Source organism: Pseudoliparis swirei, chromosome 10 (assembly GCF_029220125.1).
Source record: "Pseudoliparis swirei isolate HS2019 ecotype Mariana Trench chromosome 10, NWPU_hadal_v1, whole genome shotgun sequence".
NCBI classification, from domain to species: Eukaryota; Metazoa; Chordata; class Actinopteri; order Perciformes; family Liparidae; genus Pseudoliparis; species Pseudoliparis swirei.
The window spans coordinates 4,287,698-4,568,492 of NC_079397.1; the positions used below are offsets into that span (position 1 = coordinate 4,287,698).

Consider the following 280,795-nt stretch of genomic DNA (forward strand, 5'->3'; position numbering starts at 1 on the left):
ACCCCCGGTCCATGAACCATTGGCTAAGTCTCCCTGCCAGGGTGCCACCACAGCCCGGGTCGTGAGACACTCGGCCCGGGGGAGGCGGGGGGGGGGGGGTCACCCGAGGCGTTACTCCTCCCGGACGCCTCTGCGTTTGATCTCATAATCACCTGGCTCAGCCCGGGCCTCAGAGGGGAGAGGCTGCAGGGCCGGGAGGGGGGGAGGAGGAGGATAATAACCTTGGCAGTTGTTCTCGTGGCCAAATGTAAGCCTTTGTGGTTTGAGTTTGGGAAGGGGAAAAAAAATAGCAAGCAGGCAAATTCCTGGAAAGGTATCCCATGTTATGAACCACGCAGTCGCATCCCCGGACGAGCAATAAGGGGACAGCTGACCTGGTGTCGTCATAGGAACCGGACCTCACCGGTCAGGGGTTCAAGGTGATATCTGAAGGCAATCAAACACGTGTCCATGGCTGCTGTTTCACAAGCTCACCACATCCCCTCACAGCCCTGATCCTGGAGGCGATGATGCAATATATTTATTTGTAATATCCTAAAAGCAGACGATCTGAGCCAAGAACACGTCTTCCCTTTTCAGGAAACCCCTGTTCGGTACAGACAGACGCACATGAATGCAGAGCGGTTCTGCAGCTTGGACGTCCTGCGGGCCTCAACAGCACCACGTGAACAGCCACCCACCACGGTACTGGTGCTGGTACTGGTGCTGGTGCTGACAGGGACACGCTCAATGCACGGTGACTCAGACAAAGCTAGGGAGGTGTGGTGGGATTTCTTTTAGTGAAGCCTTTTGGAAGCAGAGAGACACTCGGGAGTTGTTCAAGAAATCAACATTTTGACAGCTGTCAAGAGGGGGGGGGGGGCGGACGACGACAGAGGTGTGTGTGTGTGGGGGGGGGGGCAGACAGAGGTACACTAATGTGCCTTGTGTGTATTTGTCCTGCAGCTCTTCTATCTGCCTCTAAGTGCACAAACACCTCGTTTCGTGAGGTTTTATTCTCAGGTACACCATGTGGTGGTGGTGGAGTAGGGTGTGTGTGTGTGTGGGGGGGGCTACTGATTTACTACTGAATATATTGTCCACAGCTGTGAGTGAGGAGTGGTTCACGGGTTTATTTCCAGTGCATTGACCGATATGATGATGCAACATGATGTCTAATTTTGCAGCATTTTTGGAAAACCCTCCCCAGGAATCCCCTCCATCCCCTCCATCCTCCACCCTCCCGGAGGGGGGCTCCCTGCACACTTTAGCGGTCACGAGAAGGAGATGAGAGTCTTACCTCAGGAGGTTGGGCAGAGGGATGGAGCCGGAGCCGGACCCCAGCAGCCCCTTCTTCCCACTCAGCAATTTCTCCACCAGGGCGACGTTCCCGGTGCGGGAGGCTTCCAGCAGCTCCTGCTCCTTCCCCATCCCGGTCACAAGTTCACTACGACGGGGCGGTGAAAATATCCAACAGATATCCCATATATATCTATATATATATACCCCCCCCCCCCTCCAGGTGCCCCCTCCCCTTCCTTCACCGCCTCCGGTGGGAAAGCATCTGGAAGGATTCCTCTCGCTATTGATGCCGCAGAGAGGGCTCGACGCGCACCGCCTCCCCTCCCGGTGCCTCCCGGACCGACAGCCCGTTCAAGCCGCACGGCTCCGGTGATCCAACTCCTTTTTGGTGTCGGTCCGTGCGGACCAAACCAGCCCCGGAGAGTGAAGTAAAAAGAGTAATAACTCCTCCTGCTGTCCTGCCGGCTGATGAACCGGCGCGAGGTGGAAGCTGCACGCGCAGGAAAAAGCTCTCCGGTCCCGCGGCGTCTCCTCTGCTCTCTACCCCGAAACCCACCGCACTGGCCCGGGCGCCGCTCTGGATCGCGTGAGAGAGGAGTCAAGTTAGCCGCGTTAGCGACTGTACACTTCCGGTTATTCGCTTTCAAAATAAAACAGTTACCCTCGCCGATGTTATTACAAAACTTGAAACGTAAAAGGCCTGAATCTATGAACACTCCACTATGACAGTGTAAACATATATTTTTTGCAATTTTCTGTATTTGTTTATTTTTTCATTGCCTTCTTGTTTCTTTTATATTTTGTCGTTTTGTCTCTTTAATAATTACATGTTATCTTGTGCCATTCAAAAAAACACATAGGCGAGTTAGCTCGCTGACGTCAGCAATCTACGTTAGTTAACGTTAAACTTGTAATTTTACATTTTTCTCCTGGGTTTAAAGGTAAAAATGGAAATGTGACATCCAAAGCTATTTGAGCAACATATTTCTTTATATTTTAGGATACAGTTTCAAGCCTTTAGCCTCTAATATAAAGCCAGCTGTCTGGAGTCAGGAAACTATGTTTCATCATGCATCTATTAAATTAAAACAAACTGGATTTATTTTGATATATATACATTATATACACTAATTAAATAACGTTCTGTAGATAAATACATTCAACTATGATGCTTTTATGTGTATTTGGCATCAGTAAATATATTCACCATCACACCTAAGCTTCATCCCAGGTGTGTGTGTAAATCTATACTTTAATTTTGAAAAGCCAAGCAGCCGACTTCCGCTGATTTACACACACACACAGCGTAGTCTGGGCGTGGATGATGGTGAAGCCACAGCACCGACAGGAACCAAAGCCTTTTGTTAATCCCTCCAAGTCTCAAATCCACCAGCTGTGTTTATTGTGGCCGTTCCGTGTATTCTACCACGCACATGCGCAGTGGCCCTCCACGCCGACGGCGCGTTTCACTGCTGCAGAATGTGGAGACAAGTGAGATCCTTCAACAGCCAATCAGAGCAGCGTGTGTATGAACGGAAACATAAAAAGGCAGAAGATGTATTTTTGGGGGTATTTATTTAGGTGCTCCGATCTGTCCACTGACAGCCTGGGAAACAGACACACCCCCTCCTCCTCCCCCCCTCCTCTCCACTGCGCCCCCATTCGGCCGCCAGGTGCATGCTGGGACACGCCTGATGGCTTCCCTCTGCTGCTTAATTGAAATTCAAAGAGACGTGGTGCCTTCAGGTGCTCCACCTCGGGCTGATCTGCCCCATGTCTGAGCTCGAAGAGACGGCGGGACACAGCTGCTTTAGTTTTGATTAATTTGATAATATTTGTCGATTAATCGGTTTGTCTATAACATGTTTAAATGTCGAAAAGGCAAATAAGTGTGACATGCAAATGTAAATAAATCACATTGATGAAGCATTAATGCTCGAGAATAAATCAAACGACTGATTCATTAACTTTCTGTAGATCATTTAGACATTAATGAACTAATTGTTTCAGAGGAAATCGATGATGATGATGATGATGCATTGAGGAAATCAAACTGCATCAGGATTGGTTTCGTTATCAATCAACATGTTGATTTGGTTTAGCAATATTTGCCTCGGTAATATTTACATGTTATTTATTTAGGTTGATTTGATTAAGACAGAGACCTCAACAGGACTTCTTGAGGACCTCAACAAGACCTCAACATGACCTCTTGAGGACCTCAACAGGGCCTCTAGAGGAGCATGAAAGAGAACCAGAGAATAAAACAGTGAGCCAACACACAACCTGTACATGGTGCTGGGACACACACACACACACACACCTATGTATATACATGGAGGTGTGTGCGTTGCTTAAATAAACGGCCTGTGACATAACCATCATCACAGAAACATTACGCTACAGAATGTACGCTGGAGTTTATGTAAATAGCAGCAGAGCAGAACTTTTCCCACACACACACACACACACACACACACACACACACTCACTGCCCTTCTATGACTCCGTGCTCCAGCTGGAAGATGTCATGACCATGTATGAGCACAGAGTCCAGCGGCTCTCCCTCCGCGGCGCCCTACGGCTCATTTGAGGCTCGTGCACGTACGTTTTAAAAAGGGTTTGCTCCTCACAGAACAAACTTATTTTTTTTGTTTTAAAAGATTTAAACAAGACTCAAAGCTCAGATCGAAGGGAAAACTTAGAGGGGGAAGTTTTTCTATTTTATTATGCAAATTAAGTACAAATGTCCAAAATAAGATTTCAATGTTAATTATTTACGCTAGAAATAGAAGTTTTATTTATTCTTAAAAGTCAAACTTTTCTTCCTCGATAGTCAGATTTATATTTCAACTTAATTTTCAATATTTAAACTTTATTCCCAATATTTAGACCTGATTTTATTACATCATCCTGTCGGTCCTTTGTACTCAAAATTAAAACAAACTAAAATGCTTGTATTTTTTATTATTCCCGGCACAAATACTGACAGTTTAAATATATTCATAACATTTCATTTTTTTTTATTTTTTAAAGCTACAAATAAATAAAACTATCTTCCTCCTCTCACGATGTCAGGCCCCAAAATGACATTGCATTATTACATTATTAAAGCAAATTAAATTGCCTCGTGATGTCATTTGAGTCAATATCAGATGGAGTATTGAAAAAATTAAGACAATTATTCATTATTAAAATAAATTATTTTGTATAGCTTATGTGTTGCAGAAGTAGTAAACAACATAAATCAGATATATGCAAGAAATAAAAGAAACATTTTAAATTGGATACCCTTTTATTGTTATCAGTATTTCAGCAGCTTTGACAGACAAAATACAACTTATTGTGTTTTCTTTTCTTTCCTCCACAGGGTTGTAAGGGGGAAGAGTCTCCCAGAGGGGGAGGAGCCTCAGGAGGAGAAACACCAGATGAAACCCAACACGTTTTCCTCTCCACCAAAAACACAAAACTCTCCACAGTACAATCGTGATGAAATCTCGCTTCGGAAATTTCAAGTCTTGAAACCACATTTGTGGAAATAGTTTCACGTCTTTTAACGGGAAAAAAAAGAAAGATATTGAAATGAAGTGGACCGAGCCAAAGCACACGTTACGAGTTGCATAATCAGGCTGCGATGAATCTACCGACACCGGAGAGGAGGTCCCGTGTTCATCTTTTATAACGAGCCAAGTCCATCGTTAGTCATTTTTTTAGATTTACTCCGGGGTTTCCCCCTGACGATAAGCAGGGAACAGCAGCAGAAATGGCCGACACCCATCCATAAAGAAATGTTCATAGACTTAAATGTGAAAAGTTAGGCAGCTTCAATGCGCTTTAATTCTCCTTCTTTTTATTGTGTCTTTTTATTATTTTTTTAAAGAAGGGAGCACACACACGTTCTACATCTCTTCTCTCTCACAGTTGTAGTTTGTTGTATTTACAGTGCCTCCGTTTTTTAAAAGTGCTGCACATGTCGAGTAGATATTTACACATAGAAAAATAAGAGGGGTGTGTGGAGGAGGGGGGGGGGTACAGACATTATTGAGGGGCATTTTGCTGACAAAGCTGTGGGACTGACCGATATAAATGTATCCTCTAAACGGGGGAATGAAATGCTTGTTCTGGCTGAGACACACACGCACACGCACACACACGCACACACGCAGCACTGCATAACCATTCATAGTTCTGAAGAAAATAGTCATGTGTTCACATTCTTATACAATATACACTGTACACACTCCGAGGACGAGGGTGATTGGGTCTCGACCCGTCTGGATATGAAACGCACTAAATTACAAGTTCCATTGCTGCTTGGTGCAAAATAAATCTTTTTAGTTTAGTTTTTTTTCTTCTTTTTTTAAGACATTGCTCCGAAAGATACGACATTCAGTTTTCCTCCGTACGTTCAGGTGGAGCTCACCTCAGGCCGGCTGGGAGTCGGCGTGGGGAGGCTTTTCTGTAGGCAAGGCCACGGATGTAGATCCTCATCCTTTCTTTTTCTCTCACGCACATAAACAAACACACACACACACACACAGTCCTGTTAAATGTCCCTTTTCAACTCTCCAAGCCTCTAAAACAGACGACAAGCGCGTGAAAACAAGTTTTCTTGAGTCTCACGTCGGACTCTGCGTTTGCTTTATGAGGGAATTATTCTGAAGCGTGTAAAGGGAGTCGAGTTAGACTTCTTTTTTGTCTCCTCTTTGCTCGTTTACTTTCTGGTGGGGGGGGGGCTGGAGGACTAGGTGGTGTTGACTCTGAGGGTCTTCATGCGGTGCAGCAGCGAGTCCTTCTCCATCTGAGCCTCGGCCAGCGCCATCTTGGTTCGGGACAGCTCCACTTTTAAACATTCGTTTTCCTCCACCAGCATCTGTACCAATTATGTAAAAAAAATAATAAAGTTGTGTATCTGATCACTTTGAATATTCAGTTTTTAAATATAAGACTAGTCTCCTGCATACATTAATATATAGTCCTCTCACTGGAGACAGAAAACAAGCCAACCATTGTTAAGTAGTTTATATTTAAATAAATAAATAATTAAACGTGTGTCTAAATGCGATATCACTGACCTCTTCACCTCTTAAGATAGTCTGCAGGTGTTATAGGCATCATGCCTGTGCCTGTATACTTCTACTCACCTTTTCTCTGGTGGTTGGAGGAGGGCTGGTGGGCGGGGCTTGGGTATATGTGGGCGGGGCTCGAGTCTGTGTGGGCTTTAGTATGCCGCCGCCCCCAACGTCAGTGACCGCAGTCGGAGCGCCCTCGTCCCTGAGTTTGGTCTCAGCTGCTGTGTCCACTGTGAGGAGGAGGGGGGGGGGGGGGAGAAGAAGGAAGGAAGGAAAGAGAAGGAGAAGAAGAGGGGACGGAAGGAAGGAGAAGAAGAAGGGGGAGAAAGAGGAGAGGAAGAAAGGAGAAGAAGAGGGGAAGGGAGGAAGAAGAATAAGGGGGAGAAGGAGAAGAAGGAAGAAGGAGAAGAAGGAAGGAAGTAAGAAGGAGAAGAAGAGGGGAAGGAAGGAAGAAGATAAAGATGATGAAGAAGAGGGGAAGGAAGGAAGGAGAAGGAAGGAAGAAGAAGGAGAAGAGGGGAAGGAAGGAAGAAGAAGGAAAGAAGAGGGGAAGGAAGGAAGGAAGAAGAAGGCGGCGGAGTAGGAGGAGAGGTGGATGTTCAGCGTGAGGACTTTAACAGGACGAGTTATGTAACGTCAGAGAGTCAGCAGGTGGAGGAGGAGGACTCACCTCCGATGGAGAAGGAGCCGTCGTCCGCTCGGTGGATGACGAGGCTGTTCACGTGCAGCGTGAAGGGCGAGGGCTCCGAGTCGGAGGGGTTGTCACGGGGACCGTCGTCCTGCAGCACAGACGGTACACGTTTGAACGTGTGTGTGTGTGTGTGTGTGGAGCACGGTGGGTGGTGGCGTGATGAAGGGGAGAGAAATGATCCACTTCCAAGTTTCCTCATCAGCGGCGGTGAGTTATGAGCTCCATTAAAAAACGACTTCCTGCTGGAATCACGCAGGTGCGTGCAGTCGTTCTGGGGGTGAAACATAAGGCTCCCCGTGGCGGCCCCCTCACCTTGAGGTCGACGTGCGTGTCCCGGACGCTGATCTCCATGGGCAGCACCTGCGGCGCCGAGTCGTCCTCCAGGAAGTGGGCCAGGTTGCGCAGCGTGGACATCAGGAAGCTCGCCCGGTAGCCGTGGAGACGCAGCTGCAGGAAGCCGTTGCGCTCGGCCAATGGGGAGTGAGCGGCGGCGCAGGGGCCGCTCTCCAGGCGGGCTCGCACCTCCGGGCTGTGGAGGCCGCCGGCGGACGCCGAGCCGACGTCACCGCCGCCGGCTGTGGAGAGGAAGAGGAGGAAGAAGAAGGTTAGCGTCGAGCTTCAACTGAAACACACGGAAACCTGACGTTAAAATACACCCGACACCTCCGGCCCTGTAGATGCTTTGTTTACGCGCTTTTAGCTCATTTCAAAAATATATTTTCCTAGGTTCTAAATCTGATTTAAATTGCAGTATAAAAAGAAAAAAAATAGGGTTTGTGATAAATTTAGAAGCAAAGTCGGTCTGGTAAATATATAAAATATTTAATTTATGTATATATATATATATATATAAAATATATGTATATATAAATGATGTATATATATATAATATATGTATATATATAAAATATATATACATATAAAAAATATATGTATATATAATTTATGTATATATATATATACAGTATATGTATATCAAATATATATATATATACACACACACACACTTTATAAAATCTTTTCAACATTTCAATATTTTTGATGACTCACCTGCACATTTTTATATCTCATAACATTTGATTTTGAGCGATTTGCAAACTCGTCCATTTAAAAAAATATATATATTTCATTTTATTTAACTTTTATGTAACCAGGTGAGACATCAGGAGAAAATGTGTAGGAACAAAACCAGCAACGTTACTCAGGACACGCCGACAGTTTGGTTTTATATAACTTAATAGTTTAATGTCTTATGTAATTGAGAGAACTACATTTAAAAGGGGTGCATGTTAAGGTCAGGTTTAAACGAGGGTGGAGGAAGCAGGATATCGGAGAGGAAAAGAGACACAGGAAGGACTCAAGTAAAAGGAGGCGAGTTGAGCGTGTGTTCGATCCCACCGGCTCCTCCTCGCTGCAGACGCTTAATTATTTCAGAGGAACGAGGGATGAGAGGAGTCGGAGGAAACTCCCACCTGAGTGTTAAAGATTCAAAGAGAAGAGGTGTGTTCTGCCTTTTCATGAGAACAACTGTTGCACTAATATATCTATACTAAAAATATTTAAATGTTGAAAAAATAGATTGTGTTTTTATATATATATATATTATATATACATTTAAAAAATATATATATACAAACATTATATAAGGACTCAGCAACACAACAAGTGATGATGCAATAATTCCAGCTTAGAGGAAACAAGGCGACAAGGTGAGGACGGAGGGAAAGAAGACACACAAATTGATACAAGTCGATGTTTAGAGGCGTTAAACCCCATGGGGGGGGGGGTCTGTACATACAAATTGAGCCGGCAAGCGCACAATTACAGACACACGTGTATTATTTTTTTTTAAAGAGGCAAAACACTCAGCAAGCCATGAAAATGGCCACTTAAAGAGAGAAGACTTCTCATTATGACTGAGGGGTGCATCACCTCCCTTTTCACTCACTCACTCACTCACTCACTCACCACTCACACCACCACTCACCACACACCACCACTCACCTCCACACACACACACACACACACACACACACACACACACACACACACACACACACACACACACACACACACACACACACACACACACACACACACACACACTCCTGGCCAGCACTAGGTTTGGAGGGAGGGAGGGAGGGAGGGACTGTGATAAGACATGAGGAAGAGAAAAGATGGCCTAAAGAGGGAGGGAGATGAAGGGAAGAAAAGGTGAAGCGGGAGGGGGGGGGGGTAAATGACAGAGGATTAGGAGGAAGATGAGTAGGAGCTGAAGAGTGAGCGAGAAGAGAAAGAAAAGTGAAGGAGGGATTGCTGTTTTAAGATAGTAGGAGGAAGAGGAGGAGGAGAGGTAGTGATGGAGGCAAGCCAGCATTTCTCTCATTGCCTGAATCACTGGCCTGAAACTGCAGAGTCTGCTGCAGTGGAGAGATGAGGCCGGTGGGGAGGAGGGAGGAGAGAGGAGAGAGGAGAGAGGGAGGAGGCAGGAGGGAGGGAGGAGAGAGGAGAGAGGAAGGGAGGACGAATTAGACAGAGCAGTGAATGGGTAGATCAGGGGTTAACGCCAGTCTGCAAAAACGTTTGCAGTTAATTTGGAATCACACACACACACACACACACACAGGTGGAAACAGACGTGCGGAGGCCAGCATGCATGTTAAGCTACAGGTGGTGAACACACAGCCGTTACCTTGGCTGCTGTGAGCAGGTATTGGTACTGAACACAGCATACCTGTGGGGAGTCACGGCAAGGTGAATAAAGAGGGTGCCTGTGTGTAATTGTGTGTAGATGTGTGTGTGTTTGAAATAATAGTTAACACATTATATAGCAATAGAACTGGCTTCCCTCTGACCAGCGAGGCAAAGCTTTCTTAAGCAGCCATTAAACATCGTGCTAACCGCTAGACTCCTTCCTAGACTCCTTCCTAGACTCCTTCCTAGACTCCTTCCTAGACTCCTTCCAGGCTCATAACTGTGACAGCTGCCCAACATGAGGTGCTCCTGTCCTCCTCCCTCTTACCCAGGCTGCGGGTGCTGAGGTACTGCCTCAGGCTGACGTTGCCCATCTGGCTGGGGGTGAGCCGGCCCACCTCCAGCGCCACGGCCACGCTCTCGCCGAACGCCTCCATGGCCACGCACAGCGACTGGACCTTCAGCACCAGCACCGACACCTGGAGGAGGGGAACCGGGAAGCACCGTCAGCGGAACTTCTCCTTCACAAGAGATGAGGTATGGATCGACGTCAATCGAGCTCCGGGTCGCTTACGGTATCTTTGGTGGGGTCGTCGGTGCTCTGGGAGGTCGCGCTGACGGTGTCGGGGGACACGCCCCCCTCGCCCCCCTGCCCCTGGCCAATCGCGGCCTCCGTGGCGCTCTCGGTGGCACTCTGTTCGCTGACGGCGTCCTTGAAGCCCGAGATGGACATGTCGTCTGTACCGCACATCAAAATGAAAACACGCATCATGAAACACCAGAGTACGGGTCACATGTCTCACTCGCGTGTCATTTGCATGTGCTGTCGTCATTTCAAGTGTTACCTGTAAAAAGAAAGGTTATGTTTTTCTTTTTTTATGACTAAAGCTTCCCCTTTAACACTGCATTACTGACATATCAGCACAACAGTGCCACCTACTGGTCAACAGTTGCGTAACAGTAAATGTGCAGAAATCATATATATAATATATATATAAATTTATATTAAAAATATATATAAATAAAAAAATGTTTTAAAGATATAATATATATATACAAAAATATATATTAAAAAAATTACAAAGATATAATATATATATAAATAAAGGAGGTCAGAGGTCATTCTAAGCATCTGTATAACACTGTGTGCAGAATGCATGCGCGTTGCTCTACCTCTCTCCAGCAGGCCGTACGCGTCCCCGTCCTCCATCAGGTAGCTGTCTATGGAGATGTTGTCCAGCGACTGCAGGGACGGGCTCTTCTTCATGTTCTTGTAGGACACGGAGAAACTGGACTGGGAGCGGTCCCGCATCAAACGACCGCTACGACACACACACACACACAGGACATGGCGACGGTGAGTCACATCTTTCTGTAGAGTTTGAAATCAGCTCGAGCCGCCGATTCACGATGGACTAGAAAGGCGGAAAAGAGGAGTACAAAAACGTCCCGGTGCTTTTATTTCGTCATATCTGATGGGATTTGTTGGCCCGCCGACAGCGAGCGGCTTACTCGACGGTTCATGAATAAAATATGTGTGCGGTCCTTGGTGTGGTGGTGTTTAAGGTCACGCTAAGTGTGCTATCCCTTCGAGCGCCAAGAAGCGACGCACAGGAATCTCAGGGGGGTTAAAATCAAAGTGGCTCCCAAAAGACTGAGAACACAAGGCTGGAAAAGGAAAAAAGGGAAAGAGCATCGTTTTCACAGGAAGTCAACAGGTAGACACTGAACACGAGACTTGTTAAACACACACACATATATTGACACGACTCATGCACGCATGCAAACATGGACGCCCACCGGGGGATTCACGTCACGGACGCTTGCACCCGATTTTGATCTCACACACACACATACTCATTAACACACGGCTCGTCACAGATCCAGTGCCTTACATGTTGGACATGGAATAAAGGGAGGTGGATCGGCTGGAGTTTGAGGAGCTGAGGAGATCAGAAACCAAAGACAAACTTCCTTTCCTTGGTAGAGAGAACACACATACACCTCGCAAAGGTCAAAGCAAAGGTCAAGAGGCAGAAAAGAAAGTGGCAGAGTTTTAGGAATGACAAGAGTATGAAGACAGTACATGTGTGAGTGTGGAGCCACAGTCATACGGACAAACACACAGCTCTTGTGTTCAGGAAGAGGGCGAGTCGGTTAGAGAGAGACACTTCATTCATTACACTCCTCCACAGCGAAGAGCAGATCGGACTATTCGGATTCAGTTATGAGGTCTATAAACTGTAGCGTATGATTACTTGGAAGCCGTGTGATCTTTTAAAAAAGGGGCCGCAACTTACCAATCCATCCGCTGATGAAATAAAGTGACTGTTTAGTTTAGAAAATGTCAATCAATACAAAATGTAACAGCAATTTGTAAGAATTTCATTCTTTTTATTGACTATATATTTGTTTTTCATCACTATAAAGTGAATATCTTTGGGTTTTGGATTTTAAAACGTCTCTTTTATAACTTGTAAATAATAAAACTCAAATTTATTTGCATGTTGAACTTGATTATACTGGCAATCGTTTGAATACTTAGTAAGTTAGTGAAGATAAATCCACTTAAAATTGCTAAGTAGATTCATTTTATGTCAGGTAAATTATTAATATATTAATTTAGTTAAAAAATAAATGAGTCTTTAAAAAAAAAAAAGGGGACTGAAATCCCAAAAAAAGTTAGAAAAGCTCAGATAAAACCATTTTGTTAATGTTTTAAACATGCAAATCCGAACAACTTCTGTACATCACCGACTTTACTCGCCACCGTGTCATTTAATGGAGTTCAGTCCTGTTGTTTCTCTGAGATCATGATAAATCATATGAATCAACAGTTTGTGAGATGAGCTGAATACCTGGATGTGGACTGAGGCATCTTGCCGGCTGCGGACTTGTCTTTGTCGCTGCAGTCCGACAGCGGGTCACTCGTCTGGGCTCCGGCTCCCACGTCGTCGCCTCCGTCCGCTCCCATCTCGCCACCTTCCTCGGAGTTCTTAGCGAAAGTCCTCTCATCCACGGACGCTTTGCGATTCGAGTGCGAGGTGGAGATGGGGACGAGAGGGGCGGGACCGTGCTCTGATCCCTCGCTCCACAGCAGCTGGTCCACCGCGCACCCCCCTTTGGCCGCCCCTCCCTCGGACCCGGACCCGGCGCTCCCCTTCTCCGCGCCCTCTGCTGCGTCCAGGGTTCCTCGGCTCTCCGAGGGGGACAGCTCGGACCCCAGAGGAGACCCCGAGCCCTCGGGGTGGGGGACGGGGTTCAGGAGCACGGACACCTCTGCGCTTTTCAGCAGGAGGCCCAGGCAGACGGTGAAGGGCTGGTGGTCTGCAGAATGCTGAGAGGGGTCCATGCGGTCTTTCTTGGAGCTCATCTTCTCCAGGTCCTGCTGCAGAGTCTGCTGCAGGGCTTTGATGCTGCGCTGGAGGTGCATCAGAAACACATACTGCCGGTGGCTCACCTGCACACACAGGTGTTACCAAAAAGCATGTTGATGAATTACAGGTGCAATGAATTAATATTCCACATGAATATGCAACTGCTGCTGCAAATAGCCATAACGGTAACCACTGATTAATCTGTGTGAAACAAACAAGTGTTTAATTCCATATTTGAATAATAAAACTTTATCCATTCAGAGTACCCGGTGCACACGTTGTGCAGCTGTGACAGCCGAAAGGATGAAACACATACCTGAGCACTTAAATGCTTCTGCACGTGCACCAAGACGTGCACATTTGCATCTTTACTTGATGATGGCAAAGAGGAGGAGGAGGGCAGGTTGTCCAATGAGACGGGTTTGTGGAGTCCGTTACTGGGAGGCGGCGTTGCACCGGGGGCCTCGGTGCTGTAATAGTCCTTCAAGAGTCGTTTCTTCTGCAGACGAGAGACTCCCTCTCCAGATGTGCTCCTGGACAAACTCGAGCCGCACCGCAGCTTCTCCTGGTGCTGGACAATCTTGGCGGGCTGACCCGCCCACACGGTCAGAGGGAAGGAGTCCACGAAGGGCTGCGGCCGCCCTTTGCCCCCGCGGGTGCCTTCGTAGTCCACCCAGAACTGGGCGAAGTGCAGCGCCCAAAAGTCCGCGGCGGCGGGCATCTTGAGGGCGTCGGCGCCCAACGTCGGCACCACCAGGCCCCGGTAGATGTCGTGGAGCTTGGTGTCTTGTTCGTGGGCGTGGCGCTGGAAGACGGGGTGGAGGAGGGGCACCGAGGAGGAGGAGCGAGGGAACGAGGAGAAACAGGGAGAGAAGAAGGGCTGCTCCTCGAAGGCCTGCAGCAGGGCCTCCAGGTGGGAGCGGGTGCAGTTGGCCGGCTGCCGGGTGTTCGTGGCCACCATTTCGGAGGTCTGCACCGAGATGGAGCGCGGCAGATCGGGGGGGCAGGAGGCGTCCCGATCGATGGGAACCACCACCTGATGGAGCGGGAGGACACGCCCAATGAGAACCGGAGAACGCACTCTCGACACACGCGTCCACCTTCTCTGCCCGCCGCCCTCACCTTGAGCATGAGGCCGTCGACCTTGACGTCGACGTGCTCTTCGGGCGTCTGCGAGTCGCTGAGCTTGTAGATCTCCATGAACTGCTCCAGGCTCTGCCTGAGGTCCAGGGCGAACAGGTTGATCCACACCAGGCTGCGAGGGTCCAGGACCAGCTGCAGGGCGTTCAGCTGCAGGTACAGGTTGGGACACGGGACTACAAAAAAGAGGGGGGGGGGAGGAGAAGTTGGGGACGAGATATGACGTTACACACTCTGTAGTCGCAATTTCGGCCAAGTTGAAAAGGCTTCAAAGTGTTTAATGGATGAATAACGTCGGCAGTTAATTTGTGTGAAATCCAGAACAATAATTAATTGGGTAATCCTTCAATCGGAACACTGGGCGTAATTCATGATAATCAATGTCTCCTCGGCCACAGGCTGTCAGTGACTTCCCCACGGCCGAATAAATGGGCTCCCGCGCCTACTTATGAAGATGAACGTTTCTAAAAAAATTAGATGCGAGACACGCGAGTCTTACTCGGGTAGTCTTTTCCATCGGGGAAGTAGTACTCTGTGAACTCCACATGGATGGCTGGCATCTCCGGGGGAAGATACAAGGACTTCTTATTGCAGGAGATCATGGTCTTGGGGCTGGAGCGGCACTGGTCCGCTGTCGACACCTGAACATGTAGGAGAGAAAGAAGGAGAAACCGTCAACTGAAAAGTCAGCAGTGAAGATGGCGTCGCCTCGGTGATCCCAAACATGGAGGCGTGTGTGCGAGTGCGTCTGCAGTGACCTGATAGATGCTGAAGTCAGCTATCCTGAGCACAACAGAGCTGGACATGAGCTGGGTCTTGGGGCTTTCCGGGAGAGGAGGACTGAAGGAGGCGCTGGAGGAGGTGTTTATCTTACCTGGAGAGAGAGAGAGAGAGAGAGATTGAAGGACAACAAAAGGCGGGAGACAAACAGAGAAACCACTCAGTTCCCTCGTGCCTCGCAAAAGGCGCGCATCACCGCACCCCGCCGTGCGCACACACACCGAGGTACCTGGCTCAAGGCACCAGCAGCACTGGGCCGGAGACTGAGTGTGTGCGCTCCACTCAAGGAGTCCTCCCTCCGCCTCCCTAAGCCCTACTGCTTCTCTGGCCTGACTTCCTAGAGGCCAATACACATCGTCCCTAAGGGACGCTGGAGGACAGAAGATCCACAGGGATGATGTGCCAGGAGGATACGACAAGCGTGTGAAAGCGCCTCCCGGAGGCGCGCGCGCCGCGCTCACCGTGTTGCGGGGAACTGTGCGCAGGGGGCGGGCATTGGTGGTCTCGAACGGCGCTCTTCAACATCTCCACGTTGGAGTGGAACTCGTCGAGCAGGCTGCGCACCCAGCCCTCTCTGGTCTTGGTGGCCTCGCTGTAGTGCATCCAGTGTTCACAGCTGTCACCTGTAGAGGGCGACGAGGAGGACAAGCGGTACAGGAAGTTGTGCGTCCGTTGTTCGGTTGATGGGAATCTATTTGTACGCCACCATATGCATTTTTTTTAAATCGTGCACTTTCAATTTTTATACTTATTTATGTCCGCCGTTTAATTGACTTGCTTTTTACGAATTTGAGAACTTTTCAGTTCAGGTGCAGCACGAAAATAATAATTAAAAAAACTTATCATGAGAGTGTATGCCTGCTTATATTTAAGCATGCATATGCATATATAACACATTTCCATGACTTTTCCAAAACTTTTAGGATTCAATTTTTTTTTTTTGAAGGACTTTTTACAGACCTGGAAATAGCCATTTTAAAAATACATGACTTTTCCAGATTTCCCATGACCGTACGAACTCTTTAACAACATGGAAAAGAAGAAATAAGACTATTGGTGAGACTTGTCTGAATGTCCTGGAAGTATGCATAGGAGAAGTTATGAGAAGCCAAACTATCTGCGGTTCTAAAAACACTTTGTGAGCATTAAAACGTGCAAATTGAATGCGGTGCGTTCACGGTGAAGATCCAGGAAGCATCGCATAGGTTGCAGTAATCGTCCCGGTGGTGCTGGCTTCATACCTGCTCTGTGGAAAGGGTAGTAGTCCAGAGTGATGGAGCTGAACGAGAGCTGCATGGCTCCACCCATTATCCTCTTATTGCTCGCTGCACAGAGGAAAAGACAGAAAAATAATCACGCCGAAGCTTCTTAGTGACGCGCTTGTGCTTTAAAAAATGAGAACAAATACACCTGCCAGTGTTCTTATGTCATGTGATGCAGATCTGTGCGCACGCTACCTTTTTCCTTCACGTGGATGTCGTCGCAGATGTGCAGGTCGAGGTGCATGATCTGGAGGTGGTGGGAGGTCTCGCACACGTCGTAGGCGCTGAACAGCTTGGCCATGGACGCGCTCTGCTCCGCCGCCGAGGACGCCTGCTGCGTGCGCACCTGCTGGGCCGAGGGCGGCACTGACGACACCTGGCGAACGCGGATAAAACACAGATTACATGATAAAGTGGGACGTTTTAGGTGCTTTGTCGGCTTTTAGGTGTGTTTTCATGTCAAATGTAGGCATACGGGCACTTAATAATCATGCACTACTCAGTTCTCCCAGTAGATGGCGTATGAGACCAAAACATAAATATTGGCCAATGCGAGCTGGATAGGTGTGAATTTGTGTGGGCGATCAATGTATGCAAGTACATTTAGTGAGTGTTTGTGTTCCAGTGGCTTTTTGCCTCGGAAATGCTGAAAGACACAGACGTCAACAAAAAGACAAAAGGCGGTGTCAGCAGATAGACGCCACGTGGCATCGGAGGAGTCACACAGAGAGGGGCGGACATGATTTCCATAGAGACGAGGACAAACTATGAGACTGGGAGATTTGGGCATCGGCATGTGCACCTGTTCTTCTGCGGCCATGCTCTTCCTCTGCTGCGCAGACATCTCCATGGCCTCGCTGAGAGACTTGGCGTACTGCACCATGGCTTTGAGCTGGGAGTCGGTCAGCACCCACAGCAGGTCATCCAGGATCAGAATCAGCTTGGAGGCCACCACGTTGCAGTCCTTAATCTGTGTCAGGCAGAGCCATGGGCATAGACATGCATCACGCAGGTGGAGGTAGCCCGAGAGCTCCCATAAATTAAACATGACACTCGTAGGGAAATTCTCATATTGTGCGAGGCATTCGCAGGTTTATTAGGTAATTATTTTGTACAATAAGAACTAAAACACCACAGACAGCATATTTGGGAGAGAGAACTATTTTGTGCCGTAATCGGCAGTTTCCTTCAGGCTTTCTGTAAAAGCCCGAGGAAACAAATGGAGGTAATTGCTTTCACAGACCGCACATAAAAAGGCTTTACGCCGCATTGTTTCTCATCTCCACATCTCTAAAACAGACATTAGTGTAACTGTTGTTTTGTTTAAGGGCACACTAGTCATCTTGATGAATCACTGCGGTTGGCCCTGAAGCCTGTGAGACCACACACTGGGATTAACTGTTCGCAGGACCGTCCGGTCCATCCAATGAAAAAGATGAGTGAATCTGCATCTATTAGACTGAGATGTAAGTGTGTGTGAGAGTGTGTGTGTATGTGTATGTGTGTGTGTGACTGACCCGTCTCTTCAGAGTGACTCGGATCTTGGACTGGTTGGTGATGAGGCGAATGGGGGCGCTCAGCATCTCGTGCTCGGCGCTCTGGATGGCGTCGGCCTCGATGCGGATCATCTGCCAGCTGATCTCCTTGAACGTGAGAATCTGAACAGCAGAAGGCAGCGTCGTAAAACGTCAACAACGTACTAGAAGTCTTTTAAATACAAAAAAAGAATAAAAGCAACACGGACCTCTCCTCTCTGGGGGTCCTGGATGCGGGTGAATCGCAGGTCGCTGATGCTCCAGCTGGTGTTGACGCTGTACACCTGCAGCTGGGAGAGCTCAAAGGAGGCGTTGAAGGCCTTCGCGCTGATCCGGATGACGATGGAGTTGATGGACAGGGACATCCCCTCCACCACCTTCTCAGCAAAGCCATATTCACTGGGGAGAAAGTGAGGGAAACAAGGTGAGGAGTAGAATCAGGGTGCATGACGTCTCCATGAGTCTCTGGACTGACAGCTGATCACATTTGAACATACTTACAAGTTCAAATACTTTAAATATGATACTGTGAATGTTTGACCCGTGTGCCAAAATGTATGCAACATGCATTACGGCAGCCCATATGGTCGATAGGAGAAGATATTCCCAGTAAGGATTAAGGTTTAAGTCGGAGGTTAGCACATTTTCTATTGTGGTATCCTTTTTTAGGGCACAGTACTTTTCAAAACAGAATTTTAAGTACCACAGCAGCAAACTCAAATAAAAGTATCATAAACTATAAAACACCCTCTTTAAATGTGAACGTTTAGTGTACCGAGCGTCTGACTTGACTTGTGAAAGCAGTGATACGTAATAAAGAAAAGAAACTGCAATAATAAAAAGACAAAGTGTGCACTCTAAATGAGTTACTGTTGTGTGAATGAAAAACTCAAAAAGACAAAGTGTGAGCCATATTATCTAAATGAAGGCAAGGAAAGGAGATTTTTCCACAAATTAATATAATTAAATTACAACAACAACAAAAAGAAACAACCGCAGCAGCGCTCACCTTTGTCCTGATGCCGTCGCTATGGGAGACGGGCCGTTGGGGGGGCGGGGCTCGTCACAGGTACTCATCTCCATCACCACCTTATCCAGGGTCTGCAACCAAAGTCAGAGTTGGTATTAAACTATAAGTAGAATTAGATCCGAGTGGCCACGCAGGGTTAGTTGCGACTCTTGTGATCCAAACATTTTTAATAAATTCAGAGTGTTGGAAAGTCCGGAAGTCAAAATGTATTAATTAAAAAAATAGATGTTAGAATTTTCTAAATTTACAACATGTTCTTAATTTAATTAAATATTCTGCCTCATTCATATATGTCCATTTACAAATAAATAAAGCATTTTCACTGCAGTTAAAAAGTGGTCTCACCTCACATAATCCTGGCAAACTCAGCAATTTACTTAATTTTTCCCCTGTATATTTAGTATTGGTATTTAGTTTTTTTGTATTGTTATTGTGCTTTGTGTTTTATATTTATTTTCATTAATGCTCTGATGTGCACCGCTGCTGGGATTTTTGAAATGTCCCCACTGTGGGACAAATAAAGGAATATCATAGATCATACAGAGAGGAAGTTATATTCAACAAATAAAGTTGATGACATCACAATACAGTTAAAAACCAGAATAGAAGCTCTGGTGTTTGTTTTTATAAAAAACGATTTTCTGAGCTTTTGATTTAATATTCACAGTAACATCGTCACCTAGTCACTCCTGCTCCGTCTTAATGTCAGTCATCCAACGCGTTAGTCCGCTGAATACAACGTTAGAGTGTGGGTGGAGTTGATAAAATAGGTTATTATAATGCCTTCTTCTTTATTATTGTTATTATAATGCCCAATTATGAGGGTGAGGACGAGTTTCAGAAAAATGGGAGCTCATTTTCCTCGTTGTTTTTTCAGCAGCTTATGCTTTGGGAATTACAGCCACCTGGGGGACTGGGCCCAGCACGGCTGCCAACCTGACACCTGCGCCCTGCTCGGCGAGGCGGCCGCCATGGGGGAGACGCTGGAAGCCATGACACGGACACAAAGCAGGCTCCAGCAAAAAAAATAAAAAACTCAGCGGCCACGATGCAGAAAATGGTCGCCGTCGGTGACCTTTTGATTACGTGTCGTGGGTGAAACTTACCAAAGTGATGGGTTGAGTCTTCAGCTTGGTCCATGGTATCTGCGAATGAAGACAGAACAGCGGCTTAGCTTCTCAGGCTCACGGCACTCTGAACCGCTCAGCGAGCATTTGGCCTTTTAGTACTGAATTACCATTCGATTAATGAGACGTACTAAATCAAATTAAATGCTACGGAGTTAGAGAGTCAAACCAGCAGGCAGGTTAGCTCAGACATGAAGGAAGAAAAGAGAAATCAATGAGTCTAGACTGACAGGCCGTTTGTTCCATTCGGCTCCAGAGCTCCATTAATCCTCCACATGCCACCTCTCGATTCAAGTCTGTGTCAAATTATATAGCGAGAGAGATTAAACGCTCGTGTTCACTCGCAGAGCGACGCCCTCCGAGTGGTCGTGAATCGAGAATCAAGGATTTAGGGCTCAAATTGAATTGGGGACGTATTTTATTTGCCTCGGTTGCGTCATAGGAAATACAACGAACTGCCACTAGGGGGCGTTCGCTCAGAGCTGTCACTCTGGAGCTTTAGAAAAGAAACATTTACTGCAGTTTACACCAGAGGATGCGATTTTATTTCATTTCATTTGTCCGTGTCAGTTTATTAAAAAAAAAGAGGAGGTGAGAGTGTGCAACAGGAAGACGATAAGGGGACGAGTGAGGAAGTGAGATATACATCTGTTCTCGTTTTCTTTTTCCCCCTCTTCAACAGTAAAAGCTCCACAATGCAATTCAACAGCTCCGATGTTCACGGAGAAACCCGATGCGCCGCACGAGCTCGCCGACGGTGACGTGGGTGTTACGGACAGTGACGCAGCAAATATATATTTTAAAGCCAGCCGATGGAGAGAAAAGGTGACCAACAAAATGGAGATGCAGACAAGACGACGGGTGTGTGAAGAAAAAAGGGTTGAGACATTAAGAGCGGAAAAGAGAAGACACAAATTAGGTGGAGGGGAATACAAAAAGGTGGACTTTAGTCTGAATGAAGGAAATGGCTTCACGCTCCAGTCACTGTTTCCAGGGCGTGTCGGTCTACTCTCACTGCGCGTCGTGCGAAGACTCAATGGAAGCGTGCACAACAGGTGTTAACAGATTAATGGATGACAGACAACAGGTGTTAAGAGTTATCTTCACTGCATCTTGTTTCAGGTGGCGGCATCTGTGTACGTACAGAGGATGAATTATGTCAATCAGTTTTGTAGATTACTTTAAAGACGATTCGGTCAATATTGATTTTAACAATTACCTTCGAGAAATAAAAGATTTAAAACTAAAAATCTGACCTTTTTTGGGGGAAATATGCCGTAGATGAGAAGATTGATACGACTGGTTGAGTGTTAAATATGAGGCGCTTAGCTTAGCATAAGGACTGGGCACAGTGGGAAACCCTAAACACTTCTTTCTAATTTGTTTAATTACAAGGGCCGACGAGTAAAAACAACTATTTTCATTTTACAGAGGGTTACGTGCCGGACTATTTCTTGGCTCTGAGCAGTTGCCAGGCAACCAGCAAAGACGTTACTGCGTCAGGCCAAGAAAGAAAAAGAGATATAACATGTTAAATTGGACAGAGCGAAACTCGTCTTCTTTGCTAAACTAAACTATCAGGTTTCATTAGCTTCACAGTTGATGGGAGCGGTCACAATCTTCTCATCCAACTATCCGCCAGAGATCAATTAAGCGCATTTGATAATAATAATGGTTTTAGATCTATCCCTTTAACCCTCCTGTTACCTTTAGGGTCAATTTGACCCCATTCAATGTTTAACGTCGGTGTTCTTTGGGGTCAATTTGACCCCAGGCTGTTTTTCACTGTGTCAAACATATAAGAAATATCAACTTTATATATTTAAAGGGCTATTTAGGTCATCAACAAACAAACATAAAGTACCTCACACTTAAACTTGGGAAACAATATTAATTCTAATAATTTTCTGGAGGTTTTAATTGCTGGGGTCAAATTGACCCCGAGGGTAAAATATGTGAGTAAATGTGAAGGTAACAGGAGGGTTAAAAGGCTACAGAGTCGACACACAACGGGTTCCCTCACCCTGATGGCGGCCTTGTTGCATTCCACTCGGTTGATGGCGAGCCAGGTGGGCAGGTCCAGCAGACTCTGAAGGACCTCTTCATCCAGCTCCAGGTTGGTCAGCTGACCCTCCCCCTTCAGCGTGCTCAGGTTGATTTTGTCCGGCGACAAGTTCTTCGCAAACCTACGAGACAAACACAAGCTTTGAGCCCGGCGGTGTGCATGGAAACAAAGTTCTTGGCGAAGCGACGGGCCAAACAAAGCCCAGCTGTCAGGGTCGTGAACAGAGAGATTCCTGTCCAATGCAATGTCCAATGTTTGTCATTTGAATATCAGGCAATGTACATATTCAGCATTTTCTCAAGCAAGCAAGTTCATTTCAGAGAAAATTATATCCAAGAACAAAACCCACATCATTTTAATAACACTCAAAACTAAAATCCTATAATTTAAGGGTATACTTTGCTGGTGAGCTCATGATGCGACACAATTAACTCTGCGAGGATGGAAATAAATACTGCACACTCAAACCTTTAGAAAAGAGTGCTTTCCTCTCCGTTTCAGCTTTTTTTAACTGTACTCGTTTGCTTTGTTTTTATAGTTTCCTCTCAATGAGATAATAACAGGAGGAGGGACAGAAGGTTTTTATGAAGGAACAATATAGAGGCAGGGTTCTTACACATTTTGACCAATGGATTTCCATGACTTTAAACCAAATTTTCATGACCAAACTGAAACCTCGGTTTATACATGCGGAAGTGAGAACATTTAGTATTCCAAAATGAATTCCAAAGCATACAGTTTTCCTAAAATGAAACAAATGAATAAGACAATATTTTGATAAAAAGAATAAACATTTGTATACATATACGAATATCCCGACCGCTTCCCGAGCTATGGCCAGCGAACTTTCCAGCCAAGGTGCGTTCACTTGCAACGTGAAAAAATAATTGCGTCGTCTTACATTTTAAGCGTCTTTCTTTCAAAACATATTTATTATTTCAAAATCGGCGTAAATCAACATGTGAATCTAACAAATCTCCATGACTTTTCCAAAACTTTTGTGATTTAAGTTTTTTCCATGACTTTTCCAGGCCTGGAAATGACCATTTTAAAATTCCATGACTTTTCCAGGTTTTCCATGACCGTACGAGCCCCGTAGAGGATTTAAAATAGAGACGCAGATGAGATCGTGCAGTTGGAACAGCCTCAGTCTGACACGGTGTCATACGACAGTTCAGGATAAATGGCCTTTGTGAGATCCACGCTGGACAGAATACGTGTTCACAGAAAGGACGCCGTGAACTCGGCCTCGCTCTGCATCGGATGCAAATATACGGTCTGTGTGCGCTGAGGTGATTGTGTGTTTAGTCCATTTGCTCTCTTGCGTCAGTAAATATGCGAACACACAAACTCCGGTGTCCATGACCGAAGAGTTTTCTGCCCCCCACTCACAGTCTGATTATCGGTTAATAAGTTAGCGCAGTGGGCAGATACCGAATGGATTATGGACCCGTGAAATCTCAGCAGACCTGATGATATCTCTTGAAAACGGAGATAGTATTGATTTCACATTCTCTAGCCGCCAAGATCCACACAGCCTGGTTAGTAAGTAACTAATTTGTTTCCATAGGTAAATCATAACGTGTACATAGTGGCGGCTTTAGCTCAGTGGGGTAAGAGGGCCGTCCTGCAACCGCAGGGTTGCGGGTTCGATCCCCGCTCTCCCCATTAGTTGCAAGTCGAAGTGTCCTTGAGCAAGGCACTGAACCCCCAGTTGCTTCCCGGGCGCTTCACCGCAGCCCACTGCTCCTTAATAACTAAGGATGGGTTAAATGCAGAGAACTAATTTCCCCTTGGGGATTAATAAAAGTGTATATTCTATATTGACAGGCATTGACAAAAACAAAAAAAACGTACGAATGGAGGACCGTCCAAAGACCGAGGTCTGGAGGCTCCTCTGAGACGAGGAGTTGGACGGCCCCGCCCCGTACCCTTTAGCCCCGCCCCTCCCAACTACTACAGGCACACAAACAGTACACACACATGTGGATCAAAACATAAAATGTCGTACAAGCAACAACAAAACCCCAGAACAGGATAAAGAAGAGAAAAAGAAAACAAAGAAAAGAAACATAATAATAAAGGCAAATGTGAAGAACTGATAACTTAGAAAAATAATAGCACGAACATCAAGGTATGTTGTTACAACCCGGCTCTTAAGTTGTAGCAAAGATGGAAGATGGATATACAATTTAATTTAAATATCTTTCCTCTAGTGTTCAGGTTTGAAGTTGAAAACTGCCATTTGGTTTTGCAGTCATGCAACAATGCAGTGAAAATAACCAGATTCAAGAGACGGAGAACTAGAAATGCACCTGTCGGCTGCCAGCGGGTTTAAAGAAACGCACACTTACAGTACAAGTAGGCTACATCGGGTTATGAGCTTATCTCACACACACATTTACAGTTTGTGTAAATGGGTGCAGATCAAAGCTCAAGATTTTCACTGCCAACGCACATTACAGAGCGACGTGTTTGTCTTGGCCGGGAGACGACAGACCGACATTTAGTATTTTATTGCCCTTCTAACTTGGATATGCCGCGAGGAATGTGTGCAAACGGGCTCCAATCAGCGCTGGATTGGTATCGTTTGAAATACCTGATTTCAAGAACTGATTTTTTTTGTGGGTAAAGGAGTCTCATCTATTCAAAAGCTTATTTTGCAATTGCACGGTCAGCATCCGAGCCACCCGGAGACACCTGGACTTCTTAGTTTGTACCAAAAAGTGATGGAGGGGCAACACAGAGTCCAAAAACACAAAAACAGCTCCTTCACCTGAAGAAGTAAATATAACAATCAATGTGAGACCGATCACATGTCAACCGTCCCGAGCTTTTCGCTTCCCATATCAAATATAATAGCGAGACTCAGGATGCTTGCTGACAGAGTAGCAACCCGAAACCGGTGATCTCATTTCCATAAATCTATAACCAACACACCTTTACTTTGTGAGACGGCAACGCACCGTGACAGACTGAAAATAACCTGGAAATGTAGCTGGATTTAATGATCTGATCCGCTAAATAATGTGTTATTACCTTCGCATTGAAAATGCGGAAGGTTATGTTTTGATCGCTGTGTATTTGTATGCGTGTTATTCGCATAAGTCAAAAAGTGTTAAACTGAATCACATGACATTTGGTGGGATGATTGGTTATTATCCGGGGACCAGTTGCTTAGATTTTGGGATCGATCGGGTCAAAGGTCAAGGTCACGGTCATGAAAAGGTCAAAATCTTATTTGTATCCAATTGGCATGCAACTAATGCCAACATGTTCATAATTCAATGCCCAATCTTGTGATAGGCGAAGGTATGCGCTCTACCGAGTGCCCGTTCTAGTTTAGATGAGTGATTGGTTATCAATACAAAGCTAGAGGACCATTAAAAAGCGGCGATGTATGATGATGTCACTCTGTAACTCGATAGTTTCGGGCTTATGCGAGACAAACCGAGAATTTTTTCCCCATGAGCGACGCGTTGCGATCCTTTTACCCGTGTTTCACAGAGATTCAGTTTCTCAAATTCCTCTGAACACCTTCTCGTTCGTGTGACCCGTGAATTATTCAGCGGGGGCAGCAGAGGTAAACAGACTCGGTGGTACCGGGGAACGAGAACAACAAAACCTCTCGCTCGCGGACAAAAAAGACAAATAATATTCCGTGGACGTGCGCTCACACGGTCGGTCTCGGAGGCGGCCGTCGTCGTCTTGTAAGCAGTGAAATATTCATCCACGCTGCCGATCGAGTGTCGACCGGCTAGCGTCACTCATTACATCACATGTCATTTAGCAGACGCTTTTATCCAAAGCGACTTACAATAAGTGCATCAACCTAGAGTACAAACTAAGAACAAGAATACAGAAAGTAACATTTCCTCAACATAGTCGAACTACAAAAGTACCATAATAAGAGGCATTTAAGTGCCACTGAAGTGCTAATCTGTGTTTTAATCCAGATAGTCGGAGAAAGATGCGTTTTCAGTTTCACTCGCTCCTCATCTGGCAGCTCGGCCTCCCCCTGGCGCCGCGACCCCTCGCTTCCTCTCTCCCCTTCTTCTAAAAAGTCCCAACTGAACCAACACCGTCACAACGTGTTGATGCGTGTCTCGCTTCAAGGCTAAATGAGATCAATGACACAGGCGGACTCGTTAGTGAGAACCGCAGCAAGAGGCCGAGGGGATCGAGTTCACGCGCCGTCGTCATTTCCCCTTTCGTCCGCGGCTCTCTTGCCGTCGGCCGTTAGTCAGCAGGGCCGAGCTCACCGGGCCGAAGCCAGGCCCAGAAAGAAATCAGGACGAGCTGCCGGCTGGAGAGGGCTGCTCCGCCCCGTGAGACGGCACATGAACCAGTGAACGGTCAAAAGAATAAATGAAAAAGCCCAAATCCCTCCTGGTCTTAATTCATTCCTCATGGGCCGTCTCCTTTGTAAAGTGTGTGAATCAATTTGAAGACCACACACACACACACACACACACACACACACACACACACACACACACACACACACACACACACACACACACACACACACACACACACACACACACACACACACACACACACACACACACACACACACACACACACACACACACACACACACACACAAACACAAACAACCACACCCCCCACCCCCGGTGACATCAGCGCCAGCAGGAGACGAGCCGGAGGCAACGACTCAACACAGACGTCCAGCTTGTTGTAGCGACGCTAAAGAGACACGGACAACCGGACAGAACGGGACGAAATAGAGAGATCCTCTGGGATTTAGGAATGTTTTTCCATGAATAAAAAAGGAAGAGGGCTCTAATACCTCACCAGTCATTCCTGCCAGTGCTCATGAGACCGAGCGGCGGGCTTCGGCTCGGCGACGAGAATGAAGGATGTGACATTTAAAGCGGCCTCTAAATCCTTCACCCGCTCATTCAGTGTCAACCGCCGGGTGTCATGAGTATCGAGGGGCCGGACGTCGTTGGAGAGCAGTTGACAAAACCAACAGAAACACTCCAATGAGCAGACGAGATGCCCGTGGTGGTGAACGTGGCACTCGGACATCGAATGCCTTGAAAGTGTTCCTAAAATCACGCGCGTTTGTTTAACGTGACGGTGGCCGACCGACTTCACGCTCACGCTTTCTATGAAGCGAGTTCGTCAAACGTGACCCAATAGTGTTTATACTTCTTAATTTATTTGTATTGGCTTGTGGGAAAACAAATATGTCTTACCGTTGGAGGCCGGCAGCCCTGCAGTGTTGGCAGGCGGACTGCATAAAGTGTGGGTCTAAAAATAACTCTCCCCCCCCCCTCCATGCGCATTAACCTTTTATTTTGATTATCTGTTGCCGCCGTCTGCCATCATTACCCAGTATTCATTTTTAATAATTCCATCTTTGAGAATGATCTGTTGACGGTGGGTAAAGAACATTATCATCTGACTGTCTCGCTTATTTTATTTTTCAAAAGAGCAAATTCCAGGTTCCTTTATTGTCGTTTTATTGATGCATCTATAATTGTAAAAAGTGGTCACGGGTTGCTAAATGCCCACGCCGCTGGTTTGGTTTCAGTAACCCTGGGTAGGGAGGGGGACTTATCCTAACTTAAAGAAAGAAGTCTGCAGAGCATTCCCTGCAGTCCCTGAACACAACACGATCACTGAAGGTGCACGGAACATTTTAAACAACTCATTTCCTCTGGAATTCAAGTTGTCCTCGTTATGACGGTAACACCATCAAGTGAGTAAATAACACTGACGCTGCAAAATTAGAGTGGGGAAGTGAATAGGACATTTCCCCCTGACAAAATGCATATAATATGTGCACAAGATGATGATTAGTGTGTATTTGGTGGCTCTGATATTACACAACACTCAACAAAGAGATGTGCCAGAATATTTATAAAACTGCATTGTTTTATATACATGTATTGCAAGTTAAAACTTAATTTTCTTACATAATATATTGCTGGCAATGGAACGAGTAAACATCACACCAACATGTTGACGCCATCTCAACGTCTTTGCTTCTGGACGCCGCTGCTCTGATATTAGAGATCTTGGCAAAGTGTCCGTTGCCCGAAATGTGTTGACAGACAAAAACAGATCACGGCAGCGAGGACGATTAAAAACAGTGAGTCACCTCAGAAGTAATCATCAAAATGATTATATTAATTACTTTCTCGCCCACGTACCAGCACAAGTGCAAAAACACACAGCATCTACAGCTGTGCACAAACTCCTTCAAAACACCTACACACACGTCAACAATCCAACAACAACTACACCACGCAGGCAACCTGTCAAAGCAACACACGTCTATGTTGGCAGATAAGGCCCCAGAGTCCGGAATATTCTTGCATGAAGGAGAAAACTTGTCCGAGACGGCAGCAAAGGGGACGCCGGGGCCGGGAGGGACGCTGGTCAAATGCCACAAACAGAATTACACACACACACACACACACAGTGATGATCCACCCACAGCCGGACCCTCAGTCGTGACTCATGCCGTGATAGCCCTCCCACCACCAGTGAGCCGTAACATTGGAGATAATGAGTTCATCACTGCGGCGCACCGTCTCACTGCAGGACGGGACGAGGCTCATGGCGACAAACGGCAGAAATGAACTCGTCTCCCACGCCGCGACGGGCACCAAGCTTCAGAACGGACGCTTTTAGAAATGCGCTGCACACAACAGTGTTAGTTCCCAACGCCGGCCTCTCAATCCCCTGGTGCTCTAACTCCGCCCACTTGAGGTTATGTTTTGATCGCCGTGTATTTATTTATTTGTGTGCGTGTTACTCGCATAACTCAAAAAGTATTAAACCGAATCGCATGAAATTTGGCGGGATGATTGGTTATTATCCGGGGACCATTTGATTAGATTTTGGGATCGATCGGGTCAAAGATCATCATCTTCTTTTTACCATAGCACGGTCAATTTGTATCCAATTGGCATGCAACTAATGCCAACATGTTCATAATTCAATGCCCAATCTTGTGATATGCGAAGGTATGCGCTCTACGAGTGCCCGTTCTAGTTTAAAAATGTAATGGGTGAAATTCATGCGGGATCAGTTGGCCTACGATTTAAAATAACCAAACGCATCATTGTTCCGTCAATCAAAAGCGCTGAAAGCAGACCGACGAGATGAAAACGGAGTATTGGACCTGAACGCCTCGCTCGCGTTCGCCATGAACGAAGAAGAGGAGAGGCGGACAAGCCCATGAACTCTGTCCATTAGAAGCTAACAATGATCTTTTCCTCTATACACACGTTTGTCTCTTAACAGCTTTGCCGGATGCGCGCGAGTCAGACGTCCCTCCGCCGCTCAAAGATGTCCACATGTCTCTGGAAGTGAGGCTGTAGAGTACGCCGTCTGCGGTTTTGTGACAGTAATAAGTGGTCTGTGAATCAGGACGTACGATTACATCTGAGGACGAAGACATTTTGACGGAAATATAAACTCATGCGAGAAATGTTTGGCAGGAAAGGACAGGGAGAGGAATGGAAAGACGGAATAGCAAGTCAGAGGGAAGAAAGCTAGACGAAGCAATAGACCAGCCATCAAGAGCAAGTTTAAGTCTTATTCTTCGACACTTAAATTTAGCTCCTGTGTCAAATTATTTACCAGCTGAGCCTGTGACCCATCAACCTTCCTGGGAAAGCAAGACAAACCCTTTTGTAGGGAACACAGCAGAGACAATAAAGAGTCTGTTTGGCCATCCATCTGTATTTGCGTGAGTCTGTGTGAGCGCAACAGGATCCGTCTCGCCTGGCTGCGGGCCAGAGGCCTGTCGATAATCTGGACCCATCTGTAATGCAGACAAACACGCCGTGTCATCCAATCACCCCCGGGGGCTACCTGAGGCTGACACTCAGATAAGGAAACTGCAGAACAAATGTACGCCGACAACTCGTTCAACTTCATATTAAAAACGCCGGATAATAACCAATCATCCCACCAGATTTCATGCGATTCAAGAAGATCTTGACCTTTTCGTGACCTTGACCTTTGACCCGATCGATCCCAAAATCTAATCAAATGGTCCCCGGATAATAACCAATCATCCCACCAAATTTCATGCGATTCGGTCATGTGCAGGAACACTTATGCATCGCCGAGAGAAAGAGAGAGAGAGACAGAGAGACAATTGAGGATATGAAAGGTTTGAAGGAGAAAGCCTAAACACTATTAAAGTTTTGCCAAATCACAACAGAGTCGTCACAAAACACTTTTCTCACCGAGCGCTACGATCATTCTGCCTTTCCTCGTCGTGAACAAAAGCCGGTCCTCCTGCATACTGATATACATTTTTTAAAGTCTTCCGCGAGCTGAAAAATATAAAATGTGACAGTCACAGCTGTCACTTCTTTTACGGTCATGCGATCATGCGAGCGCTGCACATCTTGGCGTTTTTATTATTCTGTTGTAGGTCAGCGGCAGATTAGTGCAGCTCTGCCCCTGGAGCAGAACAAGGAAGTAGTGCATTGAAAGTCCCTTGAGGGACAGAGAAAAATAATAAATAATGCATGTAAAGACGTTCAAGCCGATGCCGCCCGTAAAAGCCAAATATAATAATATAAAAATGTGGGCTTCACACAGCAGTTGGTACCATCAAACAGACCCTGAACCAATATCAGGCTTCAATATCTCTGCTGACAACATGCTGTCAAGCGTGTTGGATTCAGGGGGCAGACTGACATTTAGAGGACTTTGTGCTTCCTGTGTTGCGTGTTGAGTGTCTATGTGACAGACAGGCAGAGTTCTGGAGAGAGAACAAACTAAACCAAGCCAAAGTGCCCTTGAGCAAGTCGGTGCAAACCCCGGACTTCACCTTCACCAACGGGTTACGGTCAAGTGAAGGTCTAGTTATCTCATCCATGTGGGTTTAATGTTGTGTGGTTAGCTCACTGAGGACTCTCTCTAGCGCTGACGATGTTTTACCAATCGGTTCAGCCTGCGACTGCAAGTGTTGAGGGATTAGCCCTTCACTCACTAGCTAACCCCCAGTGTCACAAGGGGGTTAGCTGGTGACCCTTGTGGTTAACTAGTGACCAGTGTCACTACCTAACCAAGCCCCCAGTGTCACTAGTTAACTCAGTGTCACCAGCTAACCCCCAGCGTCACTAGCTAACCTAACCCAAAGCGTCACTAGCTAACCTAACCCTCAGTGTCACTAGTTAGCTAACCGCAGTGTTACTAGGTAGCTAACCGCAGTGTTACTAGGTGACCCTCAGTGTTACTAGGTGAACCTTAGTGTTACTAGGTAACCCTCAGTGTCACTAGGTAGCTAACCGCAGTGTTACTAGGTGACCCTCAGTGTTACTAGGTAGCTAACCGCAGTGTTACTAGGTAACCCTCAGTGTTACTAGGTAGCTAACCGCAGTGTTACTAGGTAGCTAACCGCAGTGTTACTAGGTAACCCTCAGTGTTACTAGGTGAACCTTAGTGTTACTAGGTGAACATGTGTTACTAGGTAACCCTCAGTGTCACTAGGTAGCTAACCTTAGTGTTACTAGGTAACCCTCAGTGTCACTAGGTAGCTAACTTTAGTGTTACTAGGTAACCCTCAGTGTTACTAGGTAGCTAACCGCAGTGTTACTAGGTAGCTAACCGCAGTGTTACTAGGTGAACCTGTGTTACTAGGTAACCCGCAGTGTTACTAGGTAGCTAACCGCAGTGTTACTAGGTGAACCTGTGTTACTAGGTAACCCTCCGTGTCACTAGGTAGCTAACCGCAGTGTTACTAGGTAACCCTGTGTTACTAGGTAACCCTCAGTGTTACTAGGTAGCTAACCGCAGTGTTACTAGGTGACCCTCAGTGTTACTAGGTAACCCTCAGTGTCACTAGGTAGCTAACCGCAGTGTTACTAGGTGACCCTCAGTGTTACTAGGTGACCCTCAGTGTTACTAGGTAGCTAACCGCAGTGTTACTAGGTAACCCTCAGTGTCACTAGGTAGCTAACCGCAGTGTTACTAGGTAACCCTCAGTGTCACTAGGTAGCTAACCGCAGTGTTACTAGGTAACCCTCAGTGTTACTAGGTAACCCTCAGTGTTACTAGGTAACCCTCAGTGTCACTAGGTAGCTAACCGCAGTGTTACTAGGTGACCCTCAGTGTTACTAGGTAATCACAGTATTACTACGTCAACCCCCCCCCCCCCCCCGTGTTAGCACCGTGTTAGCTAGTTAGCTCGTGCCACTAGCCACGTCTCGGGTCAGTTAACATTACGTCAACTCGGAGCGCAGCGGACAGTCTGACAGGGACGCGCGCTAATTTATAAAAAGACAAAATGGGGGAAACATGTGAGAAAAACGACATTTGTTGGCGTTCGACTCGTTTTATAAACGTTAACATGATATTTAGGTGATAGCTAGCTAACGTCTGTCTGACAGTTTGAGTCCCCCCCCCCCCTCCCGTCGTCCTTTTTCGCTCCTCAACTTCCCCAAACGTCTGTTAACGCAGCTCGACTGACCTGGAGAGATGCTTCAGGATCTGCTTCTTGATGAGCCCGGCCATGGTCGCACAAATCCGATTATCCGGGTACGGGTTTCTGAGTTTAGCTGGCTAACCCGAGCGCTATCGAGGGTATAAACACACAAAACACGGATCAAATTCTCCTCCCCGTGTCGGTCTTCATCTTTAAACGGTGTTCCCGCTTCATTCTCCGGGAGATGAGAGAAGTGGAGGCGGAAGAAAACAGCATTCCAAGAGGTCCGAGCGACACGTTAGGCCATGTCGTGCTGATACACCGATAAAGCTCCAAAAAACGGTCCCTGGATCTCCGCAATATCACACAGCGAACACCTGGACAGCGAGTCGGACGGCGTCTGTTGTCACGGCGTGGAGGCGGGGTCGCGTCATGACGCGTTCAGGGTCCGCTGGAGAAACCCTGTTATCTTCTTCCCGAGGATGGGGGCTTCTTGCATTTATGAAGATGCTGGAGTAATTGTAATACCGTATATACGGGAGGGGGGAGTAATAGTTTAATTTACTGCAGATGCTGTCCTATTATTTCAGTTATGGTTTTTGTATAAATGAAATGTTAATTCCCGCTCACAATACAGCTGGAAATATAATCTGTTTCAGTTAAATTATGTTTAAACAGACACAACAAAATCAGTAATCATACGTCCTGATTCAAAATCAGTTTTAATGTATTTCCAAACGAATGCATATGTGTACTTTTGTGGGTTACATTGTTATCGGTCCTTTGTTGACATTAAATGGGGATTTAATCGCAACGTTTGCTCAGCAATACACTTTTACAAGCTACAATAAAAAAATTAAACAGTGAATAAATTATAATTGTTTTACATTGAATCATTGTTACACTTTGACATGAATCATTGTTACAGTTTGACATGAATCATTGTTACAGTTTGACATGAATCATTGTTACAGTTTGACATGAATCATTGTTACAGTTTGACATGAATCATTGTTACACTTTGACATGAATCATTGTTACAGTTTGATATGAATCATTGTTACAGTTTGACATGAATGATTGTTACAGTTTGACATGAATCATTGTTACAGTTTGACATGAATCATTGTTACAGTTTGACATGAATCATTGTTACAGTTTGACATGAATCATTGTTACAGTTTGACATGAATCATTGTTACAGTTTGACATGAATCATTGTTACAGTTTGACATGAATCATTGTTACACTTTGACATGAATCATTGTTACAGTTTGATATGAATCATTGTTACAGTTTGACATGAATCATTGTTACAGTTTGACATGAATCATTGTTACAGTTTGACATGAATCATTGTTACAGTTTGACATGAATCATTGTTACACTTTGACATGAATCATTGTTACAGTTTGATATGAATCATTGTTACAGTTTGACATGAATCATTGTTACAGTTTGATATGAATCATTGTTACAGTTTGACATGAATCATTGTTACAGTTTGACATGAATCATTGTTACAGTTTGACATGAATCATTGTTACAGTTTGACATGAATCATTGTTACAGTTTGACATGAATCATTGTTACAGTTTGACATGAATCATTGTTACACTTTGACATGAATCATTGTTACAGTTTGACATGAATCATTGTTACAGTTTGACATGAATCATTGTTACAGTTTGACATGAATCATTGTTACAGTTTGACATGAATCATTGTTACAGTTTGATATGAATCATTGTTACAGTTTGACATGAATACAGGGTCCTTACTCCATCGTGGGCATGGTTCCAGGGTGTAAAATGCTCTTTTAGGGACATCTGGTGTTCAAGTCGAGGAAGTTAATATCCTTCATATACATTCAAACAAGAATATACAAAGATAACTAATAAACGTATAAGAAATGTATTGTATATGTGTCCAACAATGCAAATGGTGGAAGTAATAATTATGAATGACCTAATAATACAATACATGTTATTGTAATATCACTGTTTGTTTTATTTGTTGCTCCAGGACAGATACAGAAGAACACCATGCCAACTGCAAATAGAAGTGAACATCAATAAACCTTGCACTGCTTTCACTTATATTAGATCCACTGTATATACTTAGATTCTATTTTTTACATTTTCATTTCCTTTATAATCCTGTCCTGGTATAATATTGTTATTGTATTGTATATATTGTAAACACGTTTGCTGCTGCTTCAAATACTTTTCTCCCAGGGGATAAATAAAGTACATATCTCATCTACTAAAACACATCTTTTCCGACTATATCTTGAATAAAAACAGATTAGCACTTCAGTGGCACTTGAATGGCTCTTAGTATTACTCATGGTATTACTTATGATATTACTTATGATATTACTCATGGTATTACTTAAGATATTACTCATGGTATTACTTATGATATTACTTATGATATTACTCATGGTATTACTTAAGATATTACTCATGGTATTACTTATATTACTTATGATATTACTTATGATATTACTCATGGTATTACTTATGATATTACTTATGATATTACTCATGGTATTACTTAAGATATTACGGTATTACTTATATTACTTATGATATTACTTATGATATTACTCATGGTAATACCTATGTTATTACTTATGGTATTGCTTATTGTATTACTTATGTTATTACTTATGGTATTATGGTATTACTTATGGTATATGGTATTACTTATGGTATATATCACTTATGGTATTACTTATGGTATTACTCATGGTATTAGTTATGATTTTAATTATGGTATTTTTTTAGTTTGGCTTTCTAGAAGAAATGCTACTTTCCTTATTCTTGTTGTTCTGAGTTTGTTCCCGTGGTTGAATTCACTTATTGTAAGTAGCTTTAGAGAAAAGCGTCAGATCAATGACATAATGTAATGTAATATCACTCTATTGAAAAGGTCCTATGAAAAGAACGTTGTGCAAACACAATCTAATGGACGTTTAAACACACACACATACACACACGCGCACACACACACACACACACACACACACACATCACATTATAATGATTAAAATACATGCGGTGAAGCTTTTGTTGTGTATCGGTGGTCCAATACAAGCTGTGACTCGGCTCTGGTGAGTCCGCCTGAGCTGGGATCTGAACCCATTGAGTCGTAACAGCAGCTGCAGCTGCCACGTATGAGAGGAGGAGTGAGCAGGAGAACAGCGGAGCCCCTCCCTGCGCCGCTGTGTCGGCCTAACCGGTCGGAGGACGTGTGCGACAGTCTTCGGTGCTTTGGATTCCATTACAGCATTTATGAGCGGAACACAAGTCACAATACACACTTATATATCAATACAATTGAATTATAGACATTTCAGACAACAATGCGCTGTTGTGAGGCTGCAGCGTGCTGTCCCGAGTTAGAGCATCCTTCATCCTTCAATTGACCGAAAGTTGCTTAACAAGTTAAATCAAGCGTTTTGTTCATGTGGAACATTATAAAACATCACTTAAGTTGCTTAAACTATATTTTAGTACATATTGTTGCACCGTGTTTCTACAGAAACGTCATTATTAAGAGAATAGAGGCGATTATAGTTCTGGTGTAGAAATAGAGCGTCACGAAAGTGCATTCATGTGTTCTGGTGTGTTCAGTCAGCTCAGTGGACCCACAGCCTGCAGTCTGACATGGGACAGCCCCCATCCGCATACCTCAACGCTAAAAAAGCACCGTGGAAAGACACGACGCGCTCACTGATACGCTGCTGGTCCGGCACTGGAGACGTTCCCCATCCACGACTTCACCACACCAGCAGCTCTCTCCTTTCTCTCTCTCTCTCTCTCTAACACACACACACACACACACGCACACACACACACTCCTGTTGCCGAGCTCCCATTGAAGATGAAAAACCGAAACAAGAACATCTCCAGCGAGAAGAGCCCATCCGCCGCCGCTCCTCCCGACGACGCGCCGAAGAAAAGCCCCAAGAGCGCGGCGGGCAACGCGTCGAGCGGCGGCGGCGGCGGCCCCGGGCCCCTGCAGGGGTCGAGCTCCGGGTCCGGGAGCTGCCTGGGCCTGGTGGCCACCGCGGTGTTTTACGTGGCGCTGTTAGGCGCCGCTGGATTCGCTGCTCTCCACGTCCAGCGGGTCGTGGAGGAGCTCAGGGAGACGGGCGCCGGGCACGCGGAGAGCGCGCGTCGCAGCGTGGAGCTGAGCGGCCAAATGGAGAGCGTCGTTCAACAGGTATGGAGGAGGCTCAATGCATGTCATTGTTTATGTCACAGGCATTACATACGTGTCCAGGTTGGACTGAATGTACTTTTGTTGGGGGGGAGGGGGAGGGGGGTTGGGTCGGTAAACTATAGTGATGGATTTGGGGAACTCCTCTTCCTCATAATAAACCTTCTTTCATTCAGAAAACAAAAAGTCAAAAATAAATGCAAGTTTCAGACCCCTGTGCAAATAAATGATTTGTTGTTTCATTGTTTTCTGTTTTATTTTTTGTCTGATCATCAGTCTGTTTGGAGGTCATAAAACAATGAACATAAAGTCCTATAAGTTATAATAAGTTCTGTACATCCGCTGCTTAACGACTCTTCTTATGCAAATGTAGGTGGGACTGTTTGTTGTGTAAGTTTACTCTGGCTGGGCCAATACGACCAAGTAACAACAAAGGTGTTTAAATATAAACACAAATAACAACACATAGTACGATTTCTTGCATCATCTTTATTAAAAGAAATGGAAATATTAAGTGGAACTTTTTGTTTAGACACTTTTTTCCCCAAAGGTCAAGAATGTATATTCCATGTTAATTTAAACTTTGGAAAATTCCCCAAACGTTTGAAAATATTACACTTATACTCAACATGGAACAAAATGTACATTTCATATGTTATTAAACATGTTTAGAAAGTGTAATAATTAAAAGTTTGAGGGCAAATTAAAAGTTGTGAAGTTCATTCTTGACCTTAGTAGTATTGTCAACTCAAGGTCCACTTATTGCATTTATAGTGAGCTTTCCATAAAATAAATGAACAGTAAATGATGCATATGAGTTGATTGATATCTTAAAAATAAAAATTAATAATAATTACAACTTCTAAACTATCCCAAATCTTTTTCTTCTTTCAAAAAAAATCTAATTTCTACTAAAGTTGGGAAAAAGCAGCCTGGACATTTTATTTTGAGGGCACTTCTAAGTTAAAAATAAATATATATATATATATATAAAAAAGGGGATTATAACTTCAGATCACTTTTCTTTCACCGATGAAGACCATGAGATGCTTTGAAAGTGTTTAATCTTATGAAAGTGTTTCATTTTTGAAATGCAAAATTGAGGCTTTTTGGTAAAAAAATGTTAAACTGCCATAACGAGACTTTTGCGAAACGTCTTTTTGCTCCTTCATGAGTAAAATAAACGCTAAAAAAACTCCAATCACATCTTACAAAGTGGTGTGTTGGACATGGAGTGACCGATGATGTCGTCCTTCAGGTGGAGTCTCTGAGCAGCGTGGTCGACGGGCTGGAGTCGTCACTGGGCATCACGCGGGTGGAGCTGGAGGCGGCGGTCGGCCGCATGAAGAGGGGCGAGGTGGAGACGAGGAAGGTGGAGGAGGCCCTCCAGAAGCTCCAGAACAACCTCCTGAGGGAGCTGTCGGAGGGCATGAACGAGGTGAAGGAGGCCCGAGAGAGGGACTTCTCCTCCCTGGAGAAGACCGTGGAGGAGCGGCTGGCCGAGGTGAGTCAGTCCATCGCGGCCAACGTGGCGGAGTTCACCGAAGCCCAGGGCGAAGCGCGGAGCCAGATGGCCGAGCTCGCCGCCCGCCTGGGCGACGCGGAAGACCCCGCGCTCATCAAGGAGGAGCTGTCGGCCATCGTCGGCGCCGTGGCGGAGATCACGGCGTCCCAACGGGCCTCCGACGCCTCGGCCGACTCCATCAGGGAACAGGTGGTCACCGTGAGGTCCGAGCTCCAGACTCGTAACCAGGAAGTGGCCTCGCTGTCTCAGGAAGTGGAATCGGTGAGGTCCGTGGTGCAGGAGTCCATCGGGCATCTCAGGCAGTCGCTGTCCGCCACCGAGGCCGACGTCCAGGCCCTGAAGGACGAGAGCGCGGCGCTGGGGAGCGGCGTGGAGCGGGCCGCCGACGCCGCCCGCAGCGCGGAGAAGCAGGCGCGGGAAGAGGCCGCGCAGGTCCAGAGGAGGTCGGAGGACCTGGAGGGCCGGGTCAAAACGTCGGAGGAGGCCGGAGACTCGCTGTCGGCGTCCGTGGCGGACATCGGCGCCAAAGTGGAGTCGCTGTTCGCCAAGAGCGACGCCCACGAGAGCGCTCTGGCCGCCCAGGGGCAGAACGTGGAGAAGGTCAAATCCGGCGTGGAGCAGGACGTGGAGGCGCTGAAAAGCGGCTTGGAGGAGCTCCAGTCCAACATGGCCACCCTGGCCAGCGCCCAGACCAAGCTGTCGTCGAAGGACTCCAGCATGGGTCAGCGGGCGGCGGCGCTGGAGGAGAGGCTCGCCGCCCTGGAGGTCAGCAGCGGCGGCAGCGTGAAGCCGGAGCAGCTGCAGGGTCTGAGGAGCGCGGTGGCCGGGTTGGAGGCCGAGGCGGCCAAGCTGGAGGGCCACGACCGGGCCATTTCGGCCCTTCAGAAAACCCTGCAGGAGACCACGGAGACGCTGGCCGGCTTATCCGAAGGCGGAGTCGGGACGGTGGAGTCGGCGGTCCTTGAGGATGCACCAACAAACATGAAAACATGACAATAACGATCCCTAAAAGTCTGTCGACTAAACCCACGCCCCCCCGCCCCGGTTTTCATGAAGAAGTGTTTGTCACACACCCGATGGTCACGGTGTTGCATCATCAAGTAGAGAAGTAGCCAATGAGGGGGCGTTAGGTCAAGAGGGGGGCAGAGCTGTAGCCTGCTGCTGATCTGTGAATTCAAACACACTCTTTCTGCACTGTAGTTCCTTTTCCTCTGATGTTTTGTTGTTGTTGTTGTTGTTTTTATACCAACCGGAATGCAATAATAAGCTTTTTTTGAGCACTCCTTTTTTTTACAAGAATAAAGAAAACCTCTTGTTGACATCCAGCTGTGAAGGAACCATTTCTTGCTGTGACATAACCGGTTACATCTATGATCCGGTGCCTCAGCTGCCTTCGCCGCGACGTCATGGCGGGAATGAGAGTGAACGCTTGGTGAGAGGCATGATTTACCCCGAGGGTGCTAAAAAAAACTCAAAGGAATTCCTTCTCAATTGCATAATTCTGAATTTATTAAGTAAACGCCTCACACACATGTATATTTATTAAGCGGCATCATATTTCGTGTCATATTACAGGTTTAAGGTTTACCTTCCAGGTGCAGAAATGTGCTTGTTGAACACCTCCAGGCTGCAGCTGTGATTGGCTGCAAGGCTTTTGGACTCCAGTGGACCGTTTTAGAAATGTTGAGCGCCCGAGGGGGACGCAAGGAACACTCTTTAAAAAGATTTGCATCGTCCCTTTAAAGAAACTAGACTCTTAAGTCTTGAAATACGTCATTTAAACTGAGGAGCTTTTGTCTAAAGGTGGAACATTCGATCCATAATGAGCAAAAAGCTGCTTTAAATGTAATAAATACATTTACATAAATACCTGGCTGCATTATGTTCCTCAGTTTTTCTTTGAGGCTGCCTACTATTCATCAAGGTTGATTATTATTATTACTGTTCTTATTATTATTGTTAATCAACCTTGATTATAATAATAATATTATTACTATTAATCAAGGTTGATTATTATTATGAATAATAATAATTATAAATAATAATCAAGGTTGATTATTATTATTCATAATAATCAACCTTGATTAATAACATTCATCAAGGTTGATTATTATTATTGCATTTATGATAATAATGCACGGTTGTGTGACGATATAGCATAGACACAATCTGTCCACAAACAAAACAATAATAGAGAGAGAGGGGGGGGGGGGGGCAAGACTGAGTCATTCATACTTCTCAATAACTTATGGAAACCAGATCATCAACGTTTAGTGTCATAAACAGATTTATTTCAGTAATCCCTCGACAGCGTTGACCTCTGACCTCGAGGCTCACAACACATCCGCCATATCGCTCACCTGTTGCGCCGTCACGTTTAAATCCGCCTCCACCGCGGTGAGGTTCGCCAGTGTCTGTCTGAGCTCGGCGACCTCGCGCTCTCTCCTCGTGAGCTCCTCCGCGAGCCTCCCTATGCGCAGCGTGAGGTCCGCCAGCTGCGGCTCGAAGGCCCCGAAGTCCCTCTTGATGGCGGCCACTTTGGGCTTCAGGTCGCTGGCGAACGTCACGGTTCTTATGAGGCGCGCTCTGCCGCTCTCCAGCTCCCGCAGGCGCTCAGAAGTCTGTTCGTCCGCCGCGGCGAGTTCGGGGACGCGCCTGCGCAGTTGCTCTATGGCCAGAGTGTTGCGTTCGCACGCGGCTCGGAGATCGGCCACTCGGTCGATGCTGCCGGTCAGCACATCCCCGATGCGTCTGACCATGCTGTCCTCCACCTGAGAGGCCTGGTCCTCGAGCTCCGCCACCTGAGTCAGCAGAGACTCCAGCTCGGACCGCAGGCCTTGCATCCTGCGCACATCGGTCCTCACTGTCGCCACCTAGTGGCGGGAAACAGAAGGACGGAGGGGCACAATTGGAACAAAGTATTTGTTTACTACTAAAATAAGGGCTTCACCGTAGCTTCATTAGAGATTTTATTTAATATATTTGTGCTGATTAAAGTTAAAAATGGGATCTCTTAGATAATAAAATAAATAAATAAAATATTTAATTTATTACCTTATTTACATTTTACATTTTGCAAGGACATATTTTTTAAATAATTGTTTTAGTGATTTTTTTAACAAAAGTGCCACAGTTTCTGGTTACAGCTTCTCGAATGTGAGGATTTACAGCTCTTTATGTGTGTATGTTTTGTGATAATGTTTGGATTTTGGCGATACTAAAACAATCCTACACACCTTGTTGGCGAAGTCTGTTGCGATGGCGGAGGTGCGCTCTTCGATCTGCCCGATGGCATCTCTCAGCGAGGTCTGGCTGGTCTGGAGCTGAGTTCGTTTGTCATTCAGGCCGGAGGCCCACTCCTCCAGCCGGCTCACGTCCTGCTCCAGAGCCTCCAGCTGAGGCCGCAGAGCCCCCCGCTGGCCCCCGAGAGCCTGCAGCATCAGCTGGACGCTCTCGCACTGAAACGGGGACAAACAGTTTGTGTTCAGGAGGTGAAAGTCATCCAAAGGTCACAAGGTTATTGACATTTATGAAAAACACAGGGAGGGAATCGAGGGTCTCAGCAGGCGAGAGGATTAAATACAAATACGACCTTCTCGGTAAAAAAAGGTGCTTTTATTGATTAAGTTCAAAGGGGTGAAATGAGTGCCGTGCTTTTAAAAATCAGATGGACATGTAATAAGTCATCAAAAACATGGAGATGTATTCCACATCTACAAAAATATTCCTGCACAAAATGAAAGGAAAAAAAATGAAAAAGCTTCCTTGTTTTTTTTCCAAACAACTGTCCTAAAAACCTAAAAAGATGAAGTTCACTGTATAACATGGAAAAATAGCAAATTAAATAGTTGTTTATTATTTCTCTGTCTATCCGAATATTTAATATCTCGCTGCAGCTCGACTGTTTTGCCTGGAAAGATAAATATTGTCATAGAAATTGGGCTTTTTTGCTAAAAATAAAAACTGAAATGTCACACCACATTGAACAAATATGAAAATAAATATTCTCGATTGTGCAACACAGAGCGTGAATACCAGAGCACATTTATGCAGCGCTGCTTTCCTGCCATTACACTCAGATCCACATTCATACTGAACTCCAGCGAACCACTCCTGCTTATGGGATCAAAACAATGACATCATTCAGTGAGGTCATCGAGGAGAAGTTTAGTCGTCTCATCCGTGTCATATTCCCCCCCCCACTCCTCCTCCTCTTTCCATCCTGCGTCCTCCAGAGTATCAGAGTCCGTCTGGCTGTCGTCTGAAGTCCCCCGCAGCACCATGGTGAGTTCACGGACCGCCTCTTTCACCACGGACAACTCGTTCTTCATCTTCAGGATGCTGTTCTGAGCCTGCAGGGTGTCCAGCTCCCGCCTGATCTCCAGGATTTCGCCGAGCGCCTTCAGCATGCTGTCCTCGGTGCCGAACACCTGCAGCGTCACCTCCTCCAGGCGCTTCTCCGCCCCGCTCAGGTCGCTCGCCAGCCTCAGGATGGAGCGCACCGCCTCCTCCACCTGGGGCAGGTGCTCTTCGCACTGCTGCGCCCGGGGAACGTGCTCCCGCAGCTGGGAGCTAAGCTCCGCCTCCCTCTTGGCGAGGCCGCCGATCTGCTCCTCCAGCTTGTGGATCTGCTTGGTGTTCCAATCCAGGTGGTCCCGCGACCTCTGGGTGTCGTCGCCCTCCGTGCGCTCCAGAGCGCGGGCGTTCCTCCTGGTGCTGACCTCCAGCTCCTCCAGCCTCTCCGCCAGCGAGCGGCCCCTCTGCTCGGCCTCGTTGACCCGCCCCGCGGCGCCGGCGTGGGCTTCCCGGGACTCGGCCTTCAGGACGGCGAGCTCGGAGGCGACGGCGGCCAGGCGGCCCTGCCACGTCTCCGTCACGTTCAGGAAGCGGGCGTTGACCGCCTGCAGGTCGCGAGAGGCGGAGTTCTCGTCGGCCTGCATGGCCATGACGGCGGCGTGGAGGGCGGCGACGTCCTGCTAAATTTTTTGGGGGGGCCCCAAAAACCAGGAAACATGGGGGGGGGGGGGGTCTTTTGGGAAAAAAGGGGAAAAGAAGGGTTCTAAAAGGGCCCGGGAAGGGGGGGGTTTCCCCCAAAAAACCGGGATAACCCTTTTTTGGCCCTTTGGGTTCCAAAAAAATTAAAACGGGGGGAAAAAAAATTTCCCCCGTGGGAAAAGCCGCCTGCATCGATTAGGGAGCTTTAAAAACGCCCCGGGCCGTACGAGCCTAAGGGGCCTCCCTCTTCGCCTCCTAAGCCTGGGAAAACCTCCTTCTCTTGGTCGAAATAAGGTCCCATACGAATTCCGTTTCTTGCCGGGTTGTTGAAAAGCGTTGTCCCCGCGTCTCACATAAAACCAGTTCTTCCGGGGAAGGTGCAGGGCAACTTGATTAAAAACTGGGAAAGCCACCTCAAATCCATAAAAAAAATTTGGTCCGCCGGCAGTGATGGAAGAATCCTTTTCCCCGTTAAAGCAGACCCTTCCCGCGGTGCGTGCTTCACTGTGCCACCAACTGCCAAACCCGCTGAAACGCGCCTAGCTTCATTGAAGGTTGCAGGCCTGGGACGACTTGTCTGTTTTTCAGTCACGTTCTCCCGGGAGGCCGGGGCTCGTATGTAAATCGGGACAAGCCAGTGGCCAGGGGCCTGAACAGGATTAGGGCTTAGTTGAGGTCAACTGGGGCCTGAAAAGTTAGCTTTTAGTTGAAAACACACATTTAATTCATGTTAATAGCCCAAACCCTTTTGGCCTCTTCTTCCTCCATTCGGATTCGGGCCTGGAACGCCTTCGTTGGGTTCCTTGCTGCTGCCATTTTCCACATGTTTTTAATTCCTCTGATCTTAGCTTCTGGGTTCTTTGGTAACTTGAACTGATTTTCCTCCTATTACCGCCTTTCGGTTCCTCATTTTGAGGGCATTGTGGTGCAAGGCCCTAAAATTAAGGAAGAGGGAGCACTCTTACAACTTCCCATGAAAAAAATTTTGGATAACCCGTTTTCCCAATATAAACCAATATATGCTACATTTACCATTCCCCTTTTTTGGGATTGGTTTTTTCAGTTTTTTGTGTCCCATTTTTTAAAATTCACTTCTAACTCTTTGGTTTAACATTAGCCTTGAATCCGACTTGTTTCGTGACAAGCCGATCCAATCGCCCGGTTACCATATCCTTTAATGCCAAACGAAAATTTTTCAAATATTTTAACACAACAAAAGAATATTAGGACTAAAACATATAATAATCAAAATGCCCGGTATAACCTCGGGACTTTCCCAGGTTTTTTTGAGCATCCATGAGACGCTTTATTTAAAACCCAAAAACCCCGATTCATGGAAGTTCTTGGGAGCATCCTTTATGACAGTCTGCGCTGGGCTCTACAGATTGGGCGTCCTCGCTGGTCTACCACAACCCCCCTTTTGTTGGGACAAAGGCGATAATGTTTTCGGCCTTGCAACCAGAAATCCGGGACATCGAAACCGTTAATGAAGGGGCTGAAAATACAGCGCCTTAAGGTCAATTTGTAACTTTAAAGCCTAAACCCCAAACCACCACGGCCCTTAATGGGTATAGCACCGGATCACAGTTTGGTCCTCCCCAACAGTTTGTGTTTCCCTCAACCAAGTCAACCTTTGACAATTTGACCAATCTTCCATTGATATTGGACTCCCTTCCCTTCTTTGTCAAAAGGGCTCAAAAAAAATAAAGTATTTATCGAGCAATCTTGACCTGTTTCCACGGAACCAAGGACTGAGGACAAACGGTTGGGGTTTAAGTTTAAAACCCTTGACTAGACCTATGCCGCCTCCAACCATTCAGGCCAAGGTTTCCATTTTGTTCCGGAAAAAGGACCCCGGCTCGTGCCCTTGTTTCAACGGTGGGGAAAGTCGGTGAGGACGTTCATGAGCCGCCAAGGACTTGATTGTGGAGCTGTTTTAATTTTTAAGAGGAGTGAACCGTTAAAACCCAAACAACCCTTGGGGCCCATTTTGATTCTCCCCGGTTCTGGGCCTTGGGGTTCTTCCCTTTTCCCTTGCACACAATATCTTGGAGCAGTCCTTTTGGTCTGTGCTTTTCTGAGCCGCCACAGGTCCCCTTCCGAGGGACGCGCTCTTTTCCGCTCCACTCGCAGGCGCCTAGAATTTCACCTAGGGCATTTCCTCATCCGCCCGTTTCCCCTTTAATTCTTAACCAAACACCCTTTACTTAAAGGCCCCCTTTCCACTTTCCGGTTTCCGCCCCTTCTGGGTTGCTCAAGCTCTTTTCGATAGACTTCAGTGCACTGCCCGAAACTTTAGAGTTGGAAAACTTGTTACCCGGGAAACCTTCTAAGGCGTCTAGTAAAAATTCACAAAAGGACCGAGTTTAGGCCAGGTTGGAGAAAATCCAACTTGAAATATAAAACCCGCAGGTTTTAAAGCCCTTTCCAGAATTTGGAAAACATTTTAGCTGAACACTGTGAGAAAAGGGGTTTATTAAAACCCAGGTTTTCTAATGGATTCACCTATTAAAATAATAATAATCAATTAGTAATAAAAATGTTTAATTTTGTATTTAGTATTTTGTTAATTATACTTTTTTAGTGAACTTAAATTAACAAAAAAATTTTCAGTTAAAGTTTTAATTGATCATATTTAAAAAATAAAAACTGTATTTATTTTTTTATTATTTAAATTTTCCAATATTAGGGACCAATAAAAACAAAAAACAGGACTTTATTTAGGTCCGTACAACACATTGTTCTTTTAGTTAACCAAGTCCAAGACCGCAGAACCTTTTTTAAACCCCAACATGGGACCTTTTAAGTCGAAACCCGGAAATTGCATCAAGGGCCGGCTGCCCGGGATCAGCGCCCCTCACAAAACCAAAAAATTGGGGAGGGGTATAAAGATGGGGAAAGGGGTGGCTTTTCCAAAGGCACACTTTCTCGTCAAACCCAACTTTTCCATTCCCTTTGTTTTTTCTGGGGCCTTAACTTTTCCCAAACCCCCAAAACTTTTTTCGGAAACAAAGACTTATCCACCCTTCTCTTTTATCATCCCCAATCTCTTTTTTCCCCTCCCCCTCCATTTTTTCTTCTAATCCCTCCTCAAAAATTTTTCTATCCTTAAAAATCAAGGGGTTCTATAATGACAAGTTAAAACCTTTTAACAAAAGAAAAAAAAACATTCAACTGTTACAAAATAAATGATTCCCAAATCAACAGAATTTAAAATTCAAATTGTATAACCAAAATTAACTTTTCTAGATAGATCACACCCTTCAACCTCAATATTATCAACTAACTGTTTCATCACCCCGTGATTACAGGGGTCCCATTTAGTCCATTAACCAAGGCTTCTCGTGACGGAGTACCATGGTGATTGTGTGTGTGGGTTGTTTGGTGAGAGTGTGCCAAACATGTGGGTGAGGGATTTGGACGTTTGGAATCTTTTTTTGGTACGGCACAACAACCTCCTTTAAATGAGTGATTTCGGAACAACCACAAAATTTAGTTCATTTCCGGAAAACCAAAAACCACGTTCATTTCCGGGAAAGGCTAGGAAAAATGTTTGGTTTTTAAAAAGCGATTCGCACATTTTAAACTTCCTGCGACAAATCACAAACTTTTTACAATTACAAATTTAACAAATCTTTGGTCAGTCAAAAATTACCATTAAGAATAAAAGCTGACCACTTTTCTCTCAGTGTCACATTTCTTCCAAGGCAACAGGATGGAAAATCGGGCCAAATATTTTTAAAAAGCCGGTCCTAGTAATCATAATGGAAAATTTGTTTAACCTAAAAAACCACATAATTTGTAATTTAACAAAACCCCATTAAAAAAATTTAATGACCTCCAAAAACTTCGGGTTTCACGAAACCCAGTGGGGGTTCCAAACGAAGTTCCTGACCACTAACCCTGCCAGTTGAACGCCCTGAAGTCCCAAAATGTTGAAAAAACACTTGGGTCAAAGATGAAAGAACAAACACAATGGGTGGGACATTTACGATTAATCTCATTGGGAAAAACGTGAATCAAAACGTCCTGGTAAACGGGTTTAGGTTTTAACGGAAATATACAAGGAACACCGAAGACTAACAAAGCCTGCACAAAAGCGAGATTTAAAATACCCCCATTTCTATTTTCTTTTCAACCCTTTATCAATTGTAATTCAGGGGAGGGTTGTGAAATGGAGAGAACGAAATAAACAGGGCCTATACAGACAATGAATACAGGATCTTTGAAATGAGAAGCAATCATGACGGAAAAAACTTTTAAACCCGGGTTATTTGGCAAGGAAATTTGATTTTACATGGATTTAAGAAAGTATTAGTGTAATTAAAATAAAAACATTTCCTGATTTAAATTTAGTTTAATGATTTCGATGAATTACCACTAAACTTCCATATTTCCCCCTGTTTTCAGGCCTAAGAAGACCAAAAGAATGGAAAAAATTGGGAATAAGATTCCATCGAAATAGAACTCTAATGCGCTGTTCACGTAAAAAGGGTATGGGCCAAATGAGCAGAAGACGTACTGCTCCTCAAACCGTGGTAGGTACAGGGTGGAAGCAGGACCCGATGATGTAGTTTTGTCAAGTGTACCGTTAAATCAAAATATTTTTTTTTAAATGCTAAAATTTGAAAAGCTTAAGAGATTAAATTACGGAATTGTTTTACGATCAGGCTTCAGCCTCAAGAATAAGAAAATTTACTTTGCGAGTAATTCACCTCTCAAAGAGACAGGTTCTTCGGCAGCTGTAGCGGGGATGCCGAGTCGATCGTAGTTGTCTCGTTCCTGAGGGGTAACCAGGGTTTCGGCTTCAGGGTACCAGTTTGGCACTTCCTACCGACTGGCCCATTCGCTCAAATAACTAACGTCTTCCGGACCGACTAGACGTTCTAGAAAAGCTGAGATTCCAAAAAGATTCTAAACATTTCCGTTGTTTATGTGTAAATATGCTTTTGCATTTTAGAAGTTTTGTTTTATGCTTACTTCATTATTGAGGTAATTCAAACTCAATTTGATTTGCTGGATATTTGTATATGTTTTACCGGTTACCATTACTAAAATTGATCGTCATCAAGTCAAGATATAGGAAAGAGTACACCCTTTTACCCAATCTACAGATATCGAAATCTCAAGCAAGGTTAAAAGTCACCTTCTAGTTTTCCACAATTGCCCTAAATTGCCTCTGTTTTATATTGATGTCCATTTTTCGGCTATTCTTTACAGAATCACTTTAATTATCTCCTTTGAAAAAAGTAACGTTCTCTCAAATGTTTCGTAAACACTGCTTTAAACACTTTTTTTAATTTAAATCTCCCATTTAATTTAATTTTACTGATGCATTTGTGAAATAAATGATACCACTTCTTTTATACTTTATCATCCATAATTCCATACATCCAAATTTTTTAATATTTTTAGAACATTAAATATTTCAAGGTCAACTTACTCCAATATCGAACAAAGTGATATCTCAACAAATCATACATACAAGGGCTTATATTGGCATTACTAACCAAAGAAAATATCGGCTACATAAATCAACTCGCCCCGTGCATAGGACAGGCGTACGTAAATGTTATCCTCACTCCTCCTTGCAGACGAGCGGGAAACCCAATGGTACTCTCATTTCCCCTTTACCTTCTTTACTGTTAACCGCCGAGGGGGAAGTAATGGACCTCTTTTATTCTTTGTTCAGAAAGCGAGTACGTTAAAATTGGCCTTTCCGGATAACACGATCTGATCGGCCCTTGTCCAAAGTGAGTCCCATGGCAAACGCACAGGTCAACTTGGAACTAGCCGTCGTCGCCTCGTGCCTTTCGGACGCGCTTCACCCGGTCCTCGTACAACGGTACTTCAAATAGCTCCCGGGAAGGCTACGTTCGCACTGGCCGGAGGGCTACGCACCGTTCAGTGAATTACCGCGAACTCAGGACGGGATTCAAAGGTCATCTTTCAGTCTTGAACGATTTTCTCCCGGACCTGGGCATTTTTAAATTCAGATCTAAATGAACGTACCGGCTCAGACTACATTGAACCTGGCAGCCAGTACGTGCCTGAGCGTCATTTCTTCCGCTGGAACTTGCCGTTTTCATTATAGTCACGTGTTACCCCGGTCAGAGCGGACACTCCTGCATCTTGCCCAAACCGTAAGTCTGCCGATCATTCTGCATTCCCCCTCTGTCCATTATAGTCACATGTTACTTGAGCCGATAACTAAATCTTTTTAGCCCGGGTCTCGGAAAAGTAAACCCTTTGGTGGAGAACTGAAAATTATTCAATTTGCGAAAATGTCAGAAATTGATATCAGGATAACTGTGATTCAATTAAATTAGTTTAGTTTTAAATTTATGCTTAGTTTGGCTCTGGAAGTAATTCTTTAATTGCTAGACCCAGATGTCCTACGCCCGTTGTTCGAGTGGCTGGTAGTGATTAAATGGAGTGTGTTTGGACATGCATAAATCGAGAAATGAGATACCCCAAGTTTGCTGCGAATAAATCCTTTCGCCCCTCCGAAATTCCAAAAGACACAATTTAACTCTTACCCTACAACAATAAAAAGACACACAGCATTCATTTAATTAGCAAAGAAACAACTGTCCAATGCCCACATTCCATGATTGACAAGCTCTGCTAACATGGCATTCTCCCTTAGAAGTAGTTTTGTGGAATCCAGTCTTGCACCAAAATAAATAATATTTTTGTTAACAAATAATTGCCAATTAAGATCCTTCAGGTGTTGGAATGGGACATACATCCCCCAAATAAAAGTGTGAATTTGAAGTATAAAGTTGCACAAGCCTCCCCACTTTTAGGATTATGTGTTTACGATTGGTGAAGTTAATTTCATAAATTATATGATCAAGCAAGTTAGCATGAAATTCACTTTTTTGAACTGCAGATCTGCCTCCATTGACTTTTAAATAGTCAATAGGAAACTCTACAAATAAAATAACTGTACAACCAAACTACTGATGTTTAGTATTACATTAATTATATTCAAAGTGCACTTTTTTCTTAACACATAGAGAAAGATTAAGCTTTTTGTTTAGTTTTTTACATCTCGTAAAAATTTTAACATCATAAATTGAAGGTTAAAGAAAATAAATATATCTCTACTCAAGACAAAGCCAAAGTGTATTTCTTCCAATAAATTCATTTATTATGTAGTTTTACAAACCTCACTGTGCAAGTACAGCCGTTGCTGCGTTTTGACGTCATCCCCGACAACGTGGACATGTCTCCTCTCTCGCCAGTAATATAGAGAACAACTCATCCTCCGCGTGTGCTGCAGTTAAACGCATCAAATAGCTTCTTTTTTTCTTCTCTCCAACGATTTCATCGAGAAAGTGTGAAAAATATTTTGGAGCTTGCGCAAGGGAAATAAGACTGCAGAAAAAAAAACAATCCTACAAAATACATGATGATCCAAACATATGTATTCAGGTAATTAAAACAGGTAGATCCGTTCATATCATATAGCTTCCTAAGGGAAAATTAACAATTATTCACACATTTGATGATTAATTCAATGATTATGGCCCTCTGTGTTGGGAAAAAAAAGGTCATATTTACAAATATATCATAACAGATTCAGGGGATATTTGACATAAAACATTCGATTACCGAACAAACTGACTCCGTCACAGCATTCCAACAAGAGTAGAACAAAAAGCACTTGTGGCATCATAAATTAACAATCAATTTCAAACTACATATCATCTGATATCGATGCTTAATTTGTTCTAATATTTCTCATCCAGGCTATTTACATGCATGTATGCAATGCCATACTTGGCCGTGGTTTTATTGCTATGAATTGTAATATATTCCACCCCCCAAAAAAAAAAAACATAAAAAATGTCTCCCATAACTTGACCGTGAGAGCATTTACAACATGGAGATTCAAGTGTGATAAACGTTTGTGAGAAACTTTCAGTGTCGTGATGAAAAAATAACCCAAATAAGTATTACAATCTACAATCAACAGAAGGTATTGACTTTTTCTCTCTCGTGAAGAGCTTCAGGGCACTTTGTTCTGGGGTTAATGAGTCAGTACAAGGAAAAAAAACAAGCTTAAGTCAGCAAAAACAATCAAAAGTGATAAAACACTATCAGTGAATGTACATTCAAATTGCAACGACTAGAGGAACCGACCCAGTGCGAACTACATGAAGACCACGTCGGCACGAGGCTCGAATTGATTTGATCGTTCCTTATAAAATAACCACAACAGTCGAACTGAACGGAGATCGCAGAACCCTGAAAAGGAATGAACGACGTAAGTAAACACGGATTTCTAAAACCAGGTCAAACCCGTCGCACTAATCTCAACACAAGGGCCCACTTTGTCAAAGGAATATGGATCAATCAACAGTTATGGACTGGATCAGGTAGAAATGGGCTCAAACCTAAAAAGAAAAAAAGTAGATAATGGTGTTTATAAAAGGGTCATCTCCCTTAAACAATCCACAGAGGCTCGCTTATCGAGGCCGCACGTAACATCGCAAGACGATTCGTCAGAGTGTCATCCCAGTGTTTCGTTTGAACAATATATAAATTCACACATACGTTTTTGTTTCATCGAATATATAGACTTGAAAGGCTATTATTTTTGTAACAGCGTAAATGGGATTCTAAGTAACAACGTATCTTACACTGACAGCAATTTTTTTCTCTCTCCCCTCTGTGATTCTTCTTCGCCTTGTTGTTAAATTTCCATCAGTCAGTCTGTGGCGAGTAACGTCTCAAGTGGTCCTTTTCTTAAATAAAATCGGCCACCTCTCTTCTCCAACACCGGGCCGGTGAGGAAAGGAGTTTAAAATAAGCCGGCGTGGTTCTCCTTCCCAGCCGCACGTCGACTTCCCTCTTCACATGTATTCATTCGTGTTTTACTGGATGCCCTCCACGTAGTTGGCGGGATAGAGGCCCGTTTTCCCATCCTTGAGCCGACCTCTGCACCAACCCTGATCATCTTCTTCTCCGACTTTGGTTAATTCTTCTCCTACAGGGAGGAGAGGAGGAGAAAGGGATGAATATTTGTTATTTTTGTAGTCTCTGAATTTTGTTGTCGTCTTTCACACCACGAACCTGCTTTGAAGGTCAGCTCATCCTGCTCCTGCCCGTCGTAGTCGTAGAGGGCCCTGACGGCCACGGAGAGGGCCGGAGCCGCCGGCTCGTCTTCGAATGGGTTCCCGTCGCCGTTGGTGGAGAAGGGGTTAGCGCCAGTGTCCTCGTCTGACCAATCGGGAGTCTTCTCCGTGCTGCTCGCACTGGACGGGCGGACAAAAAGAGACACTTAGAAAAAAATATATATTTTCGCTGAGTGGGCCTTTACGCAGCGACGGTGCGGTCCAGCATGCCGGGCGTAAAGCAGGGACCACCACGAGTTAGAAAAGCCAGAAAGATAAATACAACAATGGGGGGGGGGGGAAGTGAAAGTCAATCCAGTGACGGCTTTGGGATTCATCCTGAAAACATCCTCAACAAGTGCAAAGCATGCTGGCTTTCGCCATCAGGTGCTACGAAGAAAGCGTTTTGGTTCAGGCAGCATGACGAATGATTCAAAAGGTTCCTCCGGTGCCTCTTTGGGATCAACAGCTTCCAGTGAGAGGGCGCACACACACACACACACACACACGGAACATACAGACAGAGAAATACGGCAACAGGAGATCGAGAAAGGCAAATCATTGTTGTGAATGCATGATTTGAGTTTAACCTGAATGGCCAGCAGAGGGCGCCACCTAAACGCCAGCGTGAACTTGAAGAACAACGAACACACACCCGCACATATATTAAGTAATTACAGTCAGACCTGTCGCCAATGTCAACATTAGTTTAGCTGTTTTTGTTGTTGTTGATTAATGGCCCCAATTCCCACGTGTATTTTAACAGATTTTCATTTTTTTAAATGCGTTTTTATTTGTGTGTACACTTCTTTTGAAGTTAGGCAGCATGTGAATTGTTGGGCAATTGTGAGAAAACTGATGAAAAAGACCAATATGAGTGCGTCAACATTCAGATCTGACTGTAAGACGTTTCCCACGGCGGAGGCATGCGCCCGACACGAGACGTTGTGCAAGACGCGGCGCCGCGAGAAGTGAAGGCTTCGTGCGCCGGCGTTCCAGCGAGACCATGCAGAGCAACACAACACACTGCCACCTTGAGGGAGGAGAGAGGGACGTGAAGAAGAAGAAGAAGAAGGGATCAAAGTAACCGAAACAAAAGAAATGACGCGATCGGCGCTCCGTGACACAGAGATAGACACAAGAAGGGCGGAGGGGACGTTGTGGGGGGGCGGAGAGTTTCTCTTCTGTTCACCAACGTTTTTATCGCCTCTTTATTCACACTGATGTGGTTGACTGTGGTGTACTGCTCCACGGCCGTCTCCTCCTCCTCCTCCTCCTCCTCATTTTCCTCCTCCTCCTCCTCATCATCCTCCTGCACCTCTTCATCAAAAGGGTTTATGCCCACTGGCGCTGTGTTAGTGGGCACAGTCAGCCTGGCAGCATGGGACACAGTGAGAGAGCGCTTGTTGCATTGCACACAGACAGGAAGACACGCCGACGGGGCCCGTCGACATGCTTACATGTTAGCATACCTGATAGCATACCCGGCTAACGAGTTTACGTCTTACAGTCGTGGCCAAGGAGCCAAGGCATTGTGGCTTTGTTTCACTCGATGGATGACCCAGTAATTATTGTGTTTCTATGCCATAATGAACCTGAGTAACATTGACTGTGTGTTAGACTGAACAGATGAACACAATTCTACTTGACAGCAGTCTGGTGTTCATCAGAATTAACACAAATCTATAAAAACATCAAGAAGACACATGAAACACTCCGTTGTCAGCTAGTCATGATCTCTCTCTCTCTCTCCCTCTCCCTCCAGAGGAGGAGGAGTTATTACACCAAACACCGCTCGACTTGGAGCCTGGCACAATGTAACTTTGGATGGTTTCAGTCAACAAACAAACCCCGCCTCTTCACATACGCCTCAACGTCTTCAAAGAGCTGTATATCTTATCCGGTGGGTGTTAAAATCATCGAAGCTAAAAAAAGAAAAAGGGCAAATATGTGACACAAATGGCTTTTTAATGGTTAACAAAAAAAACTTAAACTCCCTTCAATCAAGATACGTCTGTCTTTGCTTCAACCTGCCCAGACCTCGTTCATGAACTAACCGCGCCGGTCACGCCCAAAGATGCAGGAGGGCGAATTAAAACAGTGTGCAGTAAATGCTGCGCGGGGGCGTCAACGGTCCCGAGGTCAGGGGTCAAATGCTTCCCGTGCTTTACATTCCCTTTGTCGACTCCTCAGCGCTTCCTACCGACGTCCGAACGAGGGGAGAGTTGCCAGAACACCGAAGAGCATGATCACGACGAACGCCACTTAACATTTAGAACGATCTCACACACACACACACATATATATATATATGCACACGCTTTCCCACCTTGTGGATGGACGCATGAGGAGCGTTTACCCCGTCGCATGTTTGTGGTCGTTTCGATGGACCGCTGTTGTGTCCTCGGTGCTGTTGCCACAACTCCAGACACATACCTCCCCCCGCGGGGATACTGAGTTCTTATCTCGTCTTTAAAAAGATTACATCGTGCACTTAACAACCGCCCATCGAACACAGAGAGCCTCTAAACCGACTCGAATCTCAAACACGCCTGTGAGATGTTCCCTCCCATGAAAACAAGTTATTTAGCATAAACTTTCCTTCCCTTTTGTCGCAAACCTCCTCAGCCCGAGAGCAGGAGGAGTGTTTGTCTTCTTTGAACCTCCCAGTAATAGAAATGCTCTAAAAGTTTCCGTGTGTGCGTAAGTGATGTATTTATTTCCACATTATGTGTTTGGCTCGCTTTCAACTATGTTCCAAGTCCTGTCTCGCGGGGATGAATTCTTTCCCAACAAACCGTGACCAAATGTTTATCGTTGCCACGGGAACGGCTGTACACCTTTGCCCGTCACTCCCGGACCCCCCCCCCCCCCCCCCGCGTCATTTTTTACAAGAAATTCCTCGAGAGGAAAAAGAAAACACCATGTGTGGTGCGGTGCGCCGGATTATCTCTGATGTGGGGAGTCTGGATGAGGGTGAGTGTGTGTGTGTGTGTTATGAACACTTGCTCCCTTTACTGTGGGTCTGTGAGAGACAGAAATAGCTGATCTGATATCTACCTGCTGCTGGTCTTGGCGGGCTGGACCTGCTGGTCTGACCCAGTTTGGCTGATGCCCGTCAGCGTGACGCCCTCCGAGGGCTTCTTCTTCTCTCGTCTGCTTAGGGTTCGGTTCAGGTCTATGGACCAGTCCTGGATGGAGACACACACACACACACTAGAGTCAAGTATTACTGTGCCAAACGGCGAGTGTTTATGCCGCACGGTGGAGGCCCGATGAGCCGAGACACACACCCAGGTACAGAATCCATCACCTGTTGGAAGAAACACGGCACCAAGGAGTCTCCCCTCCACCAGAGGCTCACCAGGGAGAGAGGCGCAACACAGTTGTAGGAAATGATGATGATGATTGACGATGTTTTTATTCAAATTCTGCCCACAAATGACTGGTTTCATTCCATGATTTTTATTCCCGGTTAAATCACGACTCGTCTGAGCGAGTTCGACCTCGTCCGACACCTCTGATTCATCGGGCCCCTCGAACCTTTAAAGATCAGAGGGCTTTCCTGTCTGGCTCGTGTTCCCTGAGACGATGCCGAGCCGCGGTGGCGTCGCGTGACGTACTGCAGGGTTCACATGACCGGGGAGCGCCACAGACGGGTCAGAGCTCAGAAAGGTGAGAAAGAAGAGAGAGTCTGAGCTGTGGTGATAGAGGCAAAGACTAATTCTAGTAACTTCCTCACACCCAGGAAGAGGTATGTAAACATCCTGATAGCAGGTGAGGACAAAGCTGTTGGACCTCAGTGTCTTAATACCCTTTGAAACTTGATACACACACAACCACCTCAAACACACACAGAGATAGAGTGAGTAAGGAGTGTTATTGGAAGAAGAAGAAGAAAAAAATAAGGATCTCCCTCCCATGTCTGTTGCGAAAAAAAAGAACAGCCCTCCCACCATGCAGAACTCACTAAAATGGACCTTCTTCTAAAGGAGCGAGGAGGATGGGGCCGCTCCAAATTCTGTCAGACATGAGGAAGAGGGAAGCAGGTGTGGGTCAGTGTCGACAGTCGGATCCTCACGCCGCGGGCGAGGAATCGCTTCTTTCACTCACGGGCCGGTGGCTTGCAGAGCATTTGGATATCCACCGAGTTGAAGCCGTCTAACAGGTTTATATCACACTGTGTGTGTGTGTGTGTGTGTGTGTGTATCAAGTCACAGAAAAGACGTATTCTTTTCTTTGAAAAAAAAGAAGTGTTCTAAAACCACGATAGAAAAGCCTCCTGGCAACGAGGGAAGTGGAAGACGGTTCTCACAAGAACTATAAATTGTCGCGTCGCGAGCGCATCAAGCGCTCCTTTCTTTCGCCTCCTGTTGGGAAGATGCCATAAAAGCAAATTCCTCCTTGCACACTCTGGCTGCGGGGGGAGAGATTGACTTCCACCCCCTGCTGCCAAAACGGCATTACGCCAATGACACCGGGCTTTACCTCCGGCTCGGGCTACGTGTGACATTGTAAAAAAGCTGTTGCGATGCCGCCCGTGGCGTATCGTCACCGCGAAGTACGAGTATCCATTTCCACCGCTCTCTTTACCGGTGGTTCCTCCAACCGGGCCTGGGAGGGCACCGGGGCCCTTCTCTTTGTATTAGCATAAATCAAGGGTGCCTCACCTCAAACTGGGGCCAGTTCATTGGCATGCCGGGGCCGTGATTGGACCGGAACCATTTCAAGTCGTCTTCAACGTCAGTAGCAGAGACCGTGTCTTCCAGCGTGTGGTAGATCGTCTGGAACCTACGGAGGCAACGTTTGCTTTTTAAATCAAGGTGAGAAGCAACAGCTGCATTTAGCGTATTTCAGACATTAAATGATTGCAGAAGAGCATCCACTGTGACCGTCCTGTGTCTGACCTGTGATTGGTGGAGAGATCCAGGTGCTGCTTGACCTCCAGCAGCAGCTCTCTGAAGAAGCAGATGCGTTTGTCTTCAAACTGCTGCCACTGCTCAAACACCTGCTCCATGTTCTCCATGTACTGAGGGGTCAACTTGTCCAGTTCCTCCAGGGACTTCTGGTAGCGTTCTTTAGTCTGGGAGGAATGAGGAACATTTTAAGTCATATTATGGTTTTACTCGAGTTATTACATAAACACCCAAAGCACACAGGACCGTCGTTTCAACTCCTCCTCAAGATCATCATGATAAATACCGGGTAACAAACGGAACAACGCCCTGCAGCCATCAAGGAGTAATGAGGGTTAGCTCTGCCAGTCTGAACAGACGATGAGGCCGGACTATAAAGTTATTGAGCAATCATTACCTTGAGGAAGCTTTCGAGAAACAACACAATCTTGACATCTGTTCCCAGAGGTAGCCGCCTACCTTCTGCGCCTCCTGCTGACACTTCTCCACCTTTTCCTGGAGCTTCTTTTGGGCTTCGGGGGTGTTGTTGCTCTCCAGTTTGCCGTTGTTCTCCCTGCTGGCTGCCAGCTTCTCTTCTTTACAGGCAGAGTGGTACGACTTCTTTATTATCTCCATCTGTGGAGGACAAAATTAAAGATACAGGGCCGGTCGTTTAAGGTAACTCAGAGGAAACTGACTGTGGAGTCGTAAAAACACAGGGATTTAAGCGCAAGTTACAACTATTATTTCTTTTTGAGGGGATTAAGTTGTTTAAAAAGTCAAAAAAAGTATTTGATTTTCACCAACAATAATATATTTTAACTAGAACGGGCACTCGGTAGAGCGCATACCTTCGCCGCAGACACTTTTTTGGTACCTTTTCATGGTCTTGACCTTGACCTTTGACCCGATCGATCCCAAAATCCAATCAAATGCTCCCCGGATAATAACCAATCATCCTACCAAATTTCATGCGATTTGGTTTAATACTTTTTGAGTTATGCGAGTAACACGCATACAAATAAATAAATAAATATATAAATAAATACACGGCGATCAAAACATTACCTTCTGCATTTTCAATGCGAAGGTAATAAGACAATTGTTGAGGAGTCATCTTTTCCCAAAATGACTTGATTTTCTCTTCGTGACTAAGGCCGATGAACACATCGAGACGCGTGTCTTTCATCGTTTTAGGAATCATAACGTACCCATATCCCGCTCAGAGAAACATATTTCTTATTTGCGGCTGCAGACAACATGGAAACACTGGTAAGTTTGATACGTGACGCGTTGAACAACTTATGAATGAGGGACATCTGAAGAGCGTCTCGGTGTAACTCGGGTCGGCGCGGTCACGTGACCAAACCACGAGGTCATAAGTAGAGGGGAGCAGCCGGTCTGATTTGATGTAGCAGGCGTTTCAAACCCAATAAAACCCACGAGGACGACGAGTCGAATCCCGTCTCCCGTTGAGAGCGTGCGTGTCTATTATTGACCAGGTCCCCCATGTCGGCTCCTCGTTCTCTCAACCAGTTAATTAGCCTAATTTCCTCTCTGCCCTCTACCCACTGGCCCCTCCCCCTATCTGTCTGTCTGGTCGATCAATAAAGCAGCCGGACTACAACACTGTATTGTTCTGCCGTTGCTCAATGTCAACGCCAGGATGTCGCCGCCCTCCGACATCACACACACAGGAAATGAGAGGGGGGGGGGGGGGGGAGGGTACAAGACGTCGCACGGACAAATACTTGGACGCGCACGTTTCTTCCACGCGTGCACAGAAGCGGAGAGGAACGCGCGCGTACCGCCGAGCAAACAGGCTTCGAAAATGAAAGAAGCAGCAGTGGAAATACATCGACCCCGTTTTGAACTACGCGGCGACGGCCTCCCCGTCGTCCTCCGTGTTTCCTTCCCTTCCACCGAGAGCTGCAGGACACAGTTGCCGGCTAACGTTTGCCAATAGCTTCCGATTGAATAGTGAGAGGCTGCGACTGGCTTCTGCCTCCGTTGTTGTTCAGTAAGCGGGTTCGTCGCGGAGGGAAAACAAGAGTTAGCGAGTCAGTAATGTGTAATCATGTGAACTGAGGGGAGTCGAGTGAGCCACGGGTGTAATCAGTGACTTGAAAAGGGACTTGTTTGTGGTAACTGCCTGGCTGTTTATAGTTTAAAACACATGACGTGTGCAACCATTACATAACACACACAACACACACACATCATGCAGTGTCGCCACACCTCTTTGAGTTTCTTCGCCCAGGGTTTCTGGGCCTTGCGGAAGCCGTCTTCGGCCTCTTTGGTCTCCTTGTAGCCGCCGATCATCTGCTTGTGGAAGGAGTCCCTCTGCCAGTTCTTCAGCTTCTCGTAGTCTTCGCCCATCAGCGTCGACTTCACCTCCATGTGGAGCTCGCTCACTTTCTCCGCCTCCGTGCACAGAGCGGCGCACGCCCGCTCCAACGTGCCGTACAGAGGCCCTGAGGGAGCAGATATTCAACACGCTTCATGGGAATTCTGGGGAAAATACATCCGTTTTCCCAATGCATTAATATCCTAATATATAATAACTTAGAGAGCAAAGAGCACACTCCCCGGGACTGTTTCATACCTTTTTCTAGTAGTTGCCGCCAGCGCTTTCCCCATTCTGAGAGCTGCTGCGCGTACGACTTTTCAATACGCGCTCGTTCATGCAGGCAGCTCATCAGATCGTTGCAGAGCCGATTGCCGTCGTCGACCCGTTTCACCGATCGCTTGTAATTGCCGACCTGAAACCCGGAAAAACAGACAAAAAGATGAGTTGAAAAAGAGCTAGAAGATGTTGGTTATGGCCACGGATCGCCCGACGTTTGCTCGAAGGCGTCATTTTCGAAAAAGCGAAATAAATCTCGACGGTAGAATCATGACCCCGAGATTTAGGGGCAGGTGGTGGGAAGGAATCCGTGCGTCTCACCTCCCAGAAGCTGTCGCTGGAGACGTCCGTCATGGATTCATCGTAGGAGCCCGACATCGCTGCTGCCCGAGGAAACACTCGGTGTGTAGGGCCTGGAAAAACACAAGGTGTCGATGAATGTTATTAAAACACCCTCTTGGATTGTTACAAATGCCAGATATGTCAGATAATTCAAACTATAAATAAAAGTTAATATCAAATCATGACTCGTGTGGAAGGAAAATGTATTTAGAGGTGTTATAAATGTCTTTAAATACTCACGTATGTTTTATCTAATGGGTTATATCTCACACTAGAGTAGAACACTCACAAAGTATAACAAGCATATTAGTTGAATATCTGTAAATAATTGATAATTCATATTTTTTTGTAATTTGATATACATTATTTATTAGTATAATTATCAACTATTAGCTGGTAACATTTTTATAATAAAAAGACAAATTAATATTCATTGGTTCAGGTTCCATTCAAACATGAGTGAATTCAAGAGAACACAACTCACACAAATATACAAAACATGATTTGATTTTTTTTTCCAGGGTCAGATTCTCAAAGATATCCTGCAATGAGCCGACATTAGAGACCGTCGAGTTATTAAATACAGACGGCAAAAGGGAAACCTATTTGTTTAATGGCTCCGCTGAACAGTCGCGCACTTGTTCCTCCTAACAGGTGAAACGCCGGCTGAAGGACGCCATCGAGCCGCCGCCGCCGCTCCGCCACGGAAACATTCCTCAGACATTGATAGGAGGCCCGAGAAAAATAAATAGTTCAAGAGGAGATGGAGGGAGGATGGAAGTGTGTGTGTGTGATCTGGTTTGATAATCTAAGCTGCAGGTGGCTTTTTCCTCCCCATCCACACAACAAACTGAACCATGTGGTCTGTGTGTGTGTGTGTGTGTGTGTGTGTGTGTGTGTGAGAAACGGTCAAGAAGCACACAGAGGGGAGCTTCCGCTTCCTTCAGAAGGGCATCACAGACGCTCCTTTGTTTCTCTCGTCAAACTCAACAGGCTCTCTTTTATTCATCCCCTCCATCCTCTTCCTCTCTTTCTCCATCAGCCGGAGCCCTTTCACCTCTCCTCTCCTCTCCTCTCCTCTCCTCTCCTCTCCTCTCCTCTCCTCTCCTCTCCCTCGTGACCATATATTCAGATTGAGAACGTGTCTATAATGCCACTCAAGACTCAAAATAGAAACTGTTTTGCAAACAAAAAGGCCAAATATCCCTCAGTTAGTTGGTTCTCTTAAGGTTCTGTCTTAGTCATACCAATGTTCACAATATTCTGATCCGTTATAAACAAAACAAGTAATCAATAATGAAAAAATTCAAAATCTTGGTCAAAATAATAAAAACGAAAAATCAATAATGCAACCTTTTCTCAGAATTAAATGATTAAATCAATCAATCGTCGTGGTACAGCCTTAGAAGTATCTATTCTTATTTTCTAGACTAGTCTGATCACACCCATTCAACCATCAATAATATCTAATCAATACCTGTTTTCTAATCTGGAGCTGTCCCCCGTGATCGGGTCACATGGGGTGCATTTTAGTGCCGAGTGTGAACACACAAGGCCTTCTTCAGTTGAGCGAGAGGATGATGGCTCATAGTGTGAGTGTGTGTGTGTGTGTGTGTGTGTGTGTGTGTGTTGGCCATTGGTCAGTGGCCCGTGCCCAACAGGGCATGACTTGGACAGAGGCTGGTATTGTGGTCACTGCTAGCTTGGGAACAATCCTCCCTTTAACTGTTTGTAGTTCGCAATCAGGTCAGGCAAACACACACACACACACACACACACACTTGGAGATGTCACTTTTTTCCGAAAACCACAAGTATAATTTGATTACATTTCCCGGTGAATGAGAGGCTTGTCAAGCGACGTCTCGTCTCTCGATTGTTGTCGTACTTCCTCGACGAGCAGAAAATAAAACATTTGAGCAATTTCACTAAATTATTTCAACAAAACAAAAGCGGGGTGAGCAGAGTCAACAATATGGGAGCCTATTCCTCAGCATGAAACAAAATCTCACACTATCCCACACTATCCCACTAGCCTTGTCATCGTGTCCCTTTTTGGCTTTTCCAGCTGTCCACATTCTTCACAGAGAGAGAGAGAGAGAGAGAGAGAGAGAGAGAGAGACTTGGATCCAGCCATAAATATCTTCTCTAAACATGGCAACAAGTCTTCTGATGTCCAGCCATGCTGCGCAAAACACTCCATGTGTTTCAAGCCCTGAGAAAGAGACTTTTTTATTTGTTTTATTTTTAAATAAAGGGGCTCCACTAGCTAAATGTACAAGTAAAACCTCAGGAAAATGACTTCCCACAGCCACTGAAACCACAACAATGAATTTGGGGTTCCTCCATCACAGAAGCTATTTCTCGGGTTTGATGCGATCGACACAAACGGGACCGGCGGTCCGGACGCCCTCGGCTCCGTCGGGCATCGGGAATGTGTGAAAACCACTGAACGCAGCTTGACCCACGACTGTAAACAACACTGTTGACTCAGGCCAGGTCTGAAGTCCACTTAATCTGTCACTCTGCAGGAAAACACTGGAAATCAAACACTGTGCGTCATGAGATGAAAGAAACACACACACACACACATGGGAATGAGGACATTTTGGACAGATTTCCATCTACAATGTGAAGTGACGAGCACATAAAACAACCGTCCTGCTATCAAAAGCGTGATTTCAGGGGTTCTTAGATGACGGGTTTAGTGATTTCTTAATCAAACACCCAACAGAGATATTCACCGGAGGAATGTGCTCGTCGACAACAGCCTGAAGATAAAAAAGAGAACGAACACATTCCTCAAAAGCTACCGTGCCCCGACCGGCTCACGACTCATTTTACTAATTCGTATCAACATTTGCATAAATATCAGTTGTTTGTTAATTCGAGAATGAGGATTGAGACCGATGAAGTGAGATAGATGAAGAAGACGCAACTAAATATCAGGGCTCATACGCGTGTTGACCAATGGACTTCCAGGACTTTTCCATGACTGAAGCAAATTTCGATGACCAAACATTTTGTGAAAGTCTCGGGTTTATTAATGGCAAAGTGAGAAAATGTTGTATTTAAACTAACAATGAGATTTCCAAAGCATAGAGTATATACCGTGTGAATTAACATACGCATATAACACATTTCCATGACTTTTCCAAAACATTTGGGATGATTTCAATGACTTTCCCAGGCATGGAAATTACCATTTTAAAATGTCTTGACTTTTCCAGGTTTTCCATGACAGTATGAACCCTGAAATATGCAAAATGTTGGAAAAATATTGGGGCATAATAGACCATCAGCAGACTATAACTGGACTAGAGTGCTCTGGGGGTCGTCACTCAGAAACCGTGTCATGGGACAGCAGAGATGAGGTCAGCCAGACGTACCTGCCCTCAAACCGTGTGTTTAGGTCACCGAGTGGAAAATATCATCAGGAGACGCCGACCTGAGTGCTATTTTGTCAAAAAGCTGCACACAGATTTAATATCAATTTGTTCTATTTTTCTTTTTTAAGCACATTTGACTCATAAAGAATAAAGACGTGGGAGGTTGTGTTATTTAGACGGCAGGTCACCCTTATCAACAGAATAGAGCAAGGACATCGGCAGAATAATGTCACGCAATCTCAACGTTTAGTCGAGCTTCCTAATCTGTACCGTCTGGAGAGGGGGAGTGTGTGTGCAGTTATCGTGAGGGTGTGTGTGCACGGCTATCCTGAGGGTAACTCAGTGTGTGTGTACGGCTATCCTGAGGGTAACTCAGTGTGTGTGTACGGCTATCCTGAGGGGCGCCACGTCGCGCTCGCGATCGCTTACGTAAACAAGACCAACGCAGAGCGAGAACACACGACTTCAATTGAAATACTTCCATCCCGAAAACTTTGGACCGCCTGGATGTCAGCGTCAAAGATTCTTAATGATTCTTTATGATGAATAAATAAATTATTACCTTCGCATTGAAAATGCGGAAGGTAATGTTTTGATCGCCGTGTATTTATTTATTTATTTGTTTGTATGCGGGTTACTCGCATAACTCAAAAAGTATTAAACCGAATCGCATGAAATTTGGTGGGATGATTGGTTATTATCCGGGGACCATTTGATTAGATTATGGGATCGATCGGGTCAAAGGTCAAGGTCATGAAAAGGTCAACATCTTCTTTTTACCATAGCGGTCAATTTCTATCCAATTGGCATGCAACTAATGCCAACATGTTCATAATTCAATGCCCAATCTTGTGATATGCAAAGGTATGCGCTCTACCGAGTGCCCGTTCTAGTTGTATTCAAATATTTAGAGTGAAACACGTCATAATTCCGTCTCTAACTTCCATTTATATTGCTGTAAAAACATCTCCTTTAAAACAACTGTAATTATTCAAATTTCTCGCCCAAAAAATAAACTTTACAGCTTCTTTCCTGCATGATGAACACTTTCTTTCTGCACTCGTATCCCCCACAACATTGTCTCTGTTGTTATTTTTTATATTGTACATTTATATTGCTATTCTGTGGATTTTAATGTCTTTTTTATATTCATCCTGCTATTTGTAAATAACATGCATGTACGACGAGAGCGTCAAATTCCATAAAGCTGATTCTGATTCTTTACTAGATTATATTTGAACACATGACACATATTTTCCTTCCCCCCAGTACTCATATTTACCAACTATTACTTAAAATTAAAGAAAAGGAGTAACAATCAACTCACAATCATCAGAACGAGAGCTAAACCTGGGGGCTGAAGGAAGAGTGCGATTACATAACAAGCATGCTTAACAAATACTTGGCCCGTGCCTCATGTCTTAATCACATGAAAATGTGCTCATCTGAGCAGGGCTGATATCTATATATATATATATATTCCACTTCCTTCCCTTGTTGCATAGAGTAACTGTGATATCTCACAGGCAGCTGAGCTGCTCTATCCCTTCAATATTGCACTTTCCCAGCAGGACGGCGAGTTAAATCCCAACTGGGCTGCGAGAGAAAATGAAAATACAACCATTCCTTTGCTTATTTCCCTCTTGTTGCACACAAGCCCGGGGAGGTGAAAAGTTTCCATGGCGACCGCAGGACATAACCTTGACTTTTTATTTCCCCCGTCAGTCGTTCACCTCTGCCCTCCTTCTCCGCACGAGCTCAACAGCTGGTCCGACACGAGGAGCGAGGCCTTCGTCCAAACGTGGAAACCTCGATAACTCGCTCCGGCTTTTATTGCGAGAGCGTCGGCCCGTCGACGCCGGGGGGGGGGGGGGTCGGCCGCACGGCCCCGTCGGAATTGACCGGTCCGAAGCGCCTCGCTCCACGGTCGGGGGAGAACAATGGCATTCGTTCCACACTTTCAAGCGTTTTCCACCGGCAGCAAAGAGAGGAGCATAACAGAGGGAAATTCAGTCTATTACACGGCAGGGAAGGGGAGATCCTGACGTCACCGAATTCTGCACATTTTCCTGTGGAAGCCCCCCCCCCCCCCACGGAAAGTCTCATGTGATGCTTTTAAAGCTGCAGACTTTTCAGGAAGGTGCCATGAACAACAGTCATCTGCTCGCCCTGTGACCTGTCGCGGCGTTTTCTTTTATCCCGATCGTGTGTGAACGTTACCGATCGTCTCCCAGAGACAGGAATCACAGGTCCGCCTGACGTCCGGCTGCATCCGAAGTGTCCCGGAGCCGCTTCACTGCATTCACAACGACCACACTCGGGACTGTTTTCATTATCAAGTCACCTGCTGATTATTTTCTCGGTTGATCTCGGTTTAGTCCGTCAAATGACAGAAAATAGGTCGCTATGGTTTGCTAGAGCCCACAGTGACATCTTCAAATGTCTCGTTTTGTCCGAGAACCACTGCCAGAATATATTCAGTTTACACGATTATACTATATATTGTACTCACAATTAAGGGTGTGAACCAGTGATTGTTTGGCATTTTTGCTTGAAGAATTATCAAAATATTTGCAAATGCGTTTCAGCTATAATGGCATATTCAGTCATTTAAACTTAGTCTAAAGACAACAACAACTTTGTTTCTGCTTTCTTGGATTGTAGCTTGTGGGAGAAGTTCAATTACATGATTCAACTCTGCTAGACACTGGCTCATGTCCTTGTAACTGCCTCGTGTGTGTGCGAGTGAGTGTGTGAGAGTGTGTGTGAGAGTGTGTGTGAGTGTGTGCTCTTGGAGAACATGCCAATAAAGAAATAGAGAGCAGCCTAAATTGAGATACCCACTCTAAGTTTAGCTCTGTTCTGAGATGGAGCAATCACATTTCACTTGCCCCCCCCCTGAACAAAAAGGGGAACCACAAAGCTTTCACTACTGCTTTACCCTGACAACACTACTCCCCCCAAAAGACACAAACCACATGCACATGTACATTTAGACCAGCTTGCTGTCAAAAGGCACGTCTAAAAACTGAGCTCCATGATGACCAACTTCCACTGATTCATGACAATGGCATGAGCGTTGGCTGTTTGTGATGAAGAAGAGAGCTTCCTGCGCCGGCTGATTAATAACCTCATGTGGACAATGATTTTTCACTGAAAATGATCAGAACACTACACACACGGACACCCTGACCCTAATGAGAAGCCCTAATGTATAGTTATGCACATGTCACTTTGGGACACTGACTGATGAGAAAACCATATATATATATATATATAAATAAATGAATCTACATATAACTTTGGGACACGAGATGCTAATGAGAAACCCTAATATATAGTTATGTCCATGTAACTTTGGGACTTATAACCGTAAAACCTAATATACACCTATATCAAATGATATATATAATATATATATATATATATATACACAGATATAGAAAAAATACATACAAATAAATAAATATATACACATAAATAAATATGTATACATAAAAAGAAAATAATAAATATATATGAGTTTATATATTTGAATAAATACATATATATAAGTATATAATATATATAAATAAGTTTATATATAAAAATAAATTATATATATATAAATGTATATATATATGTATATATAAAAAATACATTAAAAATATATATATATATATACACAGAAATAAATATGTATATATAAAAAGAAAATAATAAATATATATGAGTTTATATATATAAATAAATATATAATATATAAATAAGTTTATATATATAAATAAATAAGTTTATATATATATATATATAAATAAATATATACATATAAATAAATATATACAAAAATATAAATAATTTTATATATATATATATATGTTGGAGGCTCAGCATGCAGGACGGTGTGACACCGACCGAGAGGTTATCTTTACCTGCGAAACCCCGCCCCGCCCTGTATCACTGGGCATATGAGCCGCAGTGTCTCCCTGCGACAAAGTGGACAGCCAGGGCGACACGCCGAGTCCTCCCTCCACCTAACAGACACACTTCAACCACGACAAGCAGCTGGTGAAGGAGCTTCAACCTGACGGCGCTCCATTAACTCACCAGCGAAGTCTTTTGGACTTCCGATAGCCCGAAATACACGAGTTACGAGAACCGTGGTAAAGATAGTTAACTATGAGCTAGTTTAAAGTTGTAGTTTATATATTAATACGCACATAAAGCCACTCCAGTACTCATATTAGTATCGTTGATATTAAATGATCTCATTATAAACTTTGACCACCACAGCACCGATCTCCTCCCATCGGGAAGTATGAACTTTAACGTCAGTTCGCAAAAACGTTGGCGAATAAGCGACAACATAAAACTACATTTTATTAAAAGGTTAACCGTCACAACGTCATTATTTGAGTTCGAGCTTACCTGGTGTCGTTTAATTAAAGAGTTAATTCTCTTTGCGGCGTCAATTTCCAGATCTTTTCGCCCGTTTTCTTCTGCTGAGCAGCAGCAGCACCATCGACCGACTGACTGACACGACCGTCAGTTGGCCGCGTTAAGGGCCGCTGCATCCGGTCAGTATTTTCAAAATAAAACACGCAGGTGAAAGGGGGAAAAAGTAAACGTTTTACCTCTACTATATATATACATTAGGAAATATTGTGATTTACTGTACTATTTCTTTCTGTGCAGATTTACAAATAACACATATGCTGACTTAATGCATTGGTAAAAATTACCTGTCTAAGCATAGAAGTAGAACATTTAAAATTAGAGCCATATTAATATGCTACTTGCAAATTAATGAATCAGTAATAATGATCCAACAAAATAATATATGATGATATAACGACGACGTGGTTCTGTCTGCATGACTTTTAATTGTTGAAAATAATTATTTCCATTGTTCCATGGCTACATTATTTAAGGTTGTATGCTTCAACACATATCTGAGACCATTATATACTTCGAGATATATTTTTTGTAGCCTAAATATAACATAAAATCAAGTCTAGAGTCTAGACCTCGTAATTAGGTTACATTTTTCTAAGCAATAGAGGCGCCACAGTGTCACAGCGAGTGCCAAAACCCACATTTATTTTTTTCATTCACCTGACTTCCGCCTTTGCAATATCTAAGATTTACCAGCTTCATCATACAAATTAGGGAGAGGCGCGGCTGTCTAACGTCACATCCCTTGAAAACTTTTTTCTGGTTACTTTAATCTGAGGCACTGGTTCCTGCTATGAGGCCTGGGGCCCTCCGAGAGCCCTGTAGGGGCTTCTAGGGGCCGTCAGCAAAACAATCTGATGAGTTGGATGTGCATTTTATTTAATACAAGTTTCCTGCCAAGGGAAATTGTGCTATATTGATGCATATTATTAAATTGGCACCCACGTTTTCTGCTTACTACTCCTGCCTAATAATTAAAACATTTTAAATCTAAAAATCTATGGCAACAGAGTTCTTAAATTCACAAGTTATTTATGTCACAGCTAATATAAAAGTTAAATAATAATGTAACTGAGGAGCATGTTAAGCTGTAAACTAAAGTGATGCCACGAGATATCTTTACAAATTACGAATTTTAGAAATGGATTTAAAATGGTCCCCCTGCACTGCAAAATATAGTCTCTTTAGTCGTGCAGAAGCTGTGAACTATTTATGTAATCTTAATAGAGATAAAATGTTACATACATATACATATATGTATACAAGCTCACCGAAATCACAAACACACATTTAAGCACTCTAAAATGAAAAAAGTTTATTGTCAAGGCAGCACCAATATGGACATTTTATTAAAAGGCAGACACAAACTAGAAGGAAGCAATGCACTTCTCAAAAAGAGAGATATCTCAATACTGCAAAGTTATGTCCACAACAAAAGCTGCACAGTTTATAACCACAATAAAGAAGCGAAAACTAGCGGTGGGCTTTGTTTTAGGGTAACACCGTATCTCCAAAAGGCTCTCGGAGTTATAACGCTGCATGTATCTGGTGAAACCTTGTAACTGTTAAAAAAAATACTAGAAAATAAACTATACTGCAAAAAAAAAGTGAAATACCGACGGCCTCCCTCAGTCTGTTAACTCATCATCGCTGAATCAATATTCCCAACACACACGTTAGTATTTCGGATTTTTCAATGTGCAACAATTTTTTTTTTTATTCAAGCAAAAATAAAGTAATGATGTTCAGCACTGCATATGCATATAGATAATAAACCTATAAAAAACGTATTAAATTGTATTTTGCGTTCTTATACACGTTTAGTGTCGACTCTGGCTATCATTCTATTATATCTTTATATACCCTTTACATTAGACACATGTCTTGTTCCTCTATATTCTTTATACGAACCACTTCCTCTCACACGACTCAGTAATCATGCATCGCTCAGGTTGTTGTCGTCCTTCTCTTGTACACAACATACGACTTTCTTTTATATTTGTGTACTTGTCATTTTTCGGTCTCCAATGACGGGGATCTTCCTCTCCCGAGGCGTCATCCATGTTTTCCCTCTGCCGTGGAGGACGTTTTTCCTTCTCTTCATAGGGAACTGCTGTAGCTGCCGAGTTATTGACCCCCGCCGCGTCGCGTCGACATGTTCGGTTACTCATTCATACGGACGGCGAAACAAACTGCGGCCTTTAAACTCTCCGTTGTTGATCTTCCTCCCCTCCCGGCAGCAGAGGCGTCGCCCCCTGTGGACTCACTCGGTGAAATGTGGAGACGGGGGAAGCGGTCCTCCGCTCAAGAGCTGGGACAAATACATAAAAAGTCTGGGGCCTATTTTGTTGAGTTTTTATTCTCCCCCTGTTGGAACCCGTCGTCACCGCGTACAGTCAGCCGTGTCGCCTCACTTCCAGGTGGCGGCGGCGGGTCGAACGCCCGCGCTCCCCTTGGTGCCCTTTGACCCCAGGGACTGACCCGAGCGGCTCCGGAGGTCACGCTCGGCGTTCTCGCTCTGCGCCTGCTCCTCGTCGTACCTGGTGGAGAGGAGGAGGAGGAGGAGGAGGGACGATGCGGTGAGGAAATATATGCGTGTGAGGGGTCTCCTGACGCGCCTCCACAGGGGACTCTGGATTATGTAAACACGGAGCTTTACTCAAACAAAAGCCCGTCACTGAACCAACCAACGCAGTCTCACCCCTTCGATAGCTCAGTTGGTAGAGCGGAGGACTGTAGAGGGCACGTGAGATATCCTTAAGTCGCTGGTTCAAATCCGGCTCGAAGGACTTTTAAGAGTTCATCACTCTTCCCACTCAATATGGTGTGAATACTAAGTCACAAACGATTTGGTAATCCGTTAATGTTCTCACAACAGTGGAGACAGTGTGTGCTTTAGCAGCACCTTGTTTACACAGTGTTCCTCATTCAATCAGGAACATCTGTGCCCAAAATAACAAAGCAGTACAATTGTACCGGAGAGAGCATGTGATTAAATGTTATTTATTTAAAACTGGATTCAAATTCAAACCCGAGACCTAAAGTTTGCCCGCGTTAAGAACTAAATCTGCTCCTCCGCCTCGAGGCCAAATGCAACCTGGGAGTTAAACGCATTCCTGTTGAGACTCGACAAATAACAGCAGATTGTTAACTTCTGTGTGATTTTTAAAAAGCCACTTCCTTCGAGCCAGATTTGAACCAGCGACCTAAGGATCTCTGTTGTAACCACTACAGTCCTCTGCTCTACCAACTGAGCTATCAAAGGGAAGCTGAGTGTTGCTCAAGAGAAACTGAAGGGATTTATTTCTAATATAGTTGGTGAATGTTATGAGGTGGTAAATATAAATAAATAAACTCTATTAGACTTTTTGGCCTTTGTTTGTTGCGTCAAAGCAATTTAATAAGGTAACAATCCTCTCCATGATGGCAGGTGAGTGTGATCCATCGGGAGCGGAACCCATGTGAAACCTCACGGATTTGTGAGGTTTTTCTTTTTCCTTGTAATTCTTCTTTTTTTTCTCAAATTAAAAAAAACATTTTTTATCGAATATTACCCGTTCTCCAACTCCATGATCTTTAAAAAAGTAAAAACTTCTTACCACACTTTATGAAGATGCCTAAATCTGAGTCACTCACTGTGCTTCCACAGAGCATCCATCACAATCCTCATGAACTTGTTTCAGATTATAGGACAGAATTATTCCACAACACACGGTTAAAAAGCCACTTCCTTCGAGCCGGATTTGAACCAGCGACCTAAGGATCTCTGTCGTAACCACTACAGTCCTCCGCTCTACCAACTGAGCTATCGAAGGGAAGATCAGTGTTGCTCAAGAGAAGCCAAACTGGTTTCTTTCTAATATCGATAGTGAATGTTATGAGGTAGTAAATATAAATAAATAAACTCGATTAGACTTTTTGGCCTTCAGAGTGAACTCACAATCCTCAGTTGTCTCAAATACCTACCGACCTCTACAGTAAAACAATGTCACGTGAACTTTTCTTGCATGAAAGCAACAATCCTCTCCATGATTTCCTTGTAAATTTCCCACTTTCAGGGAACATCAAAAAAAATCTCACAAATATATATATTTTTCTCAGAATATTACCCTTTCCCCAACTCCACAATCTTTTTTACATTTTTTTTTACTTTCAATAGCCATTTGACAGTATAACTACACTTTATATATACGTTAGAGTAAAAACACTTCACTCACTCTCCTTCCACCGTGGAAGAGGCCAGTGCCTCACAAACCTCATCAGTGGAATATGAACTTGTTTCAAATGCTATAAAACATTATTATACCACGCCTTCCAGCCAGATTTGAACCTGCGACCTCAGGATATCTCGTGTTTACACTGAGTTTAGAGGGGAGGGAGATATTCTAGCGTCACTCACAGGACTTGATAGTTGCCCAGGGCCTCTCGGGGCGGACTGCGATTCCAGCGGCAGTCGGGGATGTCCCCGTTGGGCGTGATGATGTTGAGGGTGTCGTTGATGAGGTTGTACTTCAGGATGCGGTCGTTGGCCGTGCTGGAGGTCAGCGAGGGTGAGGCGTTGACCTGAGACAAGCAGACACACCTTTACAGCCGAGGAGAGAGCACGAGGGGAGAGATCCTGCAGGTCAGGTGAGCTCATAGACAAACATTCGAAGAGGAAGAATGAGTGAACACACACACACACACACACGATCCCTCGGGTAGAGAAAAGAGTGGAGCTTCTCTCTTTTTGTTTTGCCCGTTCGTGGCGGTCTGCTGCAGCAATGAACAGAGTCAAAGTATTCCTCTTTCTGTATGTGGCACATCATTTAGTCTCAGCCCCTCACGTAGGACCCGAGAATAGATGGCTTCCGTTACCACAAATAGTTCGGGTCTAACCTGGAAACCCGGCGCCGGTGCAGTGAAATATGATACATGACGAGCACGATATTAAAAATGTAAATAAAAGATAAATAACGCGTGTTTTCAGCTGCAATAACCGCACCGACTGGGTTAGAAGACTGTAGCAGCTTCATGGCCACTACCCGTGGGTTTCCCCCAAAAGCTCCAAGGATAGCCAGATAACACAGACGAGGTTCCGTTGTAAGACATATTTATTCTGTCAGACACACACCGAGCAGACCGCAACACTATGCGTCTGCTCACCTTCCACGCTCCACTCTCAACTGAGCCCTTTTATGAGGGTGGCCTCGGCTGCTGACTGATTGCCAATCACCAGCAGCCGAGGCCAAATGAGAGACAGCTGCCACAGTTCCCCATCACCCGATTTAGGCCGGGGCTCCATCCGGCCTAACCTACTCCCCCCCCCATGAGAGCTTGGGCGGAGGAGGGGGCTCTGGGGTCGACCGGAACGGGGGACGGGGAGCTGAAGCTCGCCGAGACAGGGCACGGGGAGCTGGGACCGGCCGGGATGGAGACGGGGCAGGGGTAGCTGGCGCCGCCGCCGGGGCCCGGGGTCGGCCTTCCACCGACGGCTCCTGGACCTCGGGGATCGGCAGCTCCGACGGCTCCTGGGGCTTGGAGATTGGCAGCTCCGACGGGTCCTGGCCCTCGGGTGTCGGCAGCTCCTGGACCTCGGGGTTCGACAGCTCCGACGGGTCCTGGACCTCGGGGTTCGACAGCTCCGACGGGTCCTGGACCTCGGGGTTCGACAGCTCCGACGGGTCCTGGACCTCGGAGTTCGACGGGTCGTGGGGCTCAGAGGTCGGCAGCTCCGACGGGTCCTGGGAGGCAGTGACTAGCCCCAGCTGCCCGAGGTCGAAGGTCTGCCTCGCAGCCAGGTCCTGGAGGACCTCCAGGAACTGGCGGTTCGCCTTGGCCCGATCCCGCCGCGACACGCACGAACAACTGCTCCCAGCTGGCGAATTGCTCCTCTGGCTTTCCTGGCTCCATCCCTTCCAGGGGCTTTTTCCTTGGGGCCCCCACTTTGGGCTCCAGTGTGACAAGTGCGTTGCTGTCACTAGTAGGTTCCCACCCCCCCCAAAGCACCAATAAGCAACAAGCAGTCAGAGGGATATTCGGTAATATTGTTTATTCCGACAGCAGACTGTGTCTCTGCTCTCCACGCTCCCCCTCTCTCCTGGACTGATTACCAATCTGTTTATCAATCAGTCCAGCTGATGACAATCAGACACCGTTCCCTGAACCACACCCCCGCTCCACCCACTCTGCAGCCGAGCCTTAACACCCCCCCGCTGCCACAAAGACACACCCTGGGCACACATTTGAATACCAACACCGAGAGGCACACGTCCAAACACAAGACGCGTAAAGATCCACCTGGAGGGCATTTAAAAGAGTCAACGCGTGAGCACGTTGAGCGTCTTCAGGCACGTATTTAAATCCACTTCAAGAGAGTTGTAGGCTCCTCCCATCACATGACTCACCTCAATAAGCCACGGCTTGAGCTTGTCATCGATGATGATGTCATAGCCGTAACACTCAAAACAGTGCTTGTCATTGTTCATCACGGGCTGGGGGAGAGAAGCACAGACAGGACGGCATTAGGGAGAGGATTGACCCACAGGGTTGGTCATGATGACATGTTGGGGATTTTTATTGTTTATTTCCTACCAGGAGAGAATGATTCAGCAGGAAAAAGGGGTGCAAGCGAGTAAAAATACACAAAAGTAACCTGTGAGTGGAGGCCAGAGAGGAGGGAGTGAGTCATTTAGTGAGAAAAGAAAGAAGGAAAATGTGCCTGAAGCCGAGTGCGTTTGAAACTAAAATAAATGCCCACGTGGAGGTGTTTTTTTGTATACACGTGTGTGTTTTTAAAAGTGAGAGTCTGCTCAAAGACTCCCAACAGGAACCGAGTAACAACACGATGAGTCTGCTACACGTGTGGCGCCCTGTGGGTTTTGAACCCTCGGCCACGTGTGGGTTCACACACTATTAAACGACTCTTGTTAGATTTACTTTGTTGTTCAAATAACCATCGTTCAGCCTCTCTCTTTGCACATCGGAGTGAATCCACTACCCTCCTAAGTTCCTCCCTTTCCTCCTACTTCCTTGTTTCAGGTGCTATCGGACATGTTACACAACATAGTTGTCGTCTTGGAGACGCACTTGAACCTGCAATCTCAGGACTCCCGCTACAGGCACTTAAGTGTATTGTTAGGCTCATAATTAGGATACGCTGTCTAACATGCTTGTAATTCTGCGATGTCAGTCGAGTAACTGTCGCTATATTTTTGGAAAGAGGTAATTCTGTGTGCTTACGGCCACGGCCTTCAGCGACTGCACCACGATCCAGTGGATCTGGTCAAACAGGCGGCTGGTCACCTCCATCCCTCGGGTGCTCTCCAGGTACAAGCGGAGGTTACTCACCGTCCACTTGCCTCCGTGGACGTGGTTGTAGTCATCCTGCGTTGGAATAGAACAAGTTCTATATCATTATTTTCCTGCTTTAACATTTTTATTTTTGTGTTTCCTTATTCTTCTTGGCCAGATGCATGGTTAATTTTTACTTTATTTTTATGTTTTATTATTATTATGCATTCTTACTTCGGAAGGTTGTATTTCTGTAAAAATATTAAGTATAAATAAAATAAAAAATAACACGGTCTATATAATTATTTATTTTCCCGCTTATACATTTTTTTTTGTGTTTCCCTGGCATCTGACCCTTATCGGCCAGATGCATGGTTAATCTTGACTTTATTTTTATTTATTTTGATGTTTTATTATTATTATTATGCATTCTTACTTTTGAAGGTTGTATTTCTGTTAAAAAACTAAATAAATAAAATAAAAAAGAACAAGGTCTATATAATTATTTTCCTGCTTTAAAAATGTTGTTTTTGTGTTTCCATATGTCCCTTCTTGGCCAGATGCATGGCTCATTTTTACTTTATTTTTATGTTTTATTACTATTATGCATTCTTACTTTTGAAGGTTATATTTCTGTAAAAATGCCTAAATAAAATATCAAGTATAAATTTAAAAAAAGAACAAGGTCTAACTAACATTTTTGGGAGAGTTTGTTGCAAGATCAGCTTTTTATTATTATTTTAATAGTTCAAACTTATATGCCGTTTTTCTAAATACACAAAGACGCTTACATTTTACTCGGCAGAAGACGGGAAAACAACTGAGTGATTTCTTCTGGGGCTTAAAAAAAAATCTGAATTCACTAAATTTTTTACAAATGGCGGGCAGGAGAGTAAAGACCATTTAGGGAAAGTCTAATGACCATTAAGTTGCATTATGGGAAATATAGGGTCAAGAGTTTTTTGGTATATTGAATGAAATAAATAAAAATAAAGGATATTGCTTCCCATCAGTGCAGAAGACCATCTTAAAAGATGACGTCATACTTGGCTCACTCACCCCGTGCCTCTGGATGGCCACATTGGTGAGGTGGACAAACATGTTGTCCAGCTCGCTGGTGCTGGGCGTGTACTTGACCGTGCAGAACCTGCAGAAGCCGAGTTTGTACCTGAGGATTTAAAAACCACAGGCGAAACATAGTGGAGAAAAAAGAAAAAAACATTCCGGTTTACTTTCACATTTTACAACGAGAAGCTTCACACAAATGCCAATTAATTTCTCTTTTCAGGCTAAATCAATAAAATAAGTCCAGACACTGAAGCGAGTTCAATGCATGGATGCATTTCAAAGTAAGTAAAAAGTTCCTCGGTGAATCGATGACGACTAATGTGCGGTGTGGTGAACCGGGCCTCACATGTAGCACTTCAGAGGCCGGTACGTGGTCACCAGGACGTAGAGCCGCAGGTCGAACTTCTTCCCCCCGATCAGCAGCGGGTTGTCGATGTACAGCGAGATGACGTAGGCCTCCTTGCCGCTGGCCGCCGCCACGAACCTGAGGGCGAGAATCACACGCACCGTCATCGTCATCATCGCCGTTTGGGCGTTTACCTGCACCGCCGTGTGGAGAGGGAGGAGCCTCACGTGGAGGTGCGGCTGTCCCTGGACCACTTCTTGATCTGGGACAGCTTGTTGATGAGGAAGATGCCTTTGCCCTGGGCCTTGCCGCAGGGCTTCATGATCCAGGTGCTGGATGGGTTCTTGCGGTACTCCTCCACGAAGAGGTTGTAGTCGGCGGGCAGCATGAAGGTCACGGGCACGAAGTCTGCACCGACACGGGGAACACAACCAACGTTCATGGATGGATGTTCATGGATGGATGTTCTCCATCCATCCCAAAACATACAGATGATACCAAGACCACTATTTCATTTTCAACTCAAATGGATGGATTGATGGATGGATGAATGAATGGATGGATGGATTGATTTGTGTGTATTTCCTGCCCATCGTCCCTGGGGGGGGGGGGGGGACCAACCTAAATAGTTGTATTTCCCGTTGTCGTCCTTCTCCGCCAGCGGGCTGCCTTCCTTCTCCAGGTCCTTGCGGTAGCGCTTGATGTTCTTGACCAGCAGGTCCTTGCGGGTCAGCTCGTAGTGGTTGGGGAAGTGGTTGACCATCTGGTCATCCGACAGGCGGTAGCCGGTGTCCACGCTGAACACGGTCCTGATGGTCTGGATGCTCATCCTGCACGCGGGAAACAAACACACCTCTGATCTGAGGACGAACATGTGCGCATGTGTACTCGTATTGTACCAGAGTATTTCCATTTGACTTCATACTTCTATTCATTTGACCGCTTTAGTCACCGGTTACGTTTTATAATCATATTTTGCCGACAAAACTCATGAAAAGACTATAAAATAAAATGCATATTAAAAGATGAAACCAGTGGTTTCCAATCTTTTTATGACGTTTGAGATGTGAGGAGGATGCTGTGATTTAGACGAGACCCAAAGAATTAAAGTTATCTAAAGAAGAAAGACTATCGAAACGTATGGAAAATAATATTTAGGTAGTTCTTCCTTCTTGGTTCCTTCATCGAGGATTTAACTTGTGATGATGGGCCCCCTAACCCTAAAGGACCTGATTTTGAAGCAGGATTTTAAATAAAAGAACCTTCACACGTGAAATTTCTGGTACTTTTTTTTCCATAAGCAAAGGACACCGTAGCCTATACTCTTTACTCCATGCACACTCTGCACGCATCATGCTGCAGAGTGTGCATGGAGTAAAGAGTCACGCGGGATGAGGAGGGGCATCTCACCAGTAGAAATTCCAGTCGTCGTTCTCCGTGACTTGAAGCCATTCCCTCTTCTCGAAGTTGTTGATGAGCACTGATTTCTCAATGTCCGTCACCCACTTCACCTTCCCGGCCATGATGCCAGCTCCCACTGGGGCGGGGCACACAACACAGAGAAAACAGGCCAGATGTGAAGGGGGATTCAAGATGAGCACGGTGCACGTGCACATGCATGCACATCTGCAGCCTTGCACCAGAGCCGGTTGCCCTACCTGCGGATGAATGTCAGGGAAACAGCCAGTCATCGGCACCGGCTAGCCGGGTGGGAGGGCTGGCTCTGTTAGCGGGCTGCTGCTGCAGAGGCGGCCGGGCGGACATCACCCGGTCCGGGGACGCGATCTCACCACAACCGGGACGCGCAACGGCGACATGTCGTCGGCATCGTTTGAGTTCGCGTCAATAAAAATAATAATAAGTGCTATGTATTGATCCCCGGCGCCGTAAAGCTGCACGCAGTGACGAGACGCCCACCGCGAGGAGAACTACTCTTCACAATAAAAGTCGGGCAGACGTTGGGACGTGGTGACGTGCACGACTTTCATTTGCACTTTTTTTCTACTTCTTGAAGCAAGAAGAGGTCCACGAAGCGTTCAGCGACGTCGGGTTGGGCTTGGTCCTTCCGGAAGAATTACCTGGCAACGGAGGACGCAGTGATGTCATCGCACGACGTCGGTGCGACCGCGTACCAGCAGGGGGCGGTGTTGAGTTGGCCAGTATTAAAGCACAATGCACACATTAATGAAGATTTATTTATACATATTTATTTATATATACAAATATATATACAGATATTTATGTATACATATGAATATATATATATATTCTTGTTTTATTTATATATATAAATATATATATATATATACATATATTCGTATATATATAAATACATATTTAGATATAAATATAGATATAAATGTCTATATGTAAATCTATATTTATTTATACATATATACATATATTTATACGAATATATATATATTCATCTTTTCTATATATATATATATATATATTCGTATGTATAGAAATATTTAGATATAAATATACAAATATGTATATCAAGATTTATATACATATATACGAATATATATATATATATATATATTTATATTTATAGATATATTTATGTTCTTGATCTTTAAATGTACCTTGCAAAGACAGAAAATAAACATTCAGAAATGTTAAGGTATTTGCTGAAGCGAAGCTGTGTCTTCTATTCGTTGGTGCTGCTGTCGCCCCTGCTGCTCCCTCCGGGTAGCAGCATGTAAAAGGCGTAGCCAGCCATGTTTGTGGCAGTTACCTGAGAGCAACCGGATTAAAAGGACGCTGCTGTAAGTACAGAAAAAAACTGACCAATATTCATTTTATTACTTGAACAAAACGTTTCATTTACAATGTTCTATGTATTACAGGGCGGCGTCCACTTTAATCTACACAGAAGGTACGTTTCCTTTTGTTTTTTAAAATTGTGCATACACCTGTTTTACAGTCCGACATAAGCAGAGATATGTTTAATATCCAACACAACACTGTTCCAACATACTACTATATACTTATTTTGTAAATGTTATGAGTCATTTTAGGATTAATTCATATCTTCAGGCTTAATGCGCAATCTATGATCTTCTTAACGACCTTTGTTTGCTTTAGGTGAGCGATGACTTCATCACTTTGTTATGACAATACATATGGCACAATAGGCGACACTCAAAAACTGTCCTCTGAATATATATTTAGAGCTTAAGTTTAAATCAAATTACTACACTTCCCACGTTTAGTGCTATATTATGATTGTGTTTTTGTAATCTAATCAGAAAAAAACCCCAAAACATTAATCCATGTAATTATACACTTCTTATTATTACACGTTATAGGAAGTAAACACATATATAAAGTGCATTAGTACATTATTTGGAGTCAGTGTTGTTGTGTTTTTTCTCGGTGAGGTTGTAAGGGCAGTTTGTTGGATTTGAGTTATGGAAATGGCTCATTTGCATGAAGGCACGAGTGCAGGTCCAACAGGAAGAGGCCTGAGGACAGGTGTGTGTGGGAGCACACCTGACAGTTGGGCAACATAACAAGTCATAAATCCAGTAATAAAGGTAGATTAGTCGCAGTTTCGTGTACACACTAGTTGTCGAACTTTAAACACACTGTTGTTGACATACAGTAGTAAATGGACTTAATCCAACAGGTGATGTCATCTCTTCAAACCTGGGAGAGCCTGTTTCTTGTGTTGTCCTCAGGTAACACAGCCACCACCTATCCTGGTCACATGACCACAGTGTTTACACAGGCCTGTTTGTGAACGTTGGGGAGTCGAGCAGCGATAACGCTTTCCAAAAAACCATGGCGCCGCTATCTCGCCTGCGTGAAGCTCGAGGAACTTTCTCTCTCTCACGTGTCCCCGAGTGAACTATTTGAATAATACCGGTTCATCTCCTCAGAGAACGACATGGTGGAACAAACGAGACGGCCGAGACGCATCGTCTCCCTCCTGGCTGGACCTGGTGAGGTGGGCACCGACGCCCTGCTGGACATGAACCTCAGGTACAACAACAACAACAACAACAACCTACATCTTCAGGCCACGGACCCTGTGGGATCCACTGGAGCAAAAATAAAGCATCCATAAAGCCTTTGGTTTAGGGATGTGTTTTATTCTATATTAAATAATTAATATAATATACACACAAATTACACTGCATGCTGCCATTTTTGTACATTTTTATATTTTATAATAATATTATATAATATAATATTTTATATATTTTTAAATATCATTGAATACTCCTTAAGAATACTTCTAACAGCAGTTGTGTGTGAGAGAGGCCACATTGAGAAATACTGAACAAGAAGTTGCGTGTGTGTGTGTGTGTAGAATAAATGACAGAGCTGCACAGGACTTCGGGCGACAGTTGGCCGTTATTGGAGATCAGCTGGACCGGGAGTGGACCCGCCGACCTCCAAACTGGCTCCCCAACGCTCTCGACATGCTGAGACCCGCTCGGGCTCTGACGAGGACCGTATATCGGTATGAGAATCAGAAAAGGAAAAAAAGAAACCTTTTTTAAAATAATTATGTGGCTGGGTGTTGAGACATTGTGACTTGTTGTTCATCCAGAGACATCCACAGTCAGCTGCGGGGCTTCCAGGGCCTGACTGCTGCGGTGAAGGCCTGGATAGCGAGCACCGGGCCCGGGATGGGCATCCTCAGAGCGGACGCCTGGGCAACCTGGGTAACACTCACAACTTACACGCATTATTAAATAAAAAAATATGCACATATCTGTCCCTCTGTCCTTGTCTGTCTGGCTAACTGTAACTAAACCTAAAAATGTAAATTTAGTTTTACAATATTGTACTATGCAAACTGTGAAAGAATATGAAGGCCATTGGTGGGGTGGGCCTGTGGGTGGGTGTTTCATTACTCATTATTATAATAATTTGTTATTCTGTTTTGCCTTTGTTATTTTTATTTCTTTCTTTTTCCTCTTTTCAATTGTAATCTGATTGAAACACACAAAAAAAGAAAATTCTTATTTGATCACTGTATACCATATTGTGCATTAACAATAAAGTACATTTAAAAAGAAAAAATATGTCATGTTTTTGTCTCAAAAGAATAATTTGTCTTTCTTTCATCTCACAGGCGTCCAGTTTGAAACCAGTACGCTGCCCTGGCTGGAACAGAGCACTGGTGACTGTGGCACTGGTGGCTGCAGTGACCATGCTTGGTGGACTCTGGGTGGAATGGAAAGCCTAAAAAAAATATAACAGACCATAAGCAGGTCTTTTATGCCATTACATTTTTACAAATTAATGGCAATTATTGCCGTTTGTTTCTGCCGTTTACTTTTCTTTTTATACCGTTTGAATGATGTATTGAATTTGACGCTATATGACCGTAAACAGGAGTACAACAAAAATAGAACTGTAAAATTTTGTCATAACATGTGGAAATAGTTTTGATGGGTTTTTACAGTGTTGCCCAAGGAAGCGGCCAGCGTATTGTAGCAGTGACGTGTTGGTTCAGTTGTATTAAATGTCAAGAAGCGTGTTTCCCCATGGCTGGACTGTTGCTGATCTGCAGTCTTTTGTATCCAGATGAGTTTCTTACTGGTTTAAGAGGCCGACGTTTTTATACAAAATATGCAGCCTGGCTTTATAAAAAAAATTAAAAAACATAAAAATAAAAATGAAGGGAGCTGGACTTTTTCAAATTTGAATCTTTTTCTTCAGGCCATGCCAATAAACTTTGAAATGATGACACTTTGCAGTCTCGTTAATTAAAACAAACAAACATTTAATTACATAATAATGACCGTACAAGACCGGAAGAAGCAACCACAGGAGCTCGCCGGTCTAACGGTCACGCACTAAACTGAAATGCACCCCGAGGTCCACGTTCAGTCGTCCTCGTCGGCGGTGACCTCCACGTGCGCGTACGCCATGAACGCCTTGCGGTTGCACTTTCGCAGCGTGGCGCCCAGCTGCTTCCCCGGGCCGACCTCGTAGGTCAGGGGGAACTTCCGGCCCTGCGTCCGCTCGTAGATCTCGTGCAGGGTCTGCTCCCACTTCACGGGCGACACCAGCTGCTTCACCAGCTGCCGGCGCACGTGGCTCTCGTTCATGTAGCGCTTGCCGTCCACGTTGGAGTACACGTTGATCTCGGGCCGGCGCACCTGGACGGGGAGAGAACCCGTTAGACGGCGGGCAGTGGAGAAGGCGAGCAGTGGCGGCCAGAAGAAAATGGCTATTTGTATAGGTTTATGAATATTTATTTTACGCGAGCTGTGGAGATATTGAAAGGGGGGGCAGTGGGCATGATTTAAAAAATATATATAATCTGAAATGGTAAGTTAAAATGATAAAATGGAAGGAAAAAAAGAAAAAAATTCTACGATTATTTGATTATCGAGGTCGTGGCTTTCTTTTAAATGCAAGCTCAAACTTATCTTAGTATAGTTTTTATTCTGTTTTCCTAGTTTTAAATGGTTAACACTTAGTTTTTATGTGAAGCACTTTGGAACATTAAAGATATAATAATTATTAAAAACACACAATTTGTATTAATTCATTAACAGATTAATTAAATTGATTCATTTGGGCAGCTGTATCTCATTTTAAATAATATGTTCCAACCTCCACTGAGTTATTCACAATAACGTGGCGGTTCGGTTCAAAGAGTCGTTTAAAAGGGTCAGGAGCAGTCTCCTGATTATAATCAAAACTTACATGGCACTGACTTTGGACTTTTGATGAAAAAGAACATATAACAACCTGACTGAATGAGAACCTAATGATTTAATGAATTCAATTTGGAACGAACTGATAGAGAACCATATATTATATTATATACATAAACTTACATTATATTGAAAGACCTAATATAAACTATAATAATAATAATTAATATATTTGACAAATTAATAACTAAATAATATATATAATAATATAATATATATAATATATATATATAATATATATATATATAATAAAATATAATAATAATATAATAAAATTAATATATATATTAAATAATATAAAAAAATAATAAAATATATTTATATAATAATAAATATATATATAAAGAAATAAATATATATATAAAGAATATAAATATATATATATAATATAAATTATAATATATAATTATTAAATTAAAATATAATATATATAATATAATAATTATATAATAAAATAATAAATAATATATATATATAAATAAATATATAATAAATATATATAATTAATATATAATAATATGAGTATATATAAGAATATTAACTAAATGAGTTATATAATAATATATTAAATATATATTACTAAGGATTACGAAGTTATCTACTAAGTAAACTGCACACGCACTGTAACTTCAATGACCGGTTTACGACAACGGAAGCTTAAGGAAGCCGATTCTACATACAGCGAAGCATTCACTACATGACAATCACGGTACGGAAGGTAGTTAACCTGAGCTCATTGACTCACAGCGTAATCATTTGGATTATACGCCACCATACACGATTCGACGTTAATGTACATGACTTTAAAGTTATATTCTACCACTATCATAGCCCTTAAACAACGTACAACCATTAGACTTCGAAGTTAATAGCGCATTAAAAATTCTATCCACAGACTCAACTCATTTTGAAGTTCGAATTACTCTGAGTTCGACAACGTGGTAAAAAATACTTTGGAGCAAGTTTCCAGTTACCCGTTTTGCTTCTCTCGGCTAGAACCCGCTAACCATCGAGTCAATCGTAACGTTCGTCGTCTTAATAAACCATAGAAAGCGATTACTACATCGTCAGTATGTCATTAAACCTGACGTAATACTTGGAAAATAACGCACATAAGTGATTAATTTTTAAATATATTACTTAGCATATTTGATACATATAATTATGCATATAATGCATAGCTGATTATGTCGCTGATTATTAAATAAATTAGAATTAATTAGACCATTTTGTATGCTACTTTAATAATGTATAGTAACGACATAATTGAATATGATGACTATCGAGACTATTCTTTATATTTACCATGAATAATATTCTAAGTTAGTATCAATAGTACATTTACTAAGCGATATGAGCCTAAACGTTCAAGTAGGCAATAAACTTAATTATAATTTTGCTTCAAATCTACCGTTCAATCACATTTATCTCATACCGACTTTCTTCTAATACACTCTCTATGCAACTTATTATGTGCTTCAATCAGCATACCACTTAAAATTAGGTGGCTTTAACTTAGCTGGATTCTTGAGCAATACTATGATTGAGCACTTTATTATACGTCCGCCTAAGTCATTGATGTATAATTAAAGTTATCCAGTTATTTCATATTTGCCAATTAATTCATATTAATTAAATTGCAATCACATTAACACTAATTAAAATAATAAATAATCTAACAATTTCTTGCAACAATTTAGTATCTTAAAATTACATAAAATGTTATAAAAAGTGCAATATAATCTTTAGAATTTAATAGTTAACTAATTATCAACTAATGAAAACTTACATTACACATTAATGAATATGTCAAGCAACCAATTATCACTACACACAATATAGCTCTCTAAAGAAAATTATTGCAAGATGTCACCAAAGGACATTTATTAACAAAGCACAAACTAGAAGGGATGACTGTTAAAAGATATCCAAAACTGAAGTTTAAAAGCTGCAATTATAAATTAAAGTACAAAACTAACGTGGTTTTTGGGACTCAAAAGCCGATAACGAGGCTGAGTCTAAAATCCTGAATTTTCACAAAAAACATGCGTTAACATATTTAAGCAAATAGCTATGATGTCAAAAAGTTATATTCCTATTCTATCAATTGAACTATTTCCATTACCGCTATAATTATAAATAATAATGAAACATCTTGCTAATTATATTACAAACTCAGTAACTGAAGTTGCATCTTCATTTGTCAAATCTAGTTATTTTAATTTGATTTCTTTTAATGACACATTTAGTTACTCATGATATCATTTCCTCGATTAGCATATCTTTATAATAGATCTCTGTCCATAATTTTATTTCGCTTTCCACTCGGACTATTATGACTCTCAGGATGCATTTTCTTCCTTTATTTCCTTCATAGACTGCCTATCTCGTGAATTGACAATCTCCCGCGATCTTACTAGCCCTTTCTCTAACGAGAATTCATGCTCGCCGGCTTGTAGTCTGCGTTATTGCCCTCGTGACGGCGCTGCTTACTCGGACTGGATTGAGACAAACGTGTCTCCCTCCAAACGACCAAGTTTGAAAGGACGCTGTTTGTAGGTTTCCTGCGGTTACACGGGTCGCGCTGTCGTACTACGGGCATAACTGTACCACCTTGTGCCTTATAGTTAACACTCCTGTGAGCGTGATCTCCTACTCGCCTCTCCGCAGAGGAGGAGAGGAACGCCCCGCTATGGTGTAAACGGTGACGAGGGTTCCGTCAGCCTCACAGACTGATGAACGGTTTATGAGCAACATGAGGTTGATTCAAGCTAAATTAAGGGCTTGAAGTTCTAGCGCTAAGCTCGATAGACTGTGACTCAACACTCCTAAAACGTAATCAGTCCCATTGGTCCGTAGTACAGACTGTGAGCGTCGAGGCACTTACATTCTTGATTACCTCTGTGCCGTTACACATGAGACGATGTTGAAGAGCAAGTTCCATCATACTGTAGAAACATTTTCTCAGACCGTTGGTATGATTAAATGTTGTCAGCCTCACTTTAAAAAAACCTGTTAACTTGTCTTTTAGGATTGTCTGTGATTAAATCATGCTCTGCCATATCAACGGGACTGTTTAATCATCCAGCCACCAATTGAACTGTTGTAAAAGGTTCATTTCAAATCGTCTAATTTCTCAGTAGGAACTAATCTTTTCCCTGCCTGGTTACATCTTAATCGTACAATACAATCATAATGACTGAGGTGATAACTGGCTCCATTTGAAACTCTCAACCGTTGTGAAGTTTTCCTTACACTCTCGTCTCAGCATACAACTGAGACCGTAACTCATGTCTAAGAAATCTGAGACTGAAATCTAAAGAGTACTCGTGTTGTCAAAAATCTTCATTTAAAGTGATAAGACTGAAATAAACTCTTAACTTTAGGATTTTGATTTGCTCAAGGAACCTGTAGTATCATCAGCCTCGTAGCATGAAGTGAATGTCTCTAGCAGGAAAACTTCTGATTCTTGTTGTGAATAAATCTACTTTTTCTCAATATTACCTAGATTTCCATCCACCTCTATATCTACAGGAACTTCTCCTGACAATCTCTTATTCCTTAAAATTCACTTCTTCCAAGACCACAAATATAGTAATTGCGAAATCAAAAACTTAAAGCCACCTTTGACCTGACTCCAACCTTACAGTTCTTCTACACTATGTTAGACACGAGCTTCAGACTTCTCAGAACTCCAGAAACAGATAGTAGAACAACCTAGCTCGACGTTTCCAGCGTATACAGGATCCCGTGGCATGAATCCCTCAGTCTCGGTTATCAGTGTCAGGAGAGCTTTAGGTAAGCAATGGTTCCACCTCGAATGCGACTTACAGGAAACGAGGAATCGTTTAATATTTCAATGAACTTGTGTGTCTCAAGACAATCCTCTACAAGTGTACTTCAATAGCCTGACCTTCAGAAAACAAGCACAGTAATTTCTCGGATATAGCAACATTTATATTACTGGAAACACTCACACAAAATAGTTCGGTAAAATAAACCTCCGCTGTCTCAATGCTCTGGACTCTGACCGCATAAGAGAATACTATAGCTTTTTCAGCTCTGCGTACTGCCGATTATAACGTAGATATCCTCTCCTGGCCAGTGATGATGAATGCGGACAGTTCGTGTAAATAAGTTTACGTCTCAATCATGCACGCTCCAGGCGTTATCGACTCAGACAACTGGACACTGGTTTCAAGCGAGGATAATACGGACAGAGCTGAGCATGAAGTCCAGACACACCACGACGATCGATAGCCTTGTGACTTATGCGCGCTCTTTAAGAGGGGTTAGATCTGCGTTCCGATCGCTGGGTACGGCGAGCTGATCCCCGACTGGCATCGGAGCAGGGACCAGGAGGACCGAGTACGAGGTTGACCCGGGGGCTCTGCTACCCGCCGTGGGATGACATCCACCACGTTTTCTCGAAAAGGTGTGCAGCTCTGCCTCGTTCCGCGCTGGCGGCCTGGCCGTCGAGCTTGATAGTACACTGAGGCTGGACCTGGTTCAAGCTACCTTGAGACCCGAGCTGACCGTCACGCTGGTCGCTACGGTTCCACGGGCTATCAACTGCCAGCTGTGTGCTGAGACTGATTCAACACGCCAGGCCAGGAAGTTCGCTGCCACCGCAACCGACTGGAGCTGCGGTTCCCTCCCGTCCCTCGCTCCCGCCAATAGCCGTCAGCGGCGTCACGTGGTACTAGCTCAGAAGCACGAGTACCGGATTTTATGCGCTCACTGGTCCGTCGCTCCTGTGCCTTCATGAGTGCCTACCTCGTAGATATGCCATACAGAGGACCGAATTGAACGACACTCCCCCACGACCTCTGATTACGAGCTCCCCGTCTGAAGCCACTCCACTCCCACTCGAGTGCAGCCAGGCCTACCCGGGCTGAAGACGGGTGACCTGACAGCCAGCGAGAGCAACTGTCCACGGATAGCTCACAGCTCAGCCACGAGCCGGGTCTCAGACGATTACTAGCCATGGCCAGTCGAGTCTAGCTGAGATAGCCGACGGGCCTTCCCGGTGTCGCTCACCAGTGCGGTCCATTGCACGGCTCGGGCGAACCCGACGGATAGAATGTTCGCCCAGGGTACATGATCACAGGCTTGAGTGCGATTGCCACGAGAATCCAGGGAAAGCAGAGTAATGCACGAGTGAATGGGTATGAGTCCCGACTGAGATGTGTTCGCTTCCGCCGCTCCTCACGGTCGAAAAACGTCAATAGGCTTCTTTCGCCGTTTACCCCTCCCTTGGGCCCTAACGGGCTCCGTAAACTTGGACTAATAACCAACCAAACCCAAAAAGCCGAGGCATGGAGAAGTATCCGGGGCTTCCTCACCCGTTCTTAAACGCATTCAAAGCCTTAAGGACCATCAATCACACACTTAGGATTTCTCAATTGTTTTACGGCTGCGTTTTAAACTGAGCAACGTAACAATCAAAAGTTTCTTTGCTAGCGGAACAAGCTCAGCCAAGCACACCGGGGGTACCAGGGGGGGTCCCCGTCACAATTGGGGGTTAGGGTCAACCGGAATGACTCAGCCGAAAAGTCGCGATCACAATAAGTAAAACAAGATAAATAACCGCTTGAAAATTTTTTATGTGTAAGCCCAGTGTAATTTCATAGGAAAGAATTTTGATAACGTTGGGTTTCCCAAAAGTAAGCTGTAAAGATTTAAGATTAAAAAATGACGAAGGGGCATTTTTTAAAAACCCTACACTTGTGGGTTCCGGGAACTATAGTTTAGAATTTTTTGAAGCATCTTTACATTCCTTTGTGGGTTTTTGTAACACTTTTAAATAATCCCAAATTCCAAACCATTTACGCTTAAACTGTTGCCCCCGGGTTTGAACCCTGCAGATGAGGGCCTTTAAGCTTATTTGTTTACTTTAGCTAATACCTTGAAGTCAATTCTTAATCTGAAACACGGGTAACCGGCTACTTTTGGGGTTTCGTGCTTCCGGTTTCACACGTTCCGTCCCAACGGTAAACGGGGCCCCCACCCTAGTTGAGTTTTTTGGGGTCGGTACAGCTTGGTTAATCGGCGTTACTCGGAAGTGTAATGGAGGATTCTGTGATGGAAAGTCAGTTTGGATCCTTAATCATAGGTCCACGGCGGCCGGAGTATTCTACTTACTCCAGGGCTGGATTTAGCATTTGCCTCGTGGGGTGGATCCGTGCCCTTTAGAAGATTTAAACTCCGGTTTCAAGGAAACTTTCCAGCAGGAATTTTTTTTTTTTTCCCTTTCCATCCATCAGGGTTTTTTTCTTTTTAAAATTAAAATAATAAATGGGTTCTTTATGTTTTTTCAAATAAAAAATGAACGGCACTATTTGCAAGAAGTTTGTTTCTTGTTTTTAATTGAGCCATTTATTTATTTGTCTACTTTAGTTACTTCGGTATATTTAAAGCCCCAAAATTTAGAAAATTAAACCACAAATCGCTGCTTTTGCCGTTGGGCAAAATCACTGATTTACTTTATCAGTTTTAACTTACTACACGGAGGAAAATTTTGCCGGGTTAAAAACTTAATCAAATTATTTCCGTCCAAAAATCTGGGACATTGAATTCAAAGGAAGGCAAAGTTTTATATTAAAGCTATAACCCCCTAAGGATTACCCAACGACCTAAATTGATGGCGGATGGAACTATTTTTCCCCATTCTGGGGAACAAATTTTTTCCGTGCGGGTCTTTGAGGCTTGACCTTCATGCTTAGGTTGCGGGTAAATTTTGAAATCTTGAGAAAAAAATGGTATTACTTTCAACGGACAGGCTAAGCCATTAGACACGTTAGGTCATATCACCGCATCTGAGGCACATTGTAGTAAATGTTCCTGTGTCGATGACCAGATAAAAGTTTCGGATTAATACAGGGAAAAGTACACCGGTACGTTTAAGGCCCTGGCCACAACTTGATAAACATTTAAAAAAGAGAAGAAGGGTTCAATTGCAGGGATGCGAGAATGAAATTTAATCGACCACTAGTTTTGACCGGCTTTAAAATAGATTGTAAAGGACTCCCGGGGGGCCTTCGACACGGGTTGACACTGTTGAGATGGGTGCCCTCCTGGCCCTTGGCAGGCCAACATAAAACCGACTCTGGGTTTTGGCCCTAGGAAGGGAACGAGCACACTTCTCACCACTTTTAGATCTGTAAATGTTTATGGGTTCCCTGGTCCGAGGGTCATATGGGAAATTTCTTTCCCTAGAATTGTTTGGGGGATGGAAGTGAATTCGTCAGGATCACCCCTTTGTGTATTCTCCATCCGGGGCCAAACATCAGTGATTCCCGGAGTCATAGCACGGCAATATTTGAGGGTTGATTGACCGGGTTGGCCCCCTTGGTGATTTGACAGATCCACGGCACGGTCACCGGGGCTGGCCTTTCGGGGCCCCTGCGGCGACGGGCTCTTACCTCCAGTCCGCCCGGGGGTGCATGATTCGACCTGGTTTGTAAAATCTATTTAATTGACATTATTGTACTTGGATGAGGCCCCGAAAATTTTAAATTTTAAAAGCCACTTGGGGGGAAAAATTTTTTAAATTTTATTTTAAAAAAATCCCCGGTTTTAAATTTTTTTTCCTTATTTCCCCCTTTTTTTTTTTTTTCCCCCCACCCGGAAAAATTTATTGGGTTTAAAAAAAATTTTTTTTTTATTTTTTTTAATTTTAAATTTTTTTTAAAAAAGAATTTTATTTTGAAAAATTTAAAAAAAAAATAAAAAATATTTTTTTTCCTTTTTTAAAAAATTTTTTTGGGTTTTAAAAAATTTTTTTTTTTTTAAAAAAAAACCCTTTTTTTTATTTAAATTTTTTTATTTTATTTTAAAAAAAATTTATTCTTTAAAAAAATTTTAAAAAAAATTTTTTTTTTTAAAAAGAAAAGGGGGTCCCAAAAAAAAAGGGGGTTTTTTTTTTTAAGGGTTTTTTTTCCCCCTTTTTTTTTTTCCACTTTTGGGCGCAACAACCAAAAAAACGTTTTAAAAAAAAAAGGGAAAAATATTTAAAAACCCCCCCCGGGAAAAATCGGGGCCCCAAAAAAAAAATTTTTTTTTTTTGGGGGGGGGGAAGCCCCCGGGGGGGGGGCCCCAAATTCAAAAAAAAAGGGATTTTTTTTTTTAAAAATTAAAAATTATTTTTTTGGGGGGGAAAACCCCCCGGGAGAAACCTTTAAAAAAACCCAATTTTGGGTATGGTTTTTTATTTTCCCCTTTTTAAAAGGGGGGGTTCCCCCCCCTTCCGGAAAAACCTAAAAGTTTACCAAAAAGGGGAAAAAAGGGGGGTTTTTTTTTGGAGAAAAAAAAAAATTGGTTTATTTAAATTTTTTAAAAAAATTCAAAAAGAAAATTTTTTAAAATTTAAAAAAAATAAAAATTTTTAAAAAAATTTTGATTTTTTAAAATTTAATAAAATTTTTAATAAATAAAATTTTTTAACTTTAAATTTTAAAAAAAAATTTTTTTTTAAAAAAAAGGTAAAAAGGGGAAAAATTTTTTATTGGGGAAACTAATTCCCCTTTTTTTTTAAGGGAAAAACCCTTTTAAATGCCTTTTTTAAAAAAAACCCCCTTGAAAGGGGGAAAACCCCCCCTGGGTTTTGGGGCTGTTTGGCCCCCCCTTTTGGGGCAAATTTTTAAAAAAAACCCCCCCCCGGAGGCCCTTATACCAAAAAAGAAAACCCTTTTTTATTACAAAAATTTTTTTCCCCAAAAAGGGGGGGCCATTTTACAAAAAAAAAATTTTTTTTTTAAAATTTTTCAGGAATTTTCCCCCCTTTTTTTTTCCCCAAAAAAAACCAAAATTTTTTTTTGAAAAAAAGGGGGTTAAAAAGGAAAATTTGATTTTTCCCCCCTTTTTTTTGGGGCCCAACCTAAATGTTTAACCCCCCTTTGGCCTGGGTTTTAAAAAAACCCCCTTAAAAAATTTTTGGGGGGGGAAAAATTTTTTTCCCAGGAAAATTTTTTTAATTGGGAACCCCCCCCGGGTTTACCCAAAAACCGGGGGAAATATATAAATGTACAAAATAATATTAATAATAAAGTGTAATAAAGCAAATACATTCACAGGACATGATGGGTATAAACCAACCAATTCAATTATTTATTTCTCCTAACCCCAAAATTGCATCAATATTATAATACAATTAATAATAATAATAATATTAAGAAGAAGAAGAAGAACTTTCCAAAGCTTTGTTTAACCAAACATATAAAACAATAATTATTGTTTAACATATTAAAAAGACCCAAAAAATATAAACAAATATATACAGTGTCACAAAAGAAACTTGGTAAAAGGTGCATAAATAAAAGTGTGTATTTGTGTATTTCTTCAACAAGCCGCAGTACCTTATCCAGGATGTATTTGTTGAGGTAGGGCATGTAGCCATGATTGGACACCGGCCCATCGTCATCATCCTGGAAGTGCTGCTCCAGAGCCACGGGGTCGTGAGGGATGTTCAGCACCGTGTACAGGTTATGAGAGAGCACCTGAGGAACATGAGCACAGAGCAGTGAGCTGTTCTTCAGTGCATAGTATTTCTTCACACACACGCACACACACACACACACACACACACACACACACACACACACACACACACACACACACACACACACACACACACACACATAACCACAGACAGCTGGTCTATAGCATGTCAGGACAGCTTTCTGCTATTTCCCTGGATTCTTCCCTCCTATGGAGGCTCGAGGCGTCGGGGAGCAGCACCGAGGGAGGAAATGGCTAAATCAGAGCTGTGCTTGTCCTTTTCTCTCAAACACTGATAGGGATGTGGGATTGTAGGATTCTATTACTTGTGTTGTTGGACTTTAAACTTTGAAGCTCCAGCTCGGCCGCCAGTATACGAGCAGGGTAGGCTACGGCATGGCCTGTGTTCATAAGAGTTAAGCTTTTTAAAAGTGTCATGTTGGACTAAAGTTCCTCCCGGTGCAATATATTCCCATATAGGACCACAGGTTCGTATTTAACAGACTCCCATAGAGACTGATGTCTTTTTGGTGTGTCTTCAGCCAGAACAAAAAAGTGATTAAAATGAAAAGTATCTGTGCCCCTCGCGCTCAGTTTCCTGATCTGAAAAAATGACCACAACCCCCACCCCCCCCATCCCCCCAACCCGGCTTACCTTTAACTGCGATTTGGACACTTTGCCGCACTTCTCGACGTCCAGAGACGTGAACGCGTACCAGATGGACTTGAGGAGCTCGGATTTTAAGTCCATGTTGGAGACCTCGCTGTGCGCCAAAAAACACGCACATTTCCAAGCGCAGCGCGGCGGCTGTTTTTTTTTTTTTTTTTTTTTTAACGCAGCCGGGCGAGAGCGAGCGCGTGCGTGCTGGTGAGAATTGCCAAATACAAATGTGGGGCAGAGTACAGGCTGCAGACTGCAGAGCGACATGTAGGACAGACTCAAAGAGGCGGAGTGGAGGTAGAGCCTATACTCCAGAGACGGGTTTCTACTTCTTCTTTTTTACACTTAAGACTTAGTTTACATTCCTCTTGAACATATTCGTGCCATGCATGCTTGAAAACGTGTATCTGAATTAAAAAATGGACATTTTTACAGGGCAAATAACGTAGGCTATATATCTAAGCTATATTCACAGGTCTGAGACATGATGTGGATTTCTTATTTCCTCAAAGTGAAGCAAATAGAGGAATCCGTGTTATCAGATCCAGGAGGCTGGCTTTAAAGACACACCCATTTGGGCTGAGAGCCTGAAGCTATGCTTATTTTAGCAATTTAAAACATTAGAATATGTTTGAATAATACAACATGTAATAGTTAAGGGTTTTAAAATCGATTACAACACTAAATGGAGGAAGTAAATGATATGTTTTGTATGATTTGTGTGTTTTTAAGGGTGTAATAATGTGAGTTAGATGTACAAACATTTGATGTTTACTTTTATCAATGTGAAGCTGAATGTTATATTTGCACAACTCTGCAGCCATGTTCTGAGAGAGGGCATGAATAGTGCACATTAAAGTATACCCGCCCCAAAATATTTTCTCAGAGGTTTGAAGAGCAACATGTTCCTTGTGGGTTTTTCCTGCCTTAAGGTGTGTTGCTCTCGGAGCTCCACTCGTGTGTGATGAAACTCTGCGGTGGGGATGTAGCAACCTTAGGCTACATAGTTTTAATAAGGACAGGGTAATCAGATGGAAAGCATCCGCAAGCCTCGTTAGAGCTCAATGTGGGCTAATCAATACCATAATTAGGTCATGAAAACGGCCGTCATTGTCGAGAGGCCACAGGCCCGTCCACGAGTGATGCGTGTCGGGTTCAAGGTAATCTTTGTGATTAATTGTAAACTTCGTATCGGCCCAAATTGAAAGGAGAAAAAGATCGTAATTTTACGCTCCATAAACTAGTCGAGGTCACGACGATGAGGTCACAACGGTGAGGTCACACTCGGCCGTGTCGGTCCTTCAAGGGCAGATGTGATCACGGTTGTCTGCAGGTGTGGTGGAAATGAGATGTCAGATCAGGAAGACGTAATTCAGAACTGCCCCGGGGCCCAGAGGGGCCTCAGTGAGGTCTCAGTGAGGGATGGACCACACCTCCAGCATGGCCGCCCTCCTCTAATAAAGACCTGGAGCCGCTTCTGAAGCTCATTAACATGATGACAGGAGGCACCAACCTGTCAGGATGAGAGACACTTCACTTATTTCCACCTTTAAGAGAAGAAATACTCATTAAAAAAAAAATGCTCGCTCGTGATTCACGAGATGTTAGACACGCGTGGAGTTACGAGAATGCGGTTGCCATTTATATATATTTGTAATATATTCAAGGGCAGCAGACCTCGACGTCCTCACGTTGAATCAATATCGCCATGTGCAACGAGGCAAAGATCTTTTATTTATTGTTTGACATATAGATTACAGTTTCAGTCATGCATGTTCGCACTGTCGGTGATTATTAGAATAGATTTACAGTTTATATATATATATATACATATATATCATCATAGACTATAAATTAACACTGCAAGAGCAATAAAAAGGCCTATCCTCGATAGGAAAGGTATGATGTTGAAGGAAGGCGAGTGGATTTGTATCATCTCAGTACATATAATATATATCTTACAACACGTGGAATAATAAATTCATTTGAGAAAAACACTTTTAAGGAACATCTAGACCTTTTGGGACATTTATTTAGTTGATTTCTCGACAGAGTTATAGTTAAAAAGATCAAAACACGTGTTTTGTGCATGAATAGATTATTTTTGAATTGGGAGCTTCTGACAACAAACAACAACAAAAGTTCACCTCCGTCTCTGAAAACACGAAAACACGACAGCCAAATATGAATACAGGCTATAATATATAATCCTAAACATCTATGTTTAAGGCTGAGAAAAACTGAAATATGTTAAAATGTGTGTATGATTACAACCGTTTTATTACCTTTAAGTATCAGAGTAAAGTATTTGGAAATATGTGTGTATGCAACGATAGCCTTCTGCAAATATTGTATTTATATTTGCATTTCAGCAGAAAAACTGAAAGAAAAACTCTTTTAATATAAACTTTACACGAGGAAACGACGCTCCGACTTTACTATACAGCTAACGGTTAGCTTAGCACAGGCTGCCTGTAAACAAGTGGAAACATCTCTCCTCATCTCATATAAAGCAAATACAGATTTTTCCCGAATTGCTTGTACGTCACGCTAACTGTGGACTCAAAGCATCGGCGTCATAAAAAGGGATATTCACAATATTCAGGGATTTAAATCCACTTTGCGCTCCACGATATTTCAGAATATACAAACTCTAGCAACACGGAGACATCTGGGAGAATTTTTTTTTCTTTTCTTAAAGCGGTCGTTATTTTAACCTCGACATTTTTAGATGGAAATGGCACAAAAAACAACAGACAGCGAACGCTTCTTGAAACTCTTTTTTGAAGCGCGACAAACCCAACACAACGATGTGGAGACGAACATCTGGCCGACTCATTCCTGCAGTTAACCCAAAATAATACCTATTTACATTCTATATAATGAAGAATATATACACTACTGTTCAAAAGTTTGGGGTCACTAAGAAATGTCTTTATTTTTCAAAGAAAAGCACTGTTTTTTCAATAAAGATAACATGAATCAAAAATACACTCTATACATTGTTAATGTGGTAAATGACTATTCAAGGTGGAAACGTCTGGTTTCTAATGAAATATCTCCAGAGGTGTATAGAGGCCCATTTCCATCAACTATTACGCCAGTGTTCTAATGGTACATTGTGTTTGATAATCGCCTTAGAAGACTAATGTCTGATTAGAAAACCCTTGTGCAATTATGTTAGCACAGCTGAAAACAGTTATGCTGGTGATATAAGCTATACAACTGGCCTTCCTTTGAACTTGAAGTTTGAAGAACAAAATTAATACTTCAAATAGTAATCATTATTTCTAACCTTGTCAATGTCTTGACTATATTTTCTATTCAATTTTCAATTCATTTGATAAATAAAAGTGAGTTTTCATGGAAGACACGAAATTGTCTGGATGACCCCAAACTTTTGAACGGTAGTGTATATATACATTAATCCATGGTGATACTTAAACATTTTCGAAACAAAGTCTCATTGTACTTTCATCTACCTATTTTTTGATATGCAGTGTGTAGCCCAACGTGGTCTCACCTGTACACGCCTCACCCAAGTGTAAAAGAGCTGTGAAGTGGAAGGAGTTGCCGGTTCCTTGATTATTATTTAACCACTAAATCCCCATTTCCTTTTTTATTAATATCCTCCAGGTCCTTGCATTTAGCAACACAAGAGTCTTTTTGATAATTTCACAATGCTATAAGTAAGTCAGGGCCATAAGTTTAAGTTATTTAAGTGTTAGTTTCTAAGAAATCCGGATTTTTTTTCTCACCGAACTGAAAGTAATTCGATATCAACGTCTGGATCAGATTTCTACGACATGTCAGCTTGAAGCTCTTTAATGTTCCTAAAATATCCTCAACAGGAGTCGTAGTGGATTCCTCTCTTTACATTTGAAACGTTTCGTATATTTCATAAAGCAGTTCCTGATGTTGCCGTTGGGAACGGTTTCATACCTTCCGAGATTCGGAGGACCTCCAAATACTGATCACCTGACATGTGCCGCCTGCATGAACCCCTGCAACTCCATTACTCTTTCCACGTCGTCTCCTAACTCCTAACCATCTAACCATTGGTCCATCCTTGGTGCAGGTGGCCTACATCGTTTTTTAATCGTCCGTTATCGTGCCACCGCGCGCCGGTGTTGTCTCGGTGCCAGCCGGTTGGCCAGCAGGCAGGCCAGGGCGATGCCTCCCACTTGGGTGAAGGCCAATCCCAACACGGTGGCGGCGATGTGGAAGACGTTGTCGTTGACCAAGCTGAAGACTTTGCGGAAGCAGCCGTGCGGATGGATCCCCGCCGCCGCCACGCCTTCGGCGTCGTCCGACAGAAGCGGCCGGTTGCCGCATCCCTTGCGCCTCGCGCAGCAGCTGTCCGGCAGGGCCACGGCGGTGCCGTTGTCGTTGGGCGGGAAGGCCGCGTGCTGGGCGGCCCAGTCGGACGCCAGCCAGTCGCGCCAACCCTCGGCTCCGCAGCACCGCAGCGCCCTCTGGAGGCCGTCCAGGGCGTCGGCGCGGCCCTCGTCCTCGGTGTAGCCGGCCACCGCTCGCTGCAGCCCGCTGCGGAACCCCCCGGCGATGTCTTCGCGATAGAAGAGGCCCGAGAGTCCCGCCGCCAAACCGGCGATGAGCGCGGCGAACTGGAAGAAACCGTAAGCCCGGAGCACGCCGGGCAGGTTGGCCGCCACCCCGAGGCAACCCAGGAAGCCCCAGGCGGTGACGGCCGCCCCCGTGGCCAGGAGGATGACGGGGGCGTTGGGGTAGCGGTTGGCCGACAGCAGCATGTAGTCCGCCAGGGAGATCTGCGCCCACACGCCCAGCGTGAGGACGGCCAGGCCGGCCGCCCAGAAGAGGCAGCTGAAGGCCAGGAGGCCGAGGCGCAGCAGGTGCATGACCCCGACCGCGCGGCAGCAGGGCGGGGCGGCGGCGGCGCCCGCAGGTGGAGGCGCGGGGGGCGCCAGGGAGGCCTCGGAGCACACCGACAGGGAGAGCCGCTGCAGCTGCTCCTCCTGCTCCTCCTGCTGCTGCTCCTGGTAGGGCGACAGCAGGTAGCCGGGGATGGCGGAGGGCCGGCGAGGGAGAGGAGGCGGCGAGAGCAGGTCGAGACCCCGCGGCGAGGAGTGGCGCCGCACGGCCAGCTGCTGCTGCTCCCAGTCCAGAGCGTGTCTGCTGGGACTCGGCCGCGCCGACAGAGAGTTGTAAGGCAGTGCGGAGCTCATGATCTCGCCTCCCTGCTTTTTATTTACTCCTCTCTTTCTCTCTCTCTCTCTCTTCGACACACTCCTCCTCTCTCTTTCTTCTTCTACTATCAGTGCCTCACTATCGTTCTCCTGCAACACACAATCCCCCCCCCCGCCCCCCAACACCCCCGGACTTCTTTATGACCCGTCATTAATTCGCCATCGACACCACGGGCGCGCAGCGGACGGTAAATCACGCCGGTGGGCGTCGCATCGCCGCCGTTATCTGCCTCCACAGATTCTTCGGCGCCACCGTATTTATGCAGGGGTTTTTTTGGGGGTGTTCTTTCCACCTGCGTGGTCACCGGCTCTTCGAAATCCGTCCCCCGGGAGTCACACCCAGATATCTGGCTGCTCGCCGCGAGGTGATTGCGGTGCAGCCGGCCGTGCTCACCCTCTCTCGGCGTGGAGGAGACGTCCCTTTGAGGTTTTCACCATTTCTTAGGATGAGTTTTTTTTAAATTTTTGTTTACTTCCGTTCGTGGAATACGTGACCCGGGGAAAAGTCGCACAACTTTTAGAATATTGTGTCAAATGAAAAAAATCTACTTTTAGCCCAAAAAAGTCTGTCAAGATGATATTTGGTGACATAAAAAGTAATGTAGTTATGTACCTATTTATATATCTACTTATTATGTTATTACGATATAAAAACATACATGATGTAGTTTTAAACTAGAGAGCTGCATTAACACAAATCAGAAGGTTCTTTGTTCTTCTGTGAAACACTTTAGGAAAAAGCAAAGTCTTAAAAGCAAATATTACTTTACAGGTAACTTACAAACCAAGAAAGTATTAATTACTAGTTAATTTTGGCCATATCTCTCTTAAAAAACTTGACTTTTAAAAATTAAAATACAACCTATGACGCAAGAAATGGACTTCAATTTCTAATATTGATGCTGTGACCGTAGGTCGTGTATTATGGTTTGTCTCATGCAGTGATGCTCTTTTTATCACTAACAATTAAACATATATTTTAAAAAACATACGCAATGCTTAAAATAGTTTCCCCGCCCACCCTCCATCTCTAGACTGCTCTTTTTGTTGCTCCCCTGTTATATGATGCAGCCGGTTTAATCCTTGCAATTCCTGCTCGGTATCTGCTCCCCTCCCCCCCCCCCCCCCCCTCATCAGGTCTGTGAGCTGTGTTTATGATGTTTATAATTAACATTCGCTCCATCGCCTTCAGCTCATCGGGTTTTATGGGCACAGAAATGAAGGAAATACATCACCTGACACACATGGAGGAGGAGGAGATTTCAAAGGCAACTCCATAAATGACAGCAGGAGGGGGGTGGCTGCAGACCTGGCCTTTAGGAAACACACACAACTAGAATGGGCACTCGGTAGAGCGCATACCTTCGCATATCACAAGATTGGGCATTGAATTATGAACATTTTGGCATTAGTTGCATGCCAATTGGACAAAAATGTATCGTGCTATGGTAAAAAAAGAGTTTGACCTTTCCATGACCTTGACCTTGACCTTTGACCCGATTGATCCCAAAATCTAATCAAATGGTCCCCGGATAATAACCAATCATCCCACCAAATTTCATGCGATTCAAGAACATTTTGAACTGTTCATGACCTTTGACCTTGACCTTTGACCCGATCGATCCCAAAATCTAGTCAATTGGTCCCCGGATAATAAACAATCATCCCACCAAATTTCATGCGATTCGGTTCAATACTTTTTCAGTTCTGCGAAAGATTTTGACCTGTTCATGACCTTTGACCTTTGACCCGATCGATCCCAAAATCTAATCAACTGGTCCCCGGATAATAAACAATCATCCCACCAAATTTCATGCGATTCGGTTCAATACTTTTTGAGTTCTGTGAAAGATTTTGACCTGTTCATGACCTTTGACCCGATCGATCCCAAAATCTAATCAACTGGTCCCCGGATAATAAACAATCATCCCACCAAATTTCATGCGATTCGGTTCAATACTTTTTGAGTTCTGCGAAAGATTTTGACCTGTTCATGACCTTTGACCTTTGACCCGATCGATCCCAAAATCTAATCAACTGGTCCCCGGATAATAAACAATCATCCCACCAAATTTCATGCGATTCGGTTCAATACTTTTTGAGTTTAGCGAATAACACGCATACAAATAAATAAATAAATAAATAAACTAGAATGGGCACTCGGTAGAGCGCATACCTTCGCATATCACAAGATTGGGCATTGAATTATGAACATTTTGGCATTAGTTGCATGCCAATTGGACAAAAATGTATCGTGCTATGGTAAAAAAAATAGTTTGACCTTTCCATGACCTTGACCTTTGACCCGATTGATCCCAAAATCTAATCAAATGGTCCCCGGATAATAACCAATCATCCCACCAAATTTCATGCGATTCAAGAACATTTTGACCTGTTCATGACCTTTGACCTTGACCTTTGACCCGATCGATCCCAAAATCTAGTCAACTGGTCCCCGGATAATAAACAATCATCCCACCAAATTTCATGCGATTCGGTTCAATACTTTTTGAGTTCTGCGAAAGATTTTGACCTGTTCACGACCTTTGACCTTTGACCCGATCGATCCCAAAATCTAATCAACTGGTCCCCGGATAATAAACAATCATCCCACCAAATTTCATGCGATTCGGTTCAATACTTTTTGAGATTTGCGAATAACACGCATACAAATAAATAAATAAATAAATACACGGTGATCAAAACATAACCTTCTGGCATTTTCAATGCGAAGGTAATAAATAAATAAATAAATAAATAAATACACGGCGATCAAAACATAACCTTCCGGCATTTTCAATGCGAAGGCAATGAAAGCCTGAAGGTAGAGTTCCTCAAAACCCTTAAAACAAAGTCATGATGATTGATTTGATTATTGTTACAAGCCTGAAATAATACAAACTAAAGCAACCAGCTCTGTGAAGCTGCTGTTACCTGGCATCAGCAGGTGCACCGGTAACGTTGGTTAATGACCACTGAGCACAGAGTGCAGCTGAAGGTCTTTATGGACTGAACAAGGTATAAAAGAGAAGTTTTACCTCGTGATGCTGCTGCAGGCCGAGCTGCTCAGATCAGTCCCGGCAGTCCATCCAACAGCTGGTGAGACTTTTCACTGACAAGCAACACTACCCACCACATGGTGGCGCTAGAATCATTGTTTTATATATATATATATATACATAAAATATATATATTTTTTAAATAGACAATATTATATATTCTAAATATTGTATTTTTTTATATATACACACACAAATATATATTTTTTTAAAGTTAAAAAAATCAATATATATATATATAAACTACCATATTTATAATATATCATATTATACATTTTTTGCAACTTTAAGAAATTATTTTCCTTTTTTAAATATTATCTTTTTATTTACCCAACACTGAATCTTTGCTCCCCACTTACGTACAATATTATTACATTCGATACCTTTGATTAAGCTAAATATCTGAACACAAGCGTCCATGAAATCCACTCCGGATGTAACCGGTGGTCGATCGGTCATCTAACGATTCGATTCCTCCGGCTGCATCGAGTCCACCGGCCTCGCCGCCGCCTCCTCCTCCTCCTCCTCCTCCTCCGCCTCCTCCCCGTGTTTCTCCATGTGCTTCTCAAGCTTGGCCTTGGACGTGAACGTCTTGGCGCAGCGCTCGCACTGAGGCCTCCGCGGCTTCGCCCCCGAGTGGCTCCGCCGGTGCCGCGCCAACTCCGACGAGCTCTTGAACTTGAGCTCGCAGACGGCGCACGGGTACGGCCGCTCGCCCGTGTGGATGCGCCGGTGCAGCTGGGCCTCGCCGAGCGTCAGGAACGACTTCTCGCAGTGTCCGCAGGGGAACGGCCTCTCGCCCGTGTGGATGAGGTTGTGCCGCGTCAGCGCGTACGGCTTGGTGAAGCCCTTGCCGCAGTAGGCGCACGGGTACGGCCGGACGCCGCTGTGCGACACGATGTGCTCCTGCTGCGTCTTCTTGCTCTTGAAGCGCTTGTCGCACTGGGGGCAGGCGTAGGGCCGCTCGTCCACGTGGGACCGGTGGTGCTTGGAGAGCTCTCCCTGCGACAGGAAGCCCTTGCCGCACTGGGAGCAGAGGAACGGCTTCTCCCCGGTGTGCATCCGCTCGTGCCGGGCGAGCACGGACACCAGCGTGAACCTCTTGGGGCAGTGGGAGCACTGGAACGGCCGCTCGCCCGTGTGCACGCGCAGGTGCTTCGTGAACATGAAGCGCAGCGAGAAGCGCTTGCCGCACTGGCCGCACTGGTGCGGCCGCTCCCCGGTGTGCGTGGCCAGGTGGCGCTTGACGTCGGACCGCCGCGTGTACGTCTTCTCGCAGTGCGGACACTTGAACTGGCTCTTCGCGCGGTGCGCCTGCCGGTGCTGGGCGCGCGCCAGCAGCGAGTCGAAGGCCTCGCCGCACTGCCGGCAGACGTGGCGCCGGGCGGACACGTGCGACTTCCGGTGCTCCAGCAGCTCGCCGGAAGTCGGGAAGCTCCGGCTGCAGATGGAGCAGATCTGCGGCAGCCGGCCGTCGCGCGCGTGCGCCTGCTTGTGGTGCGCCGTGAGCGTGCGCAGGTTGGCGAAGGAGCTGCCGCACGGCGCGCAGGGGAAGGAGACGGCGGCGCCGTGGTGTTTGCCCTCGTGCTTCGCCAGATCCCACGAGTGCTGGAAGGTGCGGGCGCACCGCGAGCAGCGGAACGGCCGCTCGCCGGTGTGCGTGAGCTGGTGGCGCCGCACGTCGGACGACCGCGTGAACGTCTTGCCGCACGTGTCGCACGTGAGCGCCTTCGGGCCGCCGCGCGACGGGAGCTCTTTGGCGTCGTCGGGCCGCTCCGCCCCGCCCTCCTCCTCCTCCTCCTCCTCCTCTTTGCCTCCCGTGGGGAAGAGTTTAATGGACGTGAAGATCTCGTCGAAGCTCGAAGGCGACGGCGTGAATCGGGCTCCCGAGAGAGTCCTGTACGCCTCGGTGGGAACGCTCTGCATGTGGAAGTGAGGAGGGCTGTTGTCCTCGGAGGTGTGGAAGGGACACTCGGCGCACGTGAAGATGATGGACGTCATCTCGTCCGCGTCACCTGCAAAAAAAGAATACAAAAATCTGTGAATTAATCTGGATTTTTATTTAGTTTTCTCCCCTTCACATTGAAATATTACCTGTGTTGATTCCTTTGATGGCTATAACAGACGGGAACACAGATACGTCAGCGTTGCTCCTGGTGAAATAAAAAAGAAATGTAATTGTTACATTTTACATCACTCAGGGAGTGTGACAACAATTACTATTACTAGGCTACTTCCCTAACGAGATGCAGAGTACTTCATTTTAAGAAACAGGAATATGAAGCAATGGGTATTTGATTAAAATACAATTAACTACAATGGGCACTCGGTAGAGCGCATACCTTCGCATATCACAAGATTGGGCATTGAATTATGAACATTTTGGCATTAGTTGCATGCCAATTGGATAGAAATTGGTAAAAAGAAGATTTTGACCTTTTCATGACCTTGACCTTTGACCTGATCGATCCCAAAATCTAATCAAATGGTCCCCGGATAATAACCATCAAAACATAACCTTCCGCATTTTCAATGCGAAGGTAATAAAACATCATTTGACTTTAGTTTGAAGAAAGAATGGTTCCACTATAATGTCTGTACATAAATAAGAAGCCAGTTAGCTTAGCACAAACACTGGAAGTGGGGGGGAAATGTAGCATGGCTTTGTGCAAAGACCACGATTCCACCTACGAGCGCCTCTTAAGTTCACCAATCAACACCTTCTCTCTTGTTTAATCTCTTTTCACACTGTTCTGTCTTCATGCTAAGCTAAATTAAGTTAAAATAAGCTAAGCTAGGTGGATGTGGCTTTATATTGAACGTGGTATTGATCTTGATTAATTTACCAAAATGTCAACTTAGTCTTTGAAAAGAAACAGTCTCATCTCGGGGACGACAAGAAGCGCAACTGAAGAACAACAGTAAAAAATAAAATAATCATAATTTCACCACCAGGAGGGGCGAGAACGATAACAAATGTTATCATAAAAATGTATTTCACCAGTTTAGTAAAACTGGTCCAACTGGTTTAACTTCTGTTTCCCTCCAAAGAGGAAGCAACGACAGCCTCACAGCAAGGATCTTTTTCTTTTGGGTACATTTTTAGACATTCTCCATCACTTTCCATGGCGGACCTCTGGGTTGTGCACGTCTCCTGCCGACCGGGCGAGGTCTTCCTTTGGAGACGAGTGGACCGGCGCACATTAGCTGAACCGGGAGACCGTGGCGTTTCGGCGCCCGGATCCTCGCCGGGAACGCCGGTCGTTTCTTCGCCGGCAGAGAGGGATTCGCGGTCGTCCGCTAAGTCCGCACCAGAGTTCAAATTGCTCTCAGTGCCTCCAGCTTGGAGATCCTCCATCGCCTCCTCGACGTGTTCTCTGATCTCGTCAGTTTGTCCTTCCCGCGGCGTTCCTTCATCCGGGGCGTTCCCCAACCCAAACTCCTCATTGAGGGAGGAGTCACTGCTCTTCGTCGGTGCCTCTTGACCTAAGCTCTCCTTCCTCAGGGCGAATGTTTTCGCCAGAGTCTCCAGAGCTTTGGCCACGTCCGCCGGTTCGCTCGTCTCCTCCGCCCTCGGGCCGGTCGGCTCCTCGGCGACGGCGGCCACGATCTCCTCCTCGTAGAAATCCGTTTGAACCTGCACTTCGGCCGATTCCATCATTTCTTCGTCGGCGACCTCCGACGCTCCGACTTCCACTTCGGCGTAGACGGCCACGACGCTGTACTGGTCCGCTTCGACGAAGGCGACGGGGTTCAGCACGTTGGCGTAGTTGTGGATCGACTCCAGGCCGACGGAGACGTTCGTCTGCTGCGACGGAGGAATGGATAACGCCGACATGATGCAGCTGCCGACGGTGGAGGAAGGGCCGTCTACAAGAGAAGGAAACAAGGAACCTCGGGTTGAAAAACTGCACCATTTAAGGCTATTAATAGTCTGGTTAAGCATAAAAAACATAATTTTTTTTTTTTACTTTTCTTAAATCTTTGTGGATTTAGGAGCTTCCGAAAAATATTTATATTGCATGAATATAAAAGTGTTTCTCAGAATTTATTCTGGCTTTTTATTCCACCAGTGAGCGACGCCGATGATTTATTGAGGATATAAAACATCTTATAATTAACAACTGGAAGCATTTTCCTTCAGGACTAGAGGGGAATGACCTGTCATATTCCAAATTTGTGTATCTTTAAATACCTTTATGTTTTTTTAATTCATCAGATCCTGTGGAGAAAATCTTCAACTGTAAAAAGCTTACAGTATCTTCATATTTTCAGCTAATTCAATCATTTAATTTTGTATTGTTCACATAGCCTTCACCTATACAGGACTGTCTCAGAAAATTAGAATATTGTGATAAAGTTCTTTATTTTCTGTAATGCAATTAAAAAATTATTAAATATTAAAAGAATAAAAGGCTTGCAATATTTCAGTTGATTTGTAATGAATCCAGAATGCATGACATTTTTGTTTTTTTAATTGCATTACAGAAAATAAAGAACTTTATCACAATATTCTAATTTTCTGAGACAGTCCTGTATATATATTTTCACATATTTTTTATCTTTTCAAATTTCGAAATGCTATTTTTTTTTAGGGAATACCAAATGAATGGGATCCAAAGGCGGAAATCTTTAAATCCACTTCAACTTTTCAACTTTAAAAGCTTACAATATCGGCATACATTAAGCTAATGAAACCATTCCACCTTTAAAATGTTGACAAAATAGTTAGCTATAACTTTATAATTTAGCTTTTTTTGATAGCTCTTACAATTATTTAACTGTGCCCGTTTTAGTTGTATGTGTTTTTCAGCTCGTCTTGCAGTTTTCAATGAGTGTGTGTCTTAAAACTATAACATATTTAACACACATATTCAATGAGAAGATACAGATGCAAAGATCGATATTGGGATTTTAAGTCTCAAACGTTGTATTGTACAACTGAAAAAATTTATATATTTTTCCTAAAATTGCTTAAATATAAGAATCTGAAACCAGAGCATGTTCGACTGCAACAATATTCCGTCGATGGACTTGATTATTTCAGCTCGACTCACGAGGCATTTTCAGTATTCCTGAGCTCTTGTAGCGCTCGTAGATGAAGCTCAGCTCTTCGGGCGAGGGCCGAACACATTCCTCCACCACAGAAGGAGCCGAGCCGAGCCAGGCTGCAGTCTGTAATCACAGTAAAAAAATATAGATATATTCATGCTTTGCAGAAGAAAAAGAAACCCGAGACGACTGCGTCGACAGACCGACCTGTTTTAAGTCCGGTACTGGAAGCAGCTTCTCCAGTTTTGAGAGCAGCTCCCACAATAACACGTGAAGAGCGGCGTCATATTGTGGCCCGTATTCCACGGGGAACACCTCCTGGAAGAGATTTACTAAATGTCAATTCACGGTCGGACTTATTACAAGTTTTTTTAAATGAAAAATGTATTTAAATCCGTCTGACCTGGAAGAAATACGCTCTCTCAACTGGATCTTTCAGCAGGCTCTTAACAAGTGCAATGAAAGTGGACTCTGTTGTTTTCACCTCTGCGTCCCTGTACTGCCACAGATAGGATTCATGTCACTTAAGGATTAGCATTTTTTTTTAAGTATAAGGGTATTCCTTTGCTGTACTTACATCTGTGTTCACACTGGTTATTGGGAGTCTCTCCAAATGCCTCTGGATGACTTGAGAGTCAACAGAACCTCGAGCCGAGCCTTTGCAAAGCTCCAGAATCAACTGAAATGACGAGTGCAAAAAAAATCAAGAGAAAACAAAAGAAAATGTACAGTATGATGCAACACATAAACTTCTGCTCACTCTCGCTCTCAGACCCAGAAGGAGCTGGGCTCTCTGTCTGTGGTTGATCAGTCCAGGCACCGCCGCGGTCACCATGAATACAAACTCCTGGAGCTTCTCATAATTCATAACGTCTTTCTGCTTCGCCAGCTGCCACATCGCCGCAGACAGAAGCTGCAGCGGGGGCACCAGGAGGCGGAGAGAGGAAAGAGGCAGCCGGCTTTGGTCTGAAACAGAAAGGTGTGATGTGAGAGAGGACATCAATGAGCTTTAAACTATAAAAACAACACAAATCTACTTTCACATTGAATATAGAGATAGAGATATATATATATATATATATATATGCAGTCGTTACACAGGTTTATAGGCTGATGGCTGGTTAGTGGGGGCAGCCATAATATAATATAGATGTAGCATTGATTTTGCACTTGTTTTTGATTAGGTAAGATATTACTTGCATACACAATGATAAAATAATATATTGCATATATATGTATATATATATATATACATATATATGCAATATATTATTTTTTGATTTTATATATATATATTTATATATATAAAGAGATGCAATACAACATTTGAGGCTAGATATTACTTGTTTATTTTATATATATAAAATAAAAAAGTAATATATTGTCTATATATATATAAATTAATTATAAAAAAGTAATATCTTGCCTCAAATGATGTATTATATATATATATATATATTATATAAAAAAGTAATATCTTGCCTCATCAAAAACAAAAGCAAAATCACAGCAAAATCTATATTATATTATGGCTGCCCCACTAACCTGCCATCAGCCAATGAACCCGTGTAACGACTGGATAAAACTACTTGGTGGGAGTTTAAAATCTGCCACTGGCAGAGTATCTGCAGCTGTGCTTTATGTGTCGGAACAAAAAACTCAAATTTATGATATTATTGATTATAATCTGGCTGTATCGACGTCATTTCTATCGCAGTAACAGCAGTCTAGTAGCTTCTGACTGGCATATTTCCTCTAAATAGACGGATCCCGCTAACTCTTTCACTGACATACACACAGCCTGCTTTAAATTACAGCGGGTTAAAAATATTTAAATACGCACCGTTTATTTTTTCCATTGACCCAATAACCTCCATTAGTGCAGTGGTTCCCCCGTGGCGCTGATAAATAAATGTAAAATAATGTTGAATAGTTTTTTTAGCTAACATGCGCTGTTAGTACGCAAGCCTCCGTTTCCTCAACGCTGCATTTCCGCTTTTCAAAATAAAAGCTTCAAAACTCTTCTGTGACGCTCGACACATGTTGTGGGACATACAGACAATTTTAGGTCTGACATCTGTTCGTACATTAACAACAACAAAAAGATGGATTCATTGTTTGTTTTTTATGGTCAAATATGCCATGTATAATCTATTCTAATCATTCCTAATGTCGTCAAGGACACAACACAAGTTAAAGCAGATACAAAATAATAAAATATAAAGAATATTTTATACAAATGCATTTTCTTGTTTGTAAAGTAAACATATATTTGTTTACCTTTACTATAGAGTCAACTTTTAATTTAACAAACAACGAAACCGCGTATTGATCTACAAACATTTGTATAAAATAAAAATGGTCAAAATGAAGCGACAAGACACGACCGGATGTTGTTGTTTCCCACGTGACCGGAAAACGTCACGACGCGAAACTGCCTGCAGTCACGGTCCCGAGTCACATGAAGCGTTTCACACAGCAGATATATATCTATATCTATATTCTCCATGTAGCCATTGCGGTCTTTTTTTGCGGTGAAAGTTGTCTTCGCCCTTAGGAGCCAAACCGCCTTCAACGTGCAGGAAGATTAAGAATCCAACATGGACGAGGACGGGCTGCCGATCGTCGGTTCTGGTGTCGATCTCCTCAAGGTTGGTGTGTTGAGGATTAGCCAACAAGAGAGTTGACGTTGTGTGTTAACAATTAAAGCTGGAATTTAAATATGTAGTTATTGTAAAATAGTGTGTAAGACGGCTCAGCTGTATTTAATATATTTAGCTTTTTTTGTTTATATATTTATTTCAATTCAATTTAAATCTCCCATAGTTTCACCAAATGACTTTATATATTCAACTTGACAGTGAGTGACGTAATGCCCTTTTTAGTTCCTACTTTTAAAAATAATCTTTTTCACAATGTGTCTCCTTCAGGTTCCTGCGATTCCACAGAGGCGAGTTGTCGCCTACCTCAACCAGTTCGTCGTGCACACGGTTCGGTTCCTGAACCGCTTCTCCACGGTGTGCGAAGAGGTTCGTACGTCTCCCGCGCTTTTCATCCTTTAACCCCTGATCGGAGCCATTCCTGAACCACCATTCTTCTTCTTTCCCCTCACAGAAACTCGCAAACGTATCGCTCCGCATCCAGCAGATCGAGACGACCCTCAGCATTTTGGAAGCCAAGGTGGTTTTTTTCTCGGGGCCTCACTTTTTTTAAACATCTGTCTGTGACATTCTTTAGAAATGCTGTGATCATACATTGTGTTTTTTGTAATTTTCTGAGCAGCTGTCCTCCATTCCCGGGCTGGAGGACGTCACGATCGATGGAGTCGGTCAGCGGCAACCCGCCCCGGCCAACGGACCTTCTCCCGCCGGTCACGTCCACACAGACGCTCCAACGGCACGGACCCTGCCTCCGCCGGAGGTGAACACACACACAAACAAATATCATCATGTACCTCCATATACTTCCTATCGTCACGGTGATTTGTACGTTTCACGTTGCAGCCGGCTCCGGCGGCTCCGGAGCCCGCCGCCACTCCGAAAGCAGACGCCTCCGCAGACAACGTCCTGACGGTGGCCAAGGACCCGCGCTACGCGCGCTACCTGAAGATGGTGCACGTGGTAAATCATCACTAACACCTGCTTAATGGATTTATTTATTTTTTAACCGAAGAAGAAGAGAAAAAAATATATATAAATATATCTTCTGTATCTCAATGCATGTTTCATCCGTTACAGGGAGTTCCAGTTATGGCTATAAAGAATAAAATGGTCCTGGAGGGTTTGGATCCTAACTTGCTTGAGTGAGTGTTTTCCTGTTACCGGTGATGATGATGATGATGATCTTTCATGTTCACAATTGTTCATGTGACTGACCAATAACATTGCCCCCCCCTGCTGACGACAGCACGCCGGACGCCCCCGTGCCCGACGGAGGAGCGAGGAGCGCAGAGGATCGGGAGGCCGCCGCCAGCAGCTCCGACAGCGAGTCGTCTTTCAGCGACTGACCTTCCCCCCCCCCCCCCCCCCTCACAAAGCTTCCCCGTAGAAGCCCCCCTCACGCTCCTCCGAGCTCCTGCAGGCCTGTCGAGGAGTCGGTTGCGGGGCGCTTGTGGAGGAGCACCAGCGAGGAAGGGGGGGCAAAACGTCAGTGCCTGAAACGGGAAACGTCCACCACAGTGATTGTAATTTCAAAAGCACTGAATTTCTTTGGTCGGTGACCTCAATTTTGATAATTTTTAGTATTTTTGACAAACGGGGAATCATTTCCTGTTGATTATGTCCACAGTAGACCTCAACGTGTGGCAGTAGAGAGTCGTTCTACACCGTTAAAGTTATCGGTCTTCTCCGATTGTCACATCGTAATGCCTTGAAGAGATGCATCAGTTGAATGTTATATAGATAAATTAATAAATGTATGTTGGATACTTTGAGTGTTTGACACGTACATTGTAATTCTGCCTGTTCAGTCAAAGGGAGGACAACTATCAAAAGATGCTTTCAGTTTCAGTATCACAATACCAGTTTCAATGGGAAGGAGAATCACATGTCCTTCATCATGTGGATTTCCTTCCTCAAATTCAGCCACCGCTGAAGTATTCGGATGGAATCATTGCAGCAATATTTTGACCTTTCACAGGATGCTAAATACCACTGAGATCTATGATTTCAATGAGTTGTCTGATCACGTGGTGGTGGCCCTGTTGGAGGAACACCAACTACAGTGCGTTCAGTTGTTGAATCTTTGTGCCGTTCATTTGAAACTACATTCCAGTGACTTTCGGAGAGTACTCTGACCTTTATTTTGGCACACATTTTTAAATGGATTTAATTTTGTGGTTTTTGGCCATTAATTTACACATAACGTTGCAGAAAAGACATTTTATTAGCCTTTTTTTGTTGAAAAAATATTTGTATTTTGTAAAAGCTGCTGCATGTGTTGTACAGGGGGAAAAACACCTTATATGACATGCAAGACAATAAATGATGAATAGTAGTGTTTTGTCTGGCTCTGCTTTAGTTTGTTTTTTTCATTTTCCATTGACTCCTAATCTTTAATTGTGTTTGTGGAGTGTAATTGTTTTGCCAGGAATACAACGTATTGCACACTAACCTCGGCTAGAATGAAGAGAAACTTTGCACTAAGAGTCCAATCGGCGAGTCGGAACAATGCACCTGCAGATTGTTTGTGTGAGTATCGTTTCATAGATCAGGACTTTGTGACTACATGCCTGAAAAATGTAGAATAGTGAAGTCTGGAACGCTTTCGCAAAAAAAAAGAAATGAGATTTCTATGAATGCATTTTACACTGTGACGACTGTAAAAACATAAATTGTGTGGAGAAGTTTGGAATAAACTCAGTTTGTTTAAAAATGTTTTTAAAAAGTATCTTTATTTTTCAGAAGCAAAAAACATAATTTGAATACAAATAAATCTGTAAAGTTGATAATGTCATGTGACCACAGACTGATAGTCCCATCTCTTAATCTCCATTCATCTACAAAGATCCTCCAAAAGTACTGGCCAGTGAAATATATCAGCACATACTCGAATGCGATAGTGACACTGCAACACAAACATTTCTCTGAGCGTACAAGGTGTCACAAGCCTTCTCAGCATGTGACAGGAATATGTTGACGATAATTTAAAAAACCTCAAGCAGCTTACCAGTATTATACATAGTATTGATTTCACTTCCCCATGCGTCAAGTACATTTTATTTATGAATTCCACATTTACAAGAGTGTCTCCGAGGACTTCTCACCGTCCTCGTGGAGTTACTTGCACCATTAAAATCTGTAATAGTCTATTGTAAAAAAAAAAATACATATCTATAATTCTGATACTCCAAATAATTGTATTTTTCAGACGATTACATTTTACACGTCAGATCCTGGAAACCTCCGGCCCTTCAGACCACTAAAAATCCTCAATTCTTCCCCATTTCAGAAGGTTTAAAAACGTGTGTGCTGCTCTTAGGCAGACAAATAAAGGTGTTGTTGATCTGCCTGAAAGCACACAGAAAACTTGTTTTTAATTCTAATGGGCTTCACCTCAAGTTTATTGTATTACAGCAATTTAATTGGGCAGCTGTACTGAGCAAACTAATAAATTGAGTAGTCTATAATCCCCATTGATGGAGCTGGAGACACGAGCAACTGTGGATCAGGGCATACAGAAAGTGGACTTTTTTTTCCTACCTAATTTGTTTTCACAACAGTCCAAAGACAACATTTGAAAATGAGTTTAAAAAATTAAACTTTTGGTTAACCCTCCTGTTCAGTTTATTTCTTAGGTACAGCTGTGATGTTCCCGGGTCAATGTGAGCCGCCGAAGGTGGAATCAGACACTGAAAAATCCTAAGAAATATAGTTTGTACCTCATCACCAACACCATGACTAACAATTCAATCAGTTTTTAGTGGAATGGAGTTATTCACCCCTCCATAGATCAGAGTTCAATCAGGATAACTGACTCATTTTAATGAAAAATACATGTTCAAACTATTTTTTTAGGTACATTGGAAAAATCTAAAAATAGATTGCATTAGTCTACCATAACATGTATTTTCTCTTAAATTCTATTTGCATTTTGAATTTTTTTTTTTCATGGGGTAATGTAGATAAAATACAGTACGACCAAAACTGTGGATCAGGGCATCCGGGAAGTGGACTTTTTGTTCCAACGACAACAACATTGGAAAATGAGTAAAAAAACAAAAAAACATTGGTTTAGGAAGTACTCATAGTATTTGAAGTAATATTTTAGGCAGGCTTCTAATTATTTACAGAACCACGTTGAACTTCTCTTTTCACGTGTCACAGGTCTGGCGGGACTCGGCGTGTCACGCTGACGCCGCAAGTTGAAAATGATCAAGAGCAAAGTGCAAAGTGTGAGGACACAGCACATTAATTAGTAAACGTATAAAAACGACATGAGCTCGTATAAAAACATATAAAGACTCAGGCTGTGTATCAGTTTCCCTCCTGCTGTGACCCGGTGCTTCACAAATGTATAAATAACAACGGGCCAACTGCAATCCTTCAATAAATTCAGCCGAGATATACAAAAAGACAAAATCTTACAAAAGCCTTGCAGTGTAAATAAAAAATGTACAAAGAGCATAAAAAGCTTTCCAAAAAAGAGTGACGTCGCCGGCAGTTTGCAGACTCGTCAAAGCCTCTTCTCGCATTCTGTTTTCACTCGTATGGTGAACAGCTGGGGGAAATAAAAAGAAAAAGAGAAGTGAGAACCACTCGCAGCAGGAGGTACATGTTGGAAGAAAAAAAAAAATTGTTAAGATGCTCACCTTAAAATCATCAATGTATGTGAGGAAGAAGCAGATGAAGCTGAAGGCGACAATCCACTCGCACACGGCGCTGGCTACATGGAAGGGATAGTCCTGAGGGACACACACACACACACACACACACACGATCGTTGTCAAAATGGCGCACGCGTCAAGATGGCCGACGACAGCCTACCTTGTCTCCTTCGTCTCTGTGCAGTGTGTTTTGCGGCACGATGAACGCACAGATGACGCCTGAACGAGCCGTTAAAGAGAAATGGCGTCGGACGACGGTACCGTGCGATTCATAAACTACCGCGAGACGCCGAGAGACTTGAAAGGATACAGGGGAAAAAGGCCAAAACGGCGAGGACGGCGACGCCCGAGCGCACTCGGCACACAGCCACGGAGGACCCGGCCGGGTGCGCCCGATATGACATCACGGACTGGAGGACGATGTACAAGACGCCGGAGGTGAAGAACAGCAGGGCGCCGATGTCGTGGACGACCGTCTCCGTGGTTTCCTGTAAAAAGAAGCGGGAGAACGAGTCCGGCGGCCATTTTAGGACTTTAAATCAAATTTCCGTGACCAAATATTTCATGAAATCTCGGTGTATAAATGAAACAAATGAATGAGAGACAATAGTTTGATTAAAATGAATAAATATTGATAGAAATGTTTATTCTTATAATCAAACTGCGTAAATGAACATGTGTATATAACACATGTCCATGACTTTTCCAAAAGTTTGGCGAGTCTATTTTTTTAAAGGACTCTTTTAAAAAAAAATAACCATTTTTAATTCCATGACTTTTCCAGGTTTTCCATGACTACGGAAGTTATGAAAATGTGCCCCTGCATATTGAGGAGGACATACCTGGAACGTGGCCACGATGCACATGCCCAGGCAGGAGAGCAACCCGAACACAAAGGTGGTTTTATTGAGGCGGGGGTTCACCACCGTCGTGTCCGCGCTCAGCTTCTCCACGAACTTGTAGCGGGCGTACATGGTGGCGGTTCCTGCGTGAAGATGACGACAATGTTAACCCTTGTGTTGCCTTCGGGTCATTTTGACCCGATTCAATATTTAACCCTCCTGTCGCCTTCGGGTCAATTTGACCCGATTCAATGTTTAATGTCGGTGTTCTTTCGGGAGTCAACAAACAAACATAAAGTACCTCACACTTAAACTTGGAAAACAATATTAATTCTAATAATTTTCTGGAGATTTTAATAGCTGGGGTCATATTGACCTCAAGGGTAAAATATGTTAGTAAATATAAAGGTAACAGGAGGGTTAAACATTGAATCGGGTCATATTGACCCGAAGGAGAGAGGAGGGTGAAACATTGAATCGGGTCAAATTTACCCGAAGGCAACACAAGGGTTAAATAAAAATGTTAGGAAAAAATTCTACCTGTATTCCCAGAAATTCCGCTTTGATTTTCTTTAGAAAAAAGGGGAAATGCAACTATAACATCTTTTGTATGTTTGTGGAAAGCCCAGAGTTGCCTCAGGAGTCAGATGAGACAATGCAGATGTGAATATCCACTGACCCAAGTCTGTCTTCCAATCAGGGGGTTGGCGGTTCAATCCCCGCCCTAGTCGATGTGCCCTTGAGCAAGACACTTAACCCTGCATTGCTCCCCGTAGCTATACTGTCTATCAATGTAACATGTCTTTGAGTACCTAAAAAAGCTCTATATAAATTAAATGCATTATTATTAATATACCTGCGCACGCAGAAATGAACGTCATCAGGCCGAAGATGCAGCTCTCCGGGGGCTTCGCACCTGTGTCACTGCAAAGGGGAAAAAACACACTTGACACGTTTACAGCTGAAGCTCAACAACTTCCCGTTATTTGGGGATGTTTAAAAAAAAAAATTGTTGGGTCACATTTAGCAACACTTTTTTGTTCGTCGTCTTCTTGAAATAAAAGTGAATCCTTCAAAGGGAGAAGTGAGAGGAAGCAGATTGCGTTGTGTGAGCTGACGTTTTGGGTACCGGGACAAAAGTCAACACAGAGGGGAAAACGAAACTAAACTCTTTCAAAGTCTTCGCTCGGATTACAAAGAAAATATCTCTGGCTAAAACAATCAAAAAGACCACCTCCCCCCGTTTTCTGAGGAGAAATACACGAATGCAAACGTACCTTATGTATGGAAAGATTATGTCCACGTCATGTCTGAAAACCGCAATAATGTAGGCAACAATGAACGTGCTGGAGGACCAGATGACCAGGAACACTGGCAGGAAGCACAGCCCTTGCTTGAACCAAGCCATGTCACTTCAACTCCCAGCAGAAGACCTCGAGCGCGGGGCTGAAGTGGCGAAACGGTCCCATATACAGTAAAGAAGAAGAAAAGCGATCCTCGTTTTAAAGGCTGGTCCAGGATCAGCCTCGAGTCCGCTCCCGCTGTGGAAGAAGAATGAGCTGCTGCACTGAGTACAGTTACAGTAGCCTCTTCCCCTAAAGCCAGAGGGGGGCGAGCTACGCGCATACAAGCACCTTTAATAATCACAACTGAAAGTATTACTTTTGCTTTATGTTTATATTTGATTATATTATATTGATAATATTATTACATTTGACATTATAATCATTTATTTTTTGGATGCATGTAAACAACACGGGAGCTGCTATTTTTTGGTGTTTTTCTAGCAGTCCATTATATATAAAATCATATATATATATTTTTTTTACAATGACAAAAAAGTAATAAACCAATGAAGTAAAAGTAGAATATTTACTATGAATTGAAACAGAAGTACTTTAAAGTAATTATTAAGTACTTTGCTATTCTTTCTTTTTTCCGAATTTAAAGATTTTTATACAATAAATACACTTTGCTGTTTTTAATGAGGTGAGATTTTGAATGCATGGCTTTTATTTTAAATTTAGTTTAGTTTCTTTCATGATCCTTAAACTTTATTTCTCCCACCACTCCTCTCTGGTGGTTCAAGTGCTCGCTGCCAAACTATGTGGCTGAGATCCTAAAAACCGGTTCATCTGGGGACACCAAGCTAATCTTGGCTGAGTAACAAAGTTGGCCAAGTTCTATTTCCAGGGTGCTACTCTCTGTGTTTGCTTTACAACTAAGTCACACAGGTTTGAAATAATCTGCGTATTATTTGAAAAGCTGTGCGAGGGTTGCACGACATTGCTTGTTTCCCTCTTTTTCCACTAATCTCTCCAATAGAGGTGATGAGAGCAAAGTTAAGGTTCATGAGAAATATGACAGGTGGACATCGACCACAATTGAGCTTCAAGGCCAACTTCCTCCTAAAATTATCTTTGCACGGCTGGTTGGTGCAGCTAGAGGGACAATAATAAACTGTAACGACTATATGTGTGTCAGTTATTTTGTGCTAATTTCATTCATTATTATAATAGTGTAAAGCTCTGCAGTATTGGATTAGATTGTTTGGAAAACAGTGGGACAGAACCAAATGTATGGAGGGTGAATCTGGAACTCATGGCTCAACATCTGAAGAGGATTTTAAAAGTAGGCTTCGGGACACAGAATCCAAGTGGAGCCTGTTTAGAGCTTTAATTCATGACAGTTAACTCAGCAGCAACCTCCAGAAATTGTTGGTTGAAACAACCTTTTTTTTGGCTTGGTGGGACACTTGACTGCTTCCTGGTCTCAGGAGGACACCAGAGATACGTTTTGTTTTAGTTTGTCAAAGAGAAGTTCAGGAAAAATATCAAATGACTCCACTCAACTAACACATGTGCTCGTGTCATTATCATTCCACCCTCCCCCACTTATCACATGACCAAAGTTCGACTTGGATCTCGTGATGCCGCCACTGTTTTTAATTGTTCAGTGTTGTTCTCTTAGTATATTTTGCGATGTATGGGTAGTCCTGCAGCTGTTCTTCTGCTTTTCTACTGACATAAACGTGCTTTTGTTACAGAGCACATTTGGTGCACTTTGGAGATCTGTATCTACGCATTTAGATGAGAGCTGCTTCAATGAAAATCAAACTTTTATTTCAGATTCACCGTCCAGATAGTACAAAAATATCAAGATCAATATGTTTGAGTTGTGGCGCCACCTTGAGTCTTAAGAACATTTCCTATAATTTTATGAAATTTTATAAACCAGACAAAGACTTGATTAATAAAAAAAATAATCAACTGATTATTCCACATTGAAATTAATTAGTTGCAGCCACATTTGAGATGTTGATTGTTGAAGCTACTTAGAAAGATATATAGAGGGATTAGCATTCAAGAGGATACATACTTCTTCTGAAATTTCCACGATGCCTTCTTTCCTCTGAAAACCTCAAAGTAAAAGATTTGAACGTTTAAATAACGATTAAAGCTGAGCACACACGACTAAATTCATGATAACGTGGCTACAGGCCTACAGCTGCAACTGTTGGGCCCTGAAGCGGCGCCGGGCCTTACTCCTCCCCACCACCAGGGGGCGACCGCGAGTTCGACGCGAAGAAGAAGAAGAAGAAAAAGCAGCGGGGCGGCAGCAGCGTCGCCACCACCGAAGAAGAGAGACATGTATGGGTTGTCATGTGTCATGCAGGCTGACTGGTGGTCAGCTGACAATTTCGAGTCTCTTATGTTTACTTTCTTTCCTCCCCCCTCTCGCGTGAAACCTGTTTTTTCTTCTTCCTGTTCGTCTGTTGACTTCATTTGAATGAATGCAGCGGCATGCTTCTTCTTCGAGGAGAACCATGGTAGTCGTCAACTCGGTGCTCAAGCTGCTCCAGAGGCAGACGTACACCTGTCTGTCCCACCGCTACGGGCTCTACCTCTGCTTCGGGGGCATCGTCCTCATGATAGTTTCCGCCTTTCAGTTCGGAGAGGTGAGCTTTTCTTCTCCTCCACTCGTGTGTGTGTGTGGTCGTGTTAGCAACCGCTAACGCTAGCACCAGATTCCACTCATAAAAACGATCTGTTTTTGTCTCACGGTCGAGCTCGCGACTAAATGAACGTTTAAGACCTTCAGCGCCGACGTTGCGTGACTCTTTAAAATGTTCGCACGACTTCGGCGTTATAGTGAATCACTGGATTTTACGTATTTTAAAGGAAAATCTCCAAATGTCTTAGACTTTAGTGTCCCGTATGGCTAAGTTAACAGTACCACCACGTTGTGAGTTAACCTCTTTTGTAGAGGAAGATTTGTAAATATCAAGCGTTTTTAAGTTTATATTTGATCGTATACGTTTTTATCTGTTGTACTTTGATATTTGTTCAACTGAAGAGTTCTCCCAAATCCTTATTAAGTCTTATTGCACAGGGTTTTCTTGTGCTAATAAAGAGGGAGGACAGAAACTTCCCAGTATTTTGAGTGTGGATTGTCTGTATATGATATTTTATCCTTTCCGTACAGGTCGTGGTGGAGTGGAGTCGGGACCAGTATCACGTGCTGTTCGACTCCTACAGAGACAATGTGGGTGGGAAATCCTTCCAAAGCAGGTGAGTTAAACAAAACTGAATTGTGCTTCCAATGAGGGGTTCCTTGAACGCATCACAACAAAACTAATCCATGAATTACACTTAAAGTAACAAATGCAAACGCATATCTCGGCTGGGACTCGTAATCACATATAGTAATGTTCTGCAAACAAGCCTCCTTCGAGCCACACAGGACAGTGTGTACTCTTCCCTTCTGATAAATCTGAACGATCTGTGACGACGGGGTAATCGTGCATGAACAAAAAAAAAACTAATCCAGACTCGCCGGGGACGCGGCTTTGCAATCTCGGGACGGTCTTGAGTGACTCTAGCGTTTATCTTTCTGCAGGCTCTGTCTGCCCATGCCTATTGATGTGGTGTACACATGGGTGAACGGCACAGACGTGGCTCTGCTGAAGGAACTGAAGACGGTCAAAGAGCAACTGGAGGAAGAACAACGAGCTCTGAGGTAGCTGTGACTCCTCTGTATGCAAATGTAGTGTTGCAGTGACATTGAATACATGTAGGTTATAACCCATACACATGAGATGTATATATAACCCTGAAGTACATTGTCATAGTGTGCAAACACACTCCGATTTCCACCTGAATACAGTCAGAATTGGTAGACAAGTTGTGTAGTTTTATCATTTTCACTCTGATTGGGTTGGTCAGACATTGACCCAGAGGAGAAAAGAGGGAATTTAGGATCAAAGGTTAGAATACCTCTTGAGGAGAAAGTAACTGCTCTTTATTGTATAACCCATGGCTGTTCAGTGTTGCTACTGTAGGTTGTGTATGAGGAAAGTTATGATAACAATATGAATTCACTGTTCTGTTGCACACAGGGAACTCCTGGGGAAAAACGCAACTGAGACGACTGAAGTGCCAAAAGAGAGGTGAGCTTAACGATGTGTTAATGTGGTGTGAATCTGCACGACATAACCGTAGTAATCTTATAATTTAAATACATTTTTTTTTTTTACACGTGTGTTTTTGGAGGTAATTCTCAGAATTAATGGCATTTCAAACCACTGAGAACTGATGGTTAAAGGCCCAGTGAGACAGCTGTGTTGAAAGAGGAAGTGGGTTCAACCACATGCAGATCCAACTGAAGTCAGTTATTTGATGGAGGCCAAAGAGACCCAGCATCGTTAATAACCGATCGCTTATGATTGATTTTGTTAAATGCGGCATTCTTTTCATGAATTATTGAATTTGTGATATTAATCTAAAATTCATGTAATTCTTGGCATCTCTTTTACCAAGCGAAGTGTACCCAGTGGCCCGAAAGACCTGTCTGACTCAGACGATCATCGTTTTATTTGTTCAAAGCCCAAAATGTTAGGTTGACAAAAGGGAGCCGCGTCTCTCTCGGCGCCTCCCTCGGCGTCTCTCTTTGCGTCTCTCTCGCCGTCTGGCGTCTCTCTTTGCGTCTCTCTCGGCGTCTCTCGGCGTCTCCCTCGGCGTCTCCCTCGGCGTCTCCCTCGGCGTCTCTCTCGGCGTCTCCCTCGGCGTCTCTCTCGGCGTCTCTCTCCTCTCTTTCAGTCGAGATTAAAAGCCCAACTGTGAGTTTTTCCACCGCAGACGACAAAGAGAGGCTCGATTCCACAAAGGAAGCTGTTTGCTGAACCTGTGAATTTGACTCATTTCACACACAGTTGGAGTAGGCGGTCCTCTGGGTGAGTGCACGAGATGAAGATGCATTCAGTTAGGTATGATTATCTTCTCCTCCTCCTCCTCCTCCTCCTCAGTGTTAAGCCCGAGTGTCTGCTGTCCCACTGCATCATCGCGCCCATGCTGGCCCTGGACCCGGCTCTGCCAGCCAACGTCACCCTCAAAGAGCTGCCGGCGCTCTCTTCCTCCTTCTCCGCCGCCAAAGAGCTGCTGCCGATGAACAAAGCCTTCCACCCGGCCACCACCGTCTCGGTGGTTGTCTTCCATTCGCAGGCCGAGGGTAATAAAAAATAATTAAAAAAAACACACAAATATAATTCACAGAGGCACATCTCCAGCCACATGATGAGAGCAATAATTGGCAGGAAAGGACGCTGGTTACGTGATTCACAGTCGGGTGTAATAACTGAACCGAGCAGGCGGATTATTGCTGAGATATGAACAGTTATTTAAGTTGCAGAAGACGATATTTGAAGTGTGATTAATGAGTCACTAGAACATGAGAGGCAAGGCATCTGTATTAGCAGCATGACAGATCGTGTGTGTTATATCTTTGCACTTGAAGTTTTAGTTTGTCTCACGGTTAATTCATTTATTTTTATTTTTACAGCTGATAAAAGCTACACAGATGTGTTGAAGGACCAGAAGTTCTCCGTGTCCAGATGTTATCTGGTGAGTTTATAACCGTTACATTAACTTTGACTTTATTAACTGATACTTTATGAACACATAGAATAACCTCCTGACCTCTTTCTACGTTTACGCGGTTCTCGGCTCATATTCACGATCACAGAATGACAGACCAATGCTATTTAAGATCAAACTGTGATTTTTAATAAACATACATCTTTGCCGTGTGTTCTGCAGACGACGGATAAAGAGGCTCCGGGTCTGATCCGCATGCAGTCTCTGGCCTACCTGAGCGGCTTCCCGGCATCCTTTAAGGAAACGGAGCAGCTGAGACTCAAACTGCCCTCCGTCATAACCAATAAGATCAAACAGGTAAGATATTTTGTGGTGTTAATTATCATTATTATGTCTGATCTAAGTCCTTCTTATTTTTTTCCTAAATGTTGTCTAAATTCTGCTTTTTTTTATTTTTTCAAGAGCTACTCGGTCCAAATACCAGGACAGAAAGATGTAAATATATATATAAATGTTATGGCAACTATCTGCTTATTTATTTATTATTGCTGATTCTGTAGATATGAAACTCAAAGACATGTTTGCAGATAATTACATAATAATAATCTCATTTAATGTCGGTTAACATCGGCAAGATTCATTCTTTTGTTTTATTACCGTATATTTTTATAATAATTTGTTCTTATATATTACGTCTTCTGCCAGATAAGATGAGATACAGGGACGACTGACTTAAAAAAAAAATAAAATTCTATTATCAATTGAAGATTTAATTATCAGTTGATGAAATTTCCACAAAATTCAACCTGGAATAAAAAATAAAAAATCCACTACAGTGTCTGATAACAGCTAATGGCAGAGTATTCACATTTAATTGAGATACATTAGACACCCTTGACCTTTTAGATGCATTTAGTTTCTTATTTAATTAGAGCATTATGTCAGTGTTGAGGTAAAAGGCAACTTTGAGATAACCGCGCTTTGCCACCAGATGTCACTCTCACAGTGTCCTATCACATGTTGCTTTCTACACACACGTACTGTACACGTGTGCACAAATTAAAGGTCTTTTTATACATCGCAGGAGCATCGTAATCGAAGAAAAGGGGCGAAACTCAAAATTAAAATCCTCCTCGGAGCAGAGGACCCGCCGAATATAGCCTTTTCTATTTTAAAAAGTCCCGTTGGGGTACGAGCCTTTGTTCAGCTCGGCGGCCGCTGTCTCTAATAACTTTCCCTAATCAGAAGCCCGCTTCAAAATTTGAGAGGGAGGAATGCCATGAACGAGCTCCGAAATAATCAAAGGAAACAAAGCGGTGCATCATGCAGCCGAGTGACCCCGAGTGACCGACAAAATCAATTTCAAAAGTCATTTTTAAGCTAAAATTCCCCAGATTCAGGAATTTTGGTGTTTTTCTCAGACGGGAATCTGAACATCTTTTGTGTTTTTGCATTTGAGTTCAGACCAAACAAGCGATTTAAATAGTTCAGCTCGGCAATGGGAAAAGAATGGTGGGCTATTTTCACTGTTAATACATAAAATAGACTAAAAGATTAACTGGAAAAAATTATCAGCATAGGGATAGAAAATTATAACATTAATTTGTTCCAGCCTGAGTGTATTTTAAAAACATTGTGAAAACAGTAATAGGAGCTGCAACAGCGTCTTTGCACAAATTATTTCGCTTAACGTGGTTTTATTACAATTATCTAATTATAAAGTCCTTTTTTTAAACCGGTAAAAGTTCCAATAAATATAACGCAGTCATGAAAAGAAAAAAGAAGAAATGCCCAAAGAAAGAAAATGGACAGCGGCAACAATAAAACGGAATAAAATGATTTAGAAAATTAATATTATAATACTTTAAAAGCTCACCGTTTATTCACGTCTTAATGAAACTAAAGATTTTTCTTTTGTTTCTTTAAAAAAAAAAAAAAAACTGCTGTCATCTCAATTCTAGATAGCAGTAAGAAATCCTACAGCTATTATTATTCTAATAACCATAATGTACGTTACACAATAATCACATATTTACGACTGCTTGTGAGTACAGACGATTGAAGACGCTTCATGGGACTCGCTGTACCTTATGTATTAAATATCACCAAACCCAGTTGTCCATCACTCCCTGCATTTGTCTCCCAGTTCGGGGCTGCGCTGTGAGCCCGGCGGGTCATGTGATCAGAGCTGGCGGCATTCGGGCGGTAACCTTAGCTGGCGGTGCAGGGGTTAATATTAGAACAACTGTTTAGAGTGGCGCGGCGCCAGCCGGCACGCCGAAAGGTCACAGGGATTTTACGGGCTATCAATACATAATATGAGCATTGATATAGTTGCTGGTAATATTTAACTTTTTTATAATGTGTTTTGTTTTGTTCCACTGCCTTATTTGTAATTTTGTGGTGTACACAATATATTTAATTATATTTATTTATTATATTTGTGCATGGTACCGCGTTCTGTCAGTCAGGATTTGTTCTATTATATTTATTTAAATGCTATGTGTCTTTATTGTAGGTCAATAATACTCCAACTGAAACAGTATATGGTTATATTGGTGTACTTGTATATTTACCCATACTATAATGATGCTGCACTGTTGTTATTTTACATGGAAAACATATAGTTTCTATGTTTTTGTCTTTAAAATCCCATTTAAATAATTTTTTAAAATTCAATTAAATGTAATTTAATTTAATTGAGAGACAGATAGATTAATATTCTATTTAAAAATTCTCTGATTACATAATTTCATCGTTATTGTTAAAAAAACAAACGGATCATAACCCCAAACTGGTTAAACATGTTGTGGAGTTCCGCATGCTCACAAAAAGCTTTTAAGTACCTGGGCGTGCGAATGTGTGTGAGTAAGTGTCTGTCTGTGTGTGTGTGATTCAAGTTCCACCACACAACACACAGTTTCCAGGGGTTTCCTGGTGTTGCCGGGCCGATTCTGTGAAAGAGGGATGATGTGCATAGCGTAGAGGGAGCGGTATTTATAGGCGGTGTTAGACCGAGCGCTATGGTGATGAAAGCTGCCCCACAACCCCGATCATCTGCCCCCAGTGTGTGTGTACGAGGCCGCCGAGGCGTTTGTATTGGCGTGCATTTGTTTGCGTTTGCGGTCGTCCGCGCGGCGTCTCGTCTCCGCTGCCAAGCGAGAGCCAAAAGGTTTTATTTATCGCTCACACGGTAGCAGCCACTGGCAAAGAGAAGCATGAAGTGTTTATGGAAGTTTTTCAGATTCTAAAAAGTTCCATATGTCAGTTGGAGGGCAAGGTCGTCCATGATTTGAGGGCAGATCAGCAAATATGGGAGGCGAAGTGAGCTATGAAATCCGTGTGCGTTTAGTATAATATATGTTTAAAAAAGGGCTGCTATTTTCATACTCTGTTAATCAACTGGTTATTTTAGCTTGCGTGTACACTATTATTTATTTATATATATATATTTATTTATCTATTTATATTTACTTATTTATATATTCATATATAATTATATGTATGTATTTATATTAGTGCTGTGAAAAATAACGCGTTAATTCAATTACAGGTTTAACTAGTTTTTTTTTTTAACGCATTTAACGCATGCGCAGAATGAGCTTCCAATGCGTCTGTTGTTGGTCGTCGGGACGAAAAAAAAGTCACTTGCAAAATGAGCTTCCAATCCACCACTTCAATCTGAACTCTGTCCGCTCTCATGCAGACGGTCTGTTCATCGGTAATGATCCTTCCGCAGGTTCACCTCCGGAAACCTTTTTACGACTTTTACTTCCTGTAGATCAGGGTCTCAACACGTCGATCGCGACCTGCCAGTCGATCGCGGCGTAGTGTCGGTAGATCGCATGACATTAAAGAGATTGGCCCGCCCCCTGACATGTTCTCTAGAGCACGTCTTTGTTCTTTTATTAAACTAAACGTCTGTTGTTGATCGTATCTCCACAGCAGCATGTCATTTCTGTCTCTTCGCGTTGCGTTAACACTTATCGATCTCCGACTGGCGCGCCACAGAGCTCCGTGCGCGCGCATCGGGACCGAGCAAAAAAAAAAGTCACTTGTCAATCTGTCCCCGTGTCCGGGCCGGTGAGGTTTCAGCTTTGCAGCGGTGTGCCCGCCGTCCCTTTCATCACGGCCCAGTTCATGAAGAAAACCCACACAGTCAGTTTGCCTCAGCAGCTGCTAAAGGAAGACTAGAGGCCTTTAGATTGTATCATGGTGGAGTTAATGGTTGACAAACAAGAGAAACATGTTCTGTTTAACCCTCCTGTTACCTTTACATTTACTAACATATTTTACCCTCGGGGTCAATTTGACCCCAGCAATTAAAACCTCAGAAAATTATTAGAATTAATATTGCTTCCCAAGTTTAAGTGTGAGGTACTTTATGTTTGTTTGTTGACTACCTAAATAGCCCTTTAAATAAATAAAAAAGTTGATATTTCTGATATGTTTGACAGTGAAAAACAGCCTGGGGTCAAATTGACCCCAAAGAACACCGACATTAAACATTGAATGGGGTCAAATTGACCCGAAAGGTAACAGGAGGGTTAAACATTCTGTTTAGGATGAAGATGTATTAATGTTCCATATGGAAGAAAACTGCTAAATAACTGCTGAGTTGCAGCACCATTGTATAGAAGAATGTATAAATGTATATATCCGTCTTTTGTCATAAATCTCTATGTTCTCACAAAATATACCGAGAATATCGGTAATATGTGATTAATCATGATTAATCCACAAAAACCTGTGATTAACCCGATTAAAAAATATAATTGTTTCACAGCCCTAATTTATATATATATATATAAATGTATATATATAATAGTTTACCCACGCTCGTAGGCGGCCATGTGTCAGTGTTTGGCCTTCACACCCTGTGAGTTAGAGCATTATCAGGACTATAAAGAGAGCTATAATAAAGACGGCAATTCGATCCGGGGCTGACTGCGGCCTCCCGGCTGCTCCCCCCCCCCCCCCCCCCCCCCGCTGGTTTTACGAGACACGGAGAATCCTCTTTACGTGACGACAACGGGAGCAGAGAATAACTAAATGTCTACTTCATGAGAGACGGTTGGGTTCAGTGATTGATGACTGAGTGAGACGGAGTGAGTCTCTTTTTTTATGGGAAGCTGGGAGTTTAAGAGAAGTGAGACGGATTGTTTGAAATGGGGAAGGCTGGGGAGTAACACACACACACACACACTAGATGACTCTTCTGATCAGACGGCAAGCCGGCTCCATGGAGAAGATGGTATCACAGAATGTTCTGAACTCTCACCTCTTTGCACGCACGCACACGCACACACACACACACACACGCATGTTGTTCTGACTGCGGCCGCCGGTAGATGCCTCCACCCGAGCGTCATAACTGTTTTGATTCGAGGGTCGACCCCGTCCTTCTTGTCATTTTCATTGCGAGACTCTCATAAATCTTCCCCGCTGCCCCGATGGAGGTCTCCGTCCCGAGTCAGGGGGGAGAGGAGAAGTCCTCCTCTCGGAGGTTCCCACTGTGGAGACGTTCACGTCACGTGATTCAACCCTGAGAACTTAAATGAAGCTAAAATGCTGAGCCGGCAATATTTACCAGGTATAGCATGCTAACATTTGCTAATTCTTAATAATAATAATAATAACAATGCATTATATTTGTATGGCACTTTAAAAAGGTACTCGAATGCACTTCAAATGGAAATAAACAAACGATTAAAAGCAATGACAATGTAAAGCAAGAGAGATGACATAACGGGATTAAACGAAACAAAAATATACACATAACTAGCATCACAGGTTAAGTCGGTCTGGAGCCCGTCGGGGCTGCGGAGGGTGTTTATGATTCTTAAAATAAAGGATAAGGGCCCTTTTATTGATACATATTTAAATGTCCCGTTTCCTGTGTCCCTCAGTTTGAGTTGTACTCCGAGGCCGGCATCGCCCTGCTGCACCTGAACGCCCCGCAGGACTTCACCGACCTGGCGCAGCAGGCCAAGAAGAATCTGACCCTGGACGGGAAAGAGTTGACCATCAGCCCCGCCTACCTGTTCTGGGACCTCACCGCCATCTCACAGGTGCGACCTCGAAACCCCTCCCCCCCTGTTCATTGCGAGCGACGGTGTTTTGCCCCCGCGTGCCGACTGCTCACGGTGCTCACGGTGTTCCCCTACAGTCCAAACAGGACGAAGACGTGTCGGCCAGCCGCTTTGAGGACAACGAGGAGCTGCGCTACTCGCTGCGCTCCGTGGAGAGACACGCCCCCTGGGTGCGGCACATCTTCATCATCACCAACGGGCAGATTCCCTCCTGGCTCAACCTGGATAACCCCAGAGTTACAGTCGTCCCCCATCAGGTAACATTTACACCTCTGCCTCATAAAAAAGAATAAATACAACATAAAACACAGGCATCACATGGGGGTGATGGAGGAAACCGCTCTGGGGAAAAAGCTCTTCCTCAGCCTCTTAGTCCGGGTTCTAATAGTTCCGAATCTTCTTCCTGATGAATATATTATATTAACGAGCTTTAACTAAGTTTTACGGCGTTTTCTCTAAATCTCATTGGTATGGGTAGGAAACATCTGGTCTGGCCTCACAACTCCACGACGTGTCGACATGTTTCGTCTTTCCAGGTTATCTTCCTGAACAGCAGCCACCTCCCCACGTTCAGCTCCCCTTCCATCGAGACGCACATGCACCGCATCCCGGGCCTCTCGCAGAAGTTCATCTACCTCAACGACGACGTGATGTTCGGCAAAGACGTGTGGCCGGACGACTTCTACAGCCACTCCAAGGGCCAGAAGGTGGGAGGGCGTTAAGTGCCGACGCTGAAAGTCGTTGCCGCAGTTTGCCGGTCGTTTATCTCCCCCTCCCGCTCGCCTTGCAGGTGTATCTCACCTGGCCGGTCCCCAACTGTGCCGAGGGTTGCCCGGGGTCTTGGATCAAAGATGGCTACTGTGACAAAGCCTGCAACAACTCTGCCTGCGACTGGGATGGAGGAGACTGCCTCGGTAAGGAGATTGCCTCTCCTCTCCCCGTCACCGTTTTGTTTATTTCTTCCTTTTTCCCCCCGACAGGCGCGATGGGAAACGGTCGCTTCGCGGCCGGGGTCGGCGGCGCCGGCGGCGGCGGGCCCGGCGGAGGTGGCGGACAGGTGTGGCAGTTCGCAGGCGGCTTAGGGGGTCTCGGGGAGATGTCGTACTGCAACCACGGCTGTGCCAACTCCTGGCTGGCGGACAAGTTCTGTGACCAGGCGTGCAACGTCCTGCCCTGTGGGTTCGATGTGGGAGACTGTGGCCAAGGTGAGTGACCGGAGCGGAGCCACGGCGGCTTTTAGAATCCTAACACGGGGTCATGGAAAAACGGGTATTTCCAGGCCTGAAAAAGTCCTGGGGGGAAAAAAATCCCCAAAGTAATTCATATGTTTATTTACGCTGAGTTTTAAATAATTTAATATGCTTTTTGAAAGAAAGACGCTCAAAATATAAGCCGGCATACGCTCTTTCATACTCGCACATTTTTTCGCGCTGCAAGTGAACGCACCGTAACTGAAAAGACAAATGTTTATTCTTTTCATCTAAACTATTGTCTCTTACTCATTTGAGTCATTTACGGTTTTATTCTGGATGCTTTGGAATTCTCATTCTCAGTTTTTCATGTTTACACTGCGATTTCATGTAAATTTGGTTTTCATTCATTGGTCCCCGTGTGTGTGACCCCTGTAAAATACAGGAAGGAGCTTTTCAACATGTTTCTGTTGCAGAGCACTTTGGCGAGCTGCGTCATGTGACCCTGTCGAGGAACCAGAGCCTGTACATCCTCCCTGTGGGTGAAACTCGGCCATACTTCAGCTTCGACCGACTGGCCCGCCGGATCTCGGACGCCTCTGTCGGCGACAACCCGGTGCTCCGCCACACGTCCGTCGCCAACAAGTGGAAGACCGTCCACCTGCTGCTCCACCCGGGCCACAACGCCACCCAGATCCACTACAACCTCACCTTCCAGAGGCACGACGACACCGAGTTCACGATGTGCTTCAGCGTGGCCGTCGACACCCGCGAGCTGCCCCGGGGCAACGCGTCCCAGGCCGCCGCCGCCGCCGGCAAAGACGGCGCCGACGACAAAGACCCGAAGCCGACCCCGACCGCGGAGCCGGCGGTCCCGTTCTCGGCCGTTCCCGAGGACAAACGCGGCCCCAAGATCCGGAGGAGGCCGCCGGGGGAAGCCGCGGTCGTCGCGGTGGTGCCGTCGGTGAACGCGTCTCTTCTGCCGGCCGCCGTGCGGAGCGAGCTGCGCAAGCTGGAGGAGAAGCTTCGGCTGCACGACATCACGGCGAAGGGTTACGACCGCGCGAAGGCGGAGCTGCTGGAGCCGTACAAGGCGCTGGCGCGGCCGGCCGGCGATCCGCAACCGGGAAAGGTCGAGGCGAAGCCCGAGAAAGACCTGGAGGGAGAGCGCCCACCCGCGGGAGATGTCATCCGGCTAAATGTGAACTGGAAAGAGGAAGCGTCCCGGAAAGACGTCGCCGCCGCCGCCGCGCCGCATTTCATTGCCGTCCGTGCCGATGACGAGCGCGAGGAGGTCGCGCCCGAACGCTCCGATCTGAAAGCGGTGATCGACCGGCCCTTGACTTCCAAACTGCTAGACAGCATTTCCAAAACCAAGGGGGCGGAGCCGGGAGGAGCGCCTTTCGGTCGCAGGCTTCAACACTTCCTCAACGCAGACCGCGGCTTCCTGCCGTGGGAGAGGAGGAAGTACTTCCAGAAGCTGCTCGAGGTGAGTTAGAGCGCCCCCCCGCTCCCCCCCCCCGGTCGACTTTCCACTTGTCCGCTCGTATCCCCTCCCCCGTGTCGATGACCTCTTCCCCTCGCGTCGACGCTCGCAGGAAGAGGAGCGGCTGCAGAGGGCGCTGTCGTACGAGGCGGACGGCGGCGCCGCCGGCCGGCGGCTGCGGGACACCTTCGCCGACTCGCTGCGCCACGTCAACAAGCTGCTCAACGGCCAGTTCGGCTTCACGTCCCGCAAAGTCCCCGCCCACATGCCTCACATGATCGACCGGCTCATCATGCAGGAGCTGCAGGACACGTGAGCGCCGCCGCCGCCGCGTGTTCCCGACGAGGCGGCGTCTCAAACCGCTTCTTTCTCCCTTCAGATTCCCAGAGGAGTTCGACAAGACGTCGGGCCATCGCGTCCGCCACCCCGAGGACATGCAGTTCGCCTTCTCCTACTTCTACTTCCTGATGAGCGCCCAGCAGCACCTCAACGTCACCGAGGTGTTCGACGAGATCGACACGGACCACTCGGGCGTCTTGTCCGACCGGGAGATTCGGACTCTGGCCACGAGGATCCACGAGCTGCCGCTCAGCCTCCAGGTGCGGCCGCGGCTCCGACGGGTCGTCGGCTAACACACACACACATATATATAATATATAATGTATGTGTCGTATTTCTCCGTTCGTAGGACTTGACCGGCCTGGAGCAGATGTTGATAAACTGCTCCAAGACTCTCCCGACGAACCTGACCCGGCTCCACCTGGTGAACCCGACGCAGGAGGCGTACTACGACCCCAGCATGGTGCGCCGCGCTCCGAGTGAGACTCGGAAACGAGAAGAAAACCTCGAAGTCAACGACTTCTGTTGTCTCCACAGCCTCCGGTGACCAAAGGCCTCGTCCTGCACTGCAAGCCCATCACGGAGCGCGTCCAGAAAGCCTTCAGGGACCAGAACAAGTACAAGTGAGACCTTCTAGAAGTGGCCTGACGAAGGCACCGTGAGGCTTTACTGTTGCCGCGGCTAACGGCGTGCTCTGCTGGACAGGTTTGAGATCATGGGGGAGGAGGAGATCGCGTTCAAGATGGTGCGGACGAACGTCTCCCACGTGGTCAGCCAGTTGGATGACATTCGGAAGAATCCCAGGTGGGGAGGAGAGGCCGTCTTTTCGTCGTGTTACGCAATCAAAGGCGACCTCTTGAACTGTACCGACGGTCTGGATTTTCATTGACCCCCCCCCCCCCTCCGCCCCCCCCAACAGGAAGTTCGTCTGTCTGAACGACAACATCGACCACAGCCACAAGGACGCGGCCACGGTGAAAGCCGTGCTGAGAGACTTCTACGAGTCCATGTTCCCGCTGCCGTCCCAGTTCGAACTGCCGAGAGAATATCGCAACCGGTTCCTGCACGTGGACGAGCTCCAGGAGTGGTGAGGACGGGAAGGTCACGGCTCCGGATGCTTTTTTTTGGTATCCTCCTCGCACGCGATGAGACTCTACGGTCGGAGCGCTGGGAATCCTCCGGGGGGGTCTGGAGGGGTTCTTACCGGGGAGCTTTGGCGAGGGGGTGTGGGGGGGGGATGCCTGACTCGCACGAAGGCTTTAAAATTAGACCCCGCCGCCTCAGATCAGTCGCTGGCTGTAAGAGATACTTGCAAGATCATTACACAGCTGACCCCCCCCCCCCCCACCTCCCCCTTCTGTCTTTGAGTAGCAGCCAGATGGCGTGGGGTGATGTCATCTTGTCACCCTGCTGCCCTCTGCATGCTGTGTGTTTCCTTCTCGTTGCATCACAGCATGGAGCCTCCCCTCCAGGGACACGGGCCAAATGTTGTTTCTGCACCTGTTTGTTCGCTTGTTACCTTCGCATTGAAAATGCGGAAGGTTATGTTTTTATCGCTGTGTATTTATTTATTTCTTTATTTGTATGCGTGCGTGTTATTAGCATAACACAAAAAGTATTAAACCGAATCGCATGAAATTTGGTGGGATGATTGGTTATTATCCGGGGACCATTTGATTAGATTTTGGGATCGATCGGGTCAAAGGTCAAGGTCATGAAAAGGTCAATCTTCTTTTTGCCATAGCGCGGTCAATTTCTATCCAATTGGCATGCAACTAATGCCAAAATGTTCATAATGCAATGCCCAATCTTGTGATATGCGAAGGTATGCGCTCTACCGAGTGCCCGTTCTAGTTTATTTATTTATTTGTGTTATTCGCATAACAAACAAGTTTTAAACCGAATCGCATGAAATTTGGTGGAATGATTAGTTATTATCTGGGGACCATTTGATTAGATTTTGGGATCAATCGGGTCCAAGGTCAAGGTCATGGATAGGTCAAAATCTTCTTTTTACCATAGCGCGGTCAATTTCTATCCAATTGGCATGCAACTAATGCCAACATGTTCATAATTCAATGCCCAATCTTGTGATATGCGAAGCTATGCGCTCTACCGAGTGCCCGTTCTAGTTGTTGTTGTTCTACTTAAAACGGACTGTGTTTTTTACATTGTTTTAGGCGAGTATATCGGGACAATCTGAAGTTCTGGACGCACTGTGTCCTCATAACGCTCGTCGTCTTCACCGTCATGTCCTTCTTTGCCGAGCAGGTCAGTGTCCCCCCCCCTCCCCCCCCCCCCACACACACACACAGTGTTATTTACGCATTCAGTTTCGAGACAGCCGGGCATTCTTCGCTCGCAAACCTTTTCCGTTTCCACGATTCCCACCGAGCGACGACGTTCCCCTCGGAGGTTCGGTGCGTCTCGCGTGTCCCGATCCGTCTGAGACGAGAGACGCCCAGCGGGCCTCGCCGGGGGTCAGACGACACGCTCGTCAGACGGCCCTCGTATGCTCTTCAGATTGCCACACGAGCGGGATTTATAGATTACGGCGAATGAAATCACGACGCCGTGCTTTCCTGTCACATGTTGGTACCTAAGAGAGACTCAAACAAAATGCCAGAAACGACTCCCTGGGCCCCGGCGTGACATTTAGAGGTCGCTTCCCTAATCCCGAAAACGTTTCCAGTTTCTCAAACACTAAAGAACGGTTAATAGTCGGGGTGACCGTGGGAGAAGTCCCCACACAAGCAACTCGCGGGACCAGGAATGCGTCCGGCGTCTCCGGCGCCACTCTTTAGACTTCTGATGTCTGTTTATCTTCAGAGCCGCGCCGGTCCTTCCAATCGCAGTCTTTAAAGACGCGTGAGTCAGCTTTGGGCCGTTGAGAATAGAGAGAGATCAAAGTGTCTTTCATCCACAGGGGATTGGACTCCGCTGCCTCACTTCTGAGATTACCGTTGCTTTCTTGAGTTACGTGAAGGTCAGAGGGCAATTTGGCGTCAAAGTTTTTAAATCACAACTATTTCAGGACGTCTATACCGCTTATAGCTACGGTTAGCTTAGCATAACGACTGGAAACGGGGGCTGGCTTTGTCTGCAGGAAACTAAATCCATCTCCACATCAATATCTTTTGAAGCTCATTATGTTTGGTGGTGCACATTAATCTGTGACCCCCCCCCCCTCCCTTTATTGGCTCTGATGAAATAGTCTTTATTCCAGGGTTACATTTGTCATAGACCTGCTTTTATTTACATAAATCAATGAATGTACAATAGAGAATGGATCCCTATTTATACATTGTTGTTGTTGTTTATTCTATGATTTACACCTCTCGCTCTATATGTGTTTAATTAAAATGAGCATCATCTAAAAATCTGCAAATGCAAATCTCAATTGTCAGAGAGACATCTGTAAAGGTTTCATTGATGCCTGTTTCTGACTCTGCCGTCTCCTTGCCTCCTCTCCTCCTCTCCTCCTCCTCTCTCCCTGCAGCTGATCCTGCTGAAGCGAAAGCTGTTCCCCAGACGCAGAGTGAACCAGGACAGCAACCCTGAGCGGGTGTGAGGGGGAGAAAAAGAAAAAAAACGAACCCCGAATACTTCCCTCTCCTCTCCTCACTCTCTCCTCCTCGGGAAGAGATGATTTCGCCCCCGAGGGCGGAGCCGGGAACCTGAAGTCCTCCGCGCTTGCGTTGCCTCGGCGCGCACAGCGGCCAGACCCGTGTGAGATGGTGACGGAGCATTTTTTTTCACAAGATAATAGACGGGGCTGGCCGAGGAAAGGAATGCCAGCCAGAAGAAGAAGAAGAAACCAGTGATGATTATTTTCCTCCACTAGGGGCATCGGAGGCTTTTGCACAAGTCCACAAGCGAACACTCCCTCCACTCCGACACCACCCTCCTCGGGTCCTGCTGTCGCCACGGTTTTGATCGATGTGCTGCTACTGTGTGAAACGTTTGACGGCAGCTGGTCAGTAATTATTGTGTGTGTGTGTGTGTGTGTGCAGAGAGCAAGTCTTACCACAGGACCTGCGACTATTTTGATAATCGATTAAACGTTCGAGTCACTTTTCAAAGACGAATTCCAAACGTTTGCTGTTCCCAGCTTCTTAAATCTGAGTATTTTCTCTTTTATATATAGTTGATTATCTTTGGGTTTTGGAAAAGCAAAGATGTCACCTTTGGGTGCTGGAGAGACAGAAAAACGTGGGGAGAGACATGCAGCAAACAGGCCCGATGGAATCGGGGCTCGGGTATCTGCCTTTTATAATTATGAGTCTTATTATTTTTGGTTTTGGAGACAAAAGGATGAATTGCAAAATTGGTCAGTGGATAAAAAAATAATGTGTTTGGCTTTTATCCCCTTGGATTAATTTAACGAAAATGAGGGGGAGGAAAGTAGATAAAGGACGACATCAAATAATAAGTATTAGTGTCGGTGGTTGTCGTTAAAAACATGGAAACTTGAAGTGCCTTCATTGTTCATTCCTGCTTGTTTGAACATTTGTTTAACTCCTGTTTATTTTTTTATAAATGTCTTCTTCTAAATGTCGGACGCCCCCTGATCTCTGGATTTACAATGAGAATGAACGGTTTATAGGATGATGCGCTCCTCAACGTGTGTGTGTGTGTGTGTGTGTGTGTGTGGGACTCGACAGGCCACCGCTACTGCCTGAAGTTCGGACGCCCTCAGCATCACCTGTAACTTATTCTGATTGTATTATTGTGATGACCGGCGGCCATCTTTTTCCTCCCGACTGTCAGTTTTACAAAGTTCTTTAATATAATGACAAAAGGAGAAAGAGGATGATTTTCAGCATTTTAACGCTCCCATAAGTCTTGGAAGTACTTTGAGGCGAGTCGCATATCTAGAAAAATCTGATTGCATCGGTTCAAAGGATCTTACGACTCAAATAAAAAGTGTCTTGGTCCAGTCACCTTGGTGTTTTTGTCATGTGTGAATGTAGCGTAGCACACCTTCACTACAAGGTCCTTTACTGGAGTATTTCAATTATGTCCCACTTCCTTCCATCAAAATATTGTATTTCTTTCACTATTCTGCCTATTCAGATTTAAATCTATTTATTTGGGACCCGTTGTTACACTTAAAGCATCTGACACATTAGCAGTTCCACCGCAGAAACATTTAAATTAACTTTTCACAGTTTTATGAAATTATTTAGTAACTGAACAGGTAGAAAAAGACGAGTCGACAGTCACGCTAACAAGCATGATGCATGATGCTAACCAGTAGGTGATATTTAACACAAATCCTCTCTTCCCGATGAGTGAGGAGAGGGAAGTATTCGGGGTTTGTTTTTTTAACTTAAAGCTATTGCTGGTATTCTTGATAAAGTAGCAAGATGCTATATTTCTTAGTATTATCTAACTTTAAAAAAAACACAGATCACAAGACGATTAAACAGATCACAAATAAACATGGCTATTGTTAGAACTCAGTATCTGAATATTCAGCCGTGACGTTAAAACACATTGAGATAAAAGTAAGCTAAGGTTTCTGGAATGATTTCCATCATATCAAGGCACCTAAAATAATAGAAAGCAAAGAAAAGTTGGTCAGACCCCAATAATGTCCTCATTCCAAATGAAAGAAGTTCACATAAGAATATTTCTCTATACTGGACCAGTTTCTGTAATTGTCGTCCCTATAAACACAAGATGGGGAAATAGTCACATTTGAAAAATACGGACCATTATATTGAATATTTGATAATGGCATTCACCAGTAAGAGTAAAGACACATCCCGTGAAAAATATTTTCTTTATTACAATCTTTTCCACTCATACATTATTTGTTAGAAAGGTGTTTTACTGTGTTATTGAACAGTGCAACAATGTGTTGAAATAAAAGTTGTACACTTCAATGCATAGTTCCAAAGTCCATCGCAAATTTAGCATCTTTTTAAAAAGACATGACGCCTCTCTGTTGTCCATAATCCTGCCGAATCTGAGAAAAATGTTCCAAATAAAATTCAAAGAGTATAATTGTCTTTTCCTCTTATGTATAGTTTACCGGCACGACAAATATCCCTTTTGAACCAAATGAACCTGAATTATGAGTAAACCATACAATTCAATGATATTTTTAAATCAAAAAGAAATCTTCCAAGAGCCAAATGAATTAGTCACCTATACACACTCATAAAAGTAAAGAACCTCTTATGAGTGAACTGTGCCAGTAGCGTCGTATTATTACTATTGCTGCATCTGGTTTTGATACTTCGGTGGAGAAAAAAAAAATGTACAAAGCAGTTTTAAATATTCACAAGTTAAACAGTAATTACAACACAAATATTTAAGGCGCTTTCAGTTGAATTCTGTACAATCACATATAATTAACTAACGAGTAGCCCTTCAGGGAGAAGAACAGAAAGCAGAACAAGTCGTGCGTTAATGCTTCATCAGTCGACGGCGCTCTAAAAACAAACACAAAAAACAGGAAGTGAGGTGTTTTTATTCTCCATTTTTCCAGTATCGTAGGATGAGATGAGTGACGGAGAATAAAAATAGTATTAGGTGTTTTTTTAAAGTGATAGAGCGTTACCGTCGTTGTTTTCAGCTCTAGCGCAGACCGTTGCCCCGACGCGTCGACAACCCACCCGTGCACATTGCACACTTCATTGGAAATTATTCGAGGTTTTAAAGGTCATAAAAAAAAAAAAATTTGCGTTTTTTAGCCCCGATTCTTGCCAGATTGAGTCGCATTAATTTAACGAATAAGAAAACAATAATTAAGAAAACTTTTCAACGGGTGATCCATTTAGTTTGGGCGTATATCAGGAGATTTACCTTATGCTCGTCATATATTTAAGCATTAAATATATGACGAGCCCACATAAATAAACACGCGTCAATTTAAAGCAGATAAAAAATGTTTTAATATCTGCCCAAACTATAAAGTACCCCTTAAAGAAAAAATATTTTGGTATTTAACTTGAATAAGCAGGAAGTAGATGTAAAAATCTAAACTTTGATTTTCTGACGACGTGCGATGATGTCTAAATTAAAACGTATTGCTCCAACAGCCAATGAAGAACTCAAGGGAAATTCTGGTTCCACGTCATTTCCATTTCCAATAGATCCATGCTTTTCAAAACTTATATATACACACAAACATGTATATTTTTGTGATTTTTTTTTTTGGTTTGTAGTGTTTAGTTGGTTATTTTTTTTGTTCCACCTCTCAGGAGAGGCAACTTTAATCAGAAGTGTTCACTTTGTCAAGGCTGCAGTGGCTCGGGGTCGAGGAGGGTCTCTCCTCCTCTTCCTCGTCGTCGTCCTCGTCGTCTGCTTTCAGGAGCGGGGAGAGATCTGCGCCTCCCCCCGCCTCCTCCCGCCGGGCAAGTCGTCAGTCGCAGCGGGACTGGCTCGGCGGCGTGATGCTGAAGACTTGGATGCGCAGGTGGGAGGCGATCTGGAGGCACACGCCGGTACAGTAGCGCGCCAGATCCAGAAGAGAGAAGACCTGAAGGACAGACGGAGGGGATCAAATCAATAAATGATGCATTTATGGAAACATTAAACGACTGAAAGAGCTGCAAGAGAAACTCTGCTGGTATAAAGAAATACTGACGACTAATCTGTCATTAAAAACATATTAAAGCTCTTATAAATAGGGCTACATTCTTTAACCCTTGTGTTGCCTTAGGGTCATTTTGACCCGAATCAATATGACACCCTCCCCCCGCCTTAGGATTAATTTGACCCCATTCAATGTTTAATGTCGGTGTTCTTTCGGTAGTCAACAAACAAACATAAAGTGCCTCACACTTAAACTTGGAAAACAATATTAATTCTAATAATTTTCTGGAGGTTTTAATTGCTGGCGTCAAATTGAACCCAAAGGGTAAAATATGTTAATAAATATAAAGGTAACAGGAGGGTGAAACATTGAATCGGGTCAAAATGACCCAAAGGCGGGGGGAGGGTGTAATATTGATTCGGGTCAAAATGACCCTAAGGCAACACATGGGTTAAAAACATATACTGTAGGAGCCATTTCTATACGTTATTTTAACGTTTGTATTTATTTATATTTTCTGAGAATTTGTGCCCTCTACAGGTCGAAAGGCCAATAAATAGGAGCGTGACCTGGGGGAGGTGCGGCCGACTGGGAGCACACAGCTTTTGACCTTGCTGTCTGATTATGTTGCTGGAGGAAAGGCCTCGCTGCTTTTTTGTGCTCTAAACCTTTATTTGTTGTTTTATTTTCTACCCACAAGTTGTAACATCCATTTTGGTAATAAACCCACCACTTGGAACTTTACTTGGACCGCTTTGGATTTCATTTATTTCACCACACAAGCGTCAAAGAACCCCCAGTCACCACCAACAAACGTGACTAACAAATGGACACTCAGGATAAATGGTCACTATATTAGTCAAAAGCTTGCTATTGGATCTGGATAACCCTGTGGATTACAAGGATTGGAACTCGAAAGCCACGCCAGGACCCGGCTGTAAAGGAAAAAAGGAAAGCCGACAAACAAAACCCGAAAATGCGGTAGGCCTCTATACTTTAAAAAGTCAAAGTTGTGCTTGGACAAAGAGCTCTAGGAGCCGAAGCTTGTATTAATTCGTTAGATAATATTTTTGTTCAAATTATGGATTGTCTTTGAATCAAGTTTGATCAGACTTTAAGTTGCTAGAAGAAAGTTTAAACGCTGCTTGTTAGTTGATGCGCGCCTTGCTGGATTAGCTTGACGGCAACGGAGCGTTGATATATTTTGGAAAGGATACTTTGATTTTTGCGAAGATTTTTCCCTTTTTGTTACACAATGGCTGATGAAACCAGTAAACCCGAAGGCACAAATGTGCAAACTGAGTTGGATGAAAATGAAACCGCAAAAGATTTGCGTAAATCCAGGAAGATAAAACTCGGAATGCTTACACGCAAGATGAACGTTATTAAAGAACTGATGACTGTCCCGTCAAATGTAAAACAAGTGATGGAAAGTGTAGCACGATATGATGACTTATTGGGTGAATTTAAATCTAGTCATAAGGAGTATCAGCATGTGTTGTCGGAAAAGGAACGCGAATCTGATGATGCATTGTGGTATGAGCCTAAAAGAAAGATTAATGAATCGTTCATGTGGGAAGCAAATTCATGGCTAACTGAACACGAAAGGCGTGATGATGGTGATGATGGAGAGGACAGTGTTTCTGCAACTTATGCAATTGGGAAAGCAGACGACGGGGGATCAAAGGTCTCTTCAACCTCCTCCACGTGGAGCCGCGCAGCAGCGGAGAAGGCTGCGCTACAAGTTAAGCTGGCGGCTCTTAAGGAAAAGCACGCCATCGAAAGTGAGGAAGCAGATTTGGCTCAAAGACAAGCAGATTTGGCTCAAATACAAGATAAACTGAGAAAACAAAAGGAAACGTTAGCTGTCCAAAGCGAATTAGATGCAGCTAATGCCAAACTCGATGTATTAAGTGATAGAAAAAGTGGTGTTTCACAGAGAGATGGAATGAATGAGTATTTTGAGAAAACACTCAAATTACAAGAGACAAAGGAATTTATTGGAAAGGAATATGATGAACCAAAAGTGGAAAAGGGGCATGGCAAAGGAATGCAAGATGTGAGTGTTAGACTTAAATCACATGCCCTCCCCCCTCAACAAATGCAACTTCAGGCCAGAAAAGAGCCGTATTTCCTTCCATCTGCGCGGTCCCCCCTGTGGCCAGATCCATCTCTGGCCAGATCCTCTGCCCAGCCAAGTCAGCCACAACCCCGGAGCCATCCTCAGGAGCCTTCACGCCTTAGTAGGTCCTCTCCTCAAGCACAGCCCTCTCAAACCACTCTGCACCCCCAGGGTCCATCACAGCCCCACTCAGGGCGACGGGCCCAAGGTGAGGCACCTCGGGCCTCTCCTGGAGAACAAGACACTGTTCATCTCTATGACATTCTGCAGAGGCAAAACGACATCACAGCATCTCTGATAAGGCAACAGGACAAATCATTTTTGCCACGAAAGGAGATGAAGGTATTTTCTAATGATCCAATTGACTACAGATCATTTATTAGTTCATTTGACCATATGATAGAGAGCAAAATTGAGCATGCAAAGGACAAATTGTACTATCTGGAGCAATATACATGTGGTCAAGCCAGAGAGCTGGTGAAGACATGTCTCTTCTTAGATGCAGATATAGGCTTTGCAAGGGCCAAAGAATTGCTCCAAGAGCACTTTGGAAATGAGTATCAAGTCTCCAATGCATACATTAAAAAGGCATTAACATGGCCCTCCATTCGATCTGAGGATTCCCAAACCCTGAAATCATATGCTCTGTACCTCAGAGGTTGCTGGAATGGTATGAATGAAATTGCCTACATGGATGAATTAAATCTGGCTTCTAATTTGAAATTATTAGTCAGCAAATTGCCCTACACATTGAGAGGAGGATGGAGAGTGGAAGTATGCAAATTTCAAGAAACTACAAACCGCAGAGCCACATTCGGAACCTTAGTTGAGTTTATCAAAAGACAAGTCAAAATCTTGACAGACCCTGTCTTTGGTGATATACAAGATCCCTCACCAAAAGCACACGGTCTAAGGCCCATACACTCAAGTTCCATGAAATCCAAATTCAGTGACAAGGGCTTCACAACCAATGCGGCAACCATTGATGTTATCCCCACTTATCCCAAGCAGAGGAATAGCGCGTCATCACCAGTCCAACATGGGCCATTCTGTCTGTTTTGCTCAGGAGAACATCTACTGGCAAGCTGCGCTTGGTTTGAAAAGAAACGTCACACTGACAAGATGACATTCTTGAAAGAAAGAGGTGTCTGTTTTGCATGTCTCTTAACAGGTCATATGAGCAAGGACTGCAACCAGCGCCGGTCATGCACCATGTGCAAGAGGGCGCATCCTACTGTACTGCACATAGGACAAGTGGAGCAGAACAAAGGAGCAGAACAGGAAACAAATAAGGAGGCAGCCAAGGAACCCAACAGGGTGGAGAACACAGGCCTCGTGTCCCTCGACACATGCAGCCAAACTGGGGCCGGTGAAGAGTGTCTGATGGCCATCGTACCCGTAACGGTCAAATCAAACAAGGGCAGCACAGTTATACAAGCTTATGCGTTTCTTGACCCCGGCAGCTCTGCCACCTTTTGTACTGATAGATTAATGCGCCAACTAAATGTACAAGGGAAAAGAACAAGCATCATGCTGCGCACAATGGGCCAGGAGAAAACTATGTCTACTAATGTCATCACTGGACTGGAAGTAAGTGGACTTCATGACAACGGGTTCATAACTCTGCCAGAGACATACACACAAACAAAGATTCCTGTAACAAAGAGTAACATACCCAACCAGAAGTCTCTATCAAAATGGCCTTATCTTAAAGATGTCAACATTTACACTATTGATGCAGGCATTGACTTGCTGATAGGCACAAATGCACCCAAAGCAATAGAGCCCTGGCAAGTCATAAACAGTGAAGGAGACGGCCCATATGCAATGAAAACACGTCTTGGATGGGTAGTGAACGGCCCAGGAGGGACAGGATCTAACAATGAAATTCAGTCTCATACAGTCAACCGCATTTCAGTACATAACCTGCAGGAGATGCTGATTGCTCAGTACAATACTGACTTCAGTGAGAATTTGTGCGAAGAGGTGAAGGAAATGTCCATTGAAGACAAACAGTTTCTGAAAATCGCAGATGAGTCTGCCAAAGTTGTAGATGGACACTACAGCCTCAAGTTACCATTTAGAAAGGAACATGCTACGTTGCCTAACAACCGTAGCCTTGCAGAGCAACGGCTCCAAAGCCTGAAAAGGAAATTCAATAGGAACCAGTCTTTCCAAACAGAATACACCTCATTCATGACTGACACGATCAGCAAAGGATATGCAGAAGTTGTGCCAGAGGGGCAGCTGACTAGAATGGATAGAAAGGTGTGGTACCTGCCCCACCATGGAGGGTACCACCCAAAGAAAGGAAAATTAAGAATTGTGTTTGATTGTGGAGCATCCTTCTGTGGAAAAGCATTGAGTGCAGAACTACAGGAGCCCTCCAGAGGACTACAAGAGCCCCCCAGAGGACTACAAGAGGCCCTCCAGAGGACTACAAGAGGCCCTCCAGAGGACTACAGGAGCCCTTCAGAGGACTACAAGAGGCCCCCAGAGGACTACAAGCATCGATGAGGAGGGACTCCAGACCGTATTGTGTGAAGTGGAAGCAATCTTGAACAGTCGGCCCCTCACAACAGTCACCACTGACCCTCAAGACTTGCATCCCCTCTCACCAAATGATCTCTTACTGTTCAAGGCAGAGCCAACTCTCCCACCAGGTACCTTTGATAAGACCTTTACACCAGACGACGCTGGAGGCAGATTCAATACTTGGCCAACCTCTTCTGGAGATGTTGGACTAGAATATTTACCACTACTTCAAGAGCGCCAAAAGTGGAACACCAAAAGAAGGAACTTCCAGTGTGGAGATGTTGCTTTAGTGGTGGATCCAACGGCACCAAGAGGCTCCTGGGTTGTAGGAAGAATAATTGAAGTTTTCCCTGACCAGAAAGGACTTGTGCGAACCGTGAGCATCAAGACCCCAAGCAGCATCCTAAAAAGACCCATCACAAAGCTCTGTTTGATACTCGAGGGTGATGAAGACGAAGCTTGACGACTCAAGATGACAATGGTCTCGTACACTCTATTTTGTCTTTAATACATTTTGATGTATAGAAAAGTAATGATTTCAAGGCTCCCATGTTTATTTAATTTCGTAATTGTTTTGCTTACCAAATACAATTAGGGGCCGGTAATGTAGGAGCCATTTCTATACGTTATTTTAATGCTTGTATTTATTTATATTTTCTGAGAATTTGTGCCCTCTACAGGTCGAAAGGCCAATAAATAGGAGCGTGACCTGGGGGAGGTGCGGCCGACTGGGAGCACACAGCTTTTGACCTTGCTGTCTGATTATGTTGCTGGAGGAAAGGCCTCGCTGCTTTTTTGTGCTCTAAACCTTTATTTGTTGTTTTATTTTCTACCCACAAGTTGTAACATCCATTTTGGTAATAAACCCACCACTTGGAACTTTACTTGGACCGCTTTGGATTTCATTTATTTCACCACACAAGCGTCAAAGAACCCCCAGTCACCGCCAACAAACGTGACTAACAAATGGACACTCAGGATAAATGGTCACTATATATACATATTTTTTTTTTTACAGAAGTTTTGGCCTCAGTCATTTCTGTTTATGAGTCACTTATTAATTCAAATTTGATCTCTTCTTGTATCTAATTTTAATATTCGTCACAACATGTGGAAAGCAGCAAAAGCACAAATTTTAATACTATTTAATTGTGCCGAATTTCTTTGCGAGGTGATGTAAGGTGCTATAACATTTATCATCTCATAATAAAGGACACGCCACAGATAACTGATAATTAACAACGTCTCTGTTAACAGAGTTCCAACTCACTCATAATAGGTGTAATTAGTGTTAACAGGGGACACCTGTGCTTCCCCTGGCATGCCAGGTGGTTTAACAGGATGAATAACTGGAAACACCTGTGTGGGCGTGACGAGCCTTTGAGGTCTGCAATAAAACCCTCCGTTTCGTCTTTAAGGTCACACTCAACATATTGTTCAATAAGTCACTAATTGGACCTGAGAAACTGATTTTTTTCTGCGCACCTTGAACGCCACCACGGCCGAAACGAAAATGGGACGGATAGTTGCGCAATTTTGTAGTTTTATTGTAGCCACAGGAACGCCAAAGGAAGGGTTGCATCATCTTATCGCTCGAGAAGCAACTGTTGATTGAACTTTGAGCGACAGCTGCACCGACTCGAGGCGCCGGTCGGACGGCTGAAGTGAAAGCGAACAGGCCCGAGGGGACGGGCCGGCGCCGACGTTTGCCTCGCGAGTTGTCACCTGCACTGCAAGTTTACCATGCAGCTGGAACTTCACACCCGGTTCAATTAAGTTGTCGGTTGGTTTTTCCTGTTGAACGACAGCCTTCAAGGTTCGTTTGGCTCGCTTCCCTTTAATGGTTTGATCCGTGGGTGCAGCCTCACGAAATCATAAAAATACACTTTATATCACATCACAGTATCTGAAACAGCACAAAAATATATAAAATATGAAGCCTCAATGCCTGATGGCCAAGGGTGAAGAATAATACATCTTTTGAGTTTCACTTTAAGAAAAAGAAAGAAAAAGGAGGAACCCGTAATCGTAGTGAGACTGACCGTGGCGATCCAGAGGACTATATGCTCATCGATGAAGCTGTTGAAGTACTGGTTGAGGAAGAGGAGGCCGGGGCCGACGAAGGCCGTGTCCGGGAGGTGCAACTCACTCCTGGTCATGTGTGCAATCTGCAAAGTGGGGAAAAAATATAAATACACAGATGAAGGATATAATTAAAAAGAGAAAACACAACTACCAACTTTAAAAAAAGAGCAACTGCACAGTGAGAGCTTAATCCATGGAACTATGTTAAATCTATATTTCGAGTCGACCGTATAAATATAACCCGATGACGGGGTCAAATGCGCTCCGGCTAAATAGTACCTCAGCAGCCCACTAGATGGCGATCTGGGGGCCCGGCTGTTTCCTAAACCAGGAAATAAAACTCCTGTAGCTTTAAGAAGACGAGCTGAACGTACCACCAGCTTGTTGGAGATCTTGGCGCAGACCAAGCCGAAGGCCAGCAGGTACAAACACGGGTGGAGCTCAAACAGCTCGCTGGACGACTTCTTGAAGATGATGAAGGCCAGGGTGAGGATGAGGCCGATGTGCAGACCAGGACTCAGCACGCTGGTGTCCTAAGACAAAGGGAAAAAAAGGGAACGCGATGAAGGGCGCGACACGAGAGAGCGACCCTCAAGGCGAAGCGTGAACGGGTTTGAGCGCTTACAGCCACGGTGGAGCCGTTTTTGCCGATGCCGCCGTTCAAAATGACGTGGAAGTAGTTGTAGCAGGAGTAGAAGCCCCCGCCAGTGATGCCGATGATCGGGAAGACGTACATCTTCACTCCGATGACGGGCAGCTACGGGAACAAGCGAAGGTCAAAGTTAACGCGGACGCACGCAGCGCTCTCCTCGCAGCGGGACGACAGGCGCTCGTAGAGAAAGCTGCATGCATGCCGAGCGGGATGGGAAGGGCAAAGCAAATTAAAAATAAAAATGCGAGCGACATCAGCTTTTTGAGCCGGGACAATGTCCCGAGAGGTGACCCCGTTGCCATGGCGTTAGCTGCACATATTTACCTTCTCACTTCTCTTATGTGACGTTAAGTCAAGCCTCCAAAGGCAGCAGAGTCAAAGTAAAACACAAATTCTATTCAAAAGGCTAGAAAAACATCTTTCGCGAGGACATCCCTTTGGACTTTAAGATTCTGTACCTTGGAAATATACCTCAAAGCTGGCCGAAAGGGGACAGACTTGATAAATGCAATGCTGGTGGCCAGTAAAAAGTCTATTACCAGAAAATGGTTATTACCAGAGTGTCCTACAATCACATCATGGAGAGACATTGTAACAGAGATCTACAGAATGGAGCAGATCACAGCCCATGTTAACCAAAGAACGGAAACATTTCTTAAGCACTGGCAAAAGTGGTGCAACTATGTCACAGATAAATGGCCTGACTGTATTTCTTTACTCTATAGAAAATGATTTCTCCCTGCTTTATTTATTTATAGTTTTGTTTCTATGGTATTGTTTTTGTTTCTTTGTTTGCATATGTGTTTATTTTTTTGTTTTTTACTTCTCTTAATATAAAGATTTGAAAAATTTCAATATGTGTATGTGAGATTCTGAACACTAATAAAATATTTAAAAAATAAAATAAAATAAAAGGCTAGAAAAAAAACTCAAATTTTTTTTTAAACGATGAACCGAGTAGTCTAATTCGGTGTGAAAGAGTGATGGAGGAGAAAACGTTTACTAAAAAAGGTGAAATGAGAGAGTTCCCGTGTGTGCGCAGTATTCGAGCATCCGCTGGTGGAGTCTAAGTTACCGTCGTTTGCCACAGGCCCACGCCTCCGAAAGCCGACATCAAATACATGACGGTGATAGCGATCTGCACCTCCGTGACGTCAATCCTGCGAAAGGAAGTTAGGCACACGGGTTATATTACAGGAGGGAGAAGAAGAAGAAGATGGAGACATTAGTAGAAGAAGAAGGAGAAGTATAAGACAGAAGAAGGAGACAGAAGAAGTAGGAGATGATGAGGAGTAAGAAGAAAAGAAGAACAAGGAGAAGAGGAAGGAGGAGGAGAAGAGCAAGGAGGAGGAGGAAGAGGAGAAGAAGAAAAAGAAGTAGGAGGAGAAGCGGAAGGAGGAGAAGATGAAGACGAAGAGACTCTGCTCAACATGCGACTTACAGGCCGAAGCGGAGGGTCCCGGACACGTAGGTCTGCCAGTGGGCGCAGAAGAAGATGAACATCCCGATGAACCCGCAGAAGAAGATCCAGTCCGGGTATCTTCCGATGCCACAGGAAATACACGTTCCCACGGCAACAAAGACTGAAAGAAGAAGAACGACGGACAAACTGATAATCAACATCTCCTAATGAAAATAATAACGGTTTGGGTTCGGCGGCCCGGCGGAGCACCTGTGGAGACGGCGTCGCAGCCGTGGTCGAAGAGCTCCCCCAGGGCCGAGCTGCTGTTGGTCCTCCGGGCCTGCTTCCCGTCAATGGCGTCCAGAGACTGGTAGATGAAGAGGCCCAGGGCGCTCATGATGAAGGCCCATGCTGGAGCCTGGGGGGGTGGAGAGAGACAGTTCAGTTGTTTTTGTGAAAATTATTATTTTTCTGTTGGTCAAAATAAGACATTTGAAGGCACCGCATTGAATTCTGGGAAGCCGGGATGGACTTTTTTTATCAGCCGATAAGCAAAAATGTCAATAATAGTTATGAAGCAATAAAGCAAAGAGAAGCAAACTACGAAGCATTTTAGTCCGTTTCAAAATGGCGAACTTTATGCAGACATTTTAGATGTTATGAATTTTAAAAATCTTATAAAAGAGTCTCCTTTTACACATAGCTCACACACAGAGCTTTATAGTGGAGATGGACTGAAAAACAAATAAATTTTTATGAAATAAAATATTACGTGATGTTACCATATTAACATATGTATCTGTGTTCGTACTGTAAACATGGAGCATGAGGGAGCCCAGCTGTGCCTCCGGGCCTTAAAGTTAGACTCTAACTGGGGTTGGAGGTTCCAGCCCATCTGGTCACGAGAGCCAGCCCACACAATGTGTGTGTTTGTGTGTGTGTGTGCGACAAAGAAAGTCTGTATTCCCGGGGAGATCCAGGATCTCATGGCGTCCTAAATATTCGGAGATCCTGCCGTTTTCTTCTGGGTCCACGTCCATTCATACAAGTCTTATATATTTTGGGTTTCCTTGCAGAGAGGCATGTGACGTCCATACCTTCACAAGTCTTCTACGCCTTATGCAACGCTAAACAACGAGGAGGTGGAAGTGAAACGCCTTTGCACATGTGGAAGTTGAGTGACGGCATGGCGTGTGGCCTGTGGACCTGGATGCAAGGTTGTCATAATTGGATTGGACAAAGGTGTACATCTGATAAAACAAACACACACACCTATGTATTCCTGATTAGGGTCCTGATCCACAGTGAACTGGGTCATAGGTGTGTTGCATGGCCTATTGGGGTGTACAATTTTAGGAACTCCATTATAGGTGGATCTGGAGCCAGTTCACATCAAAACAGAGTGTATGTTGTTGTTGTTGTTGAAGCAGTTACTCAACAGTTAGCCTCCTCGCTAATGGTGGACAACGTTTCCCCTTCAAACGTCTGTTTCACTATCAACACTGCCGCGTCACGTGACAGCAGGCAAAACACGTCAACAAAACCAACTGACAGACACGGATATTGCCAAAAATGATAAATAATTTAAATAAATAGTCCTCGTTTATAAGTGGCCATGCAAGCGTGACACCGCAGGATTTGAGGTTAGTTCCGGTATCACCGGGAGACGGTGTCTCACCCTGAAATACACAAAACCGGGCACAAAAACACATGAACTGCCAAAACACACCATGGGCGTCAGCGAGCGGGGTGACCGACCCGCCCATGAAGTGGAGAAACACTCTTAATATCCTGAGATATACTGAGGTAAATGCCGAATTCACAAGCGCTCTCCCGAGTCACGTGCAGCGCGCGCCGGTGGCCACGTAACGTTAATTTACGCAATATTCTTGAATGGAGGTCTCGCGGTTCCCTCCATTACCCAGGAGGTGAAGGGCAACGTAAATCGGGTTAGCCGTTGGGGGTAAGGACCAACAACTTTGAGCCAAGCTCGGATTCACTCACCTCCTCTGTCGCCGTGGGACAATAATACATGAGCACCACCGTGGAGAGGACGTTGACCAGCAGCCCCACGATGGTCAGGGTGTTCGGCGCGACCCATGTCGGGATCTGCCGCACGAGCCAGTTCCAGTAGATCTGGCACGGCGGCTCGAGCAGGGACCGACCAGAGGCGCTGTATTTGTGCTCCTCCAACCGCTTGAGTTGTGCGGGTGACAGCGACTCTGGCCACAAGAAATGTGGCATTGTTTTTTTTCTTTGTTTTTTCTGCCCGGTCACCCCTCGAATTGTTCACACAACCTCCCGATACTCCCCGGGGCAGCTAGCTATCATCTCTCAGCCTCGACTCCGACAAAAATTGCAGCTCATTTGGCATTTATAGCTCGGGGACCAGACGAGGCCATTTCCACTGGCGGAACCATGAGACGTCGATACTCCCGACTTGCGTTTTCTGACTCCAAGTTGCGTCTCGACACCGGAAGTGAGAATCCCGGAAGGGGAATAAATATGCCTGCGCACCGGGAGGTTTAAATGTGGGGGAGTTTATTTTTACCCAGTAAACGCAAATGTTTAAAATAAAAAAGTGAAACTACAACGCACGGAATGAGATGCTCTTGTTTTATCCAATTATTCCATCCTGTTAAAATTATATATATATTTTATAATGTTACTCCTGATGGCATGTATTGATGTATTGGTGTTGGCAGTGGTCCCTGGAGAAGTGGGTATACTCGCGCAAAGGAGAGTTGTTGATATAAAATATATGGAGAGAGAGAGAGAGAGAGAGAGAGAGAGAGAGAGAGAGAGAGAGAGAGAGAGAGAGTAATCTAGCTGTTATATTCTGTGCATTTAATTTCCCGACATGGAAGACTAATTCTGGTGGAGAAATACAGAATGTTTAACCTTGTAATCAATCTAAATATACTAGAATAATCCCATGAAACCCTTGTGTGTAAGTATTTAGTTTTATATTAATTTATTTATATTAACTCTACCCAAATACTTGGGAGGAATTCCAAGGATGTGACCGCAGTGATTAATTTTTTTCTTATTAATTTAGGCTATTGTTGATTAATAAATTTTACTTTATTTTATTACCTTTTTATGTCTTATTGTTCCTGCATACATTTGAAATTAAGTGGATTCTGGTATGGTGTAGTCCAGTTTTTGCATCATAAGAAATCATAATTTCCCCCCCAAGAATTAAATAAAAAATGAATCTCGCTGTTTAAGCTTAAATTGCTTTCTTTGGATAGATAATCGTGGTATTATACTCCAAATGACAAGAGTACTCAAAGCTAAAATCACATTTTAAAATGACTTTTTTATTGTAATCCATGGGTCATAATTACAAAGGTAAATCCACGCGCACATGACTGAGCATCAATCAAACGTCAAGTCCAATATGAATCCAAAAAAAGCATAGTGTCATGCAGAATACGGACTGTGTAAACCTCCACATGTTCTCACTGATTTGACATGAATGACCCACACAGAAAAAGTGAAATGAGCAATTATCATCACTTATCAAACATTACTCTGCTCTTCTTAAATTGCTCTCTTATTTTGAAGTACTGACATGGCATACAACCAGCAACACATTGTTTCTACACTCCCTTTGCCCTTCTTTCAGATCACGGAAATAAATTCAGCAGACGTTCCCGACAAGAATCAACATGTAAAATACTGCAAATGTACACTGATATATGTACTTATTTGTTTTTTATTATTATTTATTTTACACGCAAAAGCTAAAACTAACACTGGCATGCATCTGAGCTGATGCAGTCTTTCAAACACAAGAGGGTGACAAAGAAAAGATCTAGCTTTAAAAAAAAAAATAGTTCTACAGTAAATAGCTCCAAACGTGCACACAGCATGCCACAGACCAGTACACCCTCCCCCACACTCCCCCATCAGCCTGGCCATCGCTCTATCGACCCTCCATCCAACAGGTGAGAGAAGAAGGTCACTATCAGCTGCAGATGTCAGCAAAGCACACGTGTCTCATTGCAATGTTTCCATTTTCTTTACTTCTTCTTGATCGACAATCTTCTCGTTGATGTACTTGTCGATCAGGTGCAGGGGCACTCCGCGTTGCATGAGTTCGTAGAAGGTGAAGCCTCCTGAGGGACGAGAGGAAAAACTCTCTTATAATGTTCTTGGGAGGGGATAGGAAGTGGAAGTGGAGAGTGAATAAACAGAAAAAGAGGAAGAGGAATGGAGAAGAGGAAGAAGCTGATAGAATGAACAGAACGCAAAGACGAGAGGAGTTCGAACCTCTCGGTAAAGAGTGAGAGGAGGGAAGAAATCCGGCCGGAGTAGATTGTGTTTCGCAATGCACGCTCAGACCCAGAAGCACAGTTGATGCCACTGAGATACAAAGAAGGTCAAACGTCTTTGAAAGATTCTAGATTAATAAAGCGTACGCCATCTTCAGTCATCCACAGTTTGCTAACAGTGGTGGAAGAACTCAGATCCTTAATTTAGATTAAATATCTAAATCACATTGCAAATTTACTCTATGACAAGTAATGATGTATGATGCAAATGTACTTAAAGTAGCAAACATTGGAGCGGTAAACTCAAAATATGTTACATTATTGGATAATATATAGTACAAGCAACACTGCACTGCTGTGGCTAATTGAGGAGGAGCTCATTTGAACAAATTTAGAAGCTGTTGGGTATTTAACCCGACGACACGCCATCATATTTCAGAGGCTGAGTCCATGTTTCGTGTATAAAATCTTAATAGAAAACTACGAGCGGTCATACAAATGTTTTAGAGTTAAAACAAAATAAAAAATTAACTTAAATGTTAAATAAAAAATATGAATTGTCCACCAGCAACTATTTTAGAACGTCTCCAGAAGTGTAAACCTTCTTAATGCAGCAGCCGACTGGTCAAAAGGGAACTACAATTCCAGTATATAATGTTTATTGTCGATAAATATAACATTTAATTGAATAAATCATCATCATTCAGCAATTTGAGTCCGTATCGGCCTGCTATCGGATCAGCTTGTAGCTTCATGTCTAATTGAAACATGAGCTTGGTATCAATATTCTTATCTCTCTGCACATTTTTTTTATTAACATGCGTCCCTAAACGTCAAAGTATTCCTATAATTACAGTACTTATGTTGATGTTATGTTCCACCACTGTAAGCTACGGGATACAAGAGGACATGTTATACACAACTCATCGCTCAGGTGCAAACAGAACGTGGAAGATACCCGCTGTGAGTACGCTTTGTTTGGATCCTGATATGTAGAAGATACGTAGACGTCACGTCAACAACAATATAAAACTCATCCCCAGCTCTGGATTTCTCGGCGAAGGTTAGCAAGTTTTGCAAAAATTCATTACTCACCTTGTCTGTGGTATAAAATAAAAGAGAGGTAGTCTTTAAATTCATTCCATTTCACATCAACGACTATGGCAACCAGTTAAAGACATTCAAAATCCAGCCAGCAAAGCAGAACTGCTGAATAATTTGGCAAAAGTTGTCATGCAAAACTATTTTTTCTTTCTCATTAAAGCCAGATTTCTTTCTCTGGCACCTGCTTTCATGTGGGGGAAGGAAAAGCTGCCCCAATCCCACCGGCTGAGGAAAGCAAAGTTACTCCACAAGCAGGCTGAACGATGCATAACGAATGACATAAGCTTCATATGCCCAAACCATATGAAAGCTTACCTTATAATGAGCACATACATTCACACTTCTTGAGTTTGGACTGGGGGAGAGAGAAGAGAAGAGGGGTTAACAAAAATGTTAACATGGAGTTATATGTGTGCACCAGGGAATACTGTTGAGTTATTACTGAGCTCTTTTTATATGAGGAGTTAACCGTGTGGCATAAAGAGGGCAGTGGAATCTGTGGAGAACAGTTTAATTAAGGAAACACAAGAAAACACCACAGCTCTGTGTGTTATGCCCACTGAAGGTGTGACTGTGTTGTGATGAGATGACTGGATAGAGAACACAGGGGGGTAAACCTCTACATGTGGCGGTGATGGAAATGTGTCACCAGATATTATGTGCACCGCACACAAATTATTATTACTATTATAAGTCATTGTATGACTATTTAGTTGCAGTTGCACCGACTGTTCATAAGTTAAAACGGCAAATTAGTAAGTGGAGAAAATTAAATCGGGTTGCACCGCACAAATAGTTCCTGCATGGAGAATAATGTCAATTTGTCTGAAAGGTTACGTATTGTAGTTGTGGTTTTATTATTTTTAACTAGATTAGAGCAACAACAACCAACAAAAAAAAGCTAATTTACAGACTTTTCTTTCTTAATGTAAGTCAAGTATTCACATCACATGATGGAGCAAGAAGTTGTAATTTCAAGGTTTGGTGACAATGTAAACTACTTCAATTACCCCCCCCACACACACACACACATACACACACACACACACACACTGATTAATTCAGTTATGCAGCAATAGTTTGGAGTCAAGAGTAAAAGAGATAAAATGGTCAATGAGCTGATACTTGATTTAGCAAAAGCAAAATTACACTCGAAACTAAACATATCCTTCTAATTCTTGACGCACATATGTCTTCATACATGCATACGTATATAAATAAAGACTAATCTATTATTGGCAGGTAAGTTTAATGAATGTTTTGGCCTCCAAATGCTGTCATTTTTTGGACGGTGCTACAGATGTTACCCCAGCAACCAATTTATACATCACTAATTACTTTACTCCTATAGCTGAGACATTCCTCAAGTTCTAAATGGTGCAACCCAATTAAGAAATTCCCAGAAACTTATTAAAAGTCACTAAGAACATCAGAAATATTTCCACACAACCGTAGCCACGAATTTATGAATAGCAGGTGCATCGCAATCCAGATACTTACATGTCCAGCGGCTATGTGGTTGGTCGACTGCAAACAAGGTTCAAACACTACACACTTCTCCACTGGAGTTGGTTTCCCAAAGCCACATTTGTGAACTCATACTAAGACAGACACTATATTTTCCTCGATTTCTTTGATTCTTTTAGCAAAAGGCACAGGTATAGAGGCAGTAGAAATGAAAGAAATAAGAAATATGGCTTTGAGAAACCAGACTCAGATACAGATAGGTACCCAGAAAGGCCCGCTGAGCTCCCATCCTGCTCCATACTGACCTTTGACCTCCAGCTTGCAGTCCACTTGGGCCTCTCCCAGGTCGTTGACGGCCTTGCAGGTGTACGTACCGCCGTCGTAGGGGCTGGGCTTCCTGATCTCTAGAGTACATACTCCCTGGTTGCTAAACATGCGGTAGCGCGGGTCGTCGAGGATAGCCATCTTATTCTTCATCCAGATCACTTTGGCCTGCATTCAGAAAACAGGAAATAACTGTACCCAGCCACTCAATATTATACATATCATAATGTCTTTAAATGTAAAGAAACAGAGCTATAATACAACTCAGGGTCCATACACATGTTGACCAATGGGCTTCCAGGACTTTTAACCAAATTTACATGACCAAACATTTTGTAAAAATCTCGGTGTATACATGAAAAAGTGAGAAAATGTCATCTTTAAACCAACAATGAGAATACAAAGCATACAGTTTATGAGCTTAAATGACACAAATGAATGAGAAACAATAGTTTTGATTAAAAGAATAAACATTTACTGTATGTCTTTTAAGTTAAGGTGCGTTCACTTGCAGCACGGAAAAACGTATTCCGGCTTATGTGCGTCAAGAATATAAATTCTACAAAACTCAGCGTCAAATGAAAATATGAATGGAAAAAACAACTTTTCCAAAACTTTTGGATTTTTTTTTCTCCAGGAATTTTCCAGGCCTGGAAATAACCATTTACAAATTAAATTACATAACTTTTCCAGGTTTTCCATGACCATACGAACCCTGACAGCAACTACTCGCCACCCCCCTCAACTGTTTCCAATGCAACCAACCCAACACTTTATTACACATTTAACCCCGCCCCCTACCCTCGGGTTGGCCCGGACGCTGCAGTTGAGAGTGGCGTTGTAGCCGGCGATGGCGGACGTGTTGATCAGCGGCTGCGTGAACTTCGGCGCCTCCATGAAGTCGTGGTCGCTGTAATCGTGCGTTTTCAGCTGCATGCCTGTCGGGGAAAGGTTAAAGGAATGGGGTGTGCATGATACTGACGCTGAGCGGTATCATGTGGGAAATTCCCTGAGTGATGAAGGAAAAGAATATTTTTTGGGGTTTATTATCGTCCGAGGCGACAACAGTCACAGTCTGAAACCCCCCTGACATTTTAGGGTGAGGCTGTAAATAAATTCAGGCATCCCTGTACTTTAGAGGTGTAGTGGATTTTATGTACACTTGCACATGTAAATATGGAAGTCTTGTGTCTTAAATTAATACGTGTAGAAAGATAATTTCCGTATGTATCCTATGTAAATTATTATTATGAGGAATATTCTGAAGAATATATTATAAAGCGCAGAAAAGTATGATCGCTGTATTATATTCGTAACTGTAATGTTGATTGTATGATGTCTTATGGTCATCATAACGACAGGATGACTCGGGTATGAATGAGATGTTTTCATTTTGGGAGAAGTCTTAAGAGATCGTACAAATGGCTGTTTCCAAGAAGAAGCTCTTATTTTGAAGAGTCTAAAAAACCAGAAGTATTAAACAGCTGGTGTCTCTTAGGGGAAGATAGCAGCTGCGAATAGAATAGTCAGCAAATTGAAAAGACAAAATTTTTGGCATGTGAAAAACTTGATTTTTTTTTGTGCGTAACCGTTGACATTCTGCCGGTCTGACGGTCTCTGCTCACTTTCTTTGACGATGAGCGCGCTTTTCTTGGTTTGGGTGGCGGTGTCGCTCGGGCCGCACATGTTCTCGGCGAAGATCCTGAAGAAGTACTCGTTCCCCACCACCAGCTCCGTGATGGTGATGCAGCTGCGGTGGTAGTGCTCGATGCACGTGTACCACTCCTGAGAAAGCAGATTGAAGCGTGCAAAAGGAAAACATATTTCACCACGCATCATTTGCAATTTCAGTAACGTTTATTTTTGTAGAAAACGGATCTCCGACCATCGTCTTCCTGTCGGCCTTCTGGATGGTGTAGCCTGTTATCGGGGCGTTGCCGTTGTCTTTGGGAGGAGTCCACACCAGAGCCACGTTCCCTCCCCAAACATCTTCAATGGTCACACACTGAGGAGGCCCGGGCAGGTCTGACGAAGAAGAGATCGACAGCAGACAGTTTGGTCTTGATATTGTTAGTTTAAGTCGACCATGCAATGTCAAGGCAACTTAATACTCATTATATATGCATCAATTATGATGTAATACCAGGAGGGTTATATATATGTCTCTCTTTATTTCTCTCTCTCTCTCTCTATATATATATATATATACATATATATATATACACTACCGTTCAAAAGTTTGGGGTCATCCAGACAATTTCGTGTCTTCCATGAAAACTCACTTTTATTCATCAAATGAATTGGAAAATTGAATAGAAAATATATTCAAGACATTGACAAGGTTAGAAATAATGATTAATATTTGAAGTATTAATTTTGTTCTTCAAACTTCAAGCTCAAAGGAATGCCAGTTGTAGCTCCTCTTTTATGGAACCAGCTTCCAATTTCAGTCCGGGAGGCAGACACAGTCACCTCGTTTAAGAGTAGACTTAAGACCTTCCTCTTTGACAGAGCTTATAGTTAGGGCTGAATCAGGTTTGCCCTGGTCCAGCCCCTTGATATGCTGCTATAGGCTTATAGCTGCCGGGGGACGTTTTAGGATGCACTGAGTACCTATCTCCTCTTTTTTCTCTCCTTAAGGATGAATTTTCATCTCTCAATCACACGTTACTAACTCTGCTTTCTACCCGGAAGTCCTTTTGACTTTACGTCTCATGGGGTCATCGGACCCTATGAGACGGCATAGATCCTATCTGCCTGATGGATCGTCTGGGTCGTGAAATTCCTGCTCATGACTACGCCACTGTCCTGTTGAGACTCCGCCCTCCTCCTCCCCACCGCCATCTGCCTGATGGATCGTGGAGGTCTCCATCGTGGAATATGCCTACTATGAACTATTCATACACTCTGTCATATTCATTGAATGTATTTTAACTCTAAATCTGTCCTTCTGTACACATTACATCTATTGCATCTGTCCATCCTAGGAGAGGGATCCTCCTCTGTTGCTCTCCTCCAGGTTTCTTCCCTTTTTTTCCCCCTGAAGGGTTATTTGGGAGTTTTTCCTGGTCCGATGTGAGGTTTTGGGGCAGGGATGTCTATGTGTACAGATTGTAAAGCACTCCGAGACAAATTTGTAATTTGTGAAATTGGGCTATACAAATAAACTGAATTGAATTGAATTGAATTGAATTGAATTGAATCACCAGCATAACTGTTTTCAGCTGTGCTAACATAATTGCACAAGGGTTTTCTAATCAGATATTAGTCTTCGAAGGCGATTAGCAAACACAATGTACCATTAGAACACTGGAGTGATAGTTGATGGAAATGGGCCTCTATACACCTATGGAGATATTTCATTAGAAACCAGACGTTTCCACCTAGAATAGTCATTTACCACATTAACAACGTATAGAGTGTATTTTTGATTAATGTTATCTTTATTGAAAAAACAGTGCTTTTCTTTGAAAAATAAAGACATTTCTAAATGACCCCAAACTTTTGAACGGTAGTGTATATATATATATATATATATATATTTATATTTGTATATGGTTGCTTTATATGTATATGTATATATATATATATGTATAAAGATCAATAATTACTCAATTAATATATATATCTTTCTCTCTCTATATATATATATTTATATATATATTTCTCTCTCTCTCTCAATATATATATATATATATCTTTATCTCTCTCTCTATATATATATATATATATCTATATATATACGTATATATATATATACGTATACATATATATATATATATATATGTATAGAGATCAATAATTCCTAAATGAATGCAACCTGAACCTGAATATGGATGAACTAAATAAAGAATATTAATTGTTCATTCAGGTATTTTCTTAAATTGACCCGTTATGAGACAACGACGATGCAACAATAACATTTCCAGTCTTGGAAGTTTAAAGTTTAAAAGTGCATAAAGTCTCTCACAATGAGATTAAAAAACTATAACTAACATTAATGTCAACAGAAATCTAGAGATTAAAATACACTACATTTGATGCTGTTATAAATGTCCCTCACCTACGACCTGGATGTCAATGATGGCCGTGTCCACGTGGTTCTCCACCTGCACCGCCATCTCGTACTTTCCGGAGTGGCTGCGTTCGGCCTTGCGGATGAAGATGATGCTGTCGCAGTCTGTGTTGCGGATGCTGACGTGGGTCGGGTCGATGGCGTTGCCCTCTTTCACCCAGGTGACCTTTGGCCTTGGTTTGCCCTACACACACACACACACACACACACACACACACACACACACACACACACTGTTTATGATTCTGCTCAGAAACCCAGCTGAAGTTGGTCGATCGTGAGGTTGCCGTACCAGAAATGGCACGACGAGGTTGACCGCTTCTCCAACTCTACGGGTGTACGTCTGCTTCAAGTGTCGGGGGACGCGGATCTTTGGTGGTTCTGAGGAGGAAACGTTGATATTTATTTGTTTTTAATCAACTCTAAAGTTACAAAACTCTCCACAGAAGCTTCCACGGAGCTCACCGATGACCTCTTTGACCAGGACGTGGTGCTGGATGGTGCGTGGAGTGCTGGCTCCGGCAGCGTTGATGGCTTTGACTCGAACTAGCATCCGAACCCCCGGAGTCAACCCGGTGATGGTGTACTTGGTCTTATCTGTCAGCTCTTTGTTGGAAGCGACCCAAATGTCAGCTGTAGGGAAAAATCAGTCCAAAAAAATGTAAGAAGAATATTTCCCTGAATTCTTTGTGGGCTGTGACAAACATGTACAAACTATGTCAGGCCCCTAATAACTAATTAATTTATCACATTGTGAGAATTAAGTCTTTTTCAAACATTAAAAGTTTAAATGTCTAAATGTTTAAATGTCGAAATGTTTAAATGTTTAAATGTCTAAATGTTTAAATGTCTAAATGTTTAAATGTCTAAATGTTTAAATGTTTAAATGTTTAAATGTCTAAATGTTTAAATGTCTTAATGTTTAAATGTTTAAATGTATTAATGTTTAAATGTCTTAATGTTTTAATATTTAAATATCTAAATATTTAAATGTCTTAATGTTTAAATGTCTTAATGTTTAACTATCTTAATGTTTAAATGTCTTAATGTTTAAATATCTTAATGTTTAAATGTTTTAATATTTAAATATCTAAATATTTAAATATTTAAATATCTTAATGTTTAAATGTATTAATGTTTAAATGTCTAAATGTTTTAATATTTAAATATCTAAATGTTTTAATATTTAAATGTCTAAATGTTTAAATGTCTAAATGTTTAAATGTCTAAATGTTTGAATGTTTAAATGTCTTAATATTTAAATGTCTAAATGAATAAATGTCTGTGTTTAAATGTCTAAATGTTTAAATGTCTTAATATTTAAATGTCTTAATGTGTAAATATCTTAATGTTTAAATTTATCACACAACCATAATTTCTGACTTTTTTCAACTTAGAAAATGCTTTAAAATAATTTACATTAATTAATATAATGAAAATGTCTGCCATGGTGACAGGTGAGACTTGTACCTGCCACCTTGTATTTACCAGACGCATTACATTTATCAAACTCACTTCCTTCTACGCAGTACTCCACTAAGTACCCGTCCAGACCGGCGGCCCCGATGGTTTCGGGAGGACGCCACTTCACGGTCACCGTGATGTCGGTGACGTCGTCCACCACCAGCATGGTGGGCTCACTGGTCACAGCTGAGAGGAGAGGAGAGATCAGGGGAGTCATAGCAACGATACAACAATGGGTGTGAGCGAGATCGTAAAATAAAACTCGCTCTGGCTGCTACGCTCTGAATCATTCGTCTCTTTCCGTCTATTCCTGTATTGTGAATCTCATTTTAACTCCTCGTGAACCCTCTGACAGACCCCGATCTCCTACACCTCTAATCCACAGATGATTTGGCAGCCATTGTAAAGACATATTTAATATCCCCTAAAGCTCCTGCGTGTCCAGCGGAGGTCAGAATGCTCGGGGTTGGTGGGCTATCGAAAGGGAACAGCTGTGTTGCCGGGGTCCCAAAGGGCAGATCACCGCCAGCCCCCCCTCTTTGAGATTTCCTCCATTATCATAAAGCGGTTGTTAGATCATGTCGTAATAGTTCCCCTGGTGTTTAGACATTTGGGCTACTCACCGAGGGGAGTGAAGGGTATGGATGGTTCGCTGGGCTTGGACACACCGATGGCGTTGACCGCAAAGATGCGCACCTCGTACGACACGCCTTCGATCATCTTCTTGGGTTCGAAGGCTGTTTCTTTGGTGAGGTCGAAGTTGAGCCTCATCCATCTGGAGCTCTGTTTCTTCTTCCTCTCGATGAAGTATCCTGTGGAGGAAAGCTAGTCGTTTAACTCGCGACACCGGTGGTTCTCAAACTGTGGGCCCTCTAGTGGGGAGCCAAGGCATTACAGGTTTTTTATTGTGAACTTCACATATTACAAAATACACGGATAATACATAAATGGCAAAATGCCTGTACTTTCGTGTAAATATTTAAGTTACGGCGTTAACGGGTCACGCCGAGCATGAGCGACTGACGAGATTCTTGGCGGCTTGCCACATCCTACCTCCGTGAGATCGACTTTCCTGCTGTTGCCCTTCAAAATAAGAGCTCAACATTGAGCATGAATTGATTGAGAGTGGCTGTATCAAATCTGCAACCCTGTTTTAAAGTAGTGGAAAGCTCAGTAAAACTCTTTATTGCCATATATATATATTTGAACTTGTTTTGTCTTAGTTTTCCACAGGTTGCACTTTATTGTTATGATCTTGAAAAGATATTCAGTGCAAAACAGGTTAATTGCAGCCAAAATAAGCTTTTCCCCCCCAAATATTAGTTACTTTTTGCACAGATAGAACTGCATTTCTAATAAAGTGATTAAAAACTTGTATTAGTTTTTTGTCTGATGGAGAAATCTGGTTTAATTGAAAGTGATTGCAAAGCAATTATATTATTTGAAAAAGCACAGATAGAGGAGTCACACACCGTTGTTATTTCAAGAGAAATTCAGCATGGATCATTTTGTTCGGGGCGGTGGGCCATGAACATCTTTCTGACGGAAAAAGTGTGAGAACCACTGCCCTACGCACACATTTAACCTGCGGCAATAAGCAAGGCGTGATTATTTTACCTAGTATCGGTGAGCCCCCTTCATATTTTGGCGGTTCCCACGTCATGGAGCACCAATCCCCGCCCACCACGGGGACCAAAGGAGCCTCTGGAGGGTCAGGGATGTCTGCAGAAAACACAGTGTCACGTTTAAGGATTCTAGAAGCTCCTATGCAACGCTCTGGTTTTCTTTGTGCGATCACTTACCCACCACCTTGATTTTGATGCTGGCCGTGGCTTCACCCGCCTCGTTCTGCAGGACAATCTTGTAGTTGCCTGTGTCGTCCCGCTCCGTGACGTCGATCATCAGGCTCGTCTGGTCGGCGCTCGTTTCAGTGTGGACGCGATGGCCCGACTCGAGAATCACCTACGAGGCAAACGAGACAGAAAAAATATTATACATTTTAATGAATTTATATATTAATAAATTAATATAAATTTCAGCATATAATATAAAATAATTTTATAAAAAGGCTGGGAATATTCTAGATTTGTGTTATTATCTACAAATCCAATGAAAATACCAACAATTTTATTACGTTTCTTTAGATTCCATAGTTTCATTCAAACTCCATCTCACAACATACCTGTCTACACTGGCATTTGGTAAATTTAAATATTATATGTTCTGCTTTTTATCTTCTTTTTATTTATTTTATTGCACCATCTTTCACTGTGTATTGTACTTTACTCTTTTAACTGCTGAAATGTTTCAGCCCCTGTTATTGTTTTAATTGTTTTAATTGACTTCTGTGCTGCGCTTTGTGACACTTTGTGCAATAAAAATATACTTTACTTACTTACCTAACTTACTTATTTTATAATTCATTATAACTGCAATAACATATTCCTCTTATAGAGCTCCAAACTGGGTGATATGTTTATTAAATACTGTAAACAAAGCCCCTGTAGTTTATTTCCATACACACCATCCTGCTGCAGGAAATACTCAAAAGAGCACTTAATGTGCATTCATTAAAAATAGTCATCATTAATGCACTGTAGTCAAAGTAAACAAAAATAAATAATAATACAAAATTAAAATTATAAAATAAATGTTGTGTAATGTGCTACTGCTGCTGTCTTGGCCAGGACACTCTTGTAAAGGAGATTTTTAATCTCAATGAGGCATTGCCTGGTTAAATAAATTTAAAATTTAAATAAATAAATAAACCGAAGCCAGGAAGTACTTTGGTATATAAAAAAAATAAAACTAAAATAAGGCCAGCTGTTTGCTTTAAAATGAGTTTAAGACTAAATACATTGAAGCTCACCCTTTCACCCTTCATCCACACCACCCTGGGTGCTGGTTCTCCGCTGATGGGGATCTCCAAGCGAAGTTTATTTCCCGCCACGATTGTCACCGTGTTCTCTGGGAAGTTCAAGCTTTCCAAGTGCACCCTCGGCGGATCTAGAGACAATGAAAGAAATGATGTAATGCTGCTTTTCGAGATATAAAAGTGTGCCGTCCAATGAAGAACGGGTCGCGTACCAATGATGTTGAGCTTGGCCGAGAGGCTCCGTGAATATCCGTCCGGGACAAACGTGTAGTCTCCTGCATCGTGGAGGGTGCCGGCCGCAATTTCCAGACGATGAACCCTGGAAGGCCGACAGGACATCAGTCGGCGTTTTGCGTAGAAATCGTGTTTTTTATGATTATCGAAGACCTCAAAATGAATCACGCACCTCAGGGGCGTTTGTAGGATACAAAGAAAGGGGGGGCTAAGCCCCAAGGGGAGTGTTATGACTGCTTATGTGTCCCGGAATTTTTTTTGGGGCCACAGATATCCATTGATCCATTGTTAGAAACATAATTTCAGGGTCATCGTGATATTTTATGCTCATTTGGACACGATCACTGAGATAAAGATGAACTAGTTCAGTGTCAAATATACCATTTCATGGAAAAAATATGATAATAATATATATAAATGCAAAGAATAGAGAGATGTCGAGAGTTATTTCTTGTATTTCTGGAGACAGTTTCTAACAAACTAGCTAACAGCTAGCGACCGCTGACGCACCTGTTCCTGTGCACGATGTTGATGCGGTCGTTGGGCTGGATCAGCTGTCCGTTCCGGTACCAGCGGCCGGGGACGTTGCCGGGGGAGATCTCACACTGCAGCTTGATGGGCTGACCCAGCAGCACCTTCTGATCCTGCAGGTCCTGGAACACTTTCAGGGGCTTCACTAATTTCAAAGTACGCCGGCGGGGGTGGAGAACAGAATGGAGCACGTCGTCAATACGGATTATTTTTCGTGCAAAGACATCTGGAAGAAGAAGAAGAAAAAAGTCCGGGATGCTATACGTACGGTCGACCTGCACGTGAGCCTCAGACGTGCCGCCGGTAGCCATGATGGAGTACGACCCGGTGTCCTCCCTGGAGGCGTCATTGATCACCAGGAAGTGTTTTAATCCTTCGCACTTCACTCGGTATCTGGAGCGCACTCCCGTCGGCACCTCGACGCCGTTCTTCATCCTGAAGGAGGAAGAAGAGTTTTTGAAATGAGTCAATTAGCTCCACGTCGAGGGCCTCGTCGTTACTCGAGTGTTACATTACTTTATCTCACAGGCTCACTATTAATCACAATACTTTACAGTTCCGGGGAAGTACTATTTAACTACAGTGCAGGGGAAATAAGGAGAAATCTGCTATTGATTTGCAGAAGGATTTGAAATAACAACCCTAGTAAATATTGATTCAGGATTATTTTATCATTTGGGATGCACCGATCCGATACTGATATCGAGCCGATACCGACATCAATAGCTCGATTGGTTATCAGTGACTTATTCACTTTAAGTCTATTTTCACATCTTCTTAATAAACATGTCAGATGTTTGGAAGTTATTCAGTAAATCTTTATCTACGTATATATTTGTTTCATTTTGTTCGACAAAGTCAAGCATGGCGATCCACATGTGAGACATACAGCTCATTAATTACATTATTTTGTATTTAACAACCTACAAAATAAAGCTTTTATGAATAATCCTTTGTTTATCTCAATGTGGGAGCACCACATGCTTATGTTCTTTAATGACTACATGACCCACATTGCATCCAGTATACACAAGTTTGTTAAGGTTTAAAAAAACACACTTAATATTTCCTTGTTATCCTTTGTTCTGGCCGTAGAGCAGTCCACTTCTTGAGAAATAAAATCTTAAAATTCAGTCTCACCATTTGACTTGAGCGCCTTCCTCTGACACCTCGCACTCCAGCTCGATCCTCTCGTTCACCGTGGTCTTCACAGCCTCGATGTCTTTCACTATCTTCACCGGCAGCTCTGAGAGACAAGAGAGGAAAAGCAGATTAACACGCTGTATGCAACACATGATGATATTTACAGTTCTTTGCAAGGGGAACAGGTCGCGGTACCTTTGACAAACAGCTCTGTGCAGCATTTCTCGTCTCCTGCAGCTACAGAATACGCCGCGTCATCATTCAAGGAGCAGTTGTTGATAACCATAATCCTCTGTGTGCCCTTATGCTCAAAAATATACCTAAAAAGAAAGTGCATTAAGTCACATCGCTGCTCACCAACACCATGCATGAATCCCACAAATCATTCTTAAAATGAAATTTGTATAAATATGATCAAATGGCAAAATAAACAATCACAACCTCATTATTATACTCGGCATGCGTCAAGTGCACTCCACAAACCCATCAGGTTGGACAGAGGGGGCGGGGTCACACCAAAGACACGGGGAAAAGGGGGAGGATCGAACCAAAACGTCCTTACTTACTTCCTTTGACTTAAGGTCACAGCGGTGGAGCCGGAAAAGGGCCGGAGCACAGGAAGTGTACAGAGGGTGATAATGGCAGACAGGAAAGGAGCGTCATGGTATGACACACAGATAGAAGGACAGACACAGACAGAGAGACACCATGCATGACGGGGGGGGGGGGGGGGCGGGGAAAATAATGTCAAATGAGAGAGAGAGAGAGATTTTTTTTGAGTGAAGTCTTCAGAACAAGGAGAACCTGGAGAAAAATGCAACAGGAGACCAAAACCACAAAACAGTAATAACCTCCCAGATGGCTTTAACTTTGCTTGGCTCTGATTGGACGGTTCAGCCAATAAATGCGAGGTGAGGCATCGTGTTTATTTCCTATCTCTGAAATGCTATAAATCATAATCAATTTCCCTCAATGAGATATACACATGTAATCGTGAAAGACATATAAGATAAATAATGTTTAATGGAGGCACATAAACATTAAGATTTAGTGGATGATGCTTAAAACATGCATTACATTATTTTGGGCTAATTGGAGGAGTGAAACTATATATTTTAACTTGATTTTATTATTTTAGTTATTGTCATACAATATTAATGATAGCAGCTTTTAAAATGTAATTTATTTTTCCTTTTTTAAGGGTTGTATAACATTAGGTTTTGTCAAACCGCGATTCCCAAAGTCAAGAAGAAGTCTCACTCTGTCTAGTATTGCTACACCCAAACTCTTCCCCTTTAATTGATAAATACACGCGCAATAATATCCACTACAGTCTTTTCAGTCATAGTAGATTTACAACTATATCATAATAGGATCGTTGTTGTTAACGTTGCAGTAGTAATGGCTGAATAAAGCACATTCTCTTTATTTAAATTAATTTATGTGATTTAGCGTCGATTAAATTTGTTCAAAGCCAAACTTAGTTAAAGACCTTTAAAGGAGGAACCACCTGTTTCCTGTATGGAGGAGGACAAATACAATTAGTTCATGACAACAGTTGACATCATACACTGTATTTACACCCAAATGTATATATATATATATATATACATATAGAGAGAGATATGTATATATATTAGACATATATATATATATAGCACTGTGAATTCATAATGTGCTGCGTTCACACTGCAGGCAAAAGTGTCTTGGATCTCTTCTAGAATTATCTTTTCAATTCAGATTCAGACAAAGTTCAGATTTCTTTGCAGTCTGAACAGTCATATTGGAATTCGACAAACTTTAATTGTCAGTGTAGAGATCGAGGTTCACAAACCCACGACACATTGACTATGACAGCGGGTTGAAAGTGACGTCTTTATCGTCCTTTTTTTAATTGTCTTTAGTTCAGGCGGATCGATGGAGTCTAATATTGGCCACATTTAAGAAATAATAACAGCTGAAAAATCTGAAAATCTGAGAAATGAATTGAAATTGAGCATTTGGGCTTGCAGTGTGAACATGTGAAGGTTAACATCAATACTGTCTTACAACACATACATGATATTATGTGAAAACACATAATATCAGACAGAGGAGAGGCGACGCTCCAAATGAAACGCAGATAGAGAGACACGCGTTTTATTTGAGTCGCGATGACGGCGAAGAAGACGCAGGAGAGAGGCCGGAAAATAAAAACGAGTGTTGCGACATACTTGGGCGATGGCCTGATCTCCTGCCCGTTCTTGTACCACTTCAGCTCCACCGTGGGGTCGGCCAGATCCACCACCATGCGGATCCGCCCCCCTTTATCCGCCTGATAGGCCGACTCCAGTTTCTTTGCAAAAGCTTAAAAAAATAAATAAAAAAAGATTAAATAAATGTCATGTATACCGTTCAGAATTTTGGGGTCACCCAGACAATTTTGTGTTTTCCATGAAAACTCACTTTTATTCATCAAATGAATATAAATTATAGTCAAGACATTAACAAGGTTATAAATAATTACTTTTATTTGAAATATTAATGTTGTTCTTCAAACTTTAAAGGCCAGTTTTATAGCTTCTCTCACCAGCATAACTGTTTTCAGCTGCGCTCACATAAAAAGGGTTTACAAGGGTTTTCTACCCCTCCGTTAGTCTTCTAAGGCGATAACACAATGTACCACTAGAACACTGGAGATGGGCCTCTACACACCTCTGTAGAGACTTCATTAAAGACCAGAGAATAGTCATTTACACTAAACTATGTGGAGAGAGTATTTATGATTCATTTAATGTTATCTTCATTTAAATAAACAGTGCTTTACTTTGAAAAATAAGGACATTTCTAAGTGACCCCCAAACTTTTAAACGATAGTGTAAATATATAATAAAAGTCATTAAGATCAAAATTCCCTTTAACAAAGAACTGATTCACCTTCGCTCTTCTTCTCCTCTCTGGGGATCTTCTTCATCCTCTTCAGCAGACCCCTCAGGTCCGTGATGCCGTACATGAAGGCGATCTTCTCGTACTGATCCGGCCGGGCTTTCTTCAGGATCTCCCACACGTCCACCTCGGGGGTGTCGTCCTGCTGTTTGGGCTCCCTGGTGGAGCCGTGACACGAGGGAATGGCGTGAGGGCCCGAGTCGCAAGACCGGGGCGTTTGCAACGTGTCCCGAGGAACTACTCGAGAACAGTTGTTGGATCCTCATTTAACTCGGTTCCTCGGTTCCTGACGTTTCGAGGTTTATCTATCCTACTCTGTTCCTCGGGACATGTCACACAAAGGGATGGGCATGGCGAGCTGTCTGTCATGAAAACTCAAAACTGAGAGGCGCTCTCTAATTTGCTAAGAAGCATTGGAAGAGTAATAGTGTCTGCATAATATTATTCAGGATTTAATCTAAAGATCTGGAGTTTCCATCCTTTTTTTAAAACCCCTTAATACAAAGAAATATCTTACAGTTCAAAGATCAAAATCAAAGAATAAAAATAACAGTTTGTGGAACATAATTTTGTTTTTTCTTGACTTCTACGTAACCCACTATGACTTGTGACTTCTATATCTCTCTCTATATATCTATATAAATATATATTACTGTTCTACATTGTGAATCTGGTTTCTATATATCTATATATCTCTCTATAGATATATATATATATATATATATATATATATATTACTGTTCTACATTGTGAATCTGGCTTCTATCTCTCTCTCTCTATATATATATATAGCTGTTCTACATTGTGAATCTTTTATCAGGGTTGAGGGATTCAATTAGCAAACAAAAGCACACGCGGGTCAACAGCGGAGAGCTTTTGTTTGTCATCCAACTTGTTGAACCGCTGATCGCTTTTGTTTGTCATCACATGATATGCAGCGTGAGCGGATATCGGGGGAAACCAGCGACGTCTTTCACGTTGCTCTCGTGAACTGGCCCATCCCTTTGTTGTGTTGTTGGTTTGAGTGTTTTCACTTCAGAGGCCGTTAAGCTGTTAGATGCGTGAGATCCTCGTTAGTAACTAGCCTTTTCTTTCGTCGACATTTTTCCCAAAATGTCCGAAAGATCGGAGGTGAATATAGCGTCAGGTATTATTCCATTCTATGTTTGCACCTCACATCCGTTTATTTTCAGGCAAATGTGAAGAAAGCTGAAATAAACATGGTCGGTAAAGCTCTCTATATATATTTCTTTTAAGTCGAAATACAATTTTTTAAAATAAAAACGTAGAGATAACACTATTTTTACAACGTCATTCAATAATGTCAATAATGATCGGAAACAGCGCCCTCTGCCTCGTGAAGGTGGCATTGGACTTCCATCATTACTTATCGCTGACGGAGCGGTTGTGAATGCTGCCTTCAAAAATGAAGTGTTACCGTACTACAGGAGGCCAACACTCTTGCTCGTCCCAATTCCTAGAGCTACATGTCATGCTGGAGGACTCTACGAGGATTACGGTACTCACCCGCAGTAAGGTGGCATTTTAAAAACCTATGCGATTTTTCTCTCTCTACTAACCTTTGATTTCTGAATATGTTGGGGGAGAAGAAGAGACAAGCCCAAAGTAAATGTATAATTTCGCCCCGAGTGAACTGCGTCACTGCCGACAGGAGCATTCGTACTCACATGTAAACGTTGCACTTTATCGTCTGAGAAATGCATCGTGGTGTTTTATTTTGAGCCACCACTGTGGCTTTAGCAAACCAGAGGTTTTCAAACTCACAACAATCTGCACCCCCCTCTGACTAACTCAGTTGAGTCCCACAGCACAGATGTGACGCACAGACAAAGAGTGACGTGCACTTTTAAGGGATATCATTATCTCCTACGATTAAAACAACCATAATTCAGCTTAGAAATCATACAATGAAGCCTTATAACTCCAGAATTTGACAAAATATCTACATTTTCTTTTGTGTCAAAATCATCCAGGTATATTTTCATGTGCATTCATGAAAACATTGCAAACAGGAACTGATCGCCAATAGAGAATACTTTGTTGTGAACAAAAATAGGCTTAATACAACCAAACTTCTCCCTTTTAACTGAAATCGTGCATGATTGTCTCTCAAGTAGACGGAAGACAAAGAACAAATAATATGACTGACATAAATCAAATTTCTTTTTTCTTTTGACATTAAAACGTGGATGCTGCGCAGCGGGCACACACAGTGCCGGACTTTGAAAACCCCTGGTAAAGCATAAAGTGCCATCTGAAGAAATGTACGTGCCACTTATGCAGCAGGCGCAATAAAAACAAAACAATCTAAGTAAAAATATTGAAAAAGGACAAAGTCTGGTATCCGGACTCGATTCTCACCTATGTTTTAGGAGACCACTAAAGTCAAGCTCCCCTGCGTCCTCTTGTCCTTCACTGCGGTTGTTAACAAGGAGAGATTAATACAGATCAGAAACAGTTACAGGAGCTATAAAACAATGCTAAAAGAGCAACATAAAGCAAAGTCTCAATCGATGTGTTAGCTTTAAGCTAACGTATGATTAATGCTTACACTAAAAACACTTCTTTTCTGGATGAAAGCTTGAAGGTGTTTTGTGTAAAGCACTTTAAGAGCGGTCCCAAGCAATATTACCCCGGTAATGCAACATTGTGCAACTGGGATGCTTTGCATTGCTTTCCACACACATTGTTTGGAGGGAGATTTTAAAAAATGGCCTTCAAAATTACACATTGAGTTGGCGAGTTGAGTTGTAATTGCCTTTGAGAAAGGTTATTGACATTATTACAACCGCCTTGTCACACCTAAAATGTGGTACAATAATATTACTTCTTTTCTTCACATTTCAGGAGCATTTATTAGTATTAATCCTATTTGGGGGGGGGGGGGGGGGGATAAATACCTTGGTTTGTTCAGTTGAAGTGAAAAAAAGAAAGAAATACTGTACTTTTGCATATTGAATTTATAACGGCCGTTGTTGATAGTTCTTTCATTACCTTCTTTTGAAAGCTGATCGAATATCAATATTCTGTGAGCTCTGTTCAGCTTCTGTAAGACAGCGACAACACATAAGGCCAGACTGTATCCCGTGAACACGTTAGAAGGTAGTAGTGCTCCTGGACGCTTGAACACACCTTTAACCTCCAAGTTAAAGGAGCAGCTGTCAAACTTGTCCTTGTAGGTGACTTCACACCTGTAGTTTCCGGCATAGTTGTCTTTGGCCTTGATCATGTGCATCTCAAATGTGTGCATCTGCCAGGGAGCGATACACGAGAATTGGTTTACCGGCGCTACGCTGTGAGGTGGAGCTAACGTAAGAAAAATCCAACAACGGTACCTTGGTCAATCGGTCGAAGGTTTCTTTCAGCTGTAAGTGCTTTCCTGTCTTGCTGGCCAGATCCATCCATTTTCCTTTAAACCACTTGACTGTGGGTTTGCGGAGGAGATCTTTGGCCTCCACCTTGGCGACAAAGGTGATGTCTCCACCTTTAGAAGGCAAGAAAAAAATTGTCCAACAATCCAATCAATACACCATAAATGTCCCGCTGAATGTTTAATGAAACATAAAACTACGAGGGCCCTACACTGTCATAATACATTTATTTAGAAATGTTGATGCTGAGGCTAGTGCCCCTCTAGAAATATAGTTCAATATGTTATTCAATGTGTTTCATGGATTTTCTTTTGCAGAGATACAATCTCATGACTGTCCTATTTTATGACGATAATGGTCGAAGATAGAGCCGGTAGCGGGCTAACTTAGCTTAGCATAACAAGTGTAAACAAAGAGAAAATCACCAGCTCGGCCCTATCCTGAGGTAACATTGAAATGTTTTTAATTTGTGCAATAAATGAAGTGAAAATTCATCAATTTGTGTTTTTACACATGTGTTACAAGATATCCATTTCTATTTAGCTTGGTATTTAATCAACAGTGGCATCAGTCTTGGGAAGAAAGCAAATAAGTGAAGTTCTCAAAATGATTTACTATTTCTTTAAGGCTTAGAGAAATCAGTGTATCACCCTCGTGTCTGGATACCTAGAATTTGATCTCTCATACTCACCCACAGAGATCACAGCACTCTGGGGACTCTCTATCATCAGGGTGGACTGTGGTGGGCTCTCAATGGGCTTGTCCAGTTCTTCTAGTCCCTGGCCCTCTCCCAGAGACCACACTGGCCAGTCAGGAGAAACACACGCATGACTCAACGCTCGCCAACGTCGTTGTGGAAGGAAACATTTCAGCAATACAGTTCAAGGATTCATAGACCCGCCTTTCACTTTTGATCTGAACGTTATAGTCGTACCAGAGGAGAGTTACACTGACAGACATATTCTCCCACTTTCAGCCACCACTTGTCATTCAAAATGTAAGCTCTTTGCAACATGGAAAGCATGAAACAGACAATATGAATCGCAGAAAAGTCTCATGAGCATAACTGGCCACATTTAAGGGCCATTTTCAGCAAAATATGAAAGATGTTTAACATCTTCATCTTGCTGATGCTCCAGTCTTCTTTGTAATGGGAGTAATGGTCTTAATATGGATGAATCACACTGTTGCCATCTGGTTTTATTCCTGGGCCCGTCTTTACGTGCAAGTTCACCATTGACTAAAGCCCCATTGTGTCAAGAAAACAATTGTTTTCATGTTAAACAGACGATAGTTCAGACACATTAACCTGGTTTAGGCAAAACTTCTATCAAGCCTTCCTTTGACCAGTTGTGATGGAGAAAAAAAGGAAAATGGTTGAGTCACAATCTCAATTTCTTGATACCGATGTTGCTCTTGGAGTGTTTGAAAAAAGGGCAACATTTCTATATTTCTTTGGCCACCACTTTATTACCTGAGTCTTTTCTCCCCATGGCTGGCACGCTATCATCTAAACAAAGACAGAGAGAAATTTACAGCATATTGTAAGGAATAATACTGTAAAGTCCACTGAAGCACACACACATCGAAAGAACAACAACAGGCAATTAATCTTATTATATGACCAGAATTCCAAATGTGTTCACATAAATGTCAATGTGTTCAGAAAAAAACAAAGAAACATGTTCATGTGACACACCAGAAGTCAAATTATAAAAATATATTTATATTAATAGGTGTATGTTAAAATGTTAGCGAAGAAACTTTGAGTATTTTCACTTTCTTATATTGAAAAGCAAACGTTCAGACACCCAAGATGTCTAAAAATAAACATTTATCCATTATTCAGACAGTAGGTAATCTGATTTGGAATAGGTTACTGGTTTCAGAGGAACTAAAATAGTGTTATGTAACAGAGGGATCTTACTAGGCAACTCGATTAAGAGTTTCTTTGGTGAATTGGCATCCTCTGTGAAAAAAAGCAGAGTCGTCATTAATTAAATTAATGAGGATAAACTCGTCTATTGTGTCTACATCAGGGCGCATTTAACCAGCAGCTGAATGTTTCCCATTAAAAAGCTCTGAGAAGCAGCTGTGTGCTTTTTCACTTGGAAGTTAACTCAATCACATATCCCTCATCCCTGAAGACTTTTGTCTTGTCAAATTAAAATAAACCTGTGGGAGTATTCACAATAACTTCTTGATTTTATTGAGTAAAACAAAACAACTTTAGGGTCTTGGCCTTGTTTGTTTGTTTGTGGTTAATGGTGGTTAATTTCCCCACCACTCAGCAGCTTCATCAAGCTTTAATGTTTAACATCCAGAGTATTCTCTCAGAGTCCCAGCTGGTGACATAAACTATAAGTAAAAGTAAAATATAGGCATGATAATGTAGAATACTTTTTAGTAGATCAACTTATTTGCAGTGGTAAAGTCAAAGTTACCGTGGTAACACAGTATTGAGCCTAGCTTCGCGTGAAGTCTAACGTTAGCTGGCGAACGGGAAACGCGGAGGGAAAATTAGCGTAACTCCGTCAAAGGTGCCATTTCCCAACTCTAAACCGTCTTATTAAAAATGTATGTGTGTGTTTAGCAGTCAATGGATGACATAACAACTTCCCAAAATGTTGTATGCATGAAATATACATGTAAAATATTATTTTCACATCTATACCTTTATTCCAGACGAGTAAATAAAGGTTGATATGCTTGTAGGATTATTTTGCATCTAAAAATCACACATTTACTACATGTGTGTGTCCGTGCATGAATAAACATCGGATTATTTACAGATTTTATATGAAAATCTGAACACAAACAAGTATAGTTGAATATATTTGAGCCAATGTCTTTTTGTAATTTGTGGTTAAGACATTACCTGTAAAGCTATAAAGCACATCACACATAGTGGACCAACACACAAACTAATAACTTGAGACTTTAAAAAAAAAGTACTCATGAGGTGATAGGAGTTGATATGAGTCTGAGTTAAGGTGATTGCGACTGTCCTCAAAGGGTGGTATAGGTATAAGGAGGTAAAAAGGAGGTAGAGATTAGGAAGTAGTAAGGGCTGTTAGGGTACCAACCTGCTTGGGTTGTTGGGGATGGGGTAGTTGCTGCAGCATCATCATCATCTGCAATAAAGGTGTTATTGACAAAAAGACCCACCTATCAAAAAGCTCCACATCCATCACTGGCAGGCCAAAAAGACACAAGACTGGCAGGCCAACAAGCCCGTCGATCACATGTGAGACAAGACTCTGAACAGAGTGTGACATGCAGCTCTTGGACAGGAAGAATGAGACCAAAACATCAACTGATGGTTTCGACCTTAACTCCAAAACTGAAGCACAAGCTCTCTTTCACCGTGGAGGGCAAAAAAACGACAAAATGCTCCAAAGCAAGCCAACAAAAGCACGGAAATTCTGAGCTGTATTCCCCCTCTCAAAATCACTTAATTCCAACTTACCTGTAGGTACTACATAATCAAAACCAGGCGGTGGATTGGTATTGAATGCTATGTTTAGTGTGTTTGTTCTTCCTGTATATTCATGTTTCCGGATTATAGAAGAAAGAATTTCATAACTCACCTGCAGTTTGCCATTTTAGGTACTTAATCAAGTCCTTATGTATTAGTATACATTAGTTATTATTACTGTAGATATCTGAAAACTCAATACAGAGGTGCAAGTCGATGTATATTTAATATATTTGATGTCTGCATGAATTAAAAGCTATGTAGTAATTAAAGCACTGTTTTAAAAGCAAATTATGAATTGATCCAACCAAGTGAAGTCCAATGCTTTCTGGGGAGTAAAGATCACCCTCCAACTGAGAGTACATCCTGGTTTTAGATCACTTTGCCATGCTGCTGAACCATGTAGTGGGCAACTGAAATGACTCGTCGAACTTTCAGGACTCTTTTGCATTTCCAGTAGAAGAGCCAGAGGGTTACCCATGCATGCATTTGAGAGAGAAATGGGAATCAATCAACTTTAAAAGTAATACTTACCAGTTTGTGGGGGGGAGCAAGGGCCCTCGTCTTTTACAGTAGAGTTACCGGACCCTGCTTGCTCTTTTACCCCAACCCCACCAGGCTGTGGTTGGTTCGAGCCATTCTCTGTGGGGCTCGACTCCTGAGCCACCACAGCCTGTAACGGCTCAGGCTCTGTGGCCTCTGGCTTCTTCCCATCAGTCTCTACTGGCTCTTTCCCCTCTGCTACCGCTTCTGTACAGCAGACAAAGCGCCAAGCAAGCATTTGGCACAACCACCGGTAGCCTTGCAAAAATAATGCTTGCTCAAACAAGGTGGGTATAAATAGCTAATGACCAGATAGACACGCTCTTAATTGGTGACTTTTGGTTTGAATATTGAAGGTAGATTTTTACAACCGTTCTGGTGGCTCTGTGGTGGAGGTTTAGACACACAGCTGCTCCTTGAGTTAAATACTAACGCCAGGCCGCTCACGTGCGGATGTTCGGCTGGTATATTTTTTGCATATACACAATGTGACGGTGTTCTGAGCACGTTAGCATGTTAACGCCAATTAGCACCAACGTACATTTATTGGTCAGAAATCAAAATAAAAGATCAGAGGATCTCACAAAGTCAGCAGGACTCATTCTCTTTGCGTCATGAATGTCTGCACAACATTTCATTAAAATCCATCCAATAGTTCTTGAAATATTTCAGTCTGAACCCAAAATGGTGGACCGACTGACATCACCTCCCACAGAGCCATGCTGCTAATATGGCTAAAAGAACAACCCAAGCCAATCGTACAAATTCAACTAAATCAATTAATATTTTCCAAGATATATATATTGTTAGGATCTGGAGTTTGTGTTTAGTTTTGTGTCTTGTTTTGAATTCCTTGTGTCGTCTGTCTCCCTGTGATTGTGTGCTGGTCCTGATTTCCTCCTTCTCTGTGTCTGTGCTGGCTGGTCTCATTGTCATTGTGTCCTGTGTCTGTCTGTCCCTCCTTCTCTCCTCTATGTTGTGTAAACCCTGTTCGTGTCATTCCCATTGTGGCTTGTTACGTTTGGTGTCGTGTTTTGTCTCCCTGTTCTGTGTTGTGGTCTGTGAAATAAAAAATAAATATTGTGCAGCAATTGGGTGTTTGGGTCCTCTCTCAACAAAACAACCCCCGACTGATATATGAGTAAAGCACAAATATGGCCATCGTGTCTCCTGTTATAATCAGCTGCACCAGTGGAGCAACTATCTGGTCATGTCGCATATCTTACACTGTAAAGTGATCAAGAAAGGAGTGATTGACCGACTCATCCAGTATTGATGTGAGGATCTGATTGCTTGTGTTATATTTAGACAGCTGGCCTTTGACCAGCGTCACCAGAGATCAAATTTCTCCCCCAATCCCTCTCTCCCTCTCCTTTGTTGACGACTCGGTATGTCACACAGTTGCACCAACTCAAAGACAGCCACAGCACGAGTCGCAGTGTCAACACCAAGCGTCGAGGCAAATGCAGGCAGAGCAGCGCGGGCGCGTACGCGGTTACGTGCACAGCGAGTGCGGCGGTGGTCCTACGGCTAACCTAATTGACTTATGTGTGAACATACGGTGTGCTGAGCAATCATACCTACGCGAGAAAAAGTGCAGTTTCAGGCCTCTCAGAGTGAATTAATTGAAGAAGAAGAAAAAAAACGTGATCGCACACACCAAACGAAAAACACGTGATGTAAATGAAGGAGTGCAAAAGAACTCTGGGGGGATGGAGGTGGGGGAGTGGGGTCACGTCTGGTTTACTCACCTGGGGGTGGAGAAATCTCCAGGGTTATCTCAGGTAGGGGCAGGGCACCGTTACTGTCTGGGGCAACACTTTCTGAGCATGTGACACATATAGTGGTGGATGGAACAGCTGCTTTTTATGAGCACAAAAGCTTCAGCATCCGCAATGCCTCTCTCTCTCTCTCTCTCTCAGTCAAATGTACACACCAAAACAAACACACATATCAACACACGTATGTGTACCAACTCTACACCATCATATTTCATTTCTCAACATTATTATATTTTCTCACACAACACAGGAAAACAACAAATTGTGAGAATGTAGAAAATGTGCTGTTCATTTCAGGATTAGAAAAATGAAAATGTAATTCAAGTTTACAATTGAAATCACATTAAAATGCAGAATCATACTTTATATACACCTCCATCGACCACAACACCCATTGGTAGTGTCATCCATCATCAGGTAGCATTTATATACATGTTATAACTGTTTTCATAATCTATTCGAGATAAAGTCGGCATGTATGCACTGAAAAAAAAGCCTCTCGGGATCATGACATGCACATAAACCCGACATGTATTTGTTCATGTGTTGTTACACATGTTTTGACTGTGTTGATAATAATACATTACAGTACAGAGCACAGCGATGGGATTTCTTCAGTCACATGTTCGCCGAATGAATGACGTCACCGTTACTAATCCCAGTAATGCTCGGGTCGGCTTGTTCTCCCTATCAGGAGTTTGCTGGAGGGATATGATCAATTTGTTCTGATCTGATCACATGTTCGCTTGGTGACTCCAAAGATGTCCACACAGTGTTTTTTTAAGCCGGATTTGAATTCACAAAATCACCTTTTTTTTGTTAGCAAAGGTGATATAAAAGGTTATTTAACGCAATACTCAATAATTGTTTAACAAGTAATTGATTCAGTGACGCCGCTGGAACTCATGAGTCAGTGCCCACCCAGATCTTAAAACACGTATTATCTGACACATTCATTGGAGCCTCAAGATGCTGCGACTCCAAGGTCAAACCTCAGCGGCGGGCAGAAAGCCAGTTGCATGCCGGCACCTTGCTCACATGGGGCGGCCGGGGGCGGCAGCTGAATCAACAGAGAGGGATCAGCAGGCTGACGAGAGGAATGTCTGACAGCTTGGTCGTCGCCTCGGATCGCTCTGGAGTAACAGCAGCACGGCCATGCTGCCGACTATCGGCTGCACATTCAGGCTAATTTCAGAGCTCCGCTTATTACGCTGTACGTGTGTAGATGTGGCTCAGTGCCGGGACATCTTAGTGCAAACGAAGGTCGGTCTTTCATGTGTGTACACAGAGGTGTCCTCTTGGTTTCTTTCACCTGTGCAACTACCCTTCTTTTGCTCAATGCATGCCTGTTGTTGTGCATACTGCACTTTGTGCGGCTGAAATCTGCTCCACTGTGAGGCGACACGGGGAGATTAGATGTCTATCGCCGTCCACTCACCTGCTGGCTGGCCATTTGGCGTCTCATCTAAAAGACAAAGAGAGACAAACCAAACACATCACTGTCACACATGATAACGAGATGTCTCTCTGCGTGACCTAATCGCTCCTGAATGTCTTTCCGTTGGTGCACATTGACTTCTTTTATTGATACGCATTGGCCGCCAAGCCGAATCCTCCTCCTTCCGGATGACTGGCTCCACAAGCTTCGACACCACGTTGTGTTAACTGATTATGAAAGAGGCCCACATGACACGCCGCTTGTTTTCCCTCTGCCTCGTCTCGACTTATAGAACTAATGGTGGGGGGGTGGCGACAGAAAGCTGTTTGGATACGACGTTCAAAAGCTGCAACGGAACTCAATGCGAGTTCTCAACAAATGAGAGAATCCATATATGCTTGGCATGCAACTCTTTGTTTATAGTGGGTTAGTGGAGCACAGAGCCACCGGAGGTTCTTTAGTGTACCAGCCTGTTCTCATTCACATGGCGTCACATACCGACGCTTTGTCACGCCCCTCGGCGTCTGGTGTCGACACACAATGGCACCCTGAACCGGGGCTTTCAAGTAACTACAGCGTAAACCCATCGGCATCGTTATTGGACGGTCAAAAAATAAAACACTGAGAATGTGATGACGCACAAATGCAGGACTTTAAACTCGAAGATTAGTGTTTGAGACTGGTGTTCATGTCCCAAGGCAATGTGGAGTTAATTTGTAACTTGTGTTACATATAGGCAAAAATCCAACGCTGAACTATAAGTCAAAAACTAACCTATTGAGCTCAGTACACGGTTGTCAAAATGAGAGAAGGATCTCAGAGAATCAGGATCACTGAGGTGAGCCATGCGTTTGGTTATTTTGTATTTTCAGGCCAAAAAGATCTTAAGGCACGTCTCCAAAAAAGGAATGAAATTGAAATAATCAAACCCACTATCCTTGACGTTATGTGTTCCACTGTATCCCCAAAAAGCTGTGGACAATACCAACATAACAAATCATTAACACTTTTGGATAAAAACTTCATACTCATGTCTCAGTTTCGCACTCGCAGCTTTGCACCCAGTGAACACTGCAACCCCATATCCATGTCCACCGAATATATGCACCATTTTTAACAACCATTTCCCCCCCATATTATTATTATTCTTAACATCTAGTATCGTTATCATTCATAACGATTCCCTCTGAGCATTCCTTGTCAAAATTAGCTGCGCTCCCTCCCCGCCTCACTTCAAAACAATGCATCGCTTGGCCGGCGGACCACAATCCTGCAGGATTGCATCACGCACCCGAGAATGAGCCTCGCTCTCTTGTCTCGTCTCCGTTGGGATAATGAGAGTGGAGAAAGGTTTTTGTTTCACCTCTGAGGACTCCCAGCGCGGCTGACGGGGCTGCAGGTATTTGCAGCTGTTGCCCCTGCTGGCGTGCGGACAGAAGGGCTCATACGGACGGCCGGCAGCTTCGCTTCTCCAAATAATGACCTTTATTGCTTCAATGCACTCACTTTAATTATACTGTTTACCCTTGCTGTGGTTGTGGGGTTTACTGCAATGAGGTACAATGAGGTGGTGTTATGTAACACAAAGCACGGTAAAGATGGAGCCCAGGGAGAGTGACGGACCGCAGGGACAGTAAATATCTCGAGGTGCAGACAAGGGCTTGTTCACGACGGAATCCCTGAAGTGAGTGGCAGCCGACAGCGCCGTTAAGGCCTGTGGGCACGGGGGTCAGAAGTTTAATGGGCAGGCGTCTGACCTCTGAGCGATCCAACCTGAACCGAAAGAGGGGCTGGGCGACGTCCGTTTTGGTGCGTGGCACAGGAGGAGGAGGAGGGGTTTGGCGGCTGTGGATGGGGAGATGGCAGGGAACAAGGGATGGGGATTAAAAGTGCGCTCATTCTGAACTATTCCAGGGACAAGAATTCTAGTCCCAGGAGATCTGCGGGGTAACTCGGCCAGTCCGTCATCCCTGGTTTGGACTTTTTGAAGGGGTGTCTGAAACAACAGCGCAGGCCTCCTCCTCTTCAGCTGTTCAGACTCATTTAAAGAACAATACTTTTCTACTCTCATTTATCTGCTGCTCTTGGCTATGCAGCTATTTATGGGGTAGTGTTTGTGGCCGACTGGAATCCGCTGCCTCTATTTCCCCTCAGCTTTGTCTCCGAGGGGATCAGGGATGTTTATGGCTGTGGATGAACACTGCGGGGGACAACTGCCCACCCTACAATGGTGCGTCGAGATGAAGGCCAAGTTGAGCTTCACATTGTTTCAGGATCTTGGGTTTCATCTGGCTGTTGGGAACGTCTTATCATTCTTGCCCCAATAAGAAATCAGGATAAGATTTAGATGTGATCAAATAAGATTCTGGAGCCTGCAGCTGGTTGTTTTCTCCCCAAATGTGCCAATGCCTGTACAAATGAAGCCAATCTTGAAAGTGCAATGCCCACTGTCCAAAAGGCAGTGCAAGCCAATTGAATTCATACAGCACAACATCACAGATTTTCTTCAAAAGATTTCACAATCTGAATAGAACCATCCTCTATCCATAGACATTTGGTTCTGATAAAGAAAAACTTAAACATGGGGAAAAACAAAGGTAGAAACTTCAGCAAGAGCAACATAAGAAGGATCCCTTCTTCAGGAGTTAGTGTCTACGTGTAAATAATGCCTGAGGTGACGGAAACAACCTCCGGCAGATCATCGGACCCCCCAGGAGGATAACAAGTTTATTAAAAAACGTGTATCGTCTCTCATCAGGAAGGCTTCCAAAGATCCAAACTAAATGTCCCATTCCCTCTACATGGGCATGTCTGGGTCCATGGCGGACCCCCAAAAGAGCCGAGGCTAATGGGGAGGGTGGGAGTAATACCATATGGTAATGACGGACATGCAGGGATTTAAAAGGAATGTTGATGGACACGATGGTACAGAGGAGCGGTGGTGTGGCTTGCCGGAGATGGGATGGGTTCAGATGCTGTGTGTGGTAGAATAAGGAGTTGGATAACGGGGGAGGGGGGGGGGGGTCCGATCTGACAGGTTGGCTCACATCAATCACCAGAAAGACAAACACAATCGGGTTATTATTCATCCTCACACCCGCTCCAGTTGCATCATCCTTCACAGGGCTCTTGCTTGAGTCAGACTTGGCGCTGATTGACATTCCCACGCTGCTCTTCATCACCGCGTCTTCCTCCAGCGGGATCGCACAGAGCGGGCCCGGTAGGTGCACCACGAGCGACACAATGGTATCTGCTCATAAACCTAAAATATTCTCTTGTTCCCCGTGACGGTAGGAACGTGCATGCATCGGTAATACAACACCGCTGGCAAAGTCACTTTGAGAATTCCCTACGAACAGCCGTGAAGTGATGGAGTCCCCTAACTTCCCTTAACCCTTGTGTTGCTTTAGGGTCAATTTGACCCGAATTAATATTACACCCTCGTGTCGCTTTAGGATTAATTTTACCCCATTCAATGTTTAATGTCGGTGTTCTTTCGGTAGTCAACAAACAAACATAAAGTGCCTCACACTTAAACTTGGAAAACAATATTAATTCTAATAATTTTCTGGAGGTTTTAATTGCTGGCGTCAAATTGAACCCAAAGGGTAAAATATGTTAGGAAATGTAAAGGTAACAGGAGGGTGTAATATTGATTCGGGTCAAAATGACCCTAAGGTGACAGGAGGGTTAAACAATGACACTAGATAATACTTTTTTTTAAATGGTGTTGTTGCTGTCACATTAACTAAAACCTGCAGAAGGCTCATTTTAGATGGTCCGCCGTCGCATGCTGGAGGCAACGACTCCTACCTTTCTTTGTGGGCTCTTGCATCTTGAGCCGCGTCCCAAGAAAATATCACGAGGCAGGTGGGTCGGGAGGTGATCTTCGGAGTAGTGCGACGCGACGGGTGGACAGGTAAATTGGGTAGCCCTCTCGTCCGGGAGGGAGAGAGATGACGGGAAGACGGAAAAAAAAGAAAGGAAAGCTCCGGGAGCCCTCGGACCAGAGTGATGGGAGATGAGGAGTGCACTGGGATACGGTTCGGAAAATCTCAGTGGGGGGGAGGAGAGGAGGACCAGTGAGAGATCCAGGAGGGACAGGCTTTCAGGCCTTATATAGTGAGGTGGCATGCTCCTCCTCTCTATAGTGGTCGCTACACCCAACGGCTGCCTCGCCAGCTTTTGTGTAATGTAAAGCTCACGTGACATTCACATTATGTCATTTAATTTATATGAGATTATTGGATTTGAGTTAAATATATTAATTGTTAAATATTATGAGTTCCTTAAAGGACTGATTTTCAAGACTGGGTACTCTTTGTGAAATTACAAAATAAGACTTCAAAGGAATATTTAGAATTTTTTAGAGTTGGGTGTCTGCACTCGAATTAATAATTTAAAACTAGATATGTTATCATTACTTCCATATGTCAACCCCGGGATCAGGTATCCTGAATGCACTATGGAAGTGGGTGTACCACGAGGTATAAAAAGAGAGAGGTGTTGTCATTGTCACATGCAGCTCTGAGGCTGATGTAATGCTCTCTGTGGCTTTATTACAAAAGAAAAGTCGAGCATGCCATGCAGCCACTTGATGCAGATATGAGTTTAATCCAGGAGCAATGGCATCCAAGAATACAAGGCTTTCCGAACTGGCAAATATATACATGGGGAGATGCCATGGGGCGGTGGTAATGCGGCCTATTCTTAGACCGCCTTGACATTTGACATGTAGGCATCTGACATGAAATGATGGTTTCATTGTGAATTATGTCACCGAGGTGGCTGCTTTGGTCATAATCACTCTTTTTTAGCATGACAAGCGCGAGCGATAAATCGGGCGTGGTCTCCGATCAAAGGGCGCCAAGATTAAAACAAGAAGACAAATTTACGAGCCACGGAAAAACCGCACCGGGCTTTTTTTCCGTGGCTCGTAAATCCGTGGCTCGTAAATCATTCATTTCTAATGTAAAAAAAAATGCAAAATCTTTAAAAAAGGCAAAGAATGTCATAAAAGATTCATAGTATATAAAAAAATGTAAGTAATCGTATGTACTTTAAGTGTGTAAATCTCCACGTGTAGAAGCGGCGAGCGTCTTCAGAGAATCCATCACGTTAATAGTCTCAACATGGACGTGCACTTAAAAACATGCGCAATTAAACCTTTCTATCAACCCAACAGGACAGTCAAGCCCGGCTCTATTTTAGGGCCGATACTGTCTGCACACATGGGAATGCAGCTTTTATTGTCTCGCTTCAAAACGCCATCCATACCGCAAAGCCGACAGACGCACCATGTGATGTGGAAGCTTTCAATCGAGAACTGTCCTCAAATGACTGTTTCCATAATTCGGTTTTGGAGTATATGGCCTATCTTGGTAACAGACACCCGCAGCTCAGTTAGCCCATTTATAACCCCGCCGTGGGGCTCCAGCAGTTAAATACTGCGGTCAACTCAGCCGACACTCGGATCTCCTTGGTCAACTCAGCCGACACTTACATTTCTGTGCACCTATAGACTGATGTTCACGGTAAACGCATTCGATCGGGAGCGCGCAAGGGTTTTGATAAAGTTAGCGGCAGGATTCACGTGACACAACATCCGGTTTTACAAAGTTAGCGGAAAGAACTACGTGAAACAACATCCGGTTTTCAAAATAAGATGTCGACAAATCATACACTAGCATATACAAGTAAACAATTAACTGATTTTGAATCTTTCTAGATCATTTCTGAGATTTAGCTTGAATTATGCTAACATTAAAACGTTTTACTGTACCAAGGAAGAGTTTATAAAAATAAAACTCAGACTTTGTATGATAAAAAATTCCTGTTTAAAGAAATCGGTCATTTCTTACATGTTTGAAGTGCTTTATATATGTTTTTCCCCATAATGCCCGGCATTGACTGATGCAGCTCTGTTTAGGACAATCCAGACTTCCATTATCCTGGGAATCAGACATATTTACTGTCCCAATTTGGAGATATTTCAAATTAAATGTCCAAAATGTTTAGAGAAATCGGTCATTTCTTTTATGTTTAAAGAAATCGGTCATTTCTTTCATGTTTGAAGTGCTTTATTTATGTTTTTCCCCATAATGCCAGACATTGACTAATGCAGCTGTGTTCAGGACAATCCAGACATCCATTATCCTGGGAATCAGACATATTTACTGTCCCGATTTGGAGATATCTCAAATTAAAGGTCCAGAATGTTTAAAGAAATCGGTCATTTCTTACATGTTTGAAGTGCTTTATTTATGTTTTTCCCCATAATGCCCGGCATTGACTGATGGAGCTGTATTCAGGACAATCCAGACATCCATTATCCTGGGAATCAGACATATCTACTCCCCCAATTTGGAGATATTTCAAATTAAAAGTCCAGAATGTTTAGAGAAATCGGTCATTTCTTTTATGTTTAAAGAAATCTGTCATTTCTTTCATGTTTGAAGTGCTTTATTTATGTTTTTCCCCATAATGCCAGGCATTGACTAATGCAGCTGTATTCAGGACAATCCAGATATCCATTATCCTGGGAATCAGACATATTTACTGTCCCAATTTGGAGATATTTCAAATTAAAAGTCCAAAATGTTTAAATAAATCGGTCATTTCTTACATGTTTGAAGTGCTTTATATATGTTTTTCCCCATAATGCCCGGCATTGACTGATGCAGCTGTGTTTAGGACAATCCACCCTTCCATTATCCTGGGAATCGGACATATTTACTGTCCCAATTTGGAGATATCTCAAATTAAAAGTCCAAAATGTTTAGAGAAATCGGTCATTTCTTTTATGTTTAAAGAAATCGGTCATTTCTTTCATGTTTGAAGTGCTTTATTTATGTTTTTCCCCATAATGCCAGACATTGACTAATGCAGCTGTATTCAGGACAATCCAGATATCCATTATCCTGGGAATCAGACATATTTACTGTCCCAATTTGGAGATATTTCAAATTAAATGTCCCGCTGGTTCCACAGCCAGTGCGTCGGAATGAACACACAAACACTTCAGGAAGCAACAAATTCCAACTGGAACTGCTGTCTGTGTCCCTAATTTTTGCACGATTAGTCGAATAAAAAACGACGTCCTGAACACATCTGCCTCAGTCATTTCCTGGGGTTATGAGGAAAAACATATATAAAGCACTTCAAACATGTAAGAAATGACCGATTTCTTTAAACATTCTGGACTTTTAATTTGAGATATCTCCAAATTGGGACAGTAAATATGTCTGATTCCCAGGATAATGGATGTCTGGATTGTCCTGAACACAGCTGCATCAGTCAATGCCTGGCATTATGGGGAAAAACATAAATAAAGCACTTCAAACATGAAAGAAATGACCGATTTCTCTAAACATTTTGGACTTTTAATTTGAAATATCTCCAAACTGGGACAGTAAATATGTCTGATTCCCAGGATAATGGAAGTCTGGATTGTCCTAAACAGAGTTGCATCAGTCAATGCCGGGCATTATGGGGAAAAACATATATAAAGCACTTCAAACATGTAAGAAATGACCGATTTCTTTAAACATTCTGGACTTTTAATTTGAAATATCTCCAAATTGGGACAGTAAATATGTCTGATTCCCAGGATAATGGATGTCTGGATTGTCCTGAACACAGCTGCATTAGTCAATGTCTGGCATTATGGGGAAAAACATAAATAAAGCACTTCAAACATGAAAGAAATGACCGATTTCTTTAAACATAAAAGAAATGACCGATTTCTCTAAACATTTTGGACATTTAATTTGAGATATCTCCAAATTGGGACAGTAAATATGTCTGATTCCCAGGATAATGGAAGTCTGGATTGTCCTAAACACAGCTGCATCAGTCAATGCCGGGCATTATGGGGGAAAACATATATAAAGCACTTCAAACATGTAAGAAATGACCGATTTCTTTAAACATTTTGGACATTTAATTTGAAATATCTCCCAATTGCGACAGTAAATATGTCTGATTCCCAGGATAATGGAAGTCCGGATTGTCCTGAATACAGCTGCATCAGTCAATGCCGGGCATTATGGGGAATATATATATAAAGCACTTCAAACATGTAAGAAATGACCGATTTCTTTAAACATTTTGGACTTTTAATTTGAAATATCTCCCAATTGCGACAGTAAATATATCTGATTCCCAGGATAATGGAAGTCCGGATTGTCCTGAATACAGCTGCATCAGTCAATGCCGGGCATTATCGGGAAAAACATATATAAAGCACTTCAAACATGTAAGAAATGACCGATTTCTTTAAACAGGAATTTTTTATCATACAAAGTCTGAGTTTTATTTTTATAAACTCTTCCTTGGTACAGTAAAACGTTTTAATGTTAGCATAATTTAAGCTAAATCTCAGAAACGATCTAGAAAGATTCTAAATCAGTTAATTGTTTACTTGTATATGCTAGTGTATGATTTGTCGACATCTTATTTTGAAAACCGGATGTTGTTTCACGTAGTTCTTTCCGCTAACTTTGTAAAACCGGATGTTGTGTCACGTGAATCCTGCCGCTACCTTTATCAAAACCCTTGCGCGCTCCCGATCGAATGCGTTTACCGTGAACATCAGTCTATAGGTGCACAGAAATTTAAGTGTCGGCTGAGTTGACCAAGGAGATCCGAGTGTCGGCTGAGTTGACCGCAGTCAGTAAATGCGGGGCTCAGGGAAGTGTCATGTGGGTCGGCTACAAACAGCACAAAACCATTTGGTATCGCACGGGACGACCGAAAGGTCCGCATCACAGGGGCGATTTAGCCATGAGGTCACGCCACACATGAGGGGGGGGGGGAGGAAAAAGAAAAAGAAGAGGCCGAGAGGCTTTGAGATGGACGACACTGACACCCTCTGGCTCCCAACAGTCAGAAAAACCTGAAGGAAAACACACTTGTTGAAGGTGGAGCGGCTCATGAGGCTCATGATGTCTCAGGGGAGAGATGGTATCATAGTTTCAGTGGGAATGTTCATCGTCAATGGGAAACATGTGAAAATGTGTGTTATGTTATTGATTATGTTGGCCAGCATAAAAAAGGAAAAAAAGTGTCTGGTTGGAAAATGGCTGATGAATTTTTCACCCTAACTTTTCCTCTATTTGTAATATTTATTTATTTTTAATAATATTTGTTTATCGTGTCTGATTTCAAAATTCTGTGTTTTGATTCATCACAATCTTTTACTATATCTGCTGCAAGGCTCATTGTCCCTCAAATAAAATAAAATAATAACAAAACTATTAAATGAATCAAATAAAACACTTTAAGATATATAGTATGTTTTTATTATTATTATTTACACCTCAAACTCAATGTACCAACTTCAAGAAAAGTCAAATTTTCTCAGAGTAGGAAAAAAACAACAACAAATAAAATGGATCAAATAAAACACTTTATGATGTTAAGTATGTTTTTGTAATTATTATTTACACACCAAACTCAATGTACCAACTTCAAGAAAAGTCAAAGTTTCTCAGAGTAGAAAAAAATAAAAAATAAAATAAAATGTATCAAATAAAACACTTTAAGGTGTTAAGTATGTTTTTATTATTATTATTTACACCCCAAACTCAATGTACCAACTTCAAGAAAACCAACTTGTTGAATTTGTCACAGAAATTGTTGAAAGTCAAAATTTCTCAGAGTAGAAAAAACAAAACGAGTGAAGAGCACATTTTGAGTTATGGCAAGAGAAATCGAGTCCGCTTCACAAATCTCCCCGTTGACACTTCCGCAGTCGCATCAGCGTCTCTCGGCTGAACTGGTAGGTGAGCTTCTTCTTCACCTTTACGATCTCTCCGGTCCGGCCGTAGTTCCTGAGGGCGCGGGACATCTTCTGGTAGGTCATGGGCCTCTTGTTGCCCTTCCTCTGACCCCACAGCACCGCCACCTGCTCCTTGTTCGTGGAGGAGAAGCGGAAGACGCCGCCGGCCGCCGCCTCCGGCACCCACGACACGCAGTGGGCCATGTTGGGATCCTCCAGCACCTCGAACAGAAAGTGAAAGAGGCGCACCTTTCCGCCTAGCAACCGGTGGAGCAAACAGGACGTTGAACGATGCATTGAAAAAGAGGGAATTCTGGGAAATATCACATGCAGCTGGGCCTTCGCCAAAACAGTTAACGCTGCTTACAGGTAATCATTTCCATAAATGCCCCTATTCCCAGAAGATCTCGTCGCCGATGGGATGGCGTTTAGTGGAAAGAGTTAAGCCGTAAAGTCTGCGGTTATCTGATATGTAAAAACAGCTTATTACAAGCTTTTCTTTACGGTAAAAGGGGAAGTCTCTTATTTGCTTCTCCGTAGCAACCAGGGCCATAACAGCAGTGACCAAAACAAAAATGGAGAACTCACCACTCCCCGGGGTGTGTTTTGTTGGTTGTCTTGTTGATACGAAGCTAGCCGGTAACCACTGCTCACACAACGTTGTTGTTGTTGTTGTTTTCTGGCTGAGGGCCGGGGGGGCATCGTGTGCAGGTTTGATGGTCTTTGATGGAGGAAACACAACTTTAAAGGCTCGTTTGACCACACGTGCTATACAGGTATCTCGTGTGGGCAGAGTGTGTTTTTAAAAAAAAGAGCCTACAGCCGAGTCACCGCCCGTCCAGCGCTGCTCGCCCCACCCTTCGTCCACAGGTTCCCCTCCGTCCTCTCCAGGCTCAACCGCGGCCCAGTACATCTTGTCCACTGCGAAGAGCAACAATCCAAAAGATTTGACAACGCGTTATAGCCTTTTCAAATATTATAATTTCCTCTTACCATTTCCTCCGCTGTGTTGTCTGTAGTACTCCTCCAGGAACTCTAAGATCACCTCCAAGTCAGACTGAGTCTCCTGGAAAGAATTCTGATGAAGATGAATAATTACCAAATAGAAATCAGCCCTCGAACGCCGCGTGGTAGTTGCGAGTAAGATATTTACCATGACCGACGAGGCTCGAGTGTCGATGTGCAGCTCGGTCCTTTTCACTGAAGTGGCTTTGAGACGCTCGAGTGTGCCGGGACTCGTTTTATAGCCTCTCCGGAAGGTTTTCTACCCAACGCTCACAGGAACAATGGCCACCATCCCACAAAGCCCCCCGACACCAGCGCACCAGTCAACCCATCAACAAAGCCCCCCAGCACTGACCACATCCTCCCCGCTGGAGCAGATAAGGCCCCGGGGCCCTGCAGGCACACAATGCTTTCTTTTCTCAGGAAGAACACACTTGCTGCCGTATTTGTCCTCACAGGAAGTTTCTTAATTTCACATTTTCGGAGTGTGCTCGTTGCAATACGCCGCCAGATGTTTCATCGCAGTGATAATGTGTGTGTTTTCACTTCTTATGACAAAAGACGAGAGCTTCTGTTGTTGTAACGTCATTAGAGATAAATAAAAAAGACACAAGTTAGAGTACGGAGATCAATTTATTTATTTATAAGTTCAGTACACATATGAATGATATTAATAACACATCTTTATTAATAAACAATAAATAAAACAAGTCTACAAAACATTTGTTTTATCAAGAAAATAATCAATATGTACATGTCATCACACGTAATGCTTATTACAGCAAGAAAATAGAAATAGCAAATTGTTATTAATGTTATAAATTAATTTTATTATCTTTTCACTGTCATCATAGAGTCAAAAGAGTGTCTTCATAAGAAACATAAGGTTCATGTTTAGGATTTTACACCTGAAACATTTGTTTTATTGTTCTTTGAAAGATTACATTTAATTTTTCAGACTCTACATCCTATTAAGTGGCTTATTTATCTGTTAATTAGTGGTTTATTAAATGTACGTGTGACTGTCCACAATGTATGTCACTGTGTGTCAGCTGCAGGTCAAATGTAACTGTATTCTATTTATTAAAGATATCTAAATGTTCTTTGTTTTAAGTTTTAATCTAGTTGTTTTTACAAGAAACCATTTTCTCATTCATATTTTGGAGTTAAAAAGCATTTATAAATGCATTTACAGCAACAACTTTGTCTGGCAGTGTATGAAACTACAGATGATGTTACTTTATGACCCAAATATTTACAAACTATGACATGTAATGACATTAATTGAACGGAAATGGCCCCGCTCTCTGAAAGCCTCCAGTCCAGACTCTGTATTAATTAATTAATTAATGAGCTAATTAGTGCTTCATTAAATATGTCAACCTGTTACGTCTATACACTATCTGTTCAAACAAATACTGGCATTAGACACTGAAGACACATGTAACTATGGTATGTCTCCAAAAATATACATTTTTTGTTCGAATTGTGTGGCATTTATTTAAATCTTGGGATAAAAAAATAGTAATAAAAGAGTATTTACAAAAGAACATTCTAAATAAAAGGGTATTCTAACCACCTTTAGCTAAAAAGCGTGATACTAAACACAATCCCAGGGACTGAAAGTGGCCCCCAGAAGAGAGTCAAACAAGTGAAGTCTCTGTAAACCTTTTCAGACTTTTAAAGGTTTATCTTGTAGTTTTCACCCTGTCCTCCGGCTCAGAGCTTGGCCGCGCCGTGCTGCGTGAAGTTGGAGGCCAGGTCGTAGTCTTCCTGCAGCTGGTAGTGTCCGTACCAGCTGTGCCAGTCCGCCGAGCCGCAGTAGCTCAGCTCGGCCGGGCCCTGCTGCCGGGCGGGGCCCTCCTCCTCATGCTCGGGGCCCCGGCAGTGCGGCGGCGGCGGCCCGCACACCTGCGCCGAGCCCAGCCTGTGCAGGATGTCCGGGTTGAACTGGTACGTGAGTTTGCGGCGCACCTTGATGATCTCGCCCGTGCGGCTGTAGTTCCTCAGAGCCCTCGCCATCTTCTGATAGGTCATGGTCTTGCGGTTGCCCTTGCGTTGGCCCCAGCACTCGGCCAGCTTCTCCTTGTTCTTGGAGATGAAGTGGAAGGTGCCGCTGTCGTTGTCCGTCCACTGGATGGAGTCGCCCATGTTGGGGTCGCTCAGGGCCTCGTGGAGGTACTCGTAAAGTCTCAGCTTCTTGCGACCTGAGGAGATGGATTTGGTTTTAGTCACACAGGGAGAATTGATCATTGTGACTCCTCATTGGTGGAACGAGCTCCCCACTGACATCAGGATGGAGAAAGTCTCCACATCTTCACCTAGACACTAAAAACACATCTTTACCGACTATACCTTGAATAAAAAAAGATTATCACTTTAGTGGCACTTGAATGGCTCTTATTTATAGTATTACTTATGTTATTACTTATGGTATTACTCATGTTATTACTTATGGTATTTTTGTAGTTTGGCTTTCTTGAAGAAGTGTAACTTCCTTGATTGAATGACATGTAATGTGATGATAATTTGGTTAATTTTCCTCCTGAAAAGTCATCCGCTGCTCACCTTTGCTGTTCCTCGGTGGCGGCAAGACGGAGTAGAAATGAGGCGATTCGTTGAGCAGAGAGTGACCCGACGAGACATCGGGGATGACGTGAGGCCAGGACTGCTGCAGAAAGAACAAACAAACATTTTAATGACATTTACTAAAGAATTTAAAAAAACTTTCTGTAACTTTTCATGCGCATTTCTTTTGGCGCCACTCACGTCGTTCCAGTCGCAAGCCGGAGCCGGGAGGTCAGACGGGTGCGTGACGAGGCAGCAGGAGATCTGACAATGCAACGACGACGGCTGCTGGGTACACAGAGTCTCGTAATAGGTGTACTCTGAAATGAAAAAATAAATACATTTGAAAAAAGATTGTAAAAGAAATTACAGCATAACATCCTGCTTTGAAAGATGAATAAGTATGAAATAAATATAGTCATGGTCAAGTATTTTTTGGTATTTTCCTGTACCTGAATCGTAGTATGAACTTGAATGCTGTTGAATCACATCGATTGCATCCTGGAAGTTTTGGTTGATGTCGTTGTCCAAAGACATCTAAAATTGATCAAACACCTTCATTTCACCACCACAAAAATCTGTACTTTTCTCTTTTAAGTTAGTACGAAAGGATAAAACTCCATGAGATTAATTCTTCCAAATAACTGGAATGAAAGTGTGCACAGCATCCTTAAAACTCACCATCTTGAAGGTCTGAGAGTTGCCCTCAGTCGATGCCATTTCAGTCCCAACAGGTGATCACTGTGCAGGTGTACAGTATGCGGACGGGTATATATATGTTGCAGACCTCCAATACCTGCTCACCGTTCACCAACAGGTAGAGAGGCCGGTCAATTTAAATGTGTTCACGTCACGATATGCTGCAGCCTTACACTTCTTCTTTTGTTGTTGTTGGATTAAAGCAGAGTGCAGACAGACATCTGACAGTCTCTCAATGTGGAGATCACAATCTACGATCAACAAAAACATATTTTTATTGCACCAATGGGCCAGGAATACCAGCAGGTATTAGCCTGACCTGAGGTATTTGCATACCGGGCGAGATGCGTATCTAACATACGCATCTATAATAGCTGTATAGTAATACTGTCATTTTCTAAATTGGAGCCTTTAGAGATGCAGGTACTGCTTCTGTGTGGTCTTTTGTTTTCTGGTAATAAACTGAAGTGAATGAAGCATTATTTGCATGAAGAGTGAGCCTGTGGTGGGGCTCTGGTGAGCAACACAAGCTGCATGTGGAACCATTAAATTACAATAAATCAAACGGCATTTATCACTGGTCAATGCAATATACAAAATTGTACAAATTTGCTTAATATTCCAATTTAACTTAAAGGCTGAATTCCAAATTGATCCCATAATATAAATTCTGCCATAACGTTGCACAAAAACACGTCCAGCGGTTTAAATTAACGAGCATCTGCGTCCCTCACAAAGCGACACGAGTACTCTCACATCATTAAAAAAAACAAGACAACAAACTTTGTTCCTCTTCTTTCTTTTATATTTCTTTATTACACTTTTTGTGCCACTCATTTCAGGGACATCATTTACCAAGTCTTCGTTTTACTCACCGCTGGTCTTGATTTTTGAGTTTTTAATATCCTCCTTAACAGCTGCTGTGAAAATAAGAATATAAATGCATCTTCTGCCACTTTTTAAAGTTTTTAAAGTTTATTCAAATCATTTAAAAAACACAATATCATCAAATCCTAGAAACAATCTCAATATAAAGCCGTGTGGAGCATTAAAATATCCGATTGACCGGAACACAATAAACACAGCTTCAGATAAATATGATTGTAAAGGTTAATGGTTAATAATGTGGTGATTGCTCTCTGTGTTATTGTTTTATTTTTTTCCTCAGCACAAACCCTGCTATACAAATAAACACAGGGATTTTTGAGAAGTGCATTTATCTCAGGTGTGCAGTTTTAAATATCAACTGACGTGCTCCTGAAGTTCCCCTTTCAGCCGAAGCCTCAAACATCAGAGAAACAAAGAGTTGGACGAGCTCCGGTTCTGGAAAGGCCAGAGGTGACATGGACATGTCTGATTTGTGTCATCACTTGTTATTACTCCCTAAAAAACTAAAGAAGAACAACTTAGCATCAGTAAATGACCATATTGTGTTTGTATGTGTGTGTTTGGAAGCATGCAAATACACATCTGTGCACGTGAGAGTGGGACACATGTGTGTGTGCGTGTGTTTCCTGCCTGTGTAGCACGCTGATAAAAAAAAACAAAGAACCACAAACCTCGTCCTCTCACCCGCTCGCTCTTTCCCTCCATTCAGCGTGAAGCTTCTGTCAAAATCGACTCCATAAATTAGAGACCACAGACTTGTCGGGGCTGCAGCCGGAGCCTGACAGATGTGTGTGTGTGTGTGTGTGCCGGTGTTTGGGACGCCGAGTCGGCTCCTTCGTGCTCCATTGGGTCTCAAAGAAGTTGCTTTTCAACTGTTTTATGTCTCGTGCTCTTAGATAATTTACTACTTGTGTGTCACGGGTCATGAGCGATGCTTTTTTTGAGTTGTCGACTATTGCTTTCTGTATTGTATGTTGTAATATTATATAAAGTTATTATTCCCATTTCTTAGAATTCTCTCTTTGTTGCTCATCCATAGAGGATGGAGAGCAGTCTTGAATCTCGCTGCCATCATCTGGCTTAATGACTCAAAAAACTGTGTTTATGACTAAATGTGTGCACACCTAATGCAATCCCCACTATTCTGCCTGTCATGTTCTATTTCAGTGCATTCTATTCTATTGTGTTTTATTTCTACTCCATTAGATTGTGTCCTTCCATTCTATTGTTACCTTCGCATTGAAAATGCGGAAGGTAATGTTTTGATCGCCGTGTATTTATTTATTTATTTGTATGCGTGTTATTCGCATAACAAAAAAAGTTTTAAACCGAATCGCATAAAATTTGGTGGGATGATTGGTTATTATCCGGGGACCATTTGATTAGATTTTGGGATTGATCGGGTCAAAGGTCAAGGTCAAGGTCATGAAAAGGTCAGAATCTTCTTGAATCGCATGACATTTGGTGGTATGATTGGTTATTATCCGGGGACCATTTGATTAGATTTTGGGATCAATCGGGTCAAAGGTCAAAGTCAAGGTCATGGAAAGGTCAACATCTTCTTTTCACCATAGCACGGTCAATTTTTATCCAATTGGCATGAAACTAATGCCAAAATGTTCATAATTCAATGCCCAATCTTGTGATATGCGAAGGTATGCGCTCTACCGAGTGCCCATTCTAGTTTTATTCTGTTATCTCGCATTCTATTCTATTTCCATTCTGTTCAGTTTTTTCCCCTTAGCTGGTTCTATTTAAATATGTTGTATTCTATTGTTTCTATTGAGATATATTCTATTCTGTTCTGTTCTGTAAAATTCTGTTAAATTATGTTAAATTCTTTGGACATATATTCCAGTTTGTTCGGTTTTTCTATCTGTTCTATTCTATTTGTTCCTTTTCTGTTTATTACATTCTCTCCTGTTGGGTTCTATTGTTCTTTTAGTTTTCTGTTCTGTTGTGTTCTATTTGATTCTATTCTATTTTACTCTAGCATGTTTTGTTCTACTCTATTTCAACAGAAATGCTTCAAATCACCACTTATTCACGTCTTTGAAAGTTTTGAGCTCTTAACATAGAAATGCCTCATTATGAGACTTTTTGTTATTGAAAATGATGAATACAATTTCTCTGATACAATCAAATCTGAAATAAATAGAATATTACTTTCTATATTCGACCCACCTCTCACGTGTCAACATGGTGTCGCCAACCGAACGACACTGTACACTGTAGCAGGGTGCATGTGTTGCTCTTATCTATTTATTATAATGTTGAGGGTGTCGGTACTTCCATGTTTATCATGTGGTGGGATGGAAGAGAGAGAGAATGAGAGAGAGAGAGAGAGAGAGAGATTCATGTGTGTCCATGAAGGTGATGCTTTCTGCAGCTTTATCTTTCCAAACAAAGAAGCACTTTCCTTCCTCTTCTCAGCTCAATGGCTGCGTGCATGTCGGCGGCGATGTGGGAACGGCCGGCCGACCGCAGCACAGTCGAGCCCATTGTTCTTCTTTATTTACTGGCACTCGCTGAAAATCAAGAAGTGTCAAGGCCGCTAGTAAACAATTAAGTCCATCGGGCTGAACGCTGGCATGACCGCAGAGTTGTGATCAGATCACGATGTTCAGAACAAAAAAGATGCTCAGTGTGTTCAGCCTGCTTCATTGTTTTTGTTTTAAAGAGACATTAACATTGTTTTATCCCAGTGAAGCACCGGTACATTAATATAGTGTGTGTCTTTCTTGGTATTTCAGCCAGTGCATTTTCTTTATCTATATTTTTTTATGTTTTAAAGAATATATAAAAGATAACTAATTTTTAAAACTAAATGATTTTGCAGAATTTAAGTTGCTTAATTGATTAATTCTTAGTTAAATGGTCCTGCTGCCCCTTCTGGTTGATATTGTTTTGTTTTTTAATGGTGTAGAGCAGGGGTGTCCAAAGTCCGGCCCGCGGGCAGATTTCATACGGCCCGCGACATCGGTCATATAATGTGTTATTTCTGGCCCGCCAGATCTGTCAGAATAAATAAATCATAAAAACTTGAAAGACGTAATTCCTCCTTTCTAATGTATCTGGCTCTGCATCCGTGGCGTGAACCCTTCTCGAAACCTATTTGCCATGGCGACGGCAAAAAAAAGGAGAAAAGTTGACAGTGAGGGCCGACGCTTTCAGGAGCGGTGGGAATTACTAGTGTTTGCCTTACCATGAGAACAGATTACAACATAAGTAATGTCAGGTTGTTTTATTCAACTAAACGGTCGTATATTATTGATCGTATCGACACAGCGGCATGTCATTTCTGTCTCTACGTGGTGGCGTTCACACTTCTCCTGGCTCTCGTATCGCGGCGGAGCTCCGCCCCCATGCGCACAGACAGGTGCGCACATACAGGTGAGCACGCTCCAACCAGCCGGCAGAGAGCGTCCAATATGTCGCGGCAACAGCAAACCGACACCTCTACGTTCCCACGGTGGTGAAGACAAGTCGTCTCAGAGTCGCTCTCTGCTCCGGGTTCAAGAGCAGAGACGAGGTGGGGCGCGAGGGGAAATGCAGATTCTTTTATTTAAAGACCTTGTTTGAGAACTTCACATATTACAAACTACACGGACATAAAACTAAGTCATTAATAAATAAAGAGCGAAATGCCTGTCGCCGACTTTCGTGTAAATATGTAGGTTACGACGTTAACCGGTTACGCTGCGCATGCGCGACAGACGAGATTCTTGGAGACTTGCCAGGTGTTACCTCAGCGTTCCAGCTGTTGCCCTTCAGAACAAGAGCTCAACATTGAGCTTTATGGAGAGTGGCCGTATCAAGCCTGCAACCCCGTTTTAAAAAGAGGTGAAGTGGAAAGCCCATTTTATCACACATAGAAAAAAACGTAATGACTCAGACATATCTGCACTTGTTTTGTTTTTCAAAGGTTGCGCGTTATTGTTATTTTGAAAAGATATGCAGTGTCACTAACACTCAGTAAACTCTTTATGCCCAAATATTTGATCTTATTTTGTTTAATTTTTCACAGGTTGCACTTTCTTGATATTATCTTGAAAAGGTATTCAGTGCAAAACAGGTTAATTGCAACGTTATGTAACTCATAGAAATGTAAGGTATTCTATATATACAGCTTTTTCATTGTTATCTGACTGAATGAAAGGCAGACTTGTTTATATTATATGTGGTTACATTGTCATTTAAAAAATAAAAGTAATTGTGACAGTAAAAATACATTGTTTTATAATAGTGTATTTTCATGTAACTTTTGTCGTTTAAAAAATGTCTAAAGGAACTATTGGCCCCCGGGCATCTTTACTTTATCACAATTGGCCCTAGTTGCAAAAAGTTTGGACACCCCTGGTGTAGAGTGACCAGCAGATGGCAGGACGGAGCATTAAAATAAACACATAGCAAAATATATACATTTCATGGTATCTAACATAGTTTAACACGATGGAGCTGCAAGAGGAATCGGTGTCTAATTCTTATTTTTTGTTTTCCGGTGAAGCAATAAGAGACACAATCACACAAAGAAACATGTTCAAGTTTCAGGATTCTTTAAAATACTAGACCTTCACGTGATTTTTACATTCCCGGGTTTGCAATCTCAAAGATTTTTGGAATATAGAAAAAAACAAAAGGCCATGAGCTGAGGTAGCGCAAAACAACAAGTGAGAGAGAGAGAGAGAGAGTAAAAATCCAGAATTCAGAGAGTTAAGTGGAATATTTTCATTCGGAATAGATTTGAAAACCTGTGTTGAGAGCGAGAATGGGGGTGGAAGGAGATTACTTTCGGCAGTAGGCCACGGCGGCGTAGGCCACCACTCCCACGACGGCGACTACAGCGGCGCCTCCACACAGCAGCTCGGTGCAGCTCAGAGGTTCGGGGCTCTTGGGGGTCTTGGGGGTCTTGGGAGGCTTTTCTGTTGCCGCTCCAGAGGACTCGACTGAATGTTCCTCCGCGTCCGAGAGGGCGACCTGTGAGAACTCCAGTCGCCTCTCTGACGGAGGGTCCGCTGCCACCTGTGCAAGGTTGGAAGGAGGTTGGAGCCCCTGGGCGGAGTAAAGCTCCTCAGCTTCAGAGCTGGTGGTGGAAGGCACCGGGGTGGACGTGGTGGAGGGGGGGTCCAGCTTGACGACCGGCAGGAGGGGCAGCGCCATCGGGGGAACCACCTGCCTGAACTCCGCGGGCCTCGTCTGCACGCGAGGCTCCTCCGTCGTCGCCGGGAGCTCCTCGGTTTCTCGGTCCTGCTCCTCCTCGCTGAACTCCGTCAGCTCCCGCTCCCCGCCTAAAACGCTCAACGCGCTGGTCTGCAGCTCCTCGTCGTCGTCTTCCTCCTCTTCCTCCGTTCCCCTCGCCGCCTTCTCGGCCTCCTCGAGCATCTCGGCCTGGACCAGGAGCACCTCGTCGTTGCCGTCCAGGCTGTTGGGGTCCTCGGGGTCCACGTCGCCCATCGTGGACCAGGACTCGGCCAGCAGGCTCTCGCTCTGCCAGGGTCCGGGGCTCAGAGACAGGGCAGCAGGGCTAAGGGAACCAGCCTCCCCGTCTCCTCCATCCCCCCTGCTGGGCTCGACTGGGGTCTTTCCCTCCAGAATGAAGACCGGCGGCTGCAGAGACGAGACACATCACTTCAGGATTATGAAGCACTCGTGGTTCCATTTCGTCCAACTAAACGTGTAAAAAGAGAAATGTTGAAGTCCTAGTCCTGCATTCTGATAATAGAGATATCTGCACTGTGTCTTAGATCTTTGGGTTTCTCAAAAAAGGAAAAGTTCCACACTCATTTCCAAGAGATTGATACCAAAAAGTTTGCCAGAATCTGCAAATTATTTTTTAAAGCTCCGGCTTCAACCTATAACCGTGTTCCAGACTTCAGAGGACTCGTCCTGTAGCGCCTCGTCGAGAGAAAACACAACGTGATATGACGTTACGCGGCGGGCGGGCGTCGACGAGGTCTAATTCTGGGATGGCGTGAGGGGCGAATTCTGCAATCAAAGCAGAAACGTGGGACACAAGTCCTGAACATGGGCCCCTCGAGACGGATTCAATGTACCCTCGTCTTCCTCACTCTGGAAAGGGACTTTTCGATTTGATAGAGATGAATTGTCTTTGAACTGGTGGCACGGCGGTGTGTTTTTCGACATAATTGAACGGCACTTCCACTTCATGTTCCTGCTCTTCTCCTTGAAATAGCTTCCACCCCGGGTGACAGATGGAGGTGTAAACAGGGCCTAAACATAGTGAGATATGCAGGTCCGGGCTATAGATAGATGCGCCAGTGAGCAACTTGTTTCCAGCCTCGCTGATGTCAGTGAGAAGAACTGTGGATGAGTTGCAGATTGTTATTTATTAAAGCCACTATACGTGTAGGAATATTCATCATATCTTTTGTTTGTTGATATGAAAATATAGTTTGGATGCTTCCACCAATAATTGTACGCACAGTGGCTTTGAATTCACCTTCCGTGTAACTTTGATTTATTTAAAAACTTGAATAAAAAAATAAAAATAATCTGGTGACATCGACTTTCTGGCGAGTACGAGTTGATTTCGACTTTAAATTAATGATTTAACAGGTTCGGAAATGTATTTATTTACTTTCTTGCTGGGCTATGAATACAAACATGTATAACTATGTTAAATGAGTGCCTGCTAAATGAAAAAAAAGATACTGATGGATTTCTGTTCTTCTTTCTCTTTTAAATCTCGCATATTCATTTCTTATTTTAAAATCTGCTGATATTGAGTATATTTACCATTTATGTTTAATATTGAATGTGCTGTAATTCATTTTCTAAAAAATAAATACAAATTATTTGTAAATATATATAAATATTATAATATATATAATAATAATACAAATATTATAGAATTTGTATTCTTCTTTTTTTAACAAATGACAAATTTCTTTAAAAAGAAAAACGGTGAAGCGCCCCTGGTTTGATTCTGGCCAGAAACCTTTTTTAGGATTGTTACACATCTCTTTGTTTGTGCACGTGAGATTTTCCAAACACGATGTAGTTTGTAAAAAGAAGGAAAGCAAACCCGCTTCCCAACAGTTACGCAACTGTTTAGTTACTTTTTGTGCAATATCACCTCTGACACCTGGAGAAAAACAATAAAAAGGCTTTTAAGGCCTTGAATAAACATTCCCAGAACACAGTGATGCTCTGAAGAACTACATCTTCTGATAATTACTGCTCGCAAATTTAAATCCTTTGTTGCATCGCTCCACCTCCAGACTGACACAGACGCCTTGCACACGTCACTGATTTAAAGACCAATAGCTGCCATGCTGTCTGACCCGAGCTGCGTGCCCTCTAGACCTGATGTGCGGACTTCAACCCCTGAAACATTCAAGTTTACCCCACGAACATTTTAAACCTTTCACCTGTGTCCCTGCCGGAATCAAGCTTATATACTTAGTGCCCCCCCCCCTCCTCCCCTTACTTACTGGCCTACTTGAGTAATTGGATTCCTATTGATCCTATCCCAGCGATAACAGCCTCACGGTGAAGTAAATGATCGGGGAGATTTAGGGCAGTGTGTCGTGTGCGATTGTGAGATGAGGACGGAGGAATAGCACAAACAAGTAAACACAAAAGGTCGGCTTTCAATGTCAAAATGGGAGAACTGGTTGAGAGAAGGCAAACCAGCCCCTCTGTGTGTCTTGCAAGGTGAGATTGTGCCCTTCACAACACCCAAGTGAACCACAGTGACCTCTCTAACACGGACATTCTCACAGGTCACACACTATTAACAAAGCAGAGGGAGATGGGGGGGATAAAATAAATCAGATTTTGACTTAATGCACATTCTTCTTTCTCTCTTTTCTGATTGTTCAAACGTTCCGCAATGTGAATATAAAAAGCATCCCGTCGTACCTGCGTCCTCTCGGTGCGGTGCTGAGCGAGCTGCTAGACGAGAAGCTGGAGATCAGAGCGAGGCATGCATTCAGACACAAAGAAGCCACCAAGCAGCAGACAGGCAGACATGCATGCTGGAGCCGGCACAGGAGGACTAACAAGATGGACAAGCAAAACCCTCTCTCTCTTCCACTCTCTCTCTCTCTCTCTCCAACCCCACTTCCCAGATGCATGACATAACCGTTGGCTGGAGAGCGGTCAGTCTAGGGACTTTGCTGTCCGTGCAGAATGAGACAGATGAGTAATAATGTAAACAAGAAGAGGTGAAAAAGGATTAGTCGAGCTCTTTGTAATCAGACTTTACCCTGTGTGTCCACAGTCTCTGAGAGGTCAACGGAGGTCAGCTGCTGAGCGTCTCATTCGGGGTAAACAAAATCTGTGGAGTTTTATGTTCGCTGTGCAAACAACAGATGATCAGCCGGTCCACAGTGTGCCTGCTGGGAGCCGGTGACACTGAGTGGAAAAAATGCATGTCAGATAGTAGGAAGAGCTATTTCTATACTTGAACTTTCCAAGGTCTACTTCCCTCTACTGGTTAGATGTGTTACAAGTAGGGGAATTATGCCAGGAGAAGCTTTTATGTGGTGCACCTGCACAGCACCAACATGTATATATAGTGTACATGGACGAGGAAATCCACATCAGCCCCAAAACTGTGAAATTCCCCTCCTGCATTACATTTACCAATTTATTTTCTCTTCTCTCTTATGTTCTCTCCTCTTGGATGTTGTGCTTTCTCCCTGTGATGTAAACAAGTTTTGTTCAGCATCATTTTGAAAGGTGCAAAAAAAGGTTGGATGAGAGGAGCTGAGGAGGGACGCTGTGTGTGATGCAGGAGTTACTCGATGACTCTTGGAGGGCATTAATATGCTTTTTTTCATACAAATTGCATGCCTGGTTTATGTCAGATTATGTTGGTTTATTTGAAGACAGCGAGATGGAAAATAAGGCCTTTAAAAAAATACATTTGGTAAGAAATTTCACTATTAACACAAGCATTGAATACAGCAAGCATGATTCAATGTATTGATTACAAAATATGTTGAAGTATGCATTGCAGAAATATTGTTATACTTATTGGAATACATTTATACCAATTAAATTAAAGCATGAAAAGTAAAATTAAGAGTATAAAAAGTTTGGACCAAATCTTATGGCTGTGTAACTTGATAAAATAGCTCGTCATAGTTACTCCTATACAACTCAACATAATTATTTTAATACATTAGAAATCACAAAAAATACTGTATGTAGAAAATAATGGAAGGAACATTTCTTTGAAGAAGTAGAACATGTTTACAATATTAAATTTAATTAAATTAAATACTAGGGCAAGTACATATTACATTTAAGAATTTAAATAATAAATGAAATACAAAATTTACAAATAAAAATAAGATGATGTATATTGTACACATGTAGTATTTCAAATACATATATTAATATGGAGTTAATATATATTAATATAGAGTTAATATATATGAATATATAATATGCAGTATACTATAAATGAGCCATAAAAGGATAAATATTACACAAAAGCTCTAGAAAAAGCGAGTGTCTGTTCTAGCGCCTGACTGGCTGCGCAACCGGAAGTAAACATCATGTGACGTTGCAGATCAGCTGATCCTCCGTAGACATCTTTCCGAGTCACGACTGCAGCGATTAATTCATACCTCTTCGTCTATCAATTTCGGGTAATTAAACCTACATTCAAAGCTTTTAGGGCACGATTTAAACCTCGATCTTGTTATTTAAAGTGTCTTTTAGTTCGCGGTTGTTTTATTCGTTGTGTTTTGTCGTTATTTTTTCCTCGCAGGCCCCAACAGCTGCGACCATGGCGCTCAGCGATGCCGACGTTCAGAAGCAGGTAATGAGGCGATTTAGCCTTCAGGAATGTCCCCAGTCACCTGTCAGTCATCGTGTCTGTGGAAAGGAGTCTTCACGTTGCCGATCGTCCCGTTAACACCCTGAGAAACGTGTCCAATAACGGGAATGTGACTGTGTGTGTGTGTGTATTGGATAATGACATTGAGGGAGCTGCAGTAGGTTAGAACCGACTCAAACAAGCTAAACCACGTTATTTATATATCTATATATTTTTTTACTGGTGATTTTTTTGTTTGTAAAAATACCAGTTAAAGTGAAATAAGCAGCCGTTTTTACGACCCTATCGGATGTTGGCAGTCATGGCGTCGAGGTTCATATTTTCCAAACGCATCACATGATGAACACATGCCACATGAGGAACTGGGAGTGAGTGACACTACTGGGAAACACTGCAAATGACAAAAAGATGCAGTGTCGTGTGCAAATGTGTAGAAGTTTAGGGTCTAGTGGTGGAATGTGATTAATTTTAGAGTAAATTAAAGTGCATCTATTTAATGCATCTGTATCTCAGAGGGACAATATGGTCCTACTCTGTCTGACAGCTATTTACATTTTTATGCCTGTCATGTAAAGTGAAAACCATGTAGCGCCACAATTGAGGACATTTACTGGGATTTTTTTTAGTTGAAGTGAAGATGAAGTGTTCCTGTATATAGGATGAGAAAAAAATGAAGATACATTATATTAAAAAGCCTCTTGGGTCTGCTGGGATATATTTTTGCACATGACAAGTTGATGTCCTTCTCACACGCCGATGAAGACGACGCTACAAACGTGATAATCTTCGAGAATACGATGCACCGCCTCAGATTAAACTACCCAACAATAAGGAGTTAAAATCAGAACAAGTATATACATCTATGCAGTGAAATGCAATGTAAACATTAATGCTGCAGTTATATGAATCCAGGAACATTATAGTACGACTAAAACTGACATTTTCAATGCATACTGAACGTTTCCAATGTAGTACTTTTACTTGTAGTGGAGTACTTTCAAAGTAGTTTTGCTTATTTAAAGGATCTGAATACTTCTTCCACCAGTGACAGACACTTTACTCACCTCAGTGATGAATAAAGTCAGTCAGCAGAGTCGGTTCACAGCAGGTTGAGGACTCGTCTCTGGGCTTCATTATGAGGGAGGTGACATGTTGAAGTACTTCTAGTTCTCATTAAAGAAGGAGCGATGCTTCATGTGCATTTAAAATCACGAGAAATGTCAGGAGTGGGTTGTATATGTTTGTGAGGAAGTCTTCATGTTTGTTCTTCCTGTCTTCAGATCAAGCACATGATGGCCTTCATTGAACAGGAGGCCAATGAGAAGGCAGAAGAAATTGACGCAAAGGTAAATATACTATAGAAAGAATAATTAGTCTTTCTTTAGAAGTTTTGGACAATTCAAGAAATAAAGTCTAAACTCATTATTTTAGTTTCAAGCGCTCGCCATCGTTTCCTATTTGAGACTCGCCACTAGGGGGCGCTAAAAGCACAACCTGAACCCTTTGAAATCTGAAAATTGTAATTGAATTTACACTTCTTACAAAAATATGTAATGTTGATACTACGTTATATTCTTATTTTGTTTATTTTTAATTTAACTTGAAGGTTTTGTAATTTTTATTATATTTTGCATTTTATTTTATGATTTTTATTTTTAAATTTAGGTTTGAAAAGTGCTCTATGAATAATAGATAATTATTATATTTATAAATATAATTTGTTTGTGATTTTCTAGCAGTCACATAAAATGGATTAATAGAAATTAATCGCCAACTACTACTTATACAACTATAATAGACTCATCCTTTTTATTTAAAATAAATTACATGTTATATTTAGGTTTATTATTTTTTTGTGATAGAATTGTGGACATCTTTACTGTTTTATTAACAACCGATTCATTAAGTAATCCTTAGTTATATATATATTTATGCCTTTCAAATTCAGTAATTTAATCACACCATTACAAAGAGACCAATCGGTGTAATAATTTTTTTAATGACGCCACACAAATTTAACTGTAATACACCAAATGTAACCTTTTTAAAGTGTCCGATTGTTACCGTGACACCCAGCAGCAGAGTTATTGTACAGATTAACTGATTTCTGATCACAAAAAAAAGAAAAAGCTGCAGGATTTCTGCTGAGTGAAGTGTGTCTCCTCCTGCAGGCCGAGGAGGAGTTCAACATCGAGAAAGGCCGGCTGGTCCAAACCCAGAGGCTGAAGATCATGGAGTACTACGAGAAGAAGGAGAAGCAGATCGAACAGCAGAAGAAAATGTGAGTCATGGCGAGAAATCACAGGACACAGCGAGTCCTCCATTTTTTTTTTAGAATAAGGGAATATATGAGTGTGTGTGTGCGTGACGCAGAGTTTCCGTGACTTTATTTAGTCTCTTCGTGCCACAATGACTCTTTTGTAAGCTGCTGCAAACCTCGACAAACGTGATCCCACTTAGAAATCTAACGGGCCTCAATGTGTGTGTATTTGTGTGTGTGTATGTCTCCTCCACAGTCGAATGTCAAATCTGATGAACCAGGCCCGACTGAAGGTGCTGAAGGCCCGGGATGACATGATCTCGGTAAGCGGCTGAAACCTCCTCTCGTCGTGGGAAGATAGAAACTGTCGGATTTAATGCACAGAAGAAGAAAGAGGGGGGGGGGGTCTATAGCCTATAATAGAAGCCCTGTGTGTATTTGTGCCCTCAGGAAATGCTGAGCGAGGCCCGCCAGCGGCTCGGGAACATCGCAAAGGATCCAGCCAGGTATTCGGCGCTGCTGGACGGCTTGATCCTACAGGTTGGTTCACGCCGTCGGCTCCTTTTACAGCCTCCTTCACGAAGGTTATATAACGTTCAGGTTTTGTGGAAACTGGTGTTTCTGTCATATTGTCCAACTCTTTACAATACTGCATCCACCAACATCACATTATATCCTTCCTGATGGAGGATTGTTGCATCAAACTGCTTTTGGTGTACCTAATAAACTGGCATATGAGCATATCTGCTCAGTAGGAGGTGTTGATAAATTAAAAAAACTGAGTATGTCGTTTGATGATCTTTCCCAGGGATTATACCAGCTCCTGGAGAGCAAAGTGACTATTCGCTGCCGTAAACAGGACTTTCAGATGATACAGGTGAGTCAATTAGCCACCGTATGTTCACATTTACGTTAATTATTCTTTATGTGCACATACAAGACATTTGCCTCAGATTTTTAAGAACTTATGGGAAGATAGAAATGAACTGAAAGCTAAAAACGACAAGCTGAACCAAGATCGAGTCCTTTTAAAATCTGTTGAAATCTGACTGTTTTTCCGACTCAGGCCTCCATCCAGAGGAATGTTCCTATCTATAAAATGGCCGTGAAGATCAACATGGAGGCCCGCATCGACCAGGACAACGTCCTCTCCCCCGACATGTAAGCAGCGCCACGTTTGATCGTCACGTAAAAAAAAATCTCGTGTATTTTCTCAAGTTGATTCGTCTTGTTTTGATGTTTCCTCCTTCAGCTCTGGAGGAGTTGAGATCTTTAACGGCAACGGGAAGATCAAGGTGGCCAACACCCTGGAGAGCCGACTGGATCTCATGGCTCAGCAGGTAAGAAAATATCATATACAGGACTGTCTCAGAAAATTAGAATATTGTGATGAAGTTCTTTATTTTCTGTAATGCAATTAAAAAAACAAAAATGTCATGCATTCTGGATTCATTACAAATCAACTGAAATATTGCAAGCCTTTTATTCTTTTAATATTGCTGATTATGGCTTACAGCTTAAGAAAACTCTAAAATCCTATCTCATAAAATTTTAATATTTCCTCAGACCAAGTAAAAAAAAAGATTTATAACAGCTGAGTGTTTGTCAAGGCTCAGGAAACCCTTGCAGGTGTTTCGAGTTAATTAGACAATTCAAGTGATTTGTTTAATACCCTACTAGTATACTTTTTCATGATATTCTAATATTTAGAGATAGGATATTTGAGTTTTCTTAAGATGTAAGCCATAATCAGCAATATTAAAAGAATAAAAGGCTTGCAATATTTCAGTTGATTTGTAATGAATCCAGAATGCATGACATTTTTGTTTTTTTAATTGCATTGCAGAAAATAAAGAACTTCATCACAATATTCTAATTTTCTGAGACAGTCCTGTATATATATATATATAATTTAGCCTTTTTTTAAATCCCCTTCATTTATGTTCATGTTTAGGAATTTCTCTTTTTACGAGGAGTGTGGTCATTAATACATGAAATAAACTAAACTTGAGGGGAAATAAGATTACCAAAAACTTTGCGATCAAATTACACATTTTATTCGTTATTTTTTAAATTGTGTCTATTTTGAGTCTTGCTTTTGTCTTTCATTGTGAGGCACATTGTTAAACAAAGGTCAAATATATGCATAAATTGCTTTATTGGTCTAAAATGTAATTACCTTTTTAAATGAGGGGAGCAGTTGTTAACACACTCGCCTCTCAAAATGAGATTAGCGTAGCTCTCACGCTAGCCGCACTTTAAATATTCGACACGAGTACCTAAAACCTGATGGAGCGGCAGATTTATTTGTGTGTTTATATGTGTTAGTTTCATTATTTTATTGTTTGGTCTGATTAATATATTATAAAATGTTGTATTTGCATTCGAAAAACACATTCAGTGCGCAGAGCTTGCATCATGTAATATATAAGAGAACGACATGCAAGTAAAAAACATTCATAAAAGAAGGACAATAACTGTTAATAATAGAAAAAATGTAAACAAACAATTTAAAAAGGTTAATTTTTATCTTATTTTTTTTCTTTGTCTGTTGATGATGTTAATCTTTTCCAGGATATTCATGAAAACAACAACATGTTTCGTCTCAATAAGACTTTCATAGCTAAAAAGAATTAAATTACATTATATAAAAAAATTAAAGAACTGCAATTTACTGTCAAATATTTGTAGGCTTTACTTTCCTCATATTTTTTTTATATATAATTATAATATTTATTTGCTTATTGACCACGTGTGTGTCTGTGTTTTCAGATGATGCCTGCAATCCGAATGTCTCTCTTCGGCGCCAACCCGAACCGCAAGTTCTTGGACTAAAGACCCCCCCTCCCCCCCGTACATATTGGAGGAAAAACAAACCTCCTTTGTATTTTTTTATTTTGCCACATGAAGTCATTCCTCCTCCGTCTGTGAAACGAATTATCCGATGCGAAAAAGAGACGCGTCGTCATCGTCGTGTGATGTGTTGCTGTATATTTCTGTGCATTAAGGGACGTTACAGATGTGCATTGTGGGTACTGCAGTTTACTCCGCTGCCCCCCCCCCCCCCTTTTCAGGGTCTCGGTTTACACTGATTATTCGGGGCTGACGGGATGTTGTGATTGGCTGGATGCATCCACGGCGCGCCACGCTTTCATTAGACCTCCGCCCTCGGGTTTGGGGGCGCTGTGTTGCTATTGGCCGCCTGCGCCAACCAATTAACAGAGAAGATGAGAGGTATCCGTGAATCGTAACCGAAGCCCGTACATGACCTTTACAGAGTTTAATTTATTGCTGTGCGTTATTCTGTCATGAATTAAAAACGAGTGGGTGACATCATTCCAGAGTATGTATATGAGTTTTTCAGATTAAATTATACGTATGTTATTGTATTTTTTGGTTTTTTCGTTCTTTGTGTCTTAAACTGATGAGATGTGATATTGTGGGAAAATGTAAAACGCATTAAAGTATAAATCATTAGTAGCTCCTCTGCGCTCTCTTTCTTGGCTCAAACAATGCCCTCACACTTATTTTTGCAATCACGCTTCATTCATTAGTTTATCACATGGCATTAGTTAGACAAAAAGGCCCCAATTGTCTAGTTGCTCAGAGTATTTCACAGACATCCTCCTCAACTGGTCATCTTTCGGGAGGCTCCTGAAGGAGAGACGCTAGACGCCAGGAGCTCCGTCTTACTTGTTAGTATTTAATGTTTTTAAAGTAGTTGGAGTGGCCTTCAAAAATGTTTTTTTTTTAATTTACTTCATCTTAATGATCTGAAGGTCGGTGCTCATTTTATTTTTGTACTCTGAAGGAGCGACTGAATGGGCTCCAGTCAGCACCTTTTAAAGCGAGCTGAGCAGCACGCCGTCATGTTGAGTCAAATTCATTTAGGGGCTTAAATGTCATCATGGCTCATCTCTCAGAGCGATTCTTTCTTCACAGCTTCTTCAAAACCTGCTCTCGTTGGGGGGATCGTGATCACGTTCTGACTATCCTCCACGTGATGGACACGGTCACCTGCGTGGTCCTCTTGTGGTTCGTATGGGCGGCCGATGGGATGCCGGACCCGGCTCGGAGGGACCTGCTGACGCGGCAGGAGACGTCCAGGCAGACGGGCGGCCGGGTGACGCTGACGGCGGCCGAGCAGAAGCTGGACGGCCGGCTGCGTCGCTGGAAGGAGAGAGAGATGTCCGCCGGGCCGTTCCCTCCGGCCGTCCACTTCTTCAGAGCGAGGCCTCTCATCCGGGAGAGTCCGGTCTTCAAGCTGCTGCAGGAGATGCCGAAAGGTGATTTCACAACTTCACCAGTGTGGATGAATGTTTGGTTTTCCTTCGTTTAGCTGCAGGGTTGGGCCACAGAGGCATTTATTAAGGTGCAGTAACATGTGTAGATCTATAATCTGCAACTCTGGCTTTCTGTGATGATTTCCTGCAGCATCCTGTAAGATATGTGTTGTGGCTGGAAGCTTTGGTCTCTCTGCATCTCCAGAATTTCAATATTATCTTAATAAATGTATAATATCACTAATTTAGAACCAACATGAGCTTCTGTGAGTTGTGGTTCACTATAAAATTTCATAAAAAGAGATGAAAAATGTCCACATTTACAAAACAATTCCTCAAAAACAAAAATGGCTAAAAAAATAATATTTATAAAACCACAAAGATATGGAAACAACATTATTACCTAAATTGGCTACAAAGAGATACAAAATAACACTAAAGAGATGGAAAATGACTACAAAGAGACACCAATTTCATTTTCATTTCCTTTATTTAAATTCTTAAATGTAATCTACTGCTATTTTATTGTATTATACATATATATATATTGTAAAGATGTTTGCTGCTGCTTAAAATAAATTTGCTATCTTTTAGATAATCTATTTATCTAAAAGTTCTGCAAAACTACTATGAAGGATACAACAATTAAAATAAAAGAGATTACAAAGCACTGGAACTTTAACTTTAAAGACACATAAAGTCTCCAAAGACCCACAAAATGACCAAAAAGTAACCGAGCTCTTCACCGAGTTTGAGGTTCTCCTCCCGGTTGCCTTGACAACAGGTGCGGCCCTCCACATCCACGCCTCCTCCCTGGTGGGCGTCGACTGGCTGGTGAAGAACGTCACGTACCGGCCTCACTGCTACGTCTGCTTCACCTGGGACGACTCGGTCCGCTTCTTCTTCTCCGCCCGTCGGCCGTTCCCGCGCTGGGACTGCGTCCACTGGCAGCTGCTCCGGGACCTGAGGGCCCGGATAGGAGACGCCACGGGCTTCGACGACAGGTTGAGAAAAGACGTCACCTTTTTATATATTTTTTTACTCGTGTTCGAGTCTCGATGAAGTGGGAGAACTTCACCCTTTTCTCTTTCTTCAGTTTAATGCAGCGCCTCACGCTGTTCACCGAGGATCCAGAGGGCGAATACCCGAGCCAAGAGGTCGTGTGGGAGAAGTTTGAGAAGGCCTTCATCGCCGCCGCCGGCCTCATCACGCACGCGCCCGTGATGAGGGACTACTTGTACAAGGGCCTGGAGGAGCTGCTGCACGACAACATCCTGTACCTGGAGCTCAGGAGCGGCCTCTCGCAGGTCGGTGCGTCGTCGGTCGGTTTCCTCCAGGCTCACGGGGGTCCGGCTGACATTTCTCGCTTTTTTAATTTGTGCGTTCCAGACGTACGAGCTCGACGGAGTCGTCCACGATAAGGTCTGGACTCTGAACGCGTTCCCGGGAGGTCAAGAGGTCGTTCGTAGCGGACCATCCGGACTTTCTCGGGGCGCGTGTCATCGTCTCCATGCACAGGTACTGACGAGGAGACGTCTCAGATTTTATTGTACAAGTTGAGTAGTTTATTTTATTTTGAAGAAGAATTCATCAAATTGTAACTTTTATGGATATATTTATGGTTTGTAACATTTTATTATTGTAAAGCACTTTGTGAATTGTTTTGAATGAGAGGTGCTGTAATAAATAAACATAATATTATCATTTAGTGCTTGGGAACAATGTTGGTTTTGCATTTTCCGTTCAGTAGGTTTTAAAATAGTTCAGCATTAAAAGTACTCATGAATAAAAATGCCCCTATGACTGATGTACTACTGTGTATTTATATAGTAGAAATATGTTGAATAAAACTCAAACACTGGTACTTAAGTTGATGGCATGTAATTGGAAATAGCATGTAATTAAGTCATACATAAATAAAGTGCAGAACCCACAGCATGATTGATGTCATGTCACATTCAGTTAAAGATTTGAGTGATTTGCTTTATGAATTAACAAAGTGGGGACCATGTGCCATCATTTTAATTCAACAATCTGGACAAAAATAACTCACTAATGAAATATATCATCTATTAATAATAATAATTTGTAGCGTCTAGAAAAGGGCTGTATAAATTCAAAGTATTATTAATAACTTCGATTCCTGTTTAGAGTTATGGGGTTACTAACGGGCCTCGCCAACATCTGAGAACAGTTGCGTAACGTCTCCCATTAAATGGCGGGTTGTTATTACATACTCCACTTAAGAAGATAGTCATCTCTAAATGTTCATGTGAAATTAGTTTGAGTCGTATAGGGACAGGTTTCTGTGTGTGTTGTCTCTGGGCTCTGAGTGTATCTGAGGTCAAGGCGGCTGTGAAAGAGGCCATTCAACTCCAGAGGGACTTCCCAGATGTCGTTGCAGGATTTGACTTAGTGAGAATTAATCTACCCTATTGGAGGAAAACAATGTTTGTTTTTGAGACGGTTTAATTTCCCCCTTTTTTTTAATGCGATCTAATATTGTGGTTTGCAGGTCGGCAGGGAGGACGGCGGACGCCCTCTTTGGTACTTCCGGGAGGCGCTTTCTCTGCCGGCTGACCTCGGGGTCACGCTGCCGTATTTCTTTCACGCAGGCGAAACAGGTGTGCAGCAGCAGCAGCAGCAGCATCGTTGTTTTCTAAAAAGGTTTCATGAACTCCACGATCACACTCTTTTAGTTTTTTTGCATGCAGATGACGAAGGCACCGACGTGGATCAAAACATTCTCGACGCTCTTCTGTTCAACACCACGCGCATCGGCCACGGCTTCGCTCTGGCTCGCCAGAGAGCTGTCGAGGAAAAGGAACGTGGCCGTGGAGCTGTGCCCAATCTCAAACCAGGTCAGACAACCTGTCAAAAAGAAATATTTATATATATATATATTTTAATATAAATGTATTTTATATATATATATATATAATATATAAATACAATTTATGCCATTAAAAGCTCAACTGAGGATCCTTTCGCTTAGTGGACAAAAACAACAACCTTTACCTGTTTATCTTGGCAGAAAATAACAAAAAAATCCCCAAAATATTCATCTGTTGCATTCGGTCATATTAATTGTGGGGAAGTCCAGAAGGAGTTTGCGTTACATCCCTCGTGTGTAAAGTCTGAACCTTTCTGGGTTCAGCACCGGCGTGCCCGTCTTCATTTACAAATTACCTGAATGCGTTTGACCTCCAGGTGCTGAGGCTGGTGTCGGACCTTCGGAACCACCCTGCCGCGGTGCTGATGTCGGAGGGCCACCCGATGGTGATCAGCTCCGACGACCCGTCTCTGTTCGGCACCACGGGCCTCCTACGACTTCTATCAGGCCTTCGTCGGCATCGGAGGGTTGAGGGCCAACCTGGGCACTCTGAAAGAGCTGGCGCTCAACTCCATCAGGTGGACATCGGGTCTCCAGATGTATTGTCTACTTTTATGGGTTTTATAGGGAATATTGTATTTTTTTTCTTATCGTCAACAAATCCCATAAAACAAAGAATTATTCCTACTAAAATGTAACTGTTACTTAATTATGAGCATGTTTACTTTATCTAAAATTACCCGAACCCCACAACAATTGTATTAATCCGCGTAAAATAGTCACCACCAAACAAACTATTTCCTCAAGACTTTTAGAGAAGGAACAAATAATGGAAATGTCACTCTTGCCTGTCTTCAAAACTTGAGAGCCTTGCTGCCATATTTAAACAATTCAAATTAAATGCTTCACTAGAACTTCTGTCGTCTTTGTTAACGAGACCTCGATACTTCTCTTGGTTCGACGTAGGCAAGGAGACGCTGCAGCATCTCGAAGCTCCAATAGGAGCTTAACCCCTTTTTCTGGGGAGCAATGCGACCCGCATGCGTTCAGTCCTGTGCACCGACATGCTTGTATTCATAAACCAAAGAAAAGGGCACTTTGCAGGTCGTATTTTTTGGCATAAACGAGAACTAAATGAAAATATTTCACAGCTTTTCTTGCTCCCTTTGACTCGTGGAGCCATGTCGTCCCCGATCGATCTCCGAGAGGTCGGTTTTCATTTGTGACCGCGCCGCCTCGGTCCCGCCCGCCGGGCTGCTCTCAGTGGTCTTTGATGAGATGTTGGATCTTCCAGCTCTGACCAGTGCACTGCTGAACAACCAGCATGTAGCAGCCGTCCTCACCCGTCACCAATTCCAGGCATCTCTTGGTTTCTCTGTTCTGGATGGGTCCATCCTGGGGTGTAACAACAACATGTATTTCTCTCCAAACAGACCAACCTGTGACCAAGTGGACACCACCATTCAAAAGTTTGGCGTCACTTAAATGTCCTTATTTTTCACTGTTTTTTAATGAAGATAACATTCATAAACAATTATAAATCCACTCTACATAGTTAATGTGATAAATGACTATTCTCTGGTGTTTAATGAAGTCTCTACAGAGGCGTGTAGAGGCCCATCTCCACTGTTCTAATGGTACATTGTGTTATCACCTTAGAAGACTGGAGGAGTATAAAACCCTTTTTATCTTAGCGCAGCTGAAAACAGTTATGCTGGTGAGAGAAGCTATAACAATGGCCTTCCTTTGAGCGACAAGTTTGAAGAACATTAATATTTCAAATAAAAATGTATTACTAACCTTGTCAATGTCTTGACTATATTTTCTATTAATTTTGTAATTCTTTTGATAAACAAAAGTTTTCATGGAAAACACAAACTTGTCTGGGTGACTTCAAACATTTGAACTTTAGTTTATAGATTCAAAGTCCTTAAAATGAGAAGAAAAACATCTCAAATCCCAGAGAGAAAGATGTCATCATGAACGGTAGTGTGTATGCACTTCTATTTTAAACTGAAGTAGTAACCTGTTTAAAATCCCACAGCATGTGGAATTTCTTCTGCTCGGCCGTTTTGCACTCGTAGAGCCCCGGGTAGGCGGCGGTGCCCGGGCCCACCAGACAGCGGTTGCTGTTGTACTTGTGAGACTTGATTCCACCGACGTAGAGTCGTCCGTCGGTGCGATAATAACAGTACTACAACCAAAACGACGATTAACCGCAAAAAATAAAAAACAACGACAGTCTGTGTGCATGCAGCGACTCTCTGGATGCACCTGAGGAGAGTAGTAGTGGCACCCATATGCAATGGGAGTGCTCCCGGGCATTGGTCAATGCAGACATCCGGCTTTAGACTATTGGTCAGCTGCAGATGGAAAAGAAAGTGACACTTTAAAGCAAACATTGGAAGAAGAAGTAGCATAAAGTCATCTAGCAGTGTAACTTCAGAGCCCCCGGCCCTGAATGCACCGTTAATGTAAGAAAAGGTTGGGAACCATACATCACAATGCTTTTGATTTGCTATAAATATCCTAATGTCTTGGATTCGCCAATTAAACGGTAAAAAAAAGGAGAAAAACTAAACTTGGCCTACGAAGGATGACCTGCACATTCAGACTTCAAATGCAGAGACGTCCGATATCGTTTCTCCTCACCACTCCATAGCCCAGCAGGCCGTGCAGAGGGTCCAGTGAGGGGTAAACGTTATCCAGGTACCACTTAAAGGGTTTGCAATGCAGACTCTCCCTCAGCTTTTTCCTCTCAGACACATCCCCAATGTCTATCCCATGTTTCTGTGAAAAAAAGGCCACAAAAAAACAAAAACATGACAGTTTGTTGGAGGAAAAGAAACGGCAACGTTTGTTCTACACGCATCACCTCGCCTCACCTCCAGGGGGACGTTCCACGCGATGTTGATGTTGTATTTATATTCATCCAGCCAGACCTCCGCCACCCTGAGCGCGTTACGCCTCACCATCTCACTCAAGTCTGGGAGGTAAGGCTTCTTGTCCCGCTCGACGTGGGCGATTTTAGAGCAAGGTATTATCTCGATGCTTCCTCCACACAGCCACACCTGCCCAAAAAACACACAAAGAAATGAAATACCATTTTAAATGCTGCAATTGGAGTCTGGAAAAACTCATTTGTATCTTTAAGAACAGTATTATTTCTGTAAAATCTATCTTTAAGAACGGTATAATTTATGGAAAAACTATTTTTTATCTTAATGAAACGGTATTATTTTGGGAAAAACTCAATTGGAGTCTGGAAAAAAATATTTGTTATCTTTAAGAATGGTATTATTAATAGAAAAAATACTTTTTATCTTAATGAAGCGGTATTATTTCTGGAATAACTCATTTGGAGTCTGGAAAATTAAATTAGTATCTTAATGAAACGGTATTATTTCTGTAAAAACTCAATTGGAGTCTGGAAAAACAATTTTTTATCTTTAAGCACGGTATAATTTCCCATTCTTAAAAAGATAAAAATTTGTTTTTGCAGCGTTTAAAGTGACTTTGAAAAACACCTTGCAGATCTCACCCGGATGCCGAGCTCCACATTCTCGCCGCCGTATATTTTCATGCCCCCGTCGAGGCTTCCGATCTCTCCAAAGAACTTCCGATCGGCTACGAGAATCCCCATGATGGAGGGGCTTCTGAGGACAGAAGGAGGAGCAGGAAGGACCCCGAGGTGACAACGGCAACCCTACTTCACGCATCTCCAAAGACTTCGAGATATGTGATATCTACTTCTGGAGGTCATGAGTCCAAGCAGATAAACAGTAAACATATGTTGTTCACTGAACATGCTATACAAACATCTGGGAGATTTCACCTTCAGAATAAGAGCTGCTTTCAGGAACAAAAAAAAGGTGTAATGGTGTTCTCAAAAAGGCCGAAGCAATTGGTTACATTATATTTACATTATGCAAATGTGAATAAAGGCTTCTGGGAAGTGAAAAAACTAAAAAAAAGGTAAATACATGTGTCAGCTGAAGGTCACACAAGGTGCAGGTTTCTCATTCGCATATCTCTTCTCAAAATTAGTGTCCCAGATTTCTTTTTAGAATAACCCCAAGGGTTCCAAATATATAGATTTTTGTTCAGATGCGAGTGGGGATGCGAAATAATTCATTTACAAGTGTGAAAGTGTGCAGTCTGTGCGATTTGGGAGAACTATTCTTTTTTTAAACTTACTTTCCAGGCTGTGTATCGTCCTTTAAAGCGTACCTCTCGGGCCGGAAAGACTCGTACATGCAACACAGGGCCCAGTCGAAGGCGTCTGCTGCGGCTATGTAGGGAATCAACGTCAGGTTGTCGAAATTGACTGTCGAACACCGGCGTCAATATCACGGTGCAGTCCTCTTTAATGCGAGCCAACAGCGGCTCCGCCCTGGACACACGGCCAGGTTCAGACGTCGTGTTGAAAGGGCACAGCAAATAAAAACCAACCCCCCGAAGACTCTTAAAAAAAAAAAAGCTAACCATTGCACATGGACGTCTATGTGAGCATCAAAGATGGCCACGACGTCCCCCACAGCAGCCCTCCACCCCGACAGTCTGGCCTGGGTGAGGCCGAGCTACTCCGCGTGCCGGACCTTCTTCACCAGGCCCGGACGCTCCTCGTGGATGAAGTCAATGTATTCGTCCAGTTTCTCCCTTAAATCTTCTGCAGAAAGTAAAGACATAGATTATGTCTAATTGGCCATATATATATATATATATTTCTTTTTTAAATATATTAAATATATATATATTTTACAGATTACAGATTCTGTCTAATTGGCCATATGTATATGTTCTTTTTTCAAATTTATTGAATATATATATATTAAATATATACGTTTTTGTATATAAAATAGATATAATATATATATAACATTTATATATATACTTTTTTTTTAATGTTTAGCTACATCTCACATTCTTATCTCAGTGAACTGAAACACAAGCCGTTATTGTTCCTGCCTCCATTTGTACGTCATGCAGCAGCTGCCTGACGGCATGTACACCTCCTTACCTGTCGTTAAGTAATAAAGTACCTATGTGGACTTATCATGAATTAAGTCTGCATGTCATGTGACCACGCTGACCTGAAGCCGGATGTTCAAATACGGCTCCATCCTTGTTCACGCCCTCAAACTCAGGATGACTTCTTCTGTATATAACTTGCCAGAATAAGTGATTTCATAAATAAAGTTCAGTTTTACTGTCACATATACATCAATTGAAAGTTTGACTGTTGGTGATAAGTCAATAAAAATACTCAGATGCAAGTATCTGAAGCTTTAAAATCTTAATACCCCCCTTTGAGGGCATGATGTGGCAGGTGGACGTACCGTTGCTGCTGTGGTCGTCCACCAGTATGATCTCCTTCATCAGCCGGGCGGGGGTTTTGTCGATGAGGCTGCGGATCGCTCTTTTGATGATAGAGAGAGCTTCGTCGAGGTAAATTAACACGATGTTGATGGAAGGCAGATCCTCCGGGTACTTTTTGTCAGCACACCTGTGGAGGGGAGAAAAGGTGGGAGTTTTTGTGTTTGAATAAAACAAATTACATTTCAGTAGGAAAACGTAAATATTGATTTGAATGCATCTTCAAATGTTAATTGTACGACTAAATTTGAAAGCTTATCTTAATTAGGGCTGCAATTAAAATATTACAATATTTGTTTATTATTAATGAATCAGTCAAACAATTAATTTAATCATCATTTGGTTTATAAAGTGTCATAGAATGAAGGATTTTTAAAAAAGTTAAAAATGTGTCTAATTACTGGTTTGTTCCAAGAAGGAAAACAAAAAAACAGCAATTATTCACATTTAAAAAGTAAAAAGGGCAGTTACGCCATTTTCACGTAAAAATCCGTAAACAATTAACTAATAATCAAATCATTGCCAATTATCATTTCACCAACCGCTGATAATTTAAGATATACAGACTAAAACAACAAGTCTTCAGCCTAAAAATGTTAAGTGTACTTTTGTTTGTTTTTAAATATATTTTTATGACAATAAAATAAATAAATTAATGTCACAAATATACATTTTATTTTGTATTATCATTATTTTTATAGTAAATTTGTAAGAGTAAATGAACTTTTTTGGGCCATTGAGAATATATAAATTTCTATAAAAAATATAAATATATATATATAATTATTATTATTATTTTTAAGTATCAGAAGTCATCCCAGTGGACAGGTGTGGTCACCTGAGCGGCCGGGTGTCGGGGATCTCTCTGTTGAGGGGCAGCCGGTCGCTGAGGAAGGCGTTGTAGCCGTAGCTCTGGAACAACGTCTCGGCCTCCTTCTGCTCCGCCTCCGACAGCCCGTCACCCCACTTGGTGAACAGAGCAGAGTTCGGGTACATCTTCCTCACCACCTTCTTCGCCTCTGCGGATGACTGTTAGATAAAAAGAGAACATATGTTTTATTCGTCTTCAGTTTACCTTGCATGGTGATGACAGATGTACAACAGGGGCCCCTCCCTGACACATTAACAAAAGGATGAGTCTTATCTTATAAGTCAATATCTTTACACTGGTGTGGTTTAACATGTGCAGCCCAATTAATTATTTGCACAACTTTAATGAACATATGTTCTTTTTATTAATCCATTCAACAGTCAGGCTGATATTGACCCAATAATTTATTTACTTATTATTAATAAGAGAAATCCCATTTGCAGCCATTTTGATATTTTATGATTAAAAAATTTTTTACACTGATTTAATCCAGACATCTATATTTTCAGACTCAATGCACAAATCCAATTAAAATATATTTTAAACTCAAGAGTAAACAATTTTTTAAAATTATTATTATTAAACCTTGATATAATTAGATGAAACCCATTGAGATTAAAAATCTTTTTTTTCGAGGGTGACCTGGACAAGACAGGCAGCAACATGAAACACAGTTACACAAAACCAAAAGACGAGTTAACAGAAACAAAAAAAGTTAAGAGACAGTGACATAACAAGTGTAAACAAATAAAAAGAAGACGCGGCGGGACAGAATCACGCAGCCGGTTGATGTCGGCTTCCATCTTGTCCATCCTGGTGAGCATCGCCCTGCCCCTGATGGAGTCGTTGTGGTGGGCCCTCTGGAGTCTCTCCGAGTGGGCGTGAACCTCCCGCTTGATGGAGCCCAGGTACAACAGGGCGGCGGCCACGGCCACGGGAGATCCTTTGACCCGGCCAGATCTCATCCTGGAGCTCCTCTGCATGGCGAGGGTTTGGTTTCTTCACCTGGCATTTAACAAAAAGAAGAAGGTAAATGTACTCGTCTATGATGACATAATTCAGTCACTGGTGGGAGGAGCCACGGTTCCACCAGCACATCAGCAGTAACTAACATTCACACAAACCAAAAACAGCTACGGGGAGCATTTTTGGGGTCAAGTGTCTTGCCCAAGGACACATGGGCGAGCGGAGCCGGGGATCGAACCACCGATCCTCTGATGAAAGGATTGCTCAACAATAAGTCGGCCACAAAAAATATATATATATACAGGACTGTCTCAGAAAATTAGAATATTGTGATAAAGTTCTTTATTTTCTGTAATGCAATTTAAAAAACAAAAATGTCATGCATTCTGGATTCATTACAAATCAACTGAAATATTGCAAGCCTTTTATTCTTTTAATATTTAATAATTTTTTAATTGCATTACAGAAAATAAAGAACTTTATCACAATATTCTAATTTTCTGAGACAGTCCTGTATATATAAAAAAGAAGCTCTCTCTTTTTCCCATGCACCTTCTACACACACAATCTTACTCAGATAAAGTCACGCACCTGGACCCAGCCGTGTTGTCTGATCTCCTGAAGTTCACTGCAGATGTGTTGAAGGCCTTCAGTCCGGTTCTCTCTTCTTTGCATTGCACCAGGTGCCGATAATCAGCTGCTGTTAACTGGGGAGGACCGAAGACCAGCAGCAGGCTGCAGGACTGGTGGACTAATCAGGTGCATGTCCACCAGCTGGCTCCTCCCCCCCCCCTCCTGACAGCAGATCATCACACTGATAAGCAGACTGGTTTTTAGGTTTGATAATGCAGAGGAGGTTTTTTGCTTTAAAGAAAAAACACTTATTCAGGATTTCCCCAAACTCATCCCAGACTGCACCGACCTTTACATTTTTTAAATCACAAATCAAAACCGGCCTGTTCAGAACTGCTTTTAATGTGTTATTGTGTACTCTATGTTCTTATTGTATAGGTTTTAGAATGTTTTTTTTCTGCAATTTCCCCACTGAGACTAATAACGGAATATCTACTCTAATCAAATGTTTTAATTATGTGATGTAAAGTGTCTTGAAAAAGACTATAAATTAAATTCATTATTATTATTATTCTGAATCCAATCCACATCTTGTTGTAGTCTATGATACTTCCATGTGGAAAAACAACAGCAAATAAATTGAGAAAAAAGGCTGAATATTTAGTCAATAAGTTAGTAAGTTGTATTTCTGTTTCATGCAGAACATTCGGCCCATCTGACACAACACACTGCTATGCATCAAACATGTCAGTTAAAAGACTCTATGTACTTCTAGATACATTCAAATACTATTTACGCATATTGATGTTAAAATAAATTGTACACAGTATAGCAGGAGATCGAATAAACACTAAAGTGAAGCTTTAAGCAGTAAAACTAATACTACAGTGCCTGTATTTATCAAACGGACTCGTGGAGATTAAAGTGAGAATCTTAACTTTACACCTCCTGCTCTTATTTTGAAAAAAGTCCCCAAAAAACTGCAATCACAGCTCCTGTAAATATATGTTAATATCTTTTGTTTGGACCATACAAATCAGTCATCTATGAACAATACAAAATAATTTGAGATAAACAACACAAAGCCAACAGCTTTTCTTTTTTTTCTCATCTACGATCACGGTCATCTTAAAATGGAGACAGTCTTCAAAATTAAACTTGTTTTAAATTTTATTTCATATATATGCACACAGTATACAGAAGGGGAGACGATGAGACTTTTTAAAAAAGACTTCCATCGGAAAACAAAGAAATCTACGGACACAATGACTGTTATTATGACCGACATCGAGAAGTCGCCAGCTCCATGTGAACTATGCCTGGTGAAATAATAGCGCACGGTGCAAGTGGCGTATGTTCCCAATGCATCATGGGAAATGACATCCTCAGCATTGCTTTACATGGGGAAACAGAACTGAATATTTACAAACATCTTTTCTTTTTAAATAAAGCTAAAAAGGATGACACGGGCTGACACGTGCGCACACACACAAAAGGGTCAGGGACTCGATACACCGGGGTGAAGCGGTTTGACTCGAACGAGACGGGACAGCCCGAGGCGCAGACCCTGACCTGGAGACTTCACCGCTGGACCGGATGAAGTGTGACTACTCCCAACTTGAGCTAAGGGAGAAGAAAAAAATAAGAAGAAGAAAAGTAACATTAGCTTTCAATGAACTGAAATGTACTGATAGCATCTCTAAAAACGGTTAAATATCACTGCTGCTGTTCACCTGGTGGGTTCCACTTGGGTACTCTGCCCCCCATGGGGCTCAGAGGTAATGCAGGCGTTGATGTGGAAACTGAGGGCGATGAAGCAGGGATTTTGGGTGCAAGTTTGGGTGTCGGAGGACTTCTCACCGGTGTGGAAGCTGCTGTGAGACAAAAGACACATAGCATCAGTCATGAATGATAGTATGTGGAAGAGTCTTTATTTCCCTGCTCTAAACATCCATTTGGAGCACATCTGTCGGCTGTGTGCTTTCCACTGAATCACTTTACGTAAAGGATTACACCCGGAGAGACCGGTGGACGGGGAGTGAGACGGGGAGAGATGGCAAAGAGGAGTGCAGGAGATAGGAGGAAGACCGAGGGGTTAAAAAGAGAGCTCAGTTAGAATGGAGTGACCTCAAAGCTTGAGATGGAGTCACTGACTGTGTTTACTGCACTCAGAGAGAGAGACGGTGTCACAACACAGAGGGACAACATATATATAAATATATATACACACACACAGTTCAATAACATGATCTGCAAGCATCAACAACGGGCTGGCCAATTAGGCCGGGACACAATCCTGGGACAGGCGGAACATGTCTGAAGGGAATTGACGATTAGAGTATCTCGATTTTGCTTTTTAAAAATAAAACGGAATTTGTGTTCTCAAAGAAGATTAACAGAGTCCACAAAAAAACTTTCTTTGATGAACCTACCTGCTGCCTGCGATTTAGACTGTGACGGTTTCGGCGGTTGCTTTTCTTCTTTAGAGGTCGGAGGCGCTTTGGTCTTCTCGTTCTTGGAAACTTTCTCCTTTTTTGTTTCGCTGACTTTCTTCACTGTGAATTCCTCATCTTCACTCTCAGCCGGTTCACTGAAATCGTCATCGCTTTCCGATCCTGGAAAAGTGTTGTTGTTATTTCACTGAGTAATAAAAACAGAAACCAGATATTTTAAGGAGGGATGTGGCTACCTGGTGTCAGTTTGGGCACGTAGTCTTCATCTTCATCTTCATCCACAGGCCTCTTCTTCTGCTCCTCAGTGGCAGCTTTTCTTTGTCTGGAAATGGACGTTGACTCTTTTTCTGATGTGATTTCATCCAGGCCTTAAGAAAACAAACAAATTAACAGCGTATACCATTTTTGTTCTTCTTCTACAAGATTGAAGACAAAATAAAAGAGAATTTACCCAAAGCTGTCAAATCCACACTGCAATTGGACAGCGGTGCAGAAGTTGGATCCGTGTTTTCATCAATCGGAACACAAATCTGGACATCTGGAGAAATGCCACATTGATTGACGTTGACAACTCTTTAAAAATAGAAGGAAATTTTTTTATTTTTTCAAATCCAAATCACACCTTTACGGGTTGAAGACTCGTCCTTTGTCCCGCCTCCATTATTGAGAGAGGATAGTGTAATGGCTGCTTCTCGATCTCTTTCGTACACTTTCACATCTAATGGTCTTCTGTGAAAAACAAGTTTCAAGCCATGAGTAATGTCAGGCCGTGATAAATATTGTGTATTTTGTCCTTTATTGGCAGCAAATTGTTCTGCTCCATGACCAATCTCGATTGAAATGTTATGTGTGAAAGCTGGCAGACAATCATCCGACTGATTACTTTCTGTACTTTCACATAGTCTATATACTATGTTATATTATCTTGTCCACTACTGTACCTGCTCTTCTGGCTCTCTGTGGGTTGCGAGTTGGACTCCCGAGTGCTCGATGCGCTCGGTGATTTATTGTGCTCCCCTCTCACATCTTCTCGAGGCCTTTTGCTGGGCGGAGCAGCAAAATCATCATCTGTCACAACAAGAAGACAGAACACGGAGATACAGTATGTTAAAGAAGACTGATTCTGTTTACACTGTTTGTGTACACCCTGAACGCCATGTTATAGTATACAGGACTGTCTCAGAAAATTAGAATATTGTGATGAAGTTCTTTATTTTCTGTAATGCAATTAAAAAAACAAAAATGTCATGCATTCTGGATTCATTACAAATCAACTGAAATATTGCAAGCCTTTTATTCTTTTAATATTGCTGATTATGGCTTACAGCTTAAGAAAACTCAAATATCCTATCTCTAAATATTAGAATATCATGAAAAAGTATACTAGTAGGATATTAAACAAATCACTTGAATTGTCTAATTAACTCGAAACACCTGCAAGGGTTTCCTGAGCCTTGACAAACACTCAGCTGTTATAAATCTTTTTTTTACTTGGTCTGAGGAAATATTCAAATTTTATGAGATAGGATTTTAGAGTTTTCTTAAGCTGTAAGCCATAATCAGCAATATTAAAAGAATAAAAGGCTTGCAATATTTCAGTTGATTTGTAATGAATCCAGAATGCATGACATTTTTGTTTTTTTAATTGCATTACAGAAAATAAAGAACTTTATCACAATATTCTAATTTTCTGACAGTCCTGTATATAAAACATCAAAGTATATTATTTAATCAAAGTCATCTTTATTGTAAATTTCCAATGTTGAACATACAGAAAATCGAAAGTATGTTTGTCTCTTTTTGTCCGACATGAAGTGAATAATAGTAATAAAAAGTGATAAGGTAATAAAGTGCAAACAGTCAACAACAACAACAAAGAACATTTAGACAACATATATTTTATAAATTAAGAACTATAAAAAAGACTTTGCGTGGTTTTTAGCAGCATGTGACATCCGTGTAAAAGTCAAAAATGCGTGTATATATACACATTTAAAAAAAATCATATATAATGTATATAAAACTGATATATAAGAATCCTTTAGAGGGGCAATTTCTCACCATCGTCAAAGTCTTTAGCTTCAGAGTAATTCACAACCTTTGTCTTCCTGCGTGTCAACATTAAACAACGTGTTAGCATACAAGACATTAACATCAGGTAAAAAAATAACACGAACAGGTTTAAAAGTAGTATACAAACCTTGGTGGTCGGTCCATTGCTACGATCACGAGCTTTTAACAAGTTAGCATGTACCACATCGACGTAAGGTCGGCTGTTATGTAAATTAACCAACGTTAAACACTCAAAACTAACCACAAGCTAATGTATGTTACCTGAAGAAGCTAACCGAGCTTTAAAATGCAATCTTGTGTCCGCTCTTCGCCGAGTTATGTGACAACTACATTACAGATAACTGTCCTGTCAAACTTTGATATATCTCTATTAATTATGTTTTAGTTTTCTTCTGTTGTTTTTTTTGCTTCACAACTGTCAGCTGGAGCGTTTAACCGTCCCGCCTGAACCGAGCGGGAATGAGCGGAAGTGACGTTTGGTGGACGAGTTTCACGTATATGCAAGTGCGTATGCCGACAGCAGATTCGTTTAATCGCAAAAAAATGTGTCATCTATTTGTGGCTCTTAAAAAAAGAATATAAGACTAAAGAAGAAAATGTTACCTGGTAGATGGCGACAAAAAGTATAATTAATATTTAAAAAATTAAAGGCCACTATAATTTTCTTGCAAAAAAAGACAATGTGTCGAATCCGCTTCTTTTAAATACCTTGGAGTTATCACTCGCTAGGGGAGTGGACGGGACTAACCTAAACCTTAAAAACGATGCTCAATTTGGTCAGTAATTTGTGTTTTTGGACACTAGATACGAAAGTATGAATATATGTAGATAAATTGGGTGTAAACTGTTATTGTATATTAATAATGTCATGAATGTTGTTGTGCTGTGTGCCTGTAAACAGCTAAGCGCTAGCTTAAAATGTATGAAATCGACGAGGAACTGTCCGTGGAATCCCATAAAGATAACAACAGGTAACGTTCACACTATTATTAGTGAGAGTGAAGGATGACACTAATAGCATTGGGAATTATTGTGCACTGATACATTAAACAGTTTAATTTAAATACAATACAAGATCTAGTATCTTATAAAGTATTCTATTTTTACTCTCTACAATTTTAGTGTTTATTTGAGTTGTTTTATTTCCTTGTGCCTGCACTTTGTAATGGCTGTTTTTCACAAGTGCAATCCAATTAATGTATTATTATTTACTCTACGAGGATATTGAAATATGCCCAAAACAATTGTTGATTTTTAGCCAAAGAATAATTAAAAACCCGATTATATATTGTTGAATTTGAGTGGAACTGACCAATGTAGGCAGTTTGTCTTCATTACACAGAATGTCCAGCAGAGGGCGCAATTTATTTTCTAGAATTTTGAGACGGCGCATGCCAAAGGGAGTCTAAAGTTTCTCGTCCCACAGCCGCAGTACCAGGCTGCCAAAGTTAAGTTTGCATGAGTGAACACGTAGGTGTGTCTGGACTGAAAAAACAAACATCCCTTATTTAAAAATATGTTTGGAGATTTTTTTTAAAAAGGAAATAACTCATATTCATTATTCAAATTACAGATAAACTGGTATGTTAAGGATGCACTTGCAGATACTGTCTACCACCCGTTTAAATATACTTAAATTCAGCATTATAAACATAGAAATACATCATTCTGGTTTTTTTTATTTTGCAGATTTTTTTTGGTTTAAATCTTTTTTATTGATTTTGCAAACACATACAGGAATGGAGATTAATACCACCCCCAAGACGTTGGGGTATACAGAACATTATCTTCAGTTGTCGTCTGACTATTTTGCAGATTTTGAACAAACCTCAAACTGTATTCTAATATTAACGTGAACATTGTTTTTATCTTAAATATGGACACAGAATGGCTCCGAAGCCAATTTGTTCATTGCATTACATCTCACATTTACCTCTCGTCTTATCATGCATATTCAAAAAATATCAGACTTGTAACATTATGAAACTCAATGAAGTGTTGACCCTGTGTGGATATTTCTGTTTCTCCATCTGCAGGCCATGGCTGTGGTATTTATGCCTGAACTCAGCAGTCCAGCAGATGGCAGCAGGAGGCTGATGCTTCGGATCACAGAGGTACAGACTCTGACCTGCTGATTGACGTGAACATGACATGTCTACAGCCACCCAGTCGCCCACTCTCAGGGCGGAAGCAACCCGCGGCTCCCTGTGAAGTGCAGCGGAAGAGTAATCGCTCCGCTTTTACTTCGCCGTCTGACAGAGCAGCGGCCGCCCCAAAGGGTTGTCATTTTCCGGCGTGTGAGTGGGTGGCTGTCGGCTGCGGTTTGTCACACAGTGGACCTGGACTGAGACGCTCGGTGATGGACCGTGTCTTTCGGGACCCAGACGAGGGAGGAAGACGTGCAGCCGTGGGGGCCAAAGGGCCCTGTGGTCACACATTCCTAAACTCCTCCAGCACTGCCCAAAATATCAGATCCAGTCATGCAAACACTGCGGTCACAACATCACGCTTCCATTCACACATATAGATGTTTATGTTGTGCTCCAGACAATATTATTGGCTCGAACCACCTGAGAAATCATAAACTAAAAGGTACACACGAGATGACAATCTCATTTATCTGGCACGACTTTTTTAACTTGTATGGGGAATTATTTAGATTTATGTCGCTGGTGATCAAATTGCACCGCCTCCTCTCTTTTGGTATATGTTCCCAAACAAAGGCACATGGAGAACTAAAAGTATAACATGCAATATATGTCCCACTAAACTAAAAGTAGGAACGCCCTCCTAGTTTAGGACTCTGGTAAAAGATGGGTACTGAAAATTGTCCTGAGTTAAAAATATTTATGTAAGCGATGTCAAAATTGTACATTTAGTTCTCGTACATTTGTACAGATTATTCACTTTGAATGTCTGAAATGACCAGATTAGGAAAATAATGAGGTACTTTTATTTCTGTTTGGACATCCTTTTAATAAATATGTCCAAACATATAACAAAATATGCTTTTTAAGCATAATTCAAAATATGCTTTTTAAGCATAATTCTACTGGGGAGCTTTTTAAATGTTTTTTTAACTTAATTTTAATTGAATTATCTCTTTATTTCTTCTAGATTATATTCCAGAAGTTGGCTTTCCCAATGTTATTTTGATCTGGGTTGCTAATTAGCAATAAAGCACACATCCTCAACCTCACCTTGTTTATATATCGCCAACGTTGATGGACCTGAACATAATAGTTAAATGCTTCAGTTAATGTGTTCGGCCACTTCAGTTGATTTTATACATTTTACTTTAATGTGGAAACAACTTTGTAATAACTGGGTTTTGAAAGGTTTGATAAAAAAACAAGGGTTATTATTACTATTAGTACTATAATGTTTGGGATATACAATACACAACTGCTTTCAAAATATAATATATCATAAATACAATAATAATCAATAAAAAAATGTTGAGTTTACAATTGGAAAGAGTGTAAAGTACATATATGTCATACAGTATATAAAGAACATTTATATATGACTGACCTGCCACATATTTAATTAGCATTGTGGCATCAAAATATGACATTATATGCACCTGTTGTGTTTCCGACCCCATAACTGTGATTTGTATCCGTGGCAGTATTACCGGACTATTTTGGAGTTGGACATCCAGCTGGATTCTCTGGCCTATTTGGCAGTCGTGAGGTCATCAGTGGTCTTAATTTGAGCTTGTTAGTTGGAAGTGGTCAGGAGGCAGCTTTCCCCCTCAACCACTGATGTGAATGCCATCATTATGTGCAGCCTCTCAGAGTGGTAGTTTGTGTGGGGCTCTCTCTCCGTCCACGCCGCTGTCCTTGTATGGTTGTTCCGTCAGGTGGAGACGACTGCCGTGTTGTTATTTACATTCCATGCACGGCAAAAAATAGACTGCTCCTTTAGTAGTGGCACATTTGAGTTAAGACGCAACAGCTTGGCATGTATTGCATGAATTATTTCGCGAGGTAAATCTTTAAAAAAAAAAAAAACTCTAAAAAAAGAGGTGATTTTGTACCTTGTGATTACGCTGCGCTATTTTTAGGGGATGACAAAGTGCTCCGTCAATAAGGAAAATGCATTTGTGTTCTGTACCAGTTTATTTACAAGCCTAAAAAAAAAACTAAATGTGACTAGATTTGAGTTCCTGAGTTCTTTCGGATATCCGGGCCGGCGTCGCAGCGTCAGTGTGATGTTGTTGTTCCGCGTCTCATGTCTTCAGGCGTCGGGCCCGGGTGGCTCGACCGCGGCACGGCCACGGCAGCCACGGCTTGAGCCGGCGAACCAGAGAGTGGGCAGGCAGATCTGCCTATCAGTGGCTTCCGGAGTTTGTTTTTCACGACCCATGTCTTCTTAAGTGCATGCTTTCGCTGACTTTCCTTCTTTTTTTTGGGGGGGGTACACACAGCCACGAGGCTAATTGCAACGGGGAGATGAGACGAGAGGCCGGAGAGGAACAATCGCAAGGAAGTTTTTTTTGTGTGGACTTGAGACTGACTGCACAGACTGAGGTTGACAAGTGTAAAAGAAAACCACAGTAACACGAACTGTGATTCAAGTTAGGAATCCTGACTTCAGCTGAAGTGATTGTTCAACATTCTGCAGTCACAGGGAGTCTGTCAAATTTCAAGGTATTTAGAGTATGAAGGAGCAGAAGTTCACAACCTTTTTGGCTTGTGACCTCCTAAAAACTAAGCAGTCCACGTGTGACCCCCCGCCACAGGTTACGGCCTCGTGACAATATAACATATCGTATCCATGAAATGTAGGTTTAATAATATTGAATGGTGTTTTTTTTGTGGCTTATGTGAGGCATTTTCATATTATTTATGCCTATTCGTGAAAAAAAGTTGTATCCTTCTTGAATTTGTTTAATTTAAATGATTTTTGGATGTCTTGGGGGTGAATTATTTCATCTCTAAGAAGCAATTTATTGTTCAGATTTATTTTCTTTCTTCATCTTATTTGTATTCTTTAAAGGGGAACAACACAATAATGTTACACATCCAGGTCTAGACTGCAATTATGTGACAGAAGTTGCACGAGGCCTGTTGTAGCTCCCACTCACACACACCCCAAGCCCTGACAAGTGGCTGAGTTGCATTGTGGGAAATCAAGACGCTCGGAATAATGCACGGAGAAAAAAAAGACAATATTTTGTTTCTTCTTCTGCAACATCAATGTTAAAGCTTTTTTTTAACCCTTGTGTTGCCTTCGGGTCAATTTGACCCGATTCAATGTTTCACCCTCCTGTCGCCTTCGGGTCATTATGACCCGATTCAATGTTTCACCCTCCTGTTACCTTTATATTTACTAACATATTTTACCCTTGAGGTCAATATGACCCCAGCTATTAAAATCTCCAGAAAATTATTAGAATTAATATTGTTTTCCAAGTTTAAGTGTGAGGTACTTTATGTTTGTTTGTTGACTCCCGAAAGAACACCGACATTAAACATTGAATCGGGTCAAAATGACCCGAAGGCAACACAAGGGTTAAATAAATAAATAAAAACATATTTTTGTGTGAAAATTGTGACTTTTTAGATTTATCTCTAAACTGCTGATCTTGAGTAATACAGAAGTGCATTTACTGCGCAAGAGTAGTGCAATGCCAATAAGAGAATGCCCATGTGCTGACTCATCAAGTTAAAACGTTCCTGCTTGTGTTTCTCGGAGGAAATCGTGACTCCTGCAGCGCGACCCCATGTGTTGACAAGACGGCCGCGGTATAACCGGCATCAAAGGGCCGCCAATAATTCAACGCGGCCACTTTTACACCGTGACACTATTTTAAAAATAGCCTCTTGTAACGCAGCATTGTTTCCGGCGCTCCGGGGCGCGGCGGCACTTGAAGGGCTCACCGGGAGCAGTCTCATTAGGACGACCTTTTCACGGGGAGGTCACCGGCAGAAGGTCACGAGCACATGAGACCCGGGGCGCTCGCCGGCGGCCTCGTTTCGTTGAGAGATCCGCTGTATCGGATTCTCTTGTGCATCTCGTTGTGCGAGTACCCCCGCACCAAACACACGGCCGTCTTTTTCACAAGCAAGCGAGTCTCACGCGTACTTCTGACCGGCGGCAAAGCTCTCGGTGCTCTTGCTTTAGCAACTCTGCTCACACTGCTCATGCACTCTTTGTCCGTGTGGTCACAACTTGTCAGGAAGTGCTCCAAACATACCGGAAGAAGCTCATGGAGTCTACACGTCTGGCTCAGTCCATTAGCAATTAAACGAGACTTTGAGGTTATTTTTATTTAGATATTCCACCTGCAATGGAGGGGGGATGACACTCTTCTCTTTTCTAGTTTAGTGCATCAGCTAATGTGTGTTTTTTGTAAACACGTGTAACTCCCTTTACTCCCTTTTACTTCTCCTAAGTTGTATTCAGAGTGAAGGGACATGGGATCCCAGTCCGACCACATGCCAGTGCTGCAATGCAGTGAGTTATCTTCAGTCAGAGGCACGAGGGTGTCCTGACATCCGTTTGACACCAGAGGGCGATGTCCACGTGTGAGAGTGATGGGTTCAGGTGCAGCAGGAGCATTTGTTGGTTGACTTTTTTTATTTTTTTGGGTCATTCTGACCATCATTTAAAATCTCCAACACACATTTAAATGTATGTTTATTTATAGTACACGAGACACCATGTAACGATGGCACGACACGTATATGGTGCCTGATGTACTATAAATAAACATGTAAAACAAACAATAGCGACTTTTTTTAAATTTACCAAATACTAATTTTTTTTCTGGCAAAGTTGACTGGATTAGAATTGTGTTTTAATTAGTGCTGAATATAAATCATTCCTCTTATAGTAACATTTAAATCGGCGTTAATGAGTCTAAATTACAATTTCGGCGCTCCCTATTTTTAATTTCCCGCCGTGCGCCGGGTTCAGATTCCGGTTCCTCGTTGCTTCAGCGGACCCTGAAACCGAAGCGGCTAAATGGAATTCTTTTATTATTCACACCTGTTCTTTTCTTACTACCACAGGTCAAACATGTCCGAGGTAAAAATGGCCCGTACCTGCTCATCTTTGAAGAACTGCCTACTTGCCTTTTGACCCAGTCAGAGAGTTATCACCCCCGCTGTTTCGCCTCCAGTGACCTGCTTCTGGGAGACTTAATGCATTAGTGATGATAGCGGAAGAACATTTTTGGACCGTCGGTTCAAAGACATGATGAAGATGAAAATCGTAATCGTTGCGACTTCTCTTGGTGTTTTGTTTCACGGAAGCTCAAACGAGTGAGGTAGAAGGATTCTTTCCGGATCGTTCTTGAACGCGCTTGCGTATTCGTTGCTCTCCAGGACGCGCAGAACCTTTTGATTGACTCCTCGCGGGTTTAGATTTCATCCTGCGTGGGCCCGCGACGGAAATAAATGATCTGATCTTTGTTGTGCTGGCCGAGTGACAGCAGCTCGGTCCGGGATGACTCACTCTCCTCGGCGGCGGCGGCGTGCCATTCCCGACGCTCTCCGACCCGTCCTGCCAAATTGCCTTGATCCTCCGCTCATTGCCGCCTCTCACCCCCAGGTCTCATTGTGGACCGCGAGGTGGTCGCATCCCCCCCCCCCCCCCCCCCCTTCGGCGGCACTCTTCACAACCAGGCAGGGGTGAGAACGTGCAAATGTGTCGAGAGAATTCCTCGCATTCTCCTGCTCGGCGCTGGTGGCCCCGGCTCGGTGTTGGGTTCCTGGGAGAGAGGGAAGAGGAGCCAAGGGGGGGGGGGGGGGGGGTGGGGGGACTCGGCCTGCCGACTCAGCAGCTGACACCTCCTCTGATCTCGATCTCTTCCTACAGCCATAAACCAAACTGTCCCGACTTTTCGGCATCGGTTGCCACGTAAACAGAGCTTTCCCTGTGGCCTCGAGCGGGGCTGCCGGGCTTTGCCTCCGAGGAGCACGTGACCGACTGCTCCTCGGCGTTCCCAGATCTCACGTACAGGGAGAAACAAAAAGGCATCGACTTGGAAAACCGCTTCATTGCCTTCAGGGTGACTGTTCCTTTAATACACGAGTCTAATACTTCATTTTTTGTTGCTCTACAAGTCGACAGCGATTCATTTGACGTAATGGCTCCGTTGGCAGGTGTCGTTACACTAATGGCGTTCACGGAGTCCACGGGGATTAAATCTGTTTTGTAAAACGTTTTCGGGGGCGACGGATTTTTTGTGAATCGACAACCCTGCTGAGCTCGCACACTCCGGGGGCAACATTACCGTGTGAGGTTCAGGGAACCGTTTGATCCTGTTAAACAGACGTGTTCACGTCTTTCGGCCTCTCCGGGGACGCAACGTGATGACTGAGCTCGGACGCGGGGTCGATGGCCTCCTGTCGGCCGGGAGGTTCGAGCTTCTTTCACCCCGTAGAGTCTTCATGTTTATTTGCCGAGCAAAGAGTTTGAAATGGAGCACACACATTTTGATTTGCGAGCTCTTAGCGCTTATTTTTATTGTACGTTTTTGGTCCAGCAAAATAGCGCTGCGGCTACAGATCAAGATAGTATTGATTTCCTCAATTCATCAATCAATAGCTTGGTCTAAAAGGAAATATTAAGATGTCCAGAATGGCCCAGAACGATGTAGATTTAAATTCATTCAATTTCATTTAATGTCATTTCTGACAACGGAAAAAAAAAATGCTAACACCAGATTTTTCGCATTTTTTCTCAACTGATGATTAAAAGTTGAGGCAGGTTAATTTCCTGTCACTAAAGATGAATTCTCGAATCGTTGATTTGTTGCTTCCCTACCCGCCATCCGGTCTTCACCCCGCTGGGGGTCGCTGCGTGTGTTTGTTGTGTGGTTCGATATTTCTAAAGATTTGTTTCGCCATAAACATATTTTTGATTTCCACAATTCATCAACAAATAGCTTGGTCTAAAACAGGGAAAGTCCTAAATCAAGGTCTCTGCGTTTTTGCAGGTGGATGATCGATGCAGATTACATTGTCGTCCCTTCTGCGTGCGTTTGTGTTTGCAGCATCTCAATCACTAAAGTGCGGTTCGATATTTCCTCCCGACCAACAGATTGCTCTTTTTCTTTGACGACACGCATCCTCCCTGATCGACGTGAGCGTAAAAACTGCTGCGTCATCGGTCGGCATTGGTCAAACCTGCGTAAAAGTCACCTCTGACGTTGCTTTCTTTTCCCCTTAGTCACTCGACGCCCAATTAAGCTGCACGCAGGCACGTCTTCCTCTCCGTGCCCTTGAAAATATATTTTTACCGGGCTCTTCTGACGGGCTGCCTCTTTGTCTCCAGCTCGCAGCTTCACACAATGACGACGAGGAAGGATAGAGGACACGGAGCTCACGTGTTTCGGCCTCTGGATTCACGAAGCGGCACAAAGGGACAAGAGCTGCAGTTTTGGGGCCCGTTGAATTATACATCAGCTTTTTCAGCAAAAAAATCTGAGCTCCTTTCAGAGGGGCGGTGCCGTTCCTACTTCACAAGCCCCCGCTCCCTTGGATCCAGTGGAATCCAATTGTTTATAATTGATTTATGTAAAGCTGTGTCGCAGTTTTTGGTGAATAATGTGAATTATCCTGCTGTAATCTGTACGTGAAGGCCTCTGTGCAGCCTCGGTTGCGACGTCGTCTGTACATTGCATACACAGTCGGACTGAGTATTATTGCACATCTATGTCATTCCAGGGAAATCCCCCCCCCCACCCCCCCATTCCCGGGTCTCCCCAGCTGTTGTCTCAATCCCGTCTTTTAAACCCCACGTTAATAAAACAGTAATTGGAAGAGCTTTGCATCCTCCCGGATCCAGTTACTTACACGTTGGTAATATGCACAAAAGCTGTTTGTGAGGCTATTTTCTGATTGATGTGTGTGTGTGTGTGTGTGTGTGTGTGTGTGTGCACTAAAAAAAATCCTATACTTGCAGCATATAGACAGCTGAGTCGACCGCAGTCACTTTCCTCTGGCTGGAGCCTCTAGTTTCTGCTCTCCCACTTTGGCTCTAATATGTTCAGGCGAGTCCACGTGGGCAGAATCAACGTTCTGTGTTCTGTGGGCAGGGTTCCTTCTAACTTCCCCACTGTTGCATTATGGGAAATGTAGGATCCAGTCTTTGACCTCTTCTGCTTAAATTTGATTTGTTTTATTCCGTGTCGAACTTTACGGGAGTGCGGTGCTTGATTGCTCGAGTACCCCTTAAAGTTACTTTTTTTAATATGATGGTTTCTGCCTCTAAAACGTGAGCATTTTGGGCTTTTCTTTAATCTTCAAATATAGATGATTGAATATATTTGTGTTTTGGATGCTGGTCGAAATTGTTTATTATATAGACCAAAAAAGTCATCAAGAAAATAATTAGCGAATGAAAAAACAAATTATACAGCCGTATCTTTGTATTTATTCATATAATATGATTATTCAGGTTTTTATTTATTTTCTATACTTGATATTTTATTTAGGTATTTTTACAGAAATACAACCTTCAAAAGTAAGATTGCGTAATCATAATAAAACCTAAAAATAAATAAAAAATTAAGTAAAAATTCAAAGACGATTGAATATATTTGGGTTTTGGTTTGCTGGTCGAAATTGTTTATTATATAGACCAAAATAGTCAAGACAATAATTAGCGAATGAAAACATCAATTATACAGCCGTATCTTTGTATTTATTCATATAATATGATTATTCCGTTTTTAAATTTTTTTTTATACTTGATATTTTATTTAGGTATTTTTACAGAAATACAACCTTCAAAAGTAAGAATGCGTAATAATAATAATAAAAATAAAGTAAAAATTAACCATGCATCTGGCCAAGAAGGGACATAAGGAAACACAAAAATTAAAACGTTAAAGCAGGTTATTCAGGTTTTATTTAACCCTTGTGTTGCCTTAGGGTCATTTTGACCCGAATCAATATTACACCCTCCCCCCGCCTTACGATTAATTTGACCCCATTCAATGTTTAATGTCGGTGTTCTTTCGGTAGTCAACAAACAAACATAAAGTGCCTCACACTTAAACTTGGAAAACAATATTAATTCTAATAATGTTCTGGAGGTTTTAATTGCTGGCGTCAAATTGAACCCAAAGGGTAAAATATGTTAGTAAATATAAAGGTAACAGGAGGGTGAAACATTGAATCGGGTCAAAATGACCCATAGGCGGGGGGAGGGTGTAATATTGATTCGGGTCAAAATGACCCTAAGGCAACACAAGGGTTAAAGAAAGAGCACCCTCAGCCAGTCTACCAGTATTAGCTGAATTAATCTCCAGAGCTCAGCACGTCTCATTAACGCAGCCCACGCCCATTGATCGGAGTCACCCTGTCAGTAACTCTGTGGTTTTGTCTATTCAGGTTCCCTCACTGCACAGTCATGTGCTTACTCAGCAAATCATTAACTCGCTGGTCCAGTGGGACTAAGAAGTCTTATTAGTCTCTTTTAACTTCACACGTATGCATTCTTTATATATTAACTACATGCAGTAGTGTTGACAATATACAGTACATTAAAACACCCGTCATTTAAAATGTACTTGTCAACGTGTGTGTATATATACATTTATGTGAGCATTTTGCTATCGTAGGGCGTATTAATGTTTTGTTTGTTCGTTGTTTTTCCATTATTGGTTGTCTGGCCCCTGATGTTTATCGGAAACAAGGCCTCAGTGGTTGCTAAGGTGGGCTTTAAGGCTCCCTCGGGGGCCCCAGAGCCTCGTGATCTGTGACGCGTCGGGAATTCCCCCGAGCCTTCACCTCCCACCAGCACCCTGCAGGACGGTAGAGCAGACTGGACACGGTGCACTTTGATTTAATTTGATTTAGCCATATTTTAGACTGATTTTGAGCATCGACTGCGGGTCTTTTAGACATTTTCTTCGCCCACTTAATGACCACTGGACTCAAAACAACGCCACGCATTTAATTCACGCAGGTTATAATATTCTGTTACTTGCCGTGTGTGTTACTTTACAATAATAACGCGCAATCTGATTAGGCAAAATATCTGGTTGTTCAACTTCCTGATCAAACTGAGCTGAGGAAGACTGGACTGCCATTTGCTCTGCTGTGACTGGCTGTAATGGTTTTTACGCCTTCCTTCTAAATAAGGCAGCAGGCTGCCAGGACATATGACCACCCTCCCGATTTGGGCTCTGGATACAGTATCCATCCATCCCATGATTGCTCAACCCCAAGGAAAGTCACACACACACACATACACACACACACACACACACATACACACACACACACACACACACACACATACACACACCCTCCCCTCCTGCAGGTCTCCCATGTGAGGAAGAGCTACGTCAGGTCAGCCACAATTAGCCACAGGAAAACAAGAGAGTAGGTTAAATTACCTTCAAAGTAAAAGCAGTCTGGGAAAATATTAAGAGGTTTGATGCTGATTCATAGATAATAATCTATCTTATTTTTTCATATGAAAATCTTTACTGACCTCATCCCCATCTTGAATACAATATAGGTCCTAATCTATAAATAAGGCTGCAATTAGTAATATGTAATTATTATTTGTATAATTGTCTACAAATAGTTCTTTTTTTTATATCCACATTTTAAAGTTTTCAAATGTCTTCTTTTTTTTTGCTCCCAAAAGTCAAAATTTTAAAGAGATTAATTTTTCCATTTTTAAAATAAATTTGAAAAAGGAGCAAATCCTCATTTGAGAAGCTAGAACCTGCGATGTTCTGTCATTTGTGCTCGATTACATGATCAATTAAATATATTGGCTATGCATGTTTCTTATAATTTACTTGTCAGCTATTTTCTCTTTAATATCTTCTGGGTAACGACACATTAAACCATGATGTAAAGTGTGGAGGCCGTAGCAAGTTATTCACATCATTTCCATTCTCATTAAACCATTTAATAACTGCTCATGCTCTTATTTTGAAGCATGTATCGTTTAATTAATTAGGTTCGGTACTTTTGGGAGCCGAAGTGATGCTTGTGCAAGAGTTGGAACACAGCCACACAGATACGTGTTTTATTTTGAAAAGCACCGCAGGAAGCACTTCTTTTTATCCCCTGCGGCTTGTTTGTCGCTGGTGTGAAGGTGCAGCACCCCCAATCATTCCTATCAGAAGTGCTGCTGCTGGTGCTCCTGTAACTCTCTCTTCTCCTCCTCCTCCTCCTCCTCCTCCTCCTCCCATCTCCTACTTTTTGATGGGGGAGTCACGGCGGTGAAGTCACAGTGATGTCATTATGGGATGTGAGAGTCGTTGGCTAGGTGAGCTGGCTTTGCGGTGAGTGGTAGTCCCTTCCACGACCAGCGCGTTGCCTGCCCGGAGGCGCGGAGCGGCGAAAGATGGTCATCGCCAACGGCACCAATTCAAGCTCCGACGCGCTCCGTCCCTCCGCTGCTGCCGCTCAGATCCCGGGCTATGGGGCCCTGATCTGCCTCGATCCCAACACAAGCCTTTACCACCGCCATGCCAAGGCGCAGAGCACAAGAAGAGTTGCGTTCATAGGGCAGGTAACTTTGACCACGTGCCCCAAGGGTGAACTGGATGGCCGTTGCGCAAAGGTGCCTCTCCAGCATGTCCAGCGGGGCCAGGGCGCACTGGACGCTGCCGGCGGTTCTGGTGCTGTGGACCTGTCTCTGGGGGATCGTGTCATCTTATCCGGTTCCGAGCAGGACTAATGCGACTTTAATGGAGAAGAAGTGGGAGACGCTGTTCTCGCGCTCCTATCTGGGTATAACTGGGGGGAAATCGGAGCTGAACTGGGAGAGTGACTATTTGCAGGGCATCAAACGAGTGCGGCGGCTGTACTGCAACGTGGGCATTGGGTTTCACCTGCAGGTGCTCCAGGACGGCAGGATAAGCGGCGCACACAGTGAGAACCAATACAGTGAGTTGCATCCGGCAAAGCACTGTGTGTGTGGGGGGGGGGGGGGGGTTGCGGTGGGTGCGTAATCCTATGCGCAAAAAAATAATAATAATCTAGATACAAAAAGTTCAAGTGGGTCACCTGTCTTGATTGCATGATATTTAATAAGAAGAATGGTTTGAAAGTTGTCCCGAGCCTGACGGCAGTGCGATTGCGATATCCCCCCCTCCCTCCTCCCACCGCCCCCCCCCCTCCCCCAAGCCAAAAGCACGACATGAATGCTCGGACCCAGTTTAGACGCCAACTTATTTTTACCCCCGCGTCCCGCTGCATGCAGCACACGCGGGAGCGCACTCAGCAGCACGCGGCTCACACACACACACACACACACACACACACACACACACACACACACCATATGCACATCTTGAATAAGCGGCACGTGAGCGACTGCTCACCCAAAAAAAAAAGGGGGGGGGGGGGGCTAATTGAGCCGAGAGGGAGGGAGAGAGAGAGAGGGAGAGAGAGAGAGAGAGAGATGCATCATTCAGTCGCAATGCACCTGCGAGGTTACACCCATCGCTGCTGCTGCTGCTGATGCTGCATAGGCCAGTTTCCTCAAGCGCGTGTGCCCCCCCCCCCCCCCCACACACGCAGCGTGACACTGTCTTTGCTTCCCCCCCACCCCCCTCACCTTGTGTCTCCGTTTAGGTCTGATAGAGATCTCCACCGTGGAACGAGGAGTGATCAGCATGTTCGGGGTGAGGAGTGCGCTGTTTGTCGCAATGAACAGCAGGGGACGGTTATACGGAACGGTACGTGTGTGCGCCACTCTCTACACACACACACACACACACTCACACACGTACACACGTACTCACTCATACACACACTCACTCACACACGCACTCTCAGTGTAAGATGAGTTCATGTCGATGAGGTCGTGGGTTTATGGACACTGTTGTGTTATTAATATGCTCTGATCTGTCAGTGGGATGGGGGGGGGGTTGTTGGATAATACTATACAGTGTGACAATATTCTGTTCCAAGTAAAGGTGCATTCACTGTTTTACTTGAGTAAAAGTACAAATGTATTCGCATCAAAATAGAGCCACATGTCCTTATTGTGCACATTTGTATGTTTTATTTGCTATTTATTCTGTGAAGTGACTCTGGATTTTGCCCCCGTCTTATATTTAAATCCAGTAATACATCGTCATTTATTTGTTGATTACTTTTTTAATTATTAATCCCGATGTGCAACATACCTCAAATTGTAAGAATAATGTAGTAAGTTGCATCATTAGATGTATATAGTAGCAAACATTGAAAAACTTCATGTAAAGTAGCTACAATTGTCCCTAAACAGTATTTGAGTACATGTACTTATAGTAACTCTTTACTATTGAGTACAAATAACAATACCACAATATAAAAGTACTCAATTACAAGTAGAGGTCCAGCACTTCACGTTGTACTTTAAATATCAAAAGTACCGCAGTTGAGTTTATAATAATAGATGTTATTTGCATGTTTATGCAAAATTGTAATTGTGTAGTTTAATTTTGAATGCATCATATTCTATAAACTAATCCGATTAGTTTTAATACATCTCATGAAGTAAACGTTTACATATTTCTCTCTTTGAGAAAGTATAAAGCATATAAACTGTAGATAATCAAGTAAAGTGCATTTTAAATTGTGCTTAAGTACTCTACTCGAGTACTGGCATCTGTACTTTTTAAATATATATATTATATATATATATAATATATGTATAAAGTTCATTTCTCCTCAAGTTCATCAAAGGATTCTAAACTTTCCCATCAGTGAACATAAATCTGCCAAAAGTCAAACAATAATTCATCATTTCATGATTAAAATGTGTTTGCATGTGATATTCACATCTATATTGTACATGTGTATATTTCACTGGGTCTTTTCATACATGTTAAAAAATCACTGATATTGTAAAACGCCGTAATAAACAGTTTATTGAATTAGAGTCTTCTAGTTTTATAAATACAGCACTTCTAGTATTTATTTGTGTGTTTCTTATCTGTTATTAGTGTAGATCAATGTGTTGCTCTTAGAGCGGGAAGTCAAATAAATCATGAAATTCAGGAACATTTATCATTTTAATTTGACAAAGAAAGATACAATAACTTTGACGTAGCTCTGGTCCTCAAACCTCCAGAGCTTTTTGCGATAGTAAATTTATTATTTCTATTCCAGTTGTTCAAGTGTGTTTAAGTTGTGTTTGCTTGTGTTTAATCAATATTTAACATTTAATAAGTCAAGTTTCTTTTTTTAAAGTGGGTTTGTAGAAATGTCTATTATTATTTTAAAGTTGGTATTGAAACTGGTATTAAATTTTAAAAAATCTAACTGTACCCTACAGCCATTAGATAGTAATAAAGGATATAAAACTGTACTTATATTCTATAATGTGCCCCTTTCCTAATACTGTGTGTATATATATATATATTTAGCTGCGTTTCTCCTTTTTTTTCGGCTGGTGCTCGTGATTTATTTTGGATTTATTACCTGAGATGTGAGAGTAAAAAGCAGGAAGCCTATGAGACGACGTGCACACGTTGTGATGTTCATCCTATGTCTCTCTCTCTCTCCTTGCCGCTTCTAGAGAGTCTTCGTGGACGAGTGCAAGTTCAAGGAGACGCTGCTGCCCAATAACTACAACGCCTACGAGTCTTTCGTTTACAAGGGCTTCTACGTCGCCCTCAGCAAGCACGGCCGCGCCAAGCGGGGCGACCGGGCGACCACCGCCTCCACCGTCACGCACTTCCTCCCGCGGCTATGAGAAAAACCGTCAATAACTCAGTGATTTGCACATGTGGATGTTCTTCCAGGTAATATAGAAACGCCTCGTCGCGATAAACCGATGGACTGCGAAGGAAAACACAAATATTTATTCTGTTTATATATATATATATATGTGTATATGTATATACATATATATGTATATTTGGATAGCTATCTTTCTCTATGTACTGTGCTGCTTGTTGTTCTTATGGACGGGGGAGAGTGGAAGTCTCACTTTACCTTTTCGGTGCTTGCTGTAACTGAACGACTGGTCACTTCCTTTTGTTTTTCTTTCTTGGAGATGGAGGATGGAGCTATATCCTGTGCTTTTTAAAAGTGTGAAATGAATACTTTTTATTACCTCAAAGAACCACTCTGCTAGATTATGGGAATGCATGGACTTCTGCTGCTCAAATATCTGCTTCAGTTTATGATTTCTTTTCAAACCATTTTTTTTGGGGGGGGGGGGGGTGGCGCTTGACGGCTCCCTTGCTGGATTATCGACGTCCCGCGGCGGGGGGAGGGGGGGGGACTTAAATGCACAACCTTTGCTGCACGAAAATGAAAAATGAAAGGTGCCTTGGTCGTTGCCACGTGTGGCCCCCTTAAAACTTGCATGTCAGAGACACCTGCTGGAGTCAGAAATAGGGCTGAGACTCCGGAGAGGGCCTCAGAAGGGGGGGGGGGGGGCGGAGGCGGACGGACTGGACTGGACTATTTCTGGTTTATTTTCTTTTCCGTAATTAGATCGATTAAGTAATACGCAATCTGCGGTTGAGACCGGAGAGCGGTCGGCCATGGGAGGTGGAGCGAGGCCACGGGCTGACGAACAGGGTGGTGCTGCTCCGCCTGAGCCCGGAGGACTTCTTGTTTGTTTTTTAGGATCGACGGTAGGAGCGAAACCTCCACGCCGTCTCAACGGAGACAGGTCGCTGTATTTATTGGGGTTGTTTTGGGGTTTTTTTAACCGCAGAGCTTCTCCGGTGTCCGTGAAACCGATGCAAACCGTGTAAATAGTTGCAAAAAATGTAAAAGGGAGAGAGAGTTTTTTTTTTTAAACGCTGCTTTGGTCGCAGTCGAACGAGACAAACGGAGTTCAGGCTGCACAGTTAGCCGTCGACGACGGCGCCTGAATGTCCTTGGGGAGGACGTCGTTCCCACGCGCGTCCCCCTTTTCTCGAATGGACCCGAGTGTGTTTGGGTGGAGCAGGTGCGTGACACCACCCGCCCCCGGGCGCTCCGCAGTGGCAGCGAGGTGTCGTGGAGCTGGAGGCGGAGACCTTTTCAAAAGCCGTTACGGATGAGCCAATTTGATCAATTCGAGGGGGGGGTCGAACGTATCCGGAAGGCGGCCCCGTATTCAAGATGGCTGCCGTGCGTGGCGGCCAACCCCAACCTCTCGAGACGTCGTCAAAGTCGCCTCCGCCCGCAGCTGTCGACCGGAAAAAACCTGAATCTCGCTGCCTTCCCGTGTGGAGAGAGGTAGCCGGACTATTTAAATCCGGGGAAGACGAATGCGAGGACCCCCCCCCCCCCCCCCATCTTTGTTGTCCCTTGCGGGAATGTGGATCTGCCAGGATGACAGGCAGCCTTCCACATACCTGAGTGCCCCCCCCACCCACCATTGAGCTCTGTCACCCCGCCGCCACCCACCTCTGCTCGTCCCAGGCAGGGACCTTGGGATTCCATCTGTAACCCAGGAGCTTCCTCCTCTCCTTTCAGCCTTTTTTAGTTCAAGGTCAGAGTCACGGACCAGCAGCCTTGGGGGCCGGCCGGCTATATGGGTCGTACTGTTTCCATGAAATAGGAATTTGAGCTTTTTTTGGACGCAGGAAACACTTCATTTTACGCTGGAACTGAACGCGAGGGCTCGAGAGTCGCTCTCCGACTCGAGGAAGCCCCCAGATTATATTTTGCGGAACAACCCTGCGTCCCCCTCGGTGGATTTAGAGAGCCCCTCCTCTTTTAAAAATGCAGCTCCCTCCCCCTCTCTGAGGGGACATCCGCAGAGTCAATGCAACGGCAGGGCCTCGCCTCTCCTGCCGCGGGACCCCCGAACGCCTCTCGCCCGCCAGCGTCGCCCGCTGCTCCGCAACGGGTCCGATCCTCACAGTATTTTTCTAACAGATGAAAATCTCTTATTCAAAATATATTTATCGGGAGCTTTAAAAAAAAAAAAAAAAAAAAGGAAGTGTTGCTGCTGTGGAGATGAGGCTGCATGAAACACACTGATGTACATTTGTTCTTGTTTTTGGGGGTGGGGGAGGGGCGGAGGTAGTCCTCGTTTCAGCCGAGGGGAGCCGAGGAAAGCGAACTTTGCGCATGCACAGCAGCGAGCGCTTCTCTCGCCGACCCTCACAATCAAAGATGTCTGACGTCTGTAGCAGGCAGCACCTTACTTGATTGTTAAAAACTTTTCGCACATTTTCTTTTCTTTTTTTCTGTCAGGAAATTCGAGCTAAAAGAGTGAAGCTCTGTGTCTGAAACAAAAAAGCTCACCCTTCAGCTTTGACCAAAAGATTTTATCCACATTTATCGTTGTGTTTTTTTCTTCTTTTTCTGTCCACAGATTATCATAGATCACATTTTGATTAATTCAAGGGGAGGAATATCTTTTCTTTCTTTTTTATGTACTAGCATGCCTGAGCCCCAAAGCTTAATTCGGGGTGTGTGCTCCATGCGTTTGTTTTTTTAAACTCCTGCTTTCAAAGGGAGTGAGTCCTCGCTCTATTCCTCTCATCTCTGTTCTCATATACCTCACCCTCTGCCTTAGTTTTGGTTTGCTGATGACTGTAAACTAACTGCAGTCATTTGTTTCTGAAAACAGACAATGCTAAGTAAGGATATTAAAGTTTTTCCTTTTATTTTTGTACGTATGTGCTGTGCACAGCAGTCCACTGTATTCCTGAGATAACAATAAAAGTTTTTTTTTAACTGGTTGCTGGTTAAGTGTCGTGTTTACCAGTAAGAGCGGTAAAGTAAAGGTGCTGCATTCAAAAAGGTTTCTTAATAAGTATTAGCATAGAAATATACAAACAGTACAGTAATGTATAATATCATTTAATTATAATTATTGATACATTAATGTGAACATTACTTTAATGCTTAAGGCATATTGTTTTTTTGCTGTAGATACTTTCAGATATTTGGGGAATTTCACCAAGGGATACAAAAAAAGTCTTATTAGTATCCATAATACATCTTAATTAATTTGTTGATTATATTTTATATTATTAATCTGATATTAACGAGGTTTTAAATAAATTTAATGACGTAAAAGATGCAATTTGTGTCTCTAAAATGTCTAAAGAGTAGAATAAAAGTTTAAAAAAATTAAACAATCTACTTAAGTGTAGTCCTTGAAATCATGTAAAATCTGTTTGGTTTATTTATTTCTTTATTGCATTTTAAACTTGAAGATTATCTTAATTGTCTACGTTTGGACGTGGGTTCTGGGTTTCAGACAAAACCGTTTAATTTTAAAGAGAATCTGTTTAAATATGTTTGTGTACGACAAAAGGAATAGTTCTTAGTTCGAAATATAGTTTAAAGTTCCCCATGCTGAAACTCCAGCATCCAAAAATAGTTCAGGCAGTTAAACGCAACTTCCCAGTGAAAGTATCCTAAACGGGGAAGTGGCGCCCCCTGGCGGCCACACGGGGAACACGTTCAATTGGGCAGGTGCGTAAAAGCAGCAAACGGAAGTAACTTCAAACTTTGACTTAACGTCATTGAACAAAACTGTAAAAAATGTCACATGACTCTTGATTAATGGTTGATTCATTAATGTATTAATGTATTATGTCGCTAGCACGAATTTAATTAATACACGACAAACAAAGTATATTATATTCCTGATTTAAATGACGATTCTGCATATATGTATATATTTTTCTTCATATTCCCACTGCACCATGTTTCCAGTCCAAACCAAACACTTTGGACCATTAGTAAATAGTCTTAGAATAATGTTTAAGGTGGATGAGTCAAGAACGTGTCACCAAAAATATGAAGTCCAGCCTGACCGAGAGCATCGGGATAAACCGAGGTGGAAGTGGCCCTTCCGCTGCAGCAAGCCGCACATCTGCTTTGGGGGCGAGTTTCTTTTTTTGTTCTTCTCTTCCACGCAAAGGATGTGAGCAGGAGTGGCATTCAAGGGGCTTTAAATAGGAACTGTCTCCAAACTTTGGGACAACAGAGCATCTGAAAAACTCCCAGCAAGCTCTCGCAGTAGAAAGCACCGGTTTGCTCCAGGATGGACGTCAACGGGAGACTGAGGATGAGGGACACGGTGCTGGCGCTCTTCCTCGCCGTCCTCCAGGGGTTTCCTCTCGGGGAAACGGCCCCGAACCCGTCGCCGCTGGTTGGATCCAACTGGGGGAACCCGAGGAGATATGTCCACCTGCAGACCTCCACAGACCTCAGCAACTTCTACTTGGAGATCAGACTAGACGGCACTGTGCGCAGAACCACAGTCCGGAGTTCATATAGTAAGACGTGTTTTCATTATGTTTATTTTTAATTTTTGCAATATGAAGTTGTATCTTTAACACTCCAATGCTCATTTCCTTTTCCTCCTGACAGGTGTGATTTTACTGAGAGCTGAAACCAGGGAGCGCGTTGCCATCCTGGGCGTCAAAAGTCGCCGTTACTTGTGTTTGGATTCGGAGGGCAACCCATTCAGCTCGGTGAGCCAATACCTACTCTCAAATCGATCTCTGTGACTATTAATTCATTCGATCCATTATACTACACTTTTACTTTTGAGTGTATCTATCTTAGAACCGCTGTGAGGTTTTACGCATTGTTTTGAACGTTTAAGGAGACATCTTTTACGCACAAATATGGAATGCCTTGACGTCAATTTCATTGTTTTTTAACACATTGTTTGACTAATTTCTAATTTGAACTAAATCGATTTATTAAACGTGTCATATTTGGCACAACTGAGGGTGTTAACTCTGTTTTCAACACCGTGTGTTATCCTTTTACGCACGCAGTTGAATCACGTTTACGCGTGAATTTACTGATTGGATTCATGTTAATGCATGTATTGATACTAAAGGAACAAACTGTAAATATATCCTTCACTGTAGCTGAATTGTCTCCCTCTCTCCTTCTGTGTTTCAGCCCATCTGCCTCAGGGATGACTGTCTGTTCAACCACAGACTTCTGGAGAACAACCGGGACGTGTACTTCTCCAGCCGGACCGGCATCCTGTTCAACCTGGAGGGCTCCCGGCAGGTGTTCTCAGCGGGCCATAACCTCCCGCAAACCTCCCTCTTCCTGCCCAAGCAGAACACGGTGCCGCTGGAGCGCCTCCTGCTGCACCGGGAGAAGAGGAACCAGGTGGTGGATCCCTCCGACCCGCACAACGCCTACCTTGGGCGGACCGAGGAGGGCTCGGACTCTCGGGCAGTTCCGGAGGACGACGCTGATCCGGAAATGGAGGTGGAGGTGGAAGTGGAAGTGGAGGTGGAGGTGGAAATGGAGGTGGAGGCCGGAGACGACGTGCGCACCGTGTGCCGGGAGACGCCGCTGGCTCCGTCTAGCAACGACCCGTGGAACGTGCACTCGTCCAACCCGGCCAGCCCCCGGAGCACCGGGACCATGGGCTGACTCTAGAGCGCACTGATTAGGATAGAGTTACTCCTCTCTTAGTTATTAACCTTGTAGTTTGGGATCATACGAGAAAAAAACTGATGAGGATAAATTACGTCTTTTCAGCCCAAAAAAGAAAAACGAGACTTCTTTGAGATCACTGCACATTTAAGATAAATGGACGTGGCTTCATCTCATCAATAATGAGTGTTGTGTACGTCCATAAGCAGGTTTGGAGCACATTGGGATTTTAATACCTTAGCCTCTTGTTCCGTTTGGTGCCACGCCGAGTGATCCAGATCCACCTCCCATCCCCAGATGAGAAATTATTCACAGGCCACCGTTTGGTTTCCCTGAAGAACCACGTGATTTATTTGTAGTGAGGGTTGAGTTTTGTTTTCCTCTTCTCATGAAGGTTTTAGCAGCTGGTCTGAGAAACCCACGTCTCAAATGTTCTCTCAAGACAGAAGCCTCCTGTGGGGCCGGGGGCCCCTGGATGTGGACCTATAGGAAGGCACGATTTGACACCAAAATATACACATGGATTAACTTCAGAGTTGCTTTTAGTAAAGTTACGGTTCGGTTTTGCCGATATTTTTTAAAGCAGATAGAAGATTTTACATTAGCTTATTGTTTTGAACCTAAAACAGCAATTCCTCAAAACTACAGATCACTACTATCACATTACTTGTGTGAATGCACCTGTAATTAATGACAAGTACAGGTAAACAACCTTTTACAGCGATCTTGATATCCAATCAGAACTCTTGCCGTGTGATGTAGTTTTATCTACAGGTGCTGGGCACCACCAGCAAACACTAACACCAGTCCCATAGAGTATTTATTTATTTAATTCCATTCCTTCATTGTTATTTATGGTATTTATGAGGACGCTTTACAGTTAAAATGTATAGGCTACAAAAACAACGGTTTGTCTTTGAATGTATGAATTGGAGTTGTCGGAGTGTTTGGGACCAAATAAACTATAAAGGAAAACGTGTGTGTGTGTTATTTATGCAAATATATACAGCTGTGTTGTTGTTTTCTTTTCTTTGGGAGGAAGTCTTGAATGAGTCAGCGGGTTTAACATTCACCCAGTTACTCAGCAGTTCCACTCATTCGCTGAATATCCGGCTCTTTCACACCTCATCCCCGTAATGAGCAAACAGGTGGAGTCACGTCGCTCTAAAAATACACACATTGCCCCCCCCCCCCCTTCTTAACGAGCTGTTCAATTTTCCGCCGATTAACCTTTGACCCGTCAACAAGAGTGTTTCGTAGTTTTGCTGCAAGATGAGATTCCAGGAAGTAGTCTGACCCCACAGCCCTGCACCATAAATAAGAAAATTAGTTTTTTTTCTCCCACCAACATCATCCGGTTTCCAGCCTTTGTGCTAAGCTACTATAGCCCAAAAGTGTTGACCTTTTCCTTCAAGGTCAGCTCATAACGCCATCCAGAAAGGAGAACAGCCGGTGTTGGCGCCGCGGTGCCGGCTGGCCGCCGGTCCACGCTCGCCACACTCCAGCGTGGCGGAGCCCTCGGGGAAACTCACTTTGTTTCCAGTCATTCAGGAGGAGAGAACACTGATCTCTAGGAGTAGTTAAATACATGTGATGGGAACCACTCAGCTCCTTCAATTAGAATGTATTTGTTTATTATGATGTATTACTCCGATAAATAAACAAGTAAGCTGTGGGATACAGTACAATATGGTTTCTGAATTCTAGATAATTGAATGGAGTACATGTCTGCCTTTAAAGTTGTGGAAATGTTGTTTTTACAAAAAACTATATTTAATCTGTATAGCTATCAATATGTGGCTATGAGCACAAGATGCACATCTCTGGAGTTTGTAGTGATGAAGAATACACGCAACACAAATAATGTATAAGTACCAGTGTTAGAAAGTATCAAAGTACATTTCCGAGGTATTTTATACTTCTACTCCTCTACATTTGTTTGACTTGCTAATACATTATTACTTATTTGTAAAGGCACCCAGTAGGATGTATTGGTACTGATGTTAATACTTTAATTTACATTTCTCATCATTGTAGTTTTACTACTTTATTGAAGTAAAAGGTGTGAATACTTCCTGCTCCACTGATAAATATCTTCCCCCGTTACATTCAGTGTGCCGTTCAATAAGAAGTCTAACGTTAGGAAATACTACTTTGCAGTATTAACATAAACAGAGAGAGAGAGGCATCCGGTGGAGATTAAAACAAGCAAAACAAACACATTCAACAACAAAGAGTTGGGCGCTTTCACAACATTTGTGTAATGAGCAACCTGTAATATTTTCCACCACCTATATTTGTGTGTAAAACTCAAAGAGAAAAAGAAAAGAAAAAAAGATTCAGTGTCATCATTTTGTATTGCACAAATAAAACGAGCAGCATTGGACGTAGTGACGCGTTCAAGAACACATTAAATAGTTCGGACTTTGGTATGCCATGATAAAAGAGGTAATAAAACAAGTCCTCGCTGGCCGACAGTCGGGAGGAGGATGAAGCGTTTGAGGACACAGTACTGCACACATTGGGACTCCACAGTCAACACTATTGATTATGGAGGAAACATTATTTAGTGGGTGCACTGCGGTAACTTTAAGGTCTTATTCCCCCTTCAGTCCATTGTGATTACATTCTTTAGAGACCGTGCATGTGGTCACAAACAGTACATACAACCTTTTTTTTCTCCTTCCCTTCGCGCTACTCGCCCGCCGTGAGGTTCTCCAGGTGGTCCTTCCGGTTGGTGAAGACGCAGCGGCAGGCCGAGAGCACCGGGCCGCACTCGGACCGGCTCAGGGTGAAGATGAAGCGAGCGACGCCCGTGTTCGGAGAGGGCGCGAACAGCTGGGACGTCTTCACGCCCGCGGGCAGGGAGCTCTTCAAGTCCTCCACCAGGTGCTTGACGGCCACGCGGATGTACGCGCCGTGGCTCACGACCAGCGCGTGGGACGCCGCTCCGAGGAGGCCGTCGGCGGCCGAGGCGACGGCGGCTTCGGTCCCGTTTATCTCGACTTCTACGGCGTCCGACGCCACCGCCGAGGCATCGGGCTCCGGACAGCCGGGTTCATCCAACATTTGCTTGAAAAGGACTTTGAGGAATTTTTTGAATCGCAGCTTCACCTAGAAACAAAGAGAGAATTAGCCGGGGCAGTTTGAGAGTCCAAACATCTCTTTTTAGTCTGAACTTATTCTTGCACTGTGTTGATTGTTGTTGTTCATGTTATTGTTGCACCACCAATGACAAATTCCTTGTATGGAAAAAGAATACATGGCAATAAAAGGTTCCGATTCAGAGTTTTTTTCTTTAATTCCTTCTGTCCTTACATACTGTGAATAAATAAATATATATAAATAAAGCTGAAATAATAAGTCTGTTTATCCGCTACTTGTAAAGAAATCTGCAACTATTTAGATAGTTTATAGAAAGTGTCCAGGCACAAAGTGCACAAAATCTTTCAATTGCAGCTCTTCAGTTGTGAGGATTTAAAAAAAATGTTTTCTATTATTATGAATTAAATATAAAGAGCTACATATCATTACTTACACAAAGCTACCCAGATAATATAATTTGCATCAATTAGCAATATAAAAAAAGTAAACTTCAGTAATTTTTTTGCAACACTTTTAAAACGCAAAATGACCACTAGATGGCACTGCTGCGCAATATAAATACTCTCGACTTTGAGTTTCAACCTGGCTGTTTTCAACTTCACAGTATTAATCAATCAGTTTCCAAATGATAAAACCTGAGTGCGTGTGACTCACCTGGTCTAAAGTCTCCCCCCCTGGGGGGGTGTAGTCCCGGCAGGACAGGCCCGCGGCATTGGCCATGTTCTTCAGGTCATCTTTGGGACGCCCTTCGGCAACGCCGAAACCCTGCGTGACCACAACTTAAACTTAAGAGAGCTCTGAAAAAAAGTAACTACTGTGGTCATGCACTCAAAACTGTAATATTTGGACGTAGTATAAAAAAAAGACGACAGGTCTCACCCGCTCTCTGAGTAACGGCTCCAAAATCATCTCCGAGCCGGAACAGTGAGTGTTGTTCTTCAAAATTATTTCAGCCGTCTGAGAGTTTTTTGGAGGGAATGAGAAACATAAACAGGAAATTACTTACTCAATATATTTGTCAGTGTCAAGAATAAAACCTTTATGGTCGAACTAAAAAGGTCATTAATACACCGTCAGCATCAGTGAGTCCAAAAAATGCAGCGATATGAATGTTCACACAACTATTTATTAAACGATTGTTCTTAACATGCATCCTGTGGTTACAGTTTTCGGGTTTAACAGAATGATTTTAATCCAGACACCAGCAGACGAGTCCTTTTTTAAAATATGCCGACTATTGAGTCTGTATCTGGCCCCAGTCTCCTGGACCTGGCCCCTGTACCTGTCCCATGTATATGGACCCTGTACATCTGTATCTGGACCCTGTATATAGACCCTGTAACCTGTATATGTCCCCTGTACCCGGACCCTGTGACCTGTATATTTGCCCTGGCCCCTGTCCCATGTCCCCTGTATCTGGACCCTGTATATGGCCCCTGTCCCCTGTATCTGACCCCTGTACCTGGCTCCTGTCCTCGGTACCTGTCCCCTGTATATGTCCACTGTACCTGGCCCCTGTCCCTGGACCCTGGACCTGTCCCGTATCTGACCCCTGTCCCTGTTCCCTGTATCTGACCCCTGTACCTGGCCCCTGTCCATGGAGCCCGTGACCTGTATATGTGCCCTGGCCCCTGTATCTGGCCCCTGCCCCTGTCTACTGTATCTGACCCCTGTACCTGTCCCCTGATCTGTGTGTGATGTCCTGAGGGGTGTGCAGTCTGGACTCACCTGTATGGCTCGCTGTAGGTTACTGGCGAACACATTGTTGAAGGTGATGTCTCTGAGGTATCTTCCTACCGCGTCACCCTGCTCAAGACCTATTTCTGACAAGGGCATGTCCACACCTTGGCCTGAAAGACAACACCCCCCCTCCCCCCCCTCCACCTTGAATAGTGCGAACAGAGACCATTCAAAGTGTATTGTTTGTTCTGGAACATGTCTGGACGCCTCTTACAGCCACGTACCTTGCAGCAGCTTGTCCCTGTTGTACTGTGTTTCCCCACTGTGGGAAAACACAGCGGAGTCATTAATGTGTATCAAAAGGTGACACGATGTAACGCCACAAAGCACACGTGAGCTCAGTTACTCTACTCCTTTTAAATCATTTTTTCCCCACTCATAACGTTCTCCAACCGCCGTCATGTTTGAGTAAACAACACGTGACGCCGTAGGGCTGTATAATATTATTAAAAAGGAGGGAAAGAAACGTGTAAATATCCACTTACTGTCGTACAAGCGTGAGACTGAACGTAAACATTGTCCGCGGCTGCTCTTCTGCTGCGCACTTCCCGGTTTGAGCTCAAGCCGAAATCATCCCACGTGACCCTCCGAAGCCGTGACGTCATCATCCAATCACGACGCAAATCAAACCGCGTTGCACAGCTGCGTAAAGAAAATATCAGAACTCATTTATACAAGGAAATGTATATGTTATTTGTTACTTTTTAGTTAATCATACATACATATAGTATAATATAAATAAATAAATATATTAAATAGCTTATTTACATTTGTTCGAGGACGATTAAATGATACATTTATTGATGGATTATTGCACTCTTACACTACAGCTTCCATTTTTTTGTCTGATAATTTGCCATTTTTCCAAGATGGTCTTGAAGAAAAAAGTTATTCATTATGCTTATTACAATTCGAAAGACAAGCATATTTATTATTCATTGGGCAACTAAAATTAGTTAAATAAATTAATCGCAAAAAGCAAAAGTCGGATCCGGAGCGTTTGTTGGCATGTTTACCAATTTGAGATGATTTAATGAATTGAATTGAATTGAATGATATCTGAAGCCTGGAAAAACTAGTTAACAGAAAAATTAGTAAAATCAACTATACTTTGTTTTAAATGTTGTATCCGGCTGAACCCCACCCCCACCACCATTTCCAACCAACTTGTAATTATTTGTAGAGACATATCAAATGTTCTCATTATTTATTTTGTAAGTCCAGCAGCAAACTAAACACTAAAAATTGCTTAGTTTTTCAGATGCCTACCAATGTACTGCTATGTATACACATCATTTTAATGGCATTACCACTTTCTCTATTATCCACAATATTTTTCTCAGTTTTGTCGCCCTCTAGTGGCGTCATGGAGGTAAAATCTCACAAAACGAAACTATATTAATCCAGATTGGCAGACCTCAGTCTGAAAACAGGAAGACAAACAAACCAGTCACGTGATTTTAGTCAATTTATTGAGGAGAAATTGTTGAGGTACACTGTGTGGTTGTACATGGGGATAGTGGGAGAGGAGTTTAGAAACCAACCACACTGAACAATGATAAAACATCCTCGTGGCTTAAACTTTGACTAAATGGGTACCTCAAAAATAAACAATATTCCATTTATTCCAATGAACCGATCTTAAAACATGCGAATGAAATTCAAAAATATTTTTTTTTGTCTTTTCAATACATGTATAACGTACAGTAAGGGCTGTTTTTATTTTATTTTTTTAACTTAAGATATATGAAATAACCTATTTTAATGTATAGGCACTTATAACTGCTCAGTGAAATCGGGCGGTAGAGATTTCTTTTTTTTTTTTTAAAGAGAAGAAGCATCGTTCTTACTCTCATCCAGACAGGAAAAAAAAGAGAAGTGAAACCCGTCCAACAAATTCAGAGTGAAAAAACTAAATGTGAGTGATGTGAAGCTTGATGAGGTAATGCGAGATGGGCTCTCGCTCTTATCTGTCCAAATTAACCTGAGGTACACAAACATTTACGAAGAAGCAGCAAGAATATGGTAGAATATAAAGATACAAATTAAACAATAAAAACATGATAAAAAAAGATCGGCAAAAAAAAAAAAAAGTACTTCCAGTCCCGCACCAAACTGTTACGTTCCCTCCAGTACACACAGAAAAGCAAAAAGAAGACTCGTTACATATACAACATTTCATAATATAGCAGCACACAAGTGAATCAATATAAGGCATCTTTGTGTAAGACTGGAAAACAAAAAGCTTCATAGCAGCAAAAGAATGTGTATGATCTAGTTTTTCTCACTTTGGAATTATATCTCTTTCAAATTATACACAAAACTTTCAAAAGCATAAACAATTTGTTCTGTTTGAAGCACTTTTTGTTTGGAAAAAACATTTGGCTTTTTTTTTTGCACAACAGATTACGCGAGAATACAATTTTAGAAACTACATTTCTTTTTCTAAAATGTAACGACATTTTTTTCTCTTTCATTTCTGCTCATGGGGAATTTGGATATATATATATATATATATACACAAACACGCACATATAAAATTATATATATATAAAATTATATATAGAAAAATATATATATAACATTATATATATACACACACACATATATATATATAAAAACATATAAAATTACATATATATATATATATATAATGTTACGGTTTATATATACACAGTCAAAACATTCACACGATGTAAACCCCCACCTACCGATGTCTATAAATGGCGAAAACTAATTTTTAAACTTCAGTCCAGATAGCGGTTTACTTTTTTTTTTTTTTTTAGAAGAGTAAAAACATGGAACACAGTATGTGTGTGTAACTCTGAAAGAACTGTTGGAAGGTTTTGGTTATGGATTCACAAAAAATTCAAGTAAGGTTAAATAATCGCACTGAATCAACAAAGAAAAGTCTACAAGTGACTTGGCTTTCCAGATGCTGCGTTCACGCCACAAACTTATGACACACAGATTGTTCATATTTTTTTAACAGTTTGCTTTTCGGCCATTGGCGAAATCCTACGAAGCTCGTTTACCAATTGGCATTACTACGTCGTTATAACCGTTTATTGCCTTTGAATCGCGGCACAATCTGCTCAGCATGTTAGGCGTGAACGCAGCATTAGTTTATACTCTATAAACACCGATTATCCTACGTCTTCTCACCTGTTGGGGGCGTAGCTTTCAAGACAATGTGCGTTACCCCATGGGAATCCAGCCCAGAAAAAAAAAAAAAAAATCAAATAACTTACAGGAAAAAAAAAGGTCCCAACAACCCACTGAAGTCTCTTCAGCCACCATCCCCTTACCATCCTTAAGGAGTGTGTGTTTTTTATCATTAAAAGTGCATCAATATTGTTCCAAGGAATGGAAATTGATAACAGGAGAAACTGAACTGCAGCACAACTAGTCTGATCCCCTCTGGACATCACCAGGGACTCCTCCTCCTCCTCTCTCTCTCTCCCCCCCCCCCTCCTCCTCCCCCTCAAGTAACGTGCAACTGCAGGAACATTACAAAGCTTAAGTTAACTTCCTCGCCATTTCGCTGTCATTCATCAATCTACACTTCTAGCATCCCCCTCCACACTTTGCACATGCATTTCTTTTCCAAAAAAAAAAATTTTTTTTTTAACCTGCGTCCATTTCCTTTCAAAACCCACTCAAAAACAAACTTGCCAAATATCCATTTCCTCTTGTAACATGACATCCTACCTAGCCGAGGCATAGCCTGCAAACCATCTCCCAAACACTCTCCAACGTGTAGGAGCTAGAACAACAACGGAACATTAATAATGTAAGCCCTCGCTGAATTATAATACACGGCGTCCTCTTAGCATACCGTACTGGATTTGGCAGTGAAAATCAAGACCGGAATAACCGGCCTCGCCCTCCGTGTCGACTCTTTAACAGAAGCCACGGCTCCAAACCACCTCGAAGCCCCTCATGTCCCCTTCCTCTGAGCGGGCCCAGCCCACTCCTGGCCAGCACTTTACAGCATAAATAGTAAGCGGTGCTACAGGTGCACAGTATGATAGATGGCGCTAGAGAGCTACCGTAGCGATCCTCTGACTTGGTTTAAATTTCCATCTACTCAAAATCAGCATTTTTACTACTATTAGGAGTTTTTTCCTGCACAGGTGAATTCGATAACTGCTCACTAAAAGTTGATAAAAGAGTAACGTAACTAAATGCTAGCTAAATATACACTATTTATTTGTACTATATCAAAAGAAATATGTATATTTCATAGAATTATGCTGTTTTTTTCTTCTTCTTTCAAGTATGAAAATATATTTCAGGTTTCCATTCTGGGAAACCAAAAGGCACTGTCAAGTTCTCAAGGTGTGTTTTTTTGTGTTTTTAAATAGTTTTTTTGGATTACATGTGGCCCGTACAACAACAAAAAAAGAAAAGCTGAGGGTACACTCAGCCCGGTACGAATGGGGCAGAAAAAAGGAGAAAAAACTAGAAATTGCTTATTTTTCTAAAAAGTTCATAGATTGTCACACCGGTGGCTCGTGCCTCCAAAAACGGGCATTAGCAGCGTGTGTGGGCGCGTTCATAAGTTGACGTCACGTACATCCGTGGGGGTGCTGGACTGGTCCTGCTGCTCCCTCGCCTTGTTGCCGGCTCTGAAGCCGGACTCCTGCCGGTACTGCTGGCCCTGCTGCAGGCTGGTGGCCAGCACGCGCTCGATCTGCTCCTGGCACGCCCTCAAGCAGTCCTGGAACAGAGAGGGGCGGACGCCGTTACACCGATGTTACCGTTTTTTAAATGCCGTTAGGACCGGGTAGTCTTTTGCTCCAGAGTCCAGGCTCATGTTGTTCTTACTCTGCATGCATGCGTCAGCAGAAATAGAGCTATGAGTGTCTGAAGCTGCCAGGAACCACAAAAACAAAGACAAAATAAACATGCGGTTTTAAAACAGCAACGGTTGTAAAAATACACACCAAAATAAATCAACAAAAATATAATAAATTAACTATAATCCTGTCTTTTTACATATGCATTTTACTGAAAACTATGTTTATGATCTACAGAGAACAGAGATCAAATAAGCCTCACATCAGCACTTTGAAACTAGTTTTAGAAAAATGTTCCTCTTCACTTTTCAAGAATAAAGTTGTGTTAATATAAATAAAACCTGCTCGCTGTAGAGATGGTTTCATCTGTACACCTGTACGCAGTTACTGCGTGCAAACATTTTTTATATGACATTTGATGTGAGAGTTGTTTAACAGCTTTGGTCACATGCGTAGCATACCGGCGGGGGAATTATGTGGGTTGAGGTAGGTGGTCCCGTCTGGACCAGAACAATGGGTACCAGCCGGCTCCAACACCAACAACACGGTGCAGAGAGCTACGTGGTGGGCACATGAATCCTCTCGGACACGAGACTTGTGCATGTCTGAGGGGGCAATGTGTGTGTGTCTGGGGGGGGGTGCAAGGCTCCTAAACGACCTCTGTGGCCTTTTGGGGAAACAGATAAGCAGATCTGGGCTCCCTTCCTCCACCCCGCTTTGAGTTTACAGCACGGCCAGTCCCATGTGGAGGTCTAGAGGAAATGGCTTTGACCTACTGCACTCTGAACCTCTGGGTTTGGTGTAGAACAGAATATAGGACAGTGAGACCGGATGTTTTTGGACAACTTCTCCCCAGTGAAAGGGGATCCTGGGTCCCGTGCGTCTGCAGGTCTGCGTGGAAGACGTGGGAGGTCTGGCTCACCGAGCCCGGCTGCGGGACTCTTTAAAGACTGAACCGAGGCTCGCAAAAGGAGGCCAACATTCCTTTGAAATGTACGGATAATTGGAACCCGATGGGCTGCAGTCGGGGGGCGCCTGTTGTGACGGCTGGGTTTTTTGCAGGGCCCGCGTCGCCGTGGCAACGTAACCACAAGCTAAGAGGCAAGAAAGCGTGTTGCTCCTGTGGCCCGTTGGATGCAGCCTTTTTTTTGGGGGGGGGGGATTTCTACGAGTTCTGAACTGCTGTAACAATCAGTCACTGTGACAATGAAAGCACACACTGGGATAAATATGGTAGAAGCATTATTGAATAAGAACGAGTGTAAAAACTTTTGATGTGTTAAATTGGGCATGATTCTTAAAAAACAAGTTTATGACCCGATATATTACATTAAATTCGATGGAGGCCCATTTCCTCCACGACACAAATGCTTAGTATTGCACATCGATTGCGTTTTTTAAAGGATGAATTCATTCCAACTGCATCTAAAATCCAACGAATGCATTAAAATCTGAGTTTTTTTCCCAACTTTCATGTTCTGCAGGACGACTTTGACGACTTTCCGTTTTCCTCGCTCTCGAAACATATTGCTCCTCCACCAGGAGGGGCACGCAGCTAAAGTGGGAGCCATGCGGAGAAATTGCATGTGTCCTACCGCAAGAATGCAGGCTCTGAGTTTTTTAAGAAGACATTCCCTCCGCCGCTGCTCTTTATAGCAGCCGTCTGGCACCGCGGCCAAGAGCCAAACACTCGCTCTCCCCTCTCCATGAAAAGTAAATAGCTTCAATCTGCCACTACTAAAATCATCTCCGTTGTTTACCAAAGGGCCTTTTCCATGCTGCCGTCACAATGATTATTAACGATGCGTTTTCGCGCAGCACCAAAACCCCGTGTTATGACTTCTGACAGGTATAAATCCCGCCCCCCCCCCCCTCTCATCTCACTGCTGCACTCACCACCTCCGTGTTGGTGATCTTGGCCAGCAGGTCCGTCAGGTTGTCTCGACTCAGCCTCTGGTCGCTGTGGTCCAGCTGCAGGCCACAGACGGCGGCTCCCATGCTGCCGGTGGCGATCATGGAAGGAGGGTTCATGGCGAGGCGGTCATCTGGCGAGGTGGGAAGAGGATTAATGTGCCATTAGTCAAGCGGCAGCAGCAGCTTTCAGGCTACGGTGGCGTATGGAAATCACATTCGAGAGCCTGCAACACTTGAATCCACCCAGAGGACGAGCTTTGAGAGATGCAAGAGAGGTGCAAACATCGAAATCCCCCCCAGTATGCACGCTCCACGGCTGAACCCGACTTTCCCACAGTGTGAGGTTCAACAGACGTAGCCGCCGCGCGGTGTAACCTGTGTGCTTTCCGTCACAGAAACTTCAGCGCTGATTAGAAAAGCAGAGAAGGAATCCTCCCACTCGCTGCGCTACGAGTTTCGGGGGAAACGACTCCCTCCGGTGCGTATCAGAGTCTAAAAGGCTTAAGCGACAACAGGCCTGGATGGAGGAGGCGGAAGTGGAGAGTACACCTACGCAGGCACCCGAGGATTTTCATGGGAAAACCTGGAAGTATCTTATCTGACCGTGAGGAGTCTGAAAAGCTGAGAAGTCCAGAGCTCAGAGAAGGGGAGGAGCTAAACCCATTTCTATGGCTGACATGTTTCATGAATGAAGTTATTCAGCGTGACCACAGTGATTTTTGTTTGACCAATCACTGTCGAGCGTGAGAAACGGATAGAACAGAGGTTGTGTAGATCCAGCTAACCTAAAGAATTGGCTTAATCTATTTATAGGTGGAGCACATTTATGGTTTGATGGATAATTCAACGGAGAAAAACAAATTCTTACAATACGAGTTGCAGACTTCTGATCGTTGGATAGTCAAGAAGCTTTGGAAACCTCCACAGCTTTCGAATTCTCGTTTTTTTCTGCAAATTTTACTTTAATTTTGTGGCGCAGCACTAGAATTGTGCACCGTTATCCTCGATTATTCCTGTCGAAGCTAGAGGAAACATCGGGCGTAACCGACCTCTTCCTGGATCGTTGCCATTCGTTGGTACGATTGCTCCCTTGAACAATCAAAATATGCTTTTAAAATTCAATTTTAGCACGATATGCACCAGGAGTTTCTCCGTCGGGAGCCATTACAACACACTTTCCCGCCTTCCTTTGGTCTCAGCTCACGGATCTTTAAAAAAAGGCAGCGACTTGCCACCCACACAATGGTTAAGTGCCAGCCCAGCACATAGACCGAGCCCGGTGCAGAGCGGTCGTGGTGGCCCGATGGCTTTGATTAAACCCCGGAGAGCGGCCTGCTTTCACTACACCCGTCGTCTCCTCCTCCAGGGGCCAGCTGTCCATAGGAGGAGCTCCTCCATCATAAGAATAACATCTCAACTCCATATAAAACTCCAAACATTTACATTACTGCATAACCACAGCAGGCCTCGCTTTTTTTCCACTGCGGCTGCTTTGGGCTTGGGATACAACCAGCTGCTTATGAATAGCAGAGGCGACCACTGAAACACACCCAAATATATATATAATACACAGAATTTTTTTTTTAAGAGAAGAAATGCAACACTAAAACTGTGCTAAACAGGGCATCACACTCAATGAAGGAGCTTATCGCTACAATAACTAGTTTCTAGTTAAGCGCTTATTATACCACACTTAAAGTGACCTTTGTTTTATTTCCTTCATTGTATTCACTGAAAAGGAGCTCGCAAATAAAAGGCAGCTTTGCTATATACCTAATACACACATATTATGTGCATTAGGCGATGCCGCAGTGGTGTTGTTGTCCAGGATATGAACACATTTGAGGAATTCCTCGTATAGGAACACCGTGAAAATGCACCTAGGGAGAGGCCGAAGGGGACATCCCAGTTTGTGCCTCTCCAGAGTTTATTTTGGACGTGAGGCCGGGCCGGGAAGAGGAAGGAAGATCACTGCCCCGACTTTTTAAACCTGGAAGCTTCCCTGTAAACAAACACAGCGAGAGTTCAGCTGCAGCCGAGTGCCGCATGAAACAATCGCCATCTTCACGCCGCGGTGCATTAATATGATTTTTTTCTCTCTCTCCCCTAGAAACGTGGCAAAGCTTTGTGGAGATGAGCACTTTCAGCAGCTGTGGAGAGAAAAAGCCCCGAGACCAGGGCGCCGACGAGGCCGCCAGGAGACAACGCCGGGAGAAGGAAGAGGTCACGGATGACTCACGGCGGGAGAATGTTAGTGTGTGTGGGAATATTCTGCTGGATGTGGGAATCACACGGCAGCAGAGTGAGCGTACAGAATCAGGGGAAAAGGGCTCGTGACATGCTGTGCTGCCGCGTTACCTGTGGCACAGAGGGCGATGAATGTCTGCGTGTGTTTGCAGACCATCGCCAGCTTGTCTTTGGGGAGGGGGAGCCTGCGTATGATGTGCTCGATGAAATCATTGGGGATGACCGAGGCCATATTCCACTTCAACTTGCCCAGCACGACCAGCTCCCAGTCCTGAAAAAGAAAAGGAAGATGGAAGATAGAAGTTAATTAAAATGAATCAACTGTCAAGTCAGATTCAGTCTCAGGGTTGTTCTGCCACGCTTCCATTGACCGAGAAAAAAAGAGAGAAGCTCAGTCGCTTTTCCCAGAGGAAACGGCTCTGCAAATCGAGTAACATTTCTTCACTCTCTCTCCTCGCCGTATCTTATTATCTGCGTGCCTTTCTCATTCCTCACATCCTTTGTGTTCATGAAGCCGGCATGTGACAAGCTTCGCCCTGCCAATGAGACAGCGAGCCGCTTCCTTCCGGTCACAAGCCTCGTGCAGCCACAATGAGTCCGCTCTGCACAGCCGGCAGCAACACGCGCTCCGTACGGTCGGCGAGGAAAAGGTGTTTCGTGAATTAATTTCCTGCACGATGTCTTCGTGTTTTCTTTGTTTGGCTTCCAGTGTTTTTGATTTTTAGTAACGGCAAGAAGGAGGATGCAACTTGTGCTTGTTTCGAAAAAGGTGCAACTGCACTGTAAAAATTGTTTTTTTAAATGCACGAGTGCTCCAACTGGTCGAAAACCACGGAGGCCTGAAGAAGTTTAAGCACATGATATGGTGAGAATGAGCCGTCATATCAGAATGAATGAAACTCTAAATGAGGAACATATTTCCACCGGGCAACAAAAAAACAGAAACACAGCAGCCAATCAAACGGCCTCTCCAGGGTTTCCATTCGTCTCGCTATGCCAACTTATTGATGGGATTTTCTTTAAAAAACCTCCACAATTAAAGACTGTAGATTTGCAGACGCTACCTTAAATCTTTCCTCAGCATTGTGAAAAAATGCATTCACGCACTGCCAGACGCATTTTTAAAACTATTTGTACAAAAGAATTAAGAATTTTAAAGACTTTAACACTCGTCAAAACCTCTCCTCAATTTCCAAATTAAAAGTCTGGCAGCAGTGAGGCAACAGAGTCGGCCTTGTAAAGGTTCAGTTCCTCCTTTGGTCCCCCATGATGTCATGTGTTTACACTTAACAGGAGGAGGAAAATGATGTCGGCCATATGCAGAGGACTTCAGTCATTCATTAGGATTTCAGATACCCATAAGGATATGACAACTCAACACATTACTCAGTTAAGTTTTAAGCATGTATTTGACACATATATGCATGCAAGCAATAAAAGAGAAAGAAGATGATTAAAAGACTAATTGAAGTGTATTTAAGTAGTCGAGGTGTATATAAACGTATGATTACATCCATAAAAAGGGAAACTGCAGTAAAAGCAGCTGAACTGGTTTATTGTACTAATGGGACACTTTCACGCTGAGGAATTTGACTCCTCGCTAGATCTAAAAGGAGAAGTTAAGACCTCAAAAGCCAACGTAGCAGACACTGGAACCCCGACCGGGACGGGACAGCCCCCTCCCTCTTCACCCAACGCGTACTCGTCATCTGAAATGTCAGCCATCATTCACCTTTAGGTGGGTTTCCTGCACATAACCTGCCACACACACACATGCTTGCATTTAACCTATTTTCGCCCCTTGTGGAAATTGTTGACTGCGAGATGACCGAGGCGGAGGTTTGCTGTCGGAGCGCTCGCTTCCTGGACAGCTGCCCCCCCCCCTTGAATTGATCTCCTCCAGCTGAAGCCCCAGTAGCAGACCGTTCATTACCAAGAAGAGCTGCAGCATCTTTGGCCGACTCTAAAGGCCCTCTCTGTGCATCCGGTCAGGATATCCAGGAATCTGGAGCCCAGTGACAATTTGGAGCATCGAATGGGACAAATTAAAAATTCCCTCAGGCGACGCGGGAGGATGTTTCGACAACACGTCGTGGCGTTTGGTTTAAATAAAGGAGCAAATGCAAAACATTACCTGGAGTCTCAAATGAGAGGATATGTTGCTTTTCTTTAAGGATGCACCTATGGATTACTTTCTCAAAACGATACTGTATGTTTTTAATCCATCTTTAAAATTCTATGTTTGGTCCCCAAACATCCAGTTTACCATCACATAAGAAAAAGAGGAGCGGCAAATTCTCACATTAGAGAGACAGAAACCGACATGTCATCTGCTGATGAGGACTGCGTGTTACGGTGGAAAGCTCCAGAACAAGATTGTACGTGGACCTTGAGTGCTCAGTGTCTCGTCAACTTAATATATTTGGTTTATGAACGTTAGTCGGACGTCAACTTGGGCATGAGAAAACGCTGATGTCTATGTTTTGATGCATCAATAAAACTCTTTATAATGAAGAAGATAGTTTCATAACTAATGTGCTGGCGACTTCACTGTATAAACAACAGCTCAGCAAGTTTAGGTTGGACACACTGGTTGTAAAGTTTCTTAAAATCATCCTCAAATTGGTAATAAAGAGATATAATCCTCTTGTTTATCTCTAATAGATGTGTAGAGGCTGATTTTCTAGTATAAACCATCAGAGGGTATCTACAGAGTCCATGTACTGCAAGATATTTAAGTTCTATACTGCATAACTATCACTAGATGGCATCACCCGTCTCTTCAGTCCACAGTGGATCCAAAGAAAGGATGTGGCTGTATTGTGCACTGGGATACTTCCTGTGAAACCAATAGCCATTAGAGGTGCAAAAATCATCCCAAAATATTACACTGCATTGTCACGTTCTCTTGAATGAATGGGGGCCTTTGAAAAAAAGAAAAAAAAAAAAAAAATCCAGTTCTTACCAGCAGTTCCCGTGACGTGATGGAGTCGTCTGTGTACATGCAAAGTTTTTCTGCCGACAGCGGCCTGCAGTCCTTTAACTTGGAGGCCAGGAATATGCACACAGCTCCCAGAAGCTGCAAATAACTCTTTCTCGTGGGCATCACCGCTAAAAATCGGTCCAAATAATTAATAGCTAAAGGGAAGACGTCTTCATTACTCTTCTCCTCTTCGCACACCTAAAATGAGATAGAAATGTAAACAGAAAAATTAGGTTGTCAGTATAATAATAACAAAAGACATAAAAGAAAAGCAGCAAATAAGAGTATGAGGATTTGTTGCTTTGAAGCAGTTGAGGGTTTTTTCTGAAGAATGTGATTTTTCTCTCCATGCTATTCTTGTCTTAAGGTTAAATCCTTAATTTTCATAGCACTTTTCGTAAAGTCAGGGCAGGGCAGAAACAAATTAGTTCAATAGGAAGTCGTTCAGCAAAAAAAAAAAAAAAAACGTCGCCATTAAACTCCTCTTCCTTGTTGGAGGCTAGCCGTCTTTAAAAAGAAAAAATATATTTAAAAAAATAAAAATGCCATCAAGGTAGTTTTAAAACGTGTGCACAATGTTAGAAGACGGTGTTTAAATAAAGTTTCCTACAATACTTTGTGAACATTTCGCGATTTCATCTTCCCAAACATGAAAGTGATTCTTGCAAATGCACGATGCCAGACCAACAGCCACGAGAGCATGAGCCACTTCAAAAAATTAATAATAATTATTTAAAAGGGGAACCGTGGGTTTTTCGACTATGTAAATTAAGAGTAACTTCCCCTCTATCGCCTGGGCTAGGTGGTTAGCGAAAGGCACCGCGTTTGAAGCCGTTAACCGATGTAAATATCGAGCTAGGCTACTTTCTTTGAAGCAGAATTTTCTTCGGGGTGGAATTTCCGACTCTCCCACGCCTTTGGTGAGTCACTCTCATTCAATTGTCACATCGGTTACCGTCCCCTGACAACTTACTACAGACGTATGAGCAGAAATTATGCGTGTCAACATGCACACAAAATAAATAGAAATAGCAAGTTAGGTTAGCACATGCATAAAATGCCCACAAACCTCGTGCATCCAACCTGCAACCATTCGTCTCATATAAGGCTGAATATCCTTTTGGACCCGCTGGAAGTAGGAGCATTGAGGTAAAAACCTGTCCTCAATTGTTAATAAACTTTGCAACACTCTGTCATCATAGAGGATGTTTGGGTCAGGCCGGGCTCTGACGACTATGTCCGACTCCAGGCAATAAAGCTCCATGACTCGGCCCCCTTCTCCCCACCTCCACTTTTTTTGTCGCTTTTTTTGTTGTTGTCGTTTGTGGCTAAATAATACAAAATAAAAAATAAATATTGTCACAACGTTGACGACAGCGGGCAGGAGGCGGAGGAGAAGGCGGAGAAGTGCCCAGAGTGAAGCATGAGGCTGAGACTGCTGGGTCTGCTCCAGTCCTGCTGCCTCTCTGTGTTGCTGCTTCTTCTTCTGCGGCTGCCTGCTCGGAGTCAAACCGGACGCAACGAATAAGACGACATCCGGCGGTGGCTTTCAAAATAGAAGCCGCCGCGAGCACAACCTCTTCCTTTCTATTCGCTGCTCTTCTTAGAACTTTTTGCTTGCTTAGAAAAGAAGAAGAAGAAACGTTTGCTTGGCTTTCGGTTTTGTTCTCGTGTCTTAACAATACTTTTATGACATAGGTCTCATTTGCCTCTGCATGAAATATAGTATACATTCAGAGTAAATAAATATACCCTATACATTCGAGTGTTTTAGTTGCTTATTATAGAAACCAAACGACATCGCAAGTTTGTGCAGCATTATCATCATACTAGCAAAGTAAAGTATCTAATTAATGAAATTAATTAGTTTAATTTACTCTCTAGTTTCTTTTCTTGTTTTTGTATTTAAGTAAAAGAACATTCAAAAGAAGGGATTGTTCTGGTAAATCGTAAAACAACTATTTGTTGGCATCTCACCAACAATTAAACAAAACATTGGCAATTAAAACTCAGTTTAGTTGATCGGAATGTACAAAAAAATTATTCGAGCACAGATGTAGCATATTGTACCAGCTGCAGTATACTATCTCATTTAAACCAAATAAATCACCATACATAAATCATCATACGATATAAATGGGAACACTTGTATTTAGGTTATTGTAAAAATGCAGCATAAGAATTCATATCAACAAGAACACTGCTGTATAGAAAACATAGACTGTTAACAATATCATATGCCATTTATGGTACAAATCTGTCTGCCATCAGGCCTGTATATCTCCAACCAGATGGCCCGACATAGCTACTGTATGTGAGGACTGTGCAGTGAATCAGGGACTGTCAGCAAAAAAATGACAGAACCCTTTATTAATAGTCACCCTCAAAAAGCTAAAAAACTAACTGGCGCAGTGACTAAAAAGTCATAAATGTGTGTTTGTCTGCAGAGAAGTCCATCCATGCCGACATTCAGTAACCATTGCTAGCATGCTATCACCGGCAAAGTGAAGCTATTTTGGAGAGTAACAGTTTGTTAACATTTCCAGTTGCACTTTGAGTTAAATATCTGAATAACTAGTAAATAGTTATACGATTAGGTACAGAGTGTATCCAAAAAGTTAGATGGTAAACATTATACCTGCTTAGAGTCAGCATGTTAGCATTGTCACTGTGAGCATGTTAGCACGCCGAGATTAGCATTTAGCTCAAAGCACAGCCTCGCGGTGACGCACGGCCTCTCGGTCTTGTTATGATGTGTATCTTGGTGCAAAACAGCAGCTTGTTTGTAGTTACTCCACCGGTTCATTATAATAATGTGTGATATCTCTTGATTTAAGTCAGCACAAACAGCCTCTTTGAAGCTCTTGGTGCTTTTGATCACATCATAGTTGGCCACATGAGCTGGGATCTGTGGGACACATTGTGATGTTGCACACATCCGTATGGCAAAGGGTGTGGACGGCATGTTGATCCCTTTCGAGGAAACATTTTCCATAACGGAAGTCCTTTGGTATGGTTGCATGCCAAAGCATGAAAGTGTGATGATGGACATGTAGATCTGCAGGGAGTGCTTTGCGGGGTACCAGGATGCCTATAAATTGCTATTTTGTCCTTCCGGGATCTAATCTGAAAAAGTTAAGTTTATAATAAAAGAGCAAGACATGAGGTTAACCCCCTATCAAGTTTGATCTCTGAAGGCCATTTCACTTCCGTGTGTTTTTCTCTGCGCAGCTGTAAGCGCTAAATTCCCTATCAAAGGCATCAAAACGTGCACAAGTAAACGATTCGAGCCTCTACATTCGCTGCTTCCGATCATGTGTGAGCATATTTACAGTCAGTTCAGCAGAATGACAGGAGCTGAGCTGAACCACTTCTCGTTGGAACGACTTCACAAACTTCCCCCCTCTCACAGTCCCCACCGAAAGAGCTGAATGAGATATGGAGTTTCATTGAGAGAGAGAAGGGAAAAAAAGAAGCACTGTGGGGCTATTATGAGAGCGTACTGTGAAGTGAGAGTGGGAACTGTCTCGGAGGGAATGTCAAGGTTAGCAAGATTAGTTCTACTTCAAAGGAGGGTGTGTTGGAGAGGATTCATCTTAAATTGAGATTTCATGTCGGAGGGTTATCCCTTTGTCTGTTCATGGAGGGGCTGACAAATCCCAGGGTCCCTGTTTTCGTCCAAAGGGGGTCTCTCCTCGCCGCAAGAGGCCAAAGAAGCTTCCCATGCCAGACAGTCAAAGCCCGACACTTGAGGGAAACAGAGGTGTCAGCCCGGATAAAGCAGCCTTACCCTGCTGCTGCCGTTTGTGCATGTGTCCTATGATGACACATGTCAGCCGCTATCACACACTCCGAGCTGCACAGAGGTAGGAGCCGCTCGAAGCCCTGGGAAAACGTGGAGGAGCGTGAAATCACCTTGATCCAATGATTCCTGCCGCATACCAGTCCACTGAACCCACCAGAGCACTGGGGCCCGGAGATGGGCAGACCGCCACACAGATCAAGAGAACGAGAAGAAAAAAACAGAGGAAAAGAGAAGAGGTTGGAGGGCGATTGTCGAGTTCTTTAATCCCTGAGACTGTTTAAAAGCTTTAAACGTCATCTTGTGTGTTTCCTCGCTCGGCGAGGGGAGGCCTCGCTCGGATATATAAACACAGAATTTACTTTTTATATGCCAGTTGCCGAGCCGGGCTTGATTACAGGTCGCCCATGTGCTCTGAGCCAAGCCGGCTGTTTGACGGAGCCGACGGCAGAGGAGAGGATGCTATGGCTGGAATGCTGTGGTGTGAACAGCGGCGAACACTCCTCCCGGCGCTGAGTGATGGCTGGTGTAGCTCAGCCAGCGGAGCAGATAAAGTGGCTTCTGTTTGTCACATGGTTGCATACTTTAAGCGTTCACATCAGCTGATTTCACCCCACTGGAAGTGGATTTAACACCCGTTTCCCAAACATGAAAAGTATCGGCGACATAAATGTCCATGCGCTTTTAACCCATGGTGCATGTTCTTGCTCTTTCATACGCTATTCTGGTCTCAAACGTCACACATCAGAGCCGTCTCGCCACTCAAAATCATGTGCAGGACCTGTGAAATAACTGTGCGGAGGAACGCTGCTCCCAGCAGTTGCTGTGGTTTTTCTCTGCCCACCCATCTCATAATTATATTTAATTTGATGTGTGAAGACCACTTCCAGCCACCATCAATCCTTGAGATGTGATTGGAGGCCCGAGGGCCGCCGACCGAGTTAATTTGCACTCGACTACGCAGCGAGATTAGAAAACAAATGAAGCGTCGTCAAAATTAGCACCAGAGAGAAAAAAGAAGGGTGTTTTCCACACTGTGTCTCAGGAATGTTTTGGCTAAACTGAAAGCCATCATTCAAACTGAAATGCCAACATTTGAGGAGACAATGATGGGACAGATAGCAACATCCGGGCCTGGTCTTTAGTCGTCTGGGTCGTGAACACAAGAGGGTTTCTTTTCTACAGTATGGGCTGCGGTCACTGCTGAATCCCCACCCCCCCACCCCAACCCCCTCCATTAAGTCTGTATACAAAGTCTGACGTCCGGCAGCTTGCATCCCTCACTCCTACCAGAGCCTCTAAGAACATTGCCCTATTCTCCTCCATGCACTCAGGAGTAACAGCAGACAGAGGAGGGGAGAGGAAGAGGGTGCACTTTAAACAAAAGGGGTTTATAAGGTGCTAGAGCAACGCTTGTAATGCAAAATGCTCTAAACACATTATCTATCACAAAGATGTATACCACACAATATGAATCTATTGCGAGCTGGTTAGCTTAGCTGATTATAAAGTCTAAACCTAGAACAAAAGTTAGTTTCCCCCTGTTTCTGGTCTGTGTGCTAAGCTACGTTTAATTGAGCCGCTGGCTGTAGCTGTATTTTTCATACTGACATATCGACAGTTGTAATATATTGATCTAATTCTCCGCCAAAAAGCCAATAAAAGTATTTCTCAAAATGTCAAAGTTTTGATTTAACAATGTGAGAAATGCCTTAAATTAGCTTCTTTTCTATTAATGTTCTTATTTTCAAAACATGAGTAGGCCTACATAGATCTACTATACCTATCCACACATTTTTCTTCAAGTGTTGGGTGGGAAGGGTCACTTGGCATCATCATTACATTTTAATTGGGTGAGATCACATCCTCTTCCTTTTCACCGTGAACAAACCTAATGTCTAGAAAGAATCACAATATCCGGATAAGATGAGTTTTTCGTCTGTCCTGTTTCTCCCTGCATGCCAGACTATAAAAAAACATGCATGCATGTTAAATAACGTGCCTGTTCACGGTATGAGATTACGGCATGCGTCCTCAGCTCGATGTCTGACTGTTATATAACCCTCTTGTTCCAGCAGTCGATTCTGAAGTTCCCCCAGCTTTCCTGCTCATTCGCTCCTCACATCACACAGATGTCTCAGGGCAGTGCAGAAGACACTGGAAAGGGGGGGTCGGGGAGGGGCCCGGTGGCCTCGGCCGGGGCCAAGATCGGCTGCCTGTCACAAGTGAACAAGTGTGTGTGGTCAGAGATTAAGAAAGGAAGGACACAAACAAAAAAAATTCCGCCGGCGGAGCTCCCGTGGCAGCTGTGGTTTTCTGAGTGCGAAGGATGCTGGACAACTGGAGCGAGGTGATTGGCCCGGCGAGGACGAGTGGGCGTGTCCTGGCAGTGTCCTGCTTCCTCTGTCTTCTCTTAAATGAGAAGAGTGACAATTCATCAGGGACAGGATGTCCAATAGGAAAGACAGATCCCAGGGGTAGATAGAGGGCCTTGCAGCTGGCCAAGCAATGACCTTGGTTTAAACTAAAGTTAGTCTTTCTCTCTCGTCCTTCTCTCAAACACTCTCTCTGCCCATAGAAAAATGAGGCATTAATCAGCAGCAGAGGACTGAGAAGTTTCCAGTAAGTCATTTTGTGTGAGTTTATTTTAAGCCAATGGGCCTCACTGTTCCACAAATAACATTGCTTTTCTTCGTCCTTCCACTTCCCTTCGACTCTGCACCATTTCCACTCCTGCACACTTACATTTCCCTCCTGAGAGAGAGGAGGAAATGGGGGGCCTCGCGATGTGAACGAAACTCTTTGAAAGTGGCTCTAGCGAGCCGATATATGCTCCTTATAAACGTGGAGCGGGGAGGAATTCAGGGGCGGACTGCTGGGGCCTGGACTGTCTGGGAGCTGCCTGGTGTTTTCCTGTGTGTGATGCATGCTAACCCTGGGCCCCCTCTACTTCAGCAGCCGCATAAAGAGGCTTCTGTGAGGCTGAGTCAGCTCCAGCCTTAATTCACCTCATTGGGTCTCGTTGTTTGATTAAATTCAGCAGTGGGACTCGGAAGGCCCCTATTTGCCCCAAAAAAACGTCTCAAGCATTCAAAAAGAAGGGTGGGCTCCAACTTGTTATCGGGGTGAGAGTTGGAGCCGACCCCAACAATGGTCCTCTAGTGCAGAAAGAAAAACAGGCCATGAACTTTAGCCAGACCAAACACATTGATAAGTATGGTCACTTTAATAGATCTAAGTGGGGGTAAGAAATATTGTTTCTGTGAGGTAACTCTTTGCTGTAATGACTTTGTCTTCAAATTGAAACCATTCTAGCATTCTTGGCCGACTATGGCATTGCAAAACAGACTACATTTATCCAATTAGGGCACAGAAGAAAAAGGCAGAGTGTGTGAAATACAGCGAGCAGAGCCCATATAGCATATGATCCTGAAACGACCACTTGGCTTCAACCATAAAAAACAAATGTTTGATCCCATCTCCGGCTGGCGGTGAGCATACAACCAGTCAGTGACGCAAACCAACACTTCATGTTCTTGCGTAATTTAGCATTCCAGAAAGCCCCGGAATAAAAAATAAAAAAAGACAGACAGGGGCATGCTAGTCATATCTGCAGGAAATGCCATGAGTTAGCATAGTGATGGCGTAGTCAGGGGAGGGATGACACCATCATTCCTCTACGTCCCCTGACACCCAGCCTGGCTTTGATCCTGCTATGGGTGAGGAGGGGGTTCAAGTGGAGGTCCAGTGGAGGTCCAGAGGAGCAGAGGGCCCAACCCGCCCAGACCATTAGCTTGAATCCTATCCACCAAGGGCGTTCCTGTCTCCGGCCATGCCAAGGGATTTCACATACTTGGCAACTGTACTGAAATCATCTCATCTCTCACTCAAGTGCAGGAATATGAGAAACTCGCTAATTGCTTCGTCTTCCGATATAAAGATAACATTCATTCCCAGCCTCTTTACACAATCAAAGAAATAGTTTGACATTTTTGGGTATTATTCAGGGTTAGGTGAGAAAACTGATGGCACACACTCATGTCTGACCATTGAATATGTAGGTACAGCCAAAGGGACGGTTAGCTTAGCTTAGCATACATACTGGAAACAGGGGGGAAGAGCTAGCCCGACTCTTTCCAGAAGCAGCTAAATCTACCTACCAGAACCTCCAGAGTTCACCAGTTACCTGGTTGTATCACCATTGTTTAATCTGTACAAAAACTGAAGAGTAGAAGCGCCAAGTTAGCGATTTACGAGGGGTTGTGTGTTGGACTACTTCTGGGCTGCAAGCACCAGCACCTGCCAAGAGCATCAGTAATCAGGCATTTAACTCTCCATTAAATGCCAAATTGCAGTTTTAAACAGATTAAACAAATTAAATGAGACATATTTATTAGTGACCTGGTATATGTTGCTACCGTTGGACAGAGCCAGGCTAGCTGTTTCCAGTATTTATATTTAGCTAAGCTAACTGCTAATGTACTGTAGGCCTACAAACATGTAGCTTGTAGAAAAAAATATTTCCCCAAAAATGTCAAACTATTCATTTAATAAATGTCATTCTTCTCTTGCTATTTGACATCCGTAAACCTAATACGCTCAGTCAGCATTCTCCCAGGTCTTTCACGCTTTACTTTGGGTGCAGCCCTTTTTAGTTTAGAGGGACTCAAAATCCAGTTGAACAGGCTGAGCTTTAGTTTAAACACTGACAGAGAGCCAAAAGTACTTCCACCTGCGACAAAACCAGTTGAAATCAAAACCTGGAGATTAGTTTTAATGAAATAACAAGCTCGCAGAACCAGATACCAGGGCTTTGTTCCCGAGCTATGAGACCCCCGAGCTACGAGAGGTGGGTCAGACTGATCATGATACGACATGCTATGCACACACAACATCATTTCACACTTCTGGAAACATGGTATTTGATCCCACACATTCTGCCTTGCTTAGCAATCTAGCGGGCCTTTTGATAATAGTTACCGCCCCGGAAGAAACCTTTCCTTCTTTGCCTCGAGTCAACGGAGAGAAACTCATTGATTCTTCCCACCGAAAGTGTGGGAGGAACGCGACTTATTGTAGTTGTGGCTCGATTGTCAGCCGAGCCCACGCTGGGAAAGAAGGAGGTTCACAGTGCTGCAGCGGCCTGAAGCTGCGATGGTCAAGTTGATCCTCGGCGACGCTGCTTCCCAGGACCGAGGTCTCGACCCCGGGGAATTGAATCCATGAAGTTCCGGCTCTGTCACTCTGCATCGCATTGTAATGACCCACATACGCATGCATGTAGGACATCATATCAGATGTACAGTGCAACCACAGACAGGTATCATACACCTGTAAACTTGTTGGCAGCGTGGATGGATGCACTACGAAATTTGTTCCAGATAAATCATTGTTCCTAGAGGATAAATCCTATTTAAATTGACAATTGTTGTATGCATTGTCATATATTGAGAGTCCCTAAAGGATAGATTATATTAGTGCTGCACGGATGATGTATTGTTGTCGGCCAGCCCGGGTTCCCTGGACAAATCCAGCTCGATATTTCCATTTGATTTTAGATTATTGAAAAAGAAAAAAAAATCTGTGGCAAACACAAGTCTATGAGACGTCCATGAGATAATCTTCATGAATGAACACCACTTTTATAATTGAAGCGTGAATGCAATCGGCAAAACTACATCACGGTCACATGAGCGCGAGTGCACTGGTGGACCGGAAAGTCTTACAAATTCACATGAGGTATTTCCTATTTTATATCATATAACAAAACATTGAACAATCGTATGCTTGCGTTAACCACAGACTTTATTTCAGGCATCTAACCAAACTCTTTTCGGGTTTTAAACCCATTGATTTTGAGACAAGAGAACTGGGAAGTGCAGAAAGTTTGACTCTATTCCAGGTTTTCGGGCCGCTTACCAACACATTTTATTCAATTAAATATCAAAACATAAATCCACATAATGGTTTGGCACAAATACCCCCTATAGTCTCCACACAATGGATCATAATGACTGGGGATTATTTCAATTTCAATGTTTTGGATTATAATATTGTACTCAGGCATAAGTGTTGACTTTTCCTTGTTTTAAATCTCTCTTGTGTAACTATTTAGAAAAAGCACCAACAGTCAACTCTACAATATTCTTGCAATGTCGATATCAAGGCGGTTGCTGAAAAATATTGTGATATTTGATTTTCCCCTTATTGTCCAGCGCCAATGTCTTTGTTTCCCAAATTTATGTAATCCTTGATAACAGGAAGTAGTGAGGAATATTTCATGGTGAGAGCTGAAGCCAGAGCTCAAGCCCTTGGTCAGGATTCCCACTGTCACTGAGGAAATGAAAGCACACGGAGGCTCTCTTTATAGTTAGCCCATGAAGACATAAATACCCACCGGGAAGAAGCAAGATTTTCAATCGGACTGCAGAAGAAGAAAAAACTGATGACCGCAGCAAAGAAGGAATTGCACAAGATGAAATAAGCCTTACAGCTTTATCTCCCACAGCCCGCACAAAAGCCTGCGAGACACAAACACAAAAAAAAGAAAACATTCTTGAGGAATGTGTGAAATGTGCAGCGTGGGAGGAGAAGTTTGACACATGTGGCTGGTTGCGAGACATGAGAAGTTGCCAGGACTTTAAAGGTGCGGCTCCTCTCTCAACCCCTTTGCATGGCCCGGCTGTCAACTTGAAATGTGTTCTCAGATGTGAGGGGGGGGGGGGGGGGCGGTTGACCTATATATGTTTGCATTCTGTCGGGTTTCCTGAGTTCAGTCTGTGTTCAATACAAGTACAGTCATGGCGGAAGGCAAGGAAAGAGAGCAAGAGTGTGATCACACTGCAGCATCATCTCTACGCCAAACTGCACTCACTACACGTTGCATCAACATTAAGACCAGGAGCTTATTTTCTGACGTGGAAATGTGTAAATTGGGGGGAAAAATAAGAATAATAGCAAAACTGCAGTGGCTGCACTGAGGGTAGCTTAACATTAGCCACGAAGCAGTCTGTAGCCTCAGACTCTGACGCGATTGGACCTTCTTTAAACCACATATTTAAAATGTATTTATTTAGGAACGTTATGAAACAATAACCAACACGCTCCCATTCCACCAACTTTCCTCCGAGCCTCACGGCAGTAAAACTTGTGATTAACGTTGTGAATTCAAAGACTTTTTTTCCGCTTAGGTTTTAGGCAGCAAAAAAATCACTAAGTGGTTGGGCTAAGAATAATAACTTATAATGATACATTGTGGTTAATGTCTCATTCAAGTGAAGGGAGCCTTGTGTCAGACACAACATTTACATTGTCCTAACGTAAGAGTACAATATCTAAATGTTTTTAAAGTCATTATGTAATGTCTGGGAACCAGTCTTAGACATGGTGGACCCCTCCGGGATGGTTTTGCCCTGCCAGATTAAAAACACTGGTACCGATGCCGACTTGATTTGATGATGTAACCTTAAATATGTACTTGTTAGACTGGTGATGTGCGAATGTGTTATTTGCTCACTATTTTTTATAAATTTTTCAATCTGTTTGTTGTTGTTCTTTATCCTTTTATTTCTCCTTTCCCTTTGTACTGTATCCTTAAAGTCCTGTCTTGTTAATTTGTCAAATCAAAATAAATATATATATTTTTTTAAGTCGTTATGTAAAGTCTGGGACAATTATGGATGCATGAAAAGGAAATAATTAAGATTTTACAACTTGAATTCATGTTTCACAGTTTGGGCATTGAGTCTTTAAGCGCTTCTTATATAAATATATAAGGTAGGTAACGAAGGTAACTCATACCTGCTAGTCAGCGGACATTTCAGATGTGAGATCAAGGTCAATCTGTCGAGTTCAAGTGTGACATTGCTGTGAGGAAAAAGAGCGAGGCAGCTAGACGTTTTGAGGCAGACTGGACTGAAAACCAACAGGCTGGCGAGGAGCTCCAGTAGCAGCTGAGAGTCGCAGACCGTTGAGGCTCAAGGTATCAAAAGACAACAACAGCTGGATCTGCTTCCTCCAGAGAGCAGCGTTTGATGGATGGGGGAACGCGATATATCGACTTTTCCTCTGTGCTGCCACAAATCAGCCAACAGGACATTTGATATTTCAATGCACATGTCCAGTCCTGACTAATCGTCTTCACTTGACACACAGAAGCGTTCGAATCTATAAGAAATACTTTTTTTTTTGTTTATGCAGAGGACACCAGTCATCCGTGTCCACGTTGGGAAATGTGCTTCTTTCTCATAGCACAGATAAGAAGCTCATATATATATATATATATATATATATATATATATACCTAGATCTCAGAAAAAAATTATTATTGTGATATTCTTTTTTTTTTCTGTATGCAATTAAAAAAAAAAAATATGAATTTATTCTGGATTCATTACAAATCAACTGAAATATTTCTTATTTTTTATTCTTTTAAAATGCTGATTATGGCTTCTCAAAAAGAAAAATAAAATCCTATCTCAATTAAAAAAAAGATTTATAACAGTGTTTCCAGGTGTTTCGAGTTAATTAGACGATCAAGTGATTTGTTTTAATATACTAGTATATATTTTTTCATGATATCTAATTTTTAGAGAGGAGATTATTTTTTTTTTTTAAGCTAAAGCCATAATCAATATTAAAAAAAAAAAAAAAAATAATTGTATTATTTTTTTTTTGTAATGAATGAATAATGTTATTTGTTTTTTTTTTTTTTTATTGTCTTACAGAAAAAAAAGAACATATTCTAATTTTCTAATTTCAGTGTATATAAAACATTAAACTGGTTGAGAGAGTGTGCACATGAGGGACAAAGTGATAACACATTCCCTTACACTATAATCATTTCCTCCCTCCGGCGTAGTTTCAGCCTTGACAGCTAGCTCGCCAGCTGAGACGCAAAGAGGATGTGCTGGGAAGAAAAAAGTGCACAAGCATCAGCGAAACATTCAAGATATGGGAACCTCTTCCGCTTAACTTCACGTTTAAAGTCATTAAAGTTGAGCTCCGATCAGCGTTTTGAGTTCACAAACACACCTGCTCCATTCAAAATTAGCTTTCTTACCACAGGTGAGTTGTGACAGGAAGTGAAAAGTCTTCTTTTTTTAATGAATTTGAAGCCAAGAAACTATGTGAGTGATTGTGTAAATGCTTCGAAAACACGGAAAGGTTTACCTACTGCTCTTAAATGCTGAAGTGGAAAGCAGAGGCCACATTTCATTGTGTGTGTGTGACGATATAAATGAAGATTATAGATGAAGTTCTCATATTGTCTCCCTGTGTGGATGTTTATATATTAAATCCTTCCCTATATCTGTTGATAGCTAATTTTTTTATTTCTCCTGTTACGTTGCAGCCAAACTGATCACTTAACATTAAACATCATCAAAATAAAATCTGAAATAAATAAAATCTATTTTATTTAATTGAATAGTTTTAAAGTTCATTGATCATTTGTATATTTCATGGAGGATAAGCAAATTTGTGTAACTTTTTTCGACTATTTTACTTAAGATGAGTCTATCTCGTCATGGGAATATAGGTCAGAAATGTTAAAATTATGTGAGCTTTCCTATAAACTAAAGAATACTTATGAGCTAAAGATCTGGGTCCCATGTAAGGGGCCATGACTCCAAATCCAAATACACATCAAGTCTAGAAGGTGACAACATGTCTAAGTTTAGTTCACATCTTTCTGCCACGCCCCATGTGACCAAAACATAAATTAATGCTGATACCGTTTCACTTCAAACTTAATTTTCTCTATTTCTTTAATACAAATTTTAAAAAGCGTCCTGAAGGATCATGTGACCTGACGCTTCAGCCTGAAACAACCTCCCACTTCCAAGCCGCAAGAAAATAAAACTCTGCAGGAAGTCCATTAAACATGCAATAAATATTGGTATTGATGTCGTCATGGTAACAAAACCACATGCACAGCTCAGTGACAAAGCGGGGCGAGTGTGAGAGCACTCGAAGACTCATTTCAGAGAGGAGCAGTTTTTCTGCTCAGTCAGCTGTTTTTTTTTCTTCATTTTTTTTTTTTGCCCACAGACGCTGAGTTGCATCTCGGGCCGTGACAGGAACTCCGATTTTCTCACCACCTACGAGCTCGACGTGACCTTCTGCTCACAATTGACACGCATTTCATCTGTCACTGCGATGTGGGGAGGCAACAACGGGCAACTGACAGGCGGGCGGGCGCGTGCCGACACGCCGGAGCACTGCACCCTCTTTCGACTCAACGGGAACGCATGTTTTCCCACACGGGCTTCAGACACCAAAACGTGTTCTCACAACTGTTCTTTGAAAGGATCACTGGGAGGTTTATGTAATCCTCTGACAATTCCATCAGAAGATCAGCGCACCTCTTTCTGCCAGTGTTGTTGTTGTTGATGGACACCCACCGAATCGCAGGAAACATGGCGGGCACGGCTGAGCGGCCTCTATAAAAAAGATAAAGACTGTGTTTTGTTAGAACAGAGGTATCCCACGTCTCCGCCCGGGCCCATGCTGTGTGTGAGACTGGCCACGGGGTAGAACCGGCTCTCATTCACACATCCACTGCAAACAATTAGGCTTCGCTCACGTTGCCACATCAAATAGCTGCATAAAAACCATTAATGGGAGAGTGTAGGTTATTGTCCCGCTGGTGGGATTTTTTTGGTCTTCACGACACACATCAGAACCGGCGGAGAGGTTTTAATCTTACTTCAAGATGGTTGACATCGCACACTGTTTTCAATATCGCAAACAATCACTGGCTCCTCTGCAGTTCAGCCTCCCTGTCATGGAACTTTATGTGGGCTGAGAGCTCATTGACGTCGGCCCTCGCCAAAACGTCCACATGCGTTTGCAATGTCACATCTCGGAGAACAGGCGCAGTTATTCAGACGACTACAGCGATGGATTGTGCAGCAGATCAAAGAGGAAAGGCCTGGGGCGCATTATATCAGATTTCATTTTCAGTTGAGGCCCTTCATTCATTTCTGACATTTACAGTTGGATCGGTGTGCCCCCTTTTTCGAGGCCTCTTGGCTCTCAGTCTGCACTGAGGCCCCACCAGCCACTCTTTGGAAAAACCCGGTGCATCTGACTTGCATTGCCTGGCTCAACTTGTGTGTTCTGTTTGGCCCGTGCCGCAGGAGGAGGAGAGCGGGCCAATTACCAGCTGCCGCTCCGAGACCGATATGATGTCATCCTCCCCGCTCCGCCATAACAGGCTGCAGATGAGAGGGGCCGGGCCTCTCGGCAGCCTTATTCACTTAACGAAAAAAGCAGGAAAGCATAAAAATAAAAAAAATAAAATGGTATTGAATGTCCCTCAACATTAACATTTTTCTTCATCTCAACTCACTTATTATCCATTAAAGTAGCCCATAATGCATCACAGCCTGTTAGGAGCGCAACAGGCTGGAGATAAATAAGATAAGAGCACCTTGTTTGAATAACACTGATAGCGGCCCATGTGAAAACAGTGGTAACGCCGTTGCGCTTTTAAGGCCCCGTGCAATTCACAGAGGTGAGGCGGAAATGAGGTTTCAGAACAGACAGAACCTTCTATGTGTTATCAACACCGCCCCACCCGTGAGGAAAATCACCTGCGTGATGTAGTCTGCTGTGCCCTTTTTTTTCTCCCTTTCGAAGTGACACTCCCTCGTTCTTTGGAGAGCCGCAATCAGCCAGCCGTGACCTCATGTATCAAAGGAGAGTTTAACAAGTACGCAGGCAGAGAAAGACACTGAGATACAGCCCCATGCACTCGTTCGCTCGAAAACACATGTATGCTTGCAAAAGAAAAACTCTGGAGACTACTTAAGTGCTATCCCAGAAGGCCTTGCATTTCCGAGGAAGTCTTGAAGCCACATCAGAGAATCCGAAGGGGCCTGTGGGCTGCAACAGATCTCCTCTCATTTCCCCACATACTCCATCTCCAACACCCAACAACCACACACTACGTATAGACTCTGGAGAGCTGATAGCAGACCGCAGCTCCGAGTATAAACAAATGGCAGCTTACGTGTGCCCCCGCTGCGATTTTTATCTGCATGAGAAAAGAAGAATGAAGTCACACAATGCCATTGAGGAAAGAGGTTTACCTGGAGAACAAAACTGCCCAAAGTCATTCTTGTGTTACAGATAAAGGAAGCTGCAAGTTATGTGTGAAATGCGAAAATTGCAGCATTATTTACTGATGCTATTCACACTGACAACGTGTAGGAAGACTTCCTGCACGTTGTTATGATCTGCAGTTAGAGGTTAGCATTGTTTTAGCTGTGTGTGTATTCAGAAAGGACCGTTTTGGTTTCGGAGAAGGATTTTGATTGGAAGCTACGGTCGCGCTCGCGGCGGCTTTGTGATGCTAACATGCACGCGATAACAAGGCGATTGTTGAGCGGGTATAATGTTTCCCATGTGTAGCGTCTTATTTAGCGTGTTAGCATGCTAACAGTTGTGAATTAGCTCTAAAAAACAAAAAGCAGTTGAAACTGATTTGGTTTTGCAGACATTTAGATGTAAACCAAAGAACTGGAGCAATTTAAATGTTAAAATCAAAGTGATTACAAGTCATCCTGATGAGAATAATGAATGAAAGTCTGTACTTGTTGAGATATATCAGTCTGAGCCAAAGCGATAGATTGACCGACCGACCTTGCCATTCCTAAAAGGAATGACCTTTAGTCTTTGATCATTAAATCCCGCTATTATATAAAATAGTTTAGTGTCAACAATCAGCTAAAAGCACCTACGTTTCCCTCATTTCCAAGCACAGCTCTCCCCCGTAGCCCGAGGTGCATTATCAGGAATATCTGTTGGTTATTTGTTGTGGGAGAGAGGGAAAAGGCTTTGACATTAAATTCCACAATAAATCTTCACAAGCCGAGGTTCAGATACGACTCAGGGGAGGGTGGGGTAGCGGCGAGGTCAGGCGCTTCACCTCAGCATGAGGCGCTGAGAAGAATTCGCTTCATACCTTTACAAATGAAAAAGCTAGCGAGTGTAAT

At 43.1% G+C, this 280,795-nt stretch overlaps 23 protein-coding genes, 2 long non-coding RNA genes, 1 other non-coding gene and 1 pseudogene across 51 annotated transcripts in view; 9 read left to right on the plus strand and 18 right to left on the minus strand.

Moving 5' to 3' along the window:
• Positions 1-1,453, minus strand: part of anks1b (ankyrin repeat and sterile alpha motif domain containing 1B) — a 147,744-nt gene extending 146,291 nt beyond the window's left edge. For all 4 annotated transcript variants that reach the window (XM_056425022.1, XM_056425021.1, XM_056425020.1 and 1 more), the window contains exon 1: positions 1,280-1,453. In XM_056425022.1, coding sequence (XP_056280997.1) covers positions 1,280-1,410 — 131 coding nt within the window. In that variant the 5' untranslated portion in view covers positions 1,411-1,453. The remainder of the gene's footprint in view (positions 1-1,279) is intronic.
• Positions 1,454-4,557: 3,104 nt separating this feature from the next.
• Positions 4,558-32,861, minus strand: bltp3b (bridge-like lipid transfer protein family member 3B). Of its 3 annotated transcripts, XM_056425019.1 has the most exons (24): positions 32,526-32,861; positions 22,013-22,175; positions 19,969-20,007; positions 18,842-18,933; positions 18,042-18,231; positions 17,815-17,955; positions 17,100-17,267; positions 16,493-16,673; positions 16,277-16,360; positions 15,497-15,658; positions 15,265-15,405; positions 15,014-15,129; positions 14,755-14,896; positions 14,238-14,431; positions 13,432-14,151; positions 12,597-13,198; positions 10,912-11,060; positions 10,313-10,476; positions 10,067-10,217; positions 9,737-9,778; positions 7,357-7,619; positions 7,024-7,132; positions 6,426-6,583; positions 4,558-6,154 (listed from the first exon to the last, which is right to left on the minus strand). In XM_056425019.1, exons 1-24 carry the CDS (start codon positions 32,567-32,569, stop codon positions 6,026-6,028), a joined length of 4,344 nt encoding a protein of 1,447 aa, XP_056280994.1. In that variant the 5' UTR covers positions 32,570-32,861; the 3' UTR covers positions 4,558-6,025. The 3 variants fall into 3 exon arrangements, with proteins under 3 accessions (XP_056280994.1, XP_056280992.1, XP_056280993.1); XM_056425017.1 differs by lacking the exon at positions 15,265-15,405; XM_056425018.1 differs by lacking the exons at positions 9,737-9,778; positions 15,265-15,405.
• A 3,372-nt stretch (positions 32,862-36,233) lies between these two features.
• On the plus strand, positions 36,234-39,560 carry ckap4 (cytoskeleton associated protein 4; the record flags this gene model as incomplete). The annotated part of the gene is made up of 2 exons (XM_056425452.1): positions 36,234-36,713; positions 37,969-39,560. Coding segments are annotated over 2 exons (1,740 nt in total), but the record flags the coding sequence as incomplete, so codon positions are not given.
• Positions 39,561-40,500: 940 nt separating this feature from the next.
• On the minus strand, positions 40,501-41,732 carry ikbip (IKBKB interacting protein). The gene is made up of 2 exons (XM_056424958.1): positions 41,472-41,732; positions 40,501-41,108 (listed from the first exon to the last, which is right to left on the minus strand). Exons 1-2 carry the CDS (start codon positions 41,673-41,675, stop codon positions 40,569-40,571), a joined length of 744 nt encoding a protein of 247 aa, XP_056280933.1. The 5' UTR covers positions 41,676-41,732; the 3' UTR covers positions 40,501-40,568.
• A 96-nt stretch (positions 41,733-41,828) lies between these two features.
• Positions 41,829-44,046, minus strand: LOC130200880 (inhibitor of nuclear factor kappa-B kinase-interacting protein-like). The gene is made up of 2 exons (XM_056425453.1): positions 43,975-44,046; positions 41,829-43,211 (listed from the first exon to the last, which is right to left on the minus strand). Exons 1-2 carry the CDS (start codon positions 44,044-44,046, stop codon positions 42,375-42,377), a joined length of 909 nt encoding a protein of 302 aa, XP_056281428.1. The 3' UTR covers positions 41,829-42,374.
• Positions 44,047-50,360: 6,314 nt separating this feature from the next.
• On the minus strand, positions 50,361-68,109 carry pacsin2 (protein kinase C and casein kinase substrate in neurons 2). Of its 7 annotated transcripts, none has more exons than XM_056424861.1 (12): positions 68,014-68,109; positions 60,198-60,289; positions 59,856-60,012; positions 59,489-59,724; positions 57,731-57,886; positions 57,263-57,438; positions 57,026-57,146; positions 56,326-56,376; positions 55,416-55,546; positions 53,552-53,728; positions 52,315-52,496; positions 50,361-52,228 (listed from the first exon to the last, which is right to left on the minus strand). In XM_056424861.1, the coding sequence occupies exons 2-12, from the start codon at positions 60,252-60,254 to the stop codon at positions 52,116-52,118; spliced, it is 1,557 nt and encodes a 518-aa protein (XP_056280836.1). In that variant the 5' UTR covers positions 60,255-60,289; positions 68,014-68,109; the 3' UTR covers positions 50,361-52,115. The 7 variants fall into 7 exon arrangements, with proteins under 7 accessions (XP_056280836.1, XP_056280838.1, XP_056280840.1 ...); XM_056424863.1 differs by lacking the exon at positions 68,014-68,109 and adding an exon at positions 62,047-63,273; XM_056424865.1 differs by lacking the exon at positions 68,014-68,109 and adding an exon at positions 60,857-61,233.
• Positions 68,110-69,340: 1,231 nt separating this feature from the next.
• Positions 69,341-78,888, minus strand: ttll1 (tubulin tyrosine ligase-like family, member 1). The gene is made up of 10 exons (XM_056425352.1): positions 78,385-78,888; positions 78,137-78,263; positions 77,348-77,556; positions 76,954-77,134; positions 76,727-76,864; positions 76,372-76,480; positions 75,262-75,405; positions 74,427-74,513; positions 72,440-72,603; positions 69,341-70,580 (listed from the first exon to the last, which is right to left on the minus strand). Exons 2-10 carry the CDS (start codon positions 78,247-78,249, stop codon positions 70,451-70,453), a joined length of 1,275 nt encoding a protein of 424 aa, XP_056281327.1. The 5' UTR covers positions 78,250-78,263; positions 78,385-78,888; the 3' UTR covers positions 69,341-70,450.
• Positions 71,769-71,855, minus strand: trnay-gua (transfer RNA tyrosine (anticodon GUA)). Its single transcript is given in 2 exon segments — positions 71,769-71,804; positions 71,819-71,855. It is a non-coding gene; the product is annotated as a tRNA-Tyr (tRNA).
• Positions 78,889-96,735: 17,847 nt separating the features above from the next.
• LOC130200662 (tetraspanin-7-like) lies at positions 96,736-98,823 on the minus strand. The gene has a single exon (XM_056425117.1). The coding sequence runs from the start codon at positions 98,779-98,781 to the stop codon at positions 97,684-97,686; it is 1,098 nt and encodes a 365-aa protein (XP_056281092.1). The 5' UTR covers positions 98,782-98,823; the 3' UTR covers positions 96,736-97,683.
• Positions 98,824-101,742: 2,919 nt separating this feature from the next.
• LOC130200881 (zinc finger protein 184-like) lies at positions 101,743-108,902 on the minus strand. The gene is made up of 10 exons (XM_056425454.1): positions 108,757-108,902; positions 107,674-107,879; positions 107,491-107,592; positions 107,317-107,412; positions 107,121-107,231; positions 106,919-107,036; positions 104,996-105,731; positions 103,956-104,014; positions 102,399-103,876; positions 101,743-101,811 (listed from the first exon to the last, which is right to left on the minus strand). Exons 1-10 carry the CDS (start codon positions 108,860-108,862, stop codon positions 101,743-101,745), a joined length of 3,081 nt encoding a protein of 1,026 aa, XP_056281429.1. The 5' UTR covers positions 108,863-108,902.
• A 444-nt stretch (positions 108,903-109,346) lies between these two features.
• On the plus strand, positions 109,347-111,908 carry washc3 (WASH complex subunit 3). The gene is made up of 7 exons (XM_056425192.1): positions 109,347-109,564; positions 109,844-109,942; positions 110,028-110,093; positions 110,196-110,333; positions 110,417-110,533; positions 110,651-110,715; positions 110,820-111,908. Exons 1-7 carry the CDS (start codon positions 109,514-109,516, stop codon positions 110,917-110,919), a joined length of 636 nt encoding a protein of 211 aa, XP_056281167.1. The 5' UTR covers positions 109,347-109,513; the 3' UTR covers positions 110,920-111,908.
• A 378-nt stretch (positions 111,909-112,286) lies between these two features.
• dram1 (DNA-damage regulated autophagy modulator 1) lies at positions 112,287-116,620 on the minus strand. The gene is made up of 7 exons (XM_056425191.1): positions 116,357-116,620; positions 115,936-116,003; positions 115,080-115,222; positions 114,548-114,725; positions 114,398-114,456; positions 114,223-114,315; positions 112,287-114,131 (listed from the first exon to the last, which is right to left on the minus strand). The coding sequence occupies exons 1-7, from the start codon at positions 116,485-116,487 to the stop codon at positions 114,087-114,089; spliced, it is 717 nt and encodes a 238-aa protein (XP_056281166.1). The 5' UTR covers positions 116,488-116,620; the 3' UTR covers positions 112,287-114,086.
• A 2,141-nt stretch (positions 116,621-118,761) lies between these two features.
• gnptab (N-acetylglucosamine-1-phosphate transferase subunits alpha and beta) lies at positions 118,762-136,001 on the plus strand. 4 transcript variants are annotated; one of them, XM_056424475.1, is made up of 22 exons: positions 118,762-119,037; positions 119,565-119,650; positions 119,979-120,098; positions 120,478-120,528; positions 121,384-121,586; positions 121,917-121,978; positions 122,174-122,308; positions 122,414-122,446; positions 127,861-128,022; positions 128,121-128,300; positions 128,580-128,750; positions 128,834-128,957; positions 129,024-129,248; positions 129,710-130,722; positions 130,832-131,031; positions 131,099-131,318; positions 131,408-131,521; positions 131,596-131,681; positions 131,764-131,862; positions 131,978-132,145; positions 133,239-133,329; positions 134,558-136,001. In XM_056424475.1, the coding sequence occupies exons 1-22, from the start codon at positions 118,873-118,875 to the stop codon at positions 134,627-134,629; spliced, it is 3,780 nt and encodes a 1,259-aa protein (XP_056280450.1). In that variant the 5' UTR covers positions 118,762-118,872; the 3' UTR covers positions 134,630-136,001. The 4 variants fall into 4 exon arrangements, with proteins under 4 accessions (XP_056280450.1, XP_056280447.1, XP_056280451.1 ...); XM_056424472.1 differs by having other exon boundaries at positions 128,834-129,248; XM_056424476.1 differs by lacking the exon at positions 122,414-122,446.
• Positions 136,002-136,832: 831 nt separating this feature from the next.
• On the minus strand, positions 136,833-149,993 carry chpt1 (choline phosphotransferase 1). The gene is made up of 8 exons (XM_056424477.1): positions 149,408-149,993; positions 147,674-147,821; positions 147,443-147,584; positions 147,077-147,161; positions 145,975-146,106; positions 145,724-145,882; positions 145,307-145,432; positions 136,833-138,550 (listed from the first exon to the last, which is right to left on the minus strand). Exons 1-8 carry the CDS (start codon positions 149,645-149,647, stop codon positions 138,434-138,436), a joined length of 1,149 nt encoding a protein of 382 aa, XP_056280452.1. The 5' UTR covers positions 149,648-149,993; the 3' UTR covers positions 136,833-138,433.
• A 712-nt stretch (positions 149,994-150,705) lies between these two features.
• Positions 150,706-182,506, minus strand: mybpc1 (myosin binding protein C1). Of its 3 annotated transcripts, XM_056425122.1 has the most exons (33): positions 182,271-182,506; positions 178,458-178,484; positions 176,990-177,061; positions 175,230-175,445; positions 174,304-174,351; positions 173,145-173,186; positions 172,692-172,727; positions 171,909-172,019; positions 171,182-171,330; positions 170,979-171,096; positions 170,841-170,892; positions 170,208-170,261; positions 167,817-167,983; positions 167,114-167,246; positions 165,096-165,220; positions 164,898-165,003; positions 164,026-164,192; positions 163,737-163,902; positions 163,205-163,311; positions 162,987-163,123; positions 161,920-162,079; positions 161,735-161,839; positions 160,741-160,929; positions 160,169-160,303; positions 159,119-159,286; positions 158,946-159,034; positions 158,642-158,837; positions 156,464-156,603; positions 156,204-156,363; positions 155,380-155,516; positions 154,560-154,746; positions 153,103-153,142; positions 151,439-151,527 (listed from the first exon to the last, which is right to left on the minus strand). In XM_056425122.1, the coding sequence occupies exons 1-32, from the start codon at positions 182,290-182,292 to the stop codon at positions 153,123-153,125; spliced, it is 3,741 nt and encodes a 1,246-aa protein (XP_056281097.1). In that variant the 5' UTR covers positions 182,293-182,506; the 3' UTR covers positions 151,439-151,527; positions 153,103-153,122. The 3 variants fall into 3 exon arrangements, with proteins under 3 accessions (XP_056281096.1, XP_056281098.1, XP_056281097.1); XM_056425121.1 differs by lacking the exon at positions 153,103-153,142 and having other exon boundaries at positions 150,706-151,527; XM_056425123.1 differs by lacking the exons at positions 153,103-153,142; positions 175,230-175,445 and having other exon boundaries at positions 150,706-151,527.
• A 5,230-nt stretch (positions 182,507-187,736) lies between these two features.
• On the minus strand, positions 187,737-189,973 carry spi2 (Spi-2 proto-oncogene). Of its 2 annotated transcripts, none has more exons than XM_056424970.1 (5): positions 189,392-189,973; positions 189,232-189,304; positions 189,059-189,159; positions 188,827-188,959; positions 187,737-188,495 (listed from the first exon to the last, which is right to left on the minus strand). In XM_056424970.1, the coding sequence occupies exons 1-5, from the start codon at positions 189,392-189,394 to the stop codon at positions 188,182-188,184; spliced, it is 624 nt and encodes a 207-aa protein (XP_056280945.1). In that variant the 5' UTR covers positions 189,395-189,973; the 3' UTR covers positions 187,737-188,181. The 2 variants fall into 2 exon arrangements, with proteins under 2 accessions (XP_056280945.1, XP_056280944.1); XM_056424969.1 differs by having other exon boundaries at positions 189,232-189,316.
• Positions 188,537-192,094, plus strand: LOC130200575 (uncharacterized). Its single transcript, XR_008833036.1, has 3 exons — positions 188,537-188,607; positions 191,797-191,899; positions 192,023-192,094. It is a non-coding gene; the product is annotated as an uncharacterized LOC130200575 (long non-coding RNA).
• On the minus strand, positions 190,728-192,531 carry spic (Spi-C transcription factor (Spi-1/PU.1 related)). The gene is made up of 5 exons (XM_056424968.1): positions 192,493-192,531; positions 192,264-192,348; positions 192,013-192,131; positions 191,812-191,914; positions 190,728-191,450 (listed from the first exon to the last, which is right to left on the minus strand). The coding sequence occupies exons 1-5, from the start codon at positions 192,529-192,531 to the stop codon at positions 190,963-190,965; spliced, it is 834 nt and encodes a 277-aa protein (XP_056280943.1). The 3' UTR covers positions 190,728-190,962.
• Positions 192,532-197,937: 5,406 nt separating this feature from the next.
• si:ch211-214j24.14 (uncharacterized protein LOC559160 homolog) lies at positions 197,938-201,739 on the minus strand. Of its 3 annotated transcripts, none has more exons than XM_056425092.1 (2): positions 201,629-201,739; positions 197,938-199,005 (listed from the first exon to the last, which is right to left on the minus strand). In XM_056425092.1, the coding sequence occupies exon 2, from the start codon at positions 198,850-198,852 to the stop codon at positions 198,184-198,186; it is 669 nt and encodes a 222-aa protein (XP_056281067.1). In that variant the 5' UTR covers positions 198,853-199,005; positions 201,629-201,739; the 3' UTR covers positions 197,938-198,183. The 3 variants fall into 3 exon arrangements, with proteins under 3 accessions (XP_056281067.1, XP_056281066.1, XP_056281068.1); XM_056425091.1 differs by lacking the exon at positions 201,629-201,739 and adding an exon at positions 201,283-201,591; XM_056425093.1 differs by lacking the exon at positions 201,629-201,739 and adding an exon at positions 201,283-201,591 and having other exon boundaries at positions 197,938-199,066.
• A 1,203-nt stretch (positions 201,740-202,942) lies between these two features.
• atp6v1e1b (ATPase H+ transporting V1 subunit E1b) lies at positions 202,943-208,952 on the plus strand. Its single transcript, XM_056425090.1, has 10 exons — positions 202,943-203,021; positions 203,144-203,194; positions 204,493-204,558; positions 205,384-205,493; positions 205,729-205,795; positions 205,923-206,012; positions 206,281-206,349; positions 206,539-206,633; positions 206,725-206,812; positions 208,245-208,952. Exons 2-10 carry the CDS (start codon positions 203,162-203,164, stop codon positions 208,305-208,307), a joined length of 681 nt encoding a protein of 226 aa, XP_056281065.1. The 5' UTR covers positions 202,943-203,021; positions 203,144-203,161; the 3' UTR covers positions 208,308-208,952.
• A 468-nt stretch (positions 208,953-209,420) lies between these two features.
• ada2b (adenosine deaminase 2b) lies at positions 209,421-214,391 on the plus strand. Its single transcript, XM_056425078.1, is given in 9 exon segments — positions 209,421-209,758; positions 210,540-210,759; positions 210,852-211,062; positions 211,145-211,273; positions 212,271-212,379; positions 212,470-212,551; positions 212,553-212,616; positions 212,966-213,075; positions 213,077-214,391. Coding segments are annotated over 9 exon segments (1,347 nt in total). The 5' UTR covers positions 209,421-209,475; the 3' UTR covers positions 213,216-214,391.
• On the minus strand, positions 213,849-219,818 carry LOC130200882 (probable polypeptide N-acetylgalactosaminyltransferase 8; annotated as a pseudogene).
• Positions 219,819-221,526: 1,708 nt separating this feature from the next.
• Positions 221,527-225,322, minus strand: rad51ap1 (RAD51 associated protein 1). Of its 2 annotated transcripts, none has more exons than XM_056425083.1 (9): positions 225,028-225,322; positions 224,889-224,935; positions 223,769-223,895; positions 223,450-223,556; positions 223,279-223,365; positions 223,064-223,195; positions 222,807-222,989; positions 222,108-222,245; positions 221,527-221,997 (listed from the first exon to the last, which is right to left on the minus strand). In XM_056425083.1, the coding sequence occupies exons 1-9, from the start codon at positions 225,042-225,044 to the stop codon at positions 221,873-221,875; spliced, it is 963 nt and encodes a 320-aa protein (XP_056281058.1). In that variant the 5' UTR covers positions 225,045-225,322; the 3' UTR covers positions 221,527-221,872. The 2 variants fall into 2 exon arrangements, with proteins under 2 accessions (XP_056281058.1, XP_056281057.1); XM_056425082.1 differs by having other exon boundaries at positions 222,108-222,248.
• A 299-nt stretch (positions 225,323-225,621) lies between these two features.
• Positions 225,622-234,683, plus strand: LOC130200645 (uncharacterized). Of its 2 annotated transcripts, none has more exons than XR_008833052.1 (4): positions 225,622-225,676; positions 225,802-225,871; positions 226,937-227,014; positions 234,087-234,683. It is a non-coding gene; the product is annotated as an uncharacterized LOC130200645 (long non-coding RNA). The 2 variants fall into 2 exon arrangements; XR_008833053.1 differs by having other exon boundaries at positions 234,192-234,683.
• A 2,774-nt stretch (positions 234,684-237,457) lies between these two features.
• fgf6b (fibroblast growth factor 6b) lies at positions 237,458-242,000 on the plus strand. 2 transcript variants are annotated; one of them, XM_056425094.1, is made up of 3 exons: positions 237,458-238,777; positions 239,468-239,571; positions 241,401-242,000. In XM_056425094.1, exons 1-3 carry the CDS (start codon positions 238,435-238,437, stop codon positions 241,575-241,577), a joined length of 624 nt encoding a protein of 207 aa, XP_056281069.1. In that variant the 5' UTR covers positions 237,458-238,434; the 3' UTR covers positions 241,578-242,000. The 2 variants fall into 2 exon arrangements, with proteins under 2 accessions (XP_056281069.1, XP_056281070.1); XM_056425095.1 differs by having other exon boundaries at positions 239,477-239,571.
• A 3,834-nt stretch (positions 242,001-245,834) lies between these two features.
• On the plus strand, positions 245,835-247,198 carry fgf23 (fibroblast growth factor 23). Its single transcript, XM_056425088.1, has 4 exons — positions 245,835-246,069; positions 246,164-246,267; positions 246,710-247,036; positions 247,073-247,198. Exons 1-4 carry the CDS (start codon positions 245,835-245,837, stop codon positions 247,196-247,198), a joined length of 792 nt encoding a protein of 263 aa, XP_056281063.1.
• A 1,864-nt stretch (positions 247,199-249,062) lies between these two features.
• On the minus strand, positions 249,063-265,457 carry LOC130200639 (G1/S-specific cyclin-D2-like). 4 transcript variants are annotated; one of them, XR_008833051.1, is made up of 7 exons: positions 265,062-265,457; positions 263,975-264,190; positions 261,121-261,280; positions 258,745-258,893; positions 256,626-256,769; positions 252,532-252,688; positions 252,163-252,308 (listed from the first exon to the last, which is right to left on the minus strand). XR_008833051.1 is itself a non-coding variant. In XM_056425087.1 (6 exons), exons 1-6 carry the CDS (start codon positions 252,561-252,563, stop codon positions 249,896-249,898), a joined length of 801 nt encoding a protein of 266 aa, XP_056281062.1. In that variant the 5' UTR covers positions 252,564-252,647; the 3' UTR covers positions 249,063-249,895. The 4 variants fall into 4 exon arrangements, 3 of the variants coding, with proteins under 3 accessions (XP_056281062.1, XP_056281061.1, XP_056281060.1); XM_056425087.1 differs by lacking the exons at positions 256,626-256,769; positions 258,745-258,893; positions 261,121-261,280; positions 263,975-264,190; positions 265,062-265,457 and adding exons at positions 249,063-250,315; positions 250,961-251,071; positions 251,186-251,263; positions 252,035-252,156 and having other exon boundaries at positions 252,271-252,308; positions 252,532-252,647; XM_056425086.1 differs by having other exon boundaries at positions 252,163-252,688.
• Positions 265,458-280,795: the final 15,338 nt, after the last annotated feature.

Excerpts from the sequence above, each read along its gene's own strand:
- bltp3b (XM_056425019.1), bottom strand. The coding sequence starts at position 32,569 with ATGGCCGGGCTCATCAAGAAGCAGATCCTGAAGCATCTCTCCAG. Across the intron at positions 7,133-7,356 it reads ACACGCACGTCGACCTCAAG|GACGACGGTCCCCGTGACAA; the intron begins GTGAGGGGGCCG and ends TCTGTGCTGCAG. Across the intron at positions 6,584-7,023 it reads CGGCTCCTTCTCCATCGGAG|TGGACACAGCAGCTGAGACC; the intron begins GTGAGTCCTCCT and ends TCCTCCTCACAG.
- ikbip (XM_056424958.1), bottom strand. The coding sequence starts at position 41,675 with ATGCTGCAGGCTCTCGGGGGCCAGCGGGGGGCTCTGCGGCCTCAGCTG. Across the intron at positions 41,109-41,471 it reads CAACAGACTTCGCCAACAAG|GTGGCGACAGTGAGGACCGA; the intron begins GTGTGTAGGATT and ends TCCCGCCACTAG.
- LOC130200880 (XM_056425453.1), bottom strand. The coding sequence starts at position 44,046 with ATGGCAGCAGCAAGGAACCCAACGAAGGCGTTCCAGGCCCGAATCCGA. Across the intron at positions 43,212-43,974 it reads AGGAAGAAGAGGCCAAAAGG|CAGGACGTCGCCGCCCTCCA; the intron begins GTTTGGGCTATT and ends CAAAAAATTTAG.
- pacsin2 (XM_056424861.1), bottom strand. The coding sequence starts at position 60,254 with ATGTCGGGCTCCTACGATGAATCCATGACGGACGTCTCCAGCGACAGC. Across the intron at positions 59,725-59,855 it reads GCGGCAACTACTAGAAAAAG|GGCCTCTGTACGGCACGTTG; the intron begins GTATGAAACAGT and ends CTGCTCCCTCAG. Across the intron at positions 56,377-57,025 it reads TGAACTGGCCCCAGTTTGAG|AATTTGGAGCGGCCCCATCC; the intron begins GTGAGGCACCCT and ends CATGTCTGACAG.
- ttll1 (XM_056425352.1), bottom strand. The coding sequence starts at position 78,249 with ATGGCCGGGAAGGTGAAGTGGGTGACGGACATTGAGAAATCAGTGCTC. Across the intron at positions 77,557-78,136 it reads GACGACTGGAATTTCTACTG|GATGAGCATCCAGACCATCA; the intron begins GTGAGATGCCCC and ends TCCCGCGTGCAG. Across the intron at positions 77,135-77,347 it reads CGGGAAATACAACTATTTAG|ACTTCGTGCCCGTGACCTTC; the intron begins GTTGGTCCCCCC and ends GTGTCGGTGCAG.
- LOC130200662 (XM_056425117.1), bottom strand. The coding sequence starts at position 98,781 with ATGAGCTCCGCACTGCCTTACAACTCTCTGTCGGCGCGGCCGAGTCCC.
- LOC130200881 (XM_056425454.1), bottom strand. The coding sequence starts at position 108,862 with ATGTTAGCTAAAAAAACTATTCAACATTATTTTACATTTATTTATCAG. Across the intron at positions 107,880-108,756 it reads GTCAATGGAAAAAATAAACG|ACCAAAGCCGGCTGCCTCTT; the intron begins GTGCGTATTTAA and ends TTTCTGTTTCAG. Across the intron at positions 104,015-104,995 it reads GAGACGTGCACAACCCAGAG|GAGCAACGCTGACGTATCTG; the intron begins GTCCGCCATGGA and ends TTATTTCACCAG.
- washc3 (XM_056425192.1), top strand. The coding sequence starts at position 109,514 with ATGGACGAGGACGGGCTGCCGATCGTCGGTTCTGGTGTCGATCTCCTC. Across the intron at positions 110,534-110,650 it reads ACCTGAAGATGGTGCACGTG|GGAGTTCCAGTTATGGCTAT; the intron begins GTAAATCATCAC and ends CATCCGTTACAG. Across the intron at positions 110,716-110,819 it reads TTGGATCCTAACTTGCTTGA|CACGCCGGACGCCCCCGTGC; the intron begins GTGAGTGTTTTC and ends TGCTGACGACAG.
- dram1 (XM_056425191.1), bottom strand. The coding sequence starts at position 116,487 with ATGGCTTGGTTCAAGCAAGGGCTGTGCTTCCTGCCAGTGTTCCTGGTC. Across the intron at positions 114,726-115,079 it reads GCATCGTGGCCACGTTCCAG|GAAACCACGGAGACGGTCGT; the intron begins GTATGTCCTCCT and ends TTCTTTTTACAG. Across the intron at positions 114,316-114,397 it reads ACAGAGACGAAGGAGACAAG|GACTATCCCTTCCATGTAGC; the intron begins GTAGGCTGTCGT and ends TGTGTCCCTCAG.
- gnptab (XM_056424472.1), top strand. The coding sequence starts at position 118,873 with ATGCAGCGGCATGCTTCTTCTTCGAGGAGAACCATGGTAGTCGTCAAC. Across the intron at positions 131,032-131,098 it reads ATGCAGGAGCTGCAGGACAC|ATTCCCAGAGGAGTTCGACA; the intron begins GTGAGCGCCGCC and ends TTCTCCCTTCAG. Across the intron at positions 131,522-131,595 it reads CGTACTACGACCCCAGCATG|CCTCCGGTGACCAAAGGCCT; the intron begins GTGCGCCGCGCT and ends TTGTCTCCACAG.
- chpt1 (XM_056424477.1), bottom strand. The coding sequence starts at position 149,647 with ATGCCACATTTCTTGTGGCCAGAGTCGCTGTCACCCGCACAACTCAAG. Across the intron at positions 147,822-149,407 it reads GTCCCACGGCGACAGAGGAG|GCTCCAGCATGGGCCTTCAT; the intron begins GTGAGTGAATCC and ends CCACCCCCCCAG. Across the intron at positions 147,585-147,673 it reads CTGCGACGCCGTCTCCACAG|TCTTTGTTGCCGTGGGAACG; the intron begins GTGCTCCGCCGG and ends TTCTTCTTTCAG.
- mybpc1 (XM_056425121.1), bottom strand. The coding sequence starts at position 182,292 with ATGCAAGAGCCCACAAAGAAAG. Across the intron at positions 167,984-170,207 it reads AGTGGTCTCCTAAAACATAG|GGAGCCCAAACAGCAGGACG; the intron begins GTGAGAATCGAG and ends CGGCTCCACCAG. Across the intron at positions 165,004-165,095 it reads CACAGAGCTGTTTGTCAAAG|AGCTGCCGGTGAAGATAGTG; the intron begins GTACCGCGACCT and ends CTTGTCTCTCAG.
- spi2 (XM_056424969.1), bottom strand. Across the intron at positions 189,160-189,231 it reads ACAACACAGCGGAGGAAATG|TGGACAAGATGTACTGGGCC; the intron begins GTAAGAGGAAAT and ends TGCTCTTCGCAG. Across the intron at positions 188,960-189,058 it reads GGACGGGCGGTGACTCGGCT|ACCATCAAACCTGCACACGA; the intron begins GTAGGCTCTTTT and ends CCTCCATCAAAG.
- spic (XM_056424968.1), bottom strand. The coding sequence starts at position 192,531 with ATGGCATCGACTGAGGGCAACTCTCAGACCTTCAAGATG. Across the intron at positions 192,349-192,492 it reads ACTCTCAGACCTTCAAGATG|ATGTCTTTGGACAACGACAT; the intron begins GTGAGTTTTAAG and ends GATCAATTTTAG. Across the intron at positions 191,451-191,811 it reads GCCACCGAGGAACAGCAAAG|GTCGCAAGAAGCTGAGACTT; the intron begins GTGAGCAGCGGA and ends CCATCTCCTCAG.
- si:ch211-214j24.14 (XM_056425092.1), bottom strand. The coding sequence starts at position 198,852 with ATGGGCGACGTGGACCCCGAGGACCCCAACAGCCTGGACGGCAACGAC.
- atp6v1e1b (XM_056425090.1), top strand. The coding sequence starts at position 203,162 with ATGGCGCTCAGCGATGCCGACGTTCAGAAGCAG. Across the intron at positions 205,494-205,728 it reads ATCGAACAGCAGAAGAAAAT|TCGAATGTCAAATCTGATGA; the intron begins GTGAGTCATGGC and ends TCTCCTCCACAG. Across the intron at positions 206,013-206,280 it reads TGGACGGCTTGATCCTACAG|GGATTATACCAGCTCCTGGA; the intron begins GTTGGTTCACGC and ends GATCTTTCCCAG.
- rad51ap1 (XM_056425082.1), bottom strand. Across the intron at positions 223,896-224,888 it reads AGCTAAAGACTTTGACGATG|ATGATGATTTTGCTGCTCCG; the intron begins GTGAGAAATTGC and ends TTGTTGTGACAG. Across the intron at positions 222,990-223,063 it reads CGTGCCCAAACTGACACCAG|GATCGGAAAGCGATGACGAT; the intron begins GTAGCCACATCC and ends ACACTTTTCCAG.
- fgf6b (XM_056425094.1), top strand. The coding sequence starts at position 238,435 with ATGGCCGTTGCGCAAAGGTGCCTCTCCAGCATGTCCAGCGGGGCCAGG. Across the intron at positions 238,778-239,467 it reads ACACAGTGAGAACCAATACA|GTCTGATAGAGATCTCCACC; the intron begins GTGAGTTGCATC and ends GTCTCCGTTTAG. Across the intron at positions 239,572-241,400 it reads GGGGACGGTTATACGGAACG|AGAGTCTTCGTGGACGAGTG; the intron begins GTACGTGTGTGC and ends TGCCGCTTCTAG.
- fgf23 (XM_056425088.1), top strand. The coding sequence starts at position 245,835 with ATGGACGTCAACGGGAGACTGAGGATGAGGGACACGGTGCTGGCGCTC. Across the intron at positions 246,070-246,163 it reads CACAGTCCGGAGTTCATATA|GTGTGATTTTACTGAGAGCT; the intron begins GTAAGACGTGTT and ends TCCTCCTGACAG. Across the intron at positions 247,037-247,072 it reads ATCCGGAAATGGAGGTGGAG|GTGGAGGCCGGAGACGACGT; the intron begins GTGGAAGTGGAA and ends GTGGAAATGGAG.
- LOC130200639 (XM_056425085.1), bottom strand. The coding sequence starts at position 265,256 with ATGGAGCTTTATTGCCTGGAGTCGGACATAGTCGTCAGAGCCCGGCCT. Across the intron at positions 264,191-265,061 it reads TTGCAGGTTGGATGCACGAG|GTGTGCGAAGAGGAGAAGAG; the intron begins GTTTGTGGGCAT and ends ATCTCATTTTAG. Across the intron at positions 258,894-261,120 it reads CATCGCCCTCTGTGCCACAG|ATGACCGCCTCGCCATGAAC; the intron begins GTAACGCGGCAG and ends CCACCTCGCCAG.